General features: G+C 41.4%; 2 protein-coding genes and 1 long non-coding RNA gene across 5 annotated transcripts; all 3 read left to right on the top strand.

The window, feature by feature from the left end:
• Nucleotides 1-17,092: 17,092 nt before the first annotated feature.
• SERTAD4 (SERTA domain containing 4) lies at nt 17,093-24,659 on the top strand. Its single transcript, XM_030236259.2, has 4 exons — nt 17,093-17,704; nt 18,032-18,224; nt 18,621-18,736; nt 21,676-24,659. Exons 2-4 carry the CDS (start codon nt 18,047-18,049, stop codon nt 22,480-22,482), a joined length of 1,101 nt encoding a protein of 366 aa, XP_030092119.2. The 5' UTR covers nt 17,093-17,704; nt 18,032-18,046; the 3' UTR covers nt 22,483-24,659.
• Nucleotides 24,660-37,924: 13,265 nt separating this feature from the next.
• On the top strand, nt 37,925-220,951 carry HHAT (hedgehog acyltransferase). 3 transcript variants are annotated; one of them, XM_050972689.1, is made up of 12 exons: nt 70,858-70,994; nt 71,318-71,441; nt 72,819-72,886; nt 74,110-74,223; nt 74,825-75,019; nt 76,287-76,499; nt 79,111-79,282; nt 88,687-88,837; nt 104,216-104,251; nt 147,822-148,023; nt 162,514-162,658; nt 218,636-220,951. In XM_050972689.1, exons 2-12 carry the CDS (start codon nt 71,348-71,350, stop codon nt 218,725-218,727), a joined length of 1,482 nt encoding a protein of 493 aa, XP_050828646.1. In that variant the 5' UTR covers nt 70,858-70,994; nt 71,318-71,347; the 3' UTR covers nt 218,728-220,951. The 3 variants fall into 3 exon arrangements, with proteins under 3 accessions (XP_050828647.1, XP_050828646.1, XP_050828648.1); XM_050972690.1 differs by lacking the exons at nt 70,858-70,994; nt 71,318-71,441 and adding an exon at nt 37,925-38,046; XM_050972691.1 differs by lacking the exons at nt 70,858-70,994; nt 71,318-71,441 and having other exon boundaries at nt 72,844-72,886; nt 74,076-74,223.
• On the top strand, nt 106,706-109,919 carry LOC127059414 (uncharacterized). The gene is made up of 2 exons (XR_007777176.1): nt 106,706-106,814; nt 109,589-109,919. It is a non-coding gene; the product is annotated as an uncharacterized LOC127059414 (long non-coding RNA).
• Nucleotides 220,952-233,342: the final 12,391 nt, after the last annotated feature.

Here is a 233,342-nt window from a genome sequence, read left to right as displayed (position 1 = left end):
CTTTCAGCATACACATCCCATTCCTTTTCTGGGGAGAGCCAGAATGCCACCAGCTGGTTTTGGTTGTATTTACCTGTCCAGCACAGGTAACTTCAGTCCCATGTTAGTTTGATTGAAACATGCTATAGTATATTTTCAAACCTTGGATCTGTCACGACATAAAAATAATCATTTTGCATATCTGAAACTTTGCAGCTGTGGATTTGTATTTTGTTTACTCTATCTCTGTGAAATGTATTTTTGTCAGTTTGAGGACTTTGGATATTTCAAAGTATTTTCTGTACGTGAAATCAGCTTTTTGCATGTGAATTTAATTGCTGGAAAGTATTTAAAAAAAAAAAAGGAAAAATCTCTTTTAAAACCTTTTGTTGTCACTTTCCTTTGGATTTCATTACCTTGTAAACAAAAACAGACTTCACTGTTCAGAAGATAGTAACGTTTGGTCAACCTTTGGAACCACTGTCTGCATTAAAGAAAAAATATTTCTTAATTTTTGGCAAGGGCATCCTAGCCCTCACACACATTTTGGCTCTGTTTACAAATTTCCAAAGTTTCCCCAATTCCCTTTCTGTCCCCCACAGTCTTTGTTGATGTCATGAACCTTCTGCTTAGAGAACTTTAAATTAACCAGTGTGACAATGTTCTAACAAATATGATGTGTATACTGGCAAATAAAGACACACTCAGGTGATCGTTCTGATTGACTTCATACAGTTTCCTTCTGGGGTCATCTGTGGTTCTTTGCTTCTTTGTCCCACATGCACTTCTCAGAAAAGATCTCATCTAGCACATTCATGCTTAACTTCTGCTTCCTAAAGAATAAGTAGGATGAAATAATTGAGGCTTGATTTAAACATGAAAGAACACTTGCCACAAGTAGCAATGATAATTTTACTGTGACCCAGCTTAGACCTTCTGTACTCTCCTCTGATGATTTTTGTGATGCCTATTAGGAAAAGGCTTTCTGGGCTTTCATGGAAGCTCAGCTTTAGGAGGTGAGTGAATATATGTATGTTTTAATACCTGCTAGCATGCATGAAAAAAGAATTGTTAGAACAATTAAAGCATTTTTTCCTATCCTAAATGTGGGAACACTTAGTATAAAATGCTTTTATTGTTTCTTCCCATTTCTGCAGATGAAAGGAGCATAGCCCAGTGACTTTTATCAGATGAAAATGGAGAGAGGGATGAATTTCTTTGCCATATGATCCTGACTCTCTGGACCATCACCATCCGTGCAAACCCTAGAACTCCTGCAAATCAGAAAATGGTACTCACTGCTGAGTACCATTTTACCTGTGGAAAATGCTGCCTGAAAGGCTAGCATTTTCCACAGGCTGTACAGCTAAAAATAACATGGCATTCCATATGCAGATGATACATATTTGGTGTTTGAGAAACTTTGAATGGAGCACTTGTGACTATAATTTCTAGAAGATGTCCCAAGACCTTGTATCCTTGTCTGTCAGAAAAAAATAGCAACCCAAGAGTGTCTGCCTCTAGATTATATAAGATCTGTTAACAGGTGACAATATGAAAAATATTCACTTTCAAATGAGGATTTGTGAAGCTATGAGAACAGGGCAGAATAAGTGAAATAGAATCTGTTGATGGATAGTTGGTCAGCAGTTATGAACAGCCATTTTCTACTCAAAGATCACAGAAAAAAGAGTCACTGCACAGCTTCACCTGCAGGTGTGGTACCTTGCAGTCACCCATGCTGCATACAAGTGACTGAGAATCACTTGTGATGTGATGTAATGCTCAGAACTATGTGTAATGCTCACAGCTGGTAATTAGTTTGTTATGAGATAGTAATTGCTTCAGACAGGTAGAGCCAAGTTACACCACTTTAAGGCAGATACTACTTTAACTGTCAAAGGTGTTCTCTGAGTAATTGTCTTCATGTGGCAAATTCCACATTAGATAGTATTAAATATCCTTTGGAAGTCACTACTTACTTGGTTCTGGAGGTTTCTGTGAGCAAGGGCTATTCAGCATTTTTCTGGGTGAAATTTGTAATTTTTTTTCTCTAGTATTTTTGTTTTTACAGTCCAACAGTGCAGTTCTAATATAGTGTTCTATTCATATTAGACATTTTATTTTACTTGTAAACTAGCCCTCCCAAATGAATGAGACTCTTGCTAAGGCATTTTGTTACCTGATAATTTTATTGAGTAGCATTTCAACATAGGGATTCAAAACCCAAACTTACTGTTGTTGTGGCATAAGAATAGTAAGGATAGAAGGCAGAAAAATTGCAGAAATTAAATAAAACCTCATCAAGTAACATCATGCAACAAGTCAGCTGAGTTTTAGATAAATGATTTATTATTAAATTTAAAACCTAATAGGTTTGTGTGTTCTGAGTGTAATTTACACTGGTTTGTTTTCCACTTAATTAGAAGCCTTACATTTCATCTTATTAATAATGAAAATCCTCTTGTCAAATTGTGTAAGATCATGTTGAACTAATATATATCTATTTTAGAGGCAGAATAAAAGGCAGCCTTTTAGAGGCAGCCTTTCCTATTATTTCATTGCATTATGCAAAAATTATATTCTACTTTTAATTTTGCTAGTGTGAAGTAAGAAAGCTTCACCTTCCATTCCTGTCTGAGAAAGTTCTGGTTTCAAGAACTGTGATGAAGAGAGTCCAACCACTGTGGCCCCCTGTTTGCAATTAAGGGTTAACTGCAATCAGAAATTCAGAATACCAGGCCGACTGAGCTTTACAAATGTGGTGAGTGTGGGTATAAGAGATAACAGTAATCAAATCTAAAGTTATATCGTGTGATATCAGTTCTTGTTGCAGTGGTTCAACAGTTCAGAAAAGGAACAGGCTTAAACATGCCAAAGGAGACCAGAGCTGTAACCCTTTTGCTGTTAGAGTTAAGTACATTTCCATGATACCACAGCATTTTCATCTGCAGAGACCTGAAGTACCAATAGACTGAAACGTCAGTCACACAAGCCTTTGCTAATTAATGCCTTCACCAGAAAATGTCTGGCATTCTTAGGAAATCAGGGAGATACAGAATGCAGAATTCATTCATATTTATATTTTAAAAAAAGGGGGCAGGAAAAGGAAAAGCCACATAATCAGCTGTTTGATAAAGCTCCAAATCAGTCAGCTAGGCTAAAGGTCATGAATATGTAGCTAGATCTTAGTAAGCCTCAGTGGCAAATCATCAGATGCGCTTGCTGCAGTTTCCTGAGACCGTGTAAAGCACTTGGGAGCACAGGGCAGGCCAGCAGGCTGAGAAATGGCATTAACCATTCAGCCTTTGCCATCTGTCACCGTGCAGCCAAGCAGACACCTCTGATGGAGTCGTTCTGTGTCTCCTCATCTGGGTCTTTAACTGAGCTCCTTCACATGGGGCTTGCCAGCACATACAGAGTACTGTCACCCACAGCACTGCCATTCTCATTCGCATGGCTAAAATTCCTGTTGTCTGCCTCCTCATTGATACACCCAGGCAGTAAATGACCTGTCAGACCAGTAAATTAATCAGTGAAAGTGATGCACATCTTGGAAAGATAGCATGAAGTAGTTTGTAAAGCATTCCTATGTGGAAATTGCAGCCCAGGGTATTCTATCCAGAAGAATGCTTTTCTGCTTATGCTTAAAACATGCCAAATGCATTTGCTGAGTACCTTGGTTCTGCAGGCTTTCAGTTATGCTTACTATCAGCAAGAGTCACTGAAGGATCAGGATAAAACCTAAAAAGATTTCTTTAGTTTTCAGTGAGATCAGTTCCTCAGTGTGACTGAATTGGAACCTAAATGAGTGCCAGTGCAGGGAGGGGGGCGGGAGTGCACAGCTGGAGCTGAGCTGTCCTTCCCTGCAATCCCTGCTTTTCTCAGCTAAATACGACATGGAAATCACTACCTGAGGAAGCTCCTCTGAGCATGGAGACATTTTACACTGTTGACTGTTGCTTATTGGAATATAACCAAACACTTCTAATCTTACTTTGAAAAAAAGCCTTGTAAAAGTTGTCAAAAGTTAAATCCATAGGTGCAGGCAGAAGTGGATTGAAATACTTTTGGAATACCAGAGAGCCATTTTGATGGGACAGAAATCACTACTTGTTTCTACTATAATAATTCATCCTTTTAAAAAATCAGTTAAAAAAGGTATAGCAGAGCCACATTTTAAAATTCTGCCCTTGTAATACAGTTGATGTTATTTTGGGGGTTCTCCTACGCCTCCAACAACATTCCCTTTTTTTTTTTTTTTTTTCCCCCTCATCTTTCAGTCCCAGAATACTCATCCCACAGCAGGACCCCCTTCAAGGTCCTAGGCTGCCCTTGCTATCTGACATGAGAGCAGAAGGATTGCTGCTGCTGGTGCTTGGACCCCTTTTGGGGAGCTTTTTGGGAGCATGTGGGAGCATCAGCACCACTAGGAAGCTGAGAGAGAGCGATTACTGAAGGTAAATCAGAAGCAGGTGTTTCCAGACAGCCTGTAAAGATCCAAGGATGCTGGTATCCAAACCACATCTCACAGACCTGCTGCACTGCTCCCTTCTTGGCTTTTCCATGGAATGGGGTGATCCACCCTTCAGCAAACCTTTCATTGCCAGAAATATTTCAAGGAATTGTTCTCTGAGTGCATATCCCACCCTCTCTAATTATGCAGAACATTTCACTGAAAGCTTTCTCTGTAGGCAGACATGCCTTCAACTGTTCATTGTCATTCTGGACAAACCAAATTAAGCGTCCCCAGCAAATGCTGCCATCAAAGAACAAAAGCTGTAAAGTGATTCAATTAATTTATAGTCCATGTAACCACTGGATGACAAACATTTCTGCCTTCTACTAAAACTGGGAATGTTGCTGTTTATCCCAGGGGTGGATCTGAAACAATGTTAACGTGTCATGTTGGTCTGCAGTTAGATCTTCAGCCTTCACTTGTATCCACTATCTCCATTTACCAGTGGATTTCTCAACAAGTTTATTGCATGTGATCTTTTCTTGTTTGTTTTCTTGATACAGTGTGGAGTTGTGCTTTTCACATTAATTAATTACTTAATTAATAATGTACTTTTGCAATGTTAACAAGTACTAATTTTGGTTTACAGTCCTGGGTCACATGAGTGTACTGATATTCCTAACCTAACCCTGAAATCAGTTTAAAGATGAAGCCTAGAAAGCTCTTCACAGCCATGGCTGCTCACCAGTTTTAGGGAGGAGACAAATCCATCAATGCTAATTTAATGGGAGAATTTTCAGGTAGACAGTAATTGAGTTGGAATTTGGCCAAAGCCTTGGGGTTAAAGAACCTACTGTTGAGAAATGTGTTAGAGGATCTTTAATGAATACAAACAATTGAGATCATGGTTTCTTCTCTTCTGCAAGGGGTAGCAGAAAATGCTGCTTTTCCTCCAGAAATAATTGGGTGCCTGTAATCAGGCTGGGGCATTGGGAAAAAAAAAAAAAAAGCCACCTTCTGAAACACCTGAACCATTTTCTTACCAATGAAGATCTCAGGGTGTTGACCTGTAGGAGGAGTAGCTGGCCCATGTATTTTAGTAATAACCCTCACATCAGTACTGGGAAATAACCACTGAGCAAGTAAAGAAATCCTTAACTAACTTGAATTGACTTACATTAGATTCAACTAAGTTGGAGATTTCTTGCTTATTTTTTAATCTCAACATTTCTGCTGGTTTGCAGAATAATTCCAAACAAATTTATTTAGCCCTTCAGTTAGGCTGGATGAGAAGAAGGTCTCCAGACTTGCTGTTTTCCATAGATAGGTGTATCCATACCCATAAGTTCTTCTAGATATTTATTTCTAAATATAGCTAAAGGTTGGGAAAAGGGGCATGACTGGAAAAGTCCTTGGCAGCCTAAAAATGAGGGGAAATTGATGCCTTACAGATACTAGAATTGTTTGTCTTTGAAGCTCTCTAGGTAGAAATAATTGTGTCAGCCAGCTGAAGCCCAAATGTAAGTTACTGTGTGCTCAGAGGGAGTTGCATTTTGTGGTTTTAAACCACATTTAGTGTGGGACACTTTATCAGCTAAATCAGAGAAGTCCCTTTAAAAGAAACAGCCTTTAAAATGCCTAGGAAGGTATTTACTTCAGAGATTAAAAATTATGCAAGTCAAACTTTATATGGATGTCTACATTTTTCAATATGGGAATTGAAATTCTGGATACATTGTGCTGCCTTGCACAATGCAAGGGCAGCCCCCCAGAGCAGCAGTGATTTTTTAATGCTACCTGTTGAAGCAAAATTCTTGCTAAATTAGCAGAGGTAATGGTTTATTTGTACCTTCTTTAAGTATGCTTTTACTCTTCATTTAAAGCTCATAGTGCGTGTGTAGCTCCCAGCACACTGACAGAGAAGGAACTGACATATCAAGTTATCTCCAGAAACTCTGGAATTATTACAAGCTGTAACATTTACACCTCTGTGTGTAATGGCTCAGTTGGTACTGGGTGAGTCACACTTAGGTCCACCAGTGCCCTGCTACAGAGTATAGTGGGCCTGAAAGTGAACCTCCTTTCCAAAATCTGCATTAAAATTTATATATTTAACTTTGGGCTTATATTAAAGAGAGTACTTCCTTTGTACAAGCATCCTTTGAAACCCAGTGTGTATTCTGTATTACTGGGATTAGATTTTGGAAGGTAAAATGAACTTTATTTAAAAGCATACACAGTATGTAAACTGAGTAACTCAATTTTAGTGCCCTGTCTGAGATTCCCTGCATTCCCCTAATGCTTTCCCCTCCAGTCTCAGTCCTTAGAAACAAAAAGGCAGCAAAACCTGGGCAAGTGGTTAATTACATGGACTAGGAATCCAATGAAATATTATTCTTCCTTTTATATTTGATTTTTGGTTTGGATTATTTCAGGATATTTATCCTTCTCTCTTGGAATAATTTTGCTTTTGGAATAATTTCAGACAACAAACACAGTACACAGTTTAACTTACTGTGACCCACTGCTCCCAGAATAACTTTTACCAACTTATTTCTCAACTGTTGGCTATGCTCTGCTGGTTTTTAACTCCTTTTGTGCCCCTCAGATCTGGAATTGCTGCTGAGATATTTTTCTTGAGAACCTCTTATTTCTGATTTACTGTGTGCCTCTCTAAGTAAAGGAATGACATGTCTGTAAAGTAGCAGGAAGCTGCTGCTGATTTTTGAGAGCAGAACCACACACAGGAGACCCATATAATTTGCTCTGTAATTGAATGGTACATTTCTCAGCATCCAGATTTTTAGCTGTTGTGATTTCTCTTTTAAGATGATAAATCCTTCAGAGGTTGCCATGCATTCCTGTTAAAGACAGCTAGGATATATTTCCCAAGCTCATAACAATAAGTTGCCCTAGCACAGAGCTGCCAAAGAATCTCCCTTAGAGTTTTTGTAATCCTCCAGTAACCTTGTGCAAACTTCTCTTGGGATGTAACAGAAACTTGGCACCTTCTTTTGGCTGTCCCCAAGCTGGGCTGGTGCCTCTCAGAGCTGTGCCCTGCACCATTGCTGCGAGCTTGTCTTTGTCTTTGGACTGATTGGATCTTTCTCCTGGAGGCCAGGTTGTGCCAGCTCCACTGGGGCTGAGCTCAGAGAAACTATTCATGGAGCGAGGTGAGCTTCAGGAGCTGCTCAATGGGAGCTGGGCTGGCACTGCCTGGCCCTTGGAAGCAGAGAGAGGAAAGTCTTTTTCTGCTTTTGTGAAAGCAGAGAGCGTGTGTAACTGAGAGGGATGCTGAGCAGGAATGTGTCAAGAAGAAGCAGACATGGGAAGGAAACGAATCTTTGATTCATTATCATGGAACAGCAGCTAGGCTGGAGCCAAAAAATACTTGAGAGATTTAACATGAGATCTAAATTTTATTTTAGAGTTCATGCTGCAACTTCATTGCAATGACAAAAATGATTCAACTGAATAATTGAACTGAAGCTGATAATTGTTCAGTTTTTCTTGGTGGTTTGATGGATGAACTGATACTGAAGTTTAAAAATCTCTCTCCTTTTAGCAAAAAAAAAAAAAAAGAGTCCCAGAGTGCATGCTTGAGAAGGACTGGGTATACAGTGTCTTTGCTGCTGGAGATGTAGGTGAATGAGGATATGGACACTGGAGTGAGTATCAATCTACTGGAAACCCTTGAAAATATAAAGGAACACACAGCTGCTTTTCCATGGCTTCTTTTTTTCTGTTTTTGTTTTGTTTTGTGTTTTGTTTGGTTTTTAATTTGCTTTTTGTTTGTTTGTTTGTTTGTTTGTTTGTTTGTTAAATCTTGGGAGTAGTGCATTTCATTGAAACCATGAGTGTTGCTGCACAGGTTTGTTTAAACCCAAGCAATTCCCTGTCCCTAGCCATTACTCACAGCAGTGAGAAAACTTCACAGGACTTAGATTAGACATCTCCCAGTCCCTGGAGCTTAGACATAGTCCAGGACACACCATGTGGATAAACAAGAGGGTTGACACAGCTGTGCAGGAGCTGTGAGGAGGTTTTGGAGCAGCCAAGCAGGAACAGCTTTGGGTGGCTGCCATTGCACCAGATCCTGCTCTGAAAACGCTGTCCCTCCCACACATAACCCTGTCTTCCTTTCTGGACCTTGGGGACTACCCCGCTCTGGGACAGAGGAAAGCAAAGTCTCATCATCAGTGAGGGGCCCAGCACTTGGTTTCCTGCACCCCTTTCACCTGCAGAGCAAGGGGAATATCCTGCAGGGAGCTGGGTGGCTGCAGCTGGAGCACACCCATGTGTTCCCCTTCTCCACACACCTGGAGCTGCACTTCCTGCCCAGAGCATGCACTGGAGACTCTGCCAGGACACCTGGTCCTTCCTGGTCCCTGGGAGGGTCATCCACACTGGACTGCACTGTCCTCATAAACAGACCCTGCTCATGGCAGTAAAACCACTCCTAAAAAATGAAGCTTTAAATAAAACCAACTGTGAGTGCTGGAGGAAGAACCTCCGGTGTGGATCACAGAGCTACAATTCTCCACGAGGACACACATCTCAAAACAGTTCTCTAGTTGAAAATTAATTCTCAGAACAACTTCAAGTTTTTTTAAGCTACTGCTCAAGTCAAAGGAATAATCACTTTCTGTAGCACCAGCTAAATAATTGAATGCAGATTTTAGCTGAATATTATCCGTCCAAGGACAGTGGTTGCATAATTATTTCCTATGATATAAATATTTAGAGATTATTTTTCCCTGAGCAATTAAATCAATAGATTGGGCTTAAAATCAAAACTGAATTTAAAATGCTTGATTTTTAAAAAAACATAGTATTTTTGGGTCTGCAGTGTAAATTGCAAATTAAAAAAAGCCTGTTATATTTTGAATTAATTGATCTCTTTTTTTTTGCTTGCTCTTATGGGTTGTAAAAGTTGAAGTCTAAAAACAGGGAGACTGACAAGGAGACTGAGAAATGAATAGGCAAAGTCATGTAAGTAAGAATCTACTCAAATGCTAAAATTCTTTAAAAAAAGAAAAACAGTCAAATATGTAGTTCTGCATCAAAATTTTACATGTTCTCTTAGCACTGGAGCTTGTGAGGCTACCCCAAAAAAAACAGGTATCATAATTTTATAATTATTTTTTCATTGCTTAGACATTTCCCCTTTCCTGAGGTGTTTCATGGGCAATGCAAGTATTTACCATGGAAAGAAAACTTTCAAAAATATGCTTTTAAATCTACCCCCCTTGTCCCATAGCAAGGTGGGCTCTCTCCACTCTCTTTCCTTTCCAGCTCCTCACTGCAGTTGTGCCACATTTTTGTGGCTGGGAGATTTTTATCCTGTAACTAAACTTTTTGGGCCTAATCTTTACAAAATATGTGACAGTCATTCCTGGAAGGTGCTCCCTGCAGATGCCTCAACCCAGGCAGACAATCAGGGATATTTTCTGCTGTCCAGAGAAAAATAGGACATAGAGAGGGAGAAGCAGTGGTGCCTGAGCAGTATTGGATCCTGGCTGGCCTCTTCTGGCTGTGGCTGCTCTGGCTGCTTCAGGAGGATTCCGGAAAGTGGAAAAAGCTGAGCCCAACAAAAGGCTGAGAAAGGGGGCAGCCAAAGTGATTACAGTGATTTTTGACTTGTGGATCTCTAAATGTTTTCTATCATGTGCTTGGCTTTATCCTTCTGCATTGCCTTCCCTCAGAGGCCGCCACTTCCCAGCTGATCCCTCCTTTCTGTCACTAAAATGAGCAGTCTTGCAATGATGAATATTAAAATTCACCCACTAACACTGCAGTGAGGTGGGGTCTGAGCAGCTCCTACCTCCCAGCCTGCTGTGCCACCCTGCCAGCAGATTCGGGAAGGTGACACCACACTGGTTTATCCTGGTTTCCTTCCCAGCCCTGACAGCTGGTTATAACTGGTTGAGCGATGGCTGGAGTTCAGCACAATTCAAATGTCTCAGACAGTCTATATAAACATGGCTCCTTACTTAGAGGTCCTGTTGGAAGCTGTTTCTGTTGGACACTCAGTGAATTACAGGCTTTAGAAACTACCTGGCAATGCCTTGAACCAGACGCAAAACTTCCACTAATGCAACCTTTAGAGTCTTAAGTAGGTACTTGGCTGCCAGTTGCTTTCAGGCACACTGTAAAGGGACTTTCTGAAAAAAAAAAAAAAAAAAGAAAAAAATCTGACTCTGGACCAGCATCACAGTTTGTTTCATCTCGATTTGGAGTGGTTAAATAGGAATTTGCAAAGGAAATGAATGAGGGAACCAGCTTCTTTCATTTAATAGGCTTGTCTAAGTAGAGGCAAGCAACAAAGGAATTCTGTGTAAGGTTTGCAATTTCTGTTGCTCTTGTCTAACCAGATTTAAATCGTCAAAAAACAAAACAAACAAACAAACCCCCCAAACCAACATGAGCTAGTGCGAGCGATTTAGACTGCATGCATTACAAGTGATACAGAGTATGCATTTATGATTCAAAATTTTAAACAGCTGAGAAATAAATATGCAAAGTAGATTGTTCTGTTTGCAGATGGTAATCCTGCCGCACTGATTTTGCTCAGCTGTCTGATTTTTCAGTGTCTGCATTCCTGGTTCCTGGGATTCCTGATTAAGAAATAAAATATGAGTCATGGTGCATGGTTACCTTCTGCACATCTGAAAGGCTAACTCAGTGACTGAAAACAGATTATTAGAGGCTGATCTTGCCCTGCTGAATTCGATTCAATGTCAGGGGATTGAAAAAAACCAAAAAAATCCCTTCTCTGCTCTGCCCTTCATTTTAACAGCTGTAGGATAAATGTTCCTGCCAGTTCTTGTAGATGGGCTGGTAGGAGAGCGTCTGCCCGGCCCTCTCGGCCGGGGGTCTCTGGGTGGGGACGGCCGGCGGGCAGCCTGCTGCTCGGCAAGGTGAGGCACATCCCTTTCCCTCCCTCTGCCGAGGATGACTCAGTCGGTTATTAAAGATTTCCAGCTTCCAGCTAAAAATGGCATCAGCAGCGGTGCCCCCGAGGGAAGAAGGGGAGACGTGAGAAATGGGTTCTGCTCCTGTCTACGAGTGCTAACACACAAACACACTCTCACACACTCTCACACACTCGCAGAGCTGATGTGGAGCTCATCTGGGAAAAGTTTATTTTGCAATAAGAGGGTTTAGTATTCTCCTAAAGGCTTTTGCGAAGACTGGATCCAATTTTCAGAGCCTGTTGCCAATATTTGTGAGTCATTTCCTTGGAATCCTACCTTTGGTGTTTATTTCCCTTAGAAGGAAACTTGTAAAAGAATAACAATAGCTCTCATTCTTCGTGGAAAGTAGCACAGAGCAAAGTGGGAGACAACCCGCTCTTTGTTCCAAAACACTTGTGTGTTTGTTTTGTTTACTTTCTTCAGCAGACAAAAAGTGAGGAATGCAATATAATTAACTCCATAAACCATCTCATTTACGGTGCCAGTGCCAGGCATGTGCTGCGCACCGGAGCGCAAGTTAAGTGGGGAAGCGGTTTTACTTGGTACCTCTCTTCCAGAGCCAGGGATGGGAACTGCCTGGTCAATCGGGAAGTCTCCTTGTGCAACAGCAGCAGGGCTTCGCTTTTCCTCAGCCCCGCCTGACTACCGGCACTCCTTTTTCTCTCCGACTTCAGTCCCAATAATAGCACTGCCTATTCGGTGTTAAACCCCTCACAAAGGTTAACTAATCCGAAATGCTGGCGGATACAGCTCGCAGCAAGAGGAGCGCCCTTTGCCCTCGGGATACGGGAGCGTTTGGAAAACTAAACCCCCACTGAGCTAAGTGGATCCTGGACAGAGTTTTTTCTGCCGAGCAAGGCCACGCAGCCACCAGCGGGGTGGAGGCAGAGAGCATATGAGACATTTTGGCTAAGAACACTGGAAAAAATATTTATGCTCACTGAAATGAATACCAAGGGGCTTTATTGTTCTCCCAGAGCAGGCAGGCAAAGCAGCCTTAGGGAGATGGCTGCAGTAAATGTGATGGCACCTTTTCTCATATCTGCCAGAGCCCTGTGGCGAAATAAATTGCAATTTTGCTTGCATTTTCATATATTTGCATAAATTCTGGGGAAAACTTTAACTGTTGGAAACCAGCATTTAAGAGATCATTCCACACTGGCTACCAAGAGTTCTGACAGGTGACATATACCTACAAAGAAATAAGAGAGGAAGCATATTTTCTGTCAGAACAGAAACTTTCTCTTGTTCTGCCCCATAGAAACCAGAAGCAGGAGAAAGTACAAGTGTTAAGAATCCAAAAGGACATTTTCTTTTAATTTTTTTTTTTTCACTGAAACCCAGGGGACTCTGACATATCGGCCCAGAGTAACTCCATCAAGCCTTTCTTGGAACAATTCAACTGAAAAGAATGTAAAGAAAAAAGAAATTAGAAAAATTAGAGAAATATTTGGTTTAGAAATATTTGTTTTGTTTGCTGTCTGGAGAAATAGACACTTAAGCATCTGGAGCTGCATAATCTAGATTAGGGTAGAAGTTAAGCGAAGATACCTTTGAAAAACTCCCATGAAAGGGCTTTATCTTGACACTGAAATCAATTTCTGATTTCAAGTTAATTCCTTTTCTACCAAACAGTAAGTCCAGCTCTAGAAAAAGGAGGGGGGGGAAAAGAAAGAAAGCAAAAGAAAAGAACCCAGTGGATTCCTTGAAATTCCCTGAAGTAAGGGCCAAGAAATACAGGGAAAAACACAAGACTTGGCAGGTCTATAGTTTATCTATACCTCTGAAGGATGAAAAGCTGAATTGACCCTGCTGGCACACAGACCTGTTGTTCTACCAGTCTAGCTATTTCAGCCAGCCTTAACCATTTCATTCTGCCCTTGGATCCTGCTTCTGTTAGACGGTGTTTTACACATTGCTGGTACAGGTACAGCTGAAGAAACAGAAAATCATCATTGCCTCAGGCCCAGGCCATCTCACTGCACCTGTCCCCAGTCCCCTCTTCACCCTGCTGCCTCTTTAATGGCTCTCCCTCACCACAGACCAGGGACTGCTCTGCACAGGCATGATGCCATTTCAGCAATATTGTTTCAGTCTCCTCAGCTATCTTATACCAGTAAGGGAAGGAAGAAATCTCCCAAACATGGGCTGTCTCTTGGAAGTCCAGTTTTCAATTTAAATCCATCATGTCCAGTTCCAGAGTCTTTTCCACTTCTGGTAGCCTTGCTGGTCAACTTGCCTCCAAAGCCCTGAGTGCAGGGATTGTCTTTGATCCTTTGCTTTCATTTCCTGTGACTGGACTACCCCAGTGTGTTGCCCCAGTGTGCTGTGATTAGGTGTCCCTTGCATTTCCACCGCTTCATTCATAACATTACTACAGCTATGTACATATCTATCCAAACAATAAACATTTTAATCAAGGCCCTCATTATCTCCCATCTCTGTTTGTAACTTCCTCCTCCTTGAACCTGTGACGTATCAGCCAGTTTGATCTACTTAAACACAAGCTCCCAACATCCTCTTCCCTGTCCGCTGCTGTGGTCAGAACCAAACCACCTCCTGCCTGTCCTCCCTATTTGCCTCCATCTACTCTTTTATTTTCCCATGTGAGGTTGTCACAGTTCTGCCATAGCTGTCATCACTCCACCATTGTCTCTACAGCATGGCTCTGCTCTCTTTGCCAGAGTTGCTGGCGTCCTGATGCCTTTATCTGCTGCTCCCAGGGGAGCCTTTATGCCCTTTTCCATGACGCTCTTGTCCACAGGATGCCCTGCCTCCCTCAGCTAAGTTGGCAACACCAAAGTTTGTTGCATCAACCTTAAAAAGCAGGTGGTTTACAATGAGATTAGCCTGGACTAGTTTACAGGTGATACAGTTGGGGGTTTTTTAAGGGAGGTGCATCAGTCTGGGAATGTCTTTGTGCCTTTCCCCTTCCTTTTGCCAGCTGCCATTGCTTCCTTAGACAGGGGGTCTGCACAGCCTGTGTGCAGTGGGATTCCTTATTGCCTCTGCATGGAAAATTTTCTGAAACGCCAGAGAGGTAACAGCTACCAAAACGATGGCAATTTTGTTTCCTAAGCACTGCAGTCCAGATGTTAACAATGATATAGCACAGCTCAGAAACGCTATTCTCTCCTCAAGCCATGTTGTTATGCAATGGAAAGCTCCACACTATGCCATAAAAACTGAACCTGCTGCAGTGCTTGGGTACAAACCCAGGGCTAAAACAGGGATAGCCATCTTAAGACTATTCCCTTGTTTTTATTGGTCTCAGTGAGACTTGCAGCTTTATAGTCATGGGCATTTTATATCTAAGTTTGGGTTTTTAGAGGCATTCTGGAACTGTATAAAAAGCCCCTTTCTCTGACATCGCATCAGGCTTTTTGTAATGTGAATGGCATCATTACAGTTCTCTCATTAACATCATAATGGCTCTGGAGGAATAGGGAGTGAAAACCCCAGCAAATGGAGTAGCGTGGCAATGTATAGTCGTCTTACTGTGTGAAACTGAACACGGAAAAAGTTTGACATTTTAACCTTCAGGCTGCTGCAGATGCCTCGGGGTGTCCTCACACTGAATGCATTTGGCTGACAAAATGGAAAAATTCTGGTAGCCTAAGGATGGAGGGCTGGCTTCAATAAAAAACTGTGCCTGGCTTCCATGCCACTGAAGCCCACACAAGGCTCCCAAATGGATTTTTCAAAATTGAATCCAGCCCTAAGTGTCAACCTTTTGCTGTAATTTTATATAGTAAATGTATTGTATGTTCAAATGTACATCTTTCATCCTTTATTTCCAGAGGCGCTAATGGAAATGTAACAATGTGTGTGCTGTTCTGCAAAGTCTCATTGAAACCAAGGGGATATTGGATGAAATCCCTCCATTGCATAAGATCATGTAATAGAAATGGGTTGGGCTTCGGCTGGAGGATGATGAGATCTGGTTCTATTTCTGGCGCCGACACTGATTTGCTGTGTGACTTCTGGCAAGATACTCAGGAATGGATTTTGCCACCCTTAATGGGAAAAGCAGTAGGCTGGCTCTTGGGGAGCAGTGCCAGAGGTCCTGTTTGCTGAGCTGGGTCCAGCAGGTCTTCCTCAGTAAACACTGGCTCACAGTTCTGCTGTGTCCAACTCTACCTTCAAGGAGGCTGACTTTTCCCAGGTGCTGCATGCTCGCAGCTCTCTTCCCACTCCTTTGCAGCAGCTGGAAATCTGTGCTTCTGAACATCCAAGGGGAACAAATAGCACAGCCAGAGCCACGAGGCCTTTTAAAAGGACTGATTCTCAGCATCTGTGTGCTGAAGCAGTTCCTCTGCCACAAAATAGGACTAATTTTGTATCTGAGAGCCACCTCTAAATCTTGATAACACAAACTGAGACCTACAAGTTTTGTTCGGGGCTTTGGTTTTCTGGTGATTGGGGTTTTTTCTCCCAGGGAAGCGATATTATTTATGCCTTGTTTTTACACAGCTTGGAAACATGGAGAATGTGCACGGACAGTAGCTGTTTATGGAAGTGAACTGGCCTGCCTCTATTAATTTTGCATGTTGTAAATAGCAGAAACAGTTCATTTACTTTTGTTGCTGTCCAGAGAACTCAGTTTTTCAAGATAAATTAGCAGCACTGGGCAGAAGGCATCCCAATGCTTCCTTCCTTCCTTCCTTCCTGCATGTTTCTGCTTGAGCTTAGAAAGACCTGTTTGTGAGGAAATATGGCAAGAAAAAGATGCAGACTTGAAATCTCTGATTCTCATTAAAAAAAAAGTAAATTCACAAAGAGGTGCTGAATTCTTTACAAGCAAAGGAAGTAGCAGAGAGTTTCTTCCAACCTTGATTCTCTCAGGACAAACACTGAGTGTTGACGTCTTGCCAATTTGAGAAGATTGATGTGCCCCTGTGAATGATTCCTCCATCTGGATTAATGAGAAGAGTCCATTGCTGCTTTCTAATGACGGTGTAATCTTTACAGATACAAAATATATGACTTTTTAGCTAGTTCTTGGGTCACTTCTTGGCCCTGCTGTCACATGGGCAGACTGACTCACTTGTTTTGACCACTCCTTCCATGTGCTGGTACTCAGCTGGTAAGAAAAGGTGTGGGGAATAAATAAAATATATTATCCATGTCAGAGATAACTTCCAACGGGCCAGTCCAGTGGCTTGCCATTCCCTGTGCTGTTTCTTGGTCCAAGAAAAGCAAGACGGCAAAAAAAATGACTGAGGGCTATATGCAGTGCATTAGCAGTAAACTGGCTCCGAGGAAGGGGTTTAGGCACCTGTCAGTCCGGCTGCAGCGAGGCTGGTGGCCTTTACTGAGGCAAACTGCTTGGGGACCTCGGCTGCCTGTGCCTTCAGCTCCCGTTTTTGCCCCGGTAAGGAGGCAAGGCAGATCCATGCACGCAGGCATCCAAGACACAAACAGCGCACGCTGGAAGCCGTTTCTCAATAAAGTAGCAGCCTTGTGCTAGGATTTAAGAAAACAACTGGCAGATGTGAACGATTTATTTTTCCTCCCTCTTCTGCTGCGGTTTATTTTTTCCTCTTGTTCGAGAGCGCTCAGCTGCTAACACAAACAATTGCTGAAATTCCACCTGCCCACCTGCAGCCCCTCCTTCCCGCCGCGTGCTCGGGCCGTCGCCTTCCTCCGGGAGGGCTGCGCCGAGGGGAAACTACATCCCGCTTTCTTAGAGAGAGGAGGAGGAGGAAGGAGAGGGTGGGGCCGGGCCGTGTCTGGGCGCATTGTTCCGCGCTCCTCTGCCAAGAAGTAGGTGACTATGAACTCATCCTTCGCTCCTCGCAGAAAGTTTGCCGCCTTCCCCCCCTGCTCCCCTCCCCTCCCGCCCGCTGGCGCGGCAGGAGGCAGCTCGCAGCCCGGCGCTGGCCCCGGAGTCCCCGCTCCTGCTTAATATTCCGCCCGCTCCGCCGATGTTGTGCTTGGCTCCGGTGGGACCGCAACTCACGGCGTGAAACCGGAGCCAATTTTCTGTCTTAGTCTCGCAGTGTTTTGACTGGAGGCAGATCCAGTTCAGTCCGATCGGGGCTAGTGGAAACAACTACCTAAGTCTCCGCTGTCTGTATCGTTTGGGAGGGAAGAAAGAAGAAAGGAACGCGATCCCGGACTGCTGGGCGCGCTCTCTCTCTCTCTCTCACACACACACACACGCACACACACACACGCACCGCAGACACACGCACCCAGACAGGCAGACTCGCACCCCGCCGGTGCCGAGCGCGCCGTGCCACCGCCGCCGGGAGGAAATGGGAAGCCAGTGAGCGGATCCGTGCCGGTGTGTGAGCGCCGCCGGGGCCGGGAAGGGGCGGCGGGGGGAGCGGGAGCGCGGCCGGGGGCGGCGGGAGCGGGGCCGGGGGGAGCGCGCACCAACTCCCGGTGCCAGGGACCCCGCGCCCTTTGTGGGAGAGGGCTGCGCTCTTTCTCCTGCCGTAAGGAGGGGGGGAATAAACCCCAAACGTGTGTCTATGTGAGATCGATATGCGTAGGTTTTTAATATACGTGTGCGCAGAGGTCTGGCGGCTGGGGGCCGCGGGGGGCGGAACGCGGCGGGGCGGGGGGCAGGTGAGGGCGGCGGGCGCTCACCGCGCTGCTTCGCTTCCAGGTGCCGGCGCCCGCGATGACCCTGGTGCTGCCCATGCAGCGGCTGGGCCGCCCCATCGCCGCCGAGGGAGCCGCCGACCTCGCCGCCTACCGCGCCCTCTGGGAGCCGCCCTGCTGCGGCCGCCCCGGCCCCGCCACCCCGCCGGCCCCGGCCCCGGCCCCGGCCCCGCCGGCCCCCGGGCCCCCCGCCGCAGGTAGGCACCGCAGCGCAGCGCTCCGCCGCGGGGGGAGCGGGCGGGGAGCGGGGGCTGTCCGCGGAGCGAGGCGGGCGGAGGGCGGGGGTCTGCCGCGGGCGAGCGGGGCCGCAGGTGCGCGGGGGCCGCCGGGCGCTCGGCAGCGGCGGAGCGGCGGAGGGGCAAAGTTGTCCGGCGGCCGAGCGCCCTGCGGCGGCCCCGGCTGCCCGCGCCGCCGCTCACACCGGCCCCGGGTCGGGCGCTAGTCGGGAGAGGGTTTATTTCTGATCGCCGCGAATAGATGCGAAAATATGCGGCGGCGTTCTCCTGTAGCGCGAAGGGAAATGAAAAGTATTTTGTTTGGAGAACCTCCGGCAAACCGCATGTCATTTGTCATATCTGATTTATTACCCACAGGATCACATTACAGGGGAATTTCAAATCCTGTAACAACATCCAAGATCACATACTTTAAAAGGAAATATGTGGAAGAAGAGGATTTTCATCCGCCACTCAGCAGCTGTACACATAAAGTATGTTTTCTAATAGTCATTATTTTTACTCGGAGTTTCAGATGCTTAGTAACACTCGATTGACCCATTTCCAGAAGGCTGAAATACTCTGCTGAAATTAGGAGAATGATCCAGCTGTTTGCTCAGAAACAAACAGTTGTCACTTCTTCACATTTATTGTTGTATTGTCATCAATTGCAAAAGAAGCAAAGGCGTTTCTGCATTAATAACAACCGCGAATGGAAATGCTGAGAATAACTTCTTTTTTCCGATTATTTTGTTCTTAGCTAGTTCATACCATGCTTACAGAAACAGATCTGTAGCAGCATTTAAACAACAAAAAGGAAGAACATAAGTAAAATATTTCCCACTCATATAAAACTTTCTTTCCAGAGGGGAAAATAGTAAGGAGGTTCCATATACCCCTCGCTGGTCACAGATCCTCTAAAAAACCAGAATGACTTGGAAAGCGAGTACAAGTTTCCTCAGTGTTTAATCATGTTTATTAAAAAGGTAATAACTCCCAAAGAACAGATTAGTAAATGAAAGAATTTTTTTTTTTTTTTGTGAAAGTTGCCAGGGGAGAGATTAGAGCAAACGTTTCCCAGGCCAGTGAATACATAAATTGAAATATGACTTTTTTTTGCGAGATTTTATGCTCCTCTTCATTAAGGGCTCAGTTCTGCATGGAACTGAATGCCTGGGGTGAAGTGCTTAAGGGTAGCTCATGCCTTGAGACACCATCCTTACCTTGTTGACTCCTACCTGGCCCACAGAAGTCCAGTGCTACCCATGTTCTCTTGGCAGTGGGGAGGGATTTCTGTGGAGGAGAAGCAAGCATTAATGCTGAGCTCAGTTCCCAAAGACCAAAGAAGTTGAAGGAATTTTCAGCTACAAATAGAGTTGTCTGGAAATAAGGACCTGGACCAGAAAGGTGGAAAATTATTAATTTCAGAAGATGTCTGGTCTGCTGCCAAAGCAGTGAATAAACAGCACCGAGGGTGTTGAAAAAAGTTCTCTTGTTAGTGAGTGTCTCACACATGCCACATTACTCTCCCAATTTTCAGCCAGAGTTTTTTTTTTTTTTTTTTTAATAAGATTGTTGGATTTTCGATTAATTTCCTTACAGAGAGGGAGAGGAGGAATAGTTATTTAGTCTTTTCTAACAGCAGTAAAAAGCAGTTGTAGAGGCATTGGTAAGCTAGACCCAGCCACTGTTTTGTGCTGTTGTTTGCAGAGGTGTAACATGTCAGAAACTCTGGGTCACCAATTTCTTCCGTTGAGCCCAAATACATTTTCTTCTTTACAGCACTGAGCTCTGGCACAGGGAGGATGCCCACCAGGTTTCCTTGAATTTCCTACATGTTTATACCTCTGCTACCCAGTAAAGAGTTGTGTTCTGAGATTATTTGTCCCACAGAGGGTATGATGGTAGGGCCTGGGGCCTCTCTGCAGAGGGCTGCTGGCAAACATGTAGAAGAAAGCCTCTGACGACTTGTTCCTACTGGTGTCCCTCCGGTACATATCTCCAGGAGAATCACAGTTCAAGGCTTACTGGTTTGCTCCAGGCTTTTATGGCTTCACTGACTGTTGCTGCAGCAGGTACAAAGGATGCAAATGAACCTATAGGCTTAATATAATTTAAAATGAGTCATTTATTATAGAAAATTACTCTCTCTAACAAAGAGCTTCAGCTGTGAACTCATATGAAATTATGGCCAATTTTTGTTTTTATGAGGCACTGTGCTGCTTCTAAGCCTCGCAGACATGACCAGGCTGTGGAAAGAGCTAGAGGGCTGGGGAGAGCTGAATGGATGTGAAAAGCAGCTGTGCTTTAAGCTCTTTCAGTCCTCATAGCTACGACTTCCACTCTGCAAAAATGCTGTAACCATGTGGGAAAGGGAAGAATGATCAAGCCACAGATGGGGGGATTTAGAGCAGTCTCTCTTTGCTGCTCTCCTCCTACGCGAACCAAATTCTTACTAAAAATGAAAATTAGTTACTAGTGCTTACAGTAGCATGCATTGCCCCCTCTCTTATTTTGATTCCCAGGGTAGCGATTACAGTGCAGAATCCGGAGCCTCCCAGGGGCAGTAACCTGCTCGTGCTGCCAGTGCTGAGAAAGGGAGTCCTGGAAGGACCATGGAAGGGAGAACAAATCTGTGGGCGTAGAGCCAGGATTTCTGCAAATCCCTATCCTCTCTCCATTTCCTGACCTTATCCCTGCCTATCTGCATTCCCACCGGTCCTGTAGAGCACAGGGCGTAGTATGCAGGCCAACAGCTGCTCTCCAGATGCTGGGATGCTTTGAGATGGGTTTCTCCCTGCCTCCCTCCCTGCATGCACTTCTGTGCACAAGAGCAGTGTAAGAGCCTGGCAAACGGAGACCTCCTTGCTGGAGGGCCCCTTCCACTGGCAGCAGATGAAATGCTCCAGCACTTGCTGTGCGAGGCGATGGCTGCTGGCTGCCGCTTGCAAACCTTGGCGCCGCAGGAAGGACGCTTGCTTGGCTTCAGAGCTTTGCAGAAGCCCCACAGGGGATGATGGAATTGGGTCCATTTGCAACAAAAGGCCCCCCTAGCCATCACTGGAGCAAAACAGCACAACAATTTTATGTTCTAATCCCAAATGTAATTAAAGAGCCAGATGTGTGCATCTGGATTTCACTCTCCCACCTTGGATTTCTGCCCTGCGATTGCCTGCGTGGTGTAATGCTCAGCTACTTACCTCCTAAGCTCAGCTGCTTACCCCTTAAACATGGGGGGATGCTCTGGCCAAGAAAAAGCAGGTCCCCAGCCACAAGGATGTGCAGAATGAAAAAAAAGCCAGTTTTAGATGCCTCAGAAAAAGAACAGAAAAGTAGTGACACAGAGGGAATACTTTGCTTCATTTCCTTTCTCCTTGTCTGGAACAAAACTGGTTGCCTTCAATTCCATATAACGTGGTTTTTGCATTTTCAGACAATCTCCGTGTTTGAGGAGCGGGCCCATATTCTCTACATGTCTTTGGAAAAGCTGAAATTCATTGATGATCCTGAAGTCTACCTGCGCAGATCCGTCCTCATCAACAATCTCATGAAGAGAATCCATGGAGAGATCATCATGCAGAACAACTGGTGCTTCTCCACCTGCTCCTTCAGTGGCGCCTCCCCACAAGAGTGGTTTGTGCCTCAGGACTGTCCATACAGAAAACGCCTTCGGATGGCAAAGGAGGAGTACGAGAAGCTCCACATGTGCTGCTTCTATCAAGAATGTGGCAGTCACTATTTAAACCTACCCTACTCTGTTAATGCTAGTACAGAAAGTAATTCCTCTTCTTCTTCTTCTTCTTCTTCCTCCTCCTCCTCCTCCTCCTCCTCCTCCTCCTCCTCCTCTTCCTCCTCTTCCTCCTCCTCCCCTCCCATCTCTTTGCCAAGCTGTTCCCAGCAGGTGGATTATGAAGTTGGCAGCGCACCTTCTTACAGAAATGATGACCAGATACCTGCTAATGAAATATTCATCACTAATGGCAGGTCTCACAGTAATCAGGAAAAGGCAAAATTTAATGACAAGAATGGAAGTAATGAACCTGAAAGAGAAAGCATCGCCCTAAACTGTGAACCTGTAAGAGGCACCCATGCTCTTGAATGTAAAGGCAAATTTTATGACTATTTTGAGACTGGATGTAATGACAAGAGCAACGTAAGTGAATCTTGGAAAAAATCCTTAAGGAAAAAGGAATCTTTACCAAGTAATAAAATCTGCTGCAACAAAGGAAGTAAAATATGAGGCATCTTTCTTGCTCCATTGAAGCATGCACAGCATGTTACTTCTCTATCAAATTTTTATTTTGAACGGATTTTTTATAGTTTTCTACGAATGGTACAATCATGCCACAAACGTGACGTGTAGAGTGGAGAGCAGATTGCGTAAAGTGTCTCTGCCACCCGCATCAGCAGCTATTTATAAACATGGAGACTTCAGAAAGAACACAGTTGCATTACTGCTGAGCACTGTAGTCTGTGCAGCCATGGTGGAGCTTTCGTTGCTGAAAATGCCAATCAGCCAGATGGGGAAAACATATCGTTTTACATATCCCCGCCCCCAAGAAGTCTGCCATTAATTAAGAAGAACCTCCATCCATTATGTTTACCAAGGAATTAGAAGTCTGGTAAACAAACTGATGCTACCAGCAAGGATGATATGCTCCTTGTAACTCAGTATTCATTCTGACAAAGGACTGTCTTCATGGATTGGGAATAAACCATCCTTACGTTTTGTAGTGATACTCTTGAATTCCTGTATTCGGCGTCTTGATCAACTGACAAAATAGGACATAGCATAAAGAAATAACCTGTTTATGGAATCTTAATCAGAATCAAACATGCAGCTCAAGTACTTGCATGTTTTCACCTCGGCTGTAATAACTAATGAGGTTTGTTGTTACACAGAGCAGGTTTTTTTTTGGTGCCTTACTTTTTGTCTTAATTTTTGCCAGTGTGAAAATTAAGTATGAATCTGATACAGCAGGGATTTAACCTAAACAGAGATTAAAAAAGAAACCCACAGGGTGGATCAATATTATTAGAAACCTTTAACCTTTGAAGTACTGAGTTCAACTTCCTATTCAAACATCTCTGTTCCTCCTTTTTGATGCTCAATTGCTTTTTGATTTGCCATCCTTAGGAAGGGATTTAAGAAACAATAGAGAGATGTCTCTTGTAAACAAGCATTCGATGCTTGAGTGTTTCTATGGCAACTGTCTGTTGCTGGGGCTCTTTTTTTTTCTTCTTCGTATAATGAAGTTCATGACCCAGTGGCATGTTTTATACTTTATTCTGTTTCACATAATTTCTCTATTTTAGATTGAAAAAGCATGCGGGAGTTTTCTATGACTTTTGCCGTTGATTTAAAAAAACAAGAAGGCAAAAAGCACAATGTTAATTAATAATGTGGCGATAAACGCAGTTTTATCTGAATGAATGTAAGGGGTTTAATTTTAAAAAAGAACATTTTGGAGATTTCAGTGGCTGAGGACAACATTTAGCCATCCCTAGGCAGATTGATTGCAAAAGTGTGCTGTGTAAAATGCCCAGAAGACATTAGTTGGGGTTGGACCAAGAGTGAGTCTTAGATTCACCAAATTAATTAGTTCCCACAGTCCCCATAACAACTGGCAGGATGTGCTCAGCAAAATAGCCACATCCAGGCCACAGCTGACTCATAAATAGCTGCCTGTTCCCACAGCATCTTGCACTCAAGTGGCATCTCCGCTTGCTTCTTGCCCAAAGGGTGAAAATCACCTCTGTGATGGGGGAGCAGCCAGCTCAGGGCAGGGCATGAGTGTCCCAAGGGGACACAGCCCCAGGCTTGGCACTGGAGTCAGACAGGTTCCTGGGTCTGAGACCTCCTGCTTTGGGTTTCATGGGTTCAGCTGGAGGAGTCCTGGGCCACGGTTATTTTGGGTAGCAAAATACATTTGCAAACTGTATGGTCTTTTTCAGAAAGCCCAGAGGTCACAGGGAAAAGCTACCCCCCAGCCAAGGTGACTACAAACACAGCAGGATTTAAATCAATGATAACCTTTATGAAGTCAGGTGAGTTTAAACTGATAAGTTTGTAAGGGTTATCATTGGAAAAAATGACAAATAAAGAAAGTACAAGTCCCACCTGATTTCTCCAAGACAGAAGCTTTTTTATTAATAATAATAATATTAAATATAGATCTCATTCATACAGTGTATGAGTAGGATCATCATTTAGACATTTGTCCACAAGGACCAATTTTTTAAAAAACCTGATTTTTCTTGTGTTATATCCAGATAGTCTAGTAATGTCTGCTCTTTTCCAATATTTGATAAACGCTTGATGTTTTAAGCTTAAATATTAGATGCTTGTATACTAACGTGTTGTTGTAGTAAAGTGAAATTTCCTTGATATATATTTATTAAAATGACCAAAATTCATTTTAATTTTACATCTCCAATGGCTACTGGGTCCTTTCCCCCATGTTCCCCTCCCTCACCAAAGAAAACACCGTTTATTCAAACTGCTCCCTGCTCTAGAGGCTGCACAGCAGTTGGCTGTGCACTTCAGGCTGGGTCTGTGAGGGAGCTCAGCCTTGCCAGGGTTTCAGGAGCATTTAGGACAGTCTGAAGGTGCACTGAGAAGCAGCAGATTCTCTGTAGACCTGCACATACAGCCAAGGAAAACACCTGGCAAAATGCTGCCCAAACCACAAATCAGCTAACACTTTTGGGGGGGCTGAAAGCTTTTTGACCCTAAAGGGCTCCTTGGTCTTCCAGAACAAGCCTGCACACATAACCTATCGCAGAGGCTTCTCAGTTGAATTTGCACAAGCTGAAGTGATGGATCAGCAGATCTTTGTCTATTCTGGCCTCTATAATGGCTTCTTCAGTTCCAGATGCTAAAGATTAATGGGTTAATCTGGAAATTAACCTGTAACAGCTCTAGACAGTCTTATTGTCATCAGGGTCTGTAAGGGAGGAAAAGCCATCTAATGAAAGTTGGCCTACAGATAAGTGGGGCTTTATGCCTTTCTCTGGACTTTGCCTCACAAAATAATAGCAAATACTGAAAGTAGATGTATTGGAGTCAGGAGTCCACTGAGTTATCCTGCTGGCCTCACAAGAGACAGAGGTATTCCACATTAGAAAAGGGAGGTGGAAACACCCTTGTCCCATTCCCAGAAATGCAATAGACCTTGATAGGATCTCCATCCTGGGCTAGACTGAATAGACTTAAATTCAATTTGATTTATGGCATGTGAAGATGGCTGTAAACCTGATAGGCCTTTTCCCCACTGCACACTCCAGTGCTAAGGACATTTTGCTAGTATCAAAAATTTTCAAGAAGTAGTTCTTTTACAAGATTATATGAATGCCTTTCGTCCATCTGTCCCCCACATAACTGCTAAATGAATGCTCTTGGACTTGATCCTGGCCTACCTGCCAGGAAGAGCTGGATAGAAGCACTTCTCTCTTGGAAGATTGTTTTTCTCTTTATCATAAGACACTTTGCTCCTAGAGTGTGCAACTATAAAGTATTGTGCCTTTCAGCACATGCCAAACAGCAACAGAAAAAAAAGGTTCTGTTGTCACATTAATTTTGCTGTCGCTAGGAACAGAAGTGTCATTTTATCTTCAGGATCCAGGTAATACATTTCACTTGGAAATCCACAGTTCATTTGTGTTTAAAAAATCATGTTTCTTTTTCAAAGCACGTGGCATAATATCATTGTGCTTCATGTATACTCACTACTTTTGGTAACATTTTACTATTTTTACTATATTAGCTAATCTGTTGAAACAGCTTAACATGGGTACTGAAGCATCCTCAGCACTCAGACAGCCTCAGCTGGCAGTGATGTGCAGTGCCAGCAGAGCAGCTGGTTCTGCAGGGAAAACAGCCACAGCCTGAGCCACAGAAATGAAGTGCTTCTTTCAGTCCTGAAGGTGTTACGCCCTTAAGCAAAATTGTGGCAGAGACTTCTTTCACATTTCATCTTCCTGCATGCCCTCCATCCTCCTTTTACACCCCTCATCTACCATCTGTCCTTTTGTGTCCTACCATCATGATGACCATGACACGCTGCCAGGGTGCCACAGTGTGTGCCATCGCCCTTCCTATTTGTGCAGGGGAAGCAGGGAGCTGGTTCAGAGCCACAGCATGAGCTAAGGCCGTATTACACAAAGTAACCAGCTGGCTGCTCTGTGGTCCCTCCGGAGCCCTGTGCCAGTTGTGACCCCCCACACCTAAATGACTTTTCCAGCTGCCTGTAGCTCAGATTGCCGCAATGGAGTGATCTGGTGATAAGAGAGTTATGGCTGAAGCAAAGAGGTGAAGGTGATTTCTAGCCTGCATTTGACTTGTGTCCTTTCATTGCCTTCTTGAGCTAAAGGCGTAGCCAGAGGTGTAGCAAGTGCGATGGCTGCTTACTCCTGCCAGGAACCTCAACAAAAGAGGTTTCTTAAGTCTTATCACAAAAAAAACCCCAAAACCAAATGGGTCAGTCACATCAGGGAAAGGTTTAAACTGCTGTGAGGTAAAGGATTTCATCTGGTGGTGTACTCAGTGAATAGAACTCTCACACAGAGGCCTCCCAACGGGACCTGACCTTTTACATTGTCCATCCCTTGCTTTGCAACCTCTGTGACAGGGGCTGCCCTCGCTTTCTGGAGGTCACCATTTGGGCTCCTCAGTACTGGTATGAGCTTTTCTACAGCTGCACGAAGCACCCCAGAGGCTTTTCCTGGCAGGGTGTGCAGAGCCTGTTAAAATATCATAGCCAGGAAAGTGTTTCAAAGGATCCTGCTGGAAATGTTAGGAGATGCGAATCTTCCACATCCCATATAACAGCCAAGCTGCTCAGTCACAACTACTTGGAATACACAGTAATTTCCTGTGTTTTTTCAATCTCACTTAAACTTCTCTGACAGATGGGGAAAGATGACTAAACCAAGGGAGTTTACAAAAGTTCGTCTTGTGGTGTTTGCAAACTGTCTCTGTGAGGTCCATTTTCTCTAATGTAAACACAGCCGTGGCTGGGTGCCGAGTGCCTTTGCAGCAGCTAATCCTGCTCAGCTTAAGGCTGCTAAAACAAGGAGTACCCAGGCAGCCAGTCCACTCTGGGGGCTGAACACGAACCAGCCCTGGGGCTGAGGGGTGTTAGGGGAGACCTTCCCTTTCTGGACTTTAAACAGTGTGAAGCAAAGAGCAGCTGTGGCTCTAAGAGCAGACCAAGTTTACTATGCCAGGTCAGAGGCTTTCCAAGGAGCCTTGGGTCAGGTGTGGAAGGTTAGATAAAACTCCAGGGTAATAACAATGTGAAAGCAATTGCCTTTGGAGCTGTAGTTGGCCTATTGTTGCTCTCCCTAAAAATCACTGCCAGGAAGGGAGTGTGCCTTGGGGATAGGGGAATTTCAGTTCCTTGGCTTTGCAGAAGTGGTGCAGAGCATGCAAAGCATTTTCACCAGCTCCAGCTGAAAGGCCAGGTAGGCAAATGTTTTAACTTCTTTTATTGCTCAAGTTCCCCTTGCTGAGGAATGCAGGTTGTGTGAGGAGGAGCCATAGATGGGTGGTCTGTGTACACTCAGAAGTATGCATGAGCAGAAAACCCCAAACACCAACAAAAACCCCAAAGCAGAGAGATATTGAATTTGAAAAGTAACTCATCTTCTATAGCTAGTGATTCTTCTCAATTAATCCAGCATCACTCTCCAGTTTACTGTGGAGAGCATTTATTCTGTCATACTGGCATTGCAGCAGGACAATAAATGGTCTGTCTGCTCAAGGTCAGTCCATTTACAGCTACCTCCTGCAGTGGTGCTTTCCCTGTGGAATACCCCACTAGGCTCATCCTTCTGTCTGCAGCTGTGTGTCTGCCCTCTGAAACCACTGGAGGCTCAGGTCCTTGCAGAGGAGGATGATGGACTGTCAGTAGCTGCTGGTCTTCTCTCCTCCATCATACTGGCCTGTAGCTGCCACAGTTGCACTCAGCAAGATCAGAGGGACCCCACAACATCCTTCTACCACGCCCTCACTGCCTTATATTTCTGATACAGTATTTTCCCTTGTGAACTGTGGCTGGTGTCAATGGTCTCTAGCAGTTTGTTGGCTGGTATTTCAGAGATTTTTGCAGCTGGGTGATGGGTAATGAGACCCTTAGCTGGCATGAGATGATGATGTGCCACTGATTTTTGGAGAAATTGTGCCTGGTCCTATAGGCTCACCACCCACACCTTTAGTAATTGTTGCTTTTGTCCTTTCCTCATTTTCTTAATCAGAATAAGTTTTGAAAGACAATCCCTCTCTTCCACCCCACATTTTGTGGGACTGGCTAGTCTGTATTTACCTCTTTTAGTAAGGAAAAACCTCTGCCTGTGGGAGTTGAAGTTGTGCAGCAAATTGTTTTCAAATCCAGTTTTATTCTCAAACTCCAAAACAGTTTGTGTCTCTCAGTGTATGAGTAAAATCTGTGCTCTATTCCTTCATAAATGCTAAAAGCCCTTGTAATTATTTTTCCTACTCCATCCATTGCTTTTTCAGGGCAAAATCCTCTGTACTTTGGTCTATGAGCAGGTCTCACTTACCAGACTCCTCATCCTCTTAGTGATATGGCTGCCATGGGGCCAATTATTTCTTTGAGTACAGTAGTGTGGGCTTAGCTGTAAATGCAGTTGTCCTTTATCTTTCTTACAAACCATCAGACAGTGAACATAAAGCTAAGTGTTGCTGCATTCTAAGTATAATGTACTTTCAGCATTGTTTTCTTCAAACTTATCTTCTCTGAGTCTTCAACAAACATTGCTAAAGCCACCTGCATTTCCCAATTACTGTTAGTATTGTAATTAGCATTAGCCTGAAAATAAAATTTGACTAATTGTTAAATCTTGAGCAGCCTATGTTTTACCTGTGGAGGCTGAATATGTATTATTCCTTCTTTGACCCCTTCCTCTGTCTAACAGATTGGTTTCTGGCTTACCAGCAGACTAACTGGAATGATGACAAATCTCATTTTGTCTTTTCTGAAAGAAGTAAGACACACAGTGCTAATGCAATCCTGTATCTCCATTGAAAGATTGCTCCAATACTGAAACTTTAAAATAACCTGTATAGGCATCACAGGCATGAAGAAAATCTTAAAATACAAGTAGGGCATAAGCTACTGTCAGATCGTTTTCCTTACTCTGCATGCAGGCTGAGACAAGGATTTTCATTGTATGAATTTATCCACCCTTTGGAAGTGCCTGTTTGCTAATACTGAGGCTTAAAGATGACAGTGTAATGTCAGCTTTTGAGGTATTTCACCTGTGACCATTATAAATAAGCCATTCAGCTATCAAGCTTGCCCTCCATTCCCAGTGATCCTCTGAGCCTCTCAAGCTGCTGGTGGACCCCCGTAGTACCCTTACAGCTGCTAAAGCTCCTTTTCCCCCTTTGAATATTTCCATATGCTATCAGTATCCATATTTCTAAGCTCTAGAAACACAAGGACATGACAAACTGTCTTTTAACTGAATATCATCATAAATAATGGAAAGGCAACCAGGCTGATAATTTTATTCTTTTAATTGTGAATAGAGGAAACCGTTTCTTAAAAATTACTATTATTTGGGAACCTAATTTTAATTTATATAATGTAACCCCAGAATTTTCTGGCTGTCATGAATCTGACACCCATGCACTAAAAATCCTTCATGATCACACAGCCCTACCCTGGTGGGTGCCAAAATCAGAACCTCGGCAGAGCCTCTGAGCTTCCGCTGGATGTTTTCCCACACTGCCTCATTTTTCCCCTTTGCACAGAAGTGCTGAGAAGATGCATGTGGAGGGGGATGGTACCTGAGAGAGAAATGTAAATCATAGCAACCTGACTGTCAAGAGGGTATCACTTTTTATTTCCTAGCTCATGTTCCCAGCAACAGTGGAGCTGCAATATTAAATTGTTTTGTTTTACCTCTCGGCTTGGTTTACCGCTGCCAGAATAGTTGCAGCCCCTCGAGCACAGAGGTACAGGGACCTTGCAACTGAAAGCTTGCCTGGAGGTTTTGTTCCCCTTTGATAGGTCGGGCTGGCTCTCATTGCAGGAGCAGCTGGAAAGAAATAATTAGCATAACAAAGAGCTATATTACAGTATTGCATTGTGCATTTGGAGCCTTCACATACCTTCACACGTTGGGTTACATGCTACATAAATCTGAATTCTGTGTAGAAATGGAAAAACACAAAGTGAAAAAGAACTCAACCTTTCAAGTGAAAATAACTGGAATACTCTAACTGCAAATGTAGAGCCCCCTCAGTGTTTTGGGCATAGTAGCCCTACTGCGAGTGCCAGTGGCTGTCCATGTGGCTGTTTGGAATGCGTGGCCAAGGAGAGCCATTCTCCCCGCCTGGTGGGGGTGCAGTTCTCCCTGGCATACAGGACCTGATGGACTGAGGTGGCAGTGACCCAGGCAGCCCAGCAGCTGCTTTCTGCCCCTCCCAGCCCAGAGGTGGCGGGTTACCAAGGAGAAGGCTGGGGTGCAAGTACTTTGTGTTTTGCTGTTTTCATTGTTGGTGAACAGCAAAGCTGTGCTGTGGGGGCTTTGGAGATCTGTATGGGTTTAGTTGCACAAGAGGTTACAAACCCTGCAGAAAGCTCCTTTACCTGTCCAGGTGCCTCCCTTGGGAGCTCCCAGGTGTTGTACCCTCTCTTCCTGTATTGCTCACACAAATCTGTCCCACGTGTCTATTACTGCCCCACGGCAGAGGCTGGATGGAGCCTACTAAGGGCTGTGGTGTTTGCAAAACCTGTGGCTCCTTCCCTGGCTCATTGGGAAATATACTTACATGCACCATGCCTGCCCAGCTGCCCACTCACTGCAGTATATTTTTCTCCTCCCTTTTTTTCCCCCCATTTTGACCGTTTCTTTTGCTGAGGAAAATTACCCATCCTGGGAGTTAGAAGAGAAAGGAGTAAAAGGAGCAAAAATTTCCCAGGGAAGGTTTTTCAGAGCTGATCCTCCCCTGGGTCCAATATCTGTCAGACGTGCTTGCAGCACGCAGCTGCATCATGCTGTCAGAAAGAGGGATTTAAAATCTAACCCACATATGCAACTCTTTCTCTTGCTCCTTTGGATTGAGAATCCCTGGCAGGGCAGGAAAGTAAATCCCATCCTAGGGAGGTTGGCTGTGTCAGCCCTGCAGGCAGCCTGTATTGCAGCAGGGAGCTGAAAGCTCCATCCATAGTGGTAGTCATTTCTGTAAAACCTGAATGTACTCTACCCAGATACTTGTATTTGGAATGACTCATCAAGCAAGGAGATGCAAATTGAACAAAGACCCTGGAAGATCCTTGTGTTCTGTCCTGGTTTTGTGTGAGATAGAGAGGTTGCTGTGCCTCTGCCTGAGGTAACTTGAGGGAAGAGCCAGAGGTGGACTTCAGGGACAAGAACAGAGCACTGCAATAGCACTTGAGAGTTCTTAAAAGGTTGTGGTAGTTTAGGAAGAAAACTTTCAAACAGTCACTAAGGACACAATATTGTTCAGGCTTTATGGCTGTGATTGTGATAATAAAATTTATCAGAGAAACAAATTTGTCAAAACTAATGAGACTTTTTACGTTTAAACCACACTGGCATCATGTTGTGCTTTCCTTCACAAGCAATGTCTAAAACAAGAGTTGTAGTTGAAAGAGACTGGTGAGGAAAAAATAACACAGATCTATTCTTTTGTTTACTTGGTGCACTTGACAGCCCTGAACACAATCAGGTTCTCTGCTTTGCCTGTACAGTCTGTCAGTCAGTTTTCTGACTTTTGTTTGAGCCTTTACATAGCAGCAGAGAAGACAGAACTGGATTTTATAAGGAAAATATGTCCATGGAAACACAAAGGGTGCTGATGAATTCAGAGGTAGGGAGTGTCATTGGGTGATACTTTGCATTCATCCATTTCAGGAGAGAAAAAATTCAGCAGACTGTTGGGGTTGGGGTTTTGGGGTGGGGTTATGGGTTCTTTGGTATGGTTGTGTTTTTGAGGGGTTTTTTTGTTGTGTTATTTTTTTGTTTTTTTAATTTTTTTTTTAAGCAAAGACTGCTTGTTTGCAGTCTGAGAGCATAAAACACCACACATAAGCACTAACAAAATGTTAAAAAAACAAGAGTTGAAAAAACCAAGAATCTCAACTAAGCTCCTGGCAGGTGTGGGAGCCACAGGGCTTTATTCCTGCCCTCACAGTGTACAGTCACAGATCCTGGGACAGTCTTCTTTGTTCATGATAAATACAGTGTGTCCCACATGTGAAAAATCTTTTTCCTAGGCTCTGCAATGCTAGTTACTCTGAGTCTTACAGAGGCACCACCAGCTCTGTTTCCTCTCAACCTGTTTCTAGCACTTCAGAAACTCTGTTGTTCCTTTCTATAGCAACCATGTAGCTTCATTAGCCACATCCATCTACAGTGCTCATTTCCTACAGCTCACAGTACTTAGATGGAAAAACAGGCTCTATGACTTCTCTTATCCTAACTGCACCCTTTCATAAGAAGTGTGGTCAATTTAGCCAAACCATGGAGCATGTCAGACTGAGCAGAAGAGAGCATGTATACCTCCAGTGATATCAGTAATCTGGCGCAGGGGCAGACTGTTTGGGCAAGGCTTGTCAGAGGAGATCTGGTGGGCCACATACCACACTGGGACACCCGTGCCATTATTTCCTCCTGGCAGAGATTAACTGAAGAAACAGAAATTGTGCAGGATTGAAAAGTTTTTGAGGTCAGTGAAAGCAGTTGGCTGCAGTGCTATAAACCCTTGATGCTTGCCAGACCCACTGTACTTCCTGCAGGCCAGAACTGCAGAGGTCTGTAAGGCATGAAAAACCTTCCTTGAGAAATGGGAGATTAGAAAAACCAGAGAGGTTTGTATGTGGACTTTATGGTAGGTATATCTGTATGCATCTTCTTGCACCTCCAAGGCTTGGCAAATATTTGCAACTGCTTGGTGGTTGCCAAGCCTGTACATTATGAAGGACCTCTGTGCCTAGCCCCATGTGTGGCTAAGTGGTCTTCTCTGACTGTCCATTTGTCCTGGAATCTGACTTGCCCAAGACATGAAGATTCTGCTTGAAAGATCTGCTTATGTTTGAATGACACTTACTGGGGAAGAAACAGCTGCCTTATAGCACTTACATGGTTGTCTGGGGAAAAGCTGCAGGCTTGCTAAGGCTCCCAGAACGGCAGCAACACAGCATCCAAAGCTGACTGCTCTGACGGGAAGATGCATCTTTGTCAAAGCTGCAGGTGACCCATGCATCAGCCCTCCTGCCCCTGGTTCTGCTCATCCTAAATTCTCTCTGGTGCACAGAGGCTGTTAAGGGGCATCTACCTTGCCTTGGAACCTGGGAAATGGAGATGATTTGTGGTGTCTGAACTATAGCCTAACAGTTTTTCTTTTTTTTTTTCTTTGCATCAACACTGCTTTGACTCAAATTCTTTCAGACTCTACATCGTTGAACAAGAACTGCTGCCAGAATTTCTGCTTTGAAGCAGAGGAGAAACACCTCCATAATTTGCTTAGCCAGTGCCAAAATATGGAGGAAGTCTGCCACGGTGCATGCCCTGATCCTGCTTTGGGGGAATCACTTAGAGCTGTTCCTGTTTTGACAGAGCTCATTTACCTCTCCCTAACTGCTGTAATCTCTTAAGAGTGCAATTGAGGTTGTTAATGAGAGTACCTTCATAAAGAATTTCCATATGCAAATTCCCAGTCTGAACTTTACTACAACAAAGTCTGTGTTTCTGGAATACATTTCTCTGCACCCACAACCATCATCTTTTATTCTCTGTGCACCATACCCTCCACTACCTGCTCCGAGCTGCTTTCCACAAGCTGGAAGTTGTGAGTGTGAGTCTAATTTCACCCTTCAGTAAGCAGGGAATTCAGAAAATTTTCAAGTGCTGGGATCAACACCAGGCACTCACATCTGTGATGGCTTTTGGAGCTAAAGCTGTGTGTGTAGCTGCTACACCGTCCTTTGCTCTGAGTGGGAACCTGAAACCTCTGCGGAGCCGCCTGCCCACAGGCAGCGGGAGGCTCTGTTTGGAGTGCCCGAGGGAGGCTGGGTGTAGCTTGTTGGAGAACATGCACATGTGTGCACACATTCTGTGCTGGGCTGTTTCCTGGAGCCCTGGCCTTGTTCTGTCTTGTCTCTGGGCTCCTTAACGCGAGGGTCATTAGGACTGCTCACTCTGGCATTTGTTCAGCCACATCCTTCTCTGTATTAGACAATGTCTACCTTGTTGTGTTTGATCCTGATCCAGCAGAAAATCTTCCATTAACGTGACTTCAAGAGAGGAACGTATTTTTCCCATCCTTGGTCTCTTGGGGTTAAAGGCGGTGTGCTACTTTGTACATTATGACCAAATCAAACTTCCTTTCATCAGCACCAGCTGAGGTGCTTTATGCCTAAGCTGGGGATGCAGAGTAAAAATCTCAGGGATCCAAGTCAGAACAGGAACTGACCTGAAGTCATCATGCAGCTTCAGGTTGAATCTGCATCTATCTCCTGCTGTACTAAGCTGTCACAGATGATTATCTCAAGAAAGCCTTTCTTGTATCTTTATATTTCATTAATTGGTGGGTCCTCTCAAGCTGGAAATTAAATGCTCAGTCAAACAGCAGAAATTCAATGTCATCTCTCAAAGAAAGACTAGATTGATTTAACAAAAGTTGGAGAGGGCATAGCAGACATGGAAGTGTGCTCTTTAGTCTCTGCTGATCTTGATCTTGGGAAATGAAAACAGAAAAACAGATGTGAATTTATGAAGTGACATAAGGGTGGAAAACAGCAACACAAAGACACAGTGGGAAAGAGGACTATTTAAGATGGCTCTTGGCTATGGAATGGAGCAAGATGAAATTAAGTAAATATCAGCAAGATCTGCTACAGTGTTGGAACAGCCTCCAGAAAAAACCTGGGAGAGCCTTCATTTGAGCCACTCAACTAGCCCGAACAAGGTGCTGGAAGAGAGGCACTACAGTGAACAATTCTGCAACTGCCATAGGGCTGCAATGATCTAATAGTTCTTTTCCATCTTTAATCTCTGTGATCCTACAGTTAATCATCACATATTCATTGTGAAATCTCTGCTCAGACCATTCGTTAAGCCTCTATGTAACTAGTGAAAATTTTATACTCTCTAGAAGAGGACAAATATAGGAGTTTTTATCCAAGATTACACCAGCCAGTGGGCTTGGAGCCATAATTTTGCAGGCAGAAATTTGGATCTAGGTCTAAATTTTGTGTCGCTACAATGGGCAGATACGAAACACAGCTTCTTTCTTTCTGTCTTGTGCCACTGTAGTAGCTGCTGCCAAGAAATATAGATAGTAAATCAGAGATGGGTGCTTTTCTCAGAGCAGTGGCAGCAGCTAGCAGTTGCAAGGAGCTTTGGACTTTTGAATGTAAGGATGTGAATGGAGGTTGTTTTTTCCTTATGCTTTTTTTCCCTTACATCTTTTCCCCACCATTTCAAATGTAGAGGATGGGTCTTGGGTGCAATGAAGACAGAGGTGGCTAGAAGAGAGTTTATACCATTTGGAGCTAGAGAAAATGCTACCTCAGATTTGTGACCTGCAAAGTATTGAGAAGGAAGGGGCAGCTGTGATCCAGGAATTTGGTTTTGTCATTCTGAAAGATGATTATGGTTCTGTAATCAACCCCGTGGTAGGCTTGCACAGCAATTACTTCTGCAATTACTTTTACATCACCCTGCTGGTTGTAAACTTTAGCATATCCCAGAAATAAGAGTGAGTTTTGGGCTGATGGGTTCCCAAGCAATAAACTGTCAGATGAGCTGTGCCCTGTTGCTCTTCCTCAGCTGTGGAGCAGGTGCAAAGGAAAGCAAGTAGCACTGCTGTACCTCCTAATCAAAGGCTCATTGCTGGATGTTGCCTGTAAATTGGAGAATGTGGTGATGGCAAAAGGGCTGCCAACAGTGGACTGAAAGGACATAGGGGGGAAGAGAAATGTACTGGGTCACACAACTGAGTCATAAATTGAAACATTTCTCTGAAATTTGCTGCCTTCCTTCTCTGACTTCAGTCATGGACAAGTAACTTCTCATTAGAATTTCCATTTCCCTCCTTTATTTCACCACCAGCTTCACATCACTCTTCCTTTGGTTTTCTTTAACCCGATCTTCTCCCTGATAGTCTTTTTCCACATGCATGCACTAGTCCTTCTGCAGCCACAGTAGCAAAGAGGCCTGCCCTGCTCTTAACCAAAACTTTCTGAACATTTTTATTAATTATTCCTTTTTACTTGAAACATTACTAGAGGGTCCTGACAAACAAATTGGGTAACTCTGGCTTCCCTTGCAAACTTAGCATTCCATGTTCACTCCATGCAGGACATATAAAGAAGCCAGGTTTTTCCATAAAAGTTGATACTTTGTGCTCCCCACAGTGGATATGACAGGATATGGTTTAACAATGTGCGAATGTCTTGATGATTTTTTGCATCCACATAATGCTCATTAGTAATATGAGCAGTTCCTGGGTATGAACAGATGAGCTTCTCATGGGCTTTTTCACTGTGTCAAGCATGGAAAGCAGAAGATGGAGGAACAGGAAGGAAGCAGTTTTGCTAGTAAAGACTGTAATTTTGAGTTCAGATCGTTTTGTTTTCACACAAAAACTTCATGAACTGAAGTTTTCAAGTGGGTTTTGCATGTGGGTTCATTTTCTTGCCAATGTTTCTTTTTGGGTGCAAAGGGGGGAGCTGAGGCAGATGTGTTTTGAGACACAGTGCAATGCTGATAATACTGTCCACGTTCCCCAGCTCCTGACTCGTTGTTGGTGGCTCCAGGAGGAAGAATAAGCAGTTGGTTACCCATGGACTACTTCAGGACTGACTGCACATCGTTCAATACATGAACCATGCATGATCATTCTGATCTGCAGATCATCTGATAAAAGGCCAGAAAGCAACTCTGCAAAAATAGAAGAAAGGAAAAAAAAAAAAAAAAAAAAGGAAGAGCTTTGCCTTACTGAGCCTTAATCATAGCCCAGAACACTTAGTGGGGAGGTCAGATGACCCATAAAATACCCCACAATTCAGTTATGCCTGGGACTAGAGTAAACTGAGATCAGCAATAAAACAGCTTTTACACAAGGAGGGTGGATGCTGTAACATGCCAGGGTATTTTGTGAGCAGTGCCTTTTGGGGTTGTGTTATGGCAAGTTACGTTTTGCATGGGCATATATCCAGAGATGATCTTCCTCTGGCATTTCTTCTTTTTATGTTAATACATTTTCTGCTATGTTTAGCCACGGAGCAGAGGCAGTTTGTGTGCCTTCTTGGTGTTCTTAAGCAATGGAATTAGAAGTCAGGCTAAAGGAGTCCTACGTAGAAAGGGCAGAGGAGTGCATTAGTGCAGTAGTGCTGCATCTGCCAACAGATACACTGGTTAGAAAAAGTTGTGAGCTAAAACCCATCACAATATTTTGGACTATTTTGAGCCCAAGAAGGGATGCCTTTATACAATCTTACCAATTATACTGTGTCTTACTGCTCTGTGCCATTTCTGATTTCTTTAATGATCCTTCTCTTCAGTGGATGTTTCCTGGAATGCTTCAGGAAATATCCTGTCTTATTTAAGAAGGTTGGCTCTGGGTAGGAGGCAGAGATAGCCTTCCTCTTGCCAACTAACTAACTTCCAAACCCACAAATTCAACCTCATGATGAGCGCGTGTTGAAGTGGGGCTCTGTGTCCAGGGCAATCCTCTGATAATGGCCCAATTCATCAGGAAGCAGCAGGAGCAACAGGAGCACCAGGTCCAGGCTGCAGTGTCAGGGTAACTGTTCTCTTCTTGTCCTTATTCTCTCCTGTCTCTCCTGCTGTTGGTCCAGTTTGGATTGCAGTGGGCTGACCATGGCCATCTGTCAGATGCCCATCCAGCCATCCCCTTGCTCCCCTTCTCAACAGGTCAGTGGGAGAAAATAAGATTAGGAAAAGCTCATGGGGCAAGATAAAAACAGGACTATCACTTACCAGTTACTGTTATAAGCATAGCAGACATGGGGACAATTAATTGATACTCTATTACAATATATTGGATAATGCAGAAAAAAAAAATAAGACAAACCAGTACCTTCTCCCCCTCATTTTTCACAGGCACAATTTCACTCCCAACTTCTCTGCCTTTTTCTTCATAATGTGGTGCAGGGGGTGGGAATTGAGAGTTGTGTTCAGTCTAGAACAGTTCCGCTCAGACACACATTCTTCCTCATTCCCTTGCTCTGGTGTGGGTTCTCTCCATGACCTGCAGTGCTGCATGGGCGCCTCCACAGAGGAATCTCTGCTTTGGCATCTATGCCCCCTCCTTCTCACACCTGGGTATCTGCAAGGTACCTTATCATTTTCCTCACACCCTTTCCCTGAGTTGCCACCATTGTGTCTGTGGAGTTCAGCTGTACCCTGGGATGGGTCCGCTGGGGGGAGAGGGTTGTTTGAGGGGGACCTTTGACAACTGCGTGCATGGACAGGGTCAGAAATCCTTGTCCTTCAGAGGTCACAACTTGCCACCAAGTCAGTCCCCCTCTGGTTTCTCCCGGTCAGCTGTTGCCCATGCTGTTGTACCCCAGGGTACCCCAGCAGTCAGCGGGGATTTCTCAGACCTGGGGCAAAGAAGGGAAGGTGGTTTTTTTGCCCAGGGTGAAAAAAAATGGCAGCAAGAGAGGAGCTCTTGCGGGGAGAAGTATTTCAGGAGAAGGCAGGGAGGAGGCACGTGTGCCTGGAGGAAGGCAGGGACTGAGGCGTGCTGGATTTCCTGACGCTGTGGGATGTGGGAAGCACTGCGGGTGACAGACTTGGACGAGCGTGAGGAAAGGGCCCAGCACGTCGTGGGCACCGGCCCAGGAGGAGTGTCGGCCCTGCCGCGGGAAGGGGCCCTCCCGGCCCTGAGCAGCCACGGCAAGGTGTGTCACAGCTCCCAGAGCCGGCGAGGCTGGCAGGGAGCCTGGCTGGCCTTGCAGGGCAGGGCCCGCCATCCCCGCCTGTGCGAGCCCAGCACGGCCGGGGCTCCCCGGCTCCTGCAGAGCCTGTGCCCACACCCGGGCCGTGCTGCTGTCCTGCCTGCAGCGACCCAAAGCACCAAATACCTGTTCACCAGCCTGTCTTCTGACTGTGTTAGCACCCAATACCTGCTCACCAGCCTGTCTTCTGACTGTGCTAGCACCAAATACCTGTTCACCAGCCTGTCTTCTGACTGTGCTAGCACCAAATACCTGTTCACCAGCCTGTCTTCTGACTGTGTTAGCACCAAATACCTGCTCACCAGCCTGTCTTCTGACTGTGTTAGCACCAAATACCTGTTCACCAGCCTGTCTTCTGACTGTGTTAGCACCAAATACCTGTTCACCAGCCTGTCTTCTGACTGTGCTAGCACCAAATACCTGTTCACCAGCCTGTCTTCTGACTGTGTTAGCACCAAATACCTGTTCACCAGCCTGTCTTCTGTGTTTTACGTAAGAAATGCACAGCTTTGCTTTTTTTTCCTTCCTAATTAACGATTCATCAAGACAGCTGCAGCTGAGTTTAAAGTAACATGTTAACTTGGGCTGCTGCTGAAGTTTTGCAGATGGTTGCGTTTTGTAACAGATACCAACATGAACCAAACTTGGATCCAAATACCTCCCAGCTTTTAGAGCTGCATCCTTTATGTTGAGAACGCTTCTACTTAATCATTAGTAAACTAGAATATTAAAAATGGCATCAAAGTGTGGCCATGAGCAAGAGGTTTTGTCAGAGTGGTTTAACCTTGGCAGTTTCAGAGCCAAAGCTTTGCATAAAGGAGAAATTCTAGGGTAAATGTAAATAACACACGTCTGGAGGATTAGCTGTCTCTTGTCCAGAAATGCCACACCTTGTAATTAAAGAAGAGGCTGTTAGTATGTGACATAGGAATGCAGAGGGTGTGGACCATCTCAGATTTACAGGCTATCAGGTTTATGAAAGAGACTAAATACTGTTTAGTGTTACAAAGGTGGTAAGACCTTTGTTCAGCGTTGCCCTAAAACCTGGCAAGCCTCTGATGGGAAAACACTTTGCAAGTAAGATCTTGCTAGAAAAAAACATCTGTAGGAAAAATTCAGTAGGGAAACTCCAGCAGCTTCTGAAATGACTGCTTTTCTTCATGCACTGCAACAGGATAATGATGTATAGGCTGAATGTCAATGTGTGTGTGCAAGTTGCCTACTGTGAACTGGAAAGTTTGACTGAGTATTTTAATTTAACTTTACAAGTATCCATTAAAATCAAAGTACGTGAGTCAATTTTAGTGCCAAAATAAGTGCAAGAGAAGCATTTCAGTAAGTGAAAAACAGTATCTGTGATGCAGATCTGAATGCAAGCACAGAGCTGAGGAAATAATTTTGGTCTTGTCCTTTGCAGTGAGCTGCTATACCTCAGGATATTTATAGCTTTGTAGAATAATGAATATTAACACTTGTCATGTCACATCCAAAGTGTCATGTTAAAAAAGGGATTTGAACTCTAGAGATTAATGCAGTAAAAATTATGACAACACTTGGTTCAATGAAAGAAAGGCTTTGAGTTAACCATAAAAGGCTCAAAATGGAAAAGGTTTGTCCCCCCCTCCCCCTCCAAGACCACCATGGTGACTCTCTGCTTCCCAACTTTGTGTACACATCTCAGATCTGGGTAAGGCTCCAACACTCTTCTACAGGTCAGTTGTGACATCTGTCATTAAATCTGGTGAGTGTTACCTTGGGTTTGGTACTCGTGCAGGGGCTGGAGAAGAGAATCAAATGTGTTAACCAGGTACCAGGAAATAATCAGAGACCTTCACTTGCACAGCTGTGTTCACAAGAAGTTTTCATCAGGTCTCCTGCAATGAAGGCAAACTGAAGAGACTTTTGATTGCCTGACTTTTTTGCCAGGAGGATATGCTTTTTTTTCATTCTTGCTTGGGCAAAAGTTTCACTTTTCTGAAAGAATCACAGAAATCCCCTTCTCTAAAGGCAATTAGACTTTAAATGGGATAAAGAAACATTAGCTACAGTGCTCTGAGTGAAGGGGGAAGCAGCTGATTCAGATATCTAGAGACTGGAGGGCACCATTATAATTCAAAGCTTGACCTTCAGTTGGATGGTGTTTCCCTAGTCCCACTAGGACTGGATTTGGTGGTATCAATACAGACACACCATTGTGAGACCAGATTTTGCCCAGCTGCTACACGGGCACAAAGAGCTGAGAAAGCTGCAGGGAGCCTCTTCGTTGTGTGTTCCTGGACAGCGGCCAACCTACCATCAAAGGTTGCTCATTCCTTGAAAAAGCATGGGGCTTGCTCCATCCCCCAGCAATGCCATGACTGAAAGGTGTTCCAAGAGAGTTGGAAAGACTATTTCCAGTGCCCTAGTTTGTGGGCTGGAAAGGGAAGTCTGCCGTGACACAGAAGATAAGCAATGCCTGAATGGGAGGGTGTGGAAAACCATCTCTCAGGGACAAGCTGTGAAGCATGATAGAGCTTTTAATGAGTGAGCTGTCATCAAATGTCTAGTAATCTTTAGTAGTGTGTTTCCTTATGCCTTTGATTTTTGCATGCATTTGCAAAAACTCCTGAAATTCATCCTTAAGCTGGTCTGCCTCTGACCAGCACAATTCTTTGTGTGTCTGTGTAAGTTTGCAGCGAATACACCCCAATTCTTATGTAAAAATTCCTTGGGAAAATCCAGGAATGACTGCATAACTGATTTGGTATGGCACTGGGCTTTAATTGTTTTCAGATTTCAGTTTTCAAGGCCAAGAAACCAGAACCCTAAATAATGTTTCATTTCTATCCCTCTGCAAACAGAGTCTCTGTGGAATGCACAACTGTAGCACTCAGCACTGGATATAGAAAAGCACTTCCAGTGTCCTGCAGATGTCTGCTCAGTAGCTTCCATATGGCCAATTACTAGTTATTGGACCAGACTCTGCTCATGCCTGTGCAATTCTGTTGCAGTTGGCGAGGAGGTAACGCAATCACAGCTCGATATGGCCCATTGGGTCAAATAAACTCTCTGCATACTTGAGTGGGGGTTTCAAGTTGAATAATGTTGCTGGAATAATTTCCATCCCTCGCTCATGCTGGTGCAGCCCTGCCTTCCAGAGCAATTGAAATGCTTATGGGTTTGGGAATAGGTTAAGGGGCTTCTGAGTGCTGGGCAAGGGTGGGAACTCTTGGATGTTCCTGGCACAGGAGAAAACTTTATTGGCCCAGTGCAATAAACTGGTGGTCTCAGTGAGGCAAAGAACCAGCTAATTATAGAAACAAAGTCTTCCTCCAGAAACTGTTCTCCCTGTCAAAGCTGAAATATTTTGGCAGGGGCAGCTTCCTCAATGTCTCTCAAGCTCTGTATTTTTTGTGGCTTAAGAGAGCACTGCATTCACTCAGGCGTTTGAGCCACCTAATTCCATTCTGTTTTCTATTTATAATATTTTCCATGTTGGGTTTTTTGTGAGACTTCTGTGTGTATGTCTGAAATGAAGACCAGAATTTGATTTTAGACTCTGCAACCCAGTCTTGCCAGTACTGGCAGTACTGGTGTCTGCACAGCCTGGGTCCATGCCCACTTGGTTTCATGCTAGTGGCACTAAGATTTGAGGAGGATATGTTTTGTGATGGTGCTGAGTGATGGCTGGAAATTATTTCATACATTCAAAACCCCATTTTGAGATACTTTTGGTGTAAATTTGCTGGCTTCAGGTGAGTTGCACCTGCCTGGTTCAGGTCAGGCCCAACCTAACAGATACCTGAATGTCCTTTGGAGGATACCCTGAGCTTTACAGATCCTCCATATTTAATCAAAAACTTTTCAGTAAATCAAAGTTTTGTTCATTTAGAAAAGAGGAGTTTGACCTAAAGTTTTTAGACAGGTACTGCAGTTAAAGGAGAGTTCAAGCAAGGCATTAGGATACTGGCTAGATAAGGCAGAAACACAGTGATGCTAACTTATCCACTTTTGCAGTACAGGCAGTGGCACACATAAATAAGAAGACTTGTTCTTTTGGCTACCTTGTTTTGGTTTGCAATTTGCAAATCATATTTGCAGCTAAGCTAATTTGGAAATGGCAGGAAACTCCAATCTAGTTACGAAGAGACACTTGCCATCTGCAGTCTAGCAGTACTTGCCAACTATATGTTTAGGACACAGCAGTCTAGGCAACAGTGGTATCATCTGACCCTAATATATCTATTTCTCAGTTTATGGTGTTGTAAGCATGTCAACAGAGTAACTCTCAAACATGGCACATTTTGAAACAAGTAAATTATAGCACTAATCTAATCTAATGCCTGATTTTGTTTTTCTGACCTACTTAATTAAAAAAAAGCATCTAAAAATGGAAATGCTGTTTAGCTTAATGTGAAGACAGAACTAGCTTTTTTTTCCTCCCAACATCTGTGTCCAGAAAGGAAGAAAAATCCTGTTTTGACTGGCCTTCCTCCACCAGTCTTTTTTAATTTTTTTTTTATTTCTTGTCTAAAGCAAAGTAAGTTACATAAACATTCCACCTCTTTCCATAAATTGGCTGCAGTTTCTGAACAATAGAGTTACTGTGAAGAGAAGAAAACCACAGACACACCCCACAACTGTTGGTCACACAGCCAAAGAGAACTAAAGACACATTCTTTGAAAGTACCAAAAAGGAAATCCATGGTCTTAAGGCAAGACCTTTTATGTTATGTTTGGAAATGTTTCTCATTTCTCTCTTTCTTCCCCCACCCCCGCTTCTGCTTTAGCTTTCTTAGTTCAACATGTTGGAGGGAGTGAAATGGCTCTAGACAGAACTTTATTCTTTGTCAAGATGTGTTGATAGCATTTGTCAGTAGTCACTAACCTGAGATGGGATAGTGAAAGAAAACTGAAAAGTGGGATTTTAGAAAGAGGAAAGAAAACATGTTACTAATAATGCCTTTGAGGCTTCCACAGTATAAAAAAATACTTCACTTGCAAGAAGAGAGAGGCAAAGACAGAAATCTCCATTTAAAGCTGATAGTTCTCAGTTGTAAAAGTAATAATTCTCTTCAGAGAACAATAACTCTGTGGAAACGTTTGTTTGCCTCTCTGAAGCATCTCAACACGCTTTCCAAATGGGAATTGACCCCCATCACAGCCTGTGCTCCCCAGCTGGGCAAGCCAACGCACTGGGAGGTTAGATGGCCCTGTGAGAGTCACGCTACAGCAATAAATACACCCTGAATTACTCCCCTCTGCTGTATGCACCAGCCTGTGCAGCCTTCTAAACACTGAATACCAAGTGGTTTGGCACTGTCTGTTGATATTCCCTCTTGGAGGCTCTGGGATTACGATCTCAATGAAGGCAAAGTTGCTGCTGATCTTAGCGGGAGTTAAGCAAGCGTAAAGTCAGCAGAATCCCGCAGGCACCAGGAATGCACAACAAAGCGGTGCCTATAAATCAGCGACAAGGTGTCTGCTGGCCTCCCGCTCGCTGGCATGTGCTGGGGATACAGCGGCAGCCCTGCTCGCAGCTGTGACACCCAGATGCTCTCCAGCCAGCGAGAGGGCACGGCGGAGCTGGCCGGCTGTCCTCTGCTGTGCCCCCGCTCCAGCCTCCCCCGGCAGCTCCGGGCGGGCTGCAGCAGCTGCCCCGCTCTGCCGAGGGCTGCCAGGGCTCCCGGCCGAGCGCCAGCCCTGCCATCGCAGCCCTCCCCAGCCGCGGCTCTTCCCGCCCTCTGCTCCCATCTCTCGCTCCAGAGCCAGCCAGGAGCAACAGTCAAATTATCTGCAAGCAGCGTGCCTGCGTTTCTGAGTGCAGCTCTGTGTTACCCAGCGTGTTTTGGGCAGGAAGGCAGCAGAAATGAGCAAATTCTATAGCGTGTAAGGAAAAAAGCAAAATAGCAGTAGTTCTACCAATGTACTGAGACATTTCAACAGGATTGGGCCCTCTAAAATACACACTGTATATAAGCTGCTTCCAGTCTTCCAGTGTAAGACAGAATGCAAACAAAGGTGGAGAAAAAAAAGCAGAATTATAATCCCTTGCATGTTATTAAATCCAGATTTATACAGAAGCTAACTGGTTTTAGACCCTGCGGTGACTGGTAGCTGCAGCACACAGCATGTGGACTGAAAAAGGTTAATTTTTTCCTTTTGCCTGCCAAATAATTTCTCTGCTCCACCCTTGGTGTCCAACTTTCCTATCCCTGAGTCAGTGTCTGAAGTCAAAACAACCAGCTGGGCCTCACTGAACCTTTCACTGTGGGAAAGCTCAGCTCAAAATGGCTGCATTGTTTCTCTGTAATCTTATCTTGACTGTTTAATATCCTCAGCAATTCACAGAATTTTCAGGATTGTGTTTTGGCCCTATGGGAAATGCTGACCTAGATGATGTAAAGTTTTTGCTCTTATAAGAGAAAATATTATGAAAAAGCAAACTATCCATTTACTATCTCTGTTGATATAATTACCTACCACTTTTAGCAGAAAGATGCAGGACTGTGCTACAAATAATTTTTTTTTCCCACAATATTTCTTTAAACAGAATCTGACAACTTCCGAGGATGAAAGACATGGTAGTGGAAATGTACCTGTTATGAAAGAATATGCCATAGTACCTATTACAAAGAATATGCCATATCAACATCTGCTAACTAAAAATAGTTTGTCCCAAAATTTTCCGACCCCCTTAGAAAATTACTCATTTGTAAAATATGCAGTATCTCTTACTGTCCAAATATTGTTATACAGGCAAAAAAAAAAAAAAAAAAAAAAAAAGGAAAAACCTGTCATTAAAACTAAGTTTACAGGACACAGGAAAAATGTGAGAACAAGAAGAAACATACTAATTTTGGGGATGCTGCTAAGTTTTAGCAACACTTCCAAAATTTTTGCTATTGGGTTACAGCAAACAAAGGCATGTTTGAAACAAGACATGTGAAGCTCACCAAATGCAAGGAAATAGAAAATGTAGCACTTCAGTATGAGGTGGTGTATTAAATTTTAAAGGCTGGGAGGGAAGCTCTGGGAGTATTTGCTGTGTGTTGGGCAAACAGGCGTTCCTCCCACTGAAGAGCCAATTTTTGTGGTACAAGCTACTCTCACGGGTGCACTTCTTGGAGCAGGTGTCAAGGCAAGTCTTGCGGGCTGACCTCAGCTTTGGCAAGGAAAACTCGAGGAGAATCCTGTTAGTACAGTTTTATTCTCAGCTGTGAGCTGAAGGCCAGAAATCCTACGTTTGGTGCTGAGGCTTTTTGCAGTCTGTTGCATGGTGAGGACCTGTTTGTGTACCTGCTGTACAAATTTCTCATGTGTGTCTGCTGGGGATGGCAGTGGTCAGGCAGGCTGGAAAGCGAAACCAAGGCTTTTCACAGCTCATGTGGAGGGTTGAGGGGAAAAGCCCTTAGGGTGTGGTTGCTCTGATTTCCTCATTAAGAACTTGATGTTAATGCAGTATCTGTGGTGATTGACTTATGATGTAGGAAAATGACATTCTGGAGCAAGTCTGAAAAGCTCCGGTGCTTCTCAGTCATGACAGATGAATGAGTACTGCTGGAGAGTAAGTCTTAGAGAAGCCAGCTGTAGCCTTCTGCTGCTGGACCTAGATCCCCAGCCTATGCTGTTTCATAGTCTTACTCCTGTGTATGGTCATTTTTCATTGATAAGACCTTTTTGTCTGTGGGACACATACTTTTTGTCTATGGGACCTGTATTGTACACTTGTATTGTACTCTGTGTTGTAACTTGTATTTAACAGTGCACACTTATAATTTAGCCTTGGGGATAGGAGCTCAGGTCTTGAGATAGCTGATGACTGGGTATTGTTTTGTGTGCTGAACTTGGAGAATTAGGCTATAAGCATCGTTGATGCATAATGAATATACTTATGTATGTAAATTAGGTTCCTGCTGTTAAACATGTGTCTGTGAAAGAGCTGGTCCTCCCATTTATGGTTTTTTCCCCCTTAGGGAGAGGAACCCATTTTAGAAAACATAGTTATCAGGATATATCCAGTTCAAGTTTTCACTATTACTTAGTGTGCATGAAAAATTACCCCTGACTCATTCCTTTGCAATTCAATGTTTGCACAGCTCTCTTCCCCAATACTTCTGAGGGGATCCCGCCTCAACAGCCACAAATTCAAAAGATCAACTGTGTTGCAATTGCATAAAAAAAGAATGTTGCAATTGCAACCGCAGCAAATGATACCAAAGGATGTGTTGCTGATCTATACAAAGAATGTTAAAGCCCTTCTCCAGCTATTTGCTTTGGCATTATCCATGGCACTGCCCTTGGGCACCATGTGAAGAACTTGCTGGCGCCATAGAGGCAATACTTGGGTTTTTGGCTTTCTTAGAAGCAGTCTGCCAGACATATCCCAGCGATTGTGCAACTGAGAACTCAAACAGATTAGACATGTGTTTTAAAGAGAAATTGGAAATGAGGAGATCAGTGGAGGCAGATGCTGCATTATGCATAAAAATCTGCAACTTTGTTAGATTTGAGTTTCACATGACAGTAGATCCACATAGCGATCTTAATAGAAGAGAACTTTCCCTTCTATTGCCTTTTCCTACTTCTCCTGGTCTTTATACTGCAGTAGTCCTGAGCCTTTTTACTATCCAAATCCTAGCAGATCTCAGACCTCAATTCATACAAGGCCCTGTATTCATAACAAGGCTTTATCCATTAGTGTGATCCTTAAATCAAAGTAGCCCACCATAAAAATTACAGCAACAGGTAAACCTGTGGACCTTGTCTACTGGCACAGATGACACAAAGTCACAGCTCAAGGGCATGTTCCATCCTGCAAATATGTGAGGTAACTGGGCACTCTGATAGTATTAGGAAAGAAGTTGTGTGACGACCTTCAGGCTATTGTACTACTGAAAGATATACTTGAGACCATTGCTTCTAGTCCAGGCAGATTTTTGTTTGCATTGCTTTGTGGTGTCTCATTTCTAAAAAAAAAAACCCATCTCATTTCTAAAAAAAAAAAAAAAAACACCCTTTTTCCTAGTGCAGTGTTGCAGCCTGGTATGGAAATATTCACATAGGCGTAGGCAAGCATCCCTATCTTTTCAAAAAGTGCTGTATTTGTGATAGGCTGTGGCCCAGTCTTGAATAGCTACCTGAATTCCTGATATCAAAGCTGCAAGAGATGCACTCCCAGGTGAATCAGAAACATTATTTTAAAGCTAAATTTTGCACAAATGTCCTTATATAGTTTATGATGCCAGTAAAACTTTACTCCATTTTTTTGTCAGTTGAACCAGGCAACTTTCTGATGCTCTCAGCTGTAGTATAATCTGCTTGTATTCCTCACTGTGTTCATTTTTCTCACAAGTATGTTATGTTCATTTGAGAGAGTTTATACTTTTATTTACTTAGCTTTAGCCAGAAGTGTCAGCTTTTTCTTCTTGAAGTCCCCAGTCATGCACTTTCACTGTTTTTCCTCAGACCAAAACATAAGCTTTGCAAACCTTACCACCTTCTACAGCAACAAAAACATGTTGTATTTTCCATTAAAATGTCTCAGGTGCCAAGCACAACCCAACTGGCAGTCTGAAGAAACTGTCTCCCAAAAAGGTTGGTGAATATGTGCAAACATGAGCTGTTTTCCTAAAGGCACTTGCCAGAGCCCTTCTGACACACCAAGCTTAGAAAAATATTTGGCATCAAGCCCTTCTTCCAGAATTTCTCCTTTAGCAGGCAGTGGAAAATGCCTTCTTTTCATGTATTCAGATCTTCTGGGTCAATGCGTAAGCAAAGCTTTCTATCTTTAGTTCAGCAATGGCTGGCAAACACACCCACTCTTTCAGCTTTTACTCATGATACCATTTCTTGTGTAGTTGGACCATTTCAGCACCACAACTCTCCCTTAAAAGGATACTTCCTTGGGCAGGAGCTGTAGGGTGCATGAGTTCTTTTGGCTTTTTCCTGTACCCTGCAGGAAGTGGGGTCCCCTGCATCCCCAGCTTGCTACTCCTCCTGTGACAAGGTACTTACAGCATTGCATAACAGCAGTTATATACCTCTGCATTAAAAAAATATATGCCATGTACTTTGAATAGGTTCAAAGGCTGGGAATGAGGATTTCTGAAAGCCAAGCAGATGTGAAGACTCAGGGAGATGAGGGAAGAAATGAACCAAGGTTACTTTTTGTGTCACTAAGCCATCACAACAATTTGACTCTATTCATGCATGTCTCTGTTTCTTCCCATGCAGCTTGCAGGTCTTCCTGTAGACTTCCTGAATTTCCTTACTTACTTCTTATACACTGTATCCTACCATGTGGGCTTTCCCTGTATTGCAAAATGTGGATTTATGAAGTAAGCATTGTACAAATTCTGAAGATGTCCACAGTAAGCTGGTAAATAGGGCAATAGAACAAGCCAAGCTCATATGAAGGTTTTTCCAACTATGCTGTCCAGACATGTCTGCCACCCAGTTCTGAACTATAACAGAATATCACTTGGGTTTGTGACTCACTCATGACAAACAGTGTTGATCTCTGTCAGAAGCCATTGACTCAGCATGAAGACTTTCAGGTTAGACTGACCAGATAAAATTCAAATAATACTTGTGACTTTTTTGCTAGTTTCATCTCTTGCATAACTTGTTTAAATCATTACAGAAGTCATGATGAAAAACCCCACAGGTTTATTTCTGCAGAAGCCAGGGTGCAATATCAATAGTCTTTTATTGCTAAAATATTTAGGTAAAGCAACACCTTTCTAGCAGCTGATCACTGTTTTTTCCCCTCATAATATCCTAATGCTGGCAGAAATAGGTGACCGAGAAATGCAAAGAAAAAATAAATTGGGGATTAAGTTCAAAGAACAATTCTTTAAGCTGTTTATAACTCAAGTTACTCTGTGGTTGTTGTAAATCATACATGGCCATATATTCTGCATGCACTGCAGGCAGTGTGATTCCATTTCAATTAGCAGATCCTGAATATTGCCAGCATCTGTAGAGTCAAGTGATCCTGCAAATATTTAATCAAAATCCTTGATGTTGTAATTGTCCAGCTACTACATAAATACATCAAGGTCCAATGGCTTTGCTGCATCTTTACCCAATTAACAAAACCAATGGCATTTATCTGTACAGAAGGTAAATCTTCATACATAGTCATACCTGCTAATAAAGCTCTCTTGTCAATTAGGCTTTAAAGGATAAATTTAAATTTTTTTAAAAATTTGATTTCCTGAAGTTTCCCAGTTGTCAGATGCTCAACTCAAGATTGGATGGAGGCCAGGTCTGCTAACATATGTTATGTTCCTCCACCACAGTGAGTTACTACACAGGCAGGTAGCAACATAGTTTAATGTAGGCAAATCCTGGATGAACACTTGTTCCATGAATTTTTGCATAGCAGCAAAAATAATTACTCAAAGTCAGAGTTATTGCTGTGTGCTCTGAGTGATAGTAAATTTAAAAAAGTAGGGTTTTGGCTTTTTTCCTTTCACTTGTGACTGATAATGATGTGTAAAATGTCTTCCTGAAAGGTCTTTTCATAGCTGCAGAGAACCATAAGAGATTGTGAGATATGGGCCTTCCTGATTTACGCCTGCCTACAATTTCTAGCAGCTGTTTGTCTGCCTAAAATCCTATAGGGATGGGAATTGCACAGACTCCTTTGGTAGCCTCTGCTGGTGCTAAACTATCCCTTTAGCCACTGCCTGCTCTCTGATGCCCTGAAACAAGTTTGGCTCTTCAATTTGTTTGCTCTGCAGACATAGCAGGACAGGGGTGACTCATCTTAAAGCATGCAGATAATACGTGCTTTTCAGGGAAGAACATACTTGGATGAACAATCTGTAAAGCTGATGTTTCTTCCTTTTTTGATTAAACTGTTTGGCAAAAATAGGTATTAGCTTTGCTTTCCTGTTTAAAAAAACCCCACTGTTTAGGAACTCTGTGGGAGCTGGTCCCACCCAGCTTGCAACCCAGCTGCTTGTCAATGACTATAATTTATCCATGGGCCAGCTTTCTTGTCACAGCCCTGCAACTGTCCTCCCTTGTGTGCTTGTGCTATCTTGCAGACAGGTTGCAGCCAAGCTGCTTTGGTCCCTCTCATGTGCTCAGACTCAGTGCTCATGACCTCTGCCCAGCTGTGGGACCAGCTGTGCTCTCCTAAGGGTCTGCAGATCTTGGATAGGTATGGACAGGATAATCCTACCAGGCAAAAAGAAAAATTCCTTGCAATTCTCAACAGAAACACAAACTAAAGAGAATCATTCTACGTGTCTGCCATTTTGTCTGGCAGCAAACAGAGACTGCCTGTTTCACAGAGCTTGGCTGGAGCCTGTGTTTCTCATCTGTTTCCCATAGTAGTTCTCTGTCAACTACCAGATCTTTAAAAAGAAAGTCACTTTTGTCCCTCTGTTTCAGTTTCGGAGGCCTTTGTTGTGCCCTGAGTGTGGAAATGTGGATTTTTGGCTTGAAACTGGAAACTATGAAAAACCAACCAAAACCAAAAAACCTTGAAAGAACAACCCAAAAACTTTTCCAGAAATTAAACCACCACAACTAAAGGATGTCTGAGGTTTTTTAAATATAGTCTTTATACATGGACTGTTATGTGACCATGCTTTACTATGATTTTATTTTAGTAAGCTTACTTTTTTTTTTATGGAAGGGAACCCAAAACTTCCAATAGGTTAAAATTCACTTGGATATTGTCACAGCTGGCTTAAGTATAATTCAAGTTCCTGCAAAATACCATTTTCCATGGAGAGTTCTCTCTGTCAATGGCAGTTAAATAAGTAATAGACAAAACAAGTGCTTCCAATAAGGTTGCTTGGAAATTCTCTCCACAGGCAATGTGAAATACTATGGGCTTGGGAATTTGGTGTTAATTCCTCTTAGAATAAGCATGATAAAACTGTGTGGGCCGTTTATCAAAGCAGGAATTTCCCTCAGTGCAAATACACTTCCAGTCATCTCCCAGGCAAACTGAAAGCCACAGGAGAGAGAGTGCAGTGTAGTTGGTGGGCAGTACTTGGCCTCCCTTGACCCCTCCACCCATAGGGATGGCCCAGGGTGAGCCTGCCCCCATGGCACCCCACAGCAGGGTCACCCCCTGTGCCACAAAGTTGGGACTTTGAGGTGGCCTTTTGATAACAGCTACTGCAGCTTGATGCAAAGGGTGGTTCACAGAGATGTGTATCTGCACTTCTCACACTTGCAGCACTTGCAGGCTGTGGCAGAGTGCGACGGGGCACATTGGACTGCTTGGAAAAAAAGAGACATTTTGTACAAAATGGAGAGAATCTAGTCAAAGGGACTGTCTCCTGTGAAAATGGGGATGTAATGAGAGAGGAGGGAGTCACTTTTACTGAACAAGCAGCTGGGACAAGGGTGTGATGAAAGAGACTAATCCAAACCAGAGGCTTGTCTGGCAATCTTTGATCCTCCTCAGAGATCTGGTCTGTTTTCTCTGCAGATCCAAGCACCAAAGAGCTTTGTGTAAATAAAGAGGCGTTTCCATTTTTCTGGGGATCAGGAGACTGTACAGTATTTGCAGGGAGAGAAACCACTAAAAACATTGATGGTAGTGTGTGTTTGTTTAATTTGGTTTTTCCCTGTGGGGCTACAGTTTCCATTGTTTTGTGCTGCATTTAGGGTTTGTGATCTATGGCACTTGTACAGTTTCACTCCAGCAGAGTTTTATTCAAGTATCAGATGGTACTTAATGGATTTTTGAAATCCTAGAAGTATTTTTCCCCCTATAGTTTAAGTTGACATTGCCATGCATATGCTTTTTCTCTTTCTTCATGAACATCCTGATGATGTGGTATGATGGCACATTCTGGTAATAGACTGGAATAGTAAAACCACTCTTTTTTTTCCCCCTCTTTTGTTTCTTAGAGCAACACTCCATTAGTAAAGAGGGTGTGTTTATTCTTTACCCCAGTTGGTCCTTTCAGACACTTATCTAATAATAGAATCAGTTATTGGGTGACATTCCTTTCAGTCAAGTTACATGCTTGCCTTTCTAAATTTAAAGTTTGGTCAGTGAGCACAGACTCTGGTAGGAATACATCAGTTATCAAGTTTGTTAAAAGTGTGATATTATCAGCAATTCAGCTTCACTATTTTCCCTGTGCTGCAGTACTATACAAGGAAAGCAAAGTAGCAGGCAGGATCCTGCTCCTAGCTTCATACTGTTGTGTCTAGGGATGTACCTACACCATGAGGTCTCATATGAAAGTTCTGGCTGCTTATATTGGTGTGGCACAGTGCTGAGGTAGTCATCCACCATCATCATAAGGTAAATAGGGCTTGAGAGCACGCATTCTGGCTCGAATTTATGGTGAGGTCTTCATCATCAAGTCTGCACAAGGAGCTCCCTGCACTTTTCTGTTCTTTGGTTCCCATGAGAGAATAGTCCTTTATATCCCACTGCTTAACTCTGGAAAGTTAAATTAAATGGGCAATACAAAATCAAAAGACGAAATGACATTATTGCTAAGCTGTGCCTTTAATTTCAGAGTTGCATGCTGTGGCAGATTGTGACTGCACTTTTGTCCAACAACTTAGATTTAGGAGGCTAAATAGTGGGTATGTGTCCAGGGGAGCAAGGAGCCAGAGGTCAATGGCATTGATGTCACATTCACTTTGCCTCTGTAAAAGAATTAATTAGGCTTCACACAGGCAGAAAAGTGAAGGGTGAATGAACTGGTGAATGAAACCAGAATGAAAGGCAACACATTTTGCATATTTACTCATGCTGCAAATCTGATTGAGCAAAAGGCCACATTCTCTCCCCTTTTAACCTAAGAATGACTTAGGGACTCAGAGCAGAGATTTGTCTCTTCCAGTGTCTCATTTGTGATATGGGCTAATAGCAGACCCCTGGGTAAAATATTTAAATGCTAGAGAAGCATACAATTTTATTTCTCTCGGTATACCCTTCTAGTTTCTGGCTGTATGCAGCTGGGGTTTTTTTTTTTTTTTCAGCCAGAGATTGTGTCCTCATCTCCATGCTGAATATCTTTAAACGGAGTTTTTCAGGGCTCAAAGTCACTTAATTCAAGGACTGTCTTTGCTCTTGAGAATGGGACACAGAAAGACTGTAGAAATACAAAATGACCAGTTTGCCATGAGCTGGCACTTACCAGCTCTGTGTTGTGGAAATGAGTTTAGCTTTTTTGGTGTTACTCAGGACTCTCACTTCTTCAGTGTTACTCATTTTTCCTACAGATGTAAGAAAACTGGGCCTTTTTAGTATATTGTTTAACAGGCAATGCTTGCACACACAGCAAAACCTTTAGATTTAGCATATGTGGTTTTATAGTCAGAAACTCTTAACCTCCACCTGTTAACAATATTTTTTTTTTCTCAGAAGCTAATTTAAAATTAAAAGCTCTTGAAGATTGCCAATGAAGTCTGTAATTGGTATGAAATGAGAATGAAGTACACTTTGCATCACCACCTAAATGGCAACTTCTGGTACTTCAGGTTCTTTTCCTGACCAAGGATTCAATGGAAGTAAAAATATGCAAAGGAAACAGCTCTTTATATAAGTAACCAGAATACTGGATATCCATGTACAAGACTTCTTACCTGAAGCAGATTTTCTCAGGTAATTTACCCTCCCTAAACCAATTTTGGTGGAATACTCAATTCCATCAAGCCGAATACAAAGAGAAGCAACATTGTGTACTCCTTAATTATGCAAACTTTCATTTTGGCTGTATGTTATATGTAATTGTGTGAGCCCAGAAAGAAGAAAAAAATCATATAATCCTACACATGCCTCCAAGACCTTTCCTCTCCACCACCCCACCCTTATATAAGTCTTTTCCAGGTGACTCTTCAAGTGGCTCTCAGGGGACTACTTGTACATTGTCATTATTATAGCACACAAGCACATACCTTGCCCAATTCCCAGAGATTTCCTTTCAAATCAGATTGCATGATTAGATTCCCGTAAAAATCCTCAGCCTCTGTGTTACCATAAGCTCTGTTCAGGTTTGAAATATAATTTGGTCCTTTGTAGAAAAGCAGAATTTTCGGAAGAAATGTAATACTATGATCTGATCTAATGATTTAGACTCACTATTTTAATAAATCACAAAAATTGGCAGTATTCTCTCTTTGGTAATCCTTTCTTAGAAAAAAAATAAGCTTCCTAATAAATCTCAGTAGTAACGGATGGAAATTCACCAACAGCAACAGTGTTACTGACCTTTCCAAAGTGCTAGATTTAATTAGAGATTGTTAATACAACTGTGTATCGATTAGTCAAGTCAGCTCTTTTCCATGTTTGCATGGAGGAGATTCCCAGCTCCTTTTAGGCTTGACTGCTTGTTCACTGTAAAGGACATGTTTAACTTCTGTCTGCAGTGTGCAGTGGAAATGCACTGGGCCCACTCAGACACTGGGATCAGTTTAAGTGTAGCAGTGTAGAGATGAGCAGAGGGCTTACCCAGCCTTCTTGGCAGGCTGGTCTGCAGCTTGACCCTGCCCAGCACGCGAGCAAGTGTGCATAAAGCCAGCTCAGCCATCTCTACACTGCCCTGCAGTTGCAGTGCAGACACACAACACAGAGGTTTAGTGGCGCTTGGTCCTTTGCTCATGTGATTGTTCAATCAACCCACTGAGGGAGCACCAAAGAAAACATGAGTTTTCCCTGTTTGCTTGTCTGCTTTCTTCCCTGATTTCAGTGTCATGCCACAAGCAGTTGTAGTTTTCTCCAGCTATATTATTAGAGCAGTGCAGCTATGGAAACATGACTACAACATTTAGGAGGTCTTGCTAGCTTCAGTCTTATGGTGGACTTTTATCTTTCCATGTGAAGGGGAGTGTGGAGTTCAATCACAGAAGAATATCTGATGTTACACCAAATGGAGGTATTCAAACCCTTTGCTGCATTGACATATTTGTTATGAGCACTTACCTATGAAATTGCTTATGGTACCTTTTCAGCATGTTTTTTTCCCTGAGCAACACAGTCTGAAGCTGTAAGAATACCTTCTCATACTTAAAAATACTGGCTGGAGCCATACACTCATGCACCCTAATACCTACAAATTAATATTTCCACAGAGATTTATTTAATTATAGAGATACAAAAACATAATGTGTTAAGGGCTATCAAAATTGATAAAGTACTTCAAATAAAATGCTTTTGTTCAATTATTTCTTTTATCTGTTCAAAGCACACAACTCCAGTACTTTGACAGACATTTTGTTGCTACTGAAACTCTTCATGTGTCCATGTTGGAGAGGCTGTATAAATGTATACAGAGGTACTTGGTGATGTATATATAATGCTCAGAATGGTCATGAAGAAGTCAATTGGACATCTTGTTCTCCAGAAGACCATACTCTTAAAAGTTTTAGGATGTAAGTTCCAAAATCCTCTGAAGTTTCTCACCACAATTTGTGGCAAGTCAACTGTATGAATGTTGTGTATACAGTGTAGATCCCTGTGAGCCATTCAGCCTCCCTGGATTCTCTTTAAACATTATGAAACACTAATTTAGATCTTCCTAGCTTCTTTCTGGAGGCTTTGATTAGTAAATTAATTAAATCTGTTGATATTCAGAATATCATTTTTCAGAAGGAATATTAGACAAAGCTCCATTAAGAGGGTATTATATTTCTGAAATAGGTTACCCAGAGAGGTGCTGAAATCTGCTCACTTGAAACATTTCGAGGCTTGGCTCCGCTGAAATGCTGCCTTTCTTTCCACTGGTGTTTTCTGTTTTTCTATGCAAAATACTCTGCTTTTCCCTTGATGGATATACCATAATTTTTGGTGTTTCATGTAGTTTAAAACCAGACTTGACCAGAGTAGAAATTTAGTCTAATCATCTGCGTTACACAGACTGCAGAATTTTACCAGGATTTCCTGCTGAAAGCTGTCTTGTAGTCAACTGGCAGTGTGCACTGTAATGAGGAATGAGAGTTGTGTGTGGTAGTGCATATTCTAGTAATGTGGAGGGTTGACTCACATAGAATTAACCCTACAGCTGCTAATCTGAAGTTTGTCACCAGAATTTTTCAACTTTTATACATTGGTTTCTCTAGTAGCTGATAAAATCTTTCTCTGCAATGTTTACAATCCAAGTTAAGCCATTGTTTAGTACATTTAATTACATTAATTCTTATTTATAGGGATCATCTTCTTTTTCTTTTTTTTCTGGATGTCTATAATGTGGGTACAAGATCCAGAACTCTGTTATGATTTGTATTGATGCGAGTCTGCAGAAGGTTAGTTAAGGGACATTGCTTCTGTCTACTGCTGTGTTATGAAGCAGTAAAGCAGAATTCTTGAACAAGTATTTACCTACATATGTATTTTAAACTGCTCTGGCGTCAGAAGGGGCTTTAGTGTACATTCTTTGGAAAAAGATCATCAGTGTAATTCAGTCTCTATTCCTCACATTGAGCAAGATTAAATTGTACTCCTCATCTATTGACATCCCCTTTCTAGACTAAAAATCTCTTGATAGCAGAAAGCATGATTCTTGTTTTTTTATGAAATCTCTTTCTGCTCCTTCAGGTGCTAGCAGCTGGATAAGAGGTGCAGTTTGCAGAGAAAAAACTTCTGAAAACAGTTACAGAATCACAGAGTAGTCTGAGTTGGAAGGGGCCCAGAAGAATCATTGAGTTCAACTCTTTAGTGAATGGTCCATACATGGACCAAACCATGACCTTGGCACTGGTAGCACTGTGCTCCAACCAACTCAGCTAATCTCAGATCAATTGTTGTTTGTTACAGACCAGTAAAAATGTGTAGTAAAAGTAACAAGAAAGAAAACATTCCAGAATTAAAACCAGATTTTTTCATTCCATGTTTTCTCAACCCACTCGAAATGGGAATCTATTTGTGGCCTTTCATAATCTGCCTGGATCAAAATGTGTGTAAACATAATTCCTGGTGTGATTCCCATGATATTGCCAAACATAACCCAACTATTGTGGCCCTATTGTTGAGGGTATCATCTCATCCATTGGTTCACTGAACATGCAATCTACAGTGTGGGTCAAACCCAAGGCTGCGTTACTGGAGCTTTTCAAGATCCCACCAACCAAAACAAACACTTAGACTGACAGGAATCAGCTGTGCTGTGAAAAATACTGTAATGCTGGGGAGGGGTAAGGACAAATCCAGACATGGATGTGATAGCTCTGGTGGGGGGTGGGAGTTACACACCAATGTTCAGTGTTGTGTTGTTGGATCCTGATGGAAAAATGAAAGCTCAGTGATTTGTTTTTTCATTGGTTAAGTGTACTGTCATTTGATACCCTGATGGAGAGCTTTCTGCAGGGGAGGGGTTGAGCCCTGTGAAACCTCAAAGCACTTTCTTTCCATTGTGGGCAGCTCACTTAAGTTCTTATTAAACTCAGCTTTTTCTAATTTTGAAATTCACCTCCAGACATTTGCTTTTGCTCCAAACACAATATTAGCTGTAGATGTTTGTCTGTGTGGTATGGGTTGTTTTATTGTTTGTTGTTGTTTGGTTATCCTTTTCTACTGACAGGTATCAATTAAATATTTTTATCCTTCTTTGGCTATAAAATAGCTTGCTAATCATCAGACTAATGTTCTTGAATTCAGGGTTTAATTGAGGTTTACTAGTGAAAAAGACATATATTTAGGTGCATTGGAAGTTATGTGTTCTTAGTGTAACTTTTGTTTACATATAATGATCCATAAGCTGTATAAATCTTCTGGCACTGAAGACAAAGCTAGCTGAAGAAAATTCATTTCAGTATTATTTCTTAATCCACCAGAACATGCTTCCCTTTGCTAGAGTAAAACTCTTTTCAAGTCAGTTGCTTGAAATATTTGAAGTGACGAACTGCAGATAGTAAACTGAGCATTTGTTTGAGTTCATGCTTATTACAGCAGTGTTCTGGAAAGTGTTTGTGCTTAGTCTTTTAATAAACTCCCTCTAGAGATCAATTACTGTGATTTGTCTAGTTACTATGGATAAGAGGTTTTGGGGGGTTGTTGTTGAAATGTTTTGTTAAAGTGAAAGAGTCTTGAATGCTTTTATTCAGGCAGAATAAAAAGAGAATGGGAAGCAGAACACAGAACCTCCAAGGAAAAATTATAATTGAAATGGTAAAAGGACTCTGCAATATTGCCAGGTCTTGTAGGACAATTTTGTCTGCATGTTTTAGGCTTGTTCACAGGTAGCCCAGAATGTAGGTCAGCAGGGGAAGATGTGTAAGACGGAGGATAAGCAGCAATAATACTCTTGACAAAGTTTCCTCACTATAAGGTTTCAATATAATCAAAACCAGTTTAGCATTTGAGGAAAAGCGCCATGAAATGGAGTAATGGAATTAGCTTTTATGTTTTTCCAGGAACCTAAACCACATTTCCTGTCACAACTGTATATTATTAATACAAGGCATCTGCTAAGTCGGAGCTGCCCTAAAATGTGCACACATGTAATATGTCTGGTTCAAATAATATTTTTTTTTACACTGACAATAAAAAAACTAAAGCAAGATGCTGCCTCAACCCATCATAAAAAAAGAGTATGATTTGGAATACTGCAAGTTTTCAGCACGGTCTTGCAGACAGATAATGTAATTCTGTTAATTTTGCTGTTACAAGACTGTTACTGCCTGCATTTTTATGTCTTGCTTCCCTTTCATTTTGTATTCTGTGGTTGCAGCAATTAGTTTCCAGTCACAGAAGGAAATGAGCAGCTATCTTGAAACTCCGTTTCCCAGCCCCCTGTCATTTAGAACTGGGTGTAGAAAGTTGTTTCTTGTCCAATTTTTGGGGTGGTGGTGATGACACCTGTCATCTTTTCTCTTGTTGTCACCAGCCTCCACAGTGTTAAGGCAAAGGGCACAAAATCTTCTAATGAAATGGGATTATCTCAGGAATATAATGTGTGGAATATGATTTCCCAAGGGACCAATGCCCTACTCAGAGATTTTTCCACATTAATACCCATCCTGAAAAAAATCAATTACTGCATTTTAGTGCATTTCCGTATAGATTGCTTCAACGTGTACCAAGAATGACTGAGGCTTCTCTGAGAGCCAGTCAAGCCTGGAAGTCTGGCACCAAGTCCTGGATTATGAATCATGACAAGACAACTCAGAAATTCTTGTGTAGTTTCCCTAGCCATCTCCCAAAGGCTGGGAGGGGGCACTGGATGGTGTCACAAGTATCTGTCCCTTTGTGCTGTTCCTGTCACATTAGTCTTTAGTATGTGCAACAGTGGGAGACCATATGTGAAATCCCACTTGGTTAGATTGGATGGCTTCCCAGAGGCCTTGCAGATGGACATAAACTTCAGCCAAATATGGCTGTAGGCTGAGATAACCCGAGAGCTCTGATATGGAGATCAGTTCCCTTGCACAGCTGATCAGCTGGCTTTCCAACCCTCGTGTCCCTTCCTGCTATAAAAAGGGGAGCCAGGAAGGATTCTTTTTGATAGATTTCTCAGAGAAAAACCAAGGGCAAATGGAGCAATATTATATCCGAGAACAGTTTATTGATAGAGGGTAAATGTTCCTACTGGCGCCATTTTTTGCTAACACCAAGTTAATCTTCTTTCTCTTATGCTTGTGGTGCCAGTGGTGCTTGACCATCTTAGCCTTGGTATTTTCTCTGTCCCTTCTAAACACCTCCAAACATTTCCACAAATTGTGCCAAGAAAAATCTCCCCCCCCAGCACTTTAAAGGAATTGTTCTTTGTGAAAAATGAAAACATAGTAAAACAATGTACTAGTTTGAAAGCAAACCAGTGGGAGATCCCAAGTCAGAACTACAATTTAATAGGAAGATTAAGATAAAGGCAGTAATACAGAAACACTGGCTTAAACTGACAGAGTCAAGATACAACCTGATACCCTGTTGGTCAGGGTGGTGGTAGCAATCCTATTAAATGGTGGCTGCAGTCCTGTTAAAATTATAGATGTGGTTGCGTTGAAGCGGTGATCCTGTAGAAGGGTCTGTCTTCCTCTGAAGGTCCAGTGGTGGTTCTGTAGCTCTTGTTCTCTGGGAACTTGGTAGGAAAAGCTGCTTGTGGTGTTCCAAACCTCAGATTCTATCCAGGTAGGAATGCTTTGTTTCTCTCCCATGGCCAAGCATTTCACAATGGGATGATGTAATTTTGTGAGTCATGCAGTGAGACTCGATGGCCCCTTAGCAGATGATATCTCCCTGGAGGGGATCCCCTCATCAGGGATGAGTCCATGGAAGAGATAAAGAACACTGCCCCGCCTGTTTTTAACAGCTTATGAAGATGGTGATAGAACACATACTTTTGGTCACATTGTAACCTAAGACAAACAAACAGCTTGTGAAGGCTCTCGTCTGTCCTTTTAATTATTGAGCTTTGTCTTTTTTTCATCCTTGGTCTGGTGTGATCCCTTGGATGTGTTATACCTAATTTAGGGGTTCTGAGATTAAAAGGACAAAAGTCTTAGCTAATTCATATCTGCAGTGCTTTGCAGGTTTACACCAGGGAGCATCTGAATTTGATTGTGCTAAAAACCCTTTTACAGTGTAATCAAGTGACAGTTCACATCCCAGGGAGTAACCTGCCACTCCAGCTGTACAGCTGGTTTGAGCCCTGAATATTTTGGCTGTAAAATAACAATGATATTTTATAACCTATTTTTTAGAAGAGATTGGAGTATCTGAAAGCCAGGCTGGGTGTTTTAAGGTTGGGACATCTACCAGGATAAAGACTTTGCCATTAGGGTTAATTAATAATTTCCTTGGTTGATAGACTAAAACCAAATCCTGCTCTTCCTGTTCAGTTTGTGTAAAAAGAAAATATTTTTGGGAACTTACTCTCCAATGGGGCTAATTATTCTTTATATTTCACCCATCACATTATAAGCCTTTTAAGAGAAAAGAAAGAAGAAATGTTCTCATTAAATTCTGAAAAAGGTGGTTTTTTTCTGACAAGTTGCTCTTCCTTTGAAGAGACTAATATCCAATGATGGAAATTTTAAAGAATAAATAAAAAAGCTTAGTACAGAACAATTTACTTAAAATTACACTGTCAAAGAGCTTTTCATAATAACTAAAAGAATTCAAAATGTTTGTGATGAAAACACTATTGAAACTGCAACCTGCTTGCTCACCTGGTGGTATTTTTATGTTCTTACTTAATGAACACACTCTGTGTTTTGCTATTGTAAGGCTGCCTGGGAGAGCTGGGCTGGTAGCATTGACTCTTTCCTCAAAGACAGAAGTCTCAGTTGAGCAAATCAGTTCTACACAGCAAGAAAATTAGAAAAAACCTTGAATATGCTTTCAAGTTCTATTAATTCAAATTATTTTCCAGCCTGGAGACTAAAGGGTCCCTAGCAGCTACCATACTTTTGCTGTCTTCTTTTTTTTTTTTGCAGTAGGACCAGACATTTTGGGCACAGTGCCTGTGTGTTGGGGTGCAACTGGATGGGAATCCTCTCCTTAGTAGCTGCGTACACACAGTTCTGGTTTCCCTGTGAGAGCAGTGTGTGTTGATATCCATAGGAGAATGGACTGCTTGGATATATGAGAGTTACCTCTTATACAGGACTGAGCAAAGTCTAACACTTTCCAAATCAAATTGTTCTGGTACCATGCCAGTTCAAACATGAACTCCCTTAGAAGGTAGACATGGCCAAATGAAGCTTGTGTGGACCATTATGAACCTGGACTTTTTCTCTCCAAGAGTAACTTCATCATTCCTGCAACCCCATCATATAAGAGTTCTTGATGAAATGTACCTCTTGGCTGTCAGGTGAAGAAATAACTTCTTAGTTAAGGCCTGTCCAGAGGAAGAAAAGCAGATCCATACTTAGTAGATCTATTTATATATATGAAGCACTGTAACTTAGAGCTGTATGATGTTCCTACCTGAATACATGGAAAAAAATCTTCCCTCTGATAGCTAGAAAAATCTTAGCTGGGAAAAAATTAATCTGAAGAAGTGTAGTTTGAAGCAGGGAATAGTTATGTTTTTTGCCTGCTTGCCTGCCAAAGTGTTGCTGAGGGGCAGAAAATGTTTCCAGAGAAGTTCATGTCCAGTTTTGGTGGTACTGTGGTTATAGACTTTTAACAGTTATATGAGGACAGGTGTAAGACTAAAAGGTGATTGTACCAGTTTGACTGAAGTCCTCTGAAGAATAAGTCCATGTTTTAAACAAGCTTCCTTACCTTGTGCCACAGCTCAGGTGCTGTCCCTTAGCTGTAGCATTTCTCTGTAGCTCATTCTACTTCCAGCCTTGCAGTTTGTCTCTGTGGGTACCAGGTCTGGATCCACAGACTGTTGCTGTGTCCTCTGTGAGTTCTACATTAGTCTTATCCCTCAAAACAGGAACCATTGCTTTTCTTTTTCATTTACATCCTTTTTCAGGCTGACTTACTTTTCATATCATTTTCTAATACAGCTACTATCTGGTGATGGAAAGATACCACTAAGGCTGGAAAAGTTATTGCAAGGGCATAATGGCAGGTACCATGATTGCTCACGGTACACTTTCTGAATCCAGTCCAGCCCTGGTGATGGGAATCTTGACAGCAGAGACAAGCTGCTGTTAGGGCTAGGGGTCAGAGACCTGCAGAGCCTACAGCTCCAGGGACACTGTCCCTTGCAAAAGGCATTGCAAGGGTACTGCTGCAGGGTGCCAACATTGCTGTCTCCACACTTTTTAATCTGGGCCATCTATGGAGATGAGGACCTCTGCTACAGTGCCAGGCTGTCGTTTGGGTTAGGGTTGAGAGAGTAAAAGAGCTTGCAGCTCCAGGCACACTATGGCTGGCAATGGCATGCCAAGGCCATGCAGGCAGGACCCCAGCCATGCTGCTCCTACATCATTGTAATCTGAACCACCCATGGTGATGTGGACCACAGTCCCAGCAATAAGATGCCATCAGGCATAGAGGTAAGGTTGAGAGAGAAAAAGAGCCTAGAGCTCCAGGGACACTTGGGCTGGAAAACACATGCCAGCAGAATCATGGCAGAGTCACAACATTGCTGCCCCCAGACCTTTAAGATTAAGCTTGTGCAAGCAGATGGGCACATAAGTGACAGGCCCAAGCTTGATTACCAGTTAGGGTGAAGAAAAAATAAAATTCTGAAAAGAAGTAAAAACAAATGGAATGGAATGAAGTAAAGAGCAGTGAAATAAACTGAAACTTAATGAAATGATACTCATTGTAATCAGCAGATTTCATTTTGTTTCATGAAATATTGAGATTTCACTTCATGAAAGGAAATAAAATGAGAAATCATGGAATAAAAGAGAAAGAAAGGAAATATAATGAAATGAAATGAAATTTTAAACTATAAAACTACTTATGAAAAGGAAAATTATTGAAATGCAATAGAATGAAGTGAAGTAAGGAGCTGAAGAAAACTTTATGAAAATTATTGAAATGCAATAGAATGAAGAAATGAGCTGAAACTTATATGCATTAAAATCTTGAGATTTCATTCCCCTTCATAAAATCAACCATTTTCATTTCATGAAAGGAAATGATATACTGAGATTTCAATTTTCTAATAATTTCAAAAAGTATATTATTTTACAAACTTTTATTCCATTTTCCTGCACTTCATTTCATTCCAATCCATTCTTAATTTTGTGAAAAGAAATGAAACCTTGAGAATTCAATGATGATCGGTTGGGCAAGGTTTGGTTTCCCTGCACTTCATGTCATCCCACTGTCTTTTCATTGTTTTCACTTTGGTGCAGATTTTTTTTTAAGTATTTCAATTTCTCTATTTCTTCTCCTGTCTTTTCAATGGACTTTGTTCAGTGATTTCAAAATTTCAGTGAGTATAATTTTGGCAAGTTTTGGTCCTTTTCACTGCATCTCATATGGTTAACTCCCTTGAATTCTTACATAACTTTGGATAAGTTCTAAGGGGTATTGTGAGAAAAAACCCAACCCCCTTTGTGTTTAATAGCTAAGTACTTAGAAACTTAGACTCAAACGTGTTGAGCTATCATTCAGACACAATTAAGGTAGCACAGTTAAACTTCACCCCAGGTATGGACCCCATACATAAGTGGTCTCTGCATCCATGGTGAGAACAAGGATGTCAAACCTTTCTTACAGCTGTCATTTCCTGGAAGGAAAGACTTTGTTATCAGTGAAGAAATCCCTTAAAAGGCTCTGAGCAGGAGCTGTGGTTGTCAGGGCTTTAGTTAAGAAAAGCAGGTAGTGTATTGATGATGAGAAGGATGCCTCTGAGATGTTCAGCATGAATCCAACACTGAGCTGCTTAGTTACAATAGTGTAATAACTTACTGCACTTTTTCCAAAAGCAATTTTATGAATTCCCAGTGAAAAGAGTGAAGATCCTTTTCCAGCCTCAGAGCATGAAGCAAGTTCTCAAAGTTATAAGGGACTCATTAAGAGTGCACAGAAACAGTAACTGTGAATTGTAAGGCTCTCTACACAAATACGGCTAAAGGTGTTGAGTCAAAAAATGACTGGCACTTCACAACAAGCCCATTTCAGTGCTGGGAGTCAGAGGAGAGAGGAGCCTTTAAAGATGGGACTCTGTAATGCTGCCAGCTTAGTGTAATGTCCATTTTTCAATAAGCCAAGCCAAACAAGACAAAAAGGATAAACTTGCACATTGTCTCCCTAGAATCCATAACTCTGGGTTTGAGATCTCCAGAGAGAGTTTTCATGTTAATCACCACTTCTTATTGGAAGTGTGTCTTCCAATAACCAAATTAAAGTCATATTTAACTTGGTTATTGGAAGACACACTTAGCTCTCATTGTACATACCATAACTTTCATATATTTCAGTCTTCCAGTTTTAATACTGCTTGTTTGCTATGTGGAGATTTCTTGTCATAGTGGTGATTTCTCCAAAACATACAGAGCTTAGCCTTCTATCTGCTGCTGAACTTCTCACCTGCAGACTCACAGTGGGTGCTGATTGTGTCCTATCATTCAGATGTTGCATGCAGGGGGCATTGCTGTGTGATTTGCAGAGGGTGAATGGAAACAAGAGTCTTGATTCAATGTGTGAGATCTCAGCCTGGGAGAGAAAGCTCTAGGGCATGTATTCCCCATTGGGACTTTACATTAAAAAATAAAACCAGTGAGAAGCCCTATGCTTTAGCCCCCTTGAGAAATCCACTGCTGGGTGAATAAATACTCATTTTGATTTCTTACCCAATGTGAAACCAAAAACAATTGCAAAAACCAGTTTCCTTAAAAATCTGATATTTGCCTTTATTTTTCCAGCTGCAAAATGCCTCATTTTCCCACTTAATTATCTTTTACAACCCCCACCTTGCCTTTTATCCATGGCCATGATGAGGCCTTAGAAATAACTAGGCTCTACCCAGCCCTGGAGTCCTCTTCTGGAGTGCTGTGTCCTGTGCTTGGTGCCTCAGCACAAGGGAGACATGGAGCTACTGAAGTGGGTCTAGAGGAACAAAGACCATTAAGGGACAGGAGCATCGCTTATGAAGTAGGGCTGAAGGAACTGGGCATGTTAGGCTTGGGAAGAGACAACTGAGAGGGGACCTCATCAGTGTATGGAGTTGGGGTGTTAAGATGATGGACCAGGCACTTCTCAGTGGTGACAGGCAATAGGACAAGGACAGTGTGCAGAAACTGATGCAGGAAGTTCCACTTGTATAAGAGGAGGAATATCTTTATTGTTTGGATGACAAAGCATTAGAACAGGTTGTCCAGAGAGGTTATGGAGTCTCCCTCACTGGAGACATTCAAGAACTGTCTGCATGCAATCCTGTGTAATGAGCTCTGGGATGATCTGGCTTGAAGAGGGAGGCTGGACCAGATGACCCACTGTGGTGCCTTCAAACCTCACCCATTCTGTAATTATGTAATAAAGAGTTTTGTAAAAGCTCACCTTGCATAGAAAGGCAGAAGTAAGGGCCTCTTTAAAAGGCCTCCTGTTACCTCTGTCCTTTTTCATTCTGGATTTTTTTTTTCTTAAGTTCCTGATAACCACATTTCAACCTGCCACATAAGAAATGGAGATTTTAACCAAATGGCATTTGAACTTTACAGTCAAAACACACCTCAGGTGCTATGCCAGCTTCAGAAGTGATAGAAGATAAAAAAGGGGACATGAATATCTGCTAGGGACAGACTCTCTGCTACTGATGCCCAATCTGCAAGATGTCTGACCCTCTGTTCATGGAGGCAGGAGGGAGGACACTCATCATCCATTCTAGAAATGAGTAAGCACAGTGCAAACCTTCCAACAGAAGAGACGCTCCTAATTTGTACCAAGAAAACATCTCTACCATCACAAATCATCATTCTGCCTAAGGCTGATTGTTAATTTTGGCCTTAGAGAAAGCTGCCATGTGCACACAGAGTAACACTGCTTTCTTCTCAAATGGAATATGCTTTGAAGAGGCTGCCAGGCCTGTGTAGCTGCTGAGACACGGGGCAAGAGACACATAATACCTCTTACCTCATTGCTGTTCAAATGACAAATAGCACTTTCTACTGCCATTTTCCTGGAGTTTTTGCCCCCAGATTCCACTGCTGTCTGGCAGTGACTATAGGAGTAGTAGAACTTACTTTTCATTCATGCCATCTAAAACTGTGAGGGCTGTGTCAATGCACAAGTATTTGTGCTAGTGATTTTCAGCAGCTCAGTTCACAGCTACTCTTGCAAACTCGTTCACTGAGACTTGTCATGTTGTATTATATTAGAAAGCATGAATAAGGGTGGGGAAAAAAATAATTGTCTAATGTAGAATTCCAGACAGTGAAGTCTTCCAGCTGGGGCTGCTGTCAAGTTTGTCAGTGTTCCTGCTCCCTGGGCCGGGCAGTGAACCTTGTGGAAGGATAACTATCACCTGGTCCATACAGGGCTTTTGAATGTCACCACATAACTAGTGATAAAGATGTCCTTTTCAGAGTAACCTGTAAAATCTGTGCCTTGTTGTACCCATTCCCTTTTGTAGCTGGCAGACTGCTGGTGTTATGCAGCCATCTAGAGGGCCTGGTGTCTGTGCCGGCTTCAGACAGGTGACCAGAAACCACAAAACTGCAGGAAAAACAAACTCTGCTGACCCTTAGCGGCTGTAACTCAGCTGCAGTGCTTTGGAAATGTTTTTACAAGTTCAGGGCTGCTGGTCTGGGGATGTTATGCAGTCTGTTATCAGGTTTTTTTTGGTGGGGAGTGGGGGAAGGTACTAACTAACCCAATGAGGATAATAGATTAGGGGAGCACTGTCAGCAGAGAATAGCATTTGGGCATCATAGAGGAGAACATCCCTAGCCCTGAGATTTTACAGCAGTTCCACAGAGTAAAATGCAATTCATATATCTAGGGGCTACCACAATTGACACCATAAACTGAAGGTGAGTCATTAACTCTGGCAAAGAGAGGCAGAAAGAAAAAAATGGAGGAAAAGGCACAAATCATTCAAAATTATCCTAGGCTCTGATGGACAAATACAATTATTGGAGATATTAGGAGATGCATGTCTAGTTAAGATAGGGAAGACAACTCCTTGTACTGATGAGACTGATAACTGACTGGAGCAGAGTGGCTGGAAAATGGCCCAGTGGAAAAGGATCCAGGGGTGCTGGTTGGGAGCCAGCTGAACATGAGCCAGTGTGTGGCCAGGTGGTCAAGAGGGCATTCTGGCTTGTACCAGCAATAGTGTGGCCAGCAGGACCAGGGCAGTGATTGTCCTGTACTGGGCAATGTGAGGCCACACCTTGAGTGCTGTGTCCAGTTCTTAGCCCCTCACGACAAGTAAGATCTTGAGGCACTGGAGCATGTTCAGAGAAGGGCAATGGAGCTTGTGAAAAGTCTGGACAATGAGTCCTGTGAGGAGCAGCAGAGGGAGCTGGGGGTGTCCAGCCTGGAAGAATGATGCTCAGGGGAACTGTATCACCCTCTTCAACTGCCGGAAAGGAGGGAGCAGCCAGGTAGCTGTCAGTCTCTTCTCCCAAGCAACTCCTGACAGGACAAGAGGACATAGCCTCAAGCTCCATAAGAGGAGGTTCAGGTTGGACATTGGGAAGAATTTCTTCATGAAAAGGGTAGTTAAGCATTAGAACTGGCTGCCCAGGGAGGTGGTGGAGCCACCCTTCCAGAAGTGTTGAAGAAATGACTGGTTGTGGCACTTAGCACTACGGTTTAATTGACATGGTGGTATTCATCCCAAAGGTTGGGCTTGATGATCTTGGAGGTTTTTGTCAGCCTTAATGATTTTGTGATTCTTTGCCTTCACCTGGAGTATCAGATAGAAGTCTGGCTTTCAAAGATCCCAGAAAAAGGAATTGGAGGGTGCAGCATGTGATCAGGGGAACAGAAATATTATTTTGCAAGAGAAACTTAAAGATCTAGCAAGAAAATGTCTCATAGGATATGAAGTATTTAAAATTAAAATATGTCACCACTGATCTCAGCAACAGAGAGGGTTAAAAGTCAGTGCAAGATCAGATGAGCATAGATTGCTCAAACCTTTGGGATTGGAAAGTCAGAACGCTTTTAACTCCAGGAACAGTGAGGTTCATTAGTCATGTCTGCAGTGCCAGGAGGAGGAAGCCCTTGCTAAAATGCAGGTTGATCCAGGAGGGAGTTGTCACCACCAGCATTTCTAACCTCATGCTCTTGCTTTGGTGGTGCTGTTCAGACCTGCTGATTGATCAGATTGTGTCATGATAATGGTAAAAACAGTGCTCCAGCACAAATGTGCCTTGTACTCTGGCGAGAAGGCTGTGAAAGGCTGTTATGGACACCCCGTAGTGGTGTGTGCAGGCTGTAGTTGTGTGTGAACCCTGCATGTGTGCACCCTGTAGGCGTATGCATGACCTATAAGTGTATTTACACCCTGTAGGCGTGTGCATGCCCCGTGGCTGTGTATGCACAGCCTGTAGGTGTATGCACACCCTGTAGTTGCGTGCACACCCTATAAGGGTATTTACACCCTGTAGCTATATGCACACCCTATGGCTGTGTATGTACACCCTGTAGGTGTATGCACATGCTGTGGCTATGTATGCACACCCTATAAATATATTTACACTCTGTAGCTGTGTATTTACACCCCGTAGGTATATGCGCACCCCATAAGTGTATTTACACTCTGTAGCTGTGTATTTACGTCCTGTAGTTGTATGCACATCCTGTAGCTGTGTATCTACACCCCGTGGGTGTATGCACACCCTATAAGTGGATTTACACCCCCTGGGTGTGTATTTATACCCTGTAGGTGTATGCACACTCTGTAAGTGTATTTACACCCCATACCTGTGTATTTACACCCCGTGGGTGTATGCACACCCTATAAGTGTATTTACATCCCGTGGCTGTGTATTTATACCCTGTAGGTGTATGCACACCCTATAAGTGTATTTACATCCCGTGGCTGTGTATTTACACCCCACTGGTGTATGCACACCCTATAAGTGTATTTACACCCTGTAGGTGTGTGCACACCCTATAAGTGTACTTACACCCGTAGCTGTGTATTTACACCCCGTAGGTGTGCGCACACCCTATAAGTGTATTTACACCCTGTGGGTGTGCGCACACCCCCACCTGCCTAGCGGCGCACCCCCCGTGGGTGAGCGGGCTGCAGCGCCGCCCAGCGTTCGGTCCCGGGCGCGCAGCGCCGGCAGCTCCGCCCCGCTCCCGCCCCTGCCGTCCCTCCGCGGGGCGGGCCCCGGGCACGGCCGGGCGCGGGGTCGCTCGAGTGGCGGGAGCGGCCGGACGCGGGGCTGCTCACTCGCCTGCGGGTGTGGAGCCTCCGGTCAGCCCGCCCGAGCCCGCTGCTGCCACTCCTTCCTCTCCCGGCGGCACAGCCATCCTCAGGTAAGGGGGCAGCGGCGTCTCCCCTCCCTTCCCGTCTGTCCCGAGTCGGTGGAGCCGCCGGGATCCGGTCCTTGTTCTGTCCCGAGGGTCCCGCCGGCCGTGGGCAGTGCCGAGCCCTCGGACCCGCGGCCTCTGCAGCCGGCGCTGCCGGGCATGGCTCGCCTGCCCTCCCGGTAGCTGCGGGCGGAGCGGAGCGGGGCCGCCTCTTAGCCCGGGCCCGGCAGCGAGCGCTGCTCCTGGAGCCGCGGAGCCGTGCCCAGTGTCCCGCTGCTCGGTGCCCGTCTGCCCTCGCCAGAAAACCGCTCCCGTCTCTTTCCCCTCAGGAGGCGGCCGGTGGGAGCAGCTCCGTGCCGATGCTGCTGCCGGCCTGGGAACTGTGCCTCTACGGGCTCCTGACCGTGGGCTCCCACCTCTACGCTTTCTACGAGGCGCACCAAGTGTCCCGAAGTAAGTGTGCGACGTGGGCGTGCTTGCTCGGGCACGGCTTCCCGCCCGTGGCTGGCGAGGCTGTTTGGTGTGAGTTCTCTTCTCTGGTCGGTTTCTACTTTGTTCCTGTGCGAGAAGCCCCTGTGTTCTTTCCAGCGATCAACCTGCTCTATGCAAGGAAGCAGTAAGCAAATGCCACCTGAGCAGAGTGTTTTGTCCCAGGGCTTTTTTGCCTTTGAGTGCTCGGACTACCCTCGGTAATGCTGTACTCGGACGTGGCTGTCAGGGAAAAGATGAGGGAGACCTCTGAAGCTATTCAGGGAAAATTCAGGAAAGTTGGGTTTGAATTGTCTTGTTTTCCCTTTCTAGTCACCAACAGCCCCTTGTGCGTGGTTCAGAAGCAGCTGTGCCTTCTGGTGGTACTTGCCAAGGTCTGCATCTGAAAGAGGCCCTAGGGCAAGTTGGTGTTCTCTGCCTGGTGCTCTGGGGCTCTGGTGCTGAGTCCAGGGCTCAGAGCAATGGTTGGGTTGTCTGTAGAGTTTTGGGGTCAGCTTGTTTTCAAACACCTACCTCTGCCTTGTGTAACCTCTTGGTAGCTGCTGTGGTGGCTTGGTTTGGAGCTGGGGACCTGTGTATTGCAGAGCAATGCTGGGATTTGAAACAAATTAACTACAATTTGTTGATGAAAAGAAGCTGTGTTATAGCACATTGCTATTTAAATGGAAATAAAAGTTGTATTATAAAAGTATAGCAAACTAGAGAGCCTTTGCAGGGAATATACATTGCATCTTGTTAGGCTTTAATCAACAAGGTTCTACATTAATCACTCTACCTGGCTCTTGAAAGCACTCAAGGGAAGAACAGAAGAGCCAGAAAAGTGTTTGTAGAGCAGTGGAAGGAGTTCTGTGTAACTGGGTACAGAGCTGTGCACCCATGGTCTTGCACCCAGCAAGTCATCTGCAGAAGTGACAAAATGTGGTGGCACCAAGCTCTAGCAGCAGCTTCTCTGAGCAGCTCTTGCCTGTTTTGGCTGTACTGGCCACTCTTGGGTCTGTGTCCCCCTTCTGCTCTGGTGGGAGACACCAGGCAGTTCTGAAAAATGGTGAGTGAGGATTAGTGCAGGTCTTGTGTGCTAAAAGGTGGGGTGCTGCTACTGTCCCTGTTGCCAGGGGGAATCAATCACTGGTTCTGGGAAACTGCTTTGCCATTACTGTGGGGCACAGCTGGGCCCCCCACCTAGTGAGCAGTGATGTGGTGACTTGCTCTTCCCTGGATGTGGGTATCCTCACTGCTGGAGACCATGTGGGAAGGTGTTGCCCTTGAGCAGCAAAGAACCCACCCCTGACTCTTCCTGCTCTGGCTGCTGTGTCCTTACCAAAGGTTTGCTCTTCCCTGCAGAGTATGAAGCTGCAATGGACAGAAGGTTTGGGCTGGACCCAGGGACTCTCTTCCGGGGGCTAAAAAAGGTAGGAGGGGTGACATTGTCTTGCTTTGTGGGAATAATCATGCCTCCATGCCCTTTGCTCATCCAAGCTTCTGATTTAGCTTTACAAGTTATTAGTAGCATGCAGATTTGGATATTTATAGGTAATTTTAGTCTGATGTTTCTGGTGGGGAAGAGAGACTGGCTGGGTGTGTCTGGACCTAAGAATCATAACCAAAGTTCTGTTCCTTTTCTTGATCCCTGGCTTAAGTGTTTATCCTTTGCTATGGATCTTGATAACCCTCTCTTTTACTGTTTGGCCTTAAAACTCTGATCAACATTGACACTTCCTGTAACCTTCTCCCCCTTTTTCTTGGTTTTCTTGTTACTGGGTGATTTGGATAATGCTTAATGTCAATTAACATATTTTTCTCTTGGTTAGCCTGTGCTATAGGAGGAGAACAGATTTTAAGGTGTAAGGTCTTAAATATACATAGTTGGTATTAAAAAACCCCAAAAATAAAACAATAAGAAAACTGGCAAACAAAACAAAAAACCTCTACCCCAAACAAAAAACCACATCCCTACCCCCCCTTGCTTGCATTTCTTCAAAAGTTTGTGAGGTCAAAAGCAAATAATGCAACTAATCTTAAGGATTGCTTACACAAAAGCAGGAACGCATGTCTGTAAGTGTTTTGGTGTTTAGGCCTGCCATCACTGCTGGTAATGGAGCTTTGATAGGAGCTTTTTAGAAGGCTTTAAGGCAGTTGAGATGAACTTTTAGTAAGGCTCTGTATTGGGCGTGGGGCTACTGGCTGATCCCTTTTACCTAATTTAGATAAAAATCTCCTGTCACAGGTAACTCCAGCTGACCTAACTCCATCTCATTGCAACTAGACTTTGCTGAAATGGGGAGTTAAACTTTTCTTCCAGCAAAGTACCTTTCTACTGCAGTTCTTGGTATTCCAAGGCAGAGCAGAGTTGCTCTCTGAATCCCTCAGGAGAGCTGAAGTTGCTCAGCTTCATCACCAGTGTGAGGCTTAGGAGGCACAACACCATGTAAAGCTCTGTTTTCTTGAACTTTGCTCCATTGGAGGTGAAAATGATGCAGAGTTCACTGCTGTAAGTGATCCAACTGGATTGCTGAAATGGTGTTCCTGAGATGTGGCAGTTCTGCTGGGTACCACACAGCAGTCATATTACGGAGGTATTCCTTTGTCCCTTATGGCCAGGTACACATAGTGACCAGTTCCCTTCATGCCACAGGACCCCATGGACTTTGAGTGGAGCTACTGGGTTGAATGGGGAAGGGAACGTATACTGTGGCTTCTGGCTGGTCACCTGCTGGTATCACAGATGTCCAGGCTCTTGGTGGAGAAGGTATGTAGGGATTTTCTTCACAGTGGGGAGTTTCTGATGGGTTTGTTTACTGTGGACATGGGAAGCTTTGCAGTGAGGCCACTGACAGTAGTAAATCTCATCCTGTGGTGTCAATTGTGTGTGGGGGTTGGTTGCCTTAATATTTGGAGACTTCAGCCTCCAACCTCTAAAAGCCTCTGCCTTGTTGTAAGCCATTTAACAGCATTGTTTGACTTGTACACATAAGAATGGTGCAGTTGTTCCTTTATGAAGGAAGTATGTAAAGTGATGGCTGCTTGGGTTTTGGCATGATTGCTAAATGATTGTATGATTGTGAGAAATTATTTGTGTGGTGTCACACCTGCTAGTCTGGGGAAGGAAAGAAAGAAGGTATGCCCTCCTTCAAATTCGGGAGGCTCTGATTTTCACATGATGCTACTACAGAAACACCCTCCCTTTCACTTTTAGGGGTATGGTTGGGTTCCTGTGTTTTTTCACCTGTGTTCCTCACCTTGTTGACCATATTTGTCTGTACTGCAGAACCTGTGTAGGCAGCACAGGTATTGAGTGCCTTTTTTTTTTAGAAATAATTAAAGATTGTTAACTTTTCTTTTTCTGACAGTATAAACCATGGTGCTTGATGGTTTATGGAATGGCTGCCTGCTGGTTGTTACTGGGAATCAAGGGCTTTGCTGTCATTTTGTTACATGCAGCTATTTCCTTTGCTGTGGCTCAGTTTCAGCTGTCACTCCTGACATGGTTGTGCTCCCTCATCCTTCTGGCCACTTTACGCATACCAGCTGTGGAAGAAACCAAGGTAATGTGAGAAGGACTAATTTAGCATCAAATTAATTGTGGTGGTGGTTGTCTATAATGGCATCTATCTCTATGGCAGTATACTGTCCCTTCAGTTAATATAAGCAGGGGTTGGTTTGAGGAATCCTAAGCAGTAGCACTGCAGTGACTCATGCTGGAGCTTCTCCAGTTAGTCACATTGCTCTATCATGGTGGCCAGTGCATTGGAATAAAAGTATGTCCCTTAATGTGTAAGTGGTATTCAGTAGAGCTGGACTATGATAGTGCTTCACTAGTGCTTTATTAAACACATTTCATTGGAGCTCTAATCATGCCAATTTAAGGTGCTGGGTTTTGGGTTTGTGTCCAGGAGTTACTCAGTTAAGTGTGCCTGTACTTATTGGTGACTGTGACTTCTGCAGGGAGGAAGACTTTCTCCTGCAGTGTGAGTTGTACCAAATGAGTTACTTGCATCAATGAGCTGTAAGCAAGCTCAGTTTTTCTGTTTGTCTAGTGGCTTTTTCTGGGTAGTACAGATATGGAAAAACTGTTGGCCAGTTGTGAGGAAGTGTCCTGTATTTTATTGGACCAATGGGAAAAACAGGACATTTGTTATAAGGGTTGTTGCCCTGATGTTCATGGAGAGGGGGAATGAGTGTGTAGAATCTCTTTATGTGGTGTGGTCAATTTTGTGATTTGCTCTGCTGAGGAGAGCAATACAAATTGTCAGTCAGCCAAGCTACATTTGCTGATGTTTCCAAGTTTTTTGCCAATGATTGGTTTTTTTGTTTGCAACATGTGTAATACCAAGTGTCAACGAATCAATAAATGCTCAGTCACATTTTTTCCAGCCTGAAGTTTCTCAGGAGTACTGATTTTCTTTACATCTAGCTTCAGCTCTAGTAGTCCCTTAGCTATCAATTGTGTTGCCAGCTGGTTTGGATACTGTAGTACTGGACTAAATCTGAGGTAGATAATGTTTCATTTTTGTAAGAAGAGCTCTCTTGCTGTCCTGGTACTTCACAGCCTGACATGTTTCTGAAACCAAGCTGTTGTCTCTTTATGCTGGCTGCAGTAGCTCTGGAGGACCTTTCTCCACCAAAAGCCAGTGCTTGTTGTTCATGTGTTTAGTGCTGTTCACTTTAGATACTCATTCCTGCTGCTATTTGCTTCCCTTTCTTCCTGCTGCTGCTGACCCCAAAAGCTGAGATCTGAGTAGACATTGCTGTCTTGCCATAGAGAAAAAACAGCCTTGCACCATCATGATCTGGCTTTGTTTTGTTTTGCAGAGAAGGTGGTATGACACTGAGAATGAGTATTATCTGCTGCTCTTCACTGTGTCTGTCCGCTGCCTCTTCTGCACTAGCTTCTGCCTGGAGTACTGCTGGCATGCACCTGCCCAGAAGTCATCCCACTCATTCCCCTGGATGCTGGCATATGTGTTTTACTATCCTACATTCCACAATGGACCCCTCGTGAATTTTGATGAATTCAGTAAACAGGTAACAGTGGTGGTTGTTCGGTTGTCCAAAGCTGTCTTCCACATAATTATAAAATCAAGAAATAATACTATAGGAATGTTATAATTTTGAGTAATCACGAGAACTTTTGTAGTGTCATCTATATCAGCTTTTAACACAAGCCTGTCTCCCCAAGTTCTTCTACTTCACAGCATGCTCTTGTCTGACATCAGATTCATCCCTTCAACCAGGGAGCCAGTGACATGCTTTGTTACATTTGGAGAGTGTTCATATTTTAGCATGCAGCTTTGGGACTGGTTTTTTTGTTTTCTTCTTCATCAGGTGAAATAAAGCTAATGTTTTCAGCATAAGCTTGCTCTTGACTCGGAAACAGATTTCAGAGCCACAGAAAGCTGATAGATTGTATTGGGAATTCCTGAAAACTCCAGTTTCTCCTCACATTGATGTGAAAACAGCTGATTACTTACTAGGAGCACTTTGCTTCAACTGAGCAGCTTGTTTAAAATACAAGACCTACAAACTGTACTGAATGCTTTTCTTAGTCCCTTGCAGGCTTCTTTTCAAGCCTGCTTTTTACATGATGGGAAAGGTCCATGTTTTCATCCTTTATTGCTTTCCATATTTTCTTACATTCTTGAGTAAGAAGTGGTATCACAACCTGTTATGTCTATAATTACACTTATTGTGTCAAAGTAGATTAGTGAACATTTCAAACCATAAAACTGCTTTTTCAGTTTATGCATAGAAGCCTAGGGATTGCTTTCTTCTGTTTATACTTGGGAATTTTCTGTTGAAACCAAAGCAAATACTGGGTTTTATGAAAGTGAAACTAGATTCCAGTGGATCCTTGAGTGAAAAGTCCTATGCTCAATTGTTTTCACTTGCTTTGGAAGATGCAAGGTGGTATGTTGTTGTCTTGGGCTGGATATTGTGGGAAAAGTCCACACAGACTTGCATAGAAATAGAGGTAGTATTTTTTTACTAAGTATTGTTTTGTAGCTTCTGAATTGTATTAAATTCCAGCTAAATCCTTGTACACCAGGAGAGGGACTGTTGTACTTTCTTTCCAAGGATGGCTTCAGAAGGCCTATGAGACTCCAAGCTGAAAACAGCTTGGGGATAGCTGATAGGAAAACCTGGGGGAGCCTTGCTTTGAAATTTAGCTGACCTGATATGGCTTAGCAAAAAACCATGCAAAGAGCACACATATTCTTGGTGTAAGAAGAAAAAGAAAGATCGAGAATAATATGTCTGTATTTGCAGAAGGTTCTCCTTAAATATGTACAGATATTTGTAGTTAAAGCCATGAAGAAGATGGAACAAACTGAACAACCCTAATGTGTTTGCTGAAGGGTATTGTCAGGGCTCTTATCTGAGCAGAGGGTATTACCTTGGCAGATGAGATCAGGAAAGGGTTTCAAAGCATGCAGTGCCCAGAAGTTGATTCAAAATGCACAATACAAAGAGAATCTTTATTGATGCTCTTGTAGGAGACCACTCTGAGAACCCCTTAACTGAAGCTGGGATGAGGGTCTTGCTGAGCACACTGGAAAGCAGAAATTTTGGAGCTGCAGACAGTGAACTGCTGTATGACCCAAAGAGTGTAATAGCAGTTCTGGAAATTGGCATCCACTGCCAGGCAAAAATGAGACACTGACACTTTGTCACTGGCTGTGTGGAATTTCTGCGTTGAAGCAAGGCATAGCAGTTCTAGACTGCTGTGGGGGGTTTGAAGGGCTGTTGTGCAAATCCCTGTGATAAAATGGTAGTCTCCAAGCTTTCACATTGTCATGTAGCTGGTACAAAGGAGCCCTCCAAATGAGTGTGCATGTTAACTACTGTGCTTGGGACTGAGGGAGGGCCTGTGCAGATGAGTTGCTTACTTCTCTTGTATGTGCATTTTTGGTGGCCAGTTAGAGACTGGAGAAGGAAATGTTGCACACAATAATGGATGTGTAACTCATGACTGCATTTTTAGGCAATCCTATGTTTCTCGTTTTAGATTCTGTTCTCTTTTATTGTGGAAAGGTGGTGCAATAATAATATGCCAATATGCCAATAATGTGCCAGTTAGCAGTCTAAGAGTTTGGAGCCTCTTGAGAAGCCTGTCAACTGCAAACTTTGCCTTATTGGATATTTAACTTGCACTTCCATTTTCTCTGCACATTCTTTAGATCTGGCTGACTTTGGTTATGCTATGGGAGAAAAATTAGGAATTGTCCTCAAGTCATTGATTCTTTGCAGTTGGTAGAAGTTGGAGGTATTTTAAGAGTAAGCAGTCAGTATTCCTGTGTGGAAGGGCTACTGCTTGAAAAACCTTCTTCATAGCTGTAATTTCTCTAATCTTTTTATATTGTCTCCAGAGTTCAAATTGCAGGAGTTAAAGTCTCATGTCTGAATTTTGTTCAGGTTAACAGCAGGTGTCTTTTTTACAACAGTTAGGTGCAATGTGCATGCACATTTGGCTTCTTGTTGGTTTCTACTGCTTACTGAAATTGAGACTGGAGAGACCAGTCTCCCTCGAGAGTGTGTGAGGAGTTTCCAAATGGTGTAGTCAAAAGTTCCCAGGATAAGTATTTTGAGTAAAATGGTCAGTTTTGTGCCAGGTAACCTCTTTGGATTTCTTCTTCAGATGAGGAGACAAGAAGCTTTCAGTGTGAAGACCAATCTCATAATCTTCATTGTGGGCATAATTCGTATTTTCTTTTGGTGGTGCCTGGCTGAGCTGATGATTCACCTCATGTATATCCATGCTCTCTACAGTAGTGCTCTGCCTTTGGAATCTGCGTCTTACTGGGCCTTGGGTGAGTATAGAAACAGTAGCAGAAATCTTTCTACTTCCCTCAGTTCAAGAGCCCCAGTCTGCATCTCTTTTATGCCTATTTGTAGGTACTTAAATGTAGCACATTATAACCAGCCACTGTCAGAAAGGTGGTTACAGACTCTTAATATAACATGTGGATTCTCCATAAGCTTAGTTGAACTTAGTGAGCTGCTTCCTAAATTAAAAAATATTCTGTACTTTTTCCAGTTTAGACTATGTCTCTAAACTTTGGTCCAAGGTGATTCTCCCCCTCAAGTCGTAGAAGTGGACGCTTAAAAGGAGTTTATTTGTTGTGGGGATGAAGAAGGGGAGGTGTTAAGAATTATTTTTATCTCCTTCTGACTGATGTTTCTATGCATTCATGTTGAAAAGTAAAAGGACAGAACTTGTAAAAATAGTAGAGGGAAGGACTTGCAAATAAGGTAACCTGAAAGTAGTAGTCAGTGCCTCTCAGTTCTGTTTTCCTGCTTGGCTTTCCCCATTTCTACCTTGTCTACAGCTTCCTGGTATTTCATTAAAATGCCCAGCTGTGAGGAAAAAGACATCTGACAAATGCAGTGTAAATCAGCAAAAGCTTCAGGTGATGGTATGTAAACAACTAGCAAATGTAGTTGATTTGATTCCTGCCCCCACTTTCCAAGCTGTATCACCAGGTAGGAAGAAGAAAAGCAAAGAAACACCAGACCTTAAAACTGGTTTCTGAAAAAGCCTTGGTGATTTCTGACTTGCAGGAGGTGTCTCTTACACCTGGGATTGATACACAGACTGGTACAGTCCTGTCCAGCACTTGCTGGAGCTCACCTGTGTCACACAGAGTGTGTTTGTGTGTGTTTGTGTGTTTGTGTGTTTGTGTTGGAGAACACTTGGACTGCACTGGACTCTGGTCAGCAGAGGGCAATGTGTGCACTCTCTGTATACCCCTGTGTGCATACATACACACTTGATACATGTTTTGGTATAGAATTTTGATATCTAAAAAAGGGCAAGGGCAGTTGGAGAGCCAGAAAGGGACAGGTATGCCTCAGTGGTTTGTTGTTTGTTCTACTCCTCACTCAGTCACTGTTTGGAAAGGGGGTTCTGACTTTCCATTTCCATTCTAAAAGTCAGTTCATTGAGGAGTTCAATCTGTTAGCTCCTAGTGCTTGTGTGTGTTACAAAAAGCCAGCCACTTGATAATGCAGGGAAGGCTCCAGAATTAGGGATGAAATATTCCAGCAGTGGTGCTACTGATGGATTCCTCCCTCCCTTCAAGACTACCAGTGTTGATTTTATGGGGAGGGGAGAGAGTTATGTTATAGACAATGGCTAAGTTGTCTGTGTATTTATTTGATGAAATAAAGTGTCTTATCCTAAGAATTAAAATGCATTTTGAACAGAGGGTTAGAAAAGGTGAAAATGCCTCAAAGCGACAAGAGATGAAAGCCACTGTTAGAGCAAGTTTGGACTGTAAAGATGCCTGATGCCAAATTAAATGATTGTGTTTTAACAAGCTGTCTGTGGAGACCCTGCCCTTAGGAGAGGTGTACTCAAAGTGTAACCCTATTAACTCAAAGTGTAACCTCGGCCCAAACCCTGAGCTTTGTTGTTGTAGTAATGTAGGCAGGTGTTTAAAATATACTATGAATGAGATTTTGAACTAGAAGTTGGTCACTTAATGTTCTCTCTGCAGGTTTTATCACACTGATTATATAGGTTTCCTTAGACTCAAATCAGTAATAGGCCACTGTTGTGACTTGCTTTAGGGAGCTACCAATATATGAGTATGGGTACTGGTAGTAATTTACATTGTCTCACTGGACCCCTATGGATCTTACCATGCTTCTACACCAGCTCCTGTGCAGAGCCAAGCACTCTCCTCTGTTACTTTGCATGCTGTGTTATTGGAACTAATTTCATCAGAGAACTGAGTCCTAAGACCAGGGAAGCAGCTTGCTGTTGACTCAGGAGGATTATCCATGGTACGTAAGCCTTTCTGCACTGATGGGGTTTGTTCATTTTGGGTGTCCTGTTTGACTACAGGAGCTTCAAAACAGCATGGAACATCTATTTACACTGTGATGTCTGGCTGCCCTGATAGCCTGGTAAACTTAAGGGAAAGGCTGTGAGGCTGTTTTGCAGTCACCTCTAATTTAGGGTGCTTTTTTTTCTGGGATAACTTTGAACAATAGGCAGTAAATGCCAGAAGTGCAGGCAAGACAACATTTCTGTAAGGTTTTGCTCTCAGCACCTAAGGGCAATGTCAGTCTTCTTCTCATGACTGTGAAGCTACAGTGTGTTCTGCATCACTGTGTGGTGTTCCTGTAAGGTGAGACAACAAAGAAATAAAAAAATACCCCGAAAATAAATCCTGAGTTAAAATGATTGTTAAAGAATAGTGTATAGCAGTGCCATTTATGGCCATGTAAAGCAGAAATGCTAAACTGACCTAAACTAACATTGCTAAGGGCACAAAGGTATAAAACTAAAAAATAGTAGGAGAATGTTACCCAGCAGTAAGAGAAATATTTTCTCTTGTGTGGATGGAATCAGAGGCAAGTGAGTTTCAAATGAGAAGCAGCAACATACCAAGTCATGCAATATAGCTTTTCAGTAACCAAATATTAGGTCCCACATCCAGAACAGAATCCAGAATATGATGGGGCTGTGTCTAAGTCTATGCCTGCTTGCTATATATGTATGGTCCTTCAGTTTGTGGAAGGGATGTTAATGTCTGAACACAGAATTAATTCAGAGATGTCAGCTGTGCAATCACAGAACTTTTATTTATTGGTCCCAGGAAGCCATTGTTTGGAGAATGTGAGCGTTTTCCAGAATTCACAAATCATTGTGTTTCTGTTCACAAATATTTGTGTCTGTGGATAGTTAGCTGTTGACATACTGAGCAATATCAGGGCATTTGTGCTTTTTTAATGATGACTGTCAAATGCAGTGTTTAGAGCAATTCCGTGGATTTGTGTTAGTGCTGCATCTCATTCTGGTAGCATCAGTCAGATTGGCTGAAAGAATTGGGTGCTTTCAGAATTAATGACACAGCAGGAAGAGCCATATTCCATGTTAATGGAAGCCACGATAGTTCATTCTTCTCAGTTTTAACATTAATTTGGAATAGTTTTCTGCCTTTACATTTTACATTGTACAATGTAGATTTGCAGGCACCAAGAATAAAAACCACTATGAATTCCAGTAATCCAGTATCCTGATGAATTGCAGCATACCAGAACAATAGCTACACTGTGCCAGAGCAGAGGTTCATCTGTTCTACAGAGTAATTTTTGGAAATGCTATGTAATGAAGCAAGAGAAAAGAAATGAGTAGAAGACAGGTAGATTGGTGATCCTTTTCAATGTCTGCTCTTCAAGCTTCTGCAGCTGAATGACAAATTCACTGACATGTGGTAATGGGGAGCTTAATAGCATTGGTTGAAAGAGCTCAAATTGAAACAAGTGATTCTTTTTTTTCTTTGCTATGACAACGTAGACTGTCAATGGTAACATTCACTCTGCTGAGGTACATTCTATTGTATAGAAACTGAAATGTGTGTTGCTAGGTCATTTATGTGTTAAGTCTGATTCTGAAAATGCAGATGTTGGAAGAAACACTGCCTGTATTTTCCTGATGAGGCTTCACATTATCCTGGTGATTCAGCACCATCTACTTATCCCTGCTCATCTGAGCAGAGCTTCATGTCCATCTGGCAAGGTGCAGGGAATGATGGAAGACAAAAATGTGTATGAAAATATGCTGTTGAATATCATTGTTGCCCTGGATTAATCTAGATCTTAATAGCTCCTGTAGTTGTGAAAATATATTTTACTAGGAATCTGTCTGTGCTCTGCCAGAGGTGTGTGCTGTATAGATGTACATCTGGGCTGCACACACCTGATGGAATGTTGTGAATTCCCTGTGGGTTCCATCTGTCTGTCCTAACCAGGTGCGGTCCTTTTGTTCTACTGAAGCACGCACATGGTAGTGTCAATTAGCTATCACTGTTTTAATTATTAACTAGGCTCTACTACTTCAAAAAGGTATTTTCATATGAGGGGCATGTCAGTCAGTCTAGAATATGATCTGTTCAGAGGTGGAGCCACGTGGCTTAATCTGTAGTTGCTGATCTCATGTTGTAATTTGTTAGAAGAAGAAATGTTATGTATGTTCTTCTTTGACAGTGAGACTTACAGAGAAGTTTGTGTAAATTGGATGTAAGATTCTGGTTTTGATGTGTTTGTAGTTTTTTATGATAAATCCACAGATAGGAAGTAGATTTCTGAATTCATTTTCAGAAGCAGGCAGCATTTTGCTATTGAAATCAGGGAATCTGTTCATCTAAGTAGTAATGAAATATTAAGAATAGTCTTAGATTTTTTTCCATCCTGGAAGATAATGATAAGGAGAAATTGATTAAATATTTGGCATCTTGAGGTCTGTTTGAAAACTGGAAATATAAACACAAATCAGAAAACTTAGAATTTTTTTTCTAAAACATTAAATTGTTCCCTGTTTTGTAGAAAGAAGTGTTCATGTGTGTAAGTTTTCTTTTTCTGATCTTTTCTGTAGGCTAAACTTCAAGATCCTATTGGCAATTACCCTACTTCTATATCTACTTCTCTTTTTACTCATGCATATTGTGGCTTAATCCCAGCTAGAAACTGAACACTACACAGCTGCCCACTCTTTTCTTTTCTTGGAGAGGTGGGAAGAGAATTGGAAGAATAAAACTGAGAATTACGGATTGAGATAAAGGCAGTTTTTTAGGTAAATAAAAAACTGCATGCACAAGCAAAGCAAAACAAGGAATTAATGCCTCACTTCTCTGGGCAGGCAGATGTTGGATCTGCCCCAGGGAAGCTGGGCTCCTTCATGCACAATGGTTACTTAGGAAGACAAATGCCATCACTCTGAACATCCCCCTTTTCTTATTCCCCCCAGCTTCATATGCTAAGCATGAGTATATGGGATACCCCTTGGGTCAGTTGGGGCCAGCTGTCCTGGCTGTGTCTCCTCCAAGCAGATTGTGCACCCTCAGTCTTCTCACTGGTGGAGGGTGAGGATCAGAAAAGACCTTGACTCCCTAAACCCTGTAGTAACAAAAGCATCTCTCTGCTTTCATCAACAATGTTTTCTGCACAAATCCAAAACACAGCCCCACACTGGCCACTGTAAAGAAAATTAACTCTATCCCAGTAAGAAACAGTGCAATGTGATAACTCTTGGTTTATTTAGAGAGCCTTTTCCTGCAAGTATTTACTATTGAACATAATGGTTACAGTAGATGTTTTCGTATAACAATTTGGGTTGGAAGGGACCTTAAAGTTCATCTAATTCCAACCCCTTTGCCATGGACATTCCTTCCACTAGACCAAGTTTCTCAAAGTCCTTGGGAATATTCATGGTAGGTGTCTTTAAAGCATGTGTGTGCTTGAAAAGCCTTCTGATTTCCTTTAACTTGGAAGACCTGTCTATGCCTTGACTGAGAGTCCCTTGACAGTTCGGTTTAGTCTTGTTTAAGTAATTTCACTTTGCAACCTTTTTGTCCATTCAGCTTTCTCTAAAAATAAGCAGCCTCCAGGACAAACACTGTGGTACTATCCTGCCACTACTCCATTCACAGAAGGATATTTCTTGCATCTTGTGTGCTGCTGGAAGGCTGAGATATTTTGAACTTGATGATAGGGCCCCAAATTCTGAGCTGTTATAAATGTCTGCTTCCTATTAGACTTCTGCCAGGTGTCAGTGACCCTTTTGAAATGTGATTGCATATTTATCTCTGTTTTCTAGTGGAACCTGTCCTGGTACTTGACAGAAACAAACATCTCCAATCACTAATGCCTTAGGGTCAATGTAGCTGCAAAAAGGGTAAAGTTGTGATGTTGTGCTGATAATAAAGTTGCCTTCTAAGTTACAGTTGACTGTGACTTTTGGTGTTGGCTTAAGGACAGAAAAATGCCAGGTGTGATTTGTAATATCTGGATGCAAACATTTTGTTGCTTGCTTACGAAAATATTCCATTTGTTAACTTCTGTCAAAAAACACCAGTCAGAATTTTGAGAATGTGTAGACTAAAATTAAGTCATGTGAATATTCTAATTTGGCATGATCTTTGTTTCAAAGCTCTATGAAACTTAGGAAATGCAGTTTTGCAGTAAACTTAAGGTTAAGGAAAATATTTGAAGGTCTTTAAATACATTTTTAAAGCATAGGAAAGCTTAGAATTTTTTAAGGATGAGAAGATGATAAATTGAAAATACCAGCTTCTATAAAAGTAAATTTCTTTAGTCTGGGACTTCAAACAGCTTGACTGTTGAAATGCATGGGATTAAGAACAGGTACTTTACCTTGATATTTTATCCCTTACACATTCTGTTAAAAAAAAATAATCTCAACTTTGAATACTTTGAATTAATTTATTTTGGAGAAAAGATAGAATCTTGGCAGTACTTTATTTTTCTTAGCTGTGTTATAATACCCATTCGATATGGCTTGTTTCCAATTTAAAATAATGTTCATGTGTGTGGAGGAATTATTATATCAAAAATTAGAGAAGAAATTTTGTGATATTGTTAATGAATTTGATTGTTAATTTCATGCTTCTAAATCAGGTGAAGCAGTTTGCTTCTGGCTACTTTGTGCCAGTGAGTGAAGCAAATGCAAAGCAGCTGGAATGTCTCAGGTATGCAAGAAAGTTTGAAGCCTGTGCCTGTTGCCACTGCAGCCCAGCTATTGTGTGGCTGTGTATCTTGCCCTTAGTTTTCCCAGTGTGGCCAGAACTTCCCTACTGCTGGCATGAGCTCAATGCCAATGAGAACTTGATCTGTGTATTTTTAAAGGGACCTTTGTGTTGCTGTTTTTGTGAGCTTTAGAATTTCTACTGTCAGAGTAGCTCCTGTGCTGGGTGTGACTGTGATGTGATGTCTGTGTTCAAGATGCCAGTGCTACTGAGCTGCCTGTTAGTTACAGTAATGGTAACCTAGATGTGTGTTATTGGAGAGGGTGAAAATGCCTTTTTTCCCCAACTTGCATATTATGACTTTGTATCCATGAACTCAATCTTTCATCATGATATTTAAAATCGAATATATTGATTTTTCGGGTCTCAGAGTTGGAAACCTGTTTCTAAATACCTTTCCATCGAGCACAGCCAAAGGATTCTGAATTTTACTACTGCACAGACAGCTGTGATCTTCATAATTGGTTTGTGTGGGTGTCAGTGTTCAGCTCTCCAATGAAATTTGTCAGAAAAGAAATGAGACACTGAATGAGAAGGGAATTAAAGCAGAAATTTGGCTGTACAGATGATTTAGCAGTAATCTAATGTGGAGCTAATTGGCTAGTATCCAAATTGTGCTTCTGATTGTTTGTTTTCCTCTGGGGAAAAATGTTATTGAATACTTGATGCCTGCTTCCCTGAAGTAAAATAACATAAGCTTAGTGTCTCAGTATTTTGTTCTAACATCAATTTTTATCTTGCATGGCACAACTGTTTCTTATCTTTCTTATGGATTATGATATCAAAACTGAAAATGTTGTATTGTTGTAGGAAAATACTGGCCATGTGTAGGTCAGCAGGAATTTTGCATTTTACATTATTAGTGCCAGAATTTTACTCTAGGTTGTTATACAGTCAATGAATTTTTAATATTTAGCTTTTGGTTGTCATCCATAGTATACTCATTAGTCAGCAGAATGCAATAGAGATGTTCCCCCCCCACACACCCCTTAAAAAAAAAAAGACAGGTTACTTAAATGTTCATGGAGTTGTACTGCTGCAGTCAGATTTAAAACTTTGTCTCCAAGGACTGTCTGCTGGAAGGCTTTAAAATTGTATGGAACGTCTAAAGTCCTTCAGTCAAGTTAGGTAATGTAACTGAGCAAAAGCAGAGCACTGGAGTAGAAGGAGATGAAACAATTGCATTTTATAATTTTTTCTGTATTGAAGTATAATTTTAGTTTCCCTTCTTTGTGGTGAGATTTTCTGGATGTCAACTGTCATACAGATGGAGAAGTTCACCAAAGTCATTGGGTCCTTGAGGAGTGACCTCACCAGTTCTGTAAAGGTGTTGGCCTCTGCTTTTTACTATATTTTTACTTATTGGTCAATACTATTTTTTTCAACTAAAACCATTTAGAATATTAGTAGGAATCATCTTCCTTTATAATGCATTCGAAGGTTGATACTTGCAATAATAATAATAATAATAATGAGAATATGTATGATTTTCATCTCAGATCTGTGTAAGATGCTGGAGTTTGTGTCATAACCTGAGGATGTGAGCAAGCACACTGACAACATTTCTCCTTTGGTATTAAGGCAGCTACAGGACCTTAAGGAGACCTTTGTCTGTGGGTTTAAAAACTGAAATACGCCTTAAGCATTATGCCAAGTGGAGCTCCAGTTTTCTATGCCTTGGATGCAGCAGAATGGGGTCTTGTAGCGATGCTTTAGTTTTTAGCTTTTATATTTTTTAGATTCTGTACTGCTTTTGTGAGCAGTTCTGAGCTTCAAAATAAGGGATGATAAGCTCTCTTCACAAAGTAGCTGGACAAAACAGTTGCCTTCCTAGCTTGGGACCAAGGACAACCACCCAAGTCTCAGGTCCAAGAGCATAAAAAATGTGGACTGAAGAGAGAAACAAGAAGGATGTGACTTCTGGACCAGAATTTATAAAAGTGAGAGACCTTGTGACCTGTTGTCCATTTTGTGACCATTTTGGGTCCATCTTGGGTGTAGCCCTGTCTGGGCTCTTGTACTGCCCAAGGTGTATCCATTGAGGCCTTTTGATAAAAACCTACTTTATTCTTTAAACTTGTCTAGCCTCTTTTCCAGGTCAGCCTTCACAAGGCACCAATAGAGGGTATTTTCTGGGGACTCAGTCTGACAGGGCATGGAGTGTTTGTGGGGATGTTGGGATAATGTGCAGCTATAACCACTGGTTATGGCTCTTCTGGAGCAACAAGTGTAGAGTGGTTGGTTGGGGGTATTTTGCAAAGATAAATTTACTGTCCCTGTGGTAAATGTTCATTGCTTATATTGGTATATTCTGATTTTTAGCTCAACATAAGTCAGTTGTTTTTGTTTGGTTTTTTTTTTTTTTCATAGCAGTCAACACCCACAGTCCAGAGATTTTTGAGAGTGGAACTTCAGTGCATATTTGTGCCTTCATGCTGGAATGAGGGTACCATTTTGTATGTGTGCCTAATGTCCTAAATGCATGGGCTTGTGTGCTGTGTCTCTTGAGAAGAGACAAATGTTGCGTATCCCATCAATCAATGGTGCTTGCCTTAGTTCTTGGCATAATTGCTGTTTGGAGGTAATCAGTATTAACAGGTTTTTTAAATGTTTCAGGATTTGTTTAATGTATGTTTTGTTGTTTTTGTTTTTTCTTTTAGGTGGCCTGGCTTTAGCTCAAGTACTTTTTTTTTATGTGAAATATCTGGTTCTGTATGGTGTTCCTGGCCTCCTCCTTCGAATGGATGGACTCAAACCTCCAGCTCTGCCTTGCTGTGTGAGCCTGATGCACAGTTTCACTAAAATGTGGAGGTTAGTCACTGCTGCTTTTCAGGCAGTTTATTACTGATACCTGGCAGTCAGTAAGAGCACGCATGTGTGTTCATTCTCACATACATGTTTGCTTTCCTGTCCTTGTGCTTTTTCTCTCATTCCCATTATCCATCTTTAGTGCATTTTAAATGGACTTCAACTTGATGGTTACTTTTTTCACACTGTGGAGGGATAAGGGCAAGTACCCATTTTTAATTACTAGAGTTAGACTCAGCCTATCCAGCTAAAAGAGCAATTATTTTTCCAGTTATATATTAAATGACTTTTTTTTTTCAATCTGGGTCTAAAACCCACATTATTTTAGCTTGAAATCCTTCCAGAGACTGGAAATAAATGTTTGATTAATCACATGAGGAAAGCTGTAGTTATAGTATTTTAACATGTAGAGTCGTATTGTAGAGGAAGTCTTGAACACGTTAAAAGTACTATGAAAATGATACTTGTTTATAAAGTAGGATGAATTCTGGATCTGCTTTGCTTTTACAAGAGTTTCAGCACAATATTTCTTCAAAAACCGATGAATTCTGTATCTTATGTTTGCTTTAAATCAGTGTTCACTAAAATATTTTCACCGAAAACTGTCTCCTGGGTGGATTCTGCTTAATGTTTACCTTCTGTGTAAGAGTGGATTCACTTGACTTCTCTCCTCCCTTGTTTTCCTCTGCACTAACCAATATTCCTTCATGCTGTGGGGTTCTGTGCCCCAGACTTCTAAAAACATTCCCCTAATGATTTAGACTTGTCAGTCTTTTAGTGCAGAGGCTTCTCTCCTCTTGTGTTAGTGCAGAGCCTGTCAGAATGGTGCTTACTCCCTCTTGTCCCTGACTGCTCTGCAATATGAATAAAGCTTTTAATTTTAGTCATTAAAACAGTGGGCCTGCTGTTATCTGAGTTTTATTGGATGAGATTTTAATTTTGTTTTCAGCTTGAAGCTAGTTGTAACAAGAAGATTTTATAGTTTATAATAGTTGGCATCTGTAGATCTGAAGTATTCGAAGAAATGCAGCAGGAAGAGTGCAGAAAACAGATGAATTATTGAAAATTATTTGAGCTACTAGCAACTGCTTTGGTTTAAATGCTCTTTCAGAGTTTGCACTGAACTTATGACCTACAGAGTTAATATAGAAATCTGTCATTTTTACCAGGCACTCTCATGAGAACAGCATTTCTTGGCTTGCTGGCCCTTGTAGGCAGAGTCCCAAACAGCAGCAGTTTTTCCCCTTTGTCAGTTCTTATTCCAGGGAATCTGTATTGCACTGGAGGTGCCAAGTGAAAGTGAATTTCAGCACAAACCTTAGTGACACTGCTGTGCCAGGTAGCTGTAACAGGCCATGAAAAAGTTGCTCTGCACCTGCAAATGTCTTTGGTGTATCACAGTAAAAATCTTGGGCATTCCTTAAAATATTCATTACTCTTGTATGAAAATTGAAGCTAATATCTAAGTAGAAAACCTTTCTTTATAGAAGGAAAAAGTGTCAGGTGCTGATATTAATCTTTTGCCCGATTATTTAATTTTTATCAATAATTCATTGCCAGAAGTAATAAAATTATTTCACAGATTAAATTTGTTTGCTTTGCATGCTGAAAAAAGTCAGTTAATATGTGCCTGACTTGATTTCTTGCTCTCCAAGTTCTTTAGTAGTAGATTTTTCTGTAGCTGCTGTGTTATGGGACATTCTCAATTAAATAAGCAGCTCTGTGAATGCCCTGAATGATGATGTCCTTATGCCTTTACAGTTAAACTCTTCAAACACTCTGCCCAGAGGCTTTGCAGTTTAATGTGGTGGGTAGTTATCTTGTGTAGGAGTGTTGTGTTAGAAGTAGGAATACCTTTGTTTCTGAACTGTATGGTTGAACAGGACAGAAAGTTTGCAGGGCCAGGCTGGGACATGGAGTGGATTGGAATAATCCAGATGACTTGGAGTTATACCACTCTTACATTCTGTCTAGCATCAGGGACACTGCTCAGGAAGAAGTACTTGTGCATGCTTGGGTTACTCTTCCCCTTCTTGCTGGTATCCACTTGAGAATACTGTCAGAAACGTGTTGGCTGGACTTTCCAAGGCCCAGTATTAAAATTTTTGTCCCAAAGCTTTTAGCAGTGCATGTTTTGAAGGAGAGAAGGTAGCCTGGAGAGAAAGACAGCGTGAATGTCACAATGTAAGGAATGCAAATATGCTACTAAGGAGCCTTGCACCACCACCTGGTGTCCTTTGAGCATAACAACAAAGCTCTTGATCCCATCTATCCAGACCTGTGTCACTTCTAGGCAGTACATGCTGACATAATTCACTGGCACACAGCACGTGAAGAGCTTTCAGGAAGGTAAGAAAGATACCACAGTGTGTCTAAAGCTGTCTAAAGTTTCTCTAAAGCAGGTGTTAAAAAACCAAATCAAGTAGTCTGCCTCTCTATGGTACTAAATAATAAACCAAATAGTGCTCATTCAAACCTAAAAATAAAATACTTTAATTAAAAAAGTTATCAAGCCTATGATAGGTTCTCCCTAATTCACATTTAATCAGGACAATCTCTAGAGTCAAAAAATTATTAGTCTTGTTTGCTGTCTCAAGACAAATACAGGTGTTGAACATGCTACTCTGGGTTCATTTCACCAGGATATCATTAGCTTGCTAAATAATATGCAGCTGCATAGCTAATAAATGCATGATAAATACACTGCTCTTCAAAAGCTTTATTATAGCTATGAAAAGGAGTCTCTGAGCTCTTGATTTCCAGAGAGGATAGTAGTTCAGTGGCATGCAATCTTAGGTTTTAATGTCTGCTTTGCCTTAAGCCTTGATGAATTAAAACTTAGTTTTTGTAACCGGGGTTCAAAGCAAGGTAATGAGTTGTGGGAGAGAACCAATGTTGTTGGAAACTTGTGCCTTTAAAGCATTAGTCAAGGTTGATGCTTGCCATACAATTTCTCAGATGGGAGGGATAAATTGTGTAGTGCAACTAGAAGTAGTTGTGTTGCTGCTGAAACTTGCAAATTGAAATATGGAAAAACATCCTAGTGGAGGAGTAACAGTTTGGAAACTACAGAAACAAAAGATAGTACATAACTAAATCCTATATAAATTTTGACATATTGGTAAATTATCTTGGCAATCTATTCCATAGAGGAACTTGTCAGTTTGTAAATTATGCCAACAGTTGGCTGCTGTTCATGGAAAAATAATCATCCATTTTTGGTTTTTTATGCTGTTAGGGGTATGACTCTGCAACAAAAATGTTGGACACATTAGTTAGATATGTTTTGCTATGCTGTGGGAGCAGCATGACATAAACCCCACAGTTATTTCTGGTCATTGACTGATTTGGAATGTGCAGAAGCACAACACCTTGATGATGTTCTGAGGGCTGGAGCACCTTGTCTATGCAGGTGGTTTGAAGAGTTGGGTTCAGCCTGGAGAAACAAAGGCTCCAGGGAAACCTCATTGCAGCCTTCCAGTAGCTAAAGGGGGCTTATGAAAAAGAGGAAGAGAGACCTCTTTATGTAGGCAGATAGTGATAGACAAGGGGAAATGGGTTTAAAGTGAAAGAGGAGAGGTTTAGATTAGATTCTAAGAAGCAATTCTTTAGTGAGACAGTGGTGAGGCATTGGAATATGTTGCCCAGAGAAGTTGTGGATGCCCTGTCCCTGGAAGTGTTCAAGGCCTGGTTGGATGGAGTCCTGATCAACCTGGTCTAGTAAGAGTTGTTCTTACACATGTCAGGGGCATTGCAACTGGATTATCTTTGAAGGTCCCTTACAACCCAAACAATTCTGTGATTACTTCTTCTACCTTTCCACCTTGAAATCTTGTCATTCTCAAATATTCCAAAATAGTTTGGAGACAAGTGTTTTGGGGATGAATTGTGCTGAAACTTGATGCATGTTTAATATAGGTTAGTCTCAGCAAGAGTAGAGGCTTTTCAAGAAGGCAGGCAGAAGTAGAGTATGAAACGTAGATTTCACTGTAAACAGTATTTCATCTAGATTAAAGAAAATGAAGTTGAAGAATGCTGCCAGAGGAAAATAAAAAATGCAGTGATAAAGATCAGATCATTTTCAACTACCACGCTTTAGGTTTTAGGTTCTACTCTGTGTTTAATACCCTGATTCTTGACAGACAGGAGTCTGACATTAGGCAGCCCCTGATTTTCTTGCATGCCTAAGGGGTGGACTAGGAGGGGCTGTATTTGGCATGTACAGGCACACACTTCTATACAAACAAGTTAAATTTATGCCAGTGATGTTTTTGTGACATCCAAAAATGGCATCTGGGTTATGATTTACAAGAAATTGTCTGCCATTTAGTTTAGCTTACTGCTTAAGATTTTTTGCCTGACATGAAAAATTGGTCTTTGTGCAAGGTCTCAGTGAATTGCTTCAAATTATGGATTACAGTCTGCTGTGTTCTTATCACATTCTTGGCTATAATGATCCCATAGAAAATAGATCTACAGATAAAAATGTAAATTCATTTGCATTTGTTTCTTCCTGATCTGGTACTTTTTGCCTACTTTTACCAATGATCCTGAAACTTTCCTCCTTCTGGAAACAATTCCTTGTACGTCTGTCATAAAAGAAGATTGCCAGGGTTTTTTTCCCTTTGCTTTGGATTTTTCTGGGAAAAGACAAGTCTGACACTCATGTGTAAATGTGAGCACAAGAGATCACTGTGACCACATGCAGTAATTCTAGAATGATGAATAGTCTGCAAAAACTTACTATCTTTTATTTCTGGCTTAAACTCCTGATAGTATTGTTCAGTTGCCTATTAGTTTATGGTGAGGTCTGAAATAGATATTTAAGAAAGGAAAATGGACTTCCTGATCTGTAGAGGTAAAGTAATTACTTGAGTGCATTTTCATCTGTGCTGCTTATTGTCTCAACCAGTTTGACATGTACTTTCTGGTCTTTGAGCTTCTAATTTTTAGGAGTGGAATAAATAATCTTGGGAATTAGCTTGTTAAGTATATGAAAACAAGAAAGATGCTGAAAAGCTATGTAAAATATCATTAAGGTAATTTAAATTAAGATCAGAAGTGGAGTTTTTGTCAGTGCTTGACTTGGACAGCTTGCCTCCTTAAATTCCCAAATAGCCAATGTTTGGCACAAGTTAACACAAACATAATTGTGTGTAACAATAGCAACTGTAGCTGTGCTGCAGATCTGTGTAGTCAGGATGACATCCCTGCCTCTGGGCTCAGAGTAATGTGCCTTTGTGTGTTTAGGGACTTGTGCTCTAGCAAATGGTGAAAGGTTCATTCTTTGTGTTTGGGTCTCATAGTGCTCTTTTGTTTTGGTGTTTCTGGATAGGCTGATGGATGGTCTGAAATAGGAGATAGCAGATTTTGCTCCCTAAATTTTTCCTTCCTATGAGTTTAGTTCTCTGATTACATGTTAGTGATAACAGCAAATTGCTGTTGTGCAACCTGTCATTTGGAGGTAATTGTAGAGCAGAAAGGAAGGATGATAGGTTAACCTTCTTTACATTGCAGGTATCCTCAGGAGCCCTTAAGTTACCAAGCCTTGAAAAATTTGCATGAGGGAAGGAGAAGCAGGCAGTGAAAAGAAACTCCACATCTCCATGGCAGATGGAAGGAGAGATTCAGCATGAATCACCCAAAGCCGGGTAGAAATTTGAATGGCACATCCAGATCTGTGGCTCACACCTGCTGCCCACCCTGCTGTGGAAAGGGTTGCAGCAGCTGCTTTCCAAAGCTGTAGGAAGACCTCCTCTGAGGTTCTGTGCCTGGTGAGAGGGTCAGTCTGGGGATTTGAGCCAGGACAAGCCTACTTGTGCTATGAGCAGAGAATCTAATTTTCAGTGCTGTGAGAGGCCTACCAGTCAGCTTCAAGAGGATGAGGTATTTTCCAGATGGTTTGTTTTGTATTTGTCCTGCAGTTCTAGACAGCTGTGTTTTTGAAAGCACTCTACTCCATGTTTGTGATGGGACATACTGGGCAGCTGGAACTGAGAGACAAGAAAAGAAAGGACATGCTTGTGCATATTTCCCTTTCCTCTGGAGTTGAGGATTGTCTCTTCTGGTTCATTTTTTCCCTTTGATATTTTCAAAGAAGGGGGTTGTCCAGTATGTTGTACACAGTCTATCAGGTAGAATAAATGTCTTTTTATTACCTAGCTTTTCCTTGGGTTTAGACTTAAAAATATTAATGCTGCAACATTTCTATTCCAGAGTTAAAAGGCATCTTTTCCCTACTGTGTTTTGGAGGTGGCATCTTAAATATGAAAAAAGATTATTTCAAAGGGTATTTGGACTGAATACAGTTATGCCCCCAGTGTTGCAAGAGCCTAGTGCTCATGAGTAAAGGAGAATTTTATTGAAATTAAAATTATTGCCAAAATGTGCAGGCTTCTGCACACTCTAACAGACTTTAACACTGTGAAGTCACAGGATTAGGTTTCTTGTCCTGTGTGTACAAGTGCACTGGATCACATCCCAAATCAGTAGTAAAAATAACATGCATAAGATCAGTTGTGTCACAGAAAGCTTATGTGCCTAGAGAGGTAGGTGGTGTGCTTTAAAACACTACAAGAATATTAAGCTTTCATTCTTGAGAAGATATTAACATGGTCTTTGAGGATGCTGAGTGTGAATCTTGGGAAGGAAAGTGCTCTTCTTCTTTCTGTTGATACATAAAGTTGAATGTAAGGCAGGTCTCCCTGAATGTTCTTGCTCTCTACAACTCCTGTGGTATTCCTAAGGAGAATGATTTGGTGTTAAATACACAGTCACAGTGTGCATGGACAGCTGGAGTCGAGGGAAGCTCTCCTTAGGCTGTGGAGTTATAACTAACATTATAGTTAGTTAAATATTGCACCTGCTTCCCTATATCTGAATACTTCAACTTCTTGCCAAAAACTTGTCTATTTAGTTGCAGAATTAGTGCATGTCTTTATTTGTGGAAAAACTTGTTTTAAAGTTTAAAAATAAGTCTCCCTGATTTACTGTATTTTTTGTTAACTCTGGTGATGCTTAAAGCTGAATATTGATCTGTGATGTTTCCAGCTAAGATGTCACCTGAATATATGAAAGTTGTGGACTGGTTGGCTATTCTCTCTCTCACTGATGAAGACAAAAGATTTAACTGGTTTTGGTGTCAGCTAAATTAGTGCATGCTGCAGTTACTACTGTACTGTACTGTTCAATTTGCTGGTTAAATCAAAGCTTTGAAAGGCTCCTTAAATCTCTTCAATAGAGAAAAAGAAATCTGTTACTCTGAAGTGTGAAAAGAAGTGCAGTAATAAGGCACCCTAATCCTTCTTGGATCTAAATTGCATAATTATTGAGAATTTATTTGTCTAATGACTGCATTGTCACTGTCATTTCAAATTGCTGGGTTTTATTTAAAAATCAAGCTAAACCCACCTACTGCTCTTCACCTGTGAATCCCATTGCTCACTGTATTTGATATGAGCTCTGTGTAGATACAGACTGTTACTGCTGCTCACATTTGGCAAGCAGCACTCTGCCTGCTCACAACTACTGGAGAAAATGAGTAATGGCTGTTAATAAACTTGTTGGCTCTGTTTGCAGTAAGGATGGAGATCTCACAGTAATTGGACAATCACGCTGCAGTTCAGGAGTCTTATGTGACAAAGGCTGAGGGAGAACTTTCCCTATGGGAGTTTGCCACTAATGGGCATTAGGTTTCATCCACCCTCCATGAGCTACTATAGGCTTTTGAAGAATTGGGGAAGATATAAAATTAAAGCAGTATTTCTTCTGAAGGGTTCTAGGAGAGATTAACAGAATACAAATGAGACTTTGCTTTTTTAAAAAGTGTTTGCTGAGCTGTATCACCAAGATCCAGTGATTGGATATGTGAGAAACAAAACCAATTTGTTATTTTAAAGCCTCCCAAGTAGACAGACTTGTGTGCAATTTACATACACTGCCAATGGCTGGTGCCTGCTGAACACTGTGCTTCTCTTTCTGTCCAAGAGATTACAGGGGTGAGGAGGAGTCACTGCCTAGAATCATTACAACTTTCCTCTGGCTTTCTGATATAATACAAGTTGTGCATTTAAACTGAAATAAAACAATGAAACATATTAGGTCATGAATTTAATTTGTAGGCTGGAGGCCACTAGCATTGTGACATGTTTTTATGTGGTCCTCAAAAGAGCTTTCTCCCTGTGGGTGCCTTACTGTAGGTTAATTTTACTCTGCAGGTCTCCAGCCTGAGTTCCCAGCTAATAGGTGAAACTGTGCAGATGAAGCTTTGAGACTTACTAACAGCTTCTACTTGGAGATGAAAGTGAAAGACAAAATGCACACTGAAATTGGACTGTATTCTGCATTATACAGATTGTCCAGAGTCAGTCCAGGTATATTTCTGCTTCCCTTGAAATCAGTGAGAGTTTTGTGCTGATTTTGATGGTGTCAGGATTTCACTGTGGATTTCCACTGTTCTCCTGGGTACAGGAAGCCCTAGCTTCTCCCTGTGATGCTATGCAGTAAATACTTCCCAAATAAAATATTTAGGGCTTTTCCTTAAACTGTCAGACATTTACAGAGGACTGTTTCTGTGAAATAATGTGAATGTTGGTGCATTTGCCATGTTGGTGCTACAGAGCACTTACAGCACTGAGCAGGAACCTCTATATGGAGGCATCCAGCACAGGCACAACACAGTGGCAGCTTTGGTTATTTCAATAAAGGAGGAGACCAAAAGGCAAGTTGGTAGACTGTTGAATCATTCCAGGAAGAAACACAACAGGGATTCAAAGTGTTTTATCTAAGCATGAAGTGTTAAAATTCCAGGGTCCTTAAGCAAGTGTCAGAGAATGATAAAGGTATCCTCATGTGTACACAAGTTCTCCTTATTATTGCTGTAACAAGAAATTGTTTGTCAAAGATATAATATGAAAGCATTTGACAGTCTTCATATTTTCTCTTTGAAATAGCATAGATTTTTATTTTTACTCTTAGGTGCATTTTTACATTGAAATAAAAGCTACTGGTTTTCTGCATTGCAGATGGTTAAAGTCAAAGCTTGCAAACAAAAGGGTCCATTGAAGCTTGAGATCTAGGCTTAGCAAGTTTTTAAGATCTTAATGTTTACAAGAACATTGAATTCTCTTAAACAGGAATCTTATCATTGGATTGAGCAATGAATTGTTTTTTTCCGAAGTTGCATGGTAAGAGAAGAGATGCATAGGAAATGGTAGGATTTGAAGAATGGTAGGATTTGAAGAATGGTAGGAATGCCAAAAGAGCTCCATATATGCATTTGTTCCTAATTTCAATACCATATCAGTGGGCAGACTAGAAATATGTATGTGGGTGGAATCCACCAAGTGTCTTGCACAAATTGAAAGGCTGATCTCAAAAATGAGAGCTCCAAAAACATCCTTGTATGTGGCAAAAGAGTCCTCAGAAAAATGTTAAAATGACTTTAAAGGCTCGGTGTCCAGAAGTCTATTCTATAATTTAGGTAACAGATGATAAATCCAAACAGATTGTTGTATTGGACTGGGTTGTATTTTTCATCAGGCATCTCTGTCTTTATTTTTAAAAACTAATACTGCTACACAGTATTCACAGTTTAAGTGAATATTTTCAGTGTGCTTACTGTGTTTATCTCTCCTGCAAAATCATCTGTGACAATTTAATTGTGGTTTTTCTATCTGAAGTTGTACATCAGCTTTGTAAATAGTGTATTCAAGTATGAAGGCAGTTATGTTATTTAGAAGAGGAATTGTGCTGCTTGTCACTGAAGAAACAAGCTTTACCTGAAACCTACACCTTCGTAGCAAACTTGCAGAAAACTGAATTAATTCAATACATGGACAGGGAAAAATGTCTTTTAAAAATATAGATGGCTTTCCCAGATGTTTATTTAATAATCAAGATGATGGTGAATCAATTGGTGGCAGTCACTGCTTGAAAAATACTTATTCTGTTTGTTAGGCTGTACCCCCTCCAGGGGATTTGCTTTAGCAGAGTTTTATAGCTCATTGAGACATTAAATAATAGCACTTACAAAACCTGAATATAGACTTTAGTATCTGCTTTCCTGGTAGTAATCTAACTCTTCAGACAAGACTCTAAAATTGCTCCAGATTCACATTGCATGCTTGTAATTATTTGAAATTTGGAAGCACTCATCTTTAAGGCATTGCTTGCTGGGAAGGTTGCCACAGGCAGTATTGGGAAAAGCATGAGCAGATCTAGGAGAATCCAGAAAAGTAGTTCTGGGAAAAAAAGGTAATTCTTTTTACAGAGTCTTTTGGGTATCCCTGCTGTAAGGGGCTGCTCAAAAAATAGGGGCAAGGAAGCAGCTTGAGTGCTGTGTCAGTGAAGGCAGCTGTCATTCAGACTCCTCAGTCTCCAGTGCAAAATATTCTGGTGTGGGAGAGACTCTTGCTCAGCAGCTCACTGGCTAAATGCCACATTTATTTGCAAAGACAGCTAATGGAAGTGCTAGTCTTGCAAACAGTTCTGCAATTCAATAGGACAGGCTACTCTGAGGGTATGGAAATGAGTTTGACTTCCTAGTGTCAAGTTCAGCCACATTTTAAAGAAAGGGCCAAGAGCCATTGTTGAAACATTGCAGCACCTACAATGTTTTTTTTAAAGAGATGTTGAATACCCAGAGTACCAAAGCTCTAATAAATAACCCACTTGTTGGATTTCCTCACTGCCATAAATGGCAACCAGGCTGATTTGAAGAGATTTAAGTGTAATTATATTGTTTGCTCCTCTCCTGCTTATAGAAACTACACCATTCCTTTCTGCATTCAGAATTGTTTATGTTCAGTGGCAACATGACTGTTTTTAAGGTGTCTGGGATATTTCTGTCTACAATGCAATGCAATCTCTGGGTACACAGTGTCACAGTTGCCTGTCTCTGTCTCTGGGTGGTTATTTTGGTTTTTTTTTTTGGTTGGATTTCTTTTTTTCACAAATGGCAAACTATCTACATAGCTCTACTCCTCTTAAGGTAGGGCCCAAAGTAAGAACCAGTCCACTATCTGATTTTGAGTGCTGATGTACTGACTGCTTGCAGAACATCTTTCTGAAGTCCATGGTTAGCCAAGTACTTCCCAGATGATGCTGCACACTGTGCTGTACTTTGCTTCCAGGAATAGTGTGCAGCCCAGCAGTCCTGGGGCAGAACTGACAGGAAATAAAGCTGGACTGCTTTCTTTTCAGCACATGGCTTAAAAATATGGATGCATAAAGTCAGAGTTGGGCAATTGACATTATTGGAATTGGTTTCATAAAATATGGCTGGCTTAACTTTGATTCTTGTAATCTTGGCATGTGTTCAGTATTTACATTTTTTTATATCATTGTAAATCCTTAGGAATGAGATCTCACAATCAGACCTTGTGAGATCAGGGTCCTTTAGTCATCATGCTGGAATTGTGACTTGTAGTACCTAACACAGCTAATGAGTGTCAGTTTTCATCTAGGCAAGTCCTTAAATATGATAGGCTGGTGTAATTGATTGAATATAAAAGCTGTGTATTAGAGGCTCACACAATTCTTCTTTTGAGGAACCAGCATTTAGACTTTAGCTAAAGGAAGGCACAGCTTTGTGGAAAGTGGGATTATAAACAATCCACTGGAGGCTATGTGCTTAACATTTTTAAGTTTTTCCTCCATCATCTTTGTTCTGAATAAAAACTGAAGACAGGTTGCTGCATAATGCATTTAGCTTTCAGAGCAGAAACCGCACATCTGAAATAATTTTGAAACCTCTGCCTGCAATCATACATCTTTCTCCTGCAGGTACATTTTCAAAGATTGTGTTTTGGAAAAGCTCTTTGTTGGTATGTATATTATTGGTCACCAGTCTGTAGTTGATGTACTGGCAAAAGACAAGTTTGATGATGAGGGGTTGTATGTGTAATGTTTCATTGAATTATATCAAACTAGAGCTTCCATGCTTAAGAAAAGCATGAAGGTTGTGAAGAACTGTGATCCAAAACTGCCCTACCGAGGAGCAGAATTAGGGATGATTTTATAAAGAAAACAGCTATCAAATTGTCCGTACTGTCTATAGTAATTATGAAATTGAGGTTAGATATACCTCCCTTTTATTGTTCCTTTGGCTAGTTAAGATTTTGCTTTGTTCCAAGACCATTGCTGTTTTGATAAACTAGATTTTACTTATTTCACCAAAATTTGAAATACTGTATAGCTATTGACATTTGATCAGTGTAGAGAATTTAACTGGTCAATAATTTTTTACTCATGTTAGTTGAGGATTTCCTTTCTGTTGTTACTTTAGATTTTAATGAAAACATTTATTTTGAAAAATTACGTTCATTATAGGATTTCTGAAACTTACATTACTGAGGTGTTTCTGAAATTTATGTGACTGAGGCACCCTAGAATGCAATAACTTCCAGCTAAATGCTGTAATTTTGCAGGGTACTTCAGGATTTAACAAGTGTGAAGTTGTTTATAAACTTTGTTGTAATATCAAGTATTTTATAGGCAGTAGATAATCCTGTCAGTGTGCATATGGCAGGTCTAATTGTGTCCTGATTGTGGGGGACACTGCCATTGCCTGATGGGTGGAGTCCTCTGTTGAAGGGATCACTATGAAATTTTTAATGCAAATACATAGTGATTATTTGCTCTCTTTTTCCTATTAATGAAGTTGCTCATTTCACCCCAAGTTACAGCCTTACCACTGCTGTACAAACCCTCTTTTGCCTCTTTTTAACATTTCCATCTAAGAATGGAGGGATTAATTGCATCTGCTAGATCTGTTTCCATTGCTGCTTCACTGTATTTTCACATTACTTGTGGACTTAACTGCAGTATGTATTTAAATATGAACAAGAAAAAATAGTAAGAAGTGTCTGTAGTAATATTTTGTCAAAACCAGTCTCCCATAATTCTTTCTTTCAGTGTTTTTGCCTTGCACAGTGTTTCTATTCATTATCCCAGGTGTCTGTAGACAATATCCATAGCCTTAAGTAATGCAACCATTTCTCCCATTTACAATTTGAACTTGTTCAGCCTTGATATCCTTGCTTTTGGAACTAATCAATGATACTGTCTCAAAGTGTCTTTAAGATCTAACTGCACACTCAGACAATGCTGTATAATGTCAAAATTCTGTTGGTCATGGTGTAGTTATATCTCAAAGGGCTGCTTACATTGTTTAGAACTCAGGATTTTGGGTAGACTGTTGAAGTGTATCAGTACAAAATCAAACTGAGGAATAATGGGCCCTGTCTGTGCATGCTGAATTATATCCAGTGAGGCTCTGATAAATTTTCCTTCTTGTTATTTATTATAATAAATTGGTTCTATGCATGTTTATTTTTAATACTTATTAAAAATATTTCCACAAAATATCCAATAGCTAAAGCCCCTATGAAATAAACTTAGAAAACTTTTCTAATAGCAAGTGTTTTAGATATATGTTTTATATATATATATATATATGCTTTTTAAATGATGTTTTGGAAAGAGTGAAAAATTAGGGAAAAGGTGGCATGGCATGGCATCTACAGCAAACTTTTTCCCTCCCTGTCTGAACCCACTCTGCCTCAGCTTTGTCCACCCCAGTCTCCTTCAGCTCTGATATCACAAGTTAGCAGGACCATTCACTTTTCCTGCTTTTGTTAAGCCATGTCTTTGGCTTTTGGTTCATTGTCAAAAATAGTGATATTTTTATGTTCCACATCCCCACAAGCAGCTCAGTTTGTGTGTCCTGTCAGAGACTGTAGCAGCTTTGGTGATTGCCATGGAGAGCAGCTGGGAGAACTTGAAAAGATCAGCCTGGCTGAAGATGTGCAAGGTGGCTGTTTAGCATACAGCTCTCTCCTGAAACTGTGCAAGTTTCTTCTACTCCCCTTCCCAGCACAAACATTCTGAGTGCTTGGTCCTAGGAAGAAAATGTTTTCAGAGCTAAAAATATAGTCTGTGTCCAGCTCCAGTACAGAAAACTGTCTGTGCAACACAGAACATTTTAGTGAAGAGAGGGAGCCAAAACTGTATGTATCCAGGCAGGAGGAATGCAGAAAGATTACTGGATGCACTTCATGCAGTTTAATTGCACAGTAATACAACAATAATATGAAAGGTGGGATGATTTCAGGAAAGAGTTATGAAAAATACAGATTTAATGATGACTAGATACATGTTTCTGGGAGGATGTTTTTCTGTTGTAAGGCAGCTTTTCAGTGAGAAATTCGTTGCTCTCCTATCTACCCTGCTGAACAAGTGGAGTTTTCTTCTCTATTTACTCTAGAATTTCTGCACCTCGTTATCTGTCTCCTGTTATCAGAATGCCATTAACTATCTGATGATTTCTCTTGATCTTTCAGTTAGAAAGCAGCACACAGCAAGCACAATAAAACTGTGTTGTACTCAAAATGACCAATTAGGTTTTTTTGGAACAGAATGCTCAAGAGCTTAGTATATGCCAAAATGTTTTCTGTGTATGTGAAATATAAGCCCATTCCAGAGCAAGTCCAGTACTGGGAATGAGACACTTGCATTTTTCATTTGTGCCATTATGCACACAGCTAATCTGGGATTATATGGATAGTCCTATAAGGCTGGCAGATACTTCAGATGTTAGGGAAATGTCTCAAATCAGGATGCCTTCCTATAGAGTCAAGGATTTGCTAGTGCATTGTTCATGAGCTTGGTTCTCCTGAGTTATCTTAGGAATGGAGGAACCAGAAAAGGGGAAGAAATGCTGACAGCTACTGTCAATGTATGTTGTTTGGGCTGAAGATTTCAGACATGGTTCTTGTAATTTAATGTGATCTAACTTGTACTTACTGTCAGAAGTCCTCAAACTTAACTTTCTTCCCGATGTGAGTTGAACACACTTGCAAGGTCTGCTTCTTGGAAATTCTGTATTTGAAGGAGACATAAGGGTTTTTTTGATGATTCCTTATTGTGGGGAGGATTCACGGCAGTCCCTTGCATTTTACTGCAGTACAGAGCAGAAAAGGGGAAAGAGATTCCACAGCAGTTTTGCACAGAGGATCTACTTGCATGTAATAGAAAATGTACCGGTGACCAGGATGCTTACATTATTTCCAGTAACAGTATATACATATTCTATGCTTTATGTGTGTTATAATACTCTGAATGTTAACACTTCATTGAATAAATACTCCAACAAGAGATTTGTGAGCTTTATAACATGCACCTAAATCTTTTCATGGTGATCATCTTAAATTTCACATGTCATTACAGAAAGGAAGTTGCATGTTACACTTTGCTTTTTGCTTCATCAATTCAAGTAACTTTATGTTTGGTATTATTGTTTTGAAACACAGTGTTTGTACAACACTCAACAGAGTAGTTTTTTTTAGTAATTAAAATTTGCTGTATTGTTTTTTCTTACAGAAGTTTTGACGTTGGGCTGCATCACTTTCTGGTCAGGTAAGCAAATACTTGTTTGAACTGCACTCCCATATTGCTGGGGCTTAACCTCTGCTGAGGTTAAAACATTAACTCCCTGCAGTGGGATGGGGGACAATTGGAAGGGTAAAACTGAGAAGAGTTGTGGGATGACAGAACAGTTTAATAGGGAAATTAAGAGCCGAGCCACACACAAGCAAAGCAAAACAAGGAACTCATTCACTCCATCATATGTCCTGGTGACTTGGGACAACAAACATCATGACTCGGGGCAATCCCACCTCTGCTTCCTTCTTTCCCATCTTAGTGTGCCAAGTGTGACACCATATGGTGTGGGATGTCCCTTGAGGTCACCTGTCCTGACTGTGTCCCCTCCCTTTCATCCCCTTGTGCACCCCCCAGTCTGCTTCTCTGTGATGTGAGGAGCAAAACAAGCCTTGACTGTGTGCAAGTGCTGCTCTGCAGTAATGAAAGCATCCCTGTGCTTTCAGCAGCACTGTTTTCAGCACAAATGCAAACACAGCCCTTTGCTGGCTGCTGTGAAGGAAACAGACCCTATCCCAGAAAAAACATTAAAAAGCATTTCTGTTGTTATTAGCAGAAATCACTATGTGAATTCAGTATTACTTTCTATTTTTTATGGTAAGTTCTTCTTTTGTCTTCTGTTGATTTTTTTTGTTTGAAAAATTGTAACTGTTTGTCTTGGCTATCTACCCAGAGTCACTCTCTAATGAACTTCTTCAGAAAAACATGACTCAGGAAATTTCAGTAGCTGTGAAAATCTTAATTTTTCTTGCACTGAAGACAAGCTTTAAAAAAACCCTCTTTTCCACTGGTAACTCTAGTACCTTCATATTTTGTAAGAAGGGCTTGAATTTTATAGAAATTTTTGAATGTGCAGGGGAGTCAAATATTCTCATAAGAAAAAACAATTTATTCAATGTGTGCAATGGACTGTTCTGAAGATGAATAAGGAAAATGGAGTCATTGTTTGAGTGCTTTGGTTGATGATATTTAGAGAGATGAAGCAATTAAAGAAGGGAACTTCAGCAAGAAAAAGGAGGTTAATGCATTTGAATTCTACACTGAGAAACTGTTTTTGCTGTTAAGAGTTTTTTGTGTGGGCAAGGTCACAGGTGTTCACCAAGAAAGTGTTTGCCTTCATTTTTAATACAATACCTGTTACCATCTACTGATCATTACAAAGAAGTGTAGTGTGTGCTGTGAAGGATGAATTTTTTTGTGGTCTTTGGGCACTTAGGGAATTAATTCTATCAGTTATTTCATCCACTGCAATGTCTGTCAGTGAAGAAATCCACCTTGGAAGAATGAATCCAGTATGTATGAGCCAGGGTATGCTGTTTGGGTCCCACCATAAGGATCAGGTGGTGTCAGCCTTTCCTTGAGTTGGCTTTGCTACTGGACTTCTATTTTAGGCTACTTTGTCATATTTCCTGGATAAAGACTGTCTTAAGCCTTCACACGTGAGTTCTTGTGGCTTTAATGCAGTGGTTTTTGGCACCACATATGAGATCATACAAACCTAGGTCACAAGGAAAATTGGGTTTGTTTGAAGATTCCACAGGGCAACCCACTTCTTTAACCTTTGAGCTGTAGACTTTGTTTATTTCTTTCTGTGTAACATTACAGTATTTAACAGATAGCTCCCTTCATAAAGGCAATATTACGTAATGTACTTCTGTTTCAGAGTTCTTACACAACTGAAAATCTAAGTTCAGGTATCAGTTCTACAATATTAGTTACATCTATATTTTGACAAGCAGATTTTGTTTGTAAGTAATTTTATAAGAAATTGTAATCATATTGAGGCATGGTTTAAAAGATGCTACTTTATAAAAGAAATAGAGTGTCCAAGAAAGTCTTCTGGAAATGCATACAGCTACTTAACCAAGAGTAGAACCATGGTAAACATTGATGTACTAAGTTTGAGACCCTGGTAATGCTTCTGCCATAAAATATTTTCATTTGCTTTGTACAAGGAGTATAATAAGATATTATTCTCTCATACAGCATTGCTTTACCTCCCAAGGAGATGCTGTATTTAAGTTGTATGTGTGTGTGATCCTGGACTGCAACTAGTCATGGAATTGGCATGAGCTGAATGTCATTTTTGACTAATGTATGTTTTTTTTCAAAGCCAGCTGTGTGCTGTGCAGTTCCTCTTCTAACCTTAACTTAGACATTTTCAGCTTGTTACCTATCTCTGTTAATTACTCTGTTAACTACATCATCTGCTGTCTCTGTAACTGCGCTGCAAAGGAGGAAGGAATTTTCTCTTCTGCTGTACCAGAATGAGTTTTGCTTAGTGTTTCCTCAAATTAAAAAAAAAAAAAAAAAAAAAAAAAAAATTCCTTTTAGTGAGTGACTTTGGAGGAGGAAACAGACTTGGTGGTAATCTCTTCTGTTGGTCTGCCTTGTGAGTTTTGGAAAGTTACTGCCTTTTTTTGCGTAGACAGTCTCTGCTCCTGAGAACGTGCAGTTCATCTGTGTACATAAAGTATCTGTCATACATGTTATATTGTTTTCTTCACAGTTTCCATTTCCATGTGAAATTGAACAGTAGGTGTCACCGACATGTTTTATGAAAAATCCTTTCCTTAGGATTTCTCCCCTCCTGAGAAACTGAGAGGCCTCAGAAACAAACTGTAAACAATTCTTATCTGCTGCTGTGGAATGCAACAGGGGAAATCTCTGATTGGCCTCCTCAGGATGTTTCCAATTAAGAGCCAATCACAGTTCACCTGTCCGGCCGGTCTCGGTCTGGGAGAAGACCTTTGTTTTCGCATTCCTATTCTATTCTTAGCTTAGCCTTGTAGTGAAATCCTTTCCTCTATTCTTTTAGTATAGTTTTAATATATTATCTATCATATAATAATAAATTAAGCCTTCTGATACATGGAGTCAACTTTCTCATCTCTTCCCTCATCCTGTGACCCCTGTGAATGAGACAACAAATGGTGAACCCCGAGTGAAAAAAGGGACATCACCACAAAAGGTGAACACCGAGGACAGAATTGACAGATGGTGCCTTGAGTGAAGAAATCACCGCAATTGGACCCTGAGTGAAGAAGAATTCTTCATTTGGTAAGCCCAGAGGAGCATTGCTACATTTGGGTAAACCCCGAGTGTTTGGCATTGATGGTCAATTACACAAGTGACCACAGAAGTGGCTTCTAGCCAGGAGCTGAAGAACTGAAGATCCTGAAATTGGACAGAGTTCACAGCCAAGGCTGGCCACGGAGAGAACCTTTGAAAAGTCTCCGAGACAAGATGTCTGGGAGTCTTCGCGGCATAGAGCAGCCTGCTGAAGCCCAGAGGACACTGTCACAAGGTACTGTTTACAGTTCCCTTCCTGAAAATGCTGCCCTTCGTCGGATGTGGACAAGGGTGCCTACGGAGGCGGAGGTTCCATTTTCTCCCTCAGAGGAGAAACTTATCGGCCTCTGGCGAAAATGGGGTTTTGAGGACAGAATTCCTATGCTAACGACACATTTCTATGAGTTTTTCAGGTGGGCAAAGCACCATGGCTTTTTCACTGATGTGCTGTATGCCTTTGATTCATATGTTTGGGAATGCATGGAATTAATTATCCGAGATCTTTTTTACTGGGGACTTGGATTTCCTCGGATTTATCCGTCGTTCAGAACTCTCTTCCCAGTTTTGAAACGGAAAGCATCTGCATATCAGTGGATTGCGAATGTGCAGGGGATGTCTCCCTTCTCACTGGAGCTGGAGAAAGGCGAGCCTGTGCGAATCCGCTGCCTGGAAGTCCCCAGCCCCCTCGAATCGGGGTGGGGGGGGGCGAAGCTTTGCCCGCGGCAGAAGAAAAGTTTTTTTCTGCGCCTTTGGAGCATGCTCCGACGGAACCACTTCCCCCCCCTCACTGCTCTCAGGGGGGAGGTGAGTTGGCCCTGTCACCTGAACCGGAGCCATGGGCCCCGCCCCAGCCCGCCCTGTGGGAGGTGCCAGTCCCCGCGGCCCCTCCTGCGGCACCACCTCCCGCGGCTTTGCCCGAGTTGCTAGGCGACACACTCAACAGTGATCACCAAGAGCCCGTGCCCCTGCCGCCTCCCGCGGCGGTCTCGCCTTCGGCTTCCGTGCTGGTGGAGAGGGCTGAGGTTGAGATTCACCAAGCGGAACCATCATCAGAGCCGCCCGCGGCGGCCACCGCGGCGCCTGCGATCAGCCTGGATTCCCCCCCGAGCTTTTCGGGCTGTCCCGAGGCTGCCCCTGCGGGGGGAGCTGGGACAGGGGAAGGGAATTCCAGCCTGCCCCTCCGTAGGGGGGGTGTGCCTCGACAGCTGATTGCGGGCTCAGCCCGTCTGCTTCCCTTCGAACTCAGTGTTTTTCGCGGGCCGACCCGGGTTTGGTTCGGGGGTTCCCGCTGGGGGTTGGAATGCCTGACTCCCCCCGCGCGCCCCAGCGGCGTGGGGGAGGTGGCTCCTGAGCCTTCTGCCTCCGGTCCCCAGCCCGCAGGGGGTGGTACCGAGGGGCAGAAAGAGGGAACATCTTTTGCATTTGCGTTGCAGAGGCAGGAGACACAGTGGAAAGTGAGCATCGCTCATTTGCTGTTGGGACAAAGCACCCTCAGATCAGGAGTGTTGATCCCTGGGAAAGCTTTTCTTCCCCAGCTGCTGGTCTGCACCGGTTCAGCGGGAATGAAGCGTTCAGTCACTCGGGCTGCCCGGAGATCGGCAGCTGTGTGCCGGGTTGAGAGAACACAGAGCCCACTCTGCGGGCCGGGTCTGGGCCGTTTGGCTCGGTTCCCCGGGCCAGGGCCTCCCGGCCAGCGCCTGTTGGGTTTGGGGGCTTTGTTTCCCCCGTCAGGACCAGGGCCACCGTTCTGTGAGCCAGGTCTGGGGTCCCTGTTCCTTCCATGGGGTGCAGGGCCCCCCCTGCAAGGGTCTCAGTGGCCTCAGTCTGCTGCTGCTCTTTCAAAAAAAAAAAAAAAATTAAATAAAAAGAGTTGAAAGAGCTAGCAGCTCAAAAATTTTTTGCAAGCCTGTTTCAGGACAAAAAGGGACTTTCAGCGATGTCAAAGAGGAACATCTTCAGTTTGGACTTTTTCCTGAAACTCAGCTGTTTGGACTTGAAGCAATGAACTTCCCATGTACTGTTTTTGCATTTTTCTTCTATCTTAAGATTGTTTTGGTGATGTGATGGGAATTTGGTATTTTGCAGGTGAAGAATTTCCCTGATGGTTCCACACCAGCATTTGATTGATATTTTGATTGGCAACACATAGCCTCTCAGGTGCTTGTTCTTTCCTCTGCTTGGTCCAGCAGATGAAATTGCAAACATTTTTCTTTTTAATTTATTTAAAATAAAAAGGGTGAGATGTCACCGACATGTTTTATGAAAAATCCCTTCCTTAGGATTTCTCCCCTCCTGAGAAACTGAGAGGCCTCAGGAACAAACTGTAAACAATTCTTATCTGCTGCTGTGGAATGCAACAGGGGAAATCTCTGATTGGCCTCCTCAGGATGTTTCCAATTAAGAGCCAATCACAGTTCACCTGTCCGGACTGTCTCGGTCTGGGAGAAGACCTTTGTTTTCGCATTCCTATTCTATTCTTAGCTTAGCCTTGTAGTGAAATCCTTTCCTCTATTCTTTTAGTATAGTTTTAATATATTATCTATCATATAATAATAAATCAAGCCTTCTGATACATGGAGTCAACTTTCTCGTCTCTTCCCTCATCCTGTGACCCCTGTGAACTAGACAACAGTAGGAAAGAAAAAACCTCAACCCAAAGAAACCTGAGTTGCAGGAAGCATTGAAAGTCTATGAGGTGGGATTTGAAATGAAAAAGAAATTATATTGTTTTAAGTACAATGGCTCGACCCTGCCATGGAACAGGGAACCCAGTGTGACACTTGCAAATACCAAGTGTGGGCCCAACAAAAATAAAATAGTCTCTGCTAAAAGGACAATCTGCCTAATTAAATGCTGACTGAAGGAACTAGTACTGTATGTACTGTTAGCCTGGTGTACACAGTCAGTGGCTTCCCCAAGTGAAGCATGACACAAAGTATTGCAGAGAATTCCAACTACACCGGTTTTTTTCTGTGTTCTTAGTTTAACATTAATAGAAAATAATTTTCCACCCATCTATGTCTTGAACTGTGCTTCTGATACTATTCTAGGATAGCTTGGAAAAGTTTAAAAATATCATATTTTCAATTGCACTATGGATAGGTACATATACTGTAATGGCTAATAATGTATTGTGACTTGGACTGAACTGGATTCTGGGACTAGATTTTTAATTACTGCTTGCAAGCTGAAATCAAATGGTATCATGGAACTTGTATTTGTGAAAGTAAATTGCAGTTGAGTATATGGAGATCTGGGTTTTGAACATGTGTTAGCTGTACCATTATATTTGAAGCAGGGATCCTGGAAACTCACTGGGGAAGTACTTTTTTGATGAAAAGTGAGGTTTGGTAGTACTAATGGAAAATATACTACTATACTTGGAAGGTTATTTTCCCAATGTTTTCACACAATGATGTGAAAGAACCTTTTTGTTACTAATTTAGGATTACCAAAATTATTAATCACGTATTTATATCACATGCGTACTATACAAAGTATACTACACATGAGTAGTATATATTACTACTATACAAATGGAGTAATATTTTTCCAATGTGACTTCAGAAAAAACAACCCTTTTTCTCCTAAATCAGAGTGTTCTCAGAATGGAGCAATAGGTGTATTTTCAGAGTTAAAAATATATAGAAATAGCCTTTAGCATAGCAGTTTAGAGGAGAAAGAGTAAGAGAGGCTGCCTGTTGCTCTTTGCTCACTGAAGCTATTTTATCTAGACATTTCATCCAGTGCTGAGAACAGGGCATTGGATAAAATGAAATTGTGAACTTGTGGGAATATTTACAGTCCTGATGCCAAACAGTTCTTCCTTTAGGACAGCACTGATGAAGACAGTGGGGAAGAATGACAGTTCCTGCAGGCATGATTCTTTTGAAAAATCTCTATGCTTTCAGCTCTGCTGTGCCTTTGAAAAAGTGTGAATCATACTCATTTCAGTAGAGATCTGGCTTTGAAGAGAGCTGCAGGACCACGCACCCCCAGTGTCTCCAAAAGGCATCCATCTGTTAGCAGTGCTCTCAGCTCACCCCATGGTTTGCAATTACTTCAGCTTGTTTAGAGTTGCAGGTTATTTAGGTTGGTTAGTCCTGGGTGCAAAGGTACTCTGAATACACAACTTGGAAATCACCCACTTTTTGAGTTTTCTCAGGTAAAGCATGAGAAAACTCAAAAAGTGGGTGATTTACCTCTAGGATCAAAATCTACTGTGTGGTGGCCTCTACTGATTTTTAGTTAGGAATAGGGCATGTCTGTGTAAGGGCAGAATGATCCCATCGTTAAAGAGGGGATTATGGTTCTAACTAAGGTATGATTATGAAAGAAGAAATGGAAAAATCTGTTCATCATCTGTGTCAACTCCTGTATTAGTTTGCTGTGCAATCCCATCTTCAGTCTGTCCCAAGCCAAAGAAATCTATGCTCCTGCTTAAAAAGAAACCCAAGCACACCTTTTAATCACTGTATTGAAAAAAAAAAAAAAACCCACAAAAACAACTGACCAAAAAACCCCAATACACCCAAAAATTTCCACAATAGCAACCCCCAAACTTCTGAGCTTCCCCTTTCTCTTTAATGCACACAGGTCTTGGAAGGTCAACATACACTGCAGCAGTTCTCCAGCTCCATTTCTAGGTGAGCTCAGTGGTGATTCTTGGCTCCAAGAGCTGGACAGAGATTCTGTGTGAGGTTCAGTGTAGCACATGGCCCTCTCTTGGGAACCAAATATCACTGCTAATGCTATTCCATCTCTGCTGCTCTTTTGATTGTAGCTGCCCATAAAATACCATTGATGTGCTAATACATTGTAGCTGGGCTAGACAGTACAGTATTAATGAGATTCCACTTTTCTCCAGCAGCATTGATAAAGGTATGTGGATAGACACCTCTGCCTTTGAAAGTGCTAGCTATCCCAAGGTTGCATTCTTTTTTCTTTGTTTTGTCAAGAGATTTGACTTCTTGGTTCACTCTGTGTCCTGGATACCTAGTGAGCCTTAAAGCATGCACAGCAGTCATAGAATCATGCAGTAGTTTTTGTTCTAAGGGGCCATTAAGGATTGCCTAGCCCATTCTATCCTGGAATGAGCAGGTACAGCTTCAGCTAGGTCAGGTTGCTCAGGGCCCTGTCCAACTTGACCTCAGATATTTCCAGGCATGAGGCATCTACTGCCTCTCTGAGCAACTTGTTCCAGTGTTTCATCACCCTCATTATAATGAAAGATTTCTTCCTTCAATCTGTTTGAATCTACCCTCTTTTATCTTGAAGCCATGATGCCTTGCCCAGTTGCATCAGGCTCTATTCAACAATCTGTCCCCATCTTTCTTGTAAGCCCCCTTTAAATCTTAAAGGGTTGCAGTAAGGTCTCTCTAGAGACTTCTCAAAGATGAAGAGTCCCAACTCTCACAACAGTGTGTGCCCAGGCTGTCTTCTGAAGCAAACCACAGAGTTTTCCCTAGAACAAAACTCTGTGTGTGCTCCTGGGGGTCCTTCACACAATAGGCCACTCATTTCTCATAGGTGGTGTTGATACAAATACACCAACTTTGTCATCCTGTGCCATCACCCCATAGGTCCTTAGTAGTTTTTAGCCTTGGAACTTCTCTTGTCAGGCTGACATTTTAGTCAGCCTTTTGCCATAAAATATGGCCACAGTGCTGCACTCACCTTCCTTCAGAGGAAAACGTGGTGCCCTATAGAACAATTTCTGCATTGTATGGATTTGGCCGGTCTATTCCAAATAAGGTTAATCCTAACCAGTATTGCCAAAGCTTTGTACTGCTTTCCCTGAAAGTCCTGGATGACTGGCTGGAGCAGATCTGTTTGACTTTTATGTGTACCTGTGTCAATGGGAGACCTACAGAATAAAAAAAAAAAAATACTCTTTTCTTTAGTATAACCTGTGATATGTCTACAACAATTTTACGTATCTATCCCATTTTTCTCACTTGGATCAGTAATTGTACAATAGTAGGAAGTGAACAGAAATGTATCTGGATGAAGGAAAACAATTATATCTACCTGTAATCATCAAAGTAACATGGACAGTAAAAAACTGCTAATGCTGCACCTGATGCACTGCATCATTCCACTTAAATCTACTGACAAACTTCCTGGTGAAGGATCCAGGTAATTTGCTTGTCATGTGCAGGTAGGACCACTGGGTGTAGAATATGTGTAACTGCTGTACTTGAGTTCTCTTTTGGGTCATTTGTGCCTCCAATTCCTAGTCTATAAGCAAAGCAAGGAGACTTGCATGGTATGAGACTCTAGTAAGTATTCACTAGTCTTGAATTCCTGGGATCTTTGTACTCCTCTGGAACAGTGCAGATAAAGCCAGTGGAGATAGCAGAAGCAGTATTTTCAGTCAAGTGTCCAGCTGTGATACAAGGTTCTGGAGCAGACTAATATGGAAATGAGCTGTTTCCAAAAGGTGATTCTTCCCATCTTTGGGAATATTGTGATGTAGATGTGGTGTGATGTGCTGGAGACAGCTTTTTTAGGGAGTTATTTGAAATTTTGTGATTGTTATCATAAATTAAACCTATAGTCTTTTCTGTAATAAACACAATTGTAATAATCAGTGGATGTGATTGAATTTGCTTTGTGTCTAACTTATACATAATTTTAAGGTTAAAGCATTTATTTCATTGCTGTGAAGAAGTAGTGGTATTAGTTTAGAGAATTCTTTCTTACTTTCAATATGGAGCCCTATGGTTTCTGCAAAAATCATTTTAAAGTTCTGAAACAGAAGAAAATAGCAGCTAATCCATCCATAGAGACCTCTGCATGGAGAATTGAAAAATACAGCTCTTTTTATAAAACACTGCAGTTACATGCAGCTGTATTGCAGACTCCTGTGAGCTCTGCTTTCAGATGCACTGGAAGTTTTGCAATGTTTGCTGTTGTTTGTAATTTTTGAATGGGTCAGCGCTGGTCTAAATGTGTTCCTGTTGAAAGCAGTGATGAGAGCAAAGTGGTATTAAAAAAAGGAAAACAAAAAACCTCAGTAAAAACCAACAAGCTGGATAGTGCTTGGAATCTTCTAAAATGTTCCAATTTTTAGGCCAACATGACCACTGCTGAAAGTCTCTAATTAAACTCCTGTGGATTGCACTGGGAGGCTCTGTGACTGTTCTCCTGTGTGTGCATTGAGCACAAGTGGGAACTGTACAAGTGACCATGATGTGTGAAATCAGTTGAGGTGTCTTAGTGGGACAGTGTCCAAAATAGTTTGTTTTAAAACAAGCCAACCTTAAAAACTTGATGAAACAGTAATATAGACTAAGTGCTAAATTGCTTCAGAGGAATTGCAGTCTCTCAAACACCTTCTCAAAATGAAACTTTTATTTTTTTAAAAAACAGCAAACAATCTGTTGTTATATAATGAATTAGTGTTGAGCATGTTGCAAAAATAAGGCTGGGGTTTGTATAAACAAAACTGAATCTTTATGTAAATGTTATGTAAATGTGACATTTAACTTAAACTGTTGGAGTGGGGAAGTTGGGATTAACAATGTACAGATCTCATCATGTTTATGTGTTGCAACTGTGAATTAAAACAGTTTGTTATTTTTGTTGCAGGGTGTTTGAATTACTATCTATGAGTTAGAAATGCACTGTGGAACATGAAGTATTTAAAGATTTGGCTCATGCTACTTTTAAATAATTTTACTGAGTATTTTTTTCAGAGCTGCATCAAATATTGCATTTCAGTGTATTGGAAGAAAGTGTGTGCCCAGCAGTCTTGAACTACCTGTGATTTTAAGGATTCTGAATTTATTTTATGTGTAGTCCAGGAAGTTGTCACAGGAACCTTTTGTCCCTAGCTCTAAGTGCCAGAATTTGGCTGGAGTTTATGTGTGATTTCAGCCTGGGGGGACTTTGCATCTTATATTTTTATGTATTGCATCAACTTCCACCAAGCACTTCTAGTAGAAGCAAAGTATGTGTAAATTTTCCTATCACCTACAGTATAAGTTTACAGAAATCTGCTTCATTTTCTTTGCTTTTTTGGTTAATTCTTTTGTCTTTTACCCTTTTAACGTTGTGGTCCATATTTATACTTTTGCATGCTGAGAGACATGATTACAGCTTCTATTTAGGAGGATGGGGCTGGAATAAACTTCAGTCTCGAAGTTGTTCTGTGTTGTGTTGCAGAAACCCACATGCTCCTCAAAGTGGAATTGTTAAGATGTAGACCAGAGCCGAAAAAAGACAGGATGAAAAGAGTACTCTTTTCTACTCCAGCTTCTGGTAAATTAGTTGTATGCAGTTCAGTAAATGCCATCGCAGCCAGCACACGCCTCAGAGCGAATCTTTGCCGCCGGCCCTGCTGCTGCACTGAACTTGCTGTCCATCTCCCCGCCGAGAAAAGACCGTGTGACGAACCGAACCTCCCGCCCGTACGGGAGAAAATAAACCCCTCAGTGCCCGTGGCTTTTCGCTTTCTGCCTGGCGGCTGCTCCGGCCCCGGGGCAAGGTTCGGGGGCGGCGGAGATGCCCGGCGGGAGCGGCGGCGCTGCCGCGGTTCCGGGCTGCGCTGTGCCGCCGCCGCCGCCGGGGGGCGCTGCTGCCCCGCCCGCCGGCCGGGCCCTGCGGAGCGGCGGCACCGGGAGCCGCTGCTGGCGACAGCCCCGGGCAGCACAGCGGGACCTGCTGCGCTCGCTCCGCTGCTTTCCGGGGGGCGGTCGGACTTGGCTTTCCTAGGACGGCTTGGGGAATGACACGGGAGCCCATCAGGCTGCCCGTATGTTTTTTTGGAAGATGGTCCCGTTTTAGGAGATGTGTATTCTAGGAGACGCGGTCTATTATACCATCTCCTCTGCTTTTGTGCCTTTTCTTCCTGAAAGCACCAGATCAGACAGGAGGTAGTTCATATAAAATACAAGCTTTTAGGAAGAGCTGCTCAGAATAACCTATCTGGCTTAGCACCAGTGAATACAGAATGATTGCCTTTATCCCTGTGGGCAGGGAAGCTTGCATGCCTTTCTCTTCCTTGGCTACTTTATTGTGTGGAGTGTTATGGAGACGGAAGTGTTCTGAATCCTTTCATGAAGATCATGGGTCTTTGGCTCACCTTTTGTGCACAGGGTCAGCTTGCTTCACCTTGCCTGGGTCTAGAAGTAGATTTGAGATGGTTGTGATACAGCATGTCAAAGCAATAACCCCTTAAATTTAATCTGAAGCTGTAAGCCACAAAGGTTTCTCACGTTGTGATATCTGGCTAGAAAATCATCAGGTGCATTATTGAAGTAGAGAGAGAGAGAGAGCATCCTTCTTTTAGGCCATGGAGCAGTGTCTGGCAGTTTCAAGCAGATCAATACCCTGGTAAACCATGTGGTTGTTAGTACACAGTCTGCTTTCAGTCCTTATCTCCAGTACTTGGTTCCAGGTTCTCTGAATGGTACAGGAGAGTTTATAGAGTTAACGCAGTCTATGAGTTTAAACATCCAAATTAGAGCAAGGTGCAAAGAGAGAACATGGGAAACAAATCAAAAAGAGGAGAGGAAAGGATGAAGCAGGAGGTTTGATAACTCATACCTAGATCAGGTAGTTTTAGAGTTTGTGTGGAGGTGAAAATACTTTGAGACACTGGAGTGGAAGCATCAGACCTTGGTGCCAATGTATTTGTCTGAAGCAGTATTGATGTCAGTAATGAAGCCCAAGCACAGCACTTGACTCAGTTATTTCCACCACTGATAGTAATGTTGGTGTGTTTAGAGCTGTAAGCAGGAGAAGGGTGAGGTACAGTATTGAAAAAAAAGTGGCATGGGAGGTGTTTTAGTGATTGTCAAGCTGAATTGGATACCATATTGAAAACTGTATTCTCTCTGGATTGATGCCTAAGTGGTGAATGGAATTGCTGAGTGCAACTTGCAGGCCACCAGTGTTATGGAAAGCTCTGGAATCCATCTGCAGAGATAAATGCTGTTCTGGCTGACCAGTGGTACTGTGATGGGAGGTGCAATTCCAGCTTCACTGTGGACTGTGGGAATTTAGTGAGATCCAGATTTCACCCTGAAGATGCCCGTGTTTTTTCTTTTCATAGATGAAGCAGGATAATGGTCATCCTTTGTAAAGTACTTTGAGATCTATGGATTAAGAATGCTATATAAGAGCTCAGTGATGTTTAGTGTAAGCACTTTATGTAACATCAAGAACAGATGATAAAACAGGACAGGAAGTAACTACTGGATTTAGACTTGTCCTATTGCAGATATGAATTTAGAGCCAAAATAAGGAAATAAAGTGATTTCAGTCTGTGTGTGCTCTTAATTGCCTATATTTAGCTGGGTTATATATATAGTTATGAAACTGTTGGAAAAAAGTGCTCTTTTAGGCAGCTCAGGTAAAATCAAGAGAGCATGTATAAAATACACAAGTTAACATCTTTGCAAATATGTGTTGTTTCTGGTGGGCTGTTTAAGGGGAAACAGCTTTCCTAGCTGAAACTTTCCTAGTTCCTAAAGAAATTAGGCTATGTGAATCAAAATCTCATGCAGACTTCCATCTTCGAGGTGACAAATAAATAATTGCATAGATTTCATGCTTTTGAAGGAATGAAGGGTCAAAAGCTTCAGGCTTCTATTTATCTTACTGTCTGGAATAAGTGAGTAAAATTACATGCTGTAGGCTTCCTATTCTAGCCCCAAAATGTAATTGCAGTACTTCCATGCAGTGCTGAAAAACGAGCTAAGGTCATGGCAACCAAAGGATAATTCTTGCTGTCAGCTGTCATACGGTTCTTGCTTTCTTTGTCCTGGAGAAGATTTATCACTTTCTTGCAAGCAACGTAGTTGGATACTTGAAAAGTTGACTCCACTTTCCAAACCATTCTCTGCTGCTCTGTTCTGTGTGAACAGCAAAATGCAGTTTGCTCGTCTGAGTTCTGTGATGTAATCCCAAACTTGAAGAAACCCATTAAATAGAGACGAATTCTCTGTTGGCTGATGTAAAGAGAATCAGGATGTATAAGTAATAACTATTCCTCTACAGTTTTTTGTGAATACTAATGCTATGTAATGAACATTATCTCCTGTAGCTATAGGGATAACAGTGTGCTAGTGCTTTCAGAGACACTTGTGGTAGATTTAGAGATTATTTAAAATGTATCTAGCATTTGGATACAATGAATTGCTTTGCAAATCTGGATTAGACTATTGCTCTGAAAGTATTAAATATTGGACATACTAGTGAAGTTAGTGAAGCACAGTAGTTTTAAATACTCTCCTCAATTTTTTGACCAGTGATGGGGAACTGACACTAGAATGTAAAGAACAAGTGTTTTCCTTTGAGTTACTCATATATTTGTATGTGTGTGTGTATATGTGTGCACATATACATATGTATTAGAAATACATGTATATATGTAAAATATACTTCCTAGATGGAAATGGAGATTCAAAACAGGCCATGTCTTGCTCAAGTAAATGTTCTTGTTTGAATGCCCTCAGAGTGTGGCAACAACTCAGGGGCAAATATTGTTCAAGAGTAACCTAAGTAGAGTTGATCCTGCCACTGAGAAGAGAATAGCTGATCTCTGCAAAATTCAAAGATTGTCTAACAGAGTAAGTATGTTCATGGACAGAAATTTCTGCAAACACAAAGCAACAGTGAAATATAGAAGCTTGCCTGTAGGATGGTAGACAGCTGATAGTGTTTAGGCTGCACAAGTTTCCAGAACACTCTTTAGCTACAACACAGCAGGAAAAATGTTGCTTCTTAGAAAAAAAATGTCTGTCTCTGAATGTTATGTAAGTAGATTGTACTGTACTGCTTGAGTCACCATCCCTGGAGGTATTTAAAAGACATGTAGTCATGGTTCTCAGGGACAAGGTTTGATGGTGGACTCAGCAGTGGTGGGCCAGTGGTTGGACTTGATTATCCTAAGAGTCTTTTACAAACTAAACAATTCAGTGATTGTAATTAGCACCTTTTGTTGGGATCAGTACAGCAGGACTGATCCCTCCCAAAGTGGGCTGTGCTGCTGTGTGATGGCTGTGCATACAGGACCTAAGGCCACGTGCTGCCTCTTACCTGAATGAGGTTGGTATCCAAATATCAAGGACTCCAAAATACCTCCAGAATTTTCCACCCTGGGTACTCCATATAGAATTTCTGAGCTTTTGATGCCATGTCTGGAATCTTCCCAGTACTAGTGGTACCACAAAGTTCTTGTCATTCTTCCTCCAGGCAATAAGAAGCCTGAAGTTAAAATAAAGGTTTATAAGAAATAAAAATGACCTGATTTAGATGACATTTTTGCTTCAAAGTGCAGTTATACAGAGTTAACCTTTCATTTACGGTGATGACTTGAGATAAGAAGAACTTCTTTATTAGGAGTAAATCAGAAGTAAATGATGAAAACTGCAGTTGTTGAAATGGGTAGAGCTGGAGAGCAGCCTTTGATGATCAGTAAGTTTTAGCTGGTAACTAAGAGCTTTTACTTACATGCAAGAAACCTGCAGTTTTATTGTTGGTTTCAAGGCAAGGCATCATCTTCTACTGAAAATAAATCACTGATGAAATGTTAGTAAATGAACTTTGGTCAAGGGCTTCTGTGCATGTTCAGTAGAGGTTTGTCCTATTTAATGTACCTGGTAGCACCAGCAGTGAGTAAAGGTCAGTGTGTCTTAGGGCTCCACTAGACAGTCATCTGTTGAAACAGATGTGATATATGGTGAGAGCTTTCTGTAAGGTAGATCTTAATAAATATTTCATTTCTTCTTGTTTATAGTGTCTTGTTTATAAACTATGTAAGCAGCAAAATGGGGATGGTTAACAAAGTAACCATGGAAACCTTTATCTCCCTTTCTCTGTGGAAACATGTTTTGACAATAGTTATGATTTCTTCCCCTCACTGTGATTTAAACTGGACTAACAAAATAACTCATAAAAATTGTATTTTAAGTTACTGGTTATCTGGTGACCACCAATAGGCCAATATTTGTATGATCAGCATAAAGAGGGATTTTGCATTCATTCTCACTGCAAGAATAAAGTACATGTCTCCAAATTACTGTCTGTAACACCAGTAGCAAGCCGTGGCTGGACAAAATACACTCCTGCATTTCTGAAAAATGGGATCTTCCAGCTTGTGATTTAAACACTTGGTAGTGCTTAAATTGTGGATCAAGTGTTTCATAGTTTTTGGATGATAGAGCCTATTGTCAAAGTACAGGCAGCCTTCACAGAACAACCACCTCTGAATCTACAGAACTGACCAGAAGGAATGTGAAAGGGAAGAGGGTTTTATACTTAGAAATCATTAGGCTTCAACATTAGAAGTACCAGAAAAAAGAAGACCAGTGTAAAGGTTAATTTGCCTTTCTGATTAGTTCCTTAAAAAAATAACAATTGCAATAGAAAATACATATTTTATATAATCTGAGACAATTTTAAGAAACATGTAAGCATGATAAAAATTGGTGATAATACTTCACATTTGTATTTTAGTTCTGGACTCTCATTTCAAGATGATTCTCTGTAGGTCAGCATTACAGTAATTAAGCTTAAACTCAACAGGTAGGGTTAGTGCTCTTTAGTTTTTATTAAATGAGCAAACTGTTTCACTAATTTAAAACCAAATTACTTTCTTGGATTAACTTTTTTTTCAGTGATTAGATACAACACAGCATCTATTATCTGAATGCTTTTATTGCCACTTGACTTACTTGAGAATTCAACTCAAGAGTAACTTCTACTAGTCCTTCAGTGGTCTGTTGTTTATTACAGTACTGCTTGTCCTGGATTCAGTCTGGTTTTAAGAATAGCTGTGGTTTTCTATCACTTTATGTCTCTGCTTTTATGGGCACAATCCTGGTTCATCAGAGATAGATACCCTCCTCTGGAAGATTTTTCCCTGCCTTCTCTTGGTCCAGATTCCCAAACTGAAGGTTTGTTGATGTTTTGAACTGTTTGATCAGAGCTTTGTGTGACACAATTGTTATAATTAATAATTTTGCAATTTATTATTAATGTTTTTATCTTTTTATTTTGTGATAGTACAGGACATTGTCTTGTGCAGGTTTTCCACTGCCTATAGGACTTGTTATAACAGGCAGTATTTAAGCCCTGACTTTAAGTCAAGAAATTTTATAGAAACAATCAGTATTTCACTTCTGTATGAAAGATCAAACTTGATAGGGACAAAGTGTTTTGTACAGCTGGCAGAAATTGCTCCTGCAGACCAATCTTCTGTTATTTGTACTTTCCTGTAGATGTGATATGCAAGCTCTTTCTTTTGGTTTTTGAGCCACAAAAATTAATAGTGACAAGTTAGCACAGCTATAACTAAGTGAAAAGTTGTGATTGAATTGTCTCTGATTGAAGGGTCTGAAACACAGGTTCTTTGAAGAGCAGCTGAGAGCACAGGAGTTGTTCAGTCTGGAGAAAAGAAGGCTCAGGACTTGATTGCCTTCCACAACTATTTGAAAGGAGGTTGTAGCAAGGTGAGAGTTGGTCTCTTCCAGGCAGCAAGCACCAGGAGGAGGGAAAATAGCCTCAAGTTGTACTGGGGAGGCTCAAGTTGGATATTAGGACAAAGGATCTTCACTGAAAGCGTGGTTAAGCACTGGAACAGGCTCCCCAGGGAAGTGACTGATTTAGCATTCCTGGAAGTGTTCATAAAACAAGTGGACATGGCACTTCACAGTGTGGCTTAGTTGACAAGGTGGTGTTCAGCCAAAACTTGGACTTGATGATCTTGCCAGTCTTTTCCAGCCTAATGGTTCTATGATTCTCTGAGTTTCTGATCACAATCTGTGTAAAAGATTCCTGGTGCATGCCAACAAAACTGCAGATGTAACACAGTTATACAGTGATTGCTCAAAGAAGATGTGTTCTCATTTATGTCACCAAGTTGAAAAGTATTTTGGTGCTAGGAGGGAAGTTACCTGTATTAGTTACCTTTGTTGCTTTTTGGACAGTGCTTAGAGAAGGCTGTGAAGGTCAGAGGCACAGAGCTCAAAAGGGAGTGTCAGAAAGTGAGTGTCTAATACCATACATGCCCTTTGTCCCACTCAAAATTATTTTTGTGCCTAACATTGCTGTTTTCCGTGTGGTTTTTTCTCCTCCTCTTGTATTGAAGTGGGGAAAGACAAAAACTTGATCCACCTCAAACTAGGAGCAGTGGCACAAGGTTTTATTAAGTGCTGTCACGTGCATAGAACGAATCAATGGGGAAGGCCTGAAATGATTCTCAAATTTCTTCCACCTTAACAAAAGGCTCCGAAAGCAATATTCAGGCAGAAGTGTCTCACTTCAGCTGATGGTATCTCTGAAGAGTTCAGAAATAAATTACAAAAATAATGACAGCTTTCATTAAGATGTTTCAGCTGTGGAGGTGAACATGTAGGAGTTACAGGCTTTTGCTAAAGCTGTAGGAGCACAGATCATTCTGGGGATCAAACTGACAAATTATTTAATCACAGAAAGCCAACATATCTTTGTGCTGGTTATGCTCAGTGTCTTGGATGCAGCTCCATCCTGATGGGGTCATTATCATTTCACTGAAGTGGCACAGACCTTCCAGAGCCTGTGCAGGGTGGTCACAGTGTCCTGGCTCCTCTCCTGTGTCCTATGGAGACACTTGAGGGCAGGGTAGGGAACACTGTTATGACTTACTTTGTAGTTATTAAATATTTAATCATCAGTTCACAGAATTGATCTCTTGACATTTTGATTCCAGCTAATAGTGATAAAATAACTTTTTTTGAAAAGCATAGTAAAATGAATTACTGTGCATATGTGTGAGTAAATTTTAGTTCACTTTCTTATGAATCACAGAATCATTTAGGCAACTAAACTGACCCCTGAGATAATCGAGTCTGACCCTTGACCACTCACCATGTTGTCAACTAGACCAGAGCACTAAGTGCCATGTCCAGTCTTTTCTTAAAAACTTCTAGGCATGGTGACTTCACTGCCTTGGGCAGCCCATTGCTTGACAACCCCTTCTGTCTAGAAATTCTTCATTATTCCCACCTTAACACCCCCTGAAATCACTTTATTGGAGTAAAGTGATTTTTTTTTCTCCTCATAACAAAGTTATTTTCTCCTAATAACAAAGTTATTAATGCCATTATGTTGGGTCAGCATTTTGTGCCTCTTTTGGTTTTTTTTTTTTGTCCTCGTAACATATAGCTTCAGACCCTCAAATTTTCTGTCTTCCAAGATCATGTTTGTGTTGAGATCAACAGACTTTGTTCTGTTTCTGTATGTTTTATAGAAATAAAGGTTTTGCTTCTCTATGAAAAACCATGTGATTTTAGCTCCCAATGCTGCCCCCAAGAACTGCTGAAAAGTTTGCCCAGAGTGCATGCAGCAGGCCCTAGTTTTGTTAGAATGATTTTTTAAAATAAACCAGCAGTCAAAATATCCCATTGTTTAGGTTCATAAGTCCTCCAAAGACTAACAACAAAATTAGTACTTGCATCTCTTTTAAGCTTCCTTTTGATGTCTGAGTTCAGTAAGGAGCTCCTTGCTCTCACATGCTGCTTTTGCTTAATTTCTTATTTGTCAGGATGGACCTTTACTGAGCTTGGAGGAGGTAATCTCTGAATATCAACCAGCTTTCCTGGACCCCTCTTCTCTCCAGGACTATATCCATGAGGTTCTTATAAACAGATCTCTGAAAAGGATGGTGTCTGCTCTCCTGAAATCCAGGGCTGTGGGTCTGCTTACTGCCTTGGTCCCTCCTCTCAAGATCCTGAAGATCATCATCACATGGCTACTGCAGCCCTGGCTGCCTCTGGCTTCCCCATCTCTGACCAGTTCCTTGTTGTTTGTAATACAAGGTCCAGCAGAACATCTTTCCTTGGTGATTCCCCATGTTGGGAAGTTATTGGAATAAAACACACAAGACTCCATTTTATTCATGGTGGAAAAAGCCCATTTTTTTTCCCCATAAGCCGTTTTTATACAGTTTTACAGACCTTGTGTGTGACTCCAATTGGTTAGTAGCGTTCTTGCCAATTACTTTATTGGTTAGTACCAAGTTGTTACCCTGTATTGATTGGTCACTCAAGCCCCTGGTGTGTATGTGTGGGAAAAGTTGTGAGAATTTGCATTTTTCTTTTTAATGGTGTAAAACTAGTTTATACAGGTACAAGTTGTTTTTCACCCAGGAATAGATTGTTCTGCTAACAAACTGCTCACACTAGGGTTGCTTTTGCATGGCCATTTGCAAAGGGCTAGCCTGACAAGGCCAGCCATTGATTTTGACAGAGCATGCCTGATTTTATAAGGCTTTTCTTTACAATTTTCTACCTTGCTGCCACAGGAAGTTGTCATTAATGCACTCCAATGCTGCGTTGCCCGAGTGCTGCTGTGGGAGGGGGAGGTCTGTAAGAGGGACACACATCCCCAGGCACAGCTCCATGAGCTCCAGCTGCTCTTTCACAGGGAACAGGTCCCTGTCCAGGCCTTCCCATGCTGTCCTTCCTGAAGAGCCTCTATCTATCCCTGACAGCACTCCAGTCATGCAGCTGCACAGAGACTTCTGGCTCCTCCTGTTTGTTCCCCACGCTGCCTGCATCAGAACAGAGGTGTTTCAGAGAGCCACCCAAGCATGCTGAGTCCCTAGAGCAGGCTTGAGAGCTTTCCCCAAGAGACCCATTTATTGCTGAGCAATAAATATACTGTACAAAATATACTGTAAATTATACAGGAATGTGTAGAGGTAGTCCTGAAACAAATTACAGAAGCATTTTAAGTCAATATTCTTTGTCGAGCACGTCTCTGTCTTTTTCCTACATTTTAATTAATGACCAACATTAAGGAGATAAGGGGTTCACTTTCTGTGTAATCAATTTAGTCCAAAGCCTTCCAAAATTATGTTAGTGATGAAAACTCCCAAATGACTCCATTTAGAAGTGCATTGGATGTAGAACATGGCCTCCTTTTTTTTTTTTTTTTTGTTGGTTTAGCTTGGTTGGGATTTTTGGAAATCAGTGTGATGTTTGTGGAAAGATGCTTTATCCATGGGGTTTTTTTAATAGAAAGAAATGAAAGTGATCTCTAAAGGGATAATTTATTATTTTATATGTAATAAACTAGTCATTATCTGTCTTAATAATTTATTCTGGGTTTGGTATCATTCCATCTGTGCTTTTTTGAGTTGTTGCTGCTAAACAAAAATGTATCAATTCAATATTTATATATGAGCACCAGGCAACCAGTTGTGCAGTGTGCAGTTCTGCCGACTTTGTGAGAAATGTCAGCTCACAAAAGTTGTTAGTGACAGCCTGCAGGGAGGGAAGCACTGACACAGCAGTGATCTTGCAGACCTGATAGAAATGGACAATCCTTGTTGTCAATCACTAGACCTAGGAAAGGAATCAGGGAATGCAAAATGGGGGAACAATAAGGCAGAACAAACAGAGGGCAGGAGGGAAATAAAATCTGGTCCTACTAGGCAAGTTGTCTGAGACAATTCTTTGTCTCTGTGGTGTATGTGCTTCTTCCTCTTTGCTGTTTCTGCAGGCAAGATATTAGAAAGGGAAGATAAGAGCATCAACTAGTCCTGTCTGACTGATGGCACTTTATTATTTTGTCATACAAAATAATGTCCCCTTTGCTGATTGGAGGTAAATAAGACTAGAGGAGATTTTTTTCCTCCATTGCCATGGGGTTAGGAGGAGTAGAAAACAGGACAGTGCATTATTTCAGTGTGACTCAGAAAACATGATCTAAAGAGATTTGGTGCTTCCAAGAGCAATGGGCTTTGATTCTGCTTCACTTTACAGAAACTGTAGTCACAGCATGTGACCATGTACAAATAGGCTGAAAATTGCTGTGGCTTGCTTGTAGAAGCGCCTCTTAACTCATGCTGCCAAATGGTAAATCAAAACACTGGGCACTGGAGCAGCAATTCCTCTGCATTCAGGGGAAGAGTGAAATGATGGGGAGTAGGAAGATGGTGCGTGGATTGAGTTCTGACAGCGTGTCAGGCTGGGCTTCTTGGAGGCAGATGGCATTAAAATGTCAGAGCATTAAAATAAGCATGTCAGGAATAGGATTGGGCATGTAAGAGGTAATTATTCCACAGAAAAGTGATATTTCTATGAAACAGATTCTGAGAGGATTTAGGATGGTTGCTGCTGTAATTAGCTATGTGAAGCTTATCAGCCTGTCTTTCAGTCCTGGCAGGAGACTGCCACAACCACTTTAGTTGACAGACTCAATTATTTAAATAAAGGCAAAAATGAATGGATCTTCCAATCCTACCTTTATGATCTGGGAAAGTAAAACCTTTGCTTGGAAAAGGTCTTCAGAAGGTCTCTTTTCAGATTACTCAAGAGCTACTTTGAAATAGGCTCCTATTGATGATTTAGATAAGAGTATTGTTCCTCAGCTGATGTTCATCACTTTTCCACCATTTGCTGTTAAAGCAGGACCATCTGTTTTTTACATCTTACCTAAGCTGATGGCCCTACTCAACATTGCAGTAAAAGGTGTTTGTGAGTGAAGGTAAAAGTACTCTGAACTTAAGCCAGGTTTTTGGCTCTAAGCTGTCCTCTCAAATAGGTGCAATGGGATAGGTTTGTTTCAGGAACACTTAGCTCTGGTGTCCACTTTTCAGTAGTCTGGCTGTAAAAAAAATGCTGTTCATCTAAACTGCTGGGGCTCAATTCATCCTACATATCATGATGGCTCTTTAGGCTGTCTTGTGTGTCTGCTCACTAAATCCTTGTTTTGAGACAGAATTCCTGTATGGTGAGGCCAGTGCACTGGTCTGTGTGACTGACTTCTGGACAAACAAAGGAATCCTCCTGTCCCTGCATCCCCAGCGACTGTGGATGCTTCGAAAAGATTGTATAGGATTCATAAGTTAATTTAGGATTTTTTCTGCAGATGGGTCTTGTGTCACTTCATTATTTTTATTATGAGGATCTCAATCTATTAGTTACTGTAACGTTGGTCATTTGAAACCTCCCAATGTATTCTAAAGAAGGGAGCTTTTAAGCAATTACTGCATTAGCCTGAGTTAGTTTCATTCAATGTTCACACCCATTGCTTTTACTATGGACTCTATACATAACTGAGGTTGAAATTTGCATAGTTCAGTTCCTCTAGAGCTCTTTGTATTAAACTGTCTGAAAAGTCCTCCAGTATTCCTTTGGTACCTTTTTGTGGTATGATACCAAACTTTTCTAATGTGATTTGCAGTGTACATCTGATGAATAGAATTGTAAAAAATTAAATGCAGTAAGTTTTGATTGTAGGGGGGAAAAAAAGCATTGCTTTGTTTCTCTAATGTGTGATAGACAATTTCAGGCACCCAGCATTACCATCTTATGCCTCTTTTGCCTTAGATTTTTCACAGGTTTTGATGCTCTTTGTCTAAAAAATGAAAACTTCTCAGGAAAATTACTGAAACTTGTGAAAAGCAATTAGTTTGCTCTGCCTTTCTCTTTTTCTCATTTTAAGTCAGATAGGTTTTTTTCCTAACTTTTATAATTCCTAACACTCCTAACTTTGGGATTTGCCCATTCAGCTCACCTGCTTGGTGCTGTGGTGTCCTTCTCTAGCCACTCTCTAGGACTAGTTCTCGATGATGATAATTAAATACAGCAGTAGCAAGGATGACCATTAATTCCAACTAATTACAGTATCTGCTCCGTGTCAATCAGCCCCAGTCTCCTTTCTCACATCCCAAAAGTCTACCTCATTAACTTCATGTAGGTGGCTGGAACAGACATGGCACTGATGGACAGCATGCATGGCATTGTGGTTGACCTGAAAGCACTTGTTACATCCCTGCGTTTCCATGGTATCCTATGGGATGTGTTCCTATATTTAGATGAGCAGTTCAAGATTTCTCTAAAAATATCTCTGTTGAACTATGGTTACACATCAAACACACATGGAAATACTGAAAATGTAAACTCCTATGGTTCATGCAGGTTACTCACTGTTACTCAGTGCTGTGGCTTGTTTGGGTGGGATAATGGCAATGAGCTCTGCTCATTTTGGCTGCAGAAGGTGATGCATGTGTTTCCCTGCCTCCCAGGGTAAGTGTTTAGATGCAGTTAAAAATGATGAACAATTGGCTTTACCCCTGGAAGGGTGACTTTGAGGGTGGTTCTTATTATCCTTGCAATGGATTGATTTAGGTTGTTTACAACCTCCTTGTCATCTTTGTTTCTTTCCTCTGGTGACATATTATGTTTGTAGGCTGTCATTATGCAATGTTTCACATCTATACATGGCATCCCTATTTTCATACATAGTTGCAAAAGTATAATGGGAAATGTGATAAGCAATTTTCTCCAGTGGTGCAGTCAAGTACTGGCTTATACAAGTCAAGAGTCAGGGGAGGACAAGACAGGATTTGGAGCTAGATTCTGGTTGCAACACTGTTTGATTTTGTTTAGTGTTTTGTATTTTTTCACTGACTGCTTTTTATACCATGCAGACAGTCTTGATAGTCTCTAGCTTAGCTGTCTTCAGCAGCACAATGTAGTGTGCCCTTGAAACCTTATTGTTACACTCACAGAATGCTCTGTCCTTTTTTAGCTTTTATTGCTGAGAACCTTTGTTCCTGGATAGACTGCCACAGTGTGATCATGTACATGGAATGGTCCAGTTGGTATTGAGTACTAACTCTTTTCACTGCCATGGGCCACTAACATTCTGTATACTTCTACCCTACTCACTACTAATCAAGTTCAAATTTTGGGCCCTGTGGGACTGAGAGATCCAAAAGATTTTATTGTGAAGATGTGGAAGGCCAACTAGGGTGAGCAACCTGAGCAAACCCTAACCCTACCCTACCCCAACCTGTGAGCAAACCCTAACCCTCAAAGATAATGAATCTATGTGCAGGTTGAAGGTTGATCTTTCCAAGAGTTTAATTCATTTGGTCATTAAGTCACACCTTGGTAGTGAGCACCTACCCAAACCAAGGGCCATGCTATCACCTTTTTGTCCATGAATTTTGGAAAATGTATGCAGTCTCCCTTTGTGCCATACTGCTGTGCTGTATTGCACACACATTTTTCCCTCTCTGAGTGAGTAAGCCACAGAATGTGGTGAGTTCAGTTTTGATTTTTTGTGGGTTTGTTTGTTTGTTCATAAGACACAACCAGAGTGCATTCAGATACTGTAGTGATGGGTCTAGGATAAGAGTGTTTGTAGAACAAGCACTAATGTTTGAACAAGCACACACTGTTTCAAATGAAATACAGAACACTTATCAGTGCCTGAAATTGACTTTGGAACAAACAGAGGTCTTTTGAGAATTGTTTTGGATAGATATAGTATCCTGAATCACACATGACTTGCAGAGAAGAAACTGTGTTAAGATGACATTCAGTGTAACTTTCTTGTGTGACAGAACAGAATCTGCATTTTAACCAGACAGTTATGACAAATCTTGTTTAATTTGGTATCTGATGCAATAAGGCTTTCCATGTATTTATTTCATGCATCGGTGTATGTGAAGCTTTACTGAACCTTATTTGATCAGATTGTGTATTTGAAAGGTATTTTCCTATGCATTTTAAAACTGATTGCAACAGGGTAATTTATCTGCCTTGAAAGTAACCTTCCAAATATGCAGAAGAAGAAAAGTCTAGAAATTTGTTAGAAAAAATCTTTAGCATGAGACACATCAGTGGAGAATTCATAGATAAGCCGAAGGTCTAGGGAATAAGGAACTACTAGCTGTGTTCTTCCTGTGTGTTCTTTCACCCCCAAAGAGATATGTGTTCATACATTGATAATAATGACACTTTGGACTTAAATCACTTTCTAATTTCCAGATGCTGCACAGATTTTAATTAGTGTCTCACCTTGTTTCCAGTCAGCTCATTCTCATTGAGTCAGAAGACATTATTCCTCAGTATGCAGTGTTTCAGCATCAGCAACTTTCAGCTTGTGAACAGTCTAAAATCTATTCTTTCTACTGTACATGCAGTTTTTAAGAGTTATACATGGCAAGGTCAGTTGCATTTGAATAATTATGATATAATTTGAAAACATAATTACCATATGGGTAGTAAATCCGTTTCCATCATTATTGGTCAAATGTCAAATTTCTAGGATACACTTAATTTCTGTCTCTCATTCCTTCTTCACTCTGCTTTAATTTTCATAAATTGAGTCTTGTATTTTAGTTGTATAGGAAGCAAATTATGCTGAAAGAAACAAAATAGTATGCTGGGTTTTTGTCCTTCCACTGTTCATCTCCACATTAAATTCTTTTCACAGTCTTTTCTCCAGTTCTTCAAACCTGCTGATGAGCAGAAGTAGGCTCCTTGCAAATGGTGCCAGCACAGGTAGATGGACCCTTACCTGTGTTTGCTTTGAAGTGTGAGTTCCATCACCTAGCTGTTAGATGAAGCTGATGTTAAAACTTTGGGTCTATATGAAGTGGTTTGGGGAGTTTGTTTAGTCGTGTTATTTCTGTTGCTAATGTCAGAATCATGATAACTTCAGAAACCTAGAATTTGAAGGTGGATATGCCAAACAATTATTTTCATAATATAACAGAGGTCAATAGAGAATGTTTGACATAATCAAGTGCTGTCAGTAAAACATTTTTTTCTGTCCTGGTTTGGGACAAATTTGGAAGGGAACTTCCCAAGGGCATGTTCCCCTAAAGGGCAGAATTCAGCAACTTCGCCCCTGATCAGTTCAGGAGATAATCTCCTTAGAGAAAAGTGGAAAAAACTGCTTATTTAACAAAGTATTCACAAGCATGAAAAAGTGAATAATATTCAACAATGAAACCTCTTGTTGTTCTGAAGAGATGGTAAATTCAGAAAGTCCTTCTGTGGTTCAGAGGAAGAGTCCTTTTGTGGGGTGGGTTCAGCTCGCTCAGTTTCTCCCAGTCCCTCTGGGGCTCAGACCTGGTGTCCAGGCTGCAGAGCAGCTTGAGGGCTGGGGGTGCCCTGGGTGACTGTCCTGGTGTTCTGGACCAGAGAGAAGCCAAACAGTTCCAGAAAAAAACTGGTGAGGAGGGGGTTGGAATGCCCTGGGTGATTGTCCTGGTGTTCTGGAGTGGAGAGAAGCCAAACAGTTCCAGAAAAACAAACCAGCCCTGGAAAAGCCTTTCATGCCATAGCTAATGAGGAATACCAGCAAAAAACCAAAGAAAACTCCCAGTTTCTCTCTCTCTATATGTGGCAGAGAACTTGGAGAGCCCTGCTGTGAGCTTGGAGAAAGCTGAACTCTTACCTCTACGTTTTGAATATAGCGCGAAAAAATTCCATCGCTCCCCCCTTCTCTCTCTCTTTCTCTCTCTCTGGGCTTAGCCTAAAGCAACATTTCTGAGCAATAAGACAGACAATGGGGATGCCAGCATCATAAAGTCACCCCAGGACATTTTCTTTCCTTTTCTATCTCACATGTACATGGAGGAATTCCCATGGAGTTAGGGCAATGATGGCTGGCGGGATACAGGCCTTGCTGTGCTCCTTAGAGCTCTGATAAGCCTGGTACAGCAGACCTGGTACAGCGTGACCTGGCAGAGAGATCCTGACTCCCTCAGAAATGAAACCAAGGTAGCCACAGAAAACCCTGCCCAGGGCTCTCTGCTTTCCTGCCAAGTGTTGAATGTTGAGTCAGGGATATTGGATATTGTCTTGAGGATGCTGGAACTGCACTGTGCAAGTCACAGTGCTGTCCTAGTTTGTGACCTTTTCCAGAGGCAGGGATGGAATAGTTGAATACTTCGTGCTAAGTGCTGGATCAGTCCGTGTGCTTTAGATTTGGTGAGTGGTAGCCCTGAAGGGGTTTGGTTTCTGAGAGAGTCCTCCAGGCATGGCAAATAAGAGAAAAACTTGCAGCGGTGAGTATGTTGGAAAAAAGTACTGTCTGTGCAGTCCAGGAGCCTGTGAGAAACAGAAAAAAAGGGCTGTCAGTTACTATTTGTTTAAAATAGGGTGAATGGAAAGTGCCTTGGATCACTTGAAAAGGTTTGGGTTTTCCATGTTATGTAAGTACATGTGTCTGTTGTTAAGCATGTATGTGCTGTCCAATTAAGCAAGACAGGTCTGTGCTAACACAGCAGAAGAGTTTAACTCAATAGAGTTTAAATGCACCATTGGTTTGTACTAATATCACTTGTCTTGTTCCTTCACATCATTTCTTTCAGAGCCAGTAATGGCAGAACAGGGTTTGTACTGCAAGGGTTTTATCTGAACTGGCAAAATGTTAAACCTAAATAGCGTTATCAACTAGAAAATTTAGAAACATGGATGGGACAGACTTGTCTCACATGTCAAGCACTGCATATAGGCTGCTGCCTGATTTTGAGTGCTATCTACAGACTGACATGGCTGTGTGGTATTGTTCTTAATCCTTGCAGGATTATGTACAGAGAAGATAAAACGCTTGGATTCAACCAAAACTTCTTTGCTGCTTTATTTCTTGTAATAAGGAATGTGGAAGGGGAATCCTCTCCTAATTACTGAATCTCAGTGACTAGACTAGAAGTGATAGTGAAATAATGCTGGGATTTTAATTTTCAATATTAAACTTCAGTTTTAAATAAAATGAGACAGAAGTTGAATCAGTTGAATCAGTTGAATAGATTACACAGTAAACAATTTATGCAGTCCACTTCTTCATCTTGTTTGCACCCAAGTGCAAAAAAACCCAAGAGGGAGGAATCAAGCCTGCAGCACACAAAAAGTGTTTTCTGCATGTTTGGTTCACAAAACCAAAAAATGATATTAAATATTTTTTTTTATCATTTTACCTTTGAAGAATTCTGATTTAAAATATGTGGTGGTTTTCATATTGCTATTTTCCTGTAGAAAGTGAAAAAGCATAGCAAAGGCAGCTGAAGGTAGAAGATGGAGAAGAATGCCCTTGCTATTGATTTTAAACTCTACCTGTTCAGCAAAACAAGAGTCACAGGAACCACAGCTAGGCTACCATCACAAAATGTAGTCAGATTTAATATTGAACTCTATTAACAAGGTTAAAAAATGCATGATAATTTTGAACAGGTTTTCTTTCTCATAGACAATGAGCAAGGCATAATATCTGTCCTGTGCAAAGATCCTGTTGAACACAGGTATTATCATTGTGAAGAATTGTGTATTACACAACTAGAATTATGTGTAAAACTCAATTTATAATTTAAATGTTGCCTGCATTCACTTTTGTTCATTCTTTGTGGTTGTTACACTAGGAGCTAAAAATCGCCTCCAGTTCCGAATAGCAGCAGCCCTGCTGGAAATCTTCAACCTTCTGCCAGCAGTGGAAGCTTTAGAGGTTGTAACACCAACTTTTACTGGCTTTATGCTGTCCCCTATAGCTTTAAAGGGATTTTGGAGCTTGCTTAAATGAGTCCATGTTCAGATCCTTTGATTTCCAGCCTTTCATATCATGCCAGGCAGGAGCAGAAAAGCCATTGCCTGTTGAGATCTCAAGAGTAGCCCCAGCAGCTCGTGCGTTCCAGCTCGGAGGAGAGGTGATGAGGGAGTGAGGGAACAAGGGCTGTCCAAGAGGGATTACCTCAGGAGCCTGTGTCATATGCTCAGCTTGTCCCATAAAGGCACAGAAGAAAGCCTGAGCTGCAGAGAAGAGTGTTTGTACATTTGTTCTTTAAGGAAAATTGGAGCTTAACAGTGATACCTCCCAGCTTAGCTGCCAAGTTAGTACCATGCATGTGCTTGGAAGAGGATTTAACTGGCAGCCTTAATGTTAAGGACTTTAGTTTAGTTTGCACTGTATTTTTTGGATGGTTTGATAATTACTTCTCAATAAATATGCAAGTAAAAATATCAATAGATTGTGAAGCATAATAAGAGTGAACATGCAGGAAGGCTTAGAAGATGAAAACTCTTCAGCCAGGTCATAATTTTGTAGTTATTCTGCCCAGTGTATAAGATGAGAAAACCATTGTATCTTGCATGTGGTATTAGGTTTTTAGAGTGAAGAGTTCTTAATGTACAAAGCATTGGTTTTAGCTATAAAATGGAAATCCTTTAATGCATGTGCTCTGGAAATTGAACTAACATTCAAATGGAAAGAAATATCTGTCAAGTTCGCTCTGCTAAATCCAATGTCCAGACTAAGTTAGTGGTAAATTAATATATTTTTATCCTGGTGCTTTGCTACATGTGTGCTCTTCTTGATGAACCCTACCCCTGCATCCACAAACCTCACAAAACATGCAAGGGTCCAGCCAAAACATTTATGTGAATACATGCAGAAAAATAAGTATAAACATACAACTATTCAATGGGGTTTTTTTTCCTCTTGAAATAACAGTTAATTGTAGCATGATCTCTGTAACTGTGAAAGGTCAAGAAATCTTTCTGATTCTTCAATCCTCGCATTTTGAAAATATTTTGTTTGGCTAATTTTAGGGGTAAAGAAGAGGATGCTTGATGCAAAAGGTACTTGGGAATGAAAACAAGCACATAATCCAGATCCTTATCCTTCTGAAACTGATGAAGAAAATCTTGCTGACAAGAAAAGAAAATATGATCTGGCTTTTTCTTTTAGGAGCAAATGAATTCATTGTTCTCACTGTACAGGATAGAATGGAGACTGAGACAATCACAGAATTGCCAGGTGGTCACAAGAAAAGGATGGAGTGGGCTGCTGTTGTGGGACTAGAGGATATTTAGTTTGTAGAAGATGAGAAACAAGTGAAGGCAGCTTAGCATTACTAATGGTAGCTGTGCAAGCAAGTGAAAATGAGAAAGAATCATTTTATGCCCACTCAACTTCACATTAATTCTCACTGAACATTAATAAACAGTACTCTAATGATGGGTCATCATTATCAATCTCTGCAGTGGTGCTGTCAAACAAAACATTTGCATTGTAAACAGAAAATGTTCCAGGATGTTGTCAACATGCTTGACCCCACATAATTACATTTGGCTTTTTGGTATTCATGAATTCTGTGCATATGGCTTTGCTCTGCCACTGTATGAGCTCATAACTGAGAATTAGGAAGTTTAGGGAAGAGGTAGGGGAGAATGGGAGACTCCTCCTTAAACTGGCTGAGCATTTCTAGTCTGCTTCAGGGCAAAGTGTCCAATCACTGGTGAGGGTACACCTGAAATTCAGGTACCTTTTCATTGCTTCTTAGCTCTTGGTCTCAGCCAGGAGCTGATGGATGCTGTACCCCCACATCCTTCCTTCTGAAGGAGCCTGTGTGTGGAAGGGAAGGGGCTCTTGGAGGCAGAGATTTGCTGCAGTGTGAAGGCAGAAAGTTTTGGATAAAACTCTGCTTGCAGCTCTCCAGGCTGAGTGATACCCATGTGGGGGATGGCTTGTGACTGGGAAGGCTTGTTCCCAGTGAAGGAAAATGCCTTCTGCAAGATGGTGGGAAATCAATAGCTGAGAGCACTGGATGCCTACTGCCTTCCAGGTGAGGCTGGGCTCAAGGACCAATGTTCCACCTCCATCCAGCATCACCCATGGTTTGGGGGGCAGAGTCTCATGTGTGCTTTTAGTGTAGTGGGACGCTGTCTGTTTGTGCATGCATTTGGTTTTTTGTTATCTTCACTGCCTCATGGCAGAACTGCAGAAGGATGGAGGGATTTTGTACTGTCAGATTCTCTCCCAGGTGTGCAGCTTTCAGCCCAGGGTGGTACTTGCATCCTGTTGCTGAGGGGTAGCAGTTATTGAATATTGAAGCAGTTTAAGTGCTTTGTTTAATATTTGGTGAATAATTCAAGCTAATCCATAGCTAGCTTATCATGACACTCTTTAGATTGATGGTTAGACTTTAACTGACAGATTTGTTTTTTTCTTGAGGTTTTTCAGGGAAAATAAACCAGTTTGTGTTGATGATTCTATTTAATTCTTTGAAACTATCTTACCTCTTTGAATGCTATTTCTTAGCTGGCTAGCCCTCAGTCCTAGGGATGAGGTGAGCACAAGCTACTGTTTCATAGTGTGTTCCCAAGTACCACCAGGAATTTGCTAAGCAGTTCCCAAGCTGGATGAAATTTTCTTATTCTTGTTGGTTACCTGCACTTTTGAAGAAAGAAAAGGAGTCTGTTTTCTTTTTACAGTCTGTTGAAATCTCAAGAAGGGGAAAAACATGAAAACAAGCACTGATGACCCAATGAATAAACCAGATGCTCCCTTGAATACCTTTCAGAGAATTTCATCAAGGCACACTGACTAGAATGCTGCTGATATCCTTAATGGTCTTTAACCTGTTTTCTGTCTTTTCTGGCTTACATTTGCACTTAACAGTTAAAACATTTTACATTAACAGTTAAAACTAGTTTTGTTGATTCACCATCTTGGGGCTTTTCTTGAGGATCAATGCAAAATCATTACTTTATCAATTGTTATTTGTTCTTTCTAACAAAAAGAATATCTTTAGACAACTGCAGAGATAAACAGCTCAGTGTTGTAGCAGGGTAAGAAGATTTATGGTACATTTTCTACTTAACTTTCCATGACACCTTAACTGATGATTTTTCCCTGCCACTTTTACCATTTCCTTTTCCTTGAGTATGCGCCTGGGGGTTTTTTTCCCATTTTTTTAAACTGGTTTTTCCCCATCCTTACATATAAATTTATATTTCTGGCTGTAACTACAGCATTTCTTTCTCAAGTTCTACCTTTGCATTGGAATAATTTCTTGCTCTATGTTTAAAACTTAGTGGTTTGTTTAGCTCTAGCCTCTGTTGCTCCTGACTTCACAGGAGCTGATATTTTCCACTTTGGTTTTTACCTGGAGTGAACCCTGTTCCTGGTGGTCATTAGGGGTTTGTGTCTATTCTTTCTTTACAAATGAGAAAAAAGGAGGTCATTATTTAAGGGTGCTACTTCAACAGAAGTAAATATTTTTCTTCACTTTGCTCAATTAAATTTATGCTCATTCTCACTTAGATTGGTTTGGGCTGATAAATGTGTATTGTGCTCTACATCAGAGGTGATTTAACTCTGCTGGTGTTTGAAGGGTTTTTGACAAGAGGCTGGAGATTGTAGAGAAGTTCTTTATTGTGGAAGGTGCTGTATAATCTTAAGTGATCCCAGCTTTGCCTGGACATCTCAATGCCTTGGCTGTACTTTATAATAGTCATTTCCCAGAACTGCCAAGTGCATTTTCTAAGAAATGTGAGCTCAGGAGAGGTGAGTGAATTACTCCCTTTGGAATAATGTTAAAAATCTAGCTATTCAAACTCTTTGCACATTCAGTTTGGAGGAATATGTAATGCTGTGCTTTCCCTAAGCAGATACTTTGACATTGCTCAAGTTTCCTGCCATATTTATTCATCATCCCCTCTGTATTTCTACATTTCATTAATTACATGCCTTTATTTCAGAGATCCATTGAAGAACATTTTGTTGATTTGGGTTTAAATTTGAAGATTGTAATACTTACTGAATATTCCCTGATTTTGGGTCTTTTAACATTATTCTGGTCACACACAAATTTGTATTTCTGATGCACCCAAGTGAAAGTCTTCTGACATCTTGATTTCTGTCTGTCTATAGAACTGTACAGCCCAGTGAAGCAAAGGTATTTCCTGGTTTGGTGAAACTGCTGTGTGGTCTGTGGATACTAACAGTGCCCTTTGACATGCATGTGTACAAAGGGATATAAAAATGCAAAAGAATCATCAAACTCTCCACAAAGGAGTCTGCAAAGATTAAACAGTCTTTCTGTTACCTAGCAAATTTTAGAGGGCTGTTCAATTTTATTACCTTGTCTCCAAGCAAAAAAGGTTTAATGAGGAAAATAAATAGGTTCTGTTGTAGTGACTGCATTTTGTGCACTCCTTTGACAGAGGCATGCTGGAAAAGGTAGCTGTTAAGTGCATGGTGATGAGTGTATTTAAACACCTGAATTCACTCATACAGATGAATCCACATTTTTTCTGATGTATCTGGCATACAAAGATTAGCAGAATGGCTAAATAGCTTGTGCTTACACCTGTGGAATTAAAATCAGCCTTCTAAGAGAAGGGAGAAAATATAGTACTTTATTCTTGGTGTGGCAAAAGCAACAAATGACACATACTTAACAGTTCTTCACTAGCTGTAGCACAAACAGTTTGATATGTGCAGTCACATGCAGAGGAAAAGCTGGTCTGTTGCTTCAGCTGTAGTTGACAACTACTGTAAAATGTGCTGTTGTGAATGAACTCTTATGAAGAGAGATGGCAAGGGATGAGATTTGTTGCAAAGGGTTTATTTGTGTGGGAAAATTTTGACTATGCTGCCTCCAGATGAGGTATGCAGAGTTCTGAATTTTGAGCTGGGCCCTCTGACATAGAAATAGTCCAGATTATGAACTTTCTAACACATTTTGAAGTATTAGAAAGCAGGCATTCTTTATTACAGCACTGACACATTTGGAGGATTTTTCCTCCGATTGAACGTGTGTTGTGAAACTTTACAACAGTATTTAATCCATTGTGGTCATGCACACTCATTACAATCAACTTCCTAGCTGATACATAAACATCCCTCTCTGTAGAACTAATTTACATGTCTCTGCCTCTCACTGGAAGTCTTTTTATGGTTCTAGAGGGTCATCTAAAAGGGTCTAAAGTGGTCATATTTACTGAGCCCCCAGTTTTGCAAATGACCTTGCCTTGAACTTTTCTTAGGGCATGCACTGCTTCTTGTTATATACCTTTGCTGCAAAAACCACTTAGGTTCCTCATGATCTGTTTATCCACTGCTTCCAACTACACTTAACATCCTGTGTGTCTACTTTTACATTCTTTAATCTGATTTTCTAGCTAGTCTTTAAGCTCTATTTTATAATTTCAAAGGAACTACAAATTTCTATTCTCTGTGTTGTCTCTCAAGTCCCTCCTTTTCTTGTCTTTTTCAGACAAGTCTCAATACTTCATTTTCCAGCACAAAGTGCTACAACATCTGTAACATTGATTCATAATACAAGCAAGTACTACAATGATTACAGTGACTGCCACCACTGCATTTCGTAGCAGTCTCCAATTTGGTAGCCATGAAGTAAGCCAATCTCACCAAGAAGAATGTTCCTCTTTCTGCTAGTCTTCTACTGCTCTTTCTATTGGGATGATTCCTGCCTGTTGGGCTTCAAACCCATCACTGATAGCACACACTCCTCCCTGGGTAGCAAGCAGATGATCTAAGGCTGTACAGTTCTGTAAAGCCACCATTCATGTTTGTTGGAGCTCACAGGATGTGCTATTTGATATTTTAATAGTGTTGTTCACTACTCCTTGTAATAATTAGCTTGTTAATATAAATTCCATAGTGCAAGGCAGCACACATGGGACATAGCATGAACCATAATCTTTTGCTTCCCAAAATCAAAGGAGTTTATTGTGGATCATCCTGGACTCCCTGGATGGAAAATGTTCTCCTGGCCCTAAGAATTCCTTGTAGTTGTTGCCAAAGTTCTTTAAGGGGAGGCATTAATACTGCTTAGAAACAGGGAGCCAAACCATCCTTTAGGAAGCCATATGTAGGCATTGTCTCTGCATATCCAATAGGTCCCATTCCCAGTATCAGAGGTCTGAATTCCTATTTCCCACTGTTGCACTGCTGGTGGATCTAGGGCTCCTATGTGTGCTTCTGTTGTGTGCTTGCTGCAATGAGGCCAGTGGAGTTTCACAGAGGTATTGCAGCTGGGAGTGGTATAATATTGGCACTGATTTGTTTCAGCACTCTGAGTTTAGTTCTATTTTGAGTAAAAAATAAAGTATATAAATCCTTTCATTTTAAGACCCCTAACTGCAATAGTTTTAGGTTTCTTCTGAAGGGGAATGTTTCTGAATCCTGTTAAATTTATAATTGTGTTTCTGTGTTCTATTGTACAGCTTTCTTTTACCATTTCTTCATTGACTCCACTAAAAGTCAGAGCCCATTAACAAAGTTGTTGCCAGCCCATAAGGGTGGACCATCCGAAGGAACCCTGTTCCTCCCAACATTATTTGAGAACATATCCAGCAATTAGTTACGTCTATTATTTTAGCTACTTTGATCTTTAAACTTTCATAAGAATTTTCTGGACCAATCCCTTGGTGAAACTCTAAAAGTCTCTTTGGTGAACAAAGACTTTGATTAGCTATCAAGGTACCACTCATAGGTGTAAATAATACTTCAGTTAAAAGGTTACTCATTCTCTTTCCTCACTGTTTGTGTTGGGGACAATAATCCCATTGTCCATGGAGCTGACGCCTTTTTGATTCTAGAATAATGCACCCAAGTTCCTTTACTGTTCAGTTTTACTGTGATGTATGTGGTTAGCAGTACTTGGTGGAGTCCCTTTGGCTGGAGAGGTGCTGGATCCCTGTCCCTAAAGTACACCCAGTTTCATGGTTGAAATTTGTGTGCTGCAGTGTTTTACCTGAAGATATGAGATAGTTACTGAGGTCTTGCCCCACCTTTAGCATGCACATCCCTTGGGATGTGTGGAGTTTGATAGGGCTGACCCTAGAGCAGCTTGTAGGGGCTTAGTTTTTCCCTGCCCTTCAGCTGGGTCCTGATTCTCTACAAAGCAATTGGGAGAGCTTGAACTCAAGTCAATGAGATTTCTTGACAGATTTTACTGAGCTGCAGTTTAATAGTGTAATTCATCCTTTCTGCTTTTCTGCTAGCTTGTGGTCAGTAGGGAGTGTGTAATTCCCACTGAATTTCACTGTGTTGTCTGTCATACCCAGTGTAAGAGCTGGGAGAAGAAAAGAAAATAAGTGGGGGAAAAAGGAATTATTTAGTTGATGGGGTTGCTTATGCATTTTATCTAATGATTGTTTAGGGCACAATGAGCAATTCCTGGTGCAGAAATCTGGACTGGAATATCTGCACCTCTCTGAGTAATGCCCTAGCCACAGACTTGTTTTTCTCTTGCATATTCACTCTTTGAATCTCATTTATTTTCTGCCTGGTGGCAGCCTGGTAACAGACAGCTGGAGCACTCCTCTGAGAGGCAAGATATGTTGGTCTCCCTGGCCAAGAGCCTGACCTCTACCATTTTATAAGCAGAGAGTGACAGTGCTATTAATATATCCCTCTTCTAGCTGTGTTTTCAAAGGAGTAGATAGCCTGCCTGTTGTGCTGCTGAGCCTAGGTACCATCAGCACATGCTAGGTGTATTGAGAATATCAGGAGTGATTTGGGCCCCTGAGGAGAGGTAAGTTCAGAACAGCTTCAGGGAGCTCTGCAGATTCCTTATGGGAGGAGGCAGGAGAGCCTCCTGCCCAGCTCCATCTGTCAGCTGGGGGACACAGCCCTCTCCCACCCAGTAGCTGAGCTGTAGGTACTTAACTCCAGGTTGTTTGGGCAATAACATCTAGGCTTCTGCTGTCAGCAAGATGTTTGGGGTGCTGGTTTGAACTTAATGCCATACCCAGTCTTTTGGCTCTTTGGTCATCTGGAAGCTCTCCCATTTCCATTCTGATCAAAGGCAGCTCACTGGTAGTTTTGCATTTGACTGCAAACAGGTGGTGGTAGGCAGGGTTTCTTTTTTTCCTAGGTACAGCTGGAAGAAAACTAAACACAGCAGTCCATCAGTAATGAAACTTTTTCCATTAGATGGAAATATTATGATGTAGATTAAAATTTCATTTGAAATAATGAATCTCTTTGAAAACACGAACTTCCTTGGAAGAGTGAATTCAAAATGATTTATTCAGTATTCTGCAGTTACCTGCCCTTTGACACAGGGACACACTCGTTGTTTTTTGTGTTGAATGCATGGGAAGAAAAGTACTTTAAACACTTCTCAGTTTTTTGGTAGGAAACTTCACACTCAATCTTTGCTGGGAAACATGCTAGCAGTTATGAAGTGAATGAATTCAGGTCATATTTGTAAAGTTGAGTGTTCTTGCATATGAATATTCTCATTAATGCTTTGTAAACCAAATGGACTTAATTTCTCATTAAACATTTTTGTGGTAATGCAACAAGACTTGCCTGCAGCCAACATCAGCTTAAATATTTTAAAGGATCTGCATTTGTCAAGGTCTCTAAACATCAGGTTAAGCTGGTGAGGTGAGAGAGTCTCTTAGAGAGCTTAAAAAGCTTTGCCAACAGCCAGCAAAATTGCTAGGCTGTGAGAAATGTAGTTTACAAGAACAAGGCTTAGTCTCCTAATGAAAACTTTGCAAAATGGTATTCCAAATATCTCTGGTTATTTCTTTATTTCAGGTGCAAATATGAGTGGCTCAGCCTTCAAAGTCATGTTTATGGGAGATGTTTCTGTGATTTAAACCAAATTTTTCCTGTAGGACCCAGTCTTGCAATGACTTACAGGTGTGCTTTAGTTATGCACTCTGTGTAGCTCTGTTCAAGGCAGTGTCAGCTTGAAGTGACAAAACAGGAATCGTGAGAACTCACCCAGAAGGAAGAATTTGCAGAGCTGACACCTTTTTATTATGCAGCAGAAAAAGTCAATGGTTTAAGGCTGTGAAGAGAGTATTAAAACCACATGAATTAAGGAAGCCCAGCACCAGCAAAATGCTGCCTGGATGAGATTTTCCACACGTGTCCACAGATGAACACCCTCCCTGTACAGAGCCTCAAGTGCTTTCTGGTGCCAGGATGCAAGATGAACACTGCTTCATCACTTTTTCAACTTTAGCTGTGTTGTCTCTGTAATTGCCCAGTTCAAAACAGTGTGATGGTCACACACTTAAACCTTGAATGCTTTGAAACTTACAGAGACATTGGAATGTTCCCTGAAATAAACCACAAAATCCTCACATGTTAATTGTATTTACTTTGCCATTACAAGCAAATTAACTTTTACTTCTTTTAATATTTCACCTCATTCTGGATTAAATGTTCCAAGATCAATGCCTAAGAGAGGGAAAAAAATAATGTACAATATGCACCTTGCTGTATTACCTTTCTTCAGAAGGAAATTCAGGCACATGTTGAAGAAGGGTCCTGACAGAGCAGCAGTTAAACAGGTGCTTTACTTGCACTTACTTCAATATTTAAATATGTTTAAAATTACAAGCATGTGCAAGTAAGAGCAGTATGTGGAGGTCTCAAGGAATAATAGTCCTCCTGAATAATTCTTAACTGATTAAAAATGCTTCTTTTAGAGGTCTTCTGAAGTTACCAGAATAAAAACTTTGTAATGTAGTGTGTTTTTCAAGGGAATGCTTGTCAGATCTCTTATGATTGTTCTGGAGATTGCCACTTCAAGAAAACTAACAAAATGGTTATTGGATTTAAAAGGTATTCTCTGTAAGTAAATGTCACTTTTAAATACTTCAGCTATTGTGTTTGTGTTTGCATTACTGTAGGGATTTAAATGGTACCATTTGCATATTTTATCCAATTCTCTAATGTTCACTTAGTGGGTTAAAATGAAGCTAAGTTGTGTAAATGAAACAGCTTACTGGCTGTGGATAAGGTAATTTAAACTGCTGTACCTGGACTAAAAGTAATGCACTTTGGGGAAGACTCATACAAAGTATGCTTTGTTTGTGAAAGCAGCATGTTTAATTGCATGTAAGTTTTAGTTTGAACTCAAAAGAGAAATAGAAAGATAGAAACCACAGAAATATGTTTAAGGCTGACATCTTTGCCTTGGGAGAGGAAGGCTAGGAATGTATGTCATGTCAGGTATGGGGGTGTGCATGCAAATAATCTTTACTATATAACATTCTCTCAATATTTGTATTTATGTGCTTATAACACACCCCAGATGTTTTGAGATTCTAATGACATGGAGTTCCCTTCCCCCTTCTCTCCATGTTACATGCATAACTTTTTCTTCTGACAGCATGAAGCACTTTCCCTTGCTGTCCTTAAGGGAGGTCTGGCCAGCCCCAGCCCAGGAGTGGTTGGCAAAGCCTGGCCTGTGGTGTTCCCATGTTCCTCTCTGATAGTCTGCTGAGAAATTGTAGTTCTTTTGCCTTCAAGTTTCTCCTTTGAAGCTCTGGCAGTGATTGACTTTTGGCCCCCTAAGTTAATGTTTTATTTTTAAATGCTCACCTACCTAGACTGCATTTTTTTTGATACTAATCATTTTCAACAGGTCTAATATTGTCTGTAATTTTTATGGCTCTTAAGGGCCACCATTGCTGGCCATCCCTTTAACACAACCTGGAGGGACATGACCAATTACTACCCTCAAATCTACTTAATTCAACATCCTTTTCTCCTTGCAAAATATTTTGCTGCTTTCCTTTATTACTCTTGTCTTTGGCTTATTTACCAGCAAGTAACTGCTGAGTTTTCTTTTTCTCTATGTGAGTTAAGATAAATTTGTTGTATATTGGTGCCACATTTTTCAGCTTTTCTGCCCTCCTTACACTTGTAGAATAAATATGTCATGTGTTCAAGAGCTGTTTAGAAACTCTACTACAAGGGTGTTCCTTTGAGTTGAATTAGGCTGTCATGAGTACCCATGGTTACTTTTATGTGCTAATAGACTCCAAACCAGGGATTTTGAACTTCTGTGTGGATTTTCTGTGATTAGAAATGGGAATAATCTTAAAAGCTGCATGGAAGCTTAAAATGAGATATTTATGTAATGCTGTTCTACTTATGGTGCAGCAGGTCAGCATGTTCTACAGCAACCTCTCCATTTGTGTAAACCCTGAGTAAAGTGCAGGGTTTACAGAACAAAGGGACTGCAGGGAAAGAGTGCAGGTAGATGGAAGCATTGGGAAGAAGAAGAAAAATTAGGAAGTGTGCAGCTATAAAAGACATCGATTTGTAGTAGCCATTACTCCTTAAACTCATTCCCTGCCTCCTTCCTTCCCTCCTCACAGATTTTCTTACTAAAGTGGAGAGCAGCACAACTTTGTGAATGCACTGTAAGAGGTTCCTTTACTTCCCAATGGGAAGGGTGAATGAGGCACTGTGTAGGGTGTAGCTGCTGGACAAGGTTAAACACAACAAATGGTTAGTTACAAAGTGTGTGTTGTGTTGTAGATGGTAATAAAGAACTAATCTATTTCTTCTATCATCTGGCTAAATAATGCTTTTCCCAGGGTCATTCTCCCTCACACTTAAGTGTTTGTGCAGCTTTTTGTAATCAAATGAGTATTCTTCTGTCTAAACACACAGGGGAAGTATAGAGAAATGAGATTCTAAACTAGCAGGTTGTTCTAAAACAAGCAAAATGCATCTTTGCAGCAATGAGAGTTCTGGCATGGTTGTTTTGCAAGACAGTTTTGGCTATGGGAGTGTTTTGGTAATCAGAGAGCACAAAGTGCCTGGTGTTGAGCCAGGCTCTGCCCTGCTGCACACTGAGTTGCCTATTGCTTGTGGCAGGCCTGCCAGGGCAGCAGTGTGTGCCACCTACTTCACTGGGTATGATGTGCATGGATGAGAAGGCAGCAAATACTTTTTCTCCCTGATGTGTTCTGTAATGTAGTAATGACTTTTTTACATGATTTTTCTGAGTGAAAAATACAGGAACTTACAGAATTGCTCTTCACTCTGTTCCAGAGAAATGACTCAACATCTATCAATCCTGTGTAATGACTGTAAAACTGCCCTGACAGGGGAAGGCAAGACACATGATCTGAGAGTGGCCACTGCCCTTGTGACAAGGAATGGCAGCCAGCTGCCTGTCCATTTCCTCCTGGCATAGCAGGGAAGGAGAGAGGCTCTGCTTTCTGCTCTCCTCTGGGCCAGGGAGGCAGACTCTCCACAGTACTGGAGGGAAAGGTCAGACTGTTAGTAAAGATTTTATTCCTTTTGGCTTCTGTCCTTCTTCAAACAGGTCTTCAGGTAGTGGATTTTCAGTTGCACATTTGCCATCAGCCTCCCTACAAGCTAAAACTTCTCTAACCTTTAACGTTAATCAGAGTTAGGAGTTGTTGCTGCTCAATTATTATTGTTGCTGTTAACACTAAAAATCAGAAAATAGCCCATTTTTCTCTGCACACTAAGCTGAAAGCCCTTCAGGCCAACCTAAGCTGAGCTGGATTGGGAACAAATATGTTGATGCTGCTGAGCTCTTCCTGGCAATGCCACTGCCAGTGGAGGCTGCCTGTGCAGCTCTGCTCTCTTTACCCTCTGTGCCACAGCCCTGCAGGACATTCACTGCTTGCAGACTGCTGAGATAAACCCCTCTGCCATTAGGTTAATTGATTGCAATTGCAAGTGTCTGTTCAAACATAGGAAGGGGAGAGAGAAGAAAAGCAAAACATAAACTATTGGTGTTCATTTCTATTTGTTTTTCATATGCTTAGTGAAAAAGCACACCTATACTGAAAAACATGTAATCAGATGTTCCCTGTAGCAGATTGAATTAAAAAGGTGTATTGATGTTATGCTAAGAAAGAATTTAGAGCATTTGACACTTGCTTTTTTAATGACTTTTTGTTTACCCTTTAATTACGTTCATCACTGTATTTTAGCCCTTTATTTATTTTCTTACTTCCTAAGATTAGGAACAAACAGTGTGTTAATTTCCCTTTTAAATTTTTAAAATTATATTTATCCCTGAATATGAAAACTGATAACTAGAGATAAAAATTTCACTGGAAAATAAAAAAATCCCTGAATTATTTTAGCAAGTAGGAATAGTCTCAGATATGAGTACAGACTTTCTTGCCAAAGGAATGACAGCTGAGGAGAGCTGTCAGTGGTGGTTCTCTGATACCACATCTCCTTGCTGGTACCCATGAGCTGGGTGGTGACTCCCCTGCCTGATGGGCTTCTTCAAAGTGTTGACAGAAATATGCAACTCTTTCAGACAATGTCTGGCCAGGGGTCATGCCTTAATCAGGAAATGATGGGAGTGGATGTAGCTCTTCAGGCTGCAAGTGAAATGACCCACAAAATAGTGTCAGCTTTCAGAATCCCAATGCTTCTGGTATTTTTTCTGAAGCAGCACTGCTTTCTGGACACTTATAAGCATCAATTAATGACTAAGGTTATGACTTCTGGGTTCAGTTTAAATGCAGAATATAATTGCATGGAGAGTGTTTCATATGGGTTTCCAGGCATTTTTGGTATGAGTCCTCCAAAGGTCATCAGACTGACATGATCCTGAGAGTGTAATAGAAGAACCAGATGGGAAGTATTTACAGCTCACATAATTTTTAATGAAATATTTTAAATTACAACCTTTTAGTAATACAGTGTGTTTGCATGCATCTACATTTCTGACATATGGGAAACAGTCTATGGGATGTGACTGTATGTCACTTTATATAATGTTTTAAACTTTTTTGTTAACAATCTTATAATTTAAATTCACATGAAGAATAGAGGTAATTTCTGTAGCTGACTTAGAACTATTCCAATTTTTAAAAATGGAATATTTGCTATTTGCAGTTTTGAGAATATAGTTTGTGCTCTATATTTGCCTAATGCAGAGTTCCCAGGACCATAAAATTGTCCTTTTGCCAAATGGTACATGCACATATTTCATGAAGTGATCTACAGCTTTGCAGAAAATAGGGCAAGCTCTGTAAATAGAGCATGTCAGGTAGGTTTTTTCACATTCTTTTTTATGCTACAAATTGACACATTTCTTCTGTGGTGGATGTTTTTCTGAGATTTCAGTGAAATCTCTAACAGCACTGCTTATTTGTCATTTCACCTACAGGTACATTTATGTTCCAATGGGAGGATCTCAGTCCAGTTTGCTTGGAACACTGTTATCTACAGCCCTCACTTTTGCCTTTGTAAGCTACTGGCATGGAGGCCAGAGTTATTTGTGGTACTGGGGTGCACTGAATTGGCTTGGAGTAATTGTGGAGAATGGCACCAAGAGGATACTTTCCATTTCACTAATTCAAGATTTCATTGTAAGTTGAATCTCTCTCCATTTCATATTCTCGTTTCCTGGCTCCATGCTCATCTGAAGTTGCTGGTTACTAGTTTGGTTTAACCAAGATTAAAAGGGATGGGTAACAAAGTTAGGATTCCCTTGCCCACCCTCCAGTATCTGAGGTAATAATAGTTCATATCACTAGAATTTTGCAAAGTAGCAGCAAAGCAGATGGTGAAATATGCATGGTCTTAAAAGCTTCCTCTGCAGCCCTAGAGTAAGCAAATGCTTGTCACGTTGTACAGGGATGAACAGAAGCCAGTTTTAACATTTGTATTCTGATTTCACTCAGGATGGCCTTAAAATATTCATCTTCACTAAAATTAGGAGTGTATGTTTCTAACCATGTGTTTCCTGGACAAATGTGTGTGTAGCAGCTGCTTGCATCTGGGAACAAGCTTACACTGGGAAATCTTATGCTACTGAAGAGCCAAGTAAAGAAAATGTTATTTTGCCTCGAAATCCTCTGATATTTTCATTTTACTTACGCTTTTGACCTTCATGCTGTAATTTCCAAAGGACAAAATTGACTTTGATGTGCAATTAGGTGCAAAAACCACTATTTAAATTTTGATGGTCGTTTTCATCTGCAGGTTTGCAGAAATCTCAAATCTTCCAATAACTGTTTGTAAGACTAATTTTTATGTCTTCCTTACTAGTGATAACTGCACAGAAGTCATACTCCTATATATTGTTGTTTTGGTGGAGACTCAGCCTGCAGCCTGATGGAGTCCTGATGCTCAAGGAATGATGCTGGCTGTCCATCCTACCCACTTCAGTTCTCACTGTTGTGGCACCCTGTGTGTGGCAGCTGCTACAGCTCAGTAATTTAGTAGCCAGTGCTACCTTATATCGCCCAATTGTCCATCACTGCAATTGCAGTGATAGTCTGGAAGCAGATTTTACCTTCCTAGAGAATTAATTTATCAGATCCATAAATCCTCCCTCTAGGGGGAAACTGAGCTTCACCATCTGACCAGCTGCATATGTTTGTCTCTGGACTGCAAGAAAGCATAGGAGCATCCAGCTATAGGAGGAAATAAAAGTGTAGGGGCTTGCTTTTTGTATGTGATGTCACTGTATTAGAAATATTAATAAAACTCCCAGGGAATTAAGTTCTTAAATATCATAGAAATTACAATGCTAATGACATTATAAAGGTGAGGTTATATATGTTGGATTAATTTCTAACACATAGTTCCAATTATAGCTAACTGATGCTGGCAGTAGGGTTATTTTTGTATAAAAATTTCCTCCTTTCCTTCCTTCCTTTCCTCCACCTTGTTTTCATCCCTTGTTTTTAAAGGCCTATCCAGTGTTTTCTATGTGTCTGTTGTAGACCTTCTTTAGAAGACCCTTTCATATCTTTTCCTGAAATAAATCTGAAGCCAGAATTTTTAATATGAATAGTTTTGGCATTTACATTAGTGCATGAGGCAGATCTCACTGCAGCTATGGTTGAGTTAAGATTTGCCTTGTGCCTTGAAGGTTTCTCTACAAGAACGTGAGCTACAAACCACTCATTGTTGTTCTCTCCTCACTCTTCTACCTCCCATGTTCTTCTTGAATGCAGATACTGGGGGGCAGATGAGTGGTTGGACTTTGCGTTTTCCTTATCAAGGGGTAGAGTGATATGACATTCTCTGAGATGTACCACATTTAAAAAAAAAAAAAAACTTAAAATTTCCCAGTGTCCTGTATAAATTTCCTCTTCCCCCTTTTTATCTGTTTGTTGGAAACATTCCTATAATCCTGTCTTGGTCAGGGGGGGTGCTGCAGGTCTAATCATTGTGGTGTTGAAGACCCTCTTCTAGGGGATGGGTTTTTCACTTAAATTTCATCTGTTGACAAGTTGAAATCCTTTGCATTGCTGTGCTTCACTCAGTTGCTGTGTTGGCTCTTGAGAGCTATTTTTGAAAAGGAAAGTCTATTTTTGTCTTCAGAATAGCAGAAGTGTTTTTGAAAAAATACAGAGCACAGGTTTATGCTTTATTTAACCCATTCTGTTTAGCAAACTTCCTCATATATTTTTCTTAAACTTGAGATATATAATACAGTTGAGCAGGAGGTGCTTAGTAAAAAATAAAATAATCTAGAGGTATGAATTTAATTTCAATTTTTCTCTGTTTGTAATATGAAATTGATCTCTAAGAGTACCAAGAATGGTATCAAAACTGCCTCCTTTTTTTTTCCTCACTCAATATTGCTTCAATTCTCTTGCAAAGGGAAGATTAAAAATCTAAATACAGCATATTCAGCTCTCATCTTTCCCTGAATCCTTGTGCTAATTAAATATATATGTATATATGTATATATCACCTATATTTATGCAGATTTTAGGTAGTTTCAGTCCCAGCACTTGAGACCAGCACAATAGGGGGAAATCACACTTTTGTAGCAGTCTGGCAGGTTTAAAATATTATCTCAGGCATATTGAGCTAGAATGAACAAAGCAGCACTGTCATTATTTGTGAGAAGTAAAATCAGCATATAAACAAATATGTACTGAAAACAGTAAATTCCCTGACCCAAAAGATTGGTTCTGGAACTTTTAATTTGAACTTGTTTCAAACTGGTGCCTGGCTTCTTGCCTCTTCCTCTAGAAGAGCTGATGATCTTCCTTACATCCTTTTCAGCTTCCTCTCTCCTGAACTTTAGTGTTTCAGTAAGTTGTGTGAGGAAAAGTTATCTCCATGTCTTTTTTCCCTGATTGATTACTTCTTATTTCTCAGGAAATTAGAGCTGAATTAATTAAAGTTTTCATTTCAGCAAAATGTTATATATAAAACAACAATAAATTCTAGCCCTCCTAAGATAGGGTGAATCTGGGAACTTTATATTCAGTGGGAGAAGTTTCATTGTGTTTTTGTCAGATTTTTTTTTCTTACTTTTTCAGGTGATATTTAGATCTGTACTGAGCAGGGTACTGCTTTGCTTCACTGTTTCTATATTAATTTCTTACAGATGAACAGGCTCAAGTAGTAACTCATTTGAAATCAATTACAGAATTTGTATTGACTTTTAATTATTAATATGTCTGATTTATGAAAGAAAATGCTAATGGCTAACATTCTCCCAGTGATTTCAAGTTTTTCCTTCTCTTTCCTTAAGAAGAATGATCTATAGAAAAACAGATCTATAAAAAAAATTAGATCTTGGTATAAAAATAGATTTAGAATGAGTTACACCTTAGAGTAGCTGGCAACATCTTTAAATCAATGGCTTTTTGAAAAAGAAATATTTGGAGATTATCTAAAAGGAAGATGTAGCAAAGGGAGTGAAGCTGGCAGATTGATAAAATTAATGTTTTAATCTAAATTGAAATAGCAACATTTATCTTTTTAGTTCTTCAGTTAAGTGAAAACATGTCATTCAGTCTAGTAAGATTTTTTTAAATGGAGACATAAAGATCTCTCTTCTCAAAATCATACTATGATGAATTTCTAGTTTAAGATCTTATTTTTAGATTTATTTGGTAAGAAACTAAATACACCACAAGCAATTCATTTTGGGAAACCAACTACTTTTTAGGTATGGCATATTTTAAATTTTTACTATCCTTGTAAGTTTTTTTTTTTTTTTTTTAATTATAGAATACTTTGATTTCTACATTTTCATTTCTGGCTGCAATGAGGTGCACTAATTAAGTCCATTTCAATATGCTGTCATTTCTTACTCAGCCCCCTTTGCAAAAGGGGAAGCATTTTATATGATGTCCATATTTTTCTTAGTGGTTTAGATTAGACTTTGTTAGTGTGTTAGATTATTATCTTCCCCAGAGGAATGAACTCCATACATTTGTCTATAGTTAAAAGATCACCATTATTTTGTGCACCAAAGATGGTGTCAGTGACAACTGGTATCCTCAGCTTTCCAGAAAGCAGAATTTTAGATGTCTCACCTCACCCAAACTATTTCCATAGTTTGGGTGAGGTGAGACATTTTTTGCTTGTTTTTTTTCCCTCTGCTTAATTTTGTTTGCCCTGTTTGTTCTCCTAGATGCACTAAAATGTCTACATTTATTCATAATAAGTTATGCATTGTTCAGTGATCCTGCAGGCAGCTGGTGTGGAGCATGTAAAGGTTCTGACTGGCTAGCCTGACCTCTGGGCTCTGGTTCCACAGGGAATTAAGCTGATCTAAAAATTTAGCTCATTGCTGTTGAAGGGGAAAAGGTTTAATTTCCCTTTCCTCCCTTCCTTGCAGTCTCACCACTTCATCCTCCTCACGCCTTCCTGCTGGAATCTTTGCTCAGCTGATCCAGCTCTTTATCCCAGCAGAAAGCTCTACTTCCTTGAGTTATTTTATTGCTGGATGCTTTAGCTCATGGAGAGGAATCTGAAAAGCACCCAAAGCAACAGAGTGTAAGAGACAAGCCAAGGAAAGGAAATGGAAGGAGAGGAGCTCAACTACTTGGAACCTCCCACTTGTATTTGTGCATAAACAGCGTGGGGTGGCAGCCTGGACCTCTGTATTTAAGAGCAGTGAAATAAAGAAGCCAATTGGGTAGTTTTACCCAATTGCATCAATTACTCTGGCAGTGCTAGGGCACACATTCAGCCTGACCAAGATGGAAGTGCCTATGTGTATTTCACAGCCATATACATATTCAAAGTATGTGTCCTATATGCATTGAAAAAATAGTAATTATTTCCTTTCAGTCTTTTTGCAAGTATAACTCAATTTAAACTACCATGAGACCAGTAAAGTTCCCTTCTTCAGTAGAGACAAGATCTGACTAAACATTGTGAAGTCATTTGAGGGAGGTGTGTTTGTTGATTACCTTGGAAGATTAAATCTTTAATAAGATCTCTGCAACAAATGAAGACCCTAACAGCTGTTCTTCAGTATGCACTGGGCTTTGATCTTCCTCTTACTTCATTTGGTGGAAAAAGTACTTATATCTCTTGTATACTATTGTCAAGCCAGTCTGGCCTTTTCTTTTCTCCAATAGTTTTGTATCATTCTTACACATTTTTATTGCAGCATGATGATTTGGTTAAGTGACAAGCATTACCGATGGTACTTTCTTCATAACATCTTTATGTACTTGCCATAGAATTGTGTTTGAGTTTGTTGCTTCACTTTCTACGAATGAACAAATTCCCAGACTCTTATTCACTAATGCAGAATTGTTTTTTGAGACTAGGTACCAACCATAATGTCAAAACCCAGACTAGGGGAAGGGGCTTGCCACTCACTCCCTACTGCCCACCCTGACCTTGAGTTCAGCCCTATCATTGCTCCAGCCAGAGATCTTTACTACCCAAAGTAGACATACTCTGACTCAAAATAGGTGGAAACTTGTTCTTCTAGCTGTGAACATTAGTCAGGGCAGATTTGTGACTACTGGTCTTTGGCACTCAGAAGCAGCAAGCTGAGTCAAGGGGCTGCTTTGTACTGAGATGCTGAATGACCATCAAAGGTAAATATGGGCTGCCTGATGCATCCTAGTCAGTCCAGTGACTTCCAGCTTTGCTAACAATAGTTCTGAGTCAAGCAATTCTTGCCATGCAGTTCTTGCTTTTGCTTGATTTTATCTTCTTCTCTCCTCTCCACCCTTCTGTTGCAAGGTTTCATTTGTCTTCATGGAAGTAAATCCCATAACATTCTGAGTGCCCTACTAAAAAGTGCTCTCACAGTCACATGCTTACATTGTGGCCCTGATTTTCTTTGCTGAGGGATCTTCTCATCTCAAACTCAGTAACAAAGACTGAAAATGTAGTAGAGGGACAAGCATTTGCAATGTGATACAGAATTCTGTGTGGTGAATGACAAAAATGACTGCAGAAATAATTCAGAGATAACATGCTATTGTTTTCTAGCTTTTGAGGTGTTTTTTTTTTTGTCTAATCTTTGCAAGAAATATTATTTTTGATGCCAGAAGTGGAGAAACCATTGTGATTTCTCTGGTATGATAACTGCTCTGCTCCAGACAACGATGTCAGCTGGGAAGCCCCTGGCAAAGCTGCTTGGTTGTCATAAAAAAACCCCCAAAACCCATTTACCCCACCTACCAGCACTATTTACTTCCTCTTCCATTTTGGAGACATTGGGCAATTTTCTGCTGCTAGGTCATTAATGCTGTTTGAAAAGCAACTAAATCATGCTACACTGTGAAAACAGGGCAGAATGATGCTGGTTATGTGCTTCTTTGTTACTGTTACATGAATACAGCCTCCCTCTGTGGTTTGCCTTAAAAATTAGATGTCAGCAATTACAGAAATACAAGTTCCGAGGAGTGGTTGCACTCTGGTCTTCCTGCTCTGCCTTGAGCTGCAGAACATTGCTGCAGGGAAAGAATGGTCTTTATTTGCTGAGAGTGTTTGTCAAATATCTCCATAGGGATTATTACTCTGTATTATTTATTTGGTAACAGTCATAAGGGGCAAGGTCAAAATTCAGCACTAATGATTGGTGAAGTTGGATCCCTTCCCAGCTGGATTACAATTTAAAAGGTAAAAATGTTAAACTGTGGATGAGAGAACTGAGAGAACAACATGGGCAGAATGAGAACCCAAAGACCAAAAACAGGGATGTCAAGGACCTGGACACAGAGAAGAGTGCACAAATCTCTCGATCAGGGAGAGCTGAGACACATTTACAGGAGTATGTGCACTGCCATTACTTGGCTAAATTCCCTGCTTTAAACATAAAACAGAAAAGAGGATGGTGCATTTCAGTGCTGTTCATTTTGCACTTTTCACAAGCTGCCACTTAAAAAAGAATAAATGGGCAGGTTCTTTGAGAGTGAAGAGTTAAACGCAGAAGTACAGAAATTTACTTGTGTGTATGTCAAACTTCCACACATGCATCTGTAAGTGTAGTGGATACATATGAGCTGGTAGGAGGCTTTCTTCAAACAGAAGGGGGAGTTGGCTGTTTGCTGAGAGATGCTATAAATGTAGATCTTTTGGAAAATCTAAAAATGAAATGGTGCTAGTGCAAGACAGCGTTTTGTTGAGTGAATGTTTAGTAAGATATCAATAGAGAAGATGAGTATCTTCTCAAATACTATATATAGCATTTATTCCTAAATTCAGAATCAAGTTCTATTTGTGAAAATAGATCTTAACTGACAGCTGCTTGATTTTAATTGTGTGGTCCTCTTTTTATAGGAGTTATGTAGGGAATTACAGGTTGTTTGCATCATCCTGTCTCTTGGAAAAATGCTGTCAGTTCCTGCTTTTGTGTGTGAACCTTCCAGGAGCTAATTTTTACCTTTGCTTTGCAAGGAAAGTATATAACTTGAAAAGAAATGGGATATGACCTCAAGCCACATTTCAGGTTGGGCAGAAGGGAGGGGAAAACTGCAAGCAAAATGAAATGCCAGAAGAATGAAGCAAACTGAAGTAAGGGGATGTTTCTGGGTTAGAGTTAGGTGAAGAACAGAACAAACAGGAATGATTGACATGATTACTGAAGGGTACAGTGTATGTTGATGAGGAGGTAAATTTATTCTTCTACTTAGTGTGGAAGTCATTGATGGATAAGATCTGGTAGTACATATTGTTCACTTTCCTCTTGCAGGCCTGTTCTTATCTTGGTAAGTCACAGCCCTGGGGATTCCACAATTTCTTTTAGATTATTTCATAAATTAATATTTTGTACATGTGTTCAACCAGAATTCTTTATTTTTGTTGCTCTTCTCTTCTGTGCTACAGTCTCTACTCTTACTCTGTTGAACATCTGTCCCTCAGCTTCAGAGTGCAGGAATGTGTACCATATTGAGATGTCAGGCTCTCATGGGCTGCCTTTCCCTGGCTCCTGTTGATCTTCAAGCAAGACTTCTGTTATCATTAATGAGCACGTGTAGTCCCTCCCTTTGTTTCTGCAGTCTCTTCTGACCCATTGCCCACTGACAACGTGTATTAACAAACTCAGGATGCTCCACTGCTTGGACCCAACCCATCTTTATTTCTACTGCTCACTTTAAAAATTAAATAAATTGACATTCTGTTTGGCAGAGCTTTGTCACAATTTTCAGCCTTTCCTCCGTCCCATCTGCTCCCCCAGCTGCTCAGTCACACCCTGCCCTCCATTTTCAGCGTGCCCAACTGCAGATAGATAAAATAGCTGGTAGCTGTTAGTCAGGATGTGTCGCCTCCCTTCCCACTGTCCCATCTGCTCCTCTCCCTCTTTCAGCTCTTCACCCGTGCTCCTGCTTTCTGCTGTCCTGTTATTTTTGGCAAATGGCTGCATTGCGGGTGACCCAGATTCAGGATGGCTATTGGGGGGTTCGCTCTTGCTGTAGTGTGGCCATCCCTGGGGTTCAGGGGCATTGAAGAGTTGGCTTGTCATTTACCTGAGCACATCTTCTGAAAGAAAGCACCTGGGGAGGGCTGGCACCTTTAGGATTGTCTGTCAAAAAGTATGGATGTTGTGAGGGGGGCTTAATTCTTTAGTGGAGGGTAAAAACTAAAGCTCAGAAAATTGCACTAGTAAAAAGAACTTTGAGGCTTTTTCTAATCTCTTTACTGATATGCATAAGAATACCACCTGTACCCCTCCTGTACTGGGCAGCTTTGCTCATAAACATCCACCCATCCATCCCCTCCCCACAAAAATCCTTGTAAACCCTAAATAATAGAGTATTGCAAAGAACGTTTAATTTTGGTTTTGTGACGTAAAGATGAGTCAACCTTGCATCAGATTTTAAGCATTGTTTGTCTAATAAAAACATTGAGGAAATTGAAAGGATGGAATTGTAGGAAGCCACTTAGTCTCCTCTCATACACCAGGAGAGGCAATGAAAGATATTGCAGGACTAGGTGTTATTATCATGGTAGTGAATTTGCTCTATTTCTTCTACACAATAAATAGTGCAGTTTCTATATCTTATTTGGCTGACAGGTTTGAGTGGGAGAGAATGAAGTCTGTAGAACAGATAGTAATAAAATATTGTGTGCTTTTAAAAGAAAAAATCTCTCCTGAAAGTTGTTCCAGGTTATCTTGATCCTTAAAAAACAAAGGCAGATGAAAACAGAATAATGTAACCTCTAGTTTGCAGTTTGTAGTATCAAGTATGTTTCATGTCACTCTGGTCATAGTATCTGACAGTCTTCTTCTACAGTGCATATGTTCACATAAGAGATAATTCAGCTGCTTCTCCAATTTTATCACACACTCTTGTTTTACCATGTGCTTGGATCATCAGTTCTCTGGATGGGGAGTTCATAAAGATATAAATGCTGTGAATCTCTGTTTTACTCCACGAAGATAGACTCCTGCTTAAATTGCAGGAAATTTAATTCCATTACATGGGACTTGTTAAAGTATTTTCAGTATAAGCCAGCTCGATAACGTCACTGACTTTATGGAGAAGTTTTCTTTAATCTGTCCCAGAACAGCTCTATAAATGAGATGTTTTGCAAATGCAGCACATGTAAATGTTTTCAGTCTTATGAGTGTTTGCCAAGAAGTTACCAGCTAATGTTTGTCAGGGGAGACTGCCTGCCACTTGTCACTCTGTCATCAAGCTGGGTTTGCAGCATGGTGGGAAACACGTGCCCCTGTTCCTGAGCCCTCCCTAACCCAGTGTCCTGCTTCACTCCTGCTCCCAGAACAAGCCACTGCAGTTGGATTCGGCAGTCCTCTCGTGATGAGCCTTTGGGAAATGCCAAATCACCACGATGCCACCACTTTTGCTAGAAAAAGTTTAGGAGTGGTTGATGTAGGAAAATGTTGGCTTGCTTCCCTGATAAAATACTGAGGGATCTATTTCTGTAAAAAACTTCAGTGTGATACTGTGTATGGGACTGCACACTTTTGACTGCTGTACAGAATTCAGTCTTAGGTGTCTCCTCAACTCCATAGAATTACAAATAGTTTGAGTTGGAAGGGACCTTAAAGATCATCTAGTTCCAACCCCCTGCCATGGGCAGGGACACTTTCTACTAGATCAGGTTGCTCCATCCAGTCTGGCCTTGAACACTTCCAAGGATGGGGCATCCACAACTTCTCTGGGCAACCAGTGCCTCACACCCTTACAGTAAAGAATGTTTTTCTAATACCCAGTATAAAGCTATGCTCTTTCTTTTTGAAGCCACTCTCTCTTGCCCTGTCACTACCAGCTTCCATCTGGAAGACTGGATTACTAATCCTGGTCAGTCTTCCCCACAGCGTTTTCTCTGTTGTTGGCTAGCTCCAAGAAATAAATGCATTTACCTGGACCCTCAATTTAATCTTCCCATGCCATTCAGTGCTATCTTTGGGAACAGTCCTGTAAAAATGCAAATTTACTGTCAGTAGCTCTAAGTGACACTAGAGAGAAGTTCCTTTAAATTCTGCTCTGCTGCCTGAAGCCACTTCTCCTGCCATGTTTGTGTATTTTGTGCTGATAGTGGTGTAATTAACTTGCATAGCAAATTAAATAAGTATTTTCTCTCCAACTCAAAATTCCACCATGTCCTTTACCTTAACTCCTAATTCTCACCTAACTGATTTATTCTGGTGTGTGCTGTCCTTCATCAGCTTTCTCAAGAGACAGCCATTATACAAGCTTCCCATTTCTGGCTTGGTTTTCTCTTAGAGGCTAAATGTGACATGCATGTGTAAGTGGAAATGGATTTAGGAATGGAAATGTTTGGACCATGCAGTTTCTTTTCACGCCTGTCTTCCTCCTCCATTTTCAAACACATAAGAGTTGCTTGTCAAGGTACCCTACTACATGATAGTACCATTTATTTTTGTAAGATGGCTGCAAAGGCTGCAACGTTGGGAGAGCTCTGATGGCAGCCAGTTTCGCTAGACCAAGCAATGTGCAGAGGGAAGTTTTTCCCAACATCTGGCAAAAATGTCTGAGGCTGATCTCCATGAGCATCAGGAATGGGTTTGGAATCATAACCTGAACCCATTCAGTTCCAGGAAAGGTTGCCTGAGCCAATGTTTTACAAGTCACCTTCTATGTCATGCTGCATGCAGTTGGGCTGAGTATCATGATAGTATGTCTATTTTTTTTTTTTTTTTTTTGGGTGTAGTTTAAGTGCTACAGTCCATTTATTTCACAATGTGTGGGGGAGGTGGGGATGGTGGTGATTACTGGAGGTGAAGTATGGTAAAGTATTGATGTGAGGTTATAAGATGGAGCACTCAGGAGGGATGCAAACCAGGGCTTCAGCCAGGCAGCCATGGTTTCATTGTCATTTTAACACAAGATTGCCATTCTATCTTCTGGCTGTATTTCCAACAAGAAAGAGGACAGAGAGAGACAGCAGTAAAATCCAGGGAAACACCACAAATCCATAGCAGTTGTCTATATTGCTGTAAAGGAGCATATTGTTAAAAGCATTAAATGGCATAATGAAGAGTTGTGGGTGTGGAGAGTTTTTTTTTAAATTTGCTTTGATGTAAACAATTTGCTGTACATTCACAAAATTTACAAGTTTGTAAATATTTAAATAAAATTGTTGTTATGAGTTATCTAGACCAATGTAATTTCTTTTTCATTGCTAAATAATGCTTTCAATATATTAATTTGAGCACACTACCTGCTCTGGTACTTTCCCAGTTAGCTTACTCTAGATGGCTTGAGATGTTTAAGGAAAGTTTTCTTTTTTATTTTTATAGCAGCTGAGTAAAATAATCTGCATTGACATCAAAGACTGTCAGGAAAATGTTTACTGCTTTTTGGATCAATGGCTAGCCAAGCTAATGGAAATTAGCTACAGCAAAACCCAGTGAAGATTCAATGCTTGTCTAAACTGTGTCTGTCATAAACTGCTCCTTTATACCTTATAAATGGCTAAGGGCTTTTATAGTCTATACTACATTTAACTTGCCGTGTTTAATGTGCAGCACTTCTGGAAAAGGTGATGTACTGCATGTGACAGTTTATTTTTTTAGTAACTCTGTTCCTTAAAACAAAAAAGGTAGCAGAGCTTTATTAGCTATTTATGTTGTTTTTGTTGTACTGTTTTGGGTTGTAAAGCAGGCAAACTTTAGAAGCTTAACAAGTCTGATCATTACCTTGATGGAAAATGCAGTTAAACACCACCTGACTGATGGGCTGTCCATCTTCAGTTCTTTCTGTTGTTTAGTAGAGGATTTTTTACCTTTCTTAATTAAAATGGTTTTTCCTTAGAGTTGACAAGTTTGATAGACAAAGGGAGAGTGAAAGGTAGATCTGATGATAGAAAATGCCCTGTCTGATCTGTAGCTTAATTCCAGCTACCATGATCAAAACTTGTCCTTATTTAAACTTTGGATTTCATAGCAAGATTTCAAATGCTATCTCTGTGTGCCTACACTTACACATTCTGAAAATACATACATTTGTCATGTGTGGGACCATACATTGAAACTATGCCTTTCAGGAAGAGACAAACTTAGGATGTCCTCTATGTGTGTGAACAGAAGAAGAAGGTATTGGAAGTCCTTGGATAGCTTTGGAGATGTGAAGTACTAGAAAGGGAAAAAGTTCTTTCACTAACTCAATTGTCTGTGTCTGTGAATATTTATATAATTTTTATATTCTCTACTTCTTCCTATCATGCCCTAGTTTTCATCCAGAATTTTGAGAGAAAAATCTCAGTCTCTGTTTTCATACATGACTATTATTCATAGCATTGTGTGGAAGATTGCCTATTACTCTGTTGTACATACTGACTGATACAGAGCACTTGTCCTTAAACCTTTTCTGTCCTCATTTTTGTGCTGACTCAGACTGACTCATATACTAGATATAGTTCTGACCAAGGCTAACGTTCAATTTCCCAAAGATTACTTTGCAGTAATATGTTGAAATTGTATTTCTGTGCCTGTAACTGTCATTTATTTGAAGATTTGTCTCTTGATAATCTAGCACTTGAAACATTTGTTTTGAAGCTTACAGAAGGAGCAATTTAATTGTCTAGAAATGAAACATAGAAACATATTTTTAGGTGTGTTTTGAGCATGTGTTTATGTTGTTTCAGGTATCTGAGCATGAATTCTGGCCTGCCTGTCGCTATTAAAGATTAATTACTGCTTTTTTTTGTTTGTTTGTTTGGGTTTTTTTGGTGCTGCAGTCACAAGACTTTGCTTTCTGCAATGTCACCATTGATGAGATGAAGGCTGAGCAGTCCCCTGATATTTCCCTTATTTTCCATGCCCTGGAAAGTGGTCATCACTTCACACAAAGCATTCAGTCTTTTGTGAATTCAAGCACTATGTACAGAGGCTTTCAGCCTGGGGCCATAATGTACAGGATATTTTTCCTTGTGTAGTAATGAGACAATATTTCTTGGTGTAGTGCTGTAAATGTTCTTTACATTTTCCTTTAGCATCTGAATAATGGAGGAAGCTAAAACTCCCTCATCCTTCTTTTACCATCTTCTTGCAGTCTCCATGCTGCACTCACACCTCTGGTGATAATGCAAAATACAGATTCAGAAAAATGTAAACTAGTATATGGGAGAGAGAGACCTCCTTTACTTGTCTCATGAGGACAACAGTTCTAAAATCTGGATAATTGCATTTCTTGAACATGAGCAGTAACATTTGCACTGAAAAGAAAATTTGGGACTGCATGTATATGTGAACCTTTTTTAGAGGCATCTCTTTGTTAAGAGTCATTGCTATAACCAGATCTAATCTGATCTTAGAATCTTTCAGTGATGTCTTATTAATCAACCAGAGGATTAATGACTTCTGAAGTTGTTTGGTGCTGTTTGCTGTGTACTGAAGGGTTTCACTCTATATTGGATCCTATTGGAAGTATCACCCACCCTAGAACATTGCTACTGTTCACATCTGTCAGCAAAAATTCCTCAAGGGGCATATTCTGTAAAATAAGAATGAATCCACTGAATGTATGGAACTGTGTCCCATTCTGGGCTCCCCACAGCTGGGACATGGCCATGCTGGAGTGAGTCCAGCCAAGGGACTGATAGTAAAGGGACTGAAACCTCTGCTGTAAGAGGAGAAGCTGAGAGAGCTGGGACTGTTCAGCCTGGAGGAGAGGAGGCTCAGGGGAATCTTATCCAAGTGTATAAATACCCAGCTACAGGCTTTTCTAAGTGGTACTGAGTGACAGGACAAAAGGCAGGGGGCACAAACTGAAATCCAATTTAAACATAAAAAAATACATTTAAACACTAAAAAAAAAATCTCTTTTATTTGAGGAGTTGCCCAGTGGTTGAGGATGAGCAATCTACATCACTGGGGATATTCAAAACCCAAACAGATATTCTAAAACCAAAGAAAACCCTGAGCAGCCTTCTCTAGCTGACCCTGCTTTGATCCTTCAGAGGTCACTTCCAGCCATAACTATGAGTCAAGACTGCTTTTAATCAGAAAGCCTTATCCAACTTGAATGGCGTTGGTGAGAGGTTCTGCTAGATATTTAAAAATCTTTGGGCTCTGTTCCATAAAGATTTGAACTTCTGTATGAAAGTTGTTTGTTGTAATGGCAATGTCTTTTCCTAATGCTGCTTGAAAATTTGCAGGGATTGTTAACTTCATGTGCACCTTTTGCTTTGCCCCTCAGGAACGTTTCTTCTCGCCAAGAGTTCGTCGTCGACTTCATGCTGTCCTAGCATCTGTTAGCACTTCAATGCTGATTTTATCCAATCTAATATTTCTTGGAGGAAATCAAGTTGGAAAAATCTACTGGAACAGGATCTTTATGGAAGGCAAGTTTATTTTTATGTGCTTTCTAGACAACAGAATGTTCCAAAGGTTACCTTGGATGGGCTGAGCCAGGTTTTTCTCTCACTGCACTAACTGGGAGTTAATTTTTTTCTGGTCAAAACTATCAAAAAATCTGAGAAAATTCAAATAGCTCTGCAGGGTGCATGACTACAAATAAACATTGCTTTTCTCCCATTCAAGCCTAGAAGGAGGGCTGTCAGGCTTCTCTGGCAAGAGAAATCACTGAAGATCACTTAATAAACGTGTGACAAGTTACCAAGTTGAATTTTTTCCCCACTCTGCATTTCACACACGTCAGTAAGGATGGATGTACTAAAGCCAGCCCCATAGATTCTGTGGATGGCTAGTGGATAAGGTCTGCATAATACAGCATAATTGAGCAGGCATTCATGGCTTTTTTTTCTTTTTTTTTTTTTGTAGTCAATGTGATTTCAGGCTGGGAACCTGCTGACTATTGAGGACAAGTGTGGGGACAGGGGAACTTGGGTGACAGTGTCAGCCCGTGGTGCTGCTGAATAAGCAGTATGGGACGTGCTCTGAGCTGACTCAGGAGACAGGGTGAGCTTTAATTGTTTTGCCAGAGGTCAGTGGAAGTAGGACCAGTTTTCTTTTTAGGTTCTTACTGCTGCCAGTCAAATGAAGATCTTGTAGAGGAATATTTCTTCCCCAAGAGGGAAGTACTAATAGGCTTCTGTGCCTAGAAGTGTTCTCTTATAAAGACCACCACTGTCTATGGCAGTGTTTTCTCCTCTTGCTCCTTTCAATGGCTTAGAAATCAGCTGTGGAGTTACAAGATCCTACTCAAGCATCCCAAAATAGTGAAACTCTTAAAGAGTAAGTTATGTATATGAGTGGAGCAATTTATTTTCTGAACTAAAGGAGAAGAACCATTCAAAGAGCTTGAAGAAGGGAACATTTTTAGCATGAAATATAGTGAAGCTTTTTGTTAATACTGGGCAGGAAAGAGGGAGTACTAGATTTTGCTCTTTAAAGCATAAAATACTTGTTTTCTGGTTTTTTTTTGAATGGTTTTGTTTTCTCTTGAATTGTTTCCTTCCAGTTAGTAGGCTAATAGTAGAAAATAAGCTGAGAGAAAAAGTTGAAAGTAAATTTGAACATCTCTTCTTATTTATTAAAAGAAAAAAAAGGATTAGGGAAGTTGTTTATCTCAGGCTTACAGCCCCATACAAATTATTTCCATAATGCAATCTGTATATTAAATGAGAATATATATCAAGAAAGTATGCCTTCCTTGTTAGAAGGGTTAGTGCTTGTGCAGGGGTTTGCAACTGATGAAGGGCAATGTTTTATCAAGTATAACAATATTTAATTAAAACAGAATCAATCAATTATTGATTGTTTTTCTAAGATTGTTTTTTTTCTTGGGGGGGAGGGGGTAATTCTTTGATCTATTCCTCCTGCACTTGAATCCATGGAGTTACCAGTGGTCTAAGACAGGAATAGGAAATTAGTTTAGTCATTTGCATCTTTGTTTCCATGATGTTTTAATCAAATTAACTTTATTTTTAGAACATGAAAGCTTTTGTTTAGCGCAGCTCATACTCCACTAGTAGAAATCTCAGTGTTCAGCTTTGGGAGCTTTGCATGCCTCCAGCATTTGATCACTCAGATGCCTGTGAGGATATTGTTTAACTGCATCGTTGTTCTGACAACTTCTGTACAAACTGAAACATCCACAAAGATTTTATTGCATCTACACACCTGATCCATTGTGGTTTTCTTACTGTGGAACAAATGGGGTGAACTCTGGTGTCACTCCAGGCTGGGGATGGACAGACCAAGAGCAGCCCTGCCGAGGACTTGGGGGTGCTGGTGGATGAAAAGCTGGACATGACCCAGCAATGTTCACTGGCAGCCCAGAAAGCCAAATGTGTTTTGGGCTACATCAAAAGGAGCTTGGGCAGCAGCCAAGGAAGGGGATTCTGCCTCTCTGCTCCCCTCTGGTGAGAGCCCTCCTGCAGTGCTGTGTCCAGCTTTGGGGTCCCCAGCACAGGAAGTCCAGAGGAGGCAGCTGAGATGGTTAGAGGGATGGAGCACCTCTCCTATGAGGAAATGCTGAGAGAATTGGGATTGTTCAGCCTGGAGAACAGAAGGCTTCAGGGTGCTCTAATTGTGGCCTTCCAGTACCTGAAAGGATCCTACAAGAATGACAGAGAGGGACTTTTTACAAGAGCTTGTAGTGACAGGACAAGGGGGAATGGATTCAAACTGAAAGAGGGTAAATTTAGATTAGGTACTAGGAAGAAATTTTTCCCTGTAAAGGTGGTGAGGCACTGGCACTGGTTGCCCAGAGAAGTTGTGGATGTCCCATCCCTGGAAATATCCAAGGCCAGGCTGAATGGATCTCTAACCAACCTGGTCTAGTGGGAGGAGTCCCTGCCCATGGCAGGGGGCTGGAACTGGGTGGTGTTTGAGGTCCCTTCCTACCCAAGCCATTCAATGATTCTGTGATTGAAGGCCAGTCAAATCCAGAAGGATTATTCAAAACTTGGTCTTCAGTTTCAACTAAATTTAAGTGCTGGTCTGTAGGAGAGACAACAAAAATCTACATTTGGAGTGTGCAATGCTAAAACCTAAAGTTAAATAAATTTGTTTGTAGTCTGCACTGTCCTGGTGAATCCAATTCATCAATATTTACAGACTAAACCAAACACTTCAAATATGTACTCTTTGATCATTCCTTTGTCAGCCCAAGAACAGATGAGATGATCCAGCTACTTGGCTTGAACTCAAGCTTTTGTCTTCACCTTTATAAAAATTCAGTGGAGATATGCTTGACTTGTTAGAGCTAAGGGTGGTGGTGGTGAGTGGGTGTTCTGCTAGGCAGGAGGGTATTTGTGTGGGTTTTTATCTTTGTACTTCATTTCTGGTGTGATGCAAGCAGTATAAAGTTCCCAAGAATTAAGATTTTTCTTTTGTGCATTTTGATTCTGGAGAGCTTTGATTAGAACAGATGTTGATATTCTGTCATTGACTTGTGCAAAATAGTCTGGAAATCTGGCAAAGGACCCCCAGAGCTCTTTTGTGTGTAATACCCAAATCTGAGTCATTTCACGTGGTAGACAAAGCAATGTTACAATCTCCAGTAGGTTGCTGAGATCTGCTAAATATGTATCTAGTTGCTTTGAGTCACTAATTGTTAGCTTTGGGTTAAGAAGAAAGAAGATATTCTGTGAATTTCAGGTTAAAATATTAGAAATAATGTTCTCTATTTAAAAGCTTTTTGATCTCTTTGAAATTTACCTTGGTTTAGGAAACCTCAGCAGGGTTTTGCACCACTCTAGAACCAGAGAGTAGACATTTCCATTGAGAGGACATCTCTGCATTCTCAGGAACCCTCCAGCAGGACTTGAGATTGGCTGACTGAGGTAGCAGAGGGCTCTGCAGCACTGGTGTGACATAAAATCCCTGTGAGGTCAGGAACAGTGAGATGTGGAGACAGAACCTCCCACCTGTGCACTATCAGCTGCAAAGAGTAGTCAGTTCCTTGCCTTTGTTCAAATCCCACAGAATTATGTCTGCAAAGATCTCTACATGTAGGAAAAAAATAGGAGAACAGATGTGTGCTTCAGTTTTCTAAATGTAATTGGCATTTGTAGATCACTAAAAAGTACAGGAACTTGTATGCTAAAGTCCAGCTACAAAACACATCTCAGAGCAGAAATCAGATCTGCAGGTTTAGGTGCAACATAAGATGTTGTGTGTGGCATTTTCAGGTCTGGCAAGTAAATGAAGCTCAGAATATCAGGATTGTAAGGCCCTAAATGGCCAGCCTACAGCACTTCATAGTGAGAAATGAGCAGTTCTGCTGTATAATACTGAAAAACAGACCACTGAGGAGCAGCTTCCTGCTAGCACGTGTGTGACAGTGATGCAAATTGAAACCAACAAACTCATAAAGTTTTACTGAAGCTTAAGATGTATGAAATGTACTTCTAGTTTTGCTCTCTGGTTACTGGAGAGGATCTACTCTATTCTTTTGCAAAGACTGAGTATTGTCAAAAATCTCTACAGTTTTTGGAGAGTGGAGAAGAAAAGATATGGAGATGAAAGCACTTAAACCTCAGGGCCAGCACAGTCAGTTTGAGGAGAACCATGCAAGTGGGATACCTTTGTTATCAAAGGTTTGTGAATTGCATTCTAGGGACAGGATTTAGATGAAGTTTCCTGGGATTCTTATTTGACTGATACTTGTTTTGAAGTGCTTTGGCACTGTTCCTGTACCACAAACAAGGGGAGTTAAAATCTGAGCATGTATTCTTTAGTATTTATTTTGTTTCCTCTTGTGAAAAATAGATTAAATTTATCTGGCTTTAAAAATAATTTTGTGCATCATTAAAATCACTGGTGTCAAAATTATGAGAGCAGAGGTCTGTGTGTCTTGTGTGTATGAATATTTGTTCTTAATTTTGTTCTGAAAATTCTCTCTGTTCTTTCTGTTCAGACCAGCCTTAGTGCTTGTTTCTAAAATGTAATTTGGCCCTGTTATTTGCAAAGAAAAAGGTTCCTATAGCAAGCATTTACTTTGATCTTTCTTCAGTAAGAATTTTCTCGTGAGGGACAGTGTCACAAGTGTCTAATAAGAAAGTAGGAGAAATATCTTCTGTGTAACAAACCATTTTTAATCCTGTATTTTCCATTATTCAGTAAGGCTTCACTTTAAAATGAGATGCTCCAACAAGAAGGGCTCTCTTTGGAAGGGCTCACTCCTGCATCCAGAACTGTGCAGTGCTTTTGGTTAAGAGACTGAAATATTTTATCAAGCATGGACGAAGGCATTAGGCTGGGAGGGGGCATAAGTGTATTGGGTGACTAAAGTCTAAAATTCTTCCTGGTCTTTTTCTGGCTCACAGGGAACAGAGTCCAGATCAATGAGGAGAGCACATAGTGCATTTCAGGTGTGTTTTACTTTGAACAGCTGTCTGAAAATTGGACAGCTGTGATTTACCTTAACTGCAAAGCAGTACTTTAGCTATCCAATTTACCTTGCCAGATTGTGAGGAGTGCCTCTCTGGAGGGCACTTCAGCTCATGTGCATCTGTCCTAGCATGGGATGAGAAGCATTGTCACTCTTCACTGCATTCAGGGGCATTTTGTGCAGCCTGGTTTAGATTAGATTGAACACCCAACCTTTGGGAAGGTGTCCTTTAGTAGACATCCAGAGTGAATTTCACCCTCACCTACAGCAAAAATAGACCTTGTGCAAAGATGCATTGACAGCAGTGCAAAATGCACAAATGCTCTTCTGCTACATGATGTTCTGAAGGCTAAAGTTAAAATAGGTGCACTTTTGGTTTCTGCAGTTTAAAAAAGCAGTAGGCTGATAATTAGGAAGAAGGAAATACAACAACACAATTGGAAGTCTAGAGCCATGAATAAATGATATTGCTGTGTTTTGAGAGAAAAGTATTGAGGGGAGAAATGGATACATAAATTTTCTGCAAATTAAATTTTACTGAGATGTTCTGATCACCAATGGGTCAGGAGAAGGGAAAAATCACTGTAAAATGTATCAAGTACTTGCACTTTGGTGATCCTTATGGGTCCCTCCCAGTTCCAGCTCTGGATATTCTATGATTCTATGACATTACCTAGCTAAACTGTTGGATTGCCAACTTCAGGGGATGGTCTCCAGGTACAAAAAATCTGTCAAGCAATGTAGAAAATACTGACGTCATCATGATGTAGGAATAATCTCTAAATTGCCTCCAGACCCATTCCAAGCCCTGTTTTCTTTAGGTAGTTCATCAGCAATTAGAGATGTTTAAAGCAAAACTAAAATTTATTTCTCCATGTCTAATATTTTTTCACTAAATGAAGATGGCAATGCCTTTATTGTGCTTCCAGTTTTCCCTTTTTGGCTTGCTTTTAAGCAAAATAACATCCTATGCTAATCAGAATTCAGATAATTGATTAATTTATAGGGAAAAGAAAAGATGTTCTCATTAGCACCTTTCCCTTAACAGAGGCAGAAAGCCTTTGGACTTCTCCCCAGCTGTGCAGCACAGCAATCTCAGATTGTGTTTCACAGGGCATCTTAGGCACTGGTTTGCAAGTGGGAATTTCCACAATTATGGCATACAAGATTCAGAGGTATGAGTGAAACAAAGAATTTGGTGTGACACATTTGATGTAACATGCCTAAATGTGGATTTTTTGGCTTACTTTTTTGGTTTTTTTTTTCTTTTGGCAGAAACAGTGGACCGTAATCTTATGATATTATAATAAAATTATGCAGATTGGCAATGATACTGTATCTATCAGAGGACTGAAAATTATTCTAACAATCTCTATTTGTTCCATTTTATGCAAATCTCTTTGTGCAGGAGTTGAGAATTGCAGTGCTATCAGCATTTTTCAAGGCATTGTCCTGAACTATTGTTGCCTTTAGAAGTTTTGCCCTTGGTTGTGAAGACAGTGAGATTAGATTGTTGCTGTACAAAAACTCATTTGTATTTCAGTAGTAGAGATGCCTAAGTTCAACCTCTAAATAATTTAAAAACAATGAGTTACTTATTGTGCATCTCCAAGGCTGTGTGAGATGTCAATAGCAAAAAGAGGTGAGAGATTCCTGTATTGGTTGTTGTGTGTTTGAGTCTGGCTCATACAAGATCATGTCTTCCCATCAGGGAAGTTGTTGGCTGTATGCCTCCTGTGCAGGCAGGGGAGGTAGAAGGCCTCAGGATGATCAGTTCATACAACCTCATCCTTCAGAAACTGAGTGCTGCTGGTCAGATTAGGTCATACATTTAGCACATTTTAAGGGCTGAGGGAAGAGGCTGAGGAGCAAAGTAGTTAGAACTCATTATCCATCAGGGTTTAGTTGGACATTTTAGCTCTGAGGTCTTGCCAGATAATATACAACAACGTCTTAGGAGCCATATTGCTTGTAACAACTTCTGAAATGGGTTGCAATGATAGATGTCATTATCTAGCTGAGAAGAGCCTTAAAGGTGCAGGAGGAATGAAATCATGCAGCAAAGGAATCCACAGAACCTGTCAGCTGGGTGTGTGATACTTCACTGTCTATTCTATGCATCTCTTGCAAAGTCATTGCTCAAATTTCTTTGCAGCTGAACGAAAAAGGAGGGCTGCTTATTGGCAATTCAGAGCTTCAGATGGCCCTTGGTTTAGTTTGGAAAATTCCCTTGTAGAGTAGCTGGCACATGGTCTTACAGCAGTCTTGTTCTGTGCAACACCCCCCCCCCCAAGGATTCCCCTGTTGGAGAGACCCCTAAAAAGTTCCTGTGCCAGGACTGAGAGACAAACAGCATTTTTGGTTTTTTCAGTCTTCAGGTTTCTGTTTATTTTTCTCTTTTCAACAGTTCAGTTCACCGTCTACATCTTAAACTTAGCATATGAAGAGAAAGGCATCAAAAGCCACAAGACACACAGGTTCAAAGTCTTTTAAAACTATTTTGTCCAATTAACTCTTAGAATGTGTTTTATTTCTACCAGTAACTGATTATTTGTCTGTTCACACAACATCTGCATTGTGGTTCTTTCCAACCAATCCCTCTGTGCAACCAACACTGCAGAAAAGGGAGGAGATGAAGAACAAGAAGGAGATCAGACAGCACCCAAAATCCTCCATCTTGTCTTCTGTCTACCTCCACACTAAAACCCCAAAACTCCAAGTTTTTCACCCTGTGATAAACTTCACTATCTATTTCACACACTCGTAGATTCCACTTCATCCCTAAGTCTTGGAAGGCCTCCATGGATGAAGGTTAAAAGCAGTGTTCCCCTGGGGATCAGGACTACTCAGGACAGGCAGAGAAATATTCCCTGTGCCCTGGGTTCCAACATTGTTCCTCCAGATTTTCACTTTCACAGAGAAATCCCACTTGCTGCTGTTATGCAGAAACTTGCATAGGGTCATTTTTCCCAAAAATACATTGATGAACATTATATTGATGAATTGTGTAATTTAGAGTAATATTGCATGGTGGCAGAAGTATTACTGAAGATGTCACATTTTTCTAAGTGATTCATTCTTCTTCATGCACAAAGGAAACTTGTTTTCACAATCATTTATGTGACCTTGCTTAGTGGGTGCAGTTCATTGGGATGTAAACTGGCAAAATACCAAGAAAAATTAATTTTGGTCTGCAGCAATAAGGAGGTAGTATTTGGGGTTTTTTTCCTCCTGCACCTCCCAAAGGATGACAGCTGTATACAAGTAAAAATTCACATATTTTTGGGAGGCATTTTCTTCAGAGTTGAAACAGTAAAGTGTGTTCTGCCATTTTCTGTCGAATCATGTTGGTTTGAGCCTCTGTTCTATGTGAAAATTGTTGGAGCATTGCTATGTTTAAATTCAACTCTTGCTGTTTAATCTCAATAGTTTACCATTTGTCTTTGTCTTTAGATTCTTATGACCTGATCCTGCAACCAAATCAATGCAGAAAGATTTTTCTGTCTAGAAGGTTCCAGAATATGTGCAGACATATCTGCTGGGATCAATATGATTCCAAGGACAGAATCAGTCATAAATAACCTATATTTCATATATCTTATTGAAGCATTTATTTATTTATTTAATAAGCCTTAAGGGCTTATTAAAGCTTTTATCTTATTAAAGCCTTTACATAGTGCATGTACAAGTGAAAAAAAAAAAAATTCAGGGCAGTGCACACCATGGCTTCACATGGAGTTCCCTGCTGTCTACTGTGCTGCATCTGACTTACAGAACTGAATAAACTACTCTGCACACAGAAAATGGGGAGTTGTTCTTACATTGTGCTGCCTTCTTGTCAGTTTGCATCTCTTTCATAAAGATACAAGTTTGCTACTCTGTGAGTTTTGCTGATCACAGGCAAAATGCCCCCAGATTTTCAATTCCTTTGGCAGGGTTCATACAACCTTTCCCAAATTGTTGTGATGTTGCTAGTGAAGTACAGTGTGGTATGATGAGCAGTTGTGGTAGTAGATTGGCCAAGTCCATCTTTCAGATGTAACCTTGCTGATAGCAGCAGGCTTAGAGTGGATGATGCCACCAACCACACTTGCCCTGCTGGTGTGGCAGGTCAGCATGTGCTGGTTTAGCATAGTCTTTCAGAGGCTGAAGCTGTTTGAATGTGTGGACTCTTTATGCCTTAAACATAGCATTTACATAAAAAGAACAAAACTAATTTTTCTGTCAAAAAGCTTAAAATTGCCATGACTGCACATCAGTGGGTAATTCAGCTTTGCCTTCTCATTCCCCTGTATTTTTGCCATACATATCAAAAACCTCACAGTGGCCCAAAGTAACATAGCTGGGGATAGAATACTTGAAGTGCTGTGGTCCCTGTGCTTAATGGGAAATCTGTACATAAATGAACTCATGGTTATTGTGGCATGTGTGTGTCTGATTAGTAAGAGACATTATTTCTGCTAACATGTGCAACAATCAAGAAAAGTTTTCTGAGGAATGATGAAATCTCTTTCTTTTCCTGTACTCAGAAATTTCCAGGAGTCTTGTAGGTGCTGCTTCTATCTTGTCATTGAATCCTGTTTCTTTTGTCTGTCAGCCCCTTTCATTTGTCCTCAGACTTGAGCCAGTCCTGGCTCACACATTTTTTTTAACAAATGCTTTTTGAGAGAACAGTTCCCACACACAGAAAGTAACCTTCTCACAGCAGGAGCTGGAACACCAGCTGTATTTAGCTTTGCAACCATTGAGACTTTCATGACAACTTTCTAAGTTGTTTATTTCCTGAAAATAATGTTCAAACAGCATTGTGGTATTCCACAGTTATTGCCACTTGGAGCCTGCTAGATCAAATTTTCTCAACTTATAGCAAAAAAAAAGACACCTTTTTTTTTTTACCCCAAATGCCAGCCCTGCATATCAGCTTGAGATTGAGAATTCTAGCAGGTTTCATTCTGGTTCTTGCACCTCTACCAGTGAAGTCAGAGGTGAGAACAATCCTCTTGTTGGCATGGGCCACAGAGGAGGCTGATCTTTTACCAAAATTAGTGTTCCCTGTGCACAGGCATGAAAAGCAGTTAAGAGCTTATTTTTCTCACTGAGGAAGTCTGAAAGGATTTTTACTATGCTATAGCACAGTTCTGCTGCATTTTTACACTAATGCTGTTTTGCTTATAGTTTCATCTAGGTAAACAAGCAAAAATTGTTGTCTCTGACTATTTTAGCATCCTTTCTTTTTAATCTCTGAATGGATTTATTTCAGCCATCTTTAAATAGCTGCTGCTTTAAAGAAAAGAGAAGCTAAAAGTACAAGAACTCAGAAAAAAAAAGAGTTGTTTCAGCCTTATCTTGACTGTTGGGTTTTGGGAGAGGGTTTGTTGGTGTTTGGGCTTTTTTAAGAGGGAGAGAGCAAAGCCTTGTATACGTGTTCAATAAAATTTATAGACTTACACCCTTCTAAGTGCTGGCAGTTCTGTAAAATGGCTCTACCTCATGTCATTCCATTTACTACTAAATTGCATGCTGGGACATGTTTTCTTAAGGCACTTTGCACCAGCCAGCAAAGACCTGGAACTGTGCAGAGCTGGGATTTAAGTTGATGCTGAACTTGGAATGCAGCAAACTTTATGTGGGCATTATCAAACCCTGTGAGAAGCAGCACCATATGGTGGAACACACGGCTCTGCAGTCCCCAGGGAAGCACCATGAGCAGAATGTGTCTCCTCCCTAAACAGCTGCATTTTCCCCTCGGTGCTACACCAGTCTCTGCCAATCTCACTGTGTAGTGTGGTACCTGTAAAGGATGGATAAGCAGGGAAGCATGTGGCTCTGCTCCTTTTTGAATCTCTTTGGGCACTGTCTTCCCCTGAGAAAATGAAGAAATACCTGTTGTCTCCTGGAGCCTTGGCTCTGTCTCCTGCAGCTGCACCCCTGGGGTACAATGCTCTCCAGTGCTCTCCAGTGGGGGTGACTTGTGATGATCATTTGGCTACATGAAGTGCATGGTTTGGCTCTACCTAAGCACTGTGAGATCAGATAGAATAAGAGTACTAAATGAGACAGTTCCCAGAATTGACTTAATAATACTAGAAATATTACAATTTTCTGTAAGTGCATGTTACACCCATCTTTGAGTAACAGAATGTACCTGAGATATTAAGCTAAATAAATGCAGGAAATATTGATGCCTTAAAGCCAGTCAGAGATCATCATAAGCATTCCCAGTTATTGTTACAAATTACATCTGATGCTTGCAGTTCATTCTGTAGTGAAATAATGATAATTTTCAGAGCAGAGAAATTCCTCAAAAATGTTACTTCCAAGAAAGTAATGGATTTAAAATACTAGGGTACTTTTTATTTAATACACTGTCTCCCATTTCATCTTTTTCATTTCTCACTTATTGCTTCTAAATTTCCTGACCTAAGGTGAGCATGTGCTGAAGCCCAGTAGTGACCTGTTGGCTTGTGGCTGTGTTTGTAGGTGTTGAATTCTCACTGTTGGTAGGTTACCTTAAAAGCCTGTTACAAATGCCTTGGCTATCCATGCTTTAACAAGATCCATTTTATTTCTGACACTTGTTGAGATACCTGACAGAGATTTTCCACAAATCTCTGTCAAGCTGCCAAACTTGTGTATTCCTGCCCATTCTGAGGGCATGCAATAAATGGTGTGAGTCACTTGAAGCTGCAGAGCAGCACGCCTGTGTTTCGGCACCTTAAGCAGAATAAATGCTCTGTTGTTAATAACTGATTCATAATTGATTTTTCTTTTAAGGCTACTTCCTTATTTTTGTAGCATCAAAAACTGGTAAATAACATGATAACTTTTTTGTGCTTTTACTATCCATCCTCCTAGCCATGTAAGAACATTGGACTATTGATTTTTATCCCTTCTGCCCTCTTTCATGTGGTTTTTATTAGACCCACAGCTGAGCCCTCAATCAAATATAAGAATCCATCTGCAAATTCTAACTTAGGCTTTAAAAAAAATCCTTGGAGAAGAGTGACTTCTGTATTATACTAAAGTATCCATAAAAACTCTCCCAATGGTGGGACTTTTATGTCTGAATAAAGATTTATCTTGTATCTAGGTTGAACACAATCTCAAATCCTTGTACTTGTGTGGAGTGTGGTTGTTGAAGAGGGTTTTTTTGCTCTTCTAAAATAGTAGCAAGGTGTTACTGAAGTAGTTGCATTGTTCAGAAGGAAAAGCATCTTCTTTAGGAGTCCTTAACATTGGAGGAAAACTGTAGGTACACTGTTCCATTACCTGCAGGTTAATATGTATGCTGCAGTGGAGAATAGTTTGCAAATAATTGAAAATGTTTTAAACTTGAATCTTCTGACTATAATGCTTGGCCAGTCCCTATGTCTGTTTTTTATAGTGAAGGTATCTTCTATTTAACAAATAGCTTGCATGTGAATAGTTGAAAATCAGCTTATCAGAGAACCTTAATGTTGTCCCAGTTGCTATTACCTTTGTTTTAAAATGGTTAAAACAGTGATCCTTTTTCTAGCATGTCTGTTGCTTAGAATGTTACATATATACATACATATATACATACATACACATATATATATGTATATCTATGTATATATATGTGTACATCTGTCCTTTCACTGCTGTGTATAAACACTGCTTCAGGTACTTTTTTACTGCAGCAAAAAGGAAATTCAATATTATATTTGCAACAACATAATCTTTAAGGCAGGGGCACTATTCATCACATCTGAAGTCCAACTTGTGGGTATCTTATTCTTCAGCCAGCATTAAGACAGGTGACAATTTGCACATTTCTGGCCTGTACCAATGTGGAAAATGAAATGCTGAAAAACTCTAGAGAGCTGCTAATAGTGCATACAGACTTTCACCTTAGCTTCAGTTTATATTTTTCCAGGTCAGGAGCACCTGTACCAGAGTTTGTACCACTTGGTAGTTTTTTCTGTGCCTCTGATATACAACTGGGAAGAGGGGATTGGAGAAATTTGCTGTTGTTAACACAAACTCAGCAATATCATGGTGGGTCTGCAGGTTTCTCTAGGAGTAGAATAAACTTGGAGACTGAACTCCTGCTCTTGTCAATAGTTTGATCACTTGAGACCACAGCAGCTTTCATAAAAACTGTGAAAAATGTCCATAAAAATGTCCATCACACCCATCTGGATGTGTCAGGAGGGGAATTTATATGGGGATTTGTATATTAGTTATAGAAGCAAAAACAGTGTCACTCTAACATATTGTATTCCAATCCTTAATAAATATATCCTAGCAGAATGAGATTCTCTTTTCCATCATTTTCTTACCCAGAGTGTTCCCATTTCATGAGATGTAACAGGAGATCTGCATGACTAGTAGAGGAAAGTGCCTTTTAAGTCAGCATATAGAGCCAAAACAAGGATCACCAAGACCCTGAGGGTAAAACCATCACCAGAGCCCTGATGGAAAACCATCAGCAGCCCCCAGAAAGCCTCTGAACATTATTTGACTCAAAATTCTATGAGAGAAGACTGCTGTACTTGGTGCATTTTTGGTGTCCACATGCCTAAAGCCCTGATAGTGTTCACTGAGGTGTGTCAACACTTGAGACCAGTTTAATACAATCTTCACAAAGTGATTTGGCTGCATATTGAATTAGTGACACCAGTAGATGGAGAAATCAGGAGTCCTGGGTCTTATTCATTAAATCCTCCTTCCATAAAGACTTATTGGGTATAATTTGAGCTGTGTAGTTAATATTTTGCATCAGACCAGCCATGTGATACACTGATAGTGGCTCACCTTTCCAGTCAGGAGGAGTTTCATGCTAAACATGGAGGGTCTGGATGAGCATTCAGAGAAACAGAGAGAGCAGTGTTTGTTAGTTGGATGGGACTCATTCAAGTTTTACAAGCAAGCTGTCACTAAAGACGCTCAATAGTCTTTTCAAATGTGCAAATATTCTTTCACCATTGGGTCAGAGCAAGGTTTAGTACATTGTCACACTGGAAGGTCAGTATTGTTGGGGTCCCAGGTATCATGGCAGCTGCCAGAACCAGGTGTTCAAGGCAGAAATGCATAGGGAACCATCCAGGTCTGGAGAGTTCAGGACAGCAAAAGCTTCCATTACAGTGAGAGCCATTGCAAATGAGATGAGTGCATGTGTTGCTGACAGTGACTGCAGTGAATGTCCTTGTGCACAGGACAGGACATAAATGCTGGCCAGTATTGGTGGTGCATGATGTTGCACCTCCCAGAAACAGCAGGATTTACTTTCTCTTGGGGAACTGAGAAAGAAGTCATTATTTCTTTATCTTACAAATATGTATTGGATCTCTGCACTCTTCTGCTGTTGACAAAGGTCTCAGATATTTTGGCTTAACTACAACTAAAGTGTGAGAACAACAAAAGACAAACACTAATTAGTATTCTTTTGACTGCTGTTCTGAAGAAATGGAGCTGTATTCTCAGCTCCTTCTTAAGCTCCAGTGGAGATTAAAAGAAGGCAATGACTATGAGGGAGGACCAAAAAAAGAGAAATGGAAGGAAGGCAGATCCAGCCAATTTCTCCACAATGCAAATTTATGCAAAATAAGCCTTGAAGAGAGACCTGCATTGAACCTACTCCATCTTTGCAGATTTCCTCCATGGCTTTTGCACAGGCTTTCACTCTTGGCTTGGAGAAGAGCTGTTGTCCAGTTCCTCTTACTGGGCTGGTTTGTGGAGCAGAAAGTCCCATTGCAAAGTAGCACAAGGAACGCAGATGGCATTTCGTGCAGTGCAAGGTGCCAGTGGGATTAGCAACTGGCTGCAAGAGCACATTGTGTTGAATGAATAAGCTATACCTACTTAAAAATGTACTGCAGAGCAACATTTTAATTTGTAAAAGCAGAGTTCAGATCACATCTGCCTGTGGCTGCATTAGCTTGTGGGGCTGGCACTGACACAACTGCTGAGGATACCCCCAGCAAGGTGCCTGATCTTGGCACTGGAGGGCAGCTCACACAAACTGTGGAATTGCTGGCTTTTTTCTTGGGGTTTTTTGTTAGAGGGACTGAGCAATCAAAGCTCACATGCTGGAAACAGAGGGTTTTTTTGTCCAGGTTTTTCTCTGACAAGAAGTTGGATGGACAGGAGACAAACAGCTTTTTGGACTCTCCAGTAATTGAAGATAACTTTTTCCTTGGTGATAGAGGTTAGAACAGCTGTAAAGCTTTTTCATTTTCTGCAGAAATTTGGAACAAATTACAACAGTTGTCAGCAGGCTGAAGATTGCAGAATGCAACAGATTCTACTGTAACTTAATGAAGTCCAGTTAAGGCCTAGGAAAGATGTAAAGTCCACTTACTCTGGCTGTGCTACCTCTGATCATTTGTTCTTTTATTTGGTTTCTAAACCCAAAAAAACTCATTTATCATGACTTTTTCTCTGCTAGTCCACCATTTTGAAGAGGAACATCAGAAAGTATAACACCTTTTAGATGCATTTCTCTTTAATTTCCCTTAAAAAAATAACAAAACCCTTAGAAGAAATCAAAAAGTCCTTGCCAACAAATAGTGTCATCTGGAATAAAATCTAAGCCATATTCAGTCATCTCAGATTTTTACAAATAGGTAATGTCCTTAACAATGTTCCTCCCTGTATGTTCTTTCCCTAATTCCCTGCACAAATAAACCAGCTAGTGGGTTGAGACTTTATTATCGTTATTATTAGCAGAGCTGACTCAAGAAAAACATACATGAGTTTGACTTCATCAACACCTACATTTTACTGAAATACCACAACACATTAGTGGAGCTTTGTGTTTAGCAGACACTCCACTTGCAAGGCATGAAAGGCAAATTGCCCTTATTTTGTTCTTTTGGTCATATTTTAATCCTTTGAAATCCTTTTCCTAAGTCATTCCCAGGGAAGAATTGACTACTTTGTGACTACTTTTATTTTTCTAAATTCTTTAATGGATTGCCCCTTTTTGACGGTTTTGGATTTTCCTTGTGGTTGTTGAAAGGCATCAGGATTCACTCAGAGCTAGAGGATGTGTGATGGGTGGTCCATCACTCTTGGCAGACTGACAGTAATATTGCTCTGCAGTAGCTGTCACAGATCTGTTTAGGATATCATGACTTTTATGGGTCAGCCCTTCCCAGTCCTAATATCACCCTAAATATCTCCTTGATACAAAAGAATCAGAATAGTTTGAGGACATTAAAGAGCAAACTGCCTGAAGAGACTGAGTAGGGTACAAATGATTAATGAAATTATTTATTTGGCACTACTGGCATTATTTTTTAGATAATGTATTCAGGAGGAAGTAAATCAGTAAAGGGATTTAAGAAGCACAAAAGGAGATTTCAGTATAATGAATTTCATTCTCAGAGGTGATACCAAATATCCATAGGTATTACAGGCAGGATTTTTGTGTGAAGCATAAATAGCTTACTCAGACTTTTAACTCTGCAGTACTGTTGAAGATGGCATTAGTGCTTTGTATTACTTTGATCATTCACCCTGTTTCTGTTGGGAAGTGAGTGTTTCCCCACCATGTAAGAAATAACAAAGTTTCATTATTGCTTTGATGGCTCCTTGAAGAAGCTGATAATGTTTTAGCACCTGAAATTATAAATCTCATTCCTCACTGAATTTCCAGATTGGTTTATTGAAGCAAGCAGCACCAATGTGAAATGTTCAAACTAGTATGCCCACATGTTCAGTGGTGCTGCAGAATGTACTGTTAAGATTTCATTAAAAACCCTGCTATGTGATATGGCCCCACCTGCAATGGGGTGATTTCAAAGTTTCCCTTTTTTAAATTGAAATATCTACCCATGCAAAATTGGTTTGCATACAACTGTCTTCCCATTGACTCATGGAGGAGGGGGAAATGCTTGCCTGGTATCATTTTACTGTGGGCTAATTTCAGGTGAAGAAGATAAAGCAGATTTACTTGATGAGAGTAGTCCAGTACTTGGTTTTGAAGAAGCTCCTGTGACAGTGCCAGAGCTTTTGTAAAGAGAGGCTGATTGAACATTTTTTGGTTTATGCTAAGCAGTTTAGGATCAGGTTTGGTTATGCCATTGCTGGCATCAGTTGTACTGAGCTGGAGTAGGAGTGCTCACAGGATCATCACTGCTTTTGCTTAATTGGAAGGTTCTGAAAACACACCTTTTCATTAGACCATTAATAATCTGCTGTTTTGTTTAGGAAAAGGAACATAAATAGGCATTGAATATTAGCACTGATGTAATCATGATCCAAGTAGACGCATATGTTTATAAACACACAAAACCTTAAACTGAAATGGCTCTGCCATTTTTCCTTTTACTTACCATAACATGAGGGAAAACTCATGAGGTAGCTACCACACACTAATTTATCCACAGCAGCTTTTCAGGGTTAATCAAATATCTGAAATTACCTGTGTGCTTGAGTTAGGTAGAAGTTTCCCTTGAATACTGTCTGAAAAATTTCTTAATGCTCAAGTTTTCAAACAGAGGAAAGGAGTGTTAAAAAGCTAGAAGTGTTTTATGAGAGACCCTGGGGAAACCTTCTTACACATAACTTTGCTTGAATTTGATATGCTGGAGCTGCTTTTTAAATTTTGTTGGTTTTGTGTTTGGTTTAATTCTGGTGGCTGTAACCTCCTGCCTTAGCAGTGCCCTCTGTGTCTCATGGGGACTTGTGGCCAAAGGTGAGTTCACAGGGCACCTTGCTGTTTCCTGATAACTTATCTGAAATGTTATGGACATATTCCAGGATTTCATCTTTTTCCTTTATGACAGTTATTAGTTTTCTGGATTTATCTCTTAATTTGTCATGCTACCAAATTTCTGTTTCTTAAAATAATCATTCTGTAGCAGTGCTTCTAATTTCAGTGATTATTGCAGCTCATCTGTGTAGAAAAGTAGTGGCAAAATTCCAAACTAAGGAGTCTTCAATTTAAAGTGCCAGAATTAGTAGAGAATAGCATATTCCTGGTCAGTGTTACTGAGCAGAAAGCCTCTCCATTTTGGCCTCCAGAACATAAATGTGCACTGCTTCATTGGCAACTGAGCTGTGGTTTCTTTTAATCTAGTTCTGATAGTATGGCATTTTTCCCTTGAAAAGGGAGGAGAAAGCAGCTTGCTGGAGATATGGCACAGTGCTTTTCAGCCCAACAGAGAATTTTTACCCTGTAACACCAAAGGAGACACAGAACTGTTGTGTCGTAGACAGCCCAGATCTTTCAGCAAGTGAAAAAATATTTGACAATGTTAAATGGGGGTGAGGGGCGGGCGAGTTACGGTTTCTGAAAACCCACGTGTTTTGAAATATATTTCATTAGAAATATTAGGAATTAGAAATTTTCCACATTAGAAATATAGTTCTGCCACTTAGACAGAGGTCCAGCACATTTTTCTTGTGAAACAACATTCTGACTTTTGGCGAGATATTGAAGAAGCCCTGTAGCTACAGAAATCAACGCCCGTGGTAATACAGTCGGTTGGTTTGGTCTTTGGTTCCCCGCCCCCCACCCAGATTAAACAGTGTTAAAAACCTGTCAAAATCTGGGGTTTTTTTTCCCCTGGCAATTCAAATTAAAATGCATAGATGAAACTTTATTGAAGCTGAAGTGGAACTTGCATTGAAGGTCAAGATTTCATTCCATAACTTAAAAGAAGCAGCACAGAAGAATCAGCCGTACAGTTTTGTGTAACAATGTGATTATTACTGTCTTAGATTGCTCCAGAATACTGTATCAGCATCTGAATTTTGGAGTGCCTGTCATTTATTTCCTTCAGTTAATGGCAAAGTTTAAGAGGCAAAATTTGCTTTCCTGTTGCTATTCCCACCATCCTACTATTCGGTATGGTTTTGACCTGCAACAACTAATTATAGTTCTTTAAGGACATTTAGGAATTCTTCTTCCAAGTTTTGTTGTTTGCATTTCCTCCAGAATGTCAAGTATAACCTTGTGAGGATAGTTTGACATTTCTGCAGCTGCACTCCATCCCAGTATGTTTTGCTCATGACCAGATTTAGTAAATTTCCTATGTTCTTTTTCCAGAAAGAGAATAAATTTATTGGACACAATTAGTTTGTTTTAAATAATGGCTGCTTATCACTCTTACCTTTGTCATCACAGAGGTTGTTTGTAGTTTTTGTTATCTAAATATTTGTGGCATTCCTTTAGTAATTATACATGCCAGCATTTACAGCTGCTCTCCATTAAAATGAGCTGCTCTGCAGCTACTTTTTCATCATTTAAGAAAAACTGGCTTGTGATTTGGAAGGGGCTCAACTCATCTGGCACCCTGGCCATGTGTCATGTAGCTCTTTGGGTACTCCAGAGTGTCCATGGAGAAGCACTGGGTGTGTTAGCAAGGATGTGCCTGCTGGGTCATAGGCTGGACCAAGCAGACAAAGGAGAGCTGCATTTCTACTGCTCCCTGTCCTGCTGATCATAAGTGCACCTAAGAAATGTGGGACCTCCTGGATGATGAGTACAATGTCTGCATAACTAAAACATGAAGTTGAGCTGATTCAGACTTTCTGACTTACAGTGGTTTTCTCCCCTGTATAGCTGCCTGCTCATTATCAGTACAGAGTTAAGAATGCCCAGCAAATGCAGCCGATTCTGTGAATCTCAGCTTTATTGCAAAAGGCAAATAAATCTGGGAGAGGATATTGTAAAGGATTAGCAGTGGAGTGTGTTGCAGTTATAAATAGTCACCAGAGCTCATGATTGTGAGCTGCATTTACACACCTTTCCTCCCAGTGACAGAAATAAATTGAAAGGTGGCAGGAAGGTGATGGATGAAGAATTGATGGATGCAACTGTCCTCTCTTGGCTTCTTTTTAAAAAGGGAAAGCACTGTTTTGTATTACTGTCATGCACAGAACCAGTACCTTTCCTGAGGAAAGGTAGCACAGAATTCAGCTCTGTATTTGCAGTTCTGGAGCTTGGGGGTCAGTCACTGCTTCATTAGTTCGTGTGTAGGAGTGATAACTCAGGGGAGAAAGGAGATTAGCTTCTATTAATTACTATAAATCCCTTACAGCATCTTCTGTGGTGGAATTAATAAGCAATTAGTTGCTGCTGGAAGCTATTGAGATTTCAAATATATAAAAAAGTAATGATGAGTCAGAACTGCATCACATTAGCTTTGTATGAATGTTGAGGTTGAGGATGACCATGAAATTGTGACAGTGACAAAATCCCAGCAGCCATCTAGACAACTGCCATTTCAGACTGGTGTTTGTAAGATCTGAAGCATTTTTAATTCTCCCTAATTCCTATTCAGGGCCAGTACTGAAGGGATGAGTTTGTATTCAAGGGCTTGTTTCTTGGCTGTCTGCTGGAAGGGCTTTGCTGAATGACTTATTTGGGCTAATGTAATTAAGCTCCTCTCTGAGCCAAGCCCATACCTGTGTGAGTGTGCTGTGGGGCTCCTGGGCGTGCTGTCCTTGCTCTCTGTGCACACAGATGGCAGGGCAGGGCCAGGGCTGCATCCCCAAGCAGCTTGGTGCAGCACAAGCAGCAGGTGACACCAAGGGTCTCCTGATTACAAAATGCTTTTGACAAGAAAATTGAAAATGTTAATTTGGTGTAACACTCTGAAAGCAGAAACTCTATCTTAGGTGCACATGCAAAATTTCAGGCTTAAGGGGATCTTTCTGCTCTCTCAGATATCTAAGGGGAGGGTATGGATACAACAGGACAGAGTCATCTTAGGGTTGCAATAATAATAAGGACAAATGGCAAAAGTCACAAGTTGCAAAAAGGGAATATGCAATTAAATTTCAGGGGAAAAATTTTGAGAACAGATTGGCCAGAGAGGCAGTGGAGCTCTGCTGACAAAGCCCAGAGCAGCCTAAACTGGTGGTGATGGCACTGAGAGAAGATGAGAGACCCTTCTGACCTAAACTGTAGTGTATAGTCCTATACTACCTTCATGAGTCCTTGCATAGTGTGCTTTATGAAGAGGTTACTTCAAACAGGATTTGTTGGTTAGCATTGGAAGGTTTTAGTTTCAGCAGAGAGAAATCCACTGCAGGCAGATTGTGTTGCTCTGTGATGCTGTAAGCAGAGACAGGCAGAGGATTCACTTCCAGAGCATATCTTTTCATTTTTAAAGGGACTTTTTTTTTTAACTCTCCCTTATGCATTTTGTCAGGAACATCCAGCATGAGCTAGATAAGTAACTCTTACACAGGCTCAGATCTATTGTTTAAAATGAATCACAAGTGAAAAACTGTTGTTGCAGAACCACTCTGTGTAACAGTCTGGAGCAGACTGGAAAAGCTCCAACTTGCTTCTCATACTCATATATTTTCATGGTCTCTGGTGCTGTGATAGATTTTTGGTTTCTGAGATTTGAGTTTAGCTTTTAGATTTACTTGAACTGCTGGAACAATGAAATGTGGTTGTGTGGTGAGGCTTGCAGCTGAGTATGGCAGATAAAAGGCTTATCTGCCTTCTAGTGCATTGTTCAACATTTTTAAAAGTTGCTTCTAATTTCAAATGGGAGCAATACAGAGAGGATTAGCTTTGCCTTAACAAAAGCAACAATACAGTACAAATTATATGCAAAGGCATCTAGGCTGAAACTCTTACTTGTACCTCTAAGGTGCGTGCAGTGTATGGATGTTGACACACAGTTCAATTTTCTTCTTTATTCTGCCCCAAATATCTGCTTTTTAGACTTTTAATTTCATCTTTGTCTCATTTTCCTTTTTCCTTTGCACAGACCATTTCCCTATACCCTGTCCTCAGCTATGTCCTTACCTGCCTATCCTGCAGGTACTTCCTCCCTTTTCTTCCTTATCTCTTTTTTGTTCCTTTTTTTTCTGGTATCTTCTCTGCCATCCTCAGCATTAGTCATGCACAATCCCACTTTCATTTCCACCTTTAGTTATTGTGATACAACAGTGTATTCTCTTCTTTATGCCATTTTCAAGCACGGAAGGATGTGATTTTGCTTCTGCAGAAAAATCCCCCAGCAGTTCATTGAAATGGCTCTTTGCCAGCAGTAATGATCCCACAGACCCCAGGGCTCCCACCTCCAGGCTGGCACTGAAACAGGAACAAGCTCCTAACTGGGTGCAGCTCCTGGGGCTCTGCAGAGATTTAGGGTTCTTTGGAGCAGACTGTGAAGTTTGTGTTGTTGGGCTTTCCTAAGCTTGCCCTTGCATGCACACTCAGCAAAGTGCTGTGCTGATGCCTCTGGAGGCTTTCTCTTGTGCCTGTGCAGGGTGACCTGTCCCAGGCTTCCTTTCCAAAGCAGATTTCTTCTTCTTGTCACCTCCGATTAGTGTGATATAAAAAGATGTTTCTTCAGCCTTCTGTCTGCCACTGATTTATTCTGGTCAATGGCAGCTTCTTGAAAGTTTCATTGCCCAGCTTCATTTTTGCACATTAACTGAGTTCTGTAAATCACTGCTTCCCTGCCCCCCAGTTTTTCATTATCTGATACTTTTTGCTTGGGGCAGTTATCTACATGACAGATCAGCAGTACACCTGAAGTGAGTTATGGCTTTGACTCCCAAACCTGGTGCTTAGAAATATGGAAGCAGAGAGGCACAATGTGTTCAGCTCCTGGTTTTCTGGCTGCTGTTGCAGCCATGGTGTGGGCTGAGTCAGTGTCAGGTCCAGAGCCAATACAGTGACATTGAAAGGTGCTGGAATCCTATTGTCAACAGTGCTTGTCATCCTCGTTGTGAGTTATATGGCTTTGAATGCTAGAAAACCTTCTAGCTTTTGACTTGAATTTCACATATTAAAAACGAGAAATTGAAGAAATGTTTTATTTCCCAAGTTGCCTTTCTTTTCTACAGTAAAATCAATGATGGAGTGAACACAATCTACCTGTCTTTTTCCTCTGCTGCTTGCCAATGATGCATCAAGTTACAGGGGAGGAATTTAAGAGCAGCTCATGGTGGCATCCAGCCAACTCAGCGAGAGAGGCTGCCTGCAGAATTCTGTTGCTAATGAAATGGCCCATTTCATTGATAGGTATTGATCAGCATTGGTGTGTGTTTCTGGGGCTGATTGCCCAGAAAGGGTCATAGAGAAGGAAACAAGCTGTACACGATGGTGATTGACCTTGGTGTCCACCAAAGCCACTCTGTTGCTTCCCCTCCTCAGCTGACAGGGAGGAAAATATAACAAAAGGTTCATGGGTTAAGATAAGGAGTGGGAGAGGTCACTCAGCAATTACTGTCATGGGCAAAACCGACTCAACTAAGGGAAAAAATAATTCAACTTATTACCAAACAAATCAGAGTAGGGTAATGAGAGATAAATCTTAAAAACAGCTTCTCCCCATCTGTCTGTTCTTCGCTCTTGATTTTTCTACCTCCTCCCACCCAGCAGTGGAGAGGGAATGGGGGATGTGGTCAGTTACTCACATGTTGTCTCTGCACTCCTTCCTCCTCAAGGGGATGAGTCCTCACATCCTTTCTCTGCTCCAGCATGGGGTCCATCCCATGGGGACAGTCCTCCATGAGCTTTTCCAGCATCAGCCCTTCCCATGGACTACAGTTCTTTATGAACAGCTCCAGCCTGGGTCTCTCCCAAGGGGTACAGTCCTTCAGGAACAGGCTGCTGCAGCCTGTGGGTCCCCTCTGGTGTCCCCTTGGTGTCACAAGTCCACTGCAAACCTGCTCTAGCATGGGCTCCTCTCTCCATCATGCCATGGATCCTTTGAAGAATCTGTTCCAGCGTGGTCTTCCCACGGGGTCACAGCCTCCTTTGGGCATCCCCTTGCTCTGGCATGTGATCTTTCACGGGCTGGAGGTGGATCTCTGTTCCCCCATGGACCTCCATGGCCTGCAGGGGAAACTGCTCTGCTGTTTGGAACACCTCCTGTGCCTCCTTCTGCACTGCCCTTGGGGTCTGCAGGGCCGCTGTTCTCCCTTCTTTGTCAGCTGCAATTGTGCAGATTTTCCCCTGCCTTCTTAACTGTGTGATCCCAGAGGTGCAGCCACTGTTTTGGGCTGGCTGGCATTGGCTCCACTAGACACAGGGGAAGCTTCTCACAGAAGACACCCCTGTAGCTCCCTGCTACCAAAACATGGCCATGCAGCCCAGTACACACATGTACGCCCAGTACACCTTGGGTTTGCATCTTGGGCTTGTGCAGGCTTTGCTCTAAGGGCTGAAGCAGCATAAGAAGTTGTGAGGCAGGGAGGAGCTAAATGCAGGTCTGTTATGATGGGCAGTGACAGCTCCTAATGTTTATATCAAGTCAAGTGCTGAGGACAAAAAAATGGTGGCAGAGAAGAAGGTGCAGGGCAAGCAAGTGACCCTCATGTCCTATAAAGGAAGGGAAAGCAGTGGCACCAAGTGTCTCAATACTGTTATGTCTGTATTGTGGCAAGTAACTGGCAGGAATGCTGTGTTTTTGTGCTTGGAGTCAGTAGAATGCAAGCTCACTGCAGTGCAGGCCATCCCCCTTGAAACATTTCATTGAGAAGCCCTTTGTCCCTGTCTCAATTGTGTCTTGCCCATGAGATACAAGTGCAGGGTCATAAGGGTTGTTCCATACTCCTGTGCCTGACAGAGGAGATGAGTCTTGTAGAAATTGTTCCTTCTTTGTAGAAAAGCAACTACAAAATGTATTGCCAGTGTGTAAGCAGCACATAGAGTGTCTTCCTAGACAAGGGACTGGGCATCTTCATCCTCTAAAGAGTCTCAAACTGCAGCAGCTACAGATAAGGAGAGTTCAAAGAGTTGCTCATTTATTACAGAATTCAGCAAGTTATTGGGTAAAATAGAACAAGGCCACGCTATATTCAAGGTATTGAATCCAATTTGTACAGCTGATAAAAGTCAAGGAAAGTAGAACCTCACTGTAGCACCTAACTAATAAATCTATTCTGAGAGAAAAGAGCAGGAGCCACAGGAGTTTGGTTGCTGAGAGTCCCTGGATTTTGTACATGGAAATTAGTGGGATTCTGCTCACGCTGCTATCGAGTGACAAAACTCTGTCTTTCATGTAGGTAAAATAAGGCTGTGCTTTGTAGTATTTCTGTGTAAAGATGGGCTGCCTGCTTCTCTTTACTCTGCTGCATTTGAACTGGTTATAATTAGCAGTGACACACATTTGGCAGGCAGCGGTGGGCAGGTGGCCGTGCCACTTAGCAGAACTGGAGCTTAGGAAGCAGAGAGGGCTGGCCCAGCCCTGCTCTGCCAGCTCAGGTGTAGCAGCTGACCCTGCTGAAAGCCTCGCTCCCCCAGCTTCTGATTTTTGTGTGTGAATTCTACTGGTGAGCCAGACTTTGCATCTTTTTTTATAGTATTTGACAATGCCTTTCCAACAACATTCAGCACATCCCTCTGTTTGAGCAAAATCAGACTTTGGGAAGAAAATAGCTGTGTCATGATGTACAGAGGAGTTTATCAGCTGGTCTGGTACTATTTTCATGATGTCTGTCATTACCTCCATTACTTCTTGTTGCCATGCAGTTTTACTAAAGAAACCTTATCGTTTCCTAAATCCAGTACTAGTCAAATTTGAAGAAACTGTAATTAATTATAAATTCACTTGGAAACTGATATGATGTAAAACAGAATTACATAGTTCCCCTTCCTCTGTTGTTGTTGCTGTTAAGTGTTTTTCCTACTAGTCTGGTATTCCCAAAGAGCAGCCTCTCATTTTTCTGTGGTTTTAACTTTCCAAAGTACCTCCCTTGTATTTTCAGAGTGGTGATTCAAAAATAAAAGCTAAAATTTCAGGAATTATTTCAAATGTCTGAAGCAGTCCCTGTCTGTCTTCCCCCCTTACTTGAGCAAGTACTGAATGTTAAATTATGATAATAAATGTTAAAGGGAAGAATGTCACAAAAGAACTAATTTGGTCACAAATTAAGACATCTCATGTTACAGTGAGCTGCAAACTGTTTTCACTTGGATCTCCTCCTCAACATTGCCAAATGTAAATATCAAAATACCAAAAGTCTGATCGCACAAAGTGTGTTAATGTCTTGAAAATAATTTTAGAGCTTTGTTTCATTGGCATTTTCTATCATGATTTTGATTTTTTGACCATTGGCTTTAGTCCAGTTGTGTTTCAGGTAGATTTCAACAAATATGATGGCTGAATGCAAACTCTAGTTTAAGTGAAAAGCTGATATTTTTATGTAATTCCAGCACCTGGGGCTTTTTAAAAATCTAGTTTACCCAATATAGGAATTTTGTTTTCTGTAACTTTAGCTAGAAGTTGAGCATTACAGCTTCTTTTTGTCTCTGTGTTTGAGCTGATTTTCGACTCAAGAAGGAAATTAGAAAGTTGAAGGTTGAAATAATCATATCAGGAGCATTTAAATGGACTTACAGAGGCCAAAGGGGAAATGTATTCCTTTCTATGTGCCAGTGTTAAGTTCTCACTTTCCTAAGTACTTGTTTTTGATTGGTTTTCTGGTTGGTTTGTTTTTTTTTTTTTTCTTAGTACTATTTTGAGAGAAGTGGGGTTTCTTTGTTTTGGATTTGATTTTGGGCCTTTTTTTCAGGACAACTATGACCTGCAAATTTTGCTTTTCCAAAAATGGTGTGTTTTTTTTTTTTTTTTTTAATCTGGTCATTTCATGATAAAATGAAATAGATAAATGAATTTATAACTCTTCCCTTGACCACTGCCACAGTCACTCCACCACAGAAGGCCACTAGGCTGGTCAGGCAGTACCTGCCCTTAGTGAAGCTGTGCTGGCTGTCTCAAATCTCCCCCTGTCCTCCTCGTGCCTTAGCAGAGCTTCTCAGAGGATCTGTTCCAGGATCTTCCCAGGCACAGAAAGGTCACTCGTTCCCAGGTTCCTCCTTTCTACCCATTTTAAATTCTAGATATGCTCTTTCCCTTTTTCCAGTCACTTCACCTGATTCCATGACTTCTCAGATACCATGGAGAGTGGCTTGGCAGCTACAGCCAGTTCCCTGGTACTCTGGGATACATCTCTTCAGGTTCCACAGAATTCTGTATATTCAGGTTCTTCTAGTGAGAACAAACCTAATCTACTCTTACAGTGGGAAGGTCTTTGCTCCCCCAGTCCCTTTCTTGTGGTCCCTTAACTACAGGGAACTGTATGGAAAACTGGTAGAAAATCTTCTCATACAGAACATCAGGAGCTCTTATTGCCACATGTAAAATGGAAACTAACCTATATTCATCCCTTGGCTTTGGTTCCATCTAAGAAAATGCCTTTTAAAGTCATGACACAAGCCACAATCATTCTGAAGAAAATACTCTGGAAAGGCTGTGTAGAAAAAATCCCCATGTGGATTCTCAAACATGCACAACAAAAGTCACCTTCTGAACCTGTGCTTTTTATATCTTGTGGTGGCTTTGCTCTTTTGTCCAAGTAGCCTTTGTACAGGGCATTAAATGTGACCATATGTTATATTGTGGGGTTCTAATAAGGTTCTCCTGGAGATGAAGTACTTTAAGCAGCAATAAAGAGTGATGGGAAGCAAATGCACTAAATAAATAAATGGGGTTGTAACAAAATTGTCGTGCCACATCCATATGTGTGTATCTATGTGAAAGGAAAGAAATAAGTAAACATGACATCCTAGCATCCAAAGCTTGTGCCAGATGTCTGTTCTTGAAGTCCTACATGAATCAAGAAAAGCTGTTGAGTTTAATTAAAAGTCGATTCTGATCTACTTAGCTTGTTCTCATGCTCAGTAGAGAGCTTCTCAAGCAAAGACTACATCTGTGAAAGTAGGAAAACCTCTGCTGTGTTGTCCTTGGTGTGTGGTTCCCAGTATTTCCTTCCCACTGTACTTAATGAAGTAGAGGGGAAAAAAAAGACCTGATTTTAGTTTTCTCCAATTCCTGCTGGTATCCAAGGAATTCTCTGTGCTGGAGAATATAAATTCTCTAATCCCTAGAAATGAGAAGTTAGGAAGCTCTTGCTGGAGCAGCAAGGGAGCTGTTGCATGCCTGATACCACACATTCAGCCCTTTTGGATAGAAAAGGAACTTTCAGGGCTGATGTACAGACTGCTGTTGCAAACAGGGCAAATCAAAATTCTAATGTGCTCGACTACAAATGAGAATGATGGTGAGGTCTGCTCTTCATGGTTCACATTACCAGTGTTCATTGCCATTCTTTCCTCTAGAGAGAGACTCCAAAACACAGAACTGTCAAAAATGAATGGGAATCATGGTAAATTTGGAAATCTTCCAGGAAGAGCAATCTGTATGGACCACAGCATATATGAGATTTACTGTAGTTGGATGTTTATATTTTACATTTCATAGAATCATAGAATGGTTTGGGTTGGAAGGGACACAATAACCACCTAGTTCCAGCCCTTCTGCCATGGGCAGGGACACTTTCCACTAGACCAGGTTGCTCAAAGCCCCATCAGTTCTACATCAAGGACACAAAACTTCTGGCTGGTGCAGAAAAAATTGCAATATATAGTGAAATGGAAAATTCTTATCTTTAATTTCACAGAGGAGGAAACAATGAGTTATTGGAAGGTTTCTGCTCCTTGGTCTGAGTGTTGCAGAGCCAGAAAGAAGACATGGATTGCATGTTCTGGTTTTCCTCTTTGAAGTACTCAAATTCTGCCTGGCAACTTTGAAACAAAACTAAGAGGGCAGTAGGTATTTGAGAGAAATTTAAAGTTGAGCAGGTGTGGTCTAGGTCAAGGTACCTGAGTATCTGATTCTGTTCACAGGTCAGAAGGGTAGATACCTAGTTTGTGCTACTGGGCTTAAAATTACAAGGTTGGGTAATGGGAGAATGAGAGAAATTTTCATGGTTTTCAGTGATGTCACCTAAAACAATGGTCTCCAAAGTAGATAGGCAAATACTAAATTGGTTAAAAAAATTGCAAGATCAATATTTCCACTATGAAATACAGCAAAACCCACTGGAGTCATTTCCCATTGAAAGGCAAAGTTACTTTGATAGTGGGGGCTCAGCTCCCAGAGGAAGAGAATTACTTTGGGGAAGGCTGTACCAGTGTGGGAGGGTTTCTTTCAATCACCTCAAATGACTTCCTTAGACAATCCTGCTTCCCATGGTGAAAGTGCCAGAATAAATATGCCTAAATTAGATGCAGGGGTGTATTTCAAACAATGCTCATTCAGAAATCCTGCCTGGTTTGTTCAATGTGCCATTTGTTACAGCAAATATGCAGGATGGCAGGAAACAGCTTGCTGTGCATTTCTTCTCTGCTTAAATGGCTTGTTGCACTGATAATTAATAAGCAACAGGACATTAGGTTTATTGTAACTTTGCTGGATGGATGGTTAATTACTGGAGGTCGAAAGTACAGGAAATGTCTTATCTATTAAAGCTTTTCACATCTGTAGGAATTGCAGCCACTGATGTATGGAGTAGTACACTGCCTAAGAACTGGGATATGCACTTGAATTATTACTGTGTGAAAATCCTACCTGGAGTTCTGAAGGTATTCTCATTTTCTTCAGCTGAACACCAGGTACAATAGTTTGGTCTTAAAATCAAAGGTAAGAGAAATTTGGGCTAACTAGCAGTCATACATGGTTTCTATGGATGCCTCTCCATTGGCATTCACTTAAATGTAAACAACAATTCAGGACTACACAGAGATTAGAGTATTGCCTGCTAAATCCTTAAAAACTAGAAGCTTCTAAAATACCCTCAAATTTTCCTTTACTAATGCTGCTGAAATCTGTTTCTGTTCAGACGCGACGCTCCAGGGAGGCTGCGTCTCCTGCACGAATGCCGAATGCACGCTGCAGGCAGTGGTACAAGGCAGGCTTGTGTTCAGCAGGACAGGAGGGTGACATGCAAGGCACATCCTGTGGGCTGGGTCCTGCCACAGACTGCTGGGTGCTGGGGAGGGCTGCTGAGCACGGTCCTGCTGAGCACGTGTCCTCCAGGAAGACGATGGGGAGCAGGTGCTGCTGACTTACCAGCTGATGAGAGTGCGGATGCTCATCATGAGCAGCTGGCTGTGAGTAACACTGCTGTGCAGGAAGCTTTCCTGTGCCTGTGGCTGTCTCTCTTAGCAGTTTCTGTTCTTGTTTCCTCTTAAGGTCAGCTCTTCTGTTAAGGTGATCAAAGTGCATCTTCCAGGCAGGGATGAGAAAAGCTCGGGGCGATGAGCGCGTCCATCGCGCACGCGCCTCCCGCTTGTGGATGGCAGCGCTGGGCCTTCACTTCAACACCAGTGACTCCCTCGTGTGCTGATGAACCCACCTGCTCCTCAGAGCTCACTCCAGCGTGCACATACTGCTCATACTGACAGGCTCTGCAGTGCACTGGGGCTGCCTTGCCTTCTGCAACTCAAGTGAAGCTGGGAGTCAGGGCATTGCCTTGTCCCTCTGTTTTTGTCACTGCATTGCAGCTTGTGGGAGCAAGTTCTAGGTGTTGTCCCAACTGAAAATACAGTCCTAGAGTCTAAAGGTGTCCTGGAGTCCTAGAGTCTAAATACAAAAGGCCTGGTAAAGCTACAACACTTTATGCCCATAGTAAAATTTCTTTTTGCTGCTAGAGACATGTAAAAGAACTTAAAGGATTTTCAGTCCTCTATGAGCAATATTCACTCCCAAGCTTCTGCTAGGGCATGGAGTAGAAAGGGCACAGCTGCATACTGAAGGCCTTTCTCAGTTCATGCTTACTTAATGTGCAGCCTTGCGAGCATCACTAAGCTGTAATGAAATTTTTGCATTTGAACTGTTTAGTTCTTTGAAGAGGCACTTTTTAGTTCATCTTTAAAAGCTTGAGGACATTTCTTCATGGCAGTCTGCTAATGCAGGGACAGTGCTAACAGGTTGTTTCTAAGAGCTTGTCACGTTTACTTCTCTGCTGGGGCTGCAGTGTCAGAGGAGTCAGTGAGGAACAGGAGTGAAAGAGCTGCATGATCAGTCAGGTAGGGCAGCTGCAGCATTTCATTGTCTCTGCTTTGGCAAGCTCCAGCTGCTTGGCTTCTTGGAGGCACCTTCAGAGCAATAGCAGATGCTTTGACCTGGATGCAAACAGCAAGGTTTGTAGCAGTTAGGAGGTAACAGCATGGAATTCCCTTCCTCCTGAGAGGCAGCAGGCACTCTTTCACTTCAAATAGGAGTTATTGGCCAGTGTCCTGTGCTGGACTTGTTCTAATCCAGAAGATTCTTTCTTGGAAACCAGAGCAGCACAGGAAGTGGTTTTCTTGTCTCAGGGAGGTATTGAATCTCCAAAAAAATCTCTGTCATAATATGGGTTAAAACAAGTCAAAAAGCAGTTAGTTTTCCTGACCTGTCAGATAGGGTCTAGGGAGGTGTGTTTGCCTTGGATTTAATCTTAATTTAGATTTGAATTTTTTTAATTGAAAAATAAAATCTTAGCTTGCACTTCAAAACAAACATTTGTGGGCAGGGATTACGCTTTTATCCTGATGTAGGAAATGGTAAAAGGTTTTCTTTCACTGGGATTTTTTTAAATGAGAGACCACACACAGAAAGTTTGTATAAGTTTGGCTCTCCCTGTCTAGAGTTGCAGCCTCAGAGTGAGAGTATATTTTGGGTGAGGAAAGTTCTCAGCTCGTTACTGGTAACTAAATACTTTGTGTGGAATACCAGGACATTTCAGTGATCTCCTACTGCAACATATTTGCATATGTTGAGTTTGAATGTTTTGTCCTGTAGGCTCAGCATCAGGTTCTTCAAAGGGAGAGAAGAAGTTCAGTCAGGATTGCAAAAAATTAGAAGTCCTGGATGGAGACAGTAGAATGTAAAAAACCAGCAGGTGACCTACAGTTCTCCTCCAATTGCAGTTTTTCAGCAATCTTTGCATTGTCAGCCATTGGCAACCAATGCAGTGGTTTGCTCCTGGTTGTATTCAGTCTGTACCAAAATGTGCCAGTTTTGAGTAGCTCTCTAGAAGATGCAAGATTAGACATTGGTCCAGTTGTAGGTATATAGTGTAATATAAATATATCTGTTTATAATCAGTCTCTTACTATCTCATGCTTGGAAATGATGTGTGAGGCTGGTGAGTGTTTCCACTCTGTGCCTCCAGCTCTGACTCAAATTGCTGGATGAATTCTTACCTGCTCAAGGCATTAAACAATTATCTGAAGAGGAAGGATTTCAGCAGAGCTCAAGCTCACTGCACTCTCTCTGATTCTTACATCTTGTTATCCTCACTTTGCTAATTCTCTGGCAGACAGATGTGCTCTTTGTTGCTGTCTGCATACAAATATTTAATTAAAAGAGGAAGTGGTAATGCTTCTCAGAGGCAGCTGCTGTCCCCATCTCCAAATGCCATGTCAGTTTAATAATAGCTTCAAAATGCTGAAAAGCAAATGGTGACCTGGGCAGTGCTGGCATCTGGTGCCTGAGCAAGGAAGGACCAGGAGCAGTGTCTGTCCATCAGAGCATTTGGCAGCATGGCTGGCTGCAGCCTTCCTCAGGTCACACAGCAGCAGCCAGAGCTGTCCTGCTGGAGAGCAGGATGTTCATGGAGGAGTCAGGCTGTCAGAGAAACAAAGAACTTGGGGGTGCTGCAAAGCTGGCCCGACTTTTAACAGCAGAGGAGCTGTGATCACTCAGTAGTGAATACAGGGGACAAAATCAGTCTGATGGTTCTGCTAAAGCCTTCAGCTGCCCTCCAGGCCCCTTTGATGAATCATCACACTCAACAGCATCGTGGTGCTAACTGGCATCAAAGTGCAGTTTTCCTTTACCAGAAAGCAGCACACTGAAAACTGTCTTTTTTTTTTTTTTTTTTTTTTTTTTATGCAGCAGAAGCACTTTTGGTGTGTGAGGGCAGCAGCACTATGCTGACTGCTGCCTTTCTTGTTAGAATGTCTTGGCAAAGGTTATTGAACAGCTTCCTTGGCTTGTTCATCCCACGAGAACACAGGCAGGACATTCAGAAGTAGGATATTTTTAAAAAGCCTCACATAGTATTTTTTTTAATAATGAAAACCATTTCTCTGGGTTATAATCAAAGCCTGGTATATTTATGTATGAAAAATTTTGTATAATTATCACAGAAAAGATTGAAAATATAAAGATACAGAGAGGAAAAGCCACGAGGGGGAAAAATTCTCTCATTATTGTCTTCTTGCTTTGATCTTGGATTTTTTGATGTTAAGAAATGTTTCAGTTAGAAGCAGGAATTTTCTAGAAAATGTATGTATGCACTAATTCATTAACTAGCCAGCAGGTGAACAAGAGCCATAGCTGGAGAATGAGTTGCCAGTTCACTGCATAATCTGTTGGTTTTGCCAGAATACAGAATTCCTGACAGTGATGTGGAAGAATGATAGTCCTTTTCAGGACAATATGTTCCATGCTGCAGGTTTAATAAAAAAATGAAACTGAAAGGGGAAAAAAAAAGGAGAAAGAAAAACCCACACTCATTGAGGACCGAGGCAAGTATGTAGAAATCAGTTTCATAATTCCTGTTTGTCATTTTCATACATAGTTTTGAAGGAAAAGTAATTAAAGTAATTGAAGTTATTTCTCTTGGATTGGCATCTATTAAAATCCCCTTGAATATGAAATGAATGTGGTTAATATAATAAAAGTTCTCTTTTATTCTGTCTCTCACCTTACCACTTCACCCTGCTGTTGAGTGCTTAACATATTTTTTTTCCTTAATCTAGTAATGGCTACACAAAGCATTTGTTACAGTTCTTCCTTTAAAATAGAAAGACAGCAAGACTATTTCACTTTTCAGGTTTGCTGGGCATGTTTTAAAGTCAGTAAACATGGTCAGATGTTCTCACATAACAGAATGTGTTTAGCTGTTCAGGTTTAGAAGAAAATCTCCACTTGCAGGTGTGTGCACATGTGCACACACTTGAGTGAACCTGGTATTAGGACAGATTAGATGCAGCATCTGATTTGGAGTCCACTAATGAGAAAGCAGCTCTTATTCTTTCCACTCCTGTTTGTGATGAGATCTCATTCCAGTAATTCTGATTAGTATCAGGTAGAGTTTTCCTTTAAGAACTGGAGAGCATCCCTGACTTATTCTCTACAAAAATAGCTGGTAGCTGGTAATGAGCTTTTGCACAGGCTCAATAGAAAAAAAAAAGAAAGAAAAATTCTTGATCCAGCTGCTTCTTTTTCTTTCTGCTCCTTTATCTGGTTGAATTTCACAATACAGTTTTGCCCAGAGAATGCACCTCTCTCACTTTTGCTCCCACTGTTTTTTTTGGTAGTTCATTTCTAATGGTGTTAATGAAACTCACAGTTTAAACAGATGAACTAAATTAATAAAAACCTTAACATTGTAATGCATAATAAGTAGTGATCAGCACAGTACCTTGCTCCTCAAACAAGACAAAATCTATTATTCTGTTTACACAATAGATTTTTAAGAAATCGGCCTCAAGACAAGTAATCCTTTGATTTGATGTCTGAAAAAGAAAAGAATTCTAATACTGATTTTCTGTATTTGCTGAGGTACTTCAAAATTTCCATTCTAAAAAAGCTCTACTCTTATACATGGCTCTAAAGTGTCTGTGAAAATTAAGCATCAGGACAACCCTGCCTCCAGCAAATATTTTAATAGAAGTGCCTTAAGAGAATGAGGACAGCTGGGATATTTCATCCTTTTATAATCCTTTCAAATCCGTGTAATTTCTCTTCAGTGAGGCAATTTAACTACCAGTGTTCTGTGAAGTTTGACATTCCAGTCACAGAACTGACTGGTTGCAGTAATGCTTATTGGTTGGTTCCATTTATTATAAACAGAATTCTCCAGATTTGCTTCAGACTTTCTGTCTGACATGGTAAAACATAATTTTGGAAATTAAATGCTAAGATTCAGATTTGTAGCTGAACTTTTCTTAAAAGTCTGGTTTCATGCAGAGACTGCATTAAATTATATGAGTTTGGTCAAAGAAACATATGCAGTAAGCATTGATTGCAGAGCTCTACTCAGTGTTGAAGCAAATAGTCCTATCTAGGTTTGATTAAAAATATGTTGAAGCTGTGTTCTTGGAAGTTATGGATGTCTGAGCACTATCTTTCAATTCTTGGACCGTTTAATCAAAATAGAATAGTGGGGTTTAAACAAGGTAAACGGGAAGTTTCTCTGCATCAATGAATATCATGTATCCATCCTAGAAGATGGATGGAATTAACAGGTTCTATTTTATCATATTTACACATCATCACTGAAGAAGAACTTCTCTGAAATGATTTTTGTGAAAAAGCTTCAGCTGTTTTTGTAAGAAAAAATTGAGCAATTACGCAAAAAAAAGCAGAAGATGATGATGATTATTGTTGTTGTAAAGTGTGACAGTGGATGACATAAGGGGATTTCCAATAGCCCAGAAGAGTTGACAGTACCTTTGGATATTTAAGACCTTCAGAAAGTCTGGCCCATACTGAGTCCTTTAGTGTTGAGAGCTTTACATCTCTGCCAGTTTTCCTTGCAAAGAATCATTGAATGGGTTGGGTTGGAAGAGACCTTAATAACCACGTAGCTTCAACCCCTGTGCCATGGGCGGAGATTCCTCCCACTAGACCAGGCTCAGAGTTCCATCCATCCAGGCCTTGAACAGCTCCAGGGATGGGGCATCCACAGCTTCTCTGGGCAACCAGTGCCAGTGCCTCACACCCTTAGAGGGAAGAATCTCTATCTGCTCTCTAACCTGCACCTGCACCTGCCCTTTAAAGCCATTCCCCCTTATCCTGTCACTCTCTATCTGCCTCCTAATAGTCTCCTTTCCTGGAGGCTCCCTTCAGGGACTGGAAGGCCACAGTTAAGTCACCCCAGAGCCTTCTCTTCTCCAGGCTGAACAACCCCAGTTGTCTCAGCCGTTCCTTGTACGGAATGTGACCTACTACATTGTAGTGCCTGCGTTGTTGGTACTTTGTAAGTGGTAAGAAGAAGATGAAGGACACCAGTTTTAGATTCACATTGTGTTTCTAACTTTTAGCTGCTTTTAAAAAATATCTTCCTGCATATTTTCTGAGAAAATAGAATCTGAAAATTAGTTAGGACAAAACTTCCTCATTTTCATTATCAAAATAAAAAATACTTGCATTTCTTGATAGAAAAACACTTTGCACAGGGCATGAATTCACTTAGATACTTCTATCACATTATTTATTGCCTTATTCTAGAACTTGAATTGACATCCACAGCTACACCTCTTACTTATTCCATTCCTGCATTTGTATAAAATCATCACCTTTTAACTTACTAAACTTTACAGCATGATTCACTAATGCAGTATTTCTTATATAAATTACTTCAGCAGATTACCAAAAAAATCAGGTATTCAATAAATTCACCAGTGGTCCTTATTAAATGTTAAAGGAATTTGTTTAAAAGGCAGAATGCATTAAAACATCATTTACATGGTAAAAATTAATTCAAAATTGATTCCTTCATCTTCATGCAATGATGAATGCAACTGTTAAAAGGAATGGTTCTTTGAATGTTGGACTGGATCTTTCCTCTGGCCAGCTGTGCTCCAGCTCTCCAGTCCAGCCCTTCCTTGAGCCACAGCATTTACATCAGCAGGTGCTGGTGTCCACTGGATTTGCTCCATTGGCATCTCCAGCCCAAAGTCTGAACTCTTCCTCCTCTGAGTCTCCTTCCACTGCTCTGTGCAAGTCTCCCTCTCTATTACCCCTTGTGCCTTCACCTCCTCTTTCTGCTTTCTAAGATGCTTCACATCTACCACGGAAGGAAATTCCAGTAAGATTCTCTGGCTGCTGTCTGCCAATGGATGGACATATCATACATGTTCATTGTCCATTTAGATGCTCCTTCCACATCCTCATGGTGCTTCTACACACAGCAATTGCTCAATTAGGTACAGAATCTGAAAGATTTTTACAGGGATATTGGTGAGATAAGGAGCAGGCCCTCAGGGAAGCTGCTGCAAGTCTGACAGGGAGTACTTACACCAGAATTACTGACAGGTCATCCTGACAGAGGAGCATTTTATATTCCCCAAGTCTTTTATTGCAGCATATGTGGGGTCTGTAAAGTGCTTTGATGTTGGAGCTGTAAGTGCTGGGCATTTATTGTCTCGAATCTTTTGGGTTAAGAGTTGTGAACATGGGGAGGCTGGTTTTTGTTAAGCTTTCTTTTTTATCTTCTTCACACATGGTCTCCTGCTGCACGGACTTGGCTTAAAATTATAAAATGCAGAATTAAGTATTAAAGAGGATTTTGGAAAGGTCAGTGGGTGACTGATGAACAATCTGGCCTTACCATGTAAAATCACATGGAGGAAAAAAATCCTTCTAGTGTAGAACTGGAAGGACTCCTCTTCCTTGCTCTGCTCTGGCATGGCATGTGCCAGCCTGAGGACTCGACCTCCCAAGGTGGGAGATGGACTAATGCCTACCTGGGTTCACAAAACTAGGAGAGCACTTCTTTTTCTCAGAAACAGAAAATACAGTTTCCATTTTGACTGTTACAGTATCACTGTCGCGTTAATTTGTGGGAAACAATCCTGGGTAGAAGTTGCTTTGTATACAATTTCCTGATAATTCCTGAAAAGACCCTTTTCCTTTGCTATGAGCCATCTTTTAGTTCTGTGTTTCCAGGGCTGTTTGTGTCAATGTATTTCTGTGTTCAGCAAAACCTCAAAAGCCTGGAGCTGCTCATTTAAGAGAGTCTGGTGGTGATTGCTCCTGCCACCTCCAGAGATCTTTTAAAGTGGAAAGAAGATTGGAAAGATCAGAGGGTAAAAATTAGGATTTAATGGCAGTTCCAAGAAGATGTGAGGTGCTCTGTTGTTTTTAGCTGGATTGTGTGCTTTGCATACAGAATGAAGGGAAAGCTGGGTTCACAGTACTGTGTGTGCTTGGTTTTTCAAGGCTATCCAGTCTTCTCCACTGCTATTTCCTAATCAGTGACTGATTAATGCAGTAAAAAACATTCCAAAGAGGCTGCAGATTTTGGTTATAGGAGAATTATTTTTGGTACTTTTTTCCCAAATCAGAAGTACCTCAAGCACCTGAAACATACTAAGGCAAAACCCTGGGACAGCCTTCTCTTTTGCCATATGAAGAAAAGTTACCAGACCTTTTAGAAATCTGGTGTCTTTCAAATCTGCACCAGTGGGATGAGCTCAAGGAGAACCATGAGCAGTTTTCCCACCTACTAGTAAAAAACAGGTAGTGAATAAGAACTGAGAGGCAGAATAACTTTGAAAGAATATGTTTAATCTAAATATTTCTATACATTTGAACTCTAAGCCCTTACTCATGCTGAAATAAGACTGCATACTCCTAGCTTTTTCCAACAGTGATATTAGAAAACTGAAGAATAACATTAACATTTCTGTATTATAATAATCCTTTATAAGAAATTGCATTTATGTATTAGTATGGTTAGGACCACCTCACATTTCTTGCTACAAGACCATTAATTGTTTATTTGCTTTTTGGAGGTTTTTAAAGTTTTTATTTCCCTTTTTCCTCAGGCCAATTCCTAGAAGAAACCACTTAGACAAAACACTTCAGGCATCTCCAAGTGTGGGGCTGAAGTACATACTGCCAGCTTGGCAGGCTTCTTTGAAAGGCTGGAGGCAAGACTTGACATTTAGTTGGAGATGAGGGAAAGGAGAAGGGAAGTATGGGGAGCACTTCAGATTTGTGCCTCAGAGGTGAAGAACAATTGCCTCTGTCAACATTTGGCTTTTTGTCATGTGGGAGTTGACCACTCTTTTCTTACTCAGAAATTCCTGCTGAAGTTAGCAAGGAGTGTTGTGTTCTTTTGATATGTAAATGTTCTTTAAGCTATTTACAGGGTCTGATCTGAAACTGTGTCAGGATGCAGGACAAAGCCTGAATGCTGGTGTATGCTGTGACTTCTTTGCATCCTTCTGTCTTCCTTGTTAGTGCTTGCAGCTCCAGGCAGAGATGCAGCCTGGAGCAGACACCACTGGACTGTAAAGGTGACTCTGACTTTGTCCTGTTCTGTCTCTGGTTTTGGGGAAGAAGTCTTTGCCTGGGAGGCACATATTACTGCTCTGCTCACATCCTGTGCTTGTGGTCCACTTTGTTCCTGAGAGTAAGAGTTAATGGCAATAGAGCATGCAGAAGAGCTTGGCAGGGTTTGGATAAGGGCAGGAGGGTGGTGAAAGGATGAGGTGATTTCCATTCACAGAATGATTCTGAAGACAGGTAAATTTGTAGCTGAGAGGTAACCAAGTGCTGCAGTGAGAAAGTCGAGTAGATGGAGAAATTACAGCAAAATTGGTTCAAGTGAAATTTGCAGATTCAGAGCAGACACAAGTGTCACCCTGTTTTCTAAATGCTTTTCATGAAAGTTAGGAGATCTAACACGTTCCAGAATTCTGACAGTTATTTGTTAAACAGATTAATTTGACAGAAGTATTTTGATCTATGCAAAATTGTGTCCTTTTTTCACTGAAGCAGACAAAAAGTTGTTTATTTTCCTGTACTCTACTCCAACTGTTTTAGTAGAAAGATGCATAATATTAGTACTCAAGTGTTGCTGTTAACTAAAATATTGAATAAACTCCTTTTCTCAGATGGAATGGTGTGGGGGATAGTTTGCAGGGTGGGGCAGGGGAGGATTGTGAGAGAAGGTCCTGTCATGTACTCATAAATGTGAAGTCCCAAAATAACTGTTGCAAGCAAGTAGTGTATTTTCAAGATGAGGTAGGCATCAATATTTCCCCTATTTTCAAGCCAAGTCCCTCCAATTATTGAGTGCTCAGCTCCCAGCTGAGTTGCTGGGAGTGGTTGTCACTGTACAACAAAAAGCACCATCCCCTGGCAACCCAGCCCTATTTCCTTTAAAATTGGTAGCAAATCCCCACTACTTTGTCAGTACCAGATTTAAATGTCTGAGTCTTCTTTTGTCAGGTAAACTCATTTTCTGCAAAGACCAAAGGATTTCAATCTGAGCCTTATTATGTCATATGAAAATTTTAGTAGGAGCCTATCCTAGATATGTTAAACCTTCTATTTACTGCAGTCAGCCTTGTTTCTTGTACAGACACTTTCATAGCCTTAAAAAGCACCATCAAGGTGTTGTTTTCAAGAAACCTTCTCCGAGCTGCAAGGCTGTCTCACAAAAAGCTAATTGGGGTAAGCTGCATGCTGAATTTTACACAGCCTGCTTTCAATACACTTGCTGCTCTGTGCTGGCCTGAAGATGTGTTGCTTGGCTCCAAGAATGAGTCCAAGTTTTGTCACATCAACTCTCTGCAGGAAGTTGCTGTTTTCAGCTATTGAGCTGCTTCAACTTGTGTGGTGGCTGTCGTGTCTTTTATCCCACAAACAGTTCAATGCCTTCCTTTTATTTTGGGTCATGCTGCAAAACAAAGCAAACAAAGAAAAAAACCTAAAGGAGCCCAAAGTTAATTTTTATTTGATAGCAGCATGGCAATGCTTCCTGGGGGACTTCACTGATGGCTGCCCTTGGTGTAAGGGACAGAGGCCTTGGTTAGAGGGAGAGCTGCTGTATTTAATTATGTGAGTAATTAAGCTCTGGTCCATGCACCTAGGAGAGGTTATTCCTGAGTGATGCAAAGTAACCGGAAGATGCCAAATTTCTCAAGGACTAATGGCTTCCTGAAGAATGCCTGGAGTTGGTCTGGGATTCCTTTGGAGGACCACTTTTCAAAGAGGGTAAAACCATGGAGGGATTTCTGCCAGAACCTAGCTCTGTGCTCTCACTTTGTGTGGCTGGGGCCATACCTATGCAGAGGGCACCTTTGCAAGTACAGGAATGCCCACAGACTGTACCACCAGGACAGCTCACATAAATCCTTGCCTTGTACCATTTCAGTAAAACCCTTCCTTGGGTTGAAACACCATATAATGTCATGAATATACTTGCAGCTTTTACCAGCACAACTGTGTAAAACAGGGATTGAACCTTATTATACTGGTGTGCAGCTTAGTCATAAGGGACACAGAGCTTTGCTAGGGCATTTGATGCCATCTTTCTGCTTTATGCTGAATATAAATGCTGTCCCAATCACAGCAATCATTGTTAAAACCCTTTTCTATTAGCAGCAAGATGATTCTGTTGTTTCCCAGGCATCCTTTCCCATGAGCCTGATGGTGACACTATCATGAAGCTCTGTGCACATTGCTGTGTGAGCTAACCTGTTTAATGATGCATTAAACATTAACTTTGCATTAACCTGATAATGCAAATTTTACATCATGATGCTGTTTCTGAAAAAAAATATATATAGCACCTGTTATTATTTCAATAAAACCTCTGTTGCACTTAGCAGCATTAGACAAAATTGCTCAAAAGTGTTCCAAAACACCTGTCCTTATAAACCTGGTTTGTCAAAAATTGTTACTCCTGAGGAGAGAGCAAGTGAGCATGGTTTCTTCTCCTAACTTCATTTGAATCTGCTTTGGTCACTTTGGGGTTACAGTAGATTGCCAGGTTTCTTAGCAGCAAAATATAACAATAGATGTGTGTATCCTCTTGTCTGCTATTGTACTTTTGACCTAAACATTTGAGGAATTTTGTGATTCCAGTTGCTTTACAAATAGCAGAGGGAAACAAAGGGATAGGGAGAAGTAGTAAGTCAGTAGCAGAGCTAGGAGTAGATTTAGGCTCCTGTGCCTGATGTCAGTCAGTAGTAATTCACATTCATTCTTCCCTGTGATGTGCTTTTCCACAGCCCTGCTGTGGCACCAGATTCTTTGGGGTTTGTGAGTGGAGCTCAGTAAGCACAGAGCAATGAGCAAGAAGTGCTCACAAAGCAGAAACTTCTAACACCAAAGATCCTTTCAGTGCTTTGGTTTTTGTGTTTCTTGAGCTGCCAGTAGTCTTCTGTGGCAACAGTACATGAAAAGTCCACTGTATTGTCTATAAAAGGGATTGCCATGAACTAGTCATTTCTCAATTTGTTTGACCTATGCCAGATTTAGAAAGGTCAGGTCCTTGTTAAAAATGTCACTAATGCAAAGGTGTCTTCTTTTTCACTGGGATAAGCATTGCTGCTCTGTCTCTCACTGAAGCTGGCTCCTGAAGTGCAGTCAAACACACAAGATCTGTCTCAGACTTCCTTTTTAAGTAACAGTATTGCTGATGAAAGGTTGTGAGATGAGGACAGGAGAAGCTAGGAGATGGAGTCAGCATCTGCTTGCTTTGACAGTCTAGAAGAATTGTCAAAATGTATCTTGTGAGGTGAAGTAGCTCTTTTGGTTCCATCCCTCTTTTTTCCTTCCAGGATTGTCTTAGTGTGTTTGTCATACATAGGTTAGGGGTTCTTTATGATGCTCTTGGTTTTATTTGTGTCGTTTTTCTCTTCCTCTGAAAATCTGCCCTCCCCTTTACTGCCCACTGCTCAGGTAATGTGAAATAGTGAGATGTTTTTCCCATGGTCTGGGCTCTTGATGCCTCCTGGGGAATGCTAAAGACTATCTGGAAGCATCTGTAAAGATGTAGTTTCTGCCAGTTGTGGGCCATACTGGAAAATCTGATTTACTTCAAGCATTTACTGGGTGGAAACCAAATGCAGTCTGGGGAGCAGGGAGAAGACCACTCTCTTCCATTTTGCTACAGTAGAGTGTGCAAGCTGTGAGGTTACAGAAAATGCTGGGGTGTTCATGCAGTGATTCTAATTTCCTTCCAAGGGAGGCCAAGAGCTGAGCCCAGCATTTGGGAGGCCAGCTCCAGAGGGAGCCTCCAGCTGAAGCTTCCTCGGGAGAAGAATGTTTTCCTTTGGGAATCTAATCCAATATCAGCACTACCCCATCAGAAGCAATGTGCATTGTTGCTACAGCATGGTGTGCAGGTGCTACAATGAGCATGGCTGCTGACAAAGTAAAAAAGAAGGAAGACCTGCCACAGACCCAGATGTCACATCTTAGGATGCTAAGTCTTCAGCATGATTCTGAAAAAATGAGTGCTTTAGAATTTTTTTGTCTTGCCTGCACTTTGCACTTTCTGTATCTTCCCACTGTCTGTGGTGTTACATAATGTATGATTTTATCTCAGTGCAGGCACAGTGGTGGATCCAACTGCACAGGTCTGCCTGCTGTAACCTTCCTGTTCTTGTGTTACAAGAGTAAGTGCTGACCCATCAGCTCCCTTGAAACTGAGACCATGGCAGTGCTGTGCTTGGCCAAGGACACACAGTTTATGAGAGTTTTAATCACTGGAGTTAATTACATCAGGACCTTGTATTACATGTAGTACTTTGACAAATTTGTACTGGGTTTGAGATGACACAAATTACTTCCATGACAGTTCACAGATTATTCCAAATTAATGTATAGTCTGATTAGATCTCCATTAGTCAAAGACAGTGGTTATTTTTTTTTTGAAAATGTTAACATTTACTTAAGACTTTTTACAGAATTTTTCTACCATTGTGTGAGCTCTGCAGGAGTAATTTAATTATTAATTCAATTCAGCTTTATGTTCTGCTGCCTTCATCAAAGAAGTTGGCTACTGACAGCACTTGTATTTAATGTTCTGGTAAGCCTGATTGAGATACAAGATTAAGTCCACTTATATCTCCAAGAGAAAGGCAATAAAATTTTTCTGCCTTAATGAGATGACAGCTATAATTAAGCTGCTGGTCAACCTGTGCCAAGCCTACAACTCCTCACTGCAGACAGTCTTAAGTCTTCAGACTGAAACAAAACTGGCGTCATTAGCTCTGAAAGAAAGCTCGGAAGACTGGACCTGTTTTTTATCTGGTAAAGGCCACCCTAATTAGCCCTTATTGATATCACACATTGGTCATTTTTGGGGGTCTCTTTTGCCACATGACCTTTGGTGTCCATTCTGCACATATGGGATGCAGGGATGCACCTAAGGCACGAGGCAAACTGAGCTGGCTGCTGTCCCTCTGAGGGCACTCTCAAGTGCTTGTGTTGACATACAAGCTTTCTTTACTTTTATGACTAAAAGAACCAATTCAGATTTGAAAAAAAATTAATTTTATTGAATCTTTCTTACAGTCTACTTTTTTAAAAAAAGGGGTTTTTTAAATACTCAAGAGTACTTGAGTGTTTTAGTCTCTCATAATGTCCTTGATTAAGATCATTTGTCATCTAAGGTGATGTATAGTGCCCATTCTTTGCCCATATTCTAAGTGGACTGTTAGATCAGTATTGATGAGCTGAGGAAGCCTCTTATGTCTTCTTTTTTAGTGAAGAGATGATTTTTTTTCAAATCTGTGAGTTTGATTCTTGCTTCCCATCTTTTCTGTTGCTGTTTCCCTAGTTGTGTTCTCAGTCCACCTGAGACATGTCTTTGTTTTTTCTGAAGATCTACTTGATCACTTAAACACTTAAGTGTTTAATATTTTTTGTCTATAGTGATGCCAGTGCATTTGAGTCACCCTTTTGCTCTTATCCTTCCATTTACTGTGTTTTAAGGTCTCCAGTTGCAGATCAAAATGGAGACACAAATGATGCCACACCTTCTCAAGTATTTTACCCAACAATTATAACATCTGTTGTAACTCAGGTTAGGATTTAAAACAAATTAAGCTACATCACTCTCTGCAGAATAAAAGAATAGTTTATTATTATATTTTTTACATAAGCCATAGAAGCTACAGGGACTTCAGCAAATGGGAAGGTAGAGATGTTAATAAGTTGGTAATGACCTTGGTCCATCTGCCAGGGTAATTTTTCTGCCTTGGTAATTGAAATGTGTTCAAATGTGATTGAAAGGTCATCAAGGATGCAAGTCAAAGACTTAAGCACAGTTTCTGATCAAAACATTTCGTATTGTCGTCGACTTTTATGAACGGCTGAAGGACTCTGCCAAATGGTAAATTTCACTTATTTAATCAGGCTTCTTTGTTACAACAAACTTTGACTGCAGCTGAGCTCTTCACTTGAGGCCAGTACTCACTGAAGGACAGACGAAGGTCTTTCATCCATAGTTATCTTGCAGTTCTGCAGAAAAGTGAACACTGAGGCAAATCCCAATGCAAAGTGATTCTTCAAAGGGGAAAAAGGACTTATCAAGAGCAGTTTTGACCCATATTATGAATACAGTGTGAGCAGATGTGAAGAGTGCTAAAACTTGTTTTGCAAAATTTGATCCAAACAAATCTTTCAACATTTATACTGGATGTGCCAGTATCTGTTCAAAAGATTTTTGAAAGGAATTTGTAAGGTGATATAGGGTTGCTGTAGAACCAGATTGTGCTTTTAATATTTTCAAATAGGGAAAAGAACCAGTAAAACAAAATAATACTTTTCTTTTTAAATGTCATTTCCTGTGCAAAAATCACCTGCATTCAGTGACCATGCATAAAATTTGCAGAGCTCTTCCATTTCGTCCAGAATATTTACTTCAGCATGAGGCATTGATTTTTAGTAATAATTCATGTAGAATCAGTAGAAGAGCCAACTGAAAATAAAGGAGAAGGGAAGAAAATGAACCCTCTGTCCTCTCTGTTATGTATGCTAATTATTGCCAAAGAAATTGGCATTACTCTCCTTGTTAAGATGAGGAGTGATACTGCCTTCAGAAGAAAAACAGCCTGTTTTGGCAGGGTGAGTCATGTACCCTGTCCCCCTGCCCTCACCCTGGCAAAAAAAGGCAATCTTTTGGTTCTCCAGCTAGTCAGGGTAAATTATGGACACTCTGCACTCTATCGTTCTTCAACACTGGCTTTGCCCATGCCCAGCCAACCCCTGTAGCCACTGTACTCCCTTGACTGGGCATCTTGGTATTTCAGTTTAAAAATGAGGATGTGAGAAAGTGTTTTTTGGCATGTAGTGATTGTAAGCAAAGATATTTGATCACAGTTTGGGCCTGCTTGAGATGCAGCCTTCATTAATTAGCCCAAATTTGTCTGTAAAATGACTACTCCATGTAGCCACACCATTGCACATGAACTGTGATCTGAAATCAGATCAGATCCAGTTCTGTTCTCTTGGATCTTCTGAGCTGATATGATGATTAATCAATTATTCTGGTTGTGTGGCTGATCCCATAAAAGCAGCGAGCAGCACACACGCTGGGGAGAGATTTGCAGAGATGATTGTTTAGCAGAGACTGTACATATGGAAATTTGTTCTCATTTCTTCCTTTGTGCTAGCCCATACACAAATGGAAATGACTGCTTCGTAGCCAGTTCTCATTATATTTCTCTCCCAGGAGATGTGAAATCTAGGAGAAATCCCACAGTGGTTGGGAGTGAAGCCCAGTCTCTGCCATGGAGGTTGCCCCACCAGGAGGGGGGAGCAGGGAGTCAGTGAGGCTTTCAGGATCCTGCCCTCTCCAAAATGTCTCAGCCAGAGACAGAAGAAGAGGAAACTGGTTGAAGAGTACAGAGTTCATGTATACAAATGGATCCCTCCAGAGGGGTGCAGGTATATGCTGGTTTTGAAAGGAATTAGTAAGATTAGTAAGATGGTTTTGAGCAAGAGGTGTATATTGGTGGTATTGACAGTCATGTTAAAGATTTGCAGCACTGCTTATATTACAGTGAATAGCAGAGCCCAGGTGGGACAGAGGGTATAACAGCCATGCATCAGGTCCTATTCCTTGCTGGTTTTAGTGGGCCAGAGAAGCACATGGAAAGTTGATATCTCATTGCATTAAACTGCACTTTGTTAAATAAGGCAATTTAAATATAGGCAAAAACTTCCTGTCAAGGCATAGTAATTCTAGAACTTTGTTACAGTTTTATGAAATTGAAAGGTTGTGAGGGGTTTTTTCCTTCTAGAAAAGGGAATATGCTGGTAAAGGTATAACATTTTGAAAAGATGGAGTTCTATGAGATCATTTTGTAGTTGCAGACTTGTTTCTATATATGCTTTGCTACGCTGGTGCAGCCATCTGACCTGAAAGGAGCATTGTGAGGGATCCCCTTCAGCAGCTGCTCAGGAAGCTTGCTTAAAACAGGAAAGCAAGGAGAACACCTAGGCTGTTACAAGATTTAAATCTTCCCATTCCCATTCTTTACATTCCTCTGAGTCAGGCACAAGGCAAAGAAGGGTTGCACCTCTCAGCATCAGCTTGGGTTGGCAGAATGTTTTTGATCTCCATGGCCACGCTGGTAGGTAACTCCTTCAGATTTGTGCTGGTCAGGCTTCCTCCCCTAGGGCAGCTGCTTACTGGCCTGAGAGCACATCCCAGAGAAGTAAAGCAGGGCTTAGCAAATGAGATCCCTGTCCTGGCAGATTTTGCATGTTGATATAGCTGCCTGGGTGTTTCTGATCTGTGTTTTCTGACACAAGTGATGAATGGTTTACCAGCTTTTGCTTCAGATGACCTCTGTGCTTACACAGCTCACCCAGAGAGGCCTGTATTTTCAGATACTCTCTGGAATCTGGTGCCCAGCTCACACAGAAAGCAGAGAATAAGGTATTCCCTCCCCAAACTCAGTAGATATACTCTTGAAATCCAGAATGTGTTTTCTGGGAATATACAAGCAAATTGTCTGATCTTGTCCTTGAATTCAATTAAATATTGACATAATTCAAGGAATTTTAAATTAGTTTTTTCCTTTGTCTCAAGTGGTCTTGATGGACTAACACAGATTTGTTTCCTCCCCCAAAATTAAAATGTATTTACTCTCATCCACAAGCTATTTATAATTTACTATTTTACTGATAATTCTTCTATTTAGTTGCTATGATTCTGTGGGCTGCAGCAGGGTCAGGTCAGGTAAATGAGACAATTGTTCTTTCAAAAAGTGTTCAACTGAGGCAATGCTGTCTGGGCCTTTTACTCCAGATAACTTGTGTGCAACAATTCCATTTCATGGGATTTGCTGCCAGTGGGATGGAGATTGTTTGTTGTCAAGGTTTTCTGTTGGCTCATGGCCACCTTCAGGCACCACTGTCTCTCTGCCTCCCTAAATCTGCATCAGCCCTCTTCTTTGCCCTTTAGTGACACTGTGAAAATGAGACACAAGCAGAAGGGCAGTAACTTCATCCAGCCTGAGACCAGCAGTTCAAGATGCCTCAGTCCTGCATCGATTGCCATGGCTCAGTAAATGACTGCAGGATTGCCTGGTTACCTTATCTGTGCACTTCCATCCCTCAAGATATTTGTATTTCTGTTAAGTGAGAACTCAGCTCAATGACCTCACTTGTAGTGTTAGCTTTACACTGATGTAGCAATTATCAAATGCAGTGTTCATGTAAATGAACGCTGTGCTCTCAGCCCTTCTCTTGCTGCACTAAGCTCTAGTAGTTAATATAATTTTTATCCATGGAGCATTTCAGCTATGAGAGCTCTGTGATAAGGAGCTATAGTTTGTTTGTTGCTAGCGTAGCTGGTTGTAAATACTTGTTAAATTTGTCACACTGTCTGCTTTTTTCCTAATTCTGAATGCTGTGAAGACACAAGACAGCACCACAGAATAGCTGCAATGGTCTTGGAATATGAGTGGGTTTGAGGATGACAAGGAAAAATGGCAGATTAACAAATGGGTTGCAGGTAGGAAGGGGATTGTGAATAAGGAATCTTTAAATCATTATTCATATTTAAAAATTAATTATTTTATGGTCATTTTAAACATCATATATTCATGACCACTTCAGGGTACCTTGGCCAGAAATCACGTTGAGGAAATAAATTATGGTGCTTCACCTTTTTACCCAAATGTTTGCTTGCTGGTGATTGATGCCACGTGTCTGCATCCCTGGTTTAAATCCTCTTCTTTTGTGAGTATATAGCTTTGATTTCTCAAGAGCTCCCTAGCACTAAAAGGCAAGAGAAGGAGCTTCATTGTATGTGAAAAGCCTGACACACAAACCTAAATCCAAGAACCCCAGTTAGACTGGTATAGAAATCTTGAAATCTGAATCTCTAGTAGAGGGGAGGTTAATTCACCTTTCTGCTCAGCATGTCTTTCTATATATAACATGGGCATCTCTCTGCTCAGTGAGAGCCAGATGCTCACCTCAGGATCCTGCCAGGCAACAACAATGTTCCCAGCTCTGCCTTTGGGATGTTCATGTTCTGCTGGGGAGTTAACTCTTCATTCTCCTGTTTCATCTGAAAACTCTAACAGAAGGAGGCTCCCTGCTCTGGTGCTTCCATTGGTGTATATAACACTGAGCAGATAATTACAGCTGGAAAATGCCCTAAAATCTTTGCAGGTCTCATCTTTATGCACTTGTTCACACCATATTTAAGGAAGTTCTGTTGGGAATACCTGAGCAGACATTTAATGATAAGCATAGTGCTGTCCTAAGCCAGATACATAACTCTAAAATGTTTTCTTTGCAGAGCACTTCATAAGGGTAGCTCTTTTGCCTTGCTTTGGGGTAAAAATGGATCTTTGTTTACCATAATGCTTTTAGAAGCTTTTCTCTCTGTTCTAAAAATAAATGAGCATTAAGATTTCATATTTTGTGGACTTTGATTTCATATTAGCTGTGTGTGGGTCTCAGTTTAAGACATGGGAGTAGAGGGAAGGTTGCTTCTGATTTACAGATTCACCCCTTCATAATCTGGAAACTAAAGCTGGTTGGTTGGATTTTTTTCCTTCCTCATTAGCAATTTCAGCAGGAAGATTCCGACAGGCAGTTTTCATCAGTCTTCCTTACTGGTAATTCAAATTCAGCAGTAGCATGAATATGGTTCTTTTGATTTTAGTTGAATTACTCCAGAGTCAACTTGATATGCATGAGACCACAATTACTGCCTAAAATACCAGGCTTTTTTCCACTGACTAACTCTGCTGGGAAAACTAGTAGAGGGTGAAGATTTATTCTAAAGCATGAAGCAGAAGGCATAACTCCTGTGAAATTTTTTTGTGCTTTATACAAGGGTTAGAAGTAAAAAATGCTTGAGGTAGGATAATATCACAAAAACACACCGAGAAATATAGAGTGAAATTATCCTGCTCGTGTGAGGTGATGCATACTGGGGAAATAATCCTTCTAGTCTACATTGTGCAGCATCTGGAGAGCTGGAAGTGGTCATGGTATTTAGCATTAAATGAGGTTTTAGCTCTAAAGACAAAACAGAGAATCTCTGGATACTTGCATCCAGAGAGCATTTACCAGCAAACAGCAGATCATGGTGGTAGTGGGGTTTTTTTGGTTTTTTTCTTTCATGTACATAGTGCAATGAAAATAGTTTTGGCCTCATCACTGGATTGTGTTGGTGGGTGCTTTGTAAAAGCTGAAGGATAGGCCAATCTTTTGAGCTCTACCTATGAATTTGTTTATTTGCAGCTTATCTAATTAACAGGGAAAAGCATGCTCAGCAGCCTTTGCTCTGACTTAGGTTAAATTGATATCTTGTTGCTTAACAAAGTCTTTGTCAACACACAACTTTCTTCAGTGCCATCAAGCATAAAAGTAAAATAATTTTAGCTATGGTAAAGCCTGGTTCCATGTGCAGTAAAAACAAAAGAAAGCCACAACTTTTGTGACCTCTGTCTACTAAATCCATCTATTTGTAATATGAAACCACTAAGAGACTTTGGCTTTTTGCTTTCAGTAATGCTGATCTGAATGATTTGTTGTCATCCTGTGTTGCAGCTGATGGTCTTGGGCTGTTATTTCTCCATTTTCAGTTTTTCACAGCAGTGCTAAGTACTCAGAAAGCCACAGATGTAAGCATTCTTCGGGATGGCATGATTTAAAATGCACATAAGTAGATTACTGTGTGGCACATTTGTTAGTGCCTTTTGCTGGAAACTGCTTCATGCCTACTAAGAGGCAGCTCTTGTGGTTACTGCCAGTGTGCCTGGCTAAGGCTCAGGTCTACACCTGGGAGCTTTGAATTGTGTCCTTCTCAGTTATCTTTCCAGATGCCACCTGGGACAGGGCTGAGTTATCCTTGCAGCATTCCCATGGGCTTCCTTTGAACACGACCTATTGTACAGTAATATTTATTATTAATATTTGGACCTTTTCCACACCCACCAGCTAAAGTGCCTTCAATGCCTGGAAATCTGTAGGAATAGGTCAGGTCAGCCTTACCTAATCTCCCAAGCTGGTTCCCATTGGTTGAGCTGCTCTGCTCCCAAGGTGCACAGTGGGTGGAGGGGAAATATGTGAGAGCTGTTAGCTGGGAGCTCACAATGGGACAAAGTGGAATCTTGAATTTACAGACCCTGTGACTGTGTGCTGCTCTGCATGGGTTGGGAGGATGGAGATGCCCAGCTGGGACTTGGAGAGCTGTGGGTTTGCTGGCAGAATTTATTGTCTGTCCTTTGACACGTGTGCAATGTGGAGGCTGAAAGCAGCAGCAAAAGAACCTGCTCAGAATCATGTTAGGGCTTTGCTACAACACAGCTGAAAACAGGCTTTTCTTTCCAAATATCTGAAGACTAATTGGGTATCAAACAGCACCATGTTTGTAACACATGCTGTGTGACATTCCCTGCTGTAATGGTCAGACAGGTCCACCTGGAAATGACAAAAAGACATGAAATTAAAATTAAAAAATGCAGAGTTTATCTAGCCCAACATTTGGAGATGCTTCAAATGTTGGGCTAGGTAATAGGTTTCTTTCAACAGAAAGTAGTAGATCTTCAGTTTGGAATGTGTTATTTTTTCTGAAAAAGTGATCATTTTACTGATCCTTTAAGTATGTTAGTAATTGTAGGTAAGAGCTGTCTTGGCCTCAAATGCTGGGTTGCTTTGGCTTTTTATTAAGCTTGACAGACTGGTGCCTCTTCCCCCTCCTTCCCACCATTGTGTCTCTTTAATTCCACTTTACAGAGGAGTTGCTTCAGTGTCTTTGTCACATTTGAACTTTTGTTTAAGAATAAATTTTCCTGAGTGCTAAGCCTTACAGCAACTTAGGTACTTCCAAATCAAAGTCAGAGTAGATGTATGCTCCTCCAGCCAAGCTTTTCAGGGAGATTAGTTCTTCTGACTTCAATTGATTTAATAACTACTCTGCACTTGAAGACTTCTGAGGACTGTGCAGCCAAGGCACTTCTAAAAATAACATTTAGGTCCAAGAGCCACTAAAGCAGTTTTGGAAAATGCAAGAGATAACTGTGCCCCCCTTCTCTTACATCTCACTGGTTGGAAGGAACAAAGCACTGCTGCCCAGTGTTCTGATGATGATGTGAAACCTGGCTATGCCCAAACATTGCCAGTGTGGTTCTTTTTCATTACTGTGGGTGCTGAGGAAATTTGAAAGGGCTTTTTTCTTGAATACATGATTAAATGTTGGTTCAAATGATTTGAACTGAGGTTGTAAGGATATAAACTGGTCTTTTGAGAACTGTGGTCCAGACTGTTACTTTTCAGTTGAAAGCTCAGTTTCACCCCACTCTTATCAAAATCCAGAGCATGCTAGAAGCATGACCTTTTCTAGTCATTTGCAAAGTATGCAATCTCTCAAATACTTTGTGAGATTGAGAAGTTAAAAGTGTAATTCCAAAAGCTGTTCCTGTTGCAGCAAGTTTGTATCAATTCTCTCTTGATCCTGTAATGAAAACAAACCTCCTGCTCATTAGGCTGAAAGCTGAGTACCTAACATACCAAAATGTGGTTTTAACCAGAAAGACTCCTGGAAAGTCCATGAGCTGTGTTGGACAGAGCAGTGCCTCAGGCCTAGCTGGGACTGAAGACTTCTCTGGGAGGAGGTTGTGTGATAGATGGATCAACTGCTCCTGCAACCTCTCTACAAAATTTGCACTCCTCCTCACAAAGGAGCTTGTGTTTGATGTTTTGTGGAGCAGCACACCTTGCCATAAGAGAATTTTGTGATTCTCACCCAATGTTCCTTTGTTAAAAGTGATATCCAGCTGTCTTAAAATAAATTTCTGCAGGTAAAGCTCACAAATATTGTTGGATTTTCAAACAGCATATGAATTAGTCCTTGTTTCTACAAATAGCATATGTTAATGAACACAAATTCATCTTTCTGTGAAAAAAATTATCACAATCTCTGTAGTCCCATGAAACTCAGCCTTCAAGCCCAAATCAAATTACTGAAACCAGTCAAGAAACTGTGAGATTTAAGGTGGTATGTGACATGGTTTTGAATAAACAGACTTAACTCAGTCATTTCCTAACAGCCTAGTGCTTGATCTGAAACCAGTAATGTTTTGAAGAGTGCATTCTAGGTTTGACTTTATAGAGTGATACTGATCCAAAATGCAGGCATGTGTGCTTCCAAGCAGAGTTTGGAGACTGGTACAGCACAGGAGAGGGTGCAGTAGTTTAGAGGGATAAGGTAAAGCTGAGGAGTTGCCAGAAAGAGCCCCCTGAATGGTGTCTTGAGAGTAGGAGCAGAATGAGAGGCAGCAAAATGCCTGAGACATGAACATACCTTAAGATGGACCTTGGACAGAGTTAAAGGAGGAAATTTCCTTGGAGCTGTGCATCCAAAGCCATCAGCACTGTTTGGTTGCTTGGGTTTACAAGGAGAAACTGTGGAAGCCAGAAAAGGCTTCTGTGACCTTACCTTGCAAGAGAGCAGCTCGTGCTGCTGTTTGATTGTGGAGGTCACCTGCAAGGAAAACACGTGCTGGGCAGAATTTGAAATTGCACCCTTGCTGGATTAGCATTGCTCCATGTGTCCTTCCTACATCATCACCTTCTGGAGACCAAGTGCTTCAGATTTTTCAGCAACTTCATTGTACATCCAATCCTAAAATGGAAGAGATTAGTGAAAACAGTTTAAAGGTCCCCTGCTTGTTTCAGGCTGTCCTTGGGCTGCTTCTCAAGTGTGGGTGCACCTGTGCAAATCTGCCTTGAGTGGCAGGAATCTGGGATTGCCAAGGAGCAGAGCATGATGCCTTTGCTTCACTCACCTGCATTTCCCCACACCCACCAGCACTGCACGTGGTTCCAGTGTGGCAAGAATGGGCAAGGTCCCCTCACCCCTGCTTGGAGCTGCCTCCTACTTGTGCAGCAAGAAAGGCTTTGGGATTTGTGCAGCACTTCCTAAAAGAACTATAACAAGATTAAATTTTTTAAAATCCCCTTTTCCTTTGCCCATATTGGGGTCATTTTTTCTTCCCCCTTCCTTCTCACCTTCATTAGATGAGCAGGAGATGATGTGCTGAATGCCACCCCTGACACTCTACAGGACAGACTCCCTGCATTCCAGGAGGATTACTACAAGCTTGATTATTGTGATTAAAAACCCTGTGAACCCAGGTTCTGGGCACTATGGAGGAATATTAGCAGAAATCTAAGACATCTAGAAAATATTTCCAGTCCATAACTATGTATTCTGACAAGATCTCTAATATGCTGGTTGGGGAGAGCAAGCAAGTCAGCTACTGTTGGCACATTTTCTGTGTGCCAGAGCTTTACAGTATTTGAAAATGCAAAACATGTAACTAGCAAATTCCAAAAGTGCCCCTAAAACAGAACAATTCCACTCAGTTCTTTTTTAATTTTCTGGCTCTGTCTCTATAAAGCTGCCACCACAATATTGCTGCCAGAAGAGGTATGATTTTATTACATCTATTGACATACTTTCACATGCAATTTCAGCAGAGACAAAGCACAGCTGGGCTTTAGCTTGCTATTGAAGGTGAAACCCAATCTGCAGCAGGCTAATTTCTCTGAAATAAAACAAGACTTTTATGGTTAAAAATCCCCTTGGAGATACCTCAGCCAATTTGTTTTGTGAAACAAATAATTAAACAAAAGTATAATTTCACTTCAGGGTGTTGTGAAGACAAGGGATTAGAGTTTTTAAATGTCTCCATGAAAATCAGTCAGGTTACAGGACAGTATTTCACCATAAAGCAAGGCCAGAATAACTAGAGGCTCATGAAGCAAACACAGCTATTCATAGCAGGGGGATGCAACTTTTTCTGGACCTGTTCCAAGATGAAGTGTGACCCTGCCCAGCTCTTGGAGCACAGAGAAGGTCCCAGCACGTGCCATCCCCAGAAGTGCAGGGTTGAGTCTGGGGCTCTGAGTCCTGCTGAGGGCAGGCTATTGAGCTAAGGCACAGCTGGATGGGAGCACAATTAAACTGTGCCCTGCCTGGAATTAGCTTGGAGCCTGGACAAAATCAGCCTGCAAAGCACCTTGTAAATATAGCTTCAGAAAGAGCTTTTCCTGGAGTATCACTTTGTGCAGAGGTTACAGCTTCTCTCCATCCCTTCTTCCAGGCCAAAGGGGCATCTCCTCTCTGCCAGTAGGTTCCTTTAGACCAGAGTTTTCCCCAAGAAGGGCAGATTTTCTTTCAGAAGCAGATGTTGGTAGTCCAAGGACAGGATGCAGAAAACCATTCATGCACATGACCGAAATTTTTATGTCAACAATGCAACAAGAAAAGCCATTAAAAAACCTTCAAACATTTTTCCTCTCTGTCTCCAGAGAGCACACACTAAAACACATCAGGGCTTAGCACTGAGGATTTCAGCCTGTAAGATCTAAATTTCATAAATTCTAGAGAAAGGAGGAGAATGGACAAAGGAAACAGAAGTGTTGGGAAAGGTATAAAGGAAAGCAAAATCATTTGCTTGGTTACTTTTCAAATTATTTATAACTCTACTGGAAAGCAACAGACCTTTTGGCTTGTGACCTCCTGCTTACTGCTGTTAGCTGTGATAAGTTTGAGTAAAAGGATGGTAGCTTTTGCTAAAAAGAACTTGAAATAATAATGAAACATCATTTCACCAGCAAAGATTTTAGATATTGAAAAGTCTTCATAGTTAAAAATTAACCTGGGCATCAGGCAAGTCAGGCAGAGAGGTCTGTCTGTCTTTCACTGGCACACATTAGCTGTTAGTGGGGTACATCAGGCTTTACACCTAGCTGCAGGATATCCAAAACAACCTTAATCAGAGATTACCCCAGACTCCTTTTGCAGAACAGGTAACTGGACTTGTTCAGATTTTTAATGATCTTCATTGTGGCTGTACTTCCCTCTGTGCCTAGGAAGCACCATAGCCAGCTTAAACCATCAGGGTCATTGGGGGAATCTGCTTGATAGACAAACTCACTCCAAAGGAGAGGATTGAAACAGACCTTTGCAATTCCACAGGAATAAATCTGGTCCAGTTCCTTGAAAAATGAGAAAGACAAGGACTGCCAGGGGGTCAGGCAACCCTAGAGCTAAGATAATTTTACTTTTCATATTTTGTGGGTTGACTCTACTTACTTATGAAGCTGAATTGCCAATAAAATTAATTAGAAGCATCATAAGTTGGCCATCCCAGGAGTATTTCTACTTGAAGCAGTCATTAATTATTCTGACTAGGATTGTCTGTCTTTTCTATTTATAGGCTGGCCATGGGCGACACTGACTGTTCTTGGGTTCCTGTACTGCTATTCTCATGTTGGAATTGAGTGGGAGCAGAAGAGTGCTGCACACTAGGAATGATGCAAACAATTACTCTTAAGGCAGGTTGTTGTTTTTTCTACACTGGATATTCTGTCTGCACAAAGGTGAGCAAGACCAAGTCTTCAGTCCATGTATTAAAACCAAAAGCTCATTTAATTGACTCTGGATTGCAAATGCAGGAATTGAACTGCAGAAACACTCATGGGCTGCAGCAGAGGGGGAGGAGAAATTATGAAGCATTGTGAATTATGTTACTTTTGTAAAACAGCATCTTTGTGACTCTGTGTACACTAGAAGCATGCATCTCAGAACAGGTACTTTATTTATGTTGAGGGTTGTTTTCATGTTTTGCTGCCTATTTTGAGATATGAAGGAAAAAAAAATTTCCACCTTGGAGAATTCAAAAAGCCCAGTCTCTCACAGATGGTGTCCAGGGGCAGATAGGGCTGTGCCCTGCACTTACACTACTCCATGAAGGGCATGGTGCTCATCAGTTCTTCTTGACTGCTTTCCAATATAAGCTAGAACATTTTGTATTCTCACTGACTGGAGTAGTCTGCCTTAAGCTACTTTTCCACCTACTGTAGCAAAGCCTATTTCTTCTTTTTAATGTCTTCTTTTAAAATTTTACCTTTAAAATAGCACCTTTTTGGTAACCTTAGAAATGGTTTTGTATCCATAAAAAGAGAGAGTACGAAGGAAGGTCTTTTCTTAAGGAACAGTTTTCCTTTTTAATCAAATATGCTCTTAAAGCTCCTTGGACTTAACGTGCTCTCTGTCTTGTCTTAGAGCTAAAGCATTAAATACTACCTTTATTTTGGAGCTAATACCACCTCCAGACTGTTCAGTCTGCCTCTGGTATTGTTCTGTTACTTAAGGAGACATCTCCAGTCTGGTTAATGGTAAATCTGTTCAGTCTGCTTCATTCTCTGGTGTCCAAGCAAGCAGGCACCCTGGGAGGAACTTTTTAAGACCTTCAGAAAAAACCAGAATGGTCCAATACAGTGGCCCCAGCTTAGCTGGAGCTCCATGTCCTTTGGCCACACAGACCTGTTACAGCAGCATCTTTGCCCAAAGATTGTGTTGTCCAGAGCTGGGAAGGACAGCTCTCTCCCAGATTTGCCCTGAACCAGGACAGAAGGTCACACCTGCAGGTGTCCAGGCTGCAGTAGTGCTTCAACACATGCTGTTTTCTAAGGGGGGACCCTTCCCCTGCCTGATACTATGAGTGTCTCCTACACTGTTCTGTTTTAAACTGATACTGAAGAGCAGCCAGAAGACCTTTAGTCTTTCTAAAGTTAGACATTCCCCCTAGGCTTGGTCAAAAGGCCACAAGTTCTGGAGTAGACTTCTTCCAAAAGCAGCTTCCTCCACCCAAAGCATGTCAAAACTTGTTCCATGCCCCTGGCAGACATTTCAGCCTGTTGGGAATTAGTGTCCTACTGTCCATCACTCCTGCAGCTTCAGCCAAGTCTGATATAATTATCCCTTCAACAAGAAATTCAGTTCCTGAGACAGGCTTCTCCTTATTGCCTGCATTTCTGATGTCTCTGCTGCTCACAACTATGGCAGCCTTCTTGTTACCCTCCACTTACTCCTGAGGAAATAAGGGCAGAGGCTTCAGCTCTATCCATCCAGAGAAAAGCCCATCTCCTGCTGTTTCAAAGCAGAAGCTCCAACCTTCTATGCTAAGAGTCCCCCAGTTCCCCCACTATGGCAATGCCATGATTTCCCCTGGAAGCTGTTTCTTGGAGGCACCCTAGCCTGCTGAAAATAACTTACCTTGAATGCTGCCTGGCCAGACATGTCTCTCCTGACTGACTGGAGGATGATTGCAGGGATTCTCTCAGCCCCAGAGTACATAGCTCTAGGCTTCTGAATTTTCTAAAAGGATCCAAAAGATTGGCCTCCTTGGGGCAGCACTGAGCTAAGGGCAAGAACTTTCTCAGACTCTGCTCAAACTTTGTAATTCAATAGAATTAGCATTAGAGCAAAAAGTCATGAATCTGTTCTTCAGTCTTATTGATTATCATTATTACATGAGCTGAGGTGCTACTGAGTGCTTGGATTCCAATTTGTATGCATGCAAAACTTCCAGCTCCAATATGGAAATGACCCTGAAGGTCATCTAGAGCCTGCTTATTTCTGAACTAAAATTGTTTTCTGGTTGGTTTTTTTTCAGTGCTTTATATATCTTTCATAATTTTGTATCTTTTCCTGTTTCTATAAATAAAGCTGAAATGCACTGTTGGCTTGAGAGCTGTGTCTTTGAAAACTATAGCCTTGTGTAGGAAAAATAAGTGTTCCACTGTTGGGGAGAAACACCACTATGCACTGGAAGCCTGCAAGATGAGTGCAATGCAGACTGGTCACTTTCATCCCTGTTGTGCACTGCATGGAACATGCCTTCCCTAGTGTTGTGAGTTTAAACAGCAAATCAGCCTTTTGTAGCTGGGTTAAGGAAAGACTTCAGCAGGTGAGGTTTCTTTGAAGAGCAGCATGCACATAAAATGGTGCTTCCCACTCACAAAGTCCCTTCTCAGTCCTGCTTCTACAGCAGCTGTCAGCACGGGGCATGTTCAGTCAGACAACACTCAGCTCTATGCCTGAAACACTTCAAACTTGCTGCTCAGTTATTCCTTCAGCTTGGAGACACATTCCTCAGCATGGCTTGGGAAGTGACTCTTCATGTGGTACCCGATGTACTTTTGTGGTAGCCCAAAGTGCCATCCTCCAAGCAAGGCCTCTGTGAAGTGCTGAGTGGGGGGGAGTTTGCAGAGACTTGGAAGAGACTGCAGTAGCCATGCCACTTCCCAGAGGGAAAAAATAGGTGAGGGGTGTGTGAGAAAGAGACTTCCAAGCACTGAGAAAAAGCTAGCTAAGGGGTGTAGGAATCAGGTGACAAGGACAGACATGGCCAAAGTAACACCCTGGCCATTTTGCACCAAAGGGGGGCACTTTTAGCCAGGGTGAGGGGAACAGCAGACACTGACTACTACTGCTGTGAGACCCTAAAAGTCACAAAAGTGCAAGGAACAAAAAAAACCCCAAAGGTGGTGGCTCTGCAAACAAGCTGGACAGCTACACGATGGCAACTGGCAACAAGAGTTCACAAGTGAAGCATAATGTACAGTGGTATGTGGCTGTAATGGCTACCACAAAGCTGCAGTGGAGTCTCTTGCGCACACACACACACACACCCACCCCCTTGCTCTAGCCCCTCCTTAGTTAACAGAGCCATTGTCATTACTGGGTAGGATTATACTAAGTGGCTCTTTCTTTAATTCTGCATTGATTAGAAAGTGGGCAAGGCTTTGCTCTCGTATCTCTTTCACATCTGAGAGCTAAAAGCAGCTTAGTTGGAATATCCAGCTTATCACAGGTCAGAAGAAAAACAGCTTAACTGTGAAAACCTGCAGCAATTTTGTTATTAGTCACAGCAATAACACAGAGCCTGTCCTTTCTCTTGCACACCCACCTAATTGCATTTGTCACCACAAACCCTTGAGGTGGTCACAGTTTGCACTTGCTGAGGAGGGAGGCTCTGCTTCGTCTGGCTTGGAAGTAGGATTGTCCTCAAGGAGCTGTGAAGAGCGAGGAGACTGCTATGCATGGTCTGTCACATCTTCTCCTCGTGGTTCTTTATAGTTTCCCCCTCTTCCACGAGTAGTGCAGCTCATTATTGCTTTCTAAAATAACTCCCAGCACACAGCCACTTGTTAGTCAAGGCATATATTTTAATCCAGCAGGGATAGCTGAAACACTGCTCGATGCAAAGCCTGCGTGGAGAACCCTGTGCCTGTTACACCTTGAGGAAGAGGGCAAATCTGCATTACAATAGATCATTTCTTGTATTATGGGACCTCTGAGAGCAGTCCTCCCTGTGGGTCCCCGTGGATGCCCAGGGCTGTTCTGTGCACGCTCACTGAATTCAACAATCCAACCAGGAGCTGCTTGTGGAGTGGCTCCTCCATTAGTTGTGTGTTAAAGGAAGAAAAAAACCAAGACAACTTTGTTGTTTTAAAAATTTCTGCTTCATGCAAATGTAATCCCGTCCAGCACAGGTCCTGCCAGAGCATCTGAGAATGAGTCCCAGCTGCCAGTGGCACCAGTCACCTACACCCAACCTACAGATTGACAATGTGGCTCAGACATCCCCAGCCTAGGGGACATGCACTGGCAGCTCCAAGCTTGAGAGGCTTTCTCAGATGCCAGCAATGCCCAGGAGGACAGGAAAAGGAAAATTCTGATGGCTATGACACACTTTAGGCACTGCACAAGAGATGGAGCTGGTGTCAAGGCTCAACTTCGAGGCAGCCTCAGCACCGCTCCCTTTAGTTCCCACAAGCTTTAGGAACATAAGTAAAATGCTTTCCAAGAGGAAAAAGGTCTGTGCACTCTGTACCCACCAGTCAATGCCAGGATTAAAACCCTCATTCCTTATGCTAGGAATCACAAAGATCTGGGTGAGAACAAGTTAAGTTAACATCAGGATCTAACAGGCAAATTTGGACCAGAAATTAGGCTGCACCACCTTTCTTAATATCCAGGGGCAGCTCAATGTGTTAATAGCTTTAGGTAGCTGCATATCAGCCCCTTTCAGGAACAGAACAAATTAAATGGGCTACCTGTAGCCTGTGCCTTCCCCAGCAATGGTCAGCCTGCAGGTAACAGAAATGCATTCTATCCACAGGGATTTAAGAAAAGCTTGATATATGGTTGGGTAGCTGAAGTGAATCATTGCAGACAGGTGCATCAGCCAGCCACTGAAAAATTAAAGTTTACTGAGAAAGTAGCACAGAAATATAACTTCAGTTATGACCTGTGGCATTTAAATTGTATTGGCACTCCCTCTAGAGCTGATCTTTCTTGACAAAATTAATTAATTTTTATGGACCATAACATTTTCATCCCTGCACTAGAGCATTTGAATTTCCAAAATTAGGTGACAAAAATAGAAGAACTGGAAATGGTACTGGGAGAACAGACACAGCTACACTGTTCATAAATTGATTAAAATACAAGTCAGGGAAAAAATTAGGTCTGGTTGATTTTTTTTTTTTTTTTAGACTACTGCCAGAAGGGTTAAGATTGCTTTAGGGGCTCTGGTATGTGGGAGGATTACCATATAGTAAGCCACAATTCAGAGATAAAAATAAGCATTTATGAGACAGTTCTTGAAGTGATGGTATTGCTAATTTATAGTAATGTGTTTCTTTACTATTGCAGTAACAGTTTTGTGCTGAGGTGGTAATTCATGATGAAACTGCAGGCTAATAACATCCATTTGTTCATACATTTGCTCCAGGCCACTTCATGACCTCTCCACTGCCTTTCCCCAGCTCTTGGCATCCTGTCTCAAGGCTACCCTTGGATCCAGCTCTGCTGTCCCACACTTCACACACCACTGCTGGTGCCATCTGCCCAACCTTCACTCAGGTTATTCTTCTCAAAGTTCCTCAATTTGATCAAGTCCTGCCAAACACCACTTGGTAAAAATAAGAGACCTAAAAAGGGTCTGAAGATGTCCTGCTTGTCTTGAACAGTTATGCCAATAACCACTGACACCATGAGCAACTGCAAGTTGGGTCTGAGGCCTGACATAGGTGTAAGGCTTTAAAAAGCATAATGGCCATTGAAAATAAAATAACACACTGCTTTTGGAGTACTTAGGGGCTCTGAACTTGGGGGGCTCTTAGTTGATGCTGGTTGAGGAAATACCTAGTTTAAGAAAAATGACATTTTCATACTAAAAAGGTTTCCAAGCTAAATCTTTAAACCTTTAGGGCTGCTGGCAGTAATACAAGGGCACTCTCTGACACTGCAGAGACAACTGAGGCAGGGTAAAGTATCTCCCAGCTCCTTCCAGCAGGCAAATGGTGACTCAGAGGGCTACAGCCCTGTAGAACCTTCAGCCAAAGGAGCCTCCTGGGCAGTCAGTCCCATTTGCCCTTGTGCCTTGTGCCAGTGTTGTGCTTCCCCTTTCTGCTCCCTCCCTAATGTCTGCCCCCTCAGTGAGTGTAACCTACAAATCCCCCCTCACACTTCATTTTCCAAGGTTTTCCCTGGATGCTTTCACTACACACAGACAGGTTTCCTCCATAACAGATTTTCCTGGGTGAAGGAAATGCAGCAGATTCAAGCTACAAAGAGAGGTACTGTACTTCTGCTACTTTGTATGCTGCTTCCATTTGCTGTTGTGACCTTAGACTCTTCTCCCTGATCTACATTGGGATCAGAGCAACCAGCCTGCAGCCTTTCAGCACACCTGGCCATAGCTGCTCTATTTGCTGCTCCCAAATGAGAGGTGCCCATCCCCATTTTACTGAGCTATTTACAATTTGTGTTGGCAGAATTGTAATTTCATGCACACTTCCTGTACACTTTCCTAAAAGATGCTTTTTCCAGTTTAGCTTTCAGCTGAACAGCTTTTTTTTTGTTTGTCCACTTCCACTAGCCAGGTTGCATGTGCAGTGTTATCATTCTAAAGGAAAACAAAAATAAATACTTTGACTTGGTGCTCCATATGGATTATCTCAGCTTTCTTTCCAGTTCTCACGCTGAGAGTGTTCAATACATTTTCCTGTTATCGTTAGTTCTTCTGAAACACCTTCTGCTTAACCATAAAACTCACTAAAAAAGATTGCTGGAGAGCTCTGAAAGCAATCTATTTCTCCTCTCTAAGCCCTGCTTGCAGGGAGCCATTGCTTGTGGAGCTGTCTGGGTCCCATTGCTGAGCACACAGCAGCTCCCAGGCTTAATAGTGCACTCCCTGTGCTGCTGCTTAGTATTCCCCCCCAGTGGCAGCCCCTGATGAAGAAGAAGCCATAATCTTCCTTTTATAGAAAATCCACATGTGTAATAGATACTCCAGCACAGTTTCTTTCTGCCCCCAGTTTTGTAAGCTTGGAGATTGGGAATGTGGAAGGAAATTCCAGAGCAAAAGCACAACCCCCTCAGATTTGCACATAGAAACTGCAGTGACATTTACAGGTGCTCTGTGTCCCCCCCAGGTAGGAATTAACAGCAAAACTCATCCTTTCCCTCATCCCTCATCCACCTGAACAGAAACATCTTCAAGCAAATCTCTACAAGAGAGCAAGGCTTAAAACCAGCCAAAACATCCTCAAGGTTTCTCAAACACTCCTGCCTCTCTCTATAAGTACATAACGTGGGGCTGCAGGGAGAAAGCTTTGGAAATGGTAATGATGGATGGAGCTGCCAAAGTTAAGCTTGTTTTAAACCCACACCTGTGCCATGGGGCAACTTAAATGTGAATTTGGCTGTGCTACATAAGGACTTGAACTTAATTAGGAAAGGGGAAGCAGGAATGGAAAAGGAAGAGGAAAAAAAAGCAAAAAGACAAGGCTTGAGCACATGTATTTTACAGATACAGCAGTGAAGGAGCATCTTGATAGCTACTTCTGACAGACTTCAGAAGTCCTCTTTCCCTAATGCCTTTTTTGGATTTCTCACAGGTTTTTACTCATCCTGTCTTTCAAGAACAGGAGAGGTTAATTCCCCTAGCTGCCACCTACCAACACAGAAGTTGTGGTGAATTAGAACGAAAGAAGCACAGACTCAATCTTCTAGGTGAAAAAGACTTTTTCTGGGCTGAGATTCTTTATGTGTGTGTTGCAATTAAACCCCTGACACCACTGGCAGAAATAAATACCATAGCAACACAGCATCCCTCCCAGCATTTTCTGGTTGGATACACAGCCTCAGTAACCAGCCTGGAGCAGAAGGCAAGCACAGAGAGCAGCTAATCAGGTCTCCTCAGCCTCAGTGTTGGGGCACAGTGGTCACTTCCCACTGGGTGAGGGGCTCAGTGCTCTCCCCAGGCTTTGGTAGGGTCTCCTGAACATTGCCCTGCACCAGGCATACGCTGAACAGGAATAGTTTTGATCCTCAGTGCTCTGGGAGCAAATAAAACCCATTGCTATTGCTCTTCTGTGCTGGTTTATGCTGATTGTCTTTAGTCCATTGCAAAAAAGGACCGGAGACAGAGTGCTTCCAAGTTTAACATGGATACTAAAATGCACCACAGAGCAACTAAAGAGCCTCCATTACCAAATGCAGAACTTAAAACTGTAGGCAGCACTCACCTCCCCACAAGCTGATGCATTGCTGACTGTCCCCAGGAGTTCCTGCTGCTGCCCCAGGACTGTACACCCTCTGGCATGGGTCCCCAGCAGCTGCACACTAATTCATAACCACCTGCAGCTATTTCTGAGAAAAATCAGAAGCCACAGCTCACTCAGGTGTTTTAGAAACCTTCTGTCCCTGCTGTGAATGTGCTCCCACGTGGAGGGAATGAGGAGCAGGGGCTGGTGCAGGTGGGCCTGAGGCTGCTCACAGCTGAGCACAGGGCTGCTGGGCAGCGTGCACAACAGCAGCCTTTGCAATCTGGCACCTAAATCTGGGCAAAGAGTGCTCTAGGTAATTATCCTTGCTTTGAAATGCTGTGGGGCTGCTGAGGGGAGAGAAACTCTGATGGGGACCATTGTGTGGCTGGTGCTACCCCTTCTGTGCTCACTGAAGCTTGGAGCACTGCCAGAGAGGCTGCGAAGAATGCAGGAGCAAAGAAAATAATAAAGAATTCAGAAAATGAGCACAACAGCCTCTAGAGACCTCAAAAAACAAAACACAACAAAACAAACCCAAACCAAAAAAACCCAACCAAAATTAAAAAAAAAAAAATACCCCAGACAACAAAACAAAAAAAACACAAGTACATGCCTCCACTATGGTAATTTTCCCTTTTCTAGTAAGTATAAGGACACTGTATAGCATAATGCAAAAGAAAGCTGGATTTTCACACTGGCCAGAGAAACAATGCAAGTGATGAGAGCTCCTGTCACAGCACATAGGACAGTGGATGCAGAAATGGTGCTAAAAATAGCTCCTCATTGTGCTCCTTGGCTGCTCTGGGTACAGTTCCACCCCAGCTCAGCAGTGGGAAAGCTCCTGCTTTACTGCTGTTCTTTTGGAGATGAGATTGACAATCCCATGGAGTGCCTTAGTACAGGTGACAGCCACATTCACCAGAGCCTTGGTGAGAGGATGGAGAATGAGCCACAAAAATGGCCGCAAAGCTCACGGGGCCCAGGCTGACACCCTGAAGACCAAACCTTTGTATAACCTTCCAGGGTGGCTTCTGGCCTGCAGGAATGACTGCTGGCTGTGATCCTGTCACATGTGTCCCTCCTGATCTGAAAGATCTCCCATTCCCATGACCTTTGGTTATCCTTTGCTGAGGTGCCCAACAAAATATTCATTGCTGCCTGTTGCAGCAGTGTCACTGCCAGGGGCTCCCTCTGTGGGGTTTGTCTTTGTGTAAGTCCACGGTGAGGTCACTTTCTTCTGCAAGCAGATGACAGGAAAGCAGAAGGTTCTTTGATCTCTGGTTTCCATAAGTTTTGTAAAAGTTCTCAGATCTTGCAGCAGTGAACACAGTCTAAACCACAGACCAGCTATAGACATGTGTGCCTTCAGGACATGGGATGATCATTTCAGACAGTCACAGCCAGTCCTCTGGTGATCTCTTTTTGCTGAGCAGATACCTGGGCTAGACTGAGGTCCACAGCACAGGACACTGCCTGGGGTGTCACAATATTCACTTTAAAGGGCACCTGAGTTTAATTTACAGTGAGCCTGGAAATGTGAATCCCTTTGCACTGATACGCAGCAGAAAGAAATCTGAAAAACAACCTGAATCATTTACAACCAAAGCAATAATATCCCACTGCTCCACTGATAACACTTGAGATACAAACCAACAGCAACAAAACTGCTAGCCAGAAGTTCAAGAGAGAAATTTAAAACCTCCTGGCTGATCTTATGGGCACATATTCAACACAGAGAAAAATACACCAAAGCAACCGTAATGTATAAAATAGTTTATTACTATAATAAATAAAATTAAACTTCTTTTTTTACAAATATTATTTGTGCTTGTTTAAAAATGTTGACTAGGGATATCATTAATGGAGGTGGCTGCATTTGTATCTGAAACATTCCCAGACAGTGTGTATACATACATACATACGCACACTGTCTATCTACTGGCAGCTGCTTTGCTGACCACAAAAATAGTATCTACTCATTCTCTGTTTCTAGTCATGCTTCATTGAACAAAGTGACAAATGCAAAGAAAAAGAACTGAGAGTATTTGGTGGATTTCTGAAAGGATAAAAACAAGTGAAGTACATTGAAAAGCGCCAAAGCAACTGCATTAACTGCATATCAATCAAGTGTCCATGCAGTGGTGGCTAAATATTGAAATGCAGACAGGTCTCCAACAGATGTACAAATATTGATTGTATGTAGGTACAATAATATAACACATTCATTGGAAAACTTGGTATTTCTTTATATAGCAGTTCATCCTGATACAAGATTATTGAACTTCTTTCATCTACAGCTAAAATGATTCTTTTTCTATGTTAGTGGTCACAGATTTAGTGGGAAGAAGAAAGAAACCCATGAGCCTTTCAGAACAGTTAGTGAAAACCCCAAACTGTTTTGTTAACATCAGCATTTGGATCCAGTTACAGAGATGTTCTGGGATTACACATCAAATATGTTTACACAACACTCAACAATCAGCTTGAAACAAATTACAGTTGCAGGTAAGTTCACATTAGCTTTGTTGATCTGTAAAAAAAAAGCCTCTGAAACACTTCTGCAATATGACAGGCTGGCTCCCTGATATACAAAAGTGTTTAGACAACAGCTATGTCTCTTTGTTTTATGAGGGGAGAGGGCAATTGGAGTAATTAATTATCCTAATAAGAAGGCAATAAGTGGAGAAAGAAATGTGATTATCAGCAAGTGATTTCCATTAGATTTAGAAAGCTAATCAAAGTGCTTCATCTTTAGGCAACACTGTAAATACTACAGAACATTAAGAAGGAAGAAGAATGGAATCACAGTTTGAATTATATCACTTATGAAAGGGTCTTAAGGCTAAATGCTGGATATATCTTATTGCAAAAAAAGCTTTATTTTTATTTAATTCAATCAATGCTTCCCACAACAATGTGGTCAAAATGATGTCAGATTAGAGGATACAGTATCCTACTGTGCCTCACCTCAAATTTCTGGAGCTCCCCCTGCATGGGACTCTCTCTAGAAGGTTTGTCTTGATGTATCACAAGTGCAGCAAAAACACAGACTTTGTTATTGCCAATACACCCACAGGAGACTATGTGGAAATGAAAAATTCAGTAGAAGATGTTTTTTGCCAGCTAACACCAGGACAAGAAAGCAGAGGTGCAGCAACCATGTGTTATGCTGCCCACGAGAAGAAGAATAGGCTCAGCACCTTTGAGACAGCCCCTGGTACCAGAAAAAAATAAATCCATCTATTCCACCATCTCTCTTGCAGGAAAAGCCATGATAAACACTACCAGGGCAGCTTGGCTTCAGAGATACTGTGAGCAACAAACACAGCTTATGAGCTTTATCCCCACCAAGTAGGATACAGCATTTTTCCAATTTCACATGGATTTCTCTTTCCTGACTATCGTGACCCTCACCAGATCTTCTCTCAGTCACACTATTTACCAGACTCACAGTATGAAGTTGAGGCCAGCTAGAAAAATCAAAAATCATGGCCTTAAAATTCAACAGTTAACAAACAAGACACTAACAGGACACTCAGTGGATGTCTACTGGGAAGATTTAAGCTCCCTTCTTGGACTGGAATCAATGAGGAATGTGCTTTTACTTAACAGAAATGCAATCCATAGACTTATCTATACACAGATATTATATATATATGTGTGTGTGTGTGTGTATGTACACACATCTGCACAAGCGTAACCATACACCTTGTTTATATAGTAAAGACAAATTATGTAGTCAATTTTTTCACAGATTGGTTAAGAGTGATTGAAAATATATCACCAGATAGTCACAGTAAGTATCTTGTTCAGTTCATTAAAGGGAAGTGCTGTAGGAACAGAACATCGCCTTCGAAGCTGTTAAACAGGGTGTTCGCTGGGGCTCAGGGCAGAACTGTGGAAGAGATTTAAAGGAAGAATGGTGTTTTCAAAAGTATTCTTGTAATACCAGACAGAAGTAAATGCATCTGAACAAGGTAGGGGTGAGGGCTGGGGTTTGCTTTTTTAATCCTTTTTCATGTGCTGCATGTTTGTATTCTTTGTAACCATTTAAGCATGAGCTTTCAGAAGTTCCCATTTGACCAACTGCCTTCTTTTGCTGAAATTTAATTACACCATATAGTCAAAAATGGAACACATCATCTCTTTTAGAATGATGCAGGTCATTTAGCAGGTTGTTAAATGGCAGAAGCACTATGCCAGAACACAGTCAAAACTGAGGCCTTGGTTTTTGTTTGGGTTTTTTCTTTCTACTATCTACAAGCATTTGCTTGTGAAGGGGCAGAGTCTTAGTTTCAGAGATCCTTCAGTTCTAAGCTGGAAAATAATTTAAGTGAAAAGCCTTAATCAACATGTAGAGAGGAACAAGAGAAAAAGGAAAAGCTGACAAATAAAATCAAAGAACTAATAACATTTATGATGGGTCCACATGCCATCCAGCCAGAGGCATCTGTCTGAGTGTAAGACTCAGTGGAGAACGACAGATTTGTAACACAGGGGCTCTCAGCCACTCTTTAAAGGAAAAGTGCTGCATCAGCAGAGCCTGAGCACCATAGCACAGGTTCAGATTAATCTGGGGTTCAAAGGAGTGGGCATGGATTTGTTCATTTTTTAACCACCCAACAGTCCAAGAAATCCAAACCCCAAAACTCATCCTAGACAGTATCTTTTTTCAAATTCTCTTACAACAAATACAGGTTGCTGAAGGCTGATGCACTCTCTTACAACCAGTTTTATAAGTTCATAATAATGGGCTGAATCTCAGTTACAACTGTACAGGTCTGACTGACACTGGGCTGTCAGGGCTCACCTGGAGCAGACACCCTGAAGGTGTCACTGTAAGGAGCAAGCAGAGTTTCTCTGCCATTACGTGACCATAGCAAAGGTAAATTTGGCCGTAATCTTCAAAGACATTAAGTTTAAAGTAGAATTCAGGTGTATGTTACAATCTTTGAGAGCTTTACAAATAATGTGTCTTTATAGGCCATTGTAAGAGCCTGAAAAAAGCCTTAGAAAAGGACATGGTTCACCCAACCACTGTTATACAGGGTGGGGAGGAGTTTGGTGTCATTCTGAGCATCAGGCTACACAAGGAGCATCCCCAGAAAATGGGGACTTGTCTGCATTTCTTCACAGGCCTGGGCAATTATTACAGTTAGGGGGCTTCTGGGGCTGGTCCTGCTGGGCAAACAACAATAGCAGAATAACCTTTAACATATCCCTGAGGGCACACAAAAATATCACTGAGAAACATCAGTTCAGTATCAGCAACAAAGGGCCAGGTAACCTGCACCTGCACATTTACTTTTAGGTTTGCACTGCAGTTCTGAAGATACTAGGCACATACTTGGGAGGTTGTAAACACTTCCTCCCTTGTCCACCTGGGATAAGCTCAGGTCCATGTTTATCCAACTGCAGGTAAATGGGTGACACTTTCACAAAGGACTTGCTAAGACCTTCAGCCTTTCAAAAATTTTATGAAGAAAAGCGTCATGAATATCATGCTGGTGAGGAATTTGCCTGGATCAGGAAACTGACTCCAAGGCAGTCTCTAAAAACTTGCTGGAAATCAATTACAAATCCTTGTGTATCAGTACACCTGGGGTTTACTTAGGTAGTAGTTACCGTCTAAGAAGACTAGAAAGAAAAAAAAATCATGACAAAGTTTCTCACAGAAACTGTGGATGGATGGGTTTCTCACAGAAACTGTGGATGGATGGGTTTCTCACAGAAACTGTGGATGGATGGGTTTCTCACAGAAACTGTGGATGGATGGGTTTCTGTGGCAGGCACGCCGTTGCTGTTGCAGGTAACTGCTGCCACTTACAGTGATTGAATGAAGCACCAAACACAAACAGCATGGCTTTGCTCAGAGAGTGCCTTCCTCAGCACTGCAGGTCTGCAGTGAGCAACTGGAAAAGACACCAGGTACCACTGGAAAAACCTAAACATGGAACCAGAAATAAGGAAGTAGCTTCTTGGTTTCAGAGCAACTCACCTCCTTGCTTGCCTTTTCTTGTGGGAGGGAAGAAGGTAACCTACAGATCTGAACCTGAGAGCTGTTTCTCAGGAGTATTTAAATCCTTGGGTATGAATTCACAGTCTGTGGGCACCTCCATACCAAACCAAGGACCAAGACAATAAAAGCCAATCCTAAACCACCTGCCTCTGGACTTAGAAATGGTGGTGCTGGCTTGGAATAATTGTTATCTTTGAGAGCAAGGGCAATTACTGCAGGAACAGGTACGAGCAAAAACTCTTGACAGCAGGACCTGAGCTGGGAGCTTTGCACAGCACAGCCTCACCACTGTGCCAGTCATCTGTGGACGTCCCAGCTCCCCAGGGATGTCTGACACTGTTCTGCATTGCTCTGTGCAAGCACCAGGCCAGCAGAAATCATTAAAATTTATTGTGTTCCTTGCCTCTTCCGTACTTAACAGGAACATAAATCTTCCCCCCAAAAAGTCCTGTGTTTCTTTCTAAATGACTTAGTACCAAGGAAAAAGAATAAGACTTAAC

The sequence above is a fragment of the Serinus canaria genome, chromosome 3 (genome assembly GCF_022539315.1).
Source record: "Serinus canaria isolate serCan28SL12 chromosome 3, serCan2020, whole genome shotgun sequence".
In the NCBI taxonomy this organism is placed as follows: Eukaryota; Metazoa; Chordata; class Aves; order Passeriformes; family Fringillidae; genus Serinus; species Serinus canaria.
Note: the sequence above shows the minus strand (reverse complement) of the source record. Positions and strands in the feature narration are given on the sequence as shown.

What these genes read in the sequence shown, in the direction of transcription:
- SERTAD4 (XM_030236259.2), top strand. Translation starts at nt 18,047, where the DNA reads ATGACCCTGGTGCTGCCCATGCAGCGGCTGGGCCGCCCCATCGCCGCC. An exon ending in CCCCGGGCCCCCCGCCGCAG is followed by an intron (nt 18,225 to 18,620) that starts GTAGGCACCGCA and finishes TATTACCCACAG; the next exon opens with GATCACATTACAGGGGAATT. An exon ending in TCAGCAGCTGTACACATAAA is followed by an intron (nt 18,737 to 21,675) that starts GTATGTTTTCTA and finishes TTGCATTTTCAG; the next exon opens with ACAATCTCCGTGTTTGAGGA.
- HHAT (XM_050972689.1), top strand. Translation starts at nt 71,348, where the DNA reads ATGCTGCTGCCGGCCTGGGAACTGTGCCTCTACGGGCTCCTGACCGTG. An exon ending in CCAGGCTCTTGGTGGAGAAG is followed by an intron (nt 74,224 to 74,824) that starts GTATGTAGGGAT and finishes TTTTTCTGACAG; the next exon opens with TATAAACCATGGTGCTTGAT. An exon ending in CAGCTGTGGAAGAAACCAAG is followed by an intron (nt 75,020 to 76,286) that starts GTAATGTGAGAA and finishes TTTGTTTTGCAG; the next exon opens with AGAAGGTGGTATGACACTGA.